This window comes from Saccoglossus kowalevskii, chromosome 9, assembly GCF_978046115.1.
Source record: "Saccoglossus kowalevskii chromosome 9, keSacKowa6.1, whole genome shotgun sequence".
Lineage (NCBI taxonomy): Eukaryota > Metazoa > Hemichordata > Enteropneusta > Harrimaniidae > Saccoglossus > Saccoglossus kowalevskii.
In genome coordinates, this window is record NC_140649.1 from 4,185,200 (window position 1) to 4,394,629 (window position 209,430).

General features: G+C 37.0%; 2 protein-coding genes and 1 long non-coding RNA gene across 5 annotated transcripts; 2 read left to right on the top strand and 1 right to left on the bottom strand.

The window, feature by feature from the left end:
- Positions 1-42,415: 42,415 nt before the first annotated feature.
- On the bottom strand, positions 42,416-46,123 carry LOC144361200 (uncharacterized). Its single transcript, XR_013422356.1, has 2 exons — positions 45,701-46,123; positions 42,416-43,086 (listed from the first exon to the last, which is right to left on the bottom strand). It is a non-coding gene; the product is annotated as an uncharacterized LOC144361200 (long non-coding RNA).
- A 351-nt stretch (positions 46,124-46,474) lies between these two features.
- LOC100313710 (protein tyrosine phosphatase) lies at positions 46,475-131,417 on the top strand. Of its 3 annotated transcripts, XM_085503018.1 has the most exons (32): positions 46,475-46,810; positions 71,058-71,221; positions 80,188-80,469; positions 93,436-93,618; positions 95,055-95,165; positions 95,544-95,813; positions 96,013-96,297; positions 96,392-96,688; positions 96,776-97,078; positions 98,230-98,577; positions 99,880-100,076; positions 101,917-101,940; positions 102,798-102,915; positions 103,098-103,289; positions 103,729-103,821; positions 104,789-105,079; positions 105,353-105,655; positions 105,927-106,030; positions 107,624-107,801; positions 108,057-108,156; positions 108,456-108,974; positions 112,341-112,435; positions 112,843-112,940; positions 113,076-113,501; positions 113,658-113,812; positions 114,797-115,082; positions 115,245-115,415; positions 116,073-116,207; positions 116,564-116,689; positions 116,818-116,972; positions 117,179-117,314; positions 128,289-131,417. In XM_085503018.1, exons 2-32 carry the CDS (start codon positions 71,146-71,148, stop codon positions 128,355-128,357), a joined length of 6,126 nt encoding a protein of 2,041 aa, XP_085359144.1. In that variant the 5' UTR covers positions 46,475-46,810; positions 71,058-71,145; the 3' UTR covers positions 128,358-131,417.
- A 15,867-nt stretch (positions 131,418-147,284) lies between these two features.
- Positions 147,285-148,543, top strand: LOC144355742 (uncharacterized). The gene has a single exon (XM_078010806.2). The coding sequence runs from the start codon at positions 147,285-147,287 to the stop codon at positions 148,305-148,307; it is 1,023 nt and encodes a 340-aa protein (XP_077866932.2). The 3' UTR covers positions 148,308-148,543.
- The last annotated feature ends 60,887 nt before the right edge of the window (positions 148,544-209,430 follow it).

A 209,430-nucleotide genomic window follows, 5' to 3' on the forward strand; every position in this document is an offset into this window, starting at 1 on the left:
ACTCATCTCGAGACTCCATCCCCAGTCTACTCAACTCGAGACTCCATCCCGAGTCTACTTATATTGAGACTCCATCCCCAGTATACTCAACTCGAGACTCCATCCCCAGTCTACTCAACTCAAGACTCCATCCCGAGTCTACTTATATCGAGACTCCATCCCCAGTATACTCATCTCGAGACTCCATTCCCAGTCTACTCATCTCGAGACTTTGTCCCCAGTCTATTAATCTCGAAACTCCATCCCGAATATACTCATCTCGAGACTCCATCCCCAGTCTACTCATCTTGAGACTACATCCTCAGTCTACTCATCTCGAGACTCCATCCCCAGTCTACTCATCTCCAGACTAGATCCCCAGTCTACTCATTTCCAGACTACCTCTTCAGTCTACTCATCTCGAGACTCCATCTCAAGTCAACTCATCTTGAGACTCGATACCGAGTCTACTCATCTCCAGAATACATCTACAGGCTACTCATCTCCAAAATACATCTTCAGTCTACTCATCTCGAGACTCCATCCCAAGTCTACTCATCTCGAGACTCCATCCTGAGTCTACTCAGCTATAAACCACATCCCCAGTCTACTCAGCTATAGACCACATCCCCAGTCTACTCAGCTATAGACCACATCCCCAGTCTACTAAGCTATAGACCACATCCCCAATCTACTCATCTCGAGACTCCATCCCAGTCTACTCATCTCGAGACTCCATCCCCAGTCTACTCATCTCCTGAACACATCTTCAGTCTACTCATCTCCAGAATTCATCTTCAGTCTACTCATCTCGAGACTCCACCCCAAGTCTACTCATCTCGAGACTCCATACCGAGTCTACTCAGCTATAAACCGCATCCCCAGTCTACTCAGCTTTAGACCACATCCCCAGTCCACTCAGCTATAGACCACATCCCCAGTCTACTCCATCTCCAGTCTACTCATTTCGAGACTCCACGCCCAGTCTACTCATCTCCAGAATTCATCTTCAGTCTACTCATCTCGAGACTCTATCCCAAATCTACTCATCTCGAGACTCCATACCGAGTCTACTCAGCTATAAATCACATCCCCAGTCTACTCAGCTATAGACCACATCCCCAGTCTACTCAGCCCACATCTTCAGTCTACTCAGCTATAGACCACATCCCCAATCTACTCAGCAATAGACCACATCCCCATTCTACTCATCTCCAGACTACATCCCCAGTCTACTAATCTCGAGACACCATCCTCAGTCTACTCATCTCGAGACTCCATTCCAAGTCTACTCATCTCGAGATTCCATCCCAGTCTACTCATCTCCAGACTACATCCCCAGTCTACTCATCTTCAGACTACATCCCCAGTATACTCATCTTGAGACTACATACTCAGTCTTCTCATCTCCAGACTCCATCCCCAGTCTACTCATCTCGAGACTCCATCTCCAGTCTACTCAACTCGAGACTCCATCCCGAGTCTACTTATATGGAGACTCCATCCCCAGTATACTCATCTCAAGACATCATCCCCAGTCTATTCATCTGGAGATTCCATCCCGAGTCTACTTATATCGAGACTCCATTCCTAGTCTACTCATCATGAGACTATATCCTCAGTCTACTCATCTCGAGACTCCATCCCCAGTCTGCTCATCTCCAGACTACATCCCCAGTCTACGCATCTCGAGACTACCTCTCCATTCTACTCATCTCGACACTCCATTCCCAGTCTACTCATCTCGAGACTTTGTCCCCAGTCTACTCATCTCGAAACTCCATCCCCAGTATACTCATCTCGAGACTCCATCCCCAGTCTACTCAACTCGAGACTCCATCCCGAGTCTACTTATATCGAGACTCCATCCCCAGTATACTCATCTCGAGACTCCATCCCCAGTCTACTCAACTCAAGACTCCATCCCGAGTCTACTTATATTGAGACTCCATCCCCAGTATACTCATCTCGAGACTACATCCCCAGTCTACTCATCTCCAGACTACCTCTTCATTCTACTCATCTCGAGACTCCATTCCCAGTCTACTCATCTCGAGACTACATCCCCAGTATACTCATCTTGAGACTACATACTCAGTCTACTCATCTCGAGATTCCATCCCCAGTCTACTCATTTCGAGACTCCATCCCCAGTCTACTCAACTCGAGACTCCATCCCGAGTCTACTTATATCGAGACTCCATCCCCAGTATACTCATCTCGAGACTCCATCCCCAGTCTACTCAACTCGAGACTCCATCCCGAGTCTACTTATATCGAGACTCCATCCCCAGTTTACTCATCTCGAGACTTCATCCCCAGTCTACTCATCTCGAGACTCCATCCCGAGTCTACTTATATCGAGACTCCATCCCCAGTCTACTCATCTTGAGACTACATTCTCAGTCTACTCATCTCGAGACTCCATCCTCAGTCTACTCATCTCCAGACTAGATCCCCAGTCTACTCATCTCCAGACTACCTCTTCAGTCTACTCATCTCGAAACTCCATCCCAAGTCTACTCATCTTGAGACTCCATACCGAGTCTACTCATCTCCAGAATACATCTTCAGTCTACTCATCTCCAGAATACATCTTCAGTCTACTCATCTCGAGACTCCATCCCAAGTCTACTCATCTCGAGACTCCATCCTGAGTCTACTCATCTATAAACCACATCCCCAGTCTACTCAGCTATAGACCACATCCCCAGTCTACTCAGCTATAGACCACATCCCCAGTCTACTAAGCTATAGACCACATCCCCAATCTACTCATCTCGAGACTCCATCCCATTCTACTCATCTCCAGAATACATCTTCACTCTACCCATCTCCAGAATTCATCTTCAGTCTACTCATCTCGAGACTCCAGCCCAAGTCTACTCATCTCGAGACTCCATACCGAGTCTACTCAGCTATAAACCACATCCCCAGTCTACTCAGCTATAGACCACATCCACAGTCTACTCAGCTAGAGACCACATCCCCAGTCTACTCAGCTATAGACCACATCCCCAATCTACTCAGCTATAGACCACATCCCCAGTCTACTCATTTCGAGACTCCATCCCCAGTCTACTCATTTCGAGACTCCATGCCCAGTCTACTCATCTCCAGAATTCATCTTCAGTCTACTCATCTCGAGACTCTATCCCAAATCTACTCATCTCGAGACTCCATACCGAGTATACTCAGCTATAAATCACATCCCCAGTCTACTCAGCTATAGACCACATCCCCAGTCTACTCAGCCCACATCTTCAGTCTACTCAGCTATAGACCACATCCCCAATCTACTCAGCTTTAGACCACATCCACATTCTACTCATCTCCAGACTACATCCCCAGTCTACTAATCTCGAGACACCATCCCCAGTCTACTCATCTCGAGACTACATCCCCAGTATACTCATCTTGAGACTACATACTCAGTCTACTCATCTCGAGATTCCATCCCCAGTCTACTCATCTCGAGACTCCATCCCCAGTCTACTCAACTCGAGACTCCATCCCGAGTATACTTATATCGAGACTCCATCCCCAGTATACTCATCTCGAGACTCCATCCCCAGTCTACTCAACTCGAGACTCCATCCCGAGTCTACTTATATCGAGACTCCATCCCCAGTTTACTCATCTGGAGACTTCATCCCCAGTCTACTCATCTCGAGACTCCATCCCGAGTCTACTTATATCGAGACTCCATCCCCAGTCTACTCATCTTGAGACTACATTCTCAGTCTACTCATCTCGAGACTCCATCCTCAGTCTACTCATCTCCAGACTAGATCCCCAGTCTACTCATCTCCAGACTACCTCTTCAGTCTACTCATCTCGAAACTCCATCCCAAGTCTACTCATCTTGAGACTCCATACCGAGTCTACTCATCTCCAGAATACATCTTCAGTCTACTCATCTCCAGAATACATCTTCAGTCTACTCATCTCGAGACTCCATCCCAAGTCTACTCATCTCGAGACTCCATCCTGAGTCTACTCATCTATAAACCACATCCCCAGTCTACTCAGCTATAGACCACATCCCCAGTCTACTCAGCTATAGACCACATCCCCAGTCTACTAAGCTATAGACCACATCCCCAATCTACTCATCTCGAGACTCCATCCCATTCTACTCATCTCGAGACTCCATCCCCAGTCTACTCATCTCCAGAATACATCTTCACTCTACCCATCTCCAGAATTCATCTTCAGTCTACTCATCTCGAGACTCCAGCCCAAGTCTACTCATCTCGAGACTCCATACCGAGTCTACTCAGCTATAAACCACATCCCCAGTCTACTCAGCTATAGACCACATCCCCAGTCTACTCAGCTAGAGACCACATCCCCAGTCTACTCAGCTATAGACCACATCCCCAATCTACTCAGCTATAGACCACATCCCCAGTCTACTCATTTCGAGACTCCATCCCCAGTCTACTCATTTCGAGACTCCATGCCCAGTCTACTCATCTCCAGAATTCATCTTCAGTCTACTCATCTCGAGACTCTATCCCAAATCTACTCATCTAGAAACTCCATACCGAGTATACTCAGCTATAAATCACATCCCCAGTCTACTCAGCTATAGACCACATCCCCAGTCTACTCAGCCCACATCTTCAGTCTACTCAGCTATAGACCACATCCCCAATCTACTCAGCTTTAGACCACATCCCCATTCTACTCATCTCCAGACTACATCCCCAGTCTACTAATCTCGAGACACCATCCCCAGTCTACTCATCTCGAGACTCCATTCCAAGTCTACTCATCTCGAGACTCCATCCCCAGCCTACTCAGCAAAGACCACATCCCCAGTCTACTCAGCTATAGACCAGATCTTCAGTCTACTCTGCTATAGACCACATCCCCAATCTACTCAGCTATAGACCACATCCCCATTCTACTCAGCTCGAGACACCATCCCCAGTCTACTCATCTCGAGACTCCATTCCAAGTCTACTCATCTCGAGACTCCATCCCCAGTCTACTCATCTCCAGACTACATCCCCAGTCTACTCATCTTCAGACTACATCCCCAGTCTATTCAGCTATAGACTCCATCCCAAGTCTACCCATCTCGAGACTTCATACCGAGTCTACTCAGCTATATAGAACATCTCCAGTCTACTCACCTATAGACCACATCACCAGTCTACTCATCTCGAGACTAGATTCCAAGTCTACTTATCTCGAGACTCCATCCCCAGTTTACTCATCTCGAGACACCATTCCCAGTCTACTCATCACGAAACTTTGTCCCCAGTCTACTCATCTCGAAACTCCATCCCCAGTATACTCATCTCGAGACTCCATCCCCAGTCTACTCAGCTCGACACTACATTCTCAGTTTACTCATCTCGGGACTACATCCCCAGTATACTCATCTTGAGACTACATACTCAGTCTACTCATCTCGAGACTCCATCCCAGTCTACTCATCTCCAGACTACATCCCCAGTCTACTCATCTTCAGACTACATCCCAGTATACTCATCTTGAGACTACATACTCAGTCTTCTAATCTCCAGACTCCATCCCCAGTCTACTCATCTCGAGACTCCATCTCCAGTCTACTCAACTCGAGACTCCATCCCGAGACTACTTATATGGAGACTCCATCCCCAGTATACTCATCTCAAGTCTCCATCCCCAGTCTCCTCAACTCGAGACTCCATCCCGAGTCTACTTATATCGAGACTCCATCCCCAGTCTACTCATCTTGAGACTATATCCTCAGTCTACTCATCTCGAGACTCCATCCCCAGTCTACTCATCTCCAGACTACATCCCCAGTCTACTCATCTCCAGACTACCTCTTCATTCTACTCATCTCGAGACTCCATTCCCAATCTACTCATCTCAAGACTTTGTCCCCAGTCTACTCATCTCGAAACTCCATCTCCAGTTTACTCATCTCGGGACTACATCCCCAGTATACTCATCTCGAGACTCCATCCCCAGTCTGCTAATCTCGAGACTCCATCCCCAGTCTACTCAACTCGAGACTCCATCCCGAGTCTACTTATATCGAGACTCCATCCCCAGTATACTCTTCTCGAGACTTCATCCCCAGTCTACCCATCTCGAGACTCCATCCCGAGTCTACTTATATCGAGACTCCATCCCCAGTCTACTCATCTTGAGACTACATCCTCAGTCTGCTCATCTCGAGACTCCATCCCCAGTCTACTCATCTCCAGACTAGATCCCAAGTCTACTCATCTCCAGACTACCTCTTCAGTCTACTCATCTCAAGACTCCATACCGAGTCTACTCAGCTATAAATCACATCCCCCAGTCCACTCAGCTATAGACCACATCCCCAGTCTACTCATCTTCAGACTACATCCCCAGTCTACTCAGCTATAGACTCCATCCCAAGTCTACCCATCTCGAGACTTCATACCGAGTCTACTTAGCTATATACAACATCTCCAGTCTACTCACAAATAGACCACATCACCAGTCTACTCATCTCGAGACTAGATCACCAGTCTACTCATCTCGAGACTAGATTCCAAGTCTACTTATCTCGAGACTCCATCCCCAGTCCACTCATCTCGAGTCTCCATTCCCAGTCTACTCATCTCGAAACTTTGTCCCCAGTCTACTCATCTCGAGACTCCATCCCCAGTCTACTCATCTCGAGACTACATCCTCAGTTTACTTATCTCGGGACTACATCCCCAGTATACTCAGCAATAGACCACATCCCCAGTCTACTCAGCTATAGACCACATCTTCAGTCTACTCTGCTATAGACCACATCCCCAATCTACTCAGCTATAGACCACATCCCCATTCTACTCAGCTCGAGACACCATCCCCAGTCTACTCATCTCGAGACTCCATTCCAAGTCTACTCATCTCGAGACTCCATCCCCAGTCTACTCATCTCCAGACTACATCCCCAGTCTACTCATCTTCAGACTACATCCCCAGTCTACTCAGCTATAGACTCCATCCCAAGTCTACCCATCTCGAGACTTCATACCGAGTCTACTCAGCCATATAGAACATATTCAGTCTACTCACCTATAGACCACATCACCAGTCTACTCATCTCGAGACTAGATTCCAAGTCTACTTATCTCGAGACTCCATCCCCAGTCTACTCATCTCGAGACTCCATTCCCAGTCTACTCATCTCGAAACTTTGTCCCCAGTCTACTCTTCTCGAAACTCCATCCCCAGTATACTCATCTCGAGACTCCATCCCCAGTCTACTCAGCTCGACACTACATTCTCAGTTTACTCATCTCGGGACTACATCCCCAGTATACTCATCTTGAGACTACATACTCAGTCTACTCATCTCGAGACTCCATCCCCAGTCTACTCATCTCGAGACTCCATCCCCAGTCTACTCAACTCGAGACTCCATCCTGAGTCTACTTATATCGAGACTCCATCCCCAGTATACTCATCTCGAGACTCCATCCCCAGTATACTCAACTCGAGACTCCATCCCGAGTCTACTTATATCGAGACTCCATCCCCAGTCTACTCACCTTGAGACTATATCCTCAGTCTACTCATCTCGAGACTCCATCCCCAGTCTACTCATCTCCAGACTACATCCCCAGTCTACTCATCCCCAGACTACCTCTTCATTCTACTCATCTCGAGACTCCATTCCCAATCTACTCATCTCTAGACTTTGTCCCCAGTCTACTCATCTCGAAACTCCATCCCCAGTATACTCATCTGGAGACTCCACCCCAGTCTACTCATCTCGAGACTACATCCTCAGTTTACTCATCTCGGGACTACATCCCCAGTATACTCATCTCGAGACTCCATCCCCAGTCTGCTCATCTCGAGACTCCATCCCCAGTCTACTCAACTCGAGACTCCATCCCGAGTCTACTTATATCGAGACTCCATCCCCAGTATACTCTTCTCGAGACTTCATGCCCAGTCTACCCATCTCGAGACTCCATCCCGAGTCTACTTATATCGAGACTCCATCCCCAGTCTACTCATCTTGAGACTACATCCTCAGTCTGCTCATCTTGAGACTCCATCCCCAGTCTACTCATCTCCAGCCTAGATCCCCAGTCTACTCATCTCCAGACTACCTCTTCAGTCTACTCATCTCAAGACTCCATACCGAGTCTACTCAGCTATAAATCACATCCCCCAGTCTACTCAGCTATAGACCACATCCCCAGTCTACTCATCTTCAGACTACATCCCCAGTCTACTCAGCTATAGACTCCATCCCAAGTCTACCCATCTCGAGACTTCATACCGAGTCTACTTAGCTATATACAACATCTCCAGTCTACTCACATATAGACCACATCACCAGTCTACTCATCTCGAGACTAGATCACCAGTCTACTCATCTCGAGACTAGATTCCAAGTCTACTTATCTCGAGACTCCATCCCCAGTCTACTCATCTCGAGACTCCATTCCCAGTCTACTCATCTCGAAACTTTGTCCCCAGTCTACTCATCTCGAGACTCCATCCCCAGTCTACTCATCTTGAGACTATATCCTCAGTCTACTCATCTCGAGACTCCATCCCCAGTCTACTCATCTCCAGACTACATCCCCTGTCTACTCATCTCCAGACTACCTCTTCATTCTACTCATCTCGAGACTCCATTCCCAATCTACTCATCTCAAGACTTTGTCCCCAGTCTACTCATCTCGAAACTCCATCCCCAGTATACTCATCTCGAGACTCCACCCCCAGTCTACTCATCTCGAGACTACATCCTCAGTTTACTCATCTCGGGACTACATCCCCAGTATACTCATCTCGAGACTCCATCCCCAGTCTGCTCATCTCGAGACTCCATCCCCAGTCAACTCAACTCGAGACTCCATCCCGAGTCTACTTATATCGAGACTCCATCCCCAATCTACTCATCTCAAGACTTTGTCCCCAGTCTACTCATCTCGAAACTCCATCCCCAGTATACTCATCTCGAGACTCCACCCCCAGTCTACTCATCTCGAGACTACATCCTCAGTTTACTCATCTCGGGACTACATCCCCAGTACACTCATCTCGAGACTCCATCCCCAGTCTACTCATCACGAGACTCCATCCCCAGTCTACTCAACTCGAGACTCCATCCCGAGTCTACTTATATCGAGACTCCATCCCCAGTCTACTCATCTTGAGACTACATCCTCAGTCTACTCATCTCGAGACTCCATCCCAAGTCTACTCAGCTATAAATCACATCCCCCAGTCTACTCAGCTATAGACCACATCCCCAGTCTACTCATCTTCAGACTACATCCCCCGTCTACTCAGCTATAGACTCACATCCCAAGTCTACCCATCTCGAGACTTCATACCGAGTCTACTTAGCTATATACAACATCTCCAGTCTACGCACATATAGACCACATCACCAGTCTACTCATCTCGAGACTAGATTCCAAGTCTACTTATCTCGAGACTCCATCCCCAGTCTTCTCATCTCGAGACTCCATTTCCAGTCTACTCATCTCGAGACTTTGTCCCCAGTCTACTCATCTCGAAACTCCATCCCCAGTATACTCATCTCGAGACTCCATCCCCAGTCTACTCATCTCGAGACTACATCCTCAGTTTACTTATCTCGGGACTACATCCCCAGTATACTCATCTTGAGACTACATACTCAGTCTACTCATCTCGAAACTCCATCCCTAGTCTACTCATCTCGAGACTCCATCCCCAGTCTACTCAACGCGAGACTCCATCCCAAGTCTACTCATCTTGAGACTCCATACCGAGTCTACTCATCTCCAGAATACATCTTCAGTCTACACATCTCCAGAAAACATCTTCAGTCTACTCATCTCGAGACTCCATCCCAAGTCTACTCATCTCGAGACTCCATACCGAGTCTACTCAGCTATAAACCACATCCCCAGTCTACTCAGCTATAGACCACATCCCCAGTCTACTCAGCTATAGACCACATCCCCAGTCTACTAAGCTATAGACCACATCCCCAATCTACTCATCTCGAGACTCCATCCCAGACTACTCATCTCGAGACTCCATCCCCAGTCTACTCATCTCCAGAATACATCTTCCGTCTACTCATCTCCAGAATTCATCTTCAGTCTACTCATCTCGAGACTCCAGCCCAAGTCTACTCATCTCGAGACTCCATACCGAGTCTACTCAGCTATAAACCACATCCCCAGTCTACTCAGCTATAGACCACATCCCCAGTCTACTCAGCTATAGACCACATCCACAGTCTACTCAGCTATAGACCACATCACCAATTTACTCAGCTATAGACCACATCCCCAGTCTACTCATCTCGAGACTCCATCCCCAGTCTACTCATTTCGAGACTCCATGCCCAGTCTACTCATCTCCAGAAGTCATCTTCAGTCTACTCATCTCGAGACTCCATCCCAAATCTACTCATCTCGAGACTCCATACCGAGTCTACTCAGCTATAAATCACATCCCCAGTCTACTCAGCAATAGACCACATCCCCAGTCTACTCAGCTATAGACCACATCTGCAGTCTACTCAGCTATAGACCACATCCCCAATCTACTCATCTATAGACCACATCCCCATTCAACTCATCTCGAGACACCATCCCCAGTCTACTCATCTCGAGACTTCATCCCAAGTCTACTCATCTTGAGACTCCATACCGAGTCTACTCATCTCCAGAATACATCTTCAGTCTACACATCTCCAGAATACATCTTCAGTCTACTCATCTCGAGACTCCATCCCAAGTCTACTCATCTCGAGACTCCATACCGAGTCTACTCAGCTATAAACCACATCCCCAGTCTACTTAGCTATAGACCACATCCCCAGTCTACTCAGCTATAGACCACATCCCCAGTCTACTAAGCTATAGACCACATCCCCAATCTACTCATCTCGAGACTCCATCCCAGACTACTCATCTCGAGACTCCATCCCTAGTCTACTCATCTCCAGAATACATCTTCAGTCTACTCATCTCCAGAATTCATCTTCAGTCTACTCATCTCGAGACTCCAGCCCAAGTCTACTCATCTCGAGACTACATCCTCAGTTTACTCATCACGGGACTACATCCCCAGTCTACTCATCTCGAGACTCCATCCCGAGTCTACTTATATCGAGACTCCATCCCCAGTCTACTCATCTTGAGACTATATCCTCAGTCTACTCATCTCGAGACTCCATCCCCAGTCTACTCATCTCCAGACTACATCCCCAGTCTACTTATCTCGAGACTCCATCCCCAGTCTACTGATCTCGAGACTACATCCTCAGTTTACTCATCTCGGGACTACATCCCCAGTATACTCATCTCGAGACTCCATCCCCAGTCTACTCATCTCGAGACTCCATCCCCAGTCTACTCAACTCGAGACTCCATCCCGAGTCTACTTATATCGAGACTCCATCCCCAGTATACTCATCTTGAGACTATATCCTCAGTCTACTCATCTCGAGACTCCATCCCCAGTCTACTCATCTCGAGACTACATCCTCAGTTTACTCATCTCGGGACTACATCCCCAGTATACACATCTCGAGACTCCATCCCCAGTCTACTCATCTCGAGACTCCATCCCCAGTCTACTCAACTCGAGACTCCATCCCGAGTCTACTTATATCGAGACTCCATCCCCAGTATACTCATCTCGAGACTTCATACTGAGTCTACTCAGCTATAAACCACATCCCCAGTCTACTCAGCTATAGACCACATCCCCAGTCTACTCAGCTATAGACCACATCCCCAGTCCACTAAGCTATAGACCACATCCCCAATCTACTCATCTCGAGACTCCATCCCAGTCTACTCATCTCGTGACTCCATCCCCAGTCTACTCATCTCCAGAATACATCTTCAGTCAACTCATCTCCAGAATTCATCTTCAGTCTACTCATCTCGAGACTCCAGCCCAAGTCTACTCATCTCGAGACTCCATACCGAGTCTACTCAGCTATAAACCACATCCCCAATCTACTCAGCTATAGACCACATCCTCAGTCTACTCAGCTATAGACCACATCCCCAATCTACACAGCTATAGACCACATCCCCATTCTACTCATCTCCAGACTACATCCCCAGTCTACTCATCTCGAGACACCATCCCCAGTCTACTCATCTCGAGACTCCATTCCACGTCTACTCATCTCGAGACTCCATCCCCAGTCTACTCATCTTCAGACTACATCTCCAGTCTACTCAGCTATAGACTCCATCCCAAGTCTACCCATCTCGAGACTTCATACCTAGTCTACTCAGCTATATACAACATCTCCAGTCTACTCACCTATAGACCACATCACCAGTCTACTCATCTCGAGACTAGATTCCAAGTCTGCTTATCTCGAAACTCCATCCCCAGTCTACTCATCTCGAGACTCCATTCCCAGTCTACTCATCTCGAAACTTTGTCCCCAGTCTACTCATCTCGAAAATCCATCCCCAGTATACTCATCTCGAGACTCCATCCCCAGTCTACTGACCTCGAGACTACATCCTCAGTTTACTCATCTCGGGACTACATCCCCAGTATACTCATCTTGAGACTACATACTTAGTCTACTCATCTCGAGACTCCATCCCCAGTATACTCATCTCGAGACTTCATCCCAAGTCTACTCATCTCGAGACTCCATCCCGAGTCTACTTATATCGAGACTCCATCCCCAGTATACTCATCTTGAGACTATATCCTCAGTCTACTCATCTCGAGACTCCATCCCCAGTCTACTCATCTCCGGACTACATCCCCAGTCTACTCATCTCCAGACTACCTCTTCATTCTACTCATCTCGAGACTCCATTCCCAGTCTACTCATCTCGAGACTTTGTCCCCAGTCTACTCATTTCGAAACTCCATCCCCAGTATACTCATCTCGAGACTCCATCCCCAGTCTACTCATCTCGAGACTACATCCTCAGTTTATTCATCTCGGGATTACATCCCCAGTATACTCATCCCGAGACTCCATCCCCAGTCTACTCATCTCGAGACTCCGTCCCCAGTCTACTCAACTCGAGACTCCATCCAGAGTCTAATTTTATCGAGACTTCATCCCCAGTATACTCATCTTGAGACTACATCCTCAGTCTACTCATCTCGAGACTCCATCCCCAGTCTACTCATCTCCAGACTAGATCCCCAGTCTACTCATCTCCAGACTACCTCTTCAGTCTACTCATCTCGAGACTCCATACCGAGTCTACTCAGCTATAAATCACATCCCTCAGTCTACTCAGCTATAGACCACATCCCCAGTCTACTCATCTTCAGATTACATCCCCAGTCTTCTCAGCTATAGACTCCATCCCAAGTCTATCCATCTCGTGACTTCATACCGAGTCTACTCAGCTATATTCAACATCTCCAGTCTACACACATATAGACCACATCACCAGTCTACTCAACTCGAGACGAGATTCCAAGTCTACTTATCTCGAGAGTCCATCCCCAGTCTTCTCAACTCGAGACTACATCCCCAGTCTACTCATCTCGAGACACCATCCCCAGTCTGCTCATCTCGAGACTCCATTCCAAGTCTACTCATCTCGAGACTCCATCCCCAGTCTACTCATCTTCAGACTACATCTCCAGTCTACTCAGCTATAGACTCCATCCCAAGTCTACCCATCTCGAGACTTCATACCTAGTCTACTCAGCTATATACAACATCTCCAGTCTACTCACCTATAGACCACATCACCAGTCTACTCATCTCGAGACTAGATTCCAAGTCTGCTTATCTCGAAACTCCATCCCCAGTCTACTCATCTCGAGACTCCATTCCCAGTCTACTCATCTCGAAACTTTGTCCCCAGTCAACTCATCTCGAAAATCCATCCCCAGTATACTCATCTCGAGACTCCATCCCCAGTCTACTGACCTCGAGACTACATCCTCAGTTTACTCATCTCGGGACTACATCCCCAGTATACTCATCTTGAGACTACATACTTAGTCTACTCATCTCGAGACTCCATCCCCAGTATACTCATCTCGAGACTTCATCCCAAGTCTACTCATCTCGAGACTCCATCCCGAGTCTACTTATATCGAGACTCCATCCCCAGTATACTCATCTTGAGACTATATCCTCAGTCTACTCATCTCGAGACTCCATCCCCAGTCTACTCATCTCCGGACTACATCCCCAGTCTACTCATCTCCAGACTACCTCTTCATTCTACTCATCTCGAGACTCCATTCCCAGTCTACTCATCTCGAGACTTTGTCCCCAGTCTACTCATTTCGAAACTCCATCCCCAGTATACTCATCTCGAGACTCCATCCCCAGTCTACTCATCTCGAGACTACATCCTCAGTCTACTCATCTCCAGACTACCTCTTCATTCTACTCATCTCGAGACTCCATTCCCAGTCTACTCATCTCGAGACTTTGTCCCCAGTCTACTTATTTCGAAACTCCATCCCCAGTATACTCATCTCGAGACTCCATCCCCAGTCTACTCATCTCGAGACTACATCCTCAGTTTATTCATCTCGGGACTACATCCCCAGTATACTCATCTCGAGACTCCATCCCCAGTCTACTCATCTCGAGACTCCATCCCCAGTCTACTCAACTCGAGACTCCATCCAGAGTCTACTTATATCGAGACTTCATCCCCAGTATACTCATCTTGAGACTACATCCTCAGTCTACTCATCTCGAGACTCCATCCCCAGTCTACTCATCTCCAGACTAGATCCCCAGTCTACTCATCTCCAAACTACCTCTTCAGTCTACTCATCTCGAGACTCCATACCGAGTCTACTCAGCTATAAATCACATCCCTCAGTCTACTCATTTATAGACCACATCCCCAGTCTACTCATCTTCAGATTACATCCCCAGTCTTCTCAGCTATAGACTCCATCCCAAGTCTACCCATCTCGTGACTTCATACCGAGTCTACTCAGCTATATTCAACATCTCCAGTCTACACACATATAGACCACATCACCAGTCTACTCATCTCGAGACGAGATTCCAAGTCTACTTATCTCGAGAGTCCATCCCCAGTCTTCTCAACTCGAGACTCCATTCCCAGTCTACTCATCTCGAGACTTTGTCCCCAGTCTACTCATCTCGAAACTCCATCCCCAGTCTACTCATCTCGAGACTCCATCCCCAGTCTACTCATCTCGAGACTACATCCTCAGTTTACTCATCTCGGGACTACATCCCCAGTATACTCATCTTGAGACTACATACTCAGCCTACTCATCTCGAAACTCCATCCCCAGTCTACTCATCTCGAGACGCCATGCCCAGTCTACTCAACTCGAGACTCCATCCCAAGTCTACTCATCTTGAGACTCCATACCGAGTCTACTTATCTCCAGAATACATCTTCAGTCTACACATCTCCAGAATACATCTTCAGTCTACTCATCTCGAGACTCCATACTGAGTCTACTCAGCTATAAACCACATCCCCAGTCTACTCAGCTATAGACCACATCCCCAGTCTACTCAGCTATAGACCACATCTCCAGTCCACTAAGCTATAGACCACATCCCCAATCTACTCATCTCGAGACTCCATCCCAGTCTACTCATCTCGTGACTCCATCCCCAGTCTACTCATCTCCAGAATACATCTTCAGTCTACTCATCTCCAGAATTCATCTTCAGTCTACTCATCTCGAGACTCCAGCCCAATTCTACTCATCTCGAGACTCCATACCGAGTCTACTCAGCTATAAACCACATCCCCAATCTACTCAGCTATAGACCACATCCTCAGTCTACTCAGCTATAGACCACATCCCCAATCTACACAGCGATAGACCACATCCCCATTCTACTCATCTCCAGACTACATCCCCAGTCTACTCATCTCGAGACACCATCCCCAGTCTACTCATCTCGAGACTCCATTCCAAGTCTACTCATCTCGAGACTCCATCCCCAGTCTACTCATCTTCAGACTACATCTCCAGTCTACTCAGCTATAGACTCCATCCCAAGTCTACCCATCTCGAGACTTCATACCTAGTCTACTCAGCTATATACAACATCTCCAGTCTACTCACCTATAGACCACATCACCAGTCTACTCATCTCGAGACTAGATTCCAAGTCTGCTTATCTCGAAACTCCATCCCCAGTCTACTCATCTCGAGACTCCATTCCCAGTCTACTCATCTCGAAACTTTGTCCCCAGTCTACTCATCTCGAAAATCCATCCCCAGTATACTCATCTCGAGACTCCATCCCCAGTCTACTGACCTCGAGACTACATCCTCAGTTTACTCATCTCGGGACTACATCCCCAGTATACTCATCTTGAGACTACATACTTAGTCTACTCATCTCGAGACTCCATCCCCAGTATACTCATCTCGAGACTTCATCCCAAGTCTACTCATCTCGAGACTCCATCCCGAGTCTACTTATATCGAGACTCCATCCCCAGTATACTCATCTTGAGACTATATCCTCAGTCTACTCATCTCGAGACTCCATCCCCAGTCTACTCATCTCCGGACTACATCCCCAGTCTACTCATCTCCAGACTACCTCTTCATTCTACTCATCTCGAGACTCCATTCCCAGTCTACTCATCTCGAGACTTTGTCCCCAGTCTACTCATTTCGAAACTCCATCCCCAGTATACTCATCTCGAGACTCCATCCCCAGTCTACTCATCTCGAGACTACATCCTCAGTTTATTCATCTCGGGATTACATCCCCAGTATACTCATCTCGAGACTCCATCCCCAGTCTACTCATCTCGAGACTCCGTCCCCAGTCTACTCAACTCGAGACTCCATCCAGAGTCTAATTATATCGAGACTTCATCCCCAGTATACTCATCTTGAGACTCCATCCCCAGTCTACTCATCTCCAGACTAGATCCCCAGTCTACTCATCTCCAGACTACCTCTTCAGTCTACTCATCTCGAGACTCCATACCGAGTCTACTCAGCTATAAATCACATCCCTCAGTCTACTCAGCTATAGACCACATCCCCAGTCTACTCATCTTCAGATTACATCCCCAGTCTTCTCAGCTATAGACTCCATCCCAAGTCTATCCATCTCGTGACTTCATACCGAGTCTACTCAGCTATATTCAACATCTCCAGTCTACACACATATAGACCACATCACCAGTCTACTCAACTCGAGACGAGATTCCAAGTCTACTTATCTCGAGAGTCCATCCCCAGTCTTCTCAACTCGAGACTACATCCCCAGTCTACTCATCTCGAGACACCATCCCCAGTCTGCTCATCTCGAGACTCCATTCCAAGTCTACTCATCTCGAGACTCCATCCCCAGTCTACTCATCTTCAGACTACATCTCCAGTCTACTCAGCTATAGACTCCATCCCAAGTCTACCCATCTCGAGACTTCATACCTAGTCTACTCAGCTATATACAACATCTCCAGTCTACTCACCTATAGACCACATCACCAGTCTACTCATCTCGAGACTAGATTCCAAGTCTGCTTATCTCGAAACTCCATCCCCAGTCTACTCATCTCGAGACTCCATTCCCAGTCTACTCATCTCGAAACTTTGTCCCCAGTCTACTCATCTCGAAAATCCATCCCCAGTATACTCATCTCGAGACTCCATCCCCAGTCTACTGACCTCGAGACTACATCCTCAGTTTACTCATCTCGGGACTACATCCCCAGTATACTCATCTTGAGACTACATACTTAGTCTACTCATCTCGAGACTCCATCCCCAGTATACTCATCTCGAGACTTCATCCCAAGTCTACTCATCTCGAGACTCCGTCCCGAGTCTACTTATATCGAGACTCCATCCCCAGTATACTCATCTTGAGACTATATCCTCAGTCTACTCATCTCGAGACTCCATCCCCAGTCTACTCATCTCCAGACTACATCCCCAGTCTACTCATCTCCAGACTACCTCTTCATTCTACTCATCTCGAGACTCCATTCCCAGTCTACTCATCTCGAGACTTTGTCCCCAGTCTACTCATTTCGAAACTCCATCCCCAGTCTACTCATCTGGAGACTACATCCTCAGTCTACTCATCTCGAGACTCCATCCCCAGTCTACTCATCTCCAGACTAGATCCCCAGTCTACTCATCTCCAGACTACCTCTTCAGTCTACTCATCTCGAGACTCCAAACCGAGTCTACTCAGCTATAAATCACATCCCTCAGTCTACTCAGCTATAGACCACATCCACAGTCTACTCATCTTCAGATTACATCCCCAGTCTTCTCAGCTATAGACTCCATCCCAAGTCTATCCATCTCGTGACTTCATACCGAGTCTACTCAGCTATATTCAACATCTCCAGTCTACACACATATAGACCACATCACCAGTCTACTCATCTCGAGACGAGATTCCAAGTCTACTTATCTCGAGAGTCCATCCCCAGTCTTCTCAACTCGAGACTCCATTCCCAGTCTACTCATCTCGAGACTTTGTCCCCAGTCTACTCATCTCGAAACTCCATCCCCAGTATACTCATCTCGAGACTCCATCCCCAGTCTACTCATCTCGAGACTACATCCTCAGTTTACTCATCTCGGGACTACATCCCCAGTATACTCATCTTGAGACTACATACTCAGCCTACTCATCTCGAAACTCCATCCCCAGTCTACTCATCTCGAGACGCCATCCCCAGTCTACTCAACTCGAGACTCCATCCCAAGTCTACTCATCTTGAGACTCCATACCGAGTCTACTCATCTCCAGAATACATCTTCAGTATACACATCTCCAGAATACATCTTCAGTCTACTCATCTCGAGACTCCATCCCAAGTCTACTCATCTCGAGACTCCATACTGAGTCTACTCAGCTATAAACCACATCCCCAGTCTACTCAGCTATAGACCACATCCCCAGTCTACTCAGCTATAGACCACATCCCCAGTCCACTAAGCTATAGACCACATCCCCAATCTACTCATCTCGAGACTCCATCCCAGTCTACTCATCTCGTGACTCCATCCCCAGTCTACTCATCTCCAGAATACATCTTCAGTCTACTCATCTCCAGAATTCATCTTCAGTCTACTCATCTCGAGACTCCAGCCCAAGTCTACTCATCTCGAGACTCCATACCGAGTCTACTCAGCTATGAATCACATCCCCAATCTACTCAGCTATAGACCACATCCTCAGTCTACTCAGCTATAGACCACATCCCCAATCTACACAGCTATAGACCACATCCCCATTCTACTCATCTCCAGACTACATCCCCAGTCTACTCATCTCGAGACACCATCCCCAGTCTACTCATCTCGAGACTCCATTCCAAGTCTACTCATCTCGAGACTCCATCCACAGTCTACTCATCTTCAGACTACATCTCCAGTCTACTCAGCTATAGACTCCATCCCAAGTCTACCCATCTCGAGACTTCATACCTAGTCTACTCAGCTATATACAACATCTCCAGTCTACTCACCTATAGACCACATCACCAGTCTACTCATCTCGAGACTAGATTCCAAGTCTGCTTATCTCGAAACTCCATCCCCAGTCTACTCATCTCGAGACTCCATTCCCAGTCTACTCATCTCGAAACTTTGTCCCCAGTCTACTCATCTCGAAAATCCATCCCCAGTATACTCATCTCGAGACTCCATCCCCAGTCTACTGACCTCGAGACTACATCCTCTGTTTACTCATCTCGGGACTACATCCCCAGTATACTCATCTTGAGACTACATACTTAGTCTACTCATTTCGAGACTCCATCCCCAATATACTCATCTCGAGACTTTATCCCAAGTCTACTCATCTCGAGACTCCATCCCCAGTCTACTCATCTTGAGACTACATCCTCAGTCTACTCATTTCGAGACTCCATCCCCAGTCTACTCATCTCCAGACTACATCCCCAGTCTCCTCATCTTGAGACTACTTCCTCAGTCTACTCATCTCGAGACTCTATCCCCAGTCTACTCATCTCCAGACTACATCCCCAGTCTACTCATCTCCAGACTACCTCTTCAGTCTACTCATCTCGAGACTCCATCCCAAATCTACTCATCTTGAGACTCCATCCCCAGTCTACTCAACTCGAGACTCCATCCCGAGTCAACTCATCTCCAGACTACATCCCCAGTCTACTCATCTCCAGACTACCTCTTCAGTCTACTCATCTCGAGACTCCATCCCAAGTCTACTCATCTTGAGACTCCATACTGAGTCTACTCAGCTATAAACCACATCCCCAGTCTACTCAGCTAAAGACCACTTCCCCAGTCAACTCAGCTATAGACCACATTCCCAGTCTACTCAGCTATAGACCACATCCCCAGTCTACTCTTCTCGAGACTCCATCCCCAGTCTGTTCATTTCGAGACTCCATGCCCAGTCTACTCATCTCCAGAATTCATCTTCAGTCTACACATCTCGAGACTCCATCCCAAATCTACTCATCTCGAGACTCCATACCGAGTCTACTCAGCTATTTATCACATCCCCAGTCTACTCAGCTATAGACCACATACCCAGTCTACTCAGCTATAGACCACATCTTCAGTCTACTCAGCTATAGACCACATCCCCAATCTACTCAGCTATAGACCACATCCCCATTCTAGACATCTCCAGACTACATCCCTAGTCTACTCATCTCGAGACTCCATCATCAGTCTACACATCTCGAGATTCCATTCCAATTCTACTCATCTGGAGACTCCATCCCCAGTCTACTCATCTCCAGACTACATCCCCAGTCTATTCATCTTCAGACTACATCCCCAGTCTACTCAGCTATAGACTCCATGCCAAGTCAACTCATCTCGAGACTTCATACCGAGTCTACTCAGCTATATACAACATCTCCAGTCTACTCATCTATAGACCACATCACCAGTCTACTCATCTCGAAACTAGATTCCAAGTCTACTTATCTCTAGACTGCATCCCCAGTCTACTCATCTCGAGACTCCATTTCCAGTCTACTCATCTCGAGACTTTGTCTCCAGTCTACTCATCTCGAAACTCCATCCCTAGTATACTCATCTCGAGACTCCATCCCCAGTCTACTCATCTCGAGACTACATCCTCAGTTTACTCATCTCGAGACTCCATCCCGAGTCTACTTATATCGAGACTCCATCCCCAGTCTACTCATCTTGAGACTACATCCTCCGTCTACTCATCTCGAGACTCCATCCCCAGTCTACTCATCTCCAGACTAGATCCCCAGTCTACTCATCTCCAGACTACCTCTTCAGTCTACTCATCTCGAGACTCCATACCGAGTCTACTCAGCTATAAATCGCATCCCTCAGTCTACTCAGCTATAGACCACATCCCCAGTCTACTCATCTTCAGACTACATCCCCAGTCTACTCAGCTATAGACTCCATCCCAAGTCTACCCATCTCGAGACTTCATACCGAGTCTACTCAGCTATATACAACATCTCCAGTCTACTCACCTATAGACCACATTACCTGTCTACTCATCTCGAGACTAGATTCCAAGTCTACTTATCTCGAGACTGCATCCCCAGTCTACTCATCTCGAGACTCCATTTCCAGTCTACTCATCTCGAGACTTTGTCTCCAGTCTACTCATCTCAAAACTCCATCCCTAGTATACTCATCTCAAGACTCCATCCCCAGTCTACTCATCTCGAGACTACATCCTCAGTTTACTCATCTCGAGACTCCATCCCCAGTCTACTCATCTCGAGACTCCATCCCCAGTCTACTCAAATCGTGACTCCATCCCCAGTCTACTCATCTTGAGACTACATCCTCAGTCCACTCATTTCGAGACTCCATCCCCAGTCTACTCATCTCCAGACTACATCCCCAGTCTAATCATCTTCAGACTACCTCTTCCGTCCACTCATCTCGAGACTCCATCCCATGTCTACTCATCTCGAGACTCCATCCCGAGTCTACTTATATCGAGACTCCATCCCCAGTCTACTCATCTTGAGACTACATCATCAGTCTACTCATCTCGAGACTCCATCCCCAGTCTACTCATCTCCAGACTAGATCCCCAGTCTACTCATCTCCAGACTACCTCTTCAGTCTACTCATCTCGAGACTCCATACCGAGTCTACTCAGCTATAAATCGCATCCCTCAGTCTACTCAGCTATAGACCACATCCCCAGTCTACTCATCTTCAGACTACATCCCCAGTCTACTCAGCTATAGACTCCATCCCAAGTCTACCCATCTCGAGACTTCATACCGAGTCTACTCAGCTATATACAACATCTCCAGTCTACTCACCTATAGACCACATTACCTGTCTACTCATCTCGAGACTAGATTCCAAGTCTACTTATCTCGAGACTGCATCCCCAGTCTACTCATCTCGAGATTCCATTTCCAGTCTACTCATCTCGAGACTTTGTCTCCAGTCTACTCATCTCAAAACTCCATCCCTAGTATACTCATCTCAAGACTCCATCCCCAGTCTACTCATCTCGAGACTACATCCTCAGTTTACTCATCTCGAGACTCCATCCCCAGTCTACTCATCTCGAGACTCCATCCCCAGTCTACTCAAATCGTGACTCCATCCCCAGTCTACTCATCTTGAGACTACATCCTCAGTCCACTCATTTCGAGACTCCATCCCCAGTCTACTCATCTCCAGACTACATCCCCAGTCTAATCATCTTCAGACTACCTCTTCAGTCCACTCATCTCGAGACTCCATCCCATGTCTACTCATCTTGAGACTCCATACCGAGTCTACTCATCTCGAGACTCCATCTTCAGTCAACTCATCTCGAGACTCCATCCCAGTCTACTCATCTCGAGACTCCATCCCCAGTCTACTCATCTCCAGAATACATCTTCAGTCTACTCATCTCCAGAATTCATCTTCAGTCTACTCATCTCGAGACTCCAGCACAAGTCTACTAATCTCGAGACTCCATACCGAGTCTACTCAGCTATAAACCACATCCCCAGTCTACTCAGCTAAAGACCACTTCCCCAGTCTACTCAGCTATAGACCACATTCCCAGTCTTCTCAGCTATAGACCACATCCCCAATCTACTCAGCTATAGACCACATCCCCAGTCTACTCATCTCGAGACTCCATCCCCAGTCTATTCATTGCGAGACTCCATGCCCAGTCTACTCATCTCCAGAATTCATCTTCAGTCTACTCATCTCGAGACTCCATCCCGAATCTACTCATCTCGAGACTCCATACCGAGTCTAACAGCTATAAATCACATCCCCAGTCTATTTAGCTATAGACCACATCCCCAGTCTGCGCAGCTATAGACCACATCCCCAATCTACTCAGCTATGGACCACATCCCCATTCTACTCATCTCCAGACTACATCCCCAGTCTACTCATCTCGAGACTCCATCATCAGTCTACACATCTCGAGATTCCATTCCAAGTCTACTCATCTCGAGACTCCATCCCTAGTCTACTCATCTCCAGACTACATCCCCAGTCTACTCATCTTCAGACTACATCCCCAGTCTACTCAGCTATAGACTCTATCCCAAGTCAACTCATCTCGAGAATTCATACTGAGTCTACTCAGCTATATAAAACATCTCCAGTCTACTCACCTATAGACCACATCACCAGTCTACTCATCTCGAGACTAGATTCCAAGTCTACTTATCGCCAGACTCCATCCCCAGTCTACTCATCTCGAGACTCCATTCCCAGTTTACTCATCTTGAGACTTTGTCCCCAGTCTACTCATCTCGAAACTCCATCCCCAGTATACTCATCTCGAGACTCCATCCCCAGTATACTCATCTCGAGACTACATCCCCAGTCTACTCATCTCGAGACTACATCTCCAGTCTTCTCATCTCCAGAATACATCTTCAGTCTACTCATCTCCAGAATTCATCTTCAGTCTACTCATCTCGAGACTCCATCTTCAGTCTACTCATCTCGAGACTCCATCCCCAGTCTACTTATATCGAGACTCCATCCCCAGTCTACTCATCTCCAGAATTCATCTTCAGTCTACTCATCTCGAGACTCCATCCCAAGTCTACTCATCTCGAGACTCCATACCGAGTCCACTCAGCTATAAACCACATCCCCAGTCTACTCAGCTATAGACCACATCCCCAGTCTACTCTGCTACAGACCACATTCCCAGTCTACTCAGCTATAGACCACTTCCCCAATCTACACATCTCGAGACTCCATCCCCAGTCTATTCATCTCGAGACTCCATCCCCAGTCTACTCATCTGCAGACTACATCCCCAGTCTACTCATCTCCAGACTACATCTACAGTCTACTCATCTCCAGACTCCATCCCAAGTCTACTCATCTCGAGACACCATACCGAGTCTACTCAGCTATAGACCACATCCTCAGCCTACTCATCTATAAATCACATCCCCAGTTTACTCAGCTATAGACCACATCTCCAGTTTTCTCATCTCGATACTCCATTCCAAGTCTACTTATCTCGAGACTCCATCCCCAGTCTACTCATCTTCAGACTACATCCCCAGTCTACTCAGCTATAAACTTCATCCAAAGTCTACTCATATCGAGGCTTCATACCGAATCTACTCAGCTATATACGACACCCCAGGATACTCATCTATAGACCACATCCCCAGCTTACTCAGCTATAGATCACATACCCAGTCTACTTCTCCCAAGACTCAATTCCAAGTCCAGTCATCTCGAGACTCCATGTCCAGTCTACTCATCTCGAGACTCCATTCCCAGTCTACTCATCTCGAGACTTGGTCCTCAGTCTACTCATCTCGAGCCTCCATCCCCAGTCTACTCATCTCGAGACTCCATCCCCAGTCTACTCATCTCGAGACTCCATCCCCAGTCTACTCATCTCGAGACTACATCCCCAGTCTACTCATCTCGAGACTACATCCTCAGTCTACTCATCTCGAGACTCCACCCCCAGTCTACTCATCTCGAGACTCCATCTTCAGTCAACTCATCTCGAGACTCCATCCCCAGTCTACTTATATCGAGACTCCATCCCCAGTCTACTCATCTTGAGACGACATGAACAGTCTACTCATCTCGAGACTCCATCCCCAGTCTACTCATCTCCAGACTACATCCCCAGTCTACTCATCTCCAGACTACATTATCAGTCTACTCATATCGAGACTCCATCCCAAGTCTGCTCATCTCGAGACTCCATACCGAGTCTACTCAGCTACAAACCACATCCTCAGTCTACTCAGCTATAGACCACATCCCCAGTCTACTCAGCTATAGACCACATCTTCAGTCTACTCAGCTATAGACCACATCCCCAATCTACTCAGCTATAGACCACATCCCCATTCTACTCATCTCCAGACTACATCCCCAGTCTACTCATCTCGAAACTCCATCCCCAATCTACTCATCTCGAGACTCCATTCCAAGTCTACTCATCTCGAGACTCCATCCCCAGTCTACTCATCTCCAGACTACATCCCCAGTCTACTCATCTTCAGACTACATCCCCAGTCTACTCAGCTATAGACTCCATCCAAAGTCTACTCATATCGAGGCTTCATACCGAATCAACTCAGCTATATACGACACCCCAGTATACTCATCCATAGACCACATCCCCTGCTTACTCAGCTATAGACCACATACCCAGTCTACTTCTCCCGAGACTCAATTCCAAGTCCACTCATCTCGAGACTCCATCTCCAGTCTACTCATCTCGAGACTTGGTCCTCAGTCTACTCATCTCGAGACTCTATCCCCAGTCTACTCATCTCGAGACTCCATCCCCAGTCTACTCATCTCGAGACTCCATCGCCAGTCTACTCATCTCGAGACTACATCCCCAGTCTACTCATCTCGAGACTCCATCCCCAGTCTACTCATCTCGAGACTCCATCCCCAGTCTACTCATCTGCAGACTACATCCCCAGTCTATTCATCTCCAGACTACATCTACAGTCTACTCATCTCGAAACTCCATCCCCAGTATACTCATCTCGAGACTCCATCCCCAGTATACTCATCTCGAGACTACATCCCCAGTCTACTCATCTCGAGACTACATCTCCAGTCTTCTCATCTCCAGAATACATCTTCAGTCTACTCATCTCCAGAATTCATCTTCAGTCTACTCATCTCGAGACTCCATCTTCAGTCTACTCATCTCGAGACTCCATCCCCAGTCTACTTATATCGAGACTCCATCCCCAGTCTACTCATCTCCAGAATTCATCTTCAGTCTACTCATCTCGAGACTCCATCCCAAGTCTACTCATCTCGAGACTCCATACCGAGTCCACTCAGCTATAAACCACATCCCCAGTCTACTCAGCTATAGACCACATCCCCAGTCTACTCTGCTACAGACCACATTCCCAGTCTACTCAGCTATAGACCACTTCCCCAATCTACACATCTCGAGACTCTATCCCCAGTCTATTCATCTCGAGACTCCATCCCCAGTCTACTCATCTGCAGACTACATCCCCAGTCTACTCATCTCCAGACTACATCTACAGTCTACTCATCTCCAGACTCCATCCCAAGTCTACTCATCTCGAGACACCATACCGAGTCTACTCAGCTATAGACCACATCCTCAGCCTACTCATCTATAAATCACATCCCCAGTTTACTCAGCTATAGACCACATCTCCAGTTTTCTCATCTCGAGACTCCATTCCAAGTCTACTTATCTCGAGACTCCATCCCCAGTCTACTCATCTTCAGACTACATCCCCAGTCTACTCAGCTATAAACTTCATCCAAAGTCTACTCATATCGAGGCTTCATACCGAATCTACTCAGCTATATACGACACCCCAGGATACTCATCTATAGACCACATCCCCAGCTTACTCAGCTATAGATCACATACCCAGTCTACTTCTCCCAAGACTCAATTCCAAGTCCAGTCATCTCGAGACTCCATGTCCAGTCTACTCATCTCGAGACTCCATTCCCAGTCTACTCATCTCGAGACTTGGTCCTCAGTCTACTCATCTCGAGCCTCCATCCCCAGTCTACTCATCTCGAGACTCCATCCCCAGTCTACTCATCTCGAGACTCCATCCCCAGTCTACTCATCTCGAGACTACATCCCCAGTCTACTCATCTCGAGACTACATCCTCAGTCTACTCATCTCGAGACTCCACCCCCAGTCTACTCATCTCGAGACTCCATCTTCAGTCAACTCATCTCGAGACTCCATCCCCAGTCTACTTATATCGAGACTCCATCCCCAGTCTACTCATCTTGAGACGACATGAACAGTCTACTCATCTCGAGACTCCATCCCCAGTCTACTCATCTCCAGACTACATCCCCAGTCTACTCATCTCCAGACTACATTATCAGTCTACTCATATCGAGACTCCATCCCAAGTCTGCTCATCTCGAGACTCCATACCGAGTCTACTCAGCTACAAACCACATCCTCAGTCTACTCAGCTATAGACCACATCCCCAGTCTACTCAGCTATAGACCACATCTTCAGTCTACTCAGCTATAGACCACATCCCCAATCTACTCAGCTATAGACCACATCCCCATTCTACTCATCTCCAGACTACATCCCCAGTCTACTCATCTCGAAACTCCATCCCCAATCTACTCATCTCGAGACTCCATTCCAAGTCTACTCATCTCGAGACTCCATCCCCAGTCTACTCATCTCCAGACTACATCCCCAGTCTACTCATCTTCAGACTACATCCCCAGTCTACTCAGCTATAGACTCCATCCAAAGTCTACTCATATCGAGGCTTCATACCGAATCAACTCAGCTATATACGACACCCCAGTATACTCATCCATAGACCACATCCCCTGCTTACTCAGCTATAGACCACATACCCAGTCTACTTCTCCCGAGACTCAATTCCAAGTCCACTCATCTCGAGACTCCATCTCCAGTCTACTCATCTCGAGACTTGGTCCTCAGTCTACTCATCTCGAGACTCTATCCCCAGTCTACTCATCTCGAGACTCCATCCCCAGTCTACTCATCTCGAGACTCCATCGCCAGTCTACTCATCTCGAGACTACATCCCCAGTCTACTCATCTCGAGACTCCATCCCCAGTCTACTCATCTCGAGACTCCATCCCCAGTCTACTCATCTGCAGACTACATCCCCAGTCTATTCATCTCCAGACTACATCTACAGTCTACTCATCTCGAGACTCCATCCCAAGTCTACTCATCTCGAGACACCATACCGAGTCTACTCAGCTATAGACCACATCCTCAGCCTACTCATCTATAAATCACATCCCCAGTTTACTCAGCTATAGACCACACCTCCAGTTTACTCATCTCGAGACTCCATTCCAAGTCTACTTATCTCGAGACTCCATCCCCAGTTTACTCATCTTCAGACTACATCCCCAGTCTACTCAGCTATAAACTTCATCCAAAGTCTACTCATATCGAGGCTTCATACCGAATCTACTCAGCTATATACGACACCCCAGGATACTCATCTATAGACCACATCCCCAGCTTACTCAGCTATAGACCACATACCCAGACTACTTCTCCCAAGACTCAATTCCAAGTCCAGTCATCTCGAGACTCCATCTCCAGTCTACTCATCTCGAGACTCCATTCCCAGTCTACTCATCTCGAGACTTGGTCCTCAGTCTACTCATCTCGAGCCTCCATCCCCAGTCTACTCATCTCGAGACTCCATCCCCAGTCTACTCATCTCGAGACTCCATCCCCAGTCTACTCATCTCGAGACTACATCCCCAGTCTACTCATCTCGAGACTACATCCTCAGTCTACTCATCTCGAGACTCCACCCTCAGTCTACTCATCTCGAGACTCCATCTTCAGTCAACTCATCTCGAGACTCCATCCCCAGTCTACTTATATCGAGACTCCATCCCCAGTCTACTCATCTTGAGACGACATCCACAGTCTACTCATCTCGAGACTCCATCCTCATTCTACTCATCTCCAGACTACATCCCCAGTCTACTCATCTCCAGACTACATTATCAGTCTACTCATATCGAGACTCCATCCCAAGTCTGCTCATCTCGAGACTCCATACCGAGTCTACTCAGCTACAAACCACATCCTCAGTCTACTCAGCTATAGACCACATCCCCAGTCTACTCAGCTATAGACCACATCTTCAGTCTACTCAGCTATAGACCACATCCCCAATCTACTCAGCTATAGACCACATCCCCATTCTACTCATCTCCAGACTACATCCCCAGTCTACTCATCTCGAAACTCCATCCCCAATCTACTCATCTCGAGACTCCATTCCAAGTCTACTCATCTCGAGACTCCATCCCCAGTCTACTCATCTCCAGACTACATCCCCAGTCTACTCATCTTCAGACTACATCCCCAGTCTACTCAGCTATAAACTTCATCCAAAGTCTACTCATATCGAGGCTTCATACCGAATCTACTCAGCTATATACGACACCCCAGGATACTCATCTATAGACCACATCCCCAGCTTACTCAGCTATAGACCACATACCCAGACTACTTCTCCCAAGACTCAATTCCAAGTCCAGTCATCTCGAGACTCCATCTCCAGTCTACTCATCTCGAGACTCCATTCCCAGTCTACTCATCTCGAGACTTGGTCCTCAGTCTACTCATCTCGAGCCTCCATCCCCAGTCTACACATCTCGAGACTCCATCCCCAGTCTACTCATCTCGAGACTCCATCCCCAGTCTACTCATCTCGAGACTACATCCCCAGTCTACTCATCTCGAGACTACATCCTCAGTCTACTCATCTCGAGACTCCACTCTCAGTCTACTCATCTCGAGACTCCATCTTCAGTCAACTCATCTCGAGACTCCATCCCCAGTCTACTTATATCGAGACTCCATCCCCAGTCTACTCATCTTGAGACGACATCCACAGTCTACTCATCTCGAGACTCCATCCTCATTCTACTCATCTCCAGACTACATCCCCAGTCTACTCATCTCCAGACTACATTATCAGTCTACTCATATCGAGACTCCATCCCAAGTCTGCTCATCTCGAGACTCCATACCGAGTCTACTCAGCTACAAACCACATCCTCAGTCTACTCAGCTATAGACCACATCCCCAGTCTACTCAGCTATAGACCACATCTTCAGTCTACTCAGCTATAGACCACATCCCCAATCTACTCAGCTATAGACCACATCCCCATTCTACTCATCTCCAGACTACATCCCCAGTCTACTCATCTCGAAACTCCATCCCCAATCTACTCATCTCGAGACTCCATTCCAAGTCTACTCATCTCGAGACTCCATCCCCAGTCTACTCATCTCCAGACTACATCCCCAGTCTACTCATCTTCAGACTACATCCCCAGTCTACTCAGCTATAGACTCCATCCAAAGTCTACTCATATCGAGGCTTCATACCGAATCTACTCAGCTATATACGACACCCCAGTATACTCATCTATAGACCACATCCCCAGCTTACTCAGCTATAGACCACATACCCAGTCTACTTCTCCCGAGACTCAATTCCAAGTCCACTCATCTCGAGACTCCATCTCCAGTCTACTCATCTCGAGACTTGGTCCTCAGTCTACTCATCTCGAGACTCCATCCCCAGTCTACTCATCTCGAGACTCCATCCCCAGTCTACTCATCTCGCGACTCCATCGCCAGTCTACTCATCTCGAGACTACATCCCCAGTCTACTCATCTCGAGACTACATCCTCAGTCTACTCATCTCGAGACTCCACCCCCAGTCTACTCATCTCGAGACTCCATCCGCAGTCTACTCATCTCGAGACTCCATCCCCAGTCTACTCATCTCAATACTCCATCCCCAGTCTACTCATCTCGAGACTACATCCTCAGTCTACTCATCTCGAGACTCCACCCCCAGACTACTCATCTCGAGACTCCATCCCCAGTCTACTCATCTCCAGACTACATCCCCAGTCTACTCATCTCCAGACTACATCTTCAGTCTACTCATATCGAGACTCCATCCCAAGTCTGCTCATCTCAAGACTCTATACCGAGTCTACTCAGCTACAAACCACATCCTCAGTCTACTCAGCTATAGACCATATCTTCAGTCTACTCAGCTATAGACCACATCCCCAATCTACTCAGCTATAGACCACATCCCCATTCTACTCATCTCCAGACTACATCCCCAGTCTACTCATCTTCAGACTACATCCCCAGTCTACTCAGCTATAGACTCCATCCCAAGTCTACTCATCTCGAGACTTCATACTGAGATTACGCAGCCATATACGACATCTCCAGTCTACTCACCTATAGACCACATCACCAGTCTACTCATCTCGAGACTCCATTCCAAGTCTACTTATCTCGAGACTCCATTCCCAGTCTACTCATCTCGAGACTCCATTCCCAGTCTACTCATCTCGGGACTACATCCCCAGTATACTCATTTCGAGACTACATCCTCAGTCTACTCATCTCGAGACTCCATACTGAGTCTACTCAGCTATAAACCACATCCCCAGTCTACTCAGCTATAGACCACATCCCCAGTCTACTCAGCTATAGACCACATCTCCAGTCCACTAAGCTATAGACCACATCCCCAATCTACTCATCTCGAGACTCCATCCCAGTCTACTCATCTCGTGACTCCATCCCCAGTCTACTCATCTCCAGAATACATCTTCAGTCTACTCATCTCCAGAATTCATCTTCAGTCTACTCATCTCGAGACTCCAGCCCAATTCTACTCATCTCGAGACTCCATACCGAGTCTACTCAGCTATAAACCACATCCCCAATCTACTCAGCTATAGACCACATCCTCAGTCTACTCAGCTATAGACCACATCCCCAATCTACACAGCGATAGACCACATCCCCATTCTACTCATCTCCAGACTACATCCCCAGTCTACTCATCTCGAGACTCCATCCCCAGTCTACTCAACTCGAGACTCCATCCCGAGTCTACTTATATCGAGACTCCATCCCCAGTCTACTCATCTCCAGACTACGTCCCCAGTCTTCTCAGCAATAAACCACATCCCCAGTCTACTCATCTCGAGACTTCATCCCCGGTCTACTCATCCCAAGTCTACTCAGCTATTGACTACATGCCCAGCAAGTTGTTATTATGGTACAGGACATGTTAATTTGAGTTCCATTACATTGTATTGTTATTGACTATAATATCGGTAAATTACTAAAATACATTCAGTAGGTATGTACTTCACTTTATGATTGGTAATAATATGTCCAATTCTCTGTATAAGTTGTTTACATTACCCCATCTAAGGCGTGAACTACTCTGGTAATCATTGACGAGACCGATTAACTTTCTGCTACGTGATGAAAGGGGCCAGGTGGACTATCATTGCAAAAGAAAAGTAGTCTATATGAAGATTTTTATCCAAACCCTTATGTTAAACTGCTATAGTATGTTTTTTTACTGAATATTTGTATGTATTATTATTTAGTCTAGATTTGACTATGTTCTACTCAAAATGAATAATGTCAATATTATATAATATATAATTTGTATAGACATAGTTTCCAACTACAACACAAGTATGTTTACACGTGTAATTTCATGACATGGTCGTTACATATTTCCACACCCTCGCAATCTTTGATTAGATGCATATATCCCCCTCAGTATAGTTATGATTATATGCATACGACGGACAGTCATCTGTGATTAAAAGCGGGACGAATAAAAAAACGTGAATTCATCAGATCATGCATGGAGCCAAAGTAATAGTTAGTTATGTGTGATTACATACATAGTGCCTATTTCTCTACGTGATAATTTTTTCCAATATGGCGACATGGTTTAAAAACTTGGTATAAACATCAAAGATTTTACACTGCAATAAGTATGAAAGTTTGGCATAGTTATATATGTAGTGAAATAGAACAGTGTATATAATGCGTATCCCTGAAGGTAGTGATTATGCGACAATGAATATGCCTATCTTGTTGTATGAGTGTCAAAAATGTCTAATTTTCCAAGCAGCCATATTAGTACTAAACAACATTATAAGAGAACTATAAGAAATCACCTAACGATTCTTACGTCATAATTGTAACAGCCAATGTGCAGCTGTATATTGTGGTCATGGTTACGCATCTCTTCATTCTAACTTCAATATTTTTGGATGTGGGGTAATGTATAATTTATGGATACGGACTGGACTGTTTAAATTTTATTATCAAGGAACATTTATTGGAAAGCTGACTATTTTCTTTAGTCTTTGTGGCAATGCGAAGACCGGGCATTTATTACCCGATCCTGTCATTGAATAATATATGCCCTGACCCGTATCAGGTAGTTCGACTTAATATAAACTATGTTTTTTCAGTTAACCTAATTAAATTCCGATTGTTGATATGACTGTCTGTGAAATGTACACTTTGTAACCGCCAAACAATGCACGTGCGTTTTAATGTCAATACGATTATCCAATAATTGGTGATAAAATGTAATTGGTCGATATCTTTATTGACATCGGTGTAAATCATTAGACATGTATTGGTCCAACTCACCGTGCTCGAATACTTCACCAACCCGTACATTCTCGCACGTCAGAAAAATAGGCTCATTTAGGACACATTCATACGGACGCCAGGGATCGACAGTCGGTGTTACCGTCAGCTTATGTGTAACCGTACTACGGAATCAGGAAAAGCGTAACGCTCCACACAAGCCAGCCTTGAGGTGAGTGTTGGTTTACCGCTTATCGTAATGCAGGGATCTCTGTCAAAGAAAACAGATAAACCGCCCCTTTTTTTCGAACCTTTTGTTCATGCCGGACGCCAACACATACCCCAGACTACTAGTGGTGCTAGTAGAAATATTGATATGCGCACACACACAGCACTATATGGCTCTAAGCTGAAATTCTAATAGGGTACTGAATCTAATCTTTGTCAGATCCGTGTGTTCCATTGAATTTTAGAGAGATCAGTGATTTTTTTATCTAGTATCAGTAAAAATGACTCGGGTGTCCTTAAAATACCTTGACCCATGGGGCATTATTGTGGATGAGTGGTTCCAGGAGAGCAAGAGAATGTATTGATCATACATATCCTTACTTCTACCATTATAATTAGAAAAAACGTTCCCGGCATTTGTCGATTTGAAAACAAGCTTTTTTCTGCTATTCTATAAATAATTACACAGTGGTTACTATGGTCCGGTTTACGACTATCAAGTCACTGTATAGCAATCTGATTTTTGGTATAAATGTAAATGCTAAGCTGTCACCATGGATCCCTGTAAACCGTGGACAGGGACGTTAGACAGGACAATGTGCTATCTTCAACGATTAACAAAAATCAAAACATAGATCAGATTTTGTATTTACATTTGGTGAAGCACCTTTAAGTATAAAAGTACAACATATTTTGGTGTGATTCTTAGAGAATTGAATGACGCAGCTTGTAGAGGGCTGGGGCAGTTATATCAAAAATACCTAAATATATTCTTCGCATAACGCAAATGTGGTGCCTATACTGGGTTACTGCTCAGTAATCTGGGGTTATCAAAATCAAAACCGTGCAATTATATATTATCTAGGTTTTCACAAAACTACCTTATTCAAAATGGCATACCAAACGAAACAATATTTGAATTCCAATTTGTCAAGAACAAAAAGGTCATACTTGCCTCAGTTTAGATTTGGTATTCTCCATTTAAAAATTGCAACTGGCAGATTCTGTAACTTAGCCATTGAGGAAAGAGCATGTTATTTTATGTTTACCTACAATGTAAATATGTGCATTTATTTATCTTATTGCACTTATGTAGTCACGATGTCATGTAAGCCCTTGGGGTTGGATGTGGAAAATAGAACACGCGTGACACTTTAATAAATAAACAAACAAGGCAAACAATTACCACCCTATCCCCAGTTACTAAAAGTAACCGTGTCCTATCTTACCACCCAACCTGTGTAACAGTTTTTTATCTTTCTTTCGGGATAAAGTTTACATGTTGACTGGACCTCGAAAACGGCAATATTTTTTTATATGTCAGAGATAATATACGTTGAGATGAATCGACACAACTCGTTTCTAAAACAATGTACTTGGCATTTAAAAATAGAGAGATAGAGGCGTGCGCAATATACCTTGGGTATATCAGTTACATATTATGTCTGGCTCAGATTGACCATGGAGCTAAAAAAAAGAGGAGAATTTACCCCCCCCCCCCCATGTTTAACGCATGGTAGTTAGACCACAGACACTCTATAGACTATAGTATATAGAGGGACTGTGGTTGGACCTATGTTTTTCTCTCTTTTTTGTCTTTTAAAAGTTGTCATTCTGTATTTTCTTGAACGAGTGACATTGTGTCTTCAGAAACTCACCGACTGGTAGCCTATTATAGCGAAATGTGCGCGTGACGCGTGCAACGTACATTGAGTGTGAGCCGTGATGTGCACCACAGTATTACAGTACCATCCTCTTGTCAAATTGGTTTATTTTTTTTCGTTGTATAACAAACAAAGTATTAACTCTGCGATACCAGGGGTTAATGAGTTTTCGACCTGAACTCTTCAACATAGTTTTGTCACATTCTTGCTCTCCGCAAATTATCAATCACCAAAAAGATGATTCTGTTACTGTGGTGCGCCCTCAATAGACATGTGTTCACATTTGTTAATTAATACTGTAAAATACTTTATTTTCATTTGGATTCTATTTCCGCTATCATTTTTGCGGATGAATCAGTGAAAATAAAATTCAGTGTACATACCATTTTTCCTATATTTTTCATTTAACTCGTCAAAAATCAGTGAAAATAAACCAGTAATAATTTATAATGGACAAGTTAACAGTTTTGTATTAGTTCCGTCCACGGTTTTACCGTTGTTACCTTCACTTGAAATATTATCACTGTTATTGTGACTATGCACCAAGTACATATGGGTGTAGGACAGGTTATGATTCTGTTATCATTAAAATTATAACAGCATTTAATTGTTTTCTGCGTAATAATTTATAAGCATATTTTGATATAATAACAAAATGTACGCGAATACGAATCACAGCGTAAGTCGACCAACACAAGTGGTGCATTTTGCAATGGTGGCGTGAAGCCATAGTGAAATTAGGACACCGCCATTAAAAATAAAAGATTAACGACTTTTTGACAACTCCTCCTTCACCTGCTACTGCAATTACTTGTGTTTCATAGCCAATTTACTTAAGTAATACCTACACTTTGAACCATGATTCAAATATAATATAATGACCCCTGACCTCTGCTCATTGATGATTTACGGCGGTCATCAATTGTCTGTGGTTCGAAAAATTGACCTGTTTGTATGTATCCGCCATTAGTTCAATATAATGACGCCTTCAAACGACCCCTCCCACTAGTTCAGGTGACCCATATATGTAGGTCGTTATCACGTGACTACGACTGAATAAATGGTGAACAAATTATTGCTCATCGATTCAGATGGGCGGATGAGTGTGACGAAGAAATTTTTTTCGCGGTGTTTTTTTGTACATTATATTATTATTTTTCTTGAATATGTCAGCATTTTTTTCCTGCAACACGAGCATTTTGTTTTTTCTCTCTGAGTCTAGCTTGCAGATCTTCCAGGAACGTTTTGCGTATATTCTAAACCGAGTGTACGACGGTAGTGTGGCCTCCATGGAGGATGGCGTGATTGGGTCGATCTAGGAAAATCTATCGCCATTTGCATTCAATGCAAGTATATAGTATATATATATATATATATAGTACATATAGGGACTGTGATATTCGTATTGTCTATAGAGGGTCTGTTGTAGTATATACGGATATATGGGAACTGATGTAGTATACAGAGGAACTAATGTAGTATATAGAGGGTATGTTTTAGTATATAGAGGAATTGCGATGAACTAACACAAATAGTTAATATACATATATTATGAATTATGAAATATTTCTGAATTTATTTTTATATAAGGGTCTTCATTATTACGTACAATAAATATGAAATTTCGCTTCAAATCTTCAGGGCATGGGACACATATGCTGCCAATTGATTTAGAGTTTTATTATCGTGTGTTTTGAAAACTTGGTGAGAGACGAAAGGGTCATAAGAAACCTGGAAAAGGTACAAATCTCGAAATTTTCGAAAAAAAACACGGACATCGCATGCCTTTTACAAAAGGAGCTGTATATTTTAAAATATAAGAGGGGCATTGAGAATACCAGATTTAGTACAAAACATAACATACGTGTACCAAGAAATTGTTCGGGGTAGCTGTTTTGATTCATACATTGTCTTTCTGCAAGCTCAAGAATTTGGAATACAGCGTACTCAAACATTACCTGAACGTGCAAATTGCCGGGGAAAATTCGTACCATCATGTGCCACATCGAGAGTACGCTTTGTATGGTATGTGTGCCAACAGGTAACAGTTATGCGACTGCCATGCAGTGATGGCCAGAGAGGGGCACAGGGGCCGCCCTCCTCCTCTAGACCCCTGGGTTCTTTTATATACCCCACATTGCAATGCAGTAATGACGTCACTGTAAATGTTCGCCCTCTATTAAACTGAATATCCTGCAATGTTTTCTCCGGATTATGTGTTCTCCAGTGTGACGGTAGATATAATTATATGCATATATATAATTAAGGAACGCGACTTAACTGGTCAACACTGCAGCAATAAATAACAAAAGTGCCAATTCGAAATAAAATCACGTGACCATAAATTCATCTTATTTCTAACACTGGTTGTGTGACGTGAGGTGGGCGTATTTATTTGGTCACTTGGTGAGTTCTGTGAGGTTTTTTTCTTATTTTTTGTTATTAATCGGACATATGATCCATATGGATAGGGAGACCAGGTAGTAATTAGGTGAAAACAAGCCTTGTACCTCGATTGTCTTATTCAAATCTAAAACCGCCACCAATTTCTGGCCACAATGTTGGCTCACCGCCAGTCGCTGATGAGAAATCTGATCATGGCGTTCCTATTGCAGTCGATGTATGTGTGGGGGTGGTGGTGATGGGGGTTGTGGGGTGTTGGTGATGGGGGTAGTGGGGTGTTGGTGTTGGTGGTGGTGGGATGGGGTGGGGTTTACACATAGCTAGTTATCAGGTAGCTTTTGATAGAGTATGGACATCTTAGTTCTGATAGTATTAATACCATATTGTTATAATATATGTTTAATATTGTCACAGAAAAAAAAATCATTTAGCGACGAATATTCATCAATGCTATTGAATTGGAGTTAAACCAGACTCTGAAACAACTATGTATATAATGTATAAAAACAAACAATAGCCTTAGCACTTATCTGTAAGTGATAATAAACGATAGTTTATTCACTCAGTCAAAACAGTCGGTGAGTTACCTTCTATTGTATTGTCGGAAATGCTGGCTCCAACAGTCTCGGATAATCAAGACATCTGGTTATGTGTTTTATACTTTTTTGTTTGTAAATTGATAACAACTTGAACAAATCATTGCAACTGTGTTTTGCACTGTAGAGACAGTGACTATAACAGCTGTGGCGCATATGTAAGCCATGGTACGTGGCCCAGGTATCCCTACTCCATGCAATATGTATTGAAAAACCTAACGTTTAGCCGGGACTAAGGCTATCGGTCAGAGTTCGGCCAACTTTGTCGTTTCCGTTTGTATAAACATTAAGATAATTTAAACTAAATTCGTCGACGTTCCGATATGATATTCGTGGTTCTGTCTATAGTTACACGTAACTATCTTGTTATTAGTTAAAAGTAAGTGTAATATTTTTAAGAATTTAACAGTATTTTCTAATATTTCTTGACGTCTTTTTCACCGAGCAAAATGTTGTATTGGGAAACCTCCTTACAGGTAAACAATGGTGAAATGCCCGAAAACTCTATTTTGTACATACATTTTCTTCTAATTTTGTAAGATGACGACATATTTCGCTCGATCCTTGTAACATGAAATTTCATATTTGTATAAATAAAGAGAAAAGCCATTGATTAATACGTGATCCGTGTCCGTAAGAATTGACATGATGAAGGCGTTGCCATTGATATGTTACGTGTCCACATCCATGTCCGCAATGATCGAAAGGTCCTGTACAAGGAGGCAGCATGTATGGGCACGGAGCAACTGTAGTTACACATAAATAGTTGCAATTATCGTAAGTTATGCAAATACAGGTATACAATCCATAATTCAACTTTGTTGGGGGAGGGGCGATGAGTTACAAATATATCGAAAACATGTAGCGATTTCGCACGCCTATGAATATGGACGCCTGCATTTAAATGTCGCAATTGTTTGTTTATCAACTGGGCATAGTACAACATTGCGGAAGTGGGGCGGGTGGACAGTTCAGGTACACCGTGATTAGTACTTTGAGTGAATGATCGGCAATCTCCATATACAAGCTTGGTGTGAAGACTGATGTTAAACCCCGAGTTATCGTATCTACAAAAAAGTTCTGTAAATTATTACGTGGTTAAATTTCTGTTCACCAGAAAACGAAGTAGATATTGACTATGCGGTGATATTTCATTTTTCAAGTTGATGACCATGTGAGTTATTGCTTCTTTTAATTCTGTAATTATTCGTACATATGTATGCACTGTATGTGTGCGTATGGGGAGAAAACATGATCTAGGTTTTAGTCTCAAGTACCCCCCCCCCCCCACCCGAACTGAAATATGTATCATGTCATGGAATGGGGTGGAGTAAGTGTGGTGTGTAATGCAGTGTAGGGAGGCTCGTTGCGCGTCATTATAATTCACGGATAAAGATTCGTTTATTTCATGCAAAGCGTTAACGTACTAGCAGATATAGATATTATTGGAAGCAAGACATCAATTCGCCGTCAGTGAACTATTACAATGTACAGATGGGAAATGTGTACAGTGTGTACGTGGCATTCCACACGTTACAGGCTGACCTCGTCCACCAAGTGGGGGCTTGCGATAACGTGTGCTGGCCACTTCGTCCGTTGCCTAGCTACACAATACAGACTCTTGACAGCCATATGGTCACACGTACCTTATAAGGTGGAACTGGCTTATATGATGAGAGGGTACATTGACACATGGAATATTATGAGGTAATGAAGGTAAAAGAATAAAATTAGAATAAGAAGAGTTTGAAAAATTACTAACTTGGCGTTTTGAAAACTTATTCATCTATTAGGACTTTTGTGAATTACCTTTTTGTTGTTGTTGAAATAATTGCATCTAGCTATGCGACTGTTAGATGATTGTACATACGTTTTCACTATTCATATCTAATACCAACTTTTTTAATTTAATTTTAGTATTTACTTTACTTTTATGTTTCGCTAATTAAAAATGTTTACTAGAACAAAATTTCAAAATATTCATCATTGCAAATTACAATAATTGTACATCGATGGGGAAATCGGTACACCACTAGTGTGCTCTGGCGATTAGTACAGTGTGAGAATATAAGGTGACCAGACATCTTTTTAAGTTATTCGTATATTAATAAAATCAACACTGTAAAGGGCGCCATCATATTGGAATACACGACTTTCTCATCTCATTGAAAACGAGTTACGACTCTCTGAAAATACTGTGAACCGCTTAATTCTATTGCAAGAAATGTTCACGATTTTCGAAGATAAAATTTCTCGAAATTCAATGACTCTCCATGTCGTAGGACTCCAGAGAATTTTTCACTGTAACAACATTTCGCGATTAGTACAGACTCACGAAATGTGCGAAAAATCTTCCCCCGTGAATTAAAGCGGTTTACAATATGTACCACAATTATTGAACTTCGATATTCCGTATTACTGTAGCATTTGTCTTCAGTGAGCTTGGAGGTAATGAATAACAAACACACAATCAATATGCTTTGCACTGGACTGGAAAATATACTATGTCTAGACCTTCAATTCATTATCACAGGAAACCATTATCATGTTAAAAACAACTTTTAAAATTATATTAAAATTAAATATGCACGTTAAAATTTAAACTGCCACGTAACTAGTGTTCTAGTTAAGGCGTTGGCATTTAGAGTTATAGCAATGATGTCATGTAAATGCACGAAGTACTATATTTGCGATACGGTGACCAGGGACTCACCCGGATGCCTCCATGCACTCAGTGCGTGTGGAACTTACGTGACCAATGGGAGCACAGCATATCAATAAAAGATTAACAGTGTTACTATGTACCGGTGCCAATACCTACACATATACCAAATGTCATTTTAGAAAACATATATTTTTATCAAACAAAAAATATTATTGTTTATTTTTAACCAAATGCGCCTCGACAAATGCAGTGCGCTATTCACCAATGTAAATCTAGCGTTTTTTGAAAACAAAAAACGATATACTAAATTATTTGAAAAAGTAGAAATTCACGTCAAATAGACACAAATATCTTAATGATCCATAACTAGAGGAATGTTGTAATTAATTTAAATTTGAAGAGAATGACATTTTTCATCATGATTCATTTAATTTGTGAAAAAAAGACATACCAAAGACACACTTTATTTGCAATATTTCAGTAATAATTTCAGAATTAGAAACTTTCGGTGGGGTAAACATTTTACTTTCTTTTCCATTCTGTCTAGCCACACCAGCATTGATACGAGTAATGCTACCAACTTGAAGTAGGATTAGACATTAAATAAAATATATGCATGATGAGGTTATTGTTTTATATTGCCTCCGCCGCTTCAAATAACCCTCTTCTTATCGCGAAATAAAGTATACCTTATGTGCTGTATTCACGGTCAGACTAAAAACCGAAGATATGCATGTAATATCATTCACTAGATAGAATAGAATAGAATAGAATAGAATAGAATAGAATAGAATAGAATAGAATAGAATAGAATAGAATAGAATAGAATAGAATAGAATAGAATAGAATAGAATGTAACTTGGGTTTTACTTTATACCACAGACTACTTCGGGCTGGCACAAATGTATGGATATGGGTCTGTTGATGGGGGTAATTATTTTGTCCTCAGAAGCAGTACATCATCCGAATCACACGTTTTTATTTCGATGTAAACATAGACGGGCGCTGGGTGGCGTGGATGAGTGTCTTGTGACATATGTGTTTTCTCATAACTATGGCATAACGCACATAGATTGAAGCATTAAATGAACAGAAACAGTGGCCGGTATATGAGTTATACTCAAATACTGAAAATATCGTGTTACATTGGAATTGGTAATGAACGATTGAGAACCAAGACAGTGGCAATATCTCAAGTGTCTGAAGCCGGCTTTGTGGTGCCGATCTGGTGGTTTTCGCACGCAGGCATCTCACAGTCTGTCATCTCGTCCCTGTACTTAGAGGTGATCGGTGAAAGGCGTCGCCAGATGGACAATACCGTTGACTGACTTGGAGTCAGCTGTGTCCATCCATCTAGACCGCAACTTTGTTAAATTACCGCGGGAGACGGTATATAAAACAAACAAAAGTAAACGAAAGAGAATGCGTGAACATACGGGATCGTTAATGAAAACAACAATCTTTTCCAAACAAAGCGAAGACCAGAAAACCAAATATATTCCACATTTTAATCCCCAGATAAATGCATGCATATATATCCTAAGTTGAAATCACAGACGCTATTGACATGGCAGAGTTTCTGTTATCCTGACAACTCAGTTGAGTAGTGCGCTCTCTGTGTCACATCGAACACAGTGTTGCCTTGTATCACAAATAGTGAACTTGATGATAACCCTGATTCTGGTTGTCATAATTTCAATATAGTGAAGTTCACATGGTTATCAATTTGACTAGAACAAAAGGACATTTATTATCTCAAATAGATCGCCCCCTCCTTCAAAATGTGACGTGACACGCAGAATCGAAACAAACGTATATAATCTAACCATGCAGTATATCAAATATATACAATTTCCAAATGAATCAAAACAATATATATATAAGTATGTATAACATCTGTCAACACGTGTTCTGGTCGTGTAGTTTTCGAATCCATCCATCTCTTAACCAGACTGCGTATAAATCGGAATCAGTAAGCTGTTGGTGAATGCCATGTGACGCAACACCGGAGACGTTCCGTTGAATCATGGAGCTCCATGGTTGAATACATGTTAGAATTTGGAAGGAGCTCGACTAAAACGTTCCGCTGCCGGCCGTCATGTTGGTGAGTTAGAAACGGGTATGTCCTATGAAACATCCAAAGAATACTTCTATTTGTCTAGAATCTAAACAAGAAAGAACAGTTACATTGGGAAATAGTGGCAGCCGATGTGTCTATTTTATAAAGTTTTACCCCCCCCCAAATCTTCTGACCTTTGTTAGTAAACTAGTGTTGTTTTCGTGATAGTTTGTTGTATCAATGTATGAATAATGTTGGATTATTGGTTGCAGCAAGAATCAATGGGATGATTTATAAAGCCAAGAAGCATGCATTTAACTTTGATATTTTTTTGTAAACGATTGGTTTATGTACATCAATGATGGTAGATGATTGGTCACATTTTCACGAATTGACGTAAACGATTAGTTTTATGTACATCAATGATGGTAGATGATTGGTCACATTTTCACGAATTGACGTATTAAACGATTGGTTTTATGTACATCAATGATGGTAGATGATTGGTCACATTTTCACGAATTGACGTAAACGATTAGTTTTATGTACATCAATGATGGTAGATGATTGGTCACATTTTCACGAATTGACGTATTAAACGATTGGTTTTATGTACATCAATGATGGTAGATGATTGGTCACATTTTCACGAATTGACGTAAACGATTGGTTTTATGTACATTAATGATGGTAGATGATTGGTCACATTTTCACGAATTGACATATTAAATGATTTTTTATTCACGTGTCCATGATTCACGTCTTTTAATTGCAATATATTGCTGTCATGGAGTGTCATTTACGTATACATTCAGAAATGTGCATTTCATTTCTGCACATGTGTAGTGGTCGTTCTGATCACAATATAAAATGACGTGTTTATTTATCTTATACATTTGGCAAAACTGTGATAAAAATCACAATACAAGAAATGCAATCATCAAAAAGATGTTAAATGGAGTGGATTACCACTCAATTAATGGAAAATGAAAACAACATGGAGACATGTTGTAACATTTTTGTAATTTCCCAAATAAAATTTAGTTTTTCTTTTGTCTGTGCGTTTTTTTTTATCCTGATTTATCAATAAATCCAGATAGCTAATGAACGCCTCCCACTACTCTCGCGGGATATTGTACATGGAAATGCAAACATTCACGTCGCGTACGTGGATGACGTCATTATTTGCCAATTTACAACATTGTATCAATGTAGTATAATCCAGTCGGCGCCAATGGCGTAAGGAATCCCAGTGGTTCATACGATTAAACGAAGAATTAAGCGCAAGATTTCATCTGAGAACAAATTGTACAGTATCTATGCAAATTGCTTTTCGTGATGCATAGTAGAATTCACAAAACTCGACTGTTATTAAACTGACTGCTTCACCTTGCAAGCTTTGGAATGCACCCAATGCGACTAATATTAATAATGAATGTATTGCAAATAGTTTACTCTGGTTGGCAGCAATAAAATGTTAGTAATAAAGTACAATCATAGACCTTAGAATGAGATAAGGTCTATGGTACAATATATATATTAATACTAAAGTAAAATATCAGTTATTGTTATTTCTGATTTCAAATATTTTATACAAGTATTCACCAGCTTGTTTTAATTATAATGTCTTCTCTTGAACTAATAATATATTTAATAAATATCTGGACGTCATTTTTAAATTCTTCTCGAATATTGATATTATTAAATAACTTTTGTCTTTCTGTTTGGTACCTAAGAAATGTTCTTCATTTTCAATTTTGATCTGGGAACATTGCATACAGATGTCTTCTAAAGGTATTTTGGGTTGGGTATGTCTACCTTTCTCTATTCCTAATACATGACTGCTTATTCTGAAATGAGTCATTATGATTTAATGTTTCAGATATCATAAGAACAAATATGGTTCAAAAGTGTACGTCGAATCTTTAAACTTTATAAACATTTTTAGTTTTATTATTATTTTTGGTTATACTATACACGTCCGGAACTTCATATCAAATGTAAATTTTTGGGTAAAAGCCGCTGTAAAAACTGACAGATTTTGAAAATATGTCTATTTCGCAGCGAATTGTTGCGTCAGTTGCGTCAGCAATGAAAGTTGTTATTCACTGGTTCTTCCACTTTTAGCGCTGTAAATTACACTCCTACAAGAACAAACATGTACAAAGTACGCCACCATTGTACTGGACAAGTCGCTGTGACAATATAGAGGGGAGGGACAAGAGGTGGTAGCTGGTACAGGTTACAGGAAATAAAAAATGTATTTTATGTTTCTACAGGAAATAAAAAGGAAAGTTCCATTTACAGTTTTTTACACTTTACAGATAAAGTAAATTCCAAATTCAAATTTATAATATACTTGATAATTTGTGTTTAAGAATCAAAATTGGAAATTGTGTACGAATTACGACATCTAATGTTGAAAATGATCTATACGCTTACAAAAAATAAGATCTTTGTACAAATTACGGACGAATAAAATAGCTGTTTACATTTAACAACTTGTCCATGGGTCCATGAATTAACTTTTTCTATTTATTTAAAAAAACATTATTACAAAAATAAAACAATTGATCTGAATTTGCAGCCGGGACAGTGCTAGTACGTTTATAAGTGGTTGTATCAATACATAATAATATACGATTGTATATATCCCTGTTGGTTAAATTACATAAATTGTACTATAAAAAAACATAAACATAAAAAAACGTATACTTTACCTACTGAGCGTGAAACCATCGAAAGATATCATTCGTCGGTGCAACCATTTCACCACGTCACGTGTCGAGAAATGCAAATGAAAGAAAACAAGCCGCCCAAGATGAAAAGCGTTAATGAGTTTCAAGTTCATCGCGGTCGTCATACTATAAATGTGTTTTATAAAATTGTCTAGATTTTCTGATATCCGGGTGCATTTCAAACAGCACGTGCCACACATCAAAAGCAGGCTGCAATTGCGTATTTCGATTTTAGACGTCGTTCTAACGAGCAGGTGTGAAGAGCTGAGTCCTTGATGTTTTCTGCAATATTTACGCTAGGCCGGCATAAGGCGATTTCCGTCCCCATTGTGCTCAGCACAGTTTTATATGGTATATCTCTGAGTTTAAACCACGTTTTATTTCCTCTATCTTGTTTCTCGTGGAGATTTGGTCTGTCAAAGAGACAAATTCTTGTAATTTGATCACAAGATTTTAGTTTGGCAAGAACTGTCAATTATAGTACAATTATTATGTTAATCTACCCTGCCAATCATGGCGGAGCTGTAGTTCTTATGTATTACTCCGCGATGTATATAAAGATATATGTATATATATTTCATAATTGTTTGAAAAACAGTGAGTTTTATGAAAATAACATTTTTCATGATTCTTATAGCCTTATCAATTATAAAATATGTATCTAGTGGTGAATGACGTACGTCCTGGTTTGCGATACTGTGTTTTTGTGCGCGGAGTAATATGCTACGGTGATGAATCGTATTTTTAATGAGCAATGGAAAACACGAACTAAGAGATTTGAATGTGTGTATGTTTCATGGCGGTGTGCCGCAAATCTGGACTTCAATACGTGAAATCATCGACTTTTGATGCCGATCGTGGATTCTAGACAGTCCGGGAACTATCAAGAAGGGGACATGTAAATGCCAGCTTGTTAATTTCATGACTTTAAAGTGAAAAACCCCGACGAACGCTGTGTGTAGTTCAAACCGACTCGTACATCGGGCACCGTGTGTAAAACAGTCCATGGTGAAAACAAGACCGAGCATAGCTTGGCACCGTGCCCTGTAGCATTCATATCTCGAAGGATCGCTCAAAATTGATCAGCGTGAAGTAAGTATAACGACCTTATCACATTTAACTACTGTAATTTCTCTAAAAATCGTGGTTTTTCGACTGGGTCGTCAAAAACAACGATTGGTGTTGACATTGCGTTCAGTAAAGGGACAGTTGAATACGACAATGGGTCTCGTGAATGTCCTCGCTTCAATGTGTTTCTTCTAATATTACAACCCCATCCTTTTCTTTGCATTTGGAAAATAACCACCCAATCGTTGATGTGAATAAGTGCTGTGCTTCCGTCGCAGAAGATCATCATAATACGACATTGTTACGCCGATATATGCGGCGTCCCTGTTTCGTGTGTTTTGCGTGTGGTATGGCGCCAATGTTTACATTGCCAATGGACAGAAAGGTGAATGTGTGAAATGCCCTTGAATACCGTATTTTGCGAACAGTGAAAAGAATAGGGAACTGAGGGTTATGCCGGGTTCTCATTTCAAACCATATGTTTCTTGAATATTTAATTGTTTAATAGTTGAACAATTTAAAATCGCGACAGGTATACTTGTTGCAACACAGATAGTTTCGCCCTCTGTTTTGATTTGCTTGTGCGCGGGAGGGCTTGAGTAGCCGACATACAGGTGTCCGTGGTGGGTTTCCCGATAATGTTACTAATAAAATCCGGCTTCCCCATGTACGCACGGAAGTCTTGCAGTTGAGCTTACGACTTCCTTAATATCGTGTGTACTTATTATCTGAACCCATGTCGTTCAAAGTCCCGTCACTTCCCGGTCGATTGGTTGTGTTTAGTTGCACTGTCCTCTTTTCGTCTCTGTCATAGTAGTATTAGTACGGTCGGCTCCACAGTCAGCCAAACATTTCGTGTCTGTGTTGTTTATTGGCGTCGTTTGTCTCCAATTACTATCCGATTTAAGTTCATAACTATCACTGGCAAGGGCTTCAATTAAGGTAATTATCACGAACAACACTATGGTGCCATGGTCAAGAAGGAATGGCCAATTTCTGCAAATTCACACATTCATGCTTGGGACATTTCTTGACAATGAGACGTTTCTTGGCGAGTCGTTGAAAAAAAGATTGGCTCCGTGAATTATTGCCGCGCATGTCAGTCATGCAGAAACCACAGGCATACTACGAGTGTCGAAGGTCGTCGTTTAACAACAGTCAAGAAGATGCTAACATTCTTACAAGTAAAACTTGGAAGGATTTTGTTATGAATCCTCTTCATCATCTGCATGTCAAGATACTGTTCATGTGAATATCACGTGATTGTAGTGTTTATTTCTTCTCTACATTTAAAAAGTGCTGCATTGAAATATAACATGTCATTTATGATAACAACACTAGTTTGATGGTGAAGCTATTCTAAATGATCCCCTCCCCTCCCTCTCCATATATTGATAAGATTTTATTACCAACTTTCTGCAGATGGACTTTCTTTGGGTCCGGCAGAGTTGAACTGGGTTGTTGATGTCTTGATCTGAAACATATTGCTACATTCAAACGGTAATTACATTGTAGCAAATATACACACAACATTTTGTGTGGTGGCTGTTTTGTGTTAGCCAATGATTATTCAAGAATTTGGGTTTCTATGCCAAAGTCTTTGAGATCAAAGTACAGTAACGAATAATCAACTGTAAAAACTCCTAGTTATGACAACTGTGATACAAATTAGATAAATTGTGGTCACTTCATGGTTTATCTTGCTATATGACCATGATTTATTTAATTTATTTAGCACAAACAATTTGAATTGGTTACCAGTTCTCTTTGGTTTATGTGTTATGCATTGTATATCTGTTTTCTATAATCCTGGTACCAGTAAGTGGTTTATAAATTATGCAAGCCAGTTATCTAATTTATTTTAAATGTGTTTGTTGCAAGATAACTTGTTATTAATAATGTCAATATCATCAGCACTGTACCATGGAACATCCAACTCCTCTATGATTTGTTGGGTTGTTATCCAGTCTCGTATTTCAACTTTTATTAGAAGGGCAGGACGTTGGCTTGAGTGCATGTGCTTTTGAAAGAGCAAGTATGATATTATGTTTTTATATTCACTGTTGATTGTTGGCTGACAATTATTGACAACCAGGTATTCATGGAGTGTTATTTAGGATACATTTTGTGACAAAATAAAATGCTAAAAAGTTCTGAGTATGAACTAAACAAATATGTTATCACATAGTTGTTCTTTTTTGAACTCTCATTTATAAAATATTCTTTTGTCTATTTTCATTAGTGTTGTTTATTTTAGCTGGAATTCATTTTCACTAAACAGACATTTTGGATGTTTTGTATGAAGTTTATTTTCACTGATTCATTCATTCAGTGAAAATAATGTACCTTACAGTAGCTGCCTGTTACCTTATTTGGAAGTAGATAATAATGGGTAATGTCATCATCATTTGGGATCAGACCGACACCCCTCCACCCTCTATTTCTTTCTGTCAGCACATTCATTAGACTACATACTGGTAATGTATGTACAGCTCTGAGAGCATTGGCAAAAAGGAAGCCCATTGTCCTCTATTGTTCAGTATGAATGTCTGGTATGTTTCTGGCTTTGTGGTTTATTTCCCGGCTGTGTTTTGCTTCATACTGTCCATAGTTTGTTCACCCCCTTCCTCCCACACACGGCATGTTACCAGTCAATGTGGTAATCAGTTAACAGTCAAGCTGTAAGTGCTTAAAAACTGTGAATCTTCACATTACCACTAACAGTACAAAGGTGTGTTGTAGTGCAAGTATGGAGGAGGGTACGCAGTCACCTGAACTGATGGCCTTGGCTTGATTGTTTACCCAGTACATGTACACTATGCTGCATACATTGGTGATAAATTTCAGTTTGCTCAATCCGTTTGGGTTCATTCACAGGTGGAGTGGAGTGAACACAAATTGTTGTGAACAAACTAGTAAAAGCATTTTTACTAGTTTTGACTCAATTATCAATTCAAAAATAACTGGATAAAAATAACTGAGGCAGTGGATCAGGGAAAACAAAAAAAACTACCTTGACACTGCCTATGATGTAGCTATGACTCATAATGTTAAATTTACATAAAGGTGTGAATTTCCTCTGTGGGTTCATATCCCCTCTAATCAGACCAACAGTGACATTTGGTTTCAGCTTGAAAGTTGGAAATAATATTACTGACAAAACATGTCTTTAAAAAAACTATAAATGTATTAATTATTCACTGGGTTTTAATTTCCCTATTTTCGCTGAAAAAAAAATCGCTAAATTAAATTCACATGAACATATAGAATAACGATACAACTCATTGTTTCCTTGCCAAGTTTGTGAACTTAAAACCGAGTGAAATTGCTTAAAACATCAAAATAGTAATTAAATGCCATTGAGAATAAATTTTCTTGCAGTATCTTTCTGGATTTTTTTTACATTTGTCATAGTTATTTTTATACATTTCGTTTCAATTGATGTGGGGGTGTATGGATGACTGTGAGTGTCAGACAATTTGAATCATCTAATTATTAGTAACAGGATCTATTGTTGTCTAAGAAATTGTATATTTATTTTTTTATCACAAGGATGTTTTATTTCTGTTGAGTCGGCTACCCAATTGTGTGTCAACGTTCACTGTGTAAGAATGATTTATCTCGGTATTATAGGTTAATATACTTATTACTACAAGTCATTGTGATATGCGTTAAGATATGGTATAGAGTGCTGATATGAAAGGCAGACAAATTCTGTTGATATGGTTTTTGACTCCCATGTGCGAAGCACAAAATGGGAGTCTTTGCAGTTAGTGTGTCTGTATGTGTGTGTGTATGTGTGTATGTGTGTATGTGTGTATGTGTGTGTGTGTGTATGTGTGTATGTGTGTATGTGTGTGTGTGTGTATGTGTGTCCGACTGTTCCACTGCTATCTCAAGAACCATACATCGGTTTTTGATGAAACTTGGTGCATAGATGCTCTGGGCCAATGCGCAGATTTGATTAGGTTTTGGTAAAAATCCATGCTCGTTAATTACCTAATTTGCATGATAATTAGCTAATTTTTAGCTGTTCTATGACTGTTCCACTGATATCTAAAGAACCACTCATTGGATTTTGATGAAACTTGAAACATAGATGCTCTGAACATATGCGCAGATTTGATTAATTTTTGGTAAAAATCCGTGCATATTAATTACCTAATTTGCATGATAATTAGCTATTTTTTAGTGGTTCCATGACTGTTCCACTGATATCTAAACAACCACTCATTGGATTTTGATGAAACTTGGTACATAGATGCTCTGAACTCATGCTAGGTTTTGATTAGTTTTTGGTAATAATCCGTGGATACTAATTACCTAATTTGCATAATGATTAGTCAATTTTCGGTTTTTCCACTGATATCTCAAGTACTAATCATCACATTTCAATGAAACTTGGTACATAGATGTCATACGACACTGCACAGACCTGATAGTTTTTATGGTAATATCAGTACATATTAATTACCTAATTTGCATAATTAATTAATTTTCAGCATTTGATATAAGTAGTTAGCATTACATTTCAATGAAACTTGGTACTTACATACTCAAGGACTATGCAGAGATTGATTGTTTTCGATAAATATTTGTGCATATTAATCACCTAATTTGCATAATTAGTTAATTTTCAGCTTTTCCACGGGTATCTCAAGTACTAATCATCGCATTTCAATGAAACTTGGTACATAGATCCTTTAGGACTATGCAGAGACCTGATTAGTTTTAGGGTAAATAATTGTGCATATTAATTACCTAATTTGCATAATTAATTTTCAGCTTTTCTACTGATATCTAAAGTACTAATCATCACATTTCAATGAATCTAGAATTATGCAGACCCAATTCGTTTCCGGTAAATATTTGTGCATATTAATCACCTAATTTGCATAATTAACCAACTTTCACACTGATATCTCAGGTACTATACATCACATATCAATGAATGTACATGGATGCTGTAGGACAATAGACAGACCTGAATAATTGTGGGTTAAAATCTGTACATATTAATTACCTAATTTGCACAATTAACCAATTTTAAGCTTCCACACTGATATCTAAAGTACCGTAAAAACTCCAAAATTTCGACCGGTTTTAAATAATTGGTGTTAGATATGTGACGTGTTTTTAGAGTCAAAATTAAGGTGCATTTTCGGACGGTCGAATTTTTCAGAATAGAAATCAGCAAATGAAAAAATGGGGATGATAGACAGTGTGCTTCATTAGTTTTTAAAAAATGCAATGTCCGTCAATTGACGTAAACTTCCTCATGTTTCACGGTAAAAGCAAAGGTCGTGGCCGAGTTGTAACTCAAAATCTAAACAAAGTCATCAATCAGTGAGTATTATGACAAGCAAAACAAAACATCAAGACGCGGAGAAGAGGTCAGCACAAAACTAATAGGTCAAAAGACAAAGCTGTCTCGCACTACCTAGAAAAACTTGCGAATGTTCGAAGTACAGGTACCCATTGGACAAAAGATGCATGGAAGTTTAGCAAACTATCTCCCCGACCCAGTGCAATGTATCCGGTTAGAATCAAAGCTCACGTGTCCGTTATTTGAGGGACCAAATTCTGCCGTAAATTCGCCCTTGGATTAAAAAATAAAATGGGATTTAAGAAAATAAAATGGGACTTTTAAGGTGTATTTTGGCGTCATTTTTCGGACATTTCAATCAATCCTGCCGGCTAAAATAGAGTCTAAGTTTTACCGTAGTCATTGACGTTTGTCTATTCAAGAGTACACGTGTATGATTTTTATCGTGACTAGCGTGAGCGGGTAAGCTTCCTTTCGAGAATGAGCTGTTATCACTGTGAACAATGTTAAATTATTCTTCAGATGACCAGTTTATTTTTTAAAAACAACTAATTTTTTTATTTAAAAAAAATCATGCCGTTTTCGCATCAAAATCCAAGCCAAAATATCGTACTACAACATCAATCTATTTAAATAAGCTATGGTAATTTGAACACGTTGGCATCATCCAGCTTTTTGATTGGTTAATTAGCGATTTGACCTATTTGACCTAAGAGAACATGGCGGATATCCTACAGCATCAAACGTTTATACGAGACCGGAATCATTCGCTTACGATGAAACTAAGTTGACTTTTATTTGTATTTCATAACCATTCAACAAATTTATTTTGTGTACATTATTATAATCACTACTGAGTACAGTAATAATCAACAATTCAGAAACGCAGCATGCCGAGATTTTTGTGTTCGTTTTTATTTGAAACTTCGTTTATTTAGAATATATTTTCGTTACCAATAAAATAAAAATCTCTCAGTCAATCAGAAACCCGGATTCATGCCTTCGAGGAAGGTCCCGTTTGAACGCTCACATCGTGTTTTTTTTTCGTTTGGGGGAAAACTAAAACTGATCGCAATTTTCGAATAAGAATGAGTCGGCAATTTTTAGTGGAGTCGAAAATTTGGAGGTAAATAAAACACCGAAACCCGGCAAATAAATAGGCGTTCGAATTTTTAGAGGGGTCGAAATTTTGGAGTTTTCACGGTAATAATTATTCCATTTCAATGAAACTTAGTACAAAGATGCTCTAGGACAATGTACAAACCTAATTAGTTTGGGGTAAAAATCTGTTCATATTAATTCCCTAATAAGCATAATAATTCATAATTTTTTGGTTTTTTGGTTCTAATCACATTTCAATTAAACTTGGAGACATAGATTTTCTGTTACATTGCGCAGACCTCATTAGTTTTACACTCAAATCTGGTCATATTAATTTTCTGATTTGCATAATTAGTTTTCAGCTAAGTAATTTCAAATTATATTTAATGTGTCTCCAATACTCTCAGCACATGGGAGTTCTTTCTAAGCTTTCTTTGATTTTTATTAATTTTAATTACTGAATGATCTAATGAAATTAAATTTTAATAAATGACTTGAAATGTAATTCCCACAAAAAAATTTAAAAACAAATTCTGATCACTTTGTGAAATGGCCATATTATTATTTACAGTGGAAATCAACGGCTTTTATCATAATTGGGATGTGAAATCAGATGCCTTGAATAATGATACTTAACATGTCATTATTCCTAGTTAAAAGTGCACCTAATAATAATTATATTATAAACAGTTTCCCAAATTGTTAAATATTTTACAGTATAATTACAGTATAATTATAAAATTTGATATAATATTCTATTGATCAATAAATAACATCGGTACTTTGTATAACTGTAGAAAATACACATCATTTGAATATAATTACATTGCATGCATTTAAACCTTTTATTAAAGTTTACTGATTTTATTAGTCACTTCTCAAATATAAAATACTGCAGAGAGTTTCCCTTGAACTTTATCAGTTGCAAATAATGTTAATATTTTATTGCAAAGAATGCGCTGTTATCAACACTATTGTTGCCAGTGCCTACAGCTGGCTCTTACTGTGTTTCTTATCGTGTAATAAGATATGCACTAAAACCTGGTTATATAGCTACGCTGAGCGTATTTTTGTACAATAAATAATAGGGAAACCTGAAAAAGGAGTGTTAACCTAAAGTAAAGCGGTTTTAAGTGAATGCCGTCATCAGATCTTGCTGTACTTGCATTGTCAACATCACCATTACGCTCTGATTTGAATCAGCACCCCCCCCCCAAATTGTCCTGAGATACCCTTCCATTACTGTATAGTTTTTGTTGATGAGATCAGAGATTCTTTCAACCCTAAATACTGCAACATTTTGGGATACGAAGATGTTGATGTATTTTTAATTCTTTGCTCTTTTATATTGAACAACCCTTCAATATAAATTTAGCATGTCTTACTAGATGTACATCACTCCAATGCTGCCTGTTAATTATTGACTATATTGGACAGTATGGATTGGCTGTCTGATGTCTAAATTAATTTATCTTAATTAGCGAAGTGATTAATAAATATCCCAAAAGCAAGATCCTATTTTGTTACCCACAGCTGCTACAGCATCAACGAAAATGCATAGTATGCTGGGAAATTTCAAAAAATGCATGACTGGTCGAATGAGTTTGAATAAAAGACATCATTCCACAGTCGTCGTTATTCACAGGATCTGTGCATCTCTTTCAACTGACAGCTGCCTGTATACTTTCTACAAACCTCCCCAAAAATACTTGACGAAGTTAAGCCATCAGGACAGAAGATCTTTCTTTTATCCCCCTCAAACTGTCCCATTTGTAAACAAGTGTGAGTTTCCTGGGAGATGACCCAAGCCTTGGAAATAAGGAAGGGTATGCCACTTGCCTTTCACGATACCTGTCTCTCATTTTCTTTAAGATAGCTCTCAAAGCCTAATAGTTTTGAAAAGACCTATTTCCAGCCCTAGCTTCTTTAATTTACTGTGTGCTTGCTTTTTTCTTGAGAGCTTTCTAATTAGGCTGGAGTTTTATTTGATGCTAAGAATGTTGTGATTTTTGTCCGACTATCGCATAATAATGAAGCTAAGAGCTATGCTTTGTATGTAGTGTACTAATGCTGTGTGCTGTGCCCCACTGTCAACACATTGTGACTTGGGCCAGTGTTTCTTTATCCGCACACAGTGGTAAATTGGCACTGTGTTGCCTTGGGTACATACTGAAAGTATTGGAAAACTGCTCTACAGGCAGTTGAAGAGTAGGGGCTGATTCAGGTAAAATATTGTCAAGCGTGTACTCGATGTGAAATAGACTGCGTAATGGCTAAATAACTGGAATTCCTACTTTTTTTATTTTCTTTTATAAGGCAATATTCATTGCAGCATTCCTATATATTTTAACGTGTATTAGTCAACATGAGTAGTTCCAAGTATTTTTCAAAATGAACATGTCTAGAAATATATTTGGGCACTACCTATTTCTGCCCAGGCTGTCAGATGATGTCATCAAGTAGCAATTTCATACAAATAAAATATGTTTAGAAGAAATGATGATCGAAAAAATATTCTGTTTTCTCATCAAATTAAAAGAAAATTTCTGTAGCCTGAGAAAAATAATGCTCATTGAATGTCAAAATAGTTTTTTTTTCTTCTAAAAATCATCAAAGCATAATGCAAGAGTAAAAAGTTGATGATAAGTTTGAGAGTTAAATATGGATTTGGATTATGATGCTGTTAAGTTATACATCTGATCTTAACTACTAACTTGAATACCTTAATAAAAAAGAATTATAATGCAAAAAAATAATTCAGTGCTTAGTATAGCAATCAAAGTAGAGACCATCGTGCGTAAAGCTCTTCTATTGTGTTCAAAGAAAATTGCTTTTTATATTAAAGCAGGGTAGAGGCATCTCCATGACGATCCCTGGCTGCCCAGCTCAGTGGCCTACGAGGTGTGAAAACTACATCATTATTGACCTGTAGTCGTAGCGGTTTTGTTGATTGTCAATTGTCTAGTGGTCGGCAAATTTTAACCGTCAAAGTTTGCTAACTATAGCCCAGTGAGGCATTACCGCTTTGTTGTGAGTCGCATTTGGCCTCTCTTGAGGCATATTTTATCAAAGTGATGCCTCCACCATGGTGTAAGCGGCGTACTGGAAGAGTTAAAAACCTTTTACGTTGAGTGCGCAAGTTGCAGACAGTTTGCGTGTAAAACCTAATTTATCAGGGAGTAATGAAAGATTTATTTCATGGTTAATGTTCTTGCACACTACTGTCTTTGTTACTCAAGGTTTTCATCATATATTTTTAAACGATGATGTAACATGTGAAAAGCGTGAAAAAGAAAAAAATATTCAGGATGGTATGTTTGCACGTGTTTAGTACGTCAGATGTTTGCACCGGGTCCCACCTTCATATACAAAAATTTCTTCGAGGTGGTGTTTAAAGTATTGTGTTTTGTGGGTGACTCATTGACCGTTGAATGGGATTTAGTGCAGTTTGGTATGCATGCCTAATAAAAGTATTTTGTCCAAGAAGTACCGCTGACTTGGTCTGTACTGGCATAGTACCTCTCTTGCTAGACTATTGTCTACTGTGAAGATAATTGTGTTTTATTGAGTAAACAGAACACTGAAGTGTCATTGTTCTATCATCAGCCTACTACATACAAGACAGTTCTTCGTAAATAGGGTGTTGAAAATGTTTGTTGTTCTCTATTGTTATGCTAATTAGCTATAATGCTCACTTCAGAAACCATTTACTTGGCTGATCTGTACACATTGAATTCATATATAATTTATTAAACATGATGTGAAAATCATCAATCCCAAGTGAAATATTTATACAGTATGAAAAAATTTTTGAAAACATTTTTCTGGCAAAAGTTTGGTGTTTTTTTTTATCACTGCTTTTATTTGAAAATGGACATTTGACTACATGTCTTATCTTAATTATTTTTTTTTATAGAAGTATGAAAGAAAAATTGTTTGTGAAACATAGTGACAAAGGTTGGCTTCTTTGTTCAAATAGTAAATCCCTGAAGAAAAGCAAAAAAAAAATTCATAAAAAGTATGCATTAAATTTGTAATATTTGTAGATGATATACACCCTTACTTTGTTTCCATACTTCAACCATAGAGTTTAAAACAGTTATATGTCTTCACCATTCAGTGTGTCAAGGGTAGACAAACAACAGCCTAACATTGATTACTGAGAAAACAATGCCTAATTAACATAACAATTGGAGTATGAAGTCAGTTGACATCTGCTGTGTTTATGCAGAGTCCTGTATGGCCAGATGGCTGACATATGATGATAGCTGGCAGTCTTGTTTTCTACTCATTAATCATACAACACACTCAATATTCCTGATTCTAAATAAAAATCAGAGATCATAATATACCTATATATTTTTATAGAATATACCGTATTTGCATATAAATTACTTATTTTGACAATAAAAACATCTCAGTAATTTTCATAAACGCATGGACTACTAATAGAGCAAATATTGTACTACTCGGCGCGTACTAGAAGTACACAGAATCTCAAAATCCCATATATTATATTCTGGATCATTAAAATAAAGATATTTTGACCATTATACATCCTTGTCATTTACAAAAACACATGTGCTTTGAGTCGAGTAAATATGATAGTTAATATTTGTATTAGCTGAGCACTAATATAAAATAAATTATTTGCATGAAGTATGTAATGGAATGCAGTGTATACGATATGATAATATATGATATGATGGTTGTTCGTCAGGGAGAGGAGGGCAGTAAAATTTTGCAATGTTGTAGCGACATTTCATATTCAGTATGGGACCCATGAGACGAATACACATGTAAAACACATCGTTTGTTTACGCAAAATTTAAACCACCGCCCTTTAAAGATTCAAATGAAATATTCACTATTACAGATTTCTCTGTTTTCCATTCTGACTCGTAAAATTTGTCCTTTGAAAATAAAATGTACTGTCTGTTTTGTATGTGCTTATTTTACTTTGGGATTTGTTTGTATCGGTCATGAACTCCATGAGAACTTTAGCATCGCTCTGTGATGTAACTAAAGCGGATATGTGCCTGTGAGAAAACAAGTTTTAATTAATTTTGATTGGTTTTGTTTTCCTGTACCATGAGAAATCGATATTTGATTCCCCACAATCCCTTGGGAAAATATGCAGGGCTTGTGGGAGCGTTGTTGTTGAATTGTCCGTATGACATTCCATACATGACAGACTCAAGAGTGTGTGTTAATACGTATACCTATCTGCTTACGCTTAGGTGTGGTTAGGATACCTGCTGCCAAAATAGACATGGCTGAAGTTACCGAAACAATAAACGTGGTTAACGGAAACCAGTGTTTACATGTTCTTCATGTCTAAAATGCATGCACCCCTACATTGTGAATTGTATTGTATGCGTCAACTTCAGTGAACCCCGTAGTCACTGGACATAACTGATTGTCTGCCAAGCTTATAAAATACTCTGCCCTTAAAAACAGAATTTATTGGAGTACTTATCATTTGGGCATTGATTGTTTGTATGAATGAACATCAACTCCAAGGTATGTGGTTTTATATCTTTTAGTTTATCTGGGTTTGATGTGCATATTTGTATGTTTATCTGGGTTTGATGTGCATATTTGTATGTTTATCTGGGTTTGACGTTCACATTGATATGTTTATGTGGGTTTGATGTTCACATTGATATGTTTATCTGGGTTTGACATTTACATTGAAATGTTTATCTGGGTTTGACATTCACATTGATATGTTTATCTGGGTTTGACGTTTACATTGATATGTTTATCTGGGTTTGACGTTCACATTGATATGTTTATCTGGGTTTGACGTTTACATTGATATGTTTATCTGGGTTTGACGTTCACATTGATATGTTTATCTGGGTTTGACGTTCACATTGATATGTTTATGTGGGTTTGATGTTCCTACTGATATATTTATCTGGGTTTGACATTCACATTGATATGTTTATCTGGGTTTGATGTTCACATTGATATGATGTTTATCTGGGTTTGACGTTCACATTGATATGTTTATCCGGGTTTGACATTCACATTGATATGTTTATCTGGGTTTGACGTTTACATTGATATGTTTATCTGGGTTTGACATTCACATTGATATGTTTATCTGGGTTTGACGTTTACATTGATATGTTTATCTGGGTTTGACGTTCACATTGATATGTTTATCTGGGTTTGACATTCACATTGATATGATGTTTATCTGGGTTTGACGTTTACATTGATATGTTTATCTGGGTTTGACATTCACATTGAAATGTTTATCTGGGTTTGACATTCACATTGATATGATGTTTATCTGGGTTTGACATTTACATTGATATGTTTATCTGGGTTTGACATTCACATTGATATGATGTTTATCTGGGTTTGACATTCACATTGATATGATGTTTATCTGGGTTTGACGTTCACATTGATATGTTTATCTGGGTTTGACATTTACATTGATATGCAGGGTTCTCCACGGTTTGAAAATTAAACAGGGCGCGCCAATGTGAAGTGGGCGTGGCACATTTGTAACGTGCATCATTGGCAAGGATGTTGAAAAATGGAAACCAAAAAATCTATTAATCTACATATTATTACATATGCATAATATATATTATTACAAAATGAATAAGAATTTCGAAGAGCTATTATTAAGTAAACGTCAGCACGTACAATCAGCTGATTTTAGCTGCACGATTCCTCGAGCGGCGACATCAGTTGTTTACAAGTAATGATCGTGTCCAGAAAAAGACGTAACAAGTTTGTTAATTTATTTTCCCAAATAGATACATACATGCTTTATTTAATTTTTAGCAAAAAATTATATTTATGATTTATATTTATTTGGACGAAGCAAAATAAAATATATGTCGCACAAACGTTCGTAATTGGTTCATTAAAAAACTTGCATGAATGGCACCAAAAACCAAGGTGATCAAACGAAATAAAATGTACACAATAGAAGATTTTCGATCTGCAGTTAACAGTTACTATCAAAAATAATAGAATTAGGTATAAAAAAAACAAAATACATACTTAAAAGAATAATTTTCATTCAAATCGAAAGTTTGTTGATGTCTGCTTCGTTGAAAACAGCTATGACCCGGAAACAGTTCATTTTACTGTGTGCACCCTGAATCTATGTAACGATGCTTTTGATTGGCCAAAGCCACGCATTGACGCGAAAAACAACCAATCAGAATATTTGTTCCAAAAGAACACAAGTAAATTTATTTCCTCCACTTATGAAGCATGGCCGTTTTATCGGGGTTTTTAAATCGTGATTTAAAGAAAATTCAACTTTAAATAGTGACATTTAAATGTAAACATTTACATGTTCAAGCAAGCATTCGTGTGGACTTCTTGGTGATCAGCAATGTCTGTGATGGTACGTCGGCTGCGCTGGTCGTTTACCGATCATGCAAGTGCATAGCTGCCCGGTTGCTGCCTTTGTTCCACTCGGCGGTGACGTTGTGCCGCTACCTAGTCACGGCGTGAACTTGGTTTTAACCATAGACCTTATGTTTAACGAATGGTTTTACCGATAACGATTTTATATATTTGACGTCACCCTGGTAGTAAAAATATGGGTACGGTAATGCACTTTTCTGGGCCACATGTTCATTTTTAATCGTGTTGAAAAAACTTGTAACTTTTTGTTTGGTGGTGCATGGAGGTGTTATCACCTCACGGTGACCTGCTACGATAACAAACCGGAATTTTCACAGTTGCACCTTAAAACAATGAACCAGTTACCTTGAGCACGATGAATCATCTTCGAAAGACAATGAGTGTTGGCCTGTTTTGTAAACAATTCTTTGTCTGGGACCATGCAGGGCGCACAGGAAATATAACAGGGCGCTGACAATTTAAACAGGGCGCCAATTTCAGATAACAGGGCGCGGCGCCCTGTAAAAACCCCTCGTGGAGAACCCTGATATGTTTATCTGGGTTTGACATTCACATTGAAATGTTTATCTGGGTTTGACATTCACATTGATATGATGTTTATCTGGGTTTGACATTCACATTGAAATGTTTATCTGGGTTTGACATTCACATTGATATGATGTTTATCTTGGTTTGACGTTCACATTGATATGTTTATCTGGGTTTGACATTTACATTGATATGTTTATCTGGGTTTGACATTCACATTGAAATGCTTATCTGGGTTTGACATTCACATTGATATGATGTTTATCTGGGTTTGACATTCACATTGAAATGTTTATCTGGGTTTGACATTCACATTGATATGATGTTTATCTGGGTTTGACGTTCACATTGAAATGTTTATCTGGGTTTGACATTCATCTTGATATGTTTATCTGGGTTTGACGTTTGATATCGATAATATATACTGTGTAAGGTTATCTCAGGTGAGAAAACCCTTGAACTATCCATATGTTGAACACCTGGGTGAACAAAAACATCATAAAAACAAATGTTAATCCCTGTTTGTATAAATGAGAGGGAATTAAGGCCTTAGTGGAGAGTTTGTTTTGCTATAAAGTTAAAGTTGTTCTTCACTTAACAACCTGTCTGTGATGGCAACAGGCTTTGAATTGTACTTATTTGCAAGATAAAATTGTTGTTAAGTTAAATTTTAAGGGTTTGTAAATCTGTCTTTAGAAAACTTGCATGTAGAGTGACCTTGAAGAAATCGGCTTCCAAGAAATTTGGCTGTCTCAAGACTTAGTAAACCTACTTATATAATGATAATCTAAGATTTAATCTGTTTGTCAAATGATATGCACAAAATGAATGAAATATTTTGTATTCTCAATTTTATGTCACCTGTAAAAGAAAGTAGGTTTAATTATTAGATTTCATGTTAGCTACATGTATCAGCAAAAATAAAACCCATATAATAAAACTATAATACATGTACAGTAATAATCTGTGTTTCAACTCAGCATCATTTCTTTGATTTCTCTCCCTACTTTGAATTAAAAGTTGAACCCCTCTATGAACTAAACAATTTTTCTATAGTATTCAGTTTAATCAAGTTTAATTGTGTATTGTCATCTCCTGACTTCAGTTGCACAGAGCCATTATCATTCCCTGCGTGTGCTAATTGAGTATGTCTGGAATTTTATGCATTTCTCAAGGTACTTTTGGCTACAAATTTCTACAGGGGAGTTAACATGTGACACCACTTGACAGAGCTTGAAGAATTACACTTGAAGTGTTCATGCAAAAAAAATGATGCAGTGTGAGTTTTCTGCATTTCAATGGTAAATCCTTAGCTGAGGTCAAGAGTGTGTTGTTATAATTAGTGCATCTTTTGTTACAATTGCACAGGTGTGAAGAGCAGCACTGCAGCCATTTGCTTAGGCAAAGATTGCAGTTATCAGGCAATCAAATGTGATAGCTTCTTTGATAACTTGTCAACACCTGCTTGTCTCAAAGCTAGATGGATGGAGCGTACTTAGCCCGAGTTTTACACATGTTATAGTCTCCTTTGAACATTTTCTACATTTATCGTGTCCTCAACTGTAGTAGGACACTGTCACTTGTGATTAGATTCTCACAGACGAGTCACACAACCATCAAAAATGTTTTTTGGGGGAATCTGATTCTGTCAAATTCACCTAAAAAAAACCCTATTTAAATGCTAGTTCAACTGTTCTAATAAAGTGCGTTCCTAGTTTCATGTTTTTTCCCCCATGTTTTCATTTCTAGTTTCTTCAAGATGACAATTACCTAGCCACTTTTTTTTTTATAATGTTTTCTTAATACTAGCTATAGTCAATGTAACAACAGTTGTGTGTAGTGTTATCAGATATGCCCAGTGGCAAGGGCTGTGTTACAACTCCAGGTATACATTCATTGCATATCTCTCTAGATTTGATCGTCAAGTGGTATTTCCTAATGCAGTTTGCTTGTTATCCACTTGTATACATTGTTTATCCCAGATTATTCTGTGGGTCATGTTTTCTGTCTATTGGACAAGTTACTTGATAATGAGCCCAGTTATCTGTACTGAACGCATAAACACCATTTTTTGTGGTTTGATTGCTTTGCTTTTTACTTTCCTTTTTATGGTTATCTGATCTGTTGTTTTGCACTGCATGTTTTTGACTCATTTGATGCCTAGGTTATGTGTGTATATACCAGAATGCTGTCAACTGTTAAAATGTTTAAATTAACATGACCTTAATTCTAATTTGTACATCAACAGTTACATTTTAACCTCCTCCAAACCACAGTATTCTGTCACCCTAGCTTCTTCCAAGCCACAGTATACTGTCACCCCAGCCTCTTCCAAGTCACAGTATTCTGTCACCCTAGCCTCTTTCAAGCCACACTATACTGTCACCCTAGATTCTTCCAAGCCACAGTATTCTGTCACTTAAGCCTCTTCCAAGCCATAGTATTCTGTCACCTAAGCCTCTTCCAAGCCACAGTATTCTGTTACCCCAGCCTCTTCCAAGTCACAGTATTCTGTCACCCCAGCCTCTTCCAAGCCACAGTATTCTGTCACCCTAGCTTCTTCCAAGCCACAATATTCTGTCACTCTAGCCTCTTCCAAGCCACAATATTCTGTCACTCTAGCCTCTTCCAAGCCACAGTATTCTGTCACCCTAGCCTCTTCTAAGCCACCGTATTCTGTCACCCTAGCCTCTTCCAAGCCACAGTATACTGTCACCCCAGCCTCTTCCAAGTCACAGTATTCTGTCACTCTAGCCTCTTCCAAGTCACAGTATTCTGTCACTCTAGCCTCTTCCAAGCCACAGTATTCTGTCATCCTAGCCTCTTTCAAGCCACAGTATACTGCCACCCTAGATTCTTCCAAGCCACAGTATTCTGTTACTCCAGCCTCTTCCAAGCCACAGTATTCTGTCACCCCCAGCCTCTTCCAAGTCACAGTATTCTGTCACCCTAGCCTCTTTCAAGCCACACTATACTGTCACCCTAGATTCTTCCAAGCCATAGTATTCTGTCACCTAAGCCTCTTCCAAGCCATAGTATTCTGTCACCTAAGCCTCTTCCAAGCCACAGTATTCTGTCACCCTAGCTTCTTCCAAGCCACAATATTCTGTCACTCTAGCCTCTTCCAAGCCACAGTATTCTGTCACTCTAGCCTCTTCCAAGCCATACACTTTCACATATTTCAAACCATGAATAATTCTGCTGAAATGATCATCATCCACAGAATTGTAAATTAACCCTTTCAGTCACCAGACTTTCTTCAAATTTTTCTGCACTTTTTAAAAATATTTTTCAATATTTCTGGAAATAAACCCTAATTTTGGAGTTAACAGACACAAAATTTAAGTCAATTTTCAGTTTTTATTCAAAATATTTGGCTATTTTTGTCGCAATCTTCTATAAATGAGACTATTAGTGATGAAAAGTGGGAACTGGTGGGAAAAAGGTTAAACATCAGGGAAACGTAATGTTTACAGTAGCACATATTTATTTCGCTTCATATACCTAGAATATGAGGTATAAGTTATTGTTATGATTATGGTGACAAGTTTTGCATCATTTATACATTTATGTTCTATGTTTATGTTCTAAAACGAATCCCTCTAGTCCATAATTCATTACTGTATTGTTGTCATAAGTCTTAGTAAATTTTAATTTTAATTACTTTATAATAAAAAACACCTCAAGCACTTTGTTTCCTGGGTAATATAAGTCTGTCGCTAAGCAACAGCTGATGACACCAGGTGACTTATAACCAAAAAAACAAGGACAAAAGAAAAAAAACAGTAAAACATTTTATTAAATAATTGATTTGGGAAAATCTTATCATAAAAGCAAAGAATATAATAATTGTAATAAACATCAGGAAAAGGTATAATTTTTGGGAATACCTGAAATGGAGGGAATGGATCACTTTTTTCTTAAAGAGATATTTCTTCCGCTATTTCTAAAATCAGGATTATTTTCAGCATTGTGGATCTCATAAATTATTCATTGAACAGCTTGCCTCTCTCAATAGTAGGTTCCTGTGTAAGTGGAATACAAGGTTTTGACTTCCGGGTCTAGTGATGAAATTAACAGAGATTTCAGTGATGAGTCATTGGTTAGTCCTGGTAACAAAACTCAGCTGTTCATTTGCACTGAAGTGATGCGATACTGCTCCTAATTTTGTACACTACTAGTATAATATGGAATATATTACCATATATGGAAACAACGCTTTTAGTGCTTGTAATCAATTACGTGTCATACATTGTATACATTAATATATCATTAATAATTAATTTATGGATTTAATGTCATATTTCTTTAAAAATGATATATGATGAATATTGATTTTGTTTCTGATCTGTAATACATTAATCATACTTGCTGCATTCTCTCATCACTGATCTGGCATGTCATCCATGCTATCCCTTAGATACGCTTGACAGGACATTTCTCTGCAGTATTTGTGGGCTAGATAAGCTGAGGTATGATGTGTATGTTTTATTAAGGCTTCCCAGATGATTGGCCTCACATGGGGGGGGGGGGGGGTTCAAATTATAATTCTGGATGAATCCATGCATAAAAGATGGCTAATTTCATCAATTTGTGTGGCTTTTGAGTTCTCCATCGCTTCACTGTTTATGTGAAATTCTTGTTTGGCAGTTTTTATTGTAGCTCATTTTGTCTTGTTTAATTCAGATTTTTTTCAAATTTTGCACAGAAAGTGTGACAATATTTGCATATAGATTAATATGTGATTATAAAAACTAAACTGTAACCTACAGTGACATATGTAAATTACACCTATAGTGACAAATCAACAACCCCCTTTATTAGTTCAGTTCACATTTTCACCTTAATGGTCAGAAAATTGTTTTACCAAAAAATAAACTGCTATGGTGAGGATATCAACCAAAGACTCAACCTCTGTGGTCAGAATACCTGCCTTAACAAAGATTGAATCGCTTAGCCATATACATGTATATGCAGATCAAACATAACTCTTGAGAAATTACTTGACGAACTCCCTTGCCGTTAGTAGCATATTGATAACAGGAGTATTAGTCGTTATCCTTAACATGAAACGAATAATTCATGTAGCTTTTTGTTCTTTGTACTAGTGTCACACGTTTACTGTAATACTGAATTATTTAAACCAGCAATATGTCAAACAAGTCATCCTCATTATATATTCATATGATTGGCCAGCTATCAGAATATTTTTTACACTAAATCCTAAATCTTATCTTGCTCCTTTTGTAGAGCAACATTTGGGGAATTTAGAAGGTGTACTTTGTATTTTGATACAAACATTTTCATTTATGCTGTAAAGGTTGTTCAGTGGGTGATTTCAGTATTCATATTTTATTGGTTGTCTGTTAAAAGCCTGGCTGTGATTTGTCAAATTCTGTTGGCAATGCATTTCATTGGCTTCATTCTACTTACACTCACTGATACATGAGTGAATTCCATTTATGAAACTGATAAAAGTCAAATGAATCATAATTTTGATTCCTTGTTTCTATGTACGTATATTTGTTTGTACACATATCCTTCATGATATGAATTAATGTAAACAAGCGCTTGAGAAAAGTTACGATAATAGAACCATGACTGTTATTGTCTTTCAATATCATATCATATAATGAAGTTCCAAGTTTATTTCCAAGAAAGAATATACGTCCAGAAAAAAACGTTGTAATTGGAAGTTGAGTCGTGGTCAAAAGATTAAATTTCACTTACTTTAATTATTCTTAGGATTATGTGGTTTCACACACACCGTGATAAAAATAAAATATATAATCATACAGATTTGGTTACAACCTACCGGCAATATGATTACTGCAAGTTTTCCTAAACATTCAAGCAATTAACTAAAGCTTAAATATTGACCTCTCAAATTTCCTTGAAAGTCTGCTACATGAACATCTTGAAGCATTGTAGGATTAAAAGTTCTAAGTAGCACAATCTCTACTGGCTGTTCACCATCGACAGTCAGATCTCTACTGGCTGTTTACCACCGACAGTCACGATCTCTACTGGCTGTTTACCACCGACAGTCACAATCTCTACTGGTTGTTCACCAGCGACAGTCAAGATTCCTACTGGCTATTCACCACCAGCAGTCACGATCTCTACTGGCTTTCACCAACAAACAGTTTGTTTACCACTAATAAAATAATCAAATTAGGACCCGATCACTTATCATATTTTGGTTGAAATTTTTTGATATCTAAATCATTTGGGCATTTGTTCCATGAGTATCATGTTACGCTGTGATGATAAGCTAAAAATTAGATATTTATTTCCATAAGTAATGATTGAATAGAATGAATCAATCTTTATCTGTGCTTGCATTTGGCATTCAACATTGCTTAGTGACTTTCTGGCCAGCAGATTCCATGCTGAAGTGTTTCTGTAATAGTGGCAATATCTCACACTCAGGTAGCGGGTTAAAGGTTAATTTTGATCCTCTCAGATCACCAGTGTATGTTTCTTTCTTTTCCACCTTTTCCCTGCACTGCCAATTAATCATAGGATTGACAGTGCAGGAAACCAGCCCTTTTACTCATTATTGATGCCACCCCATGTCACTTGTGAGTGATGGAAAAACCTAATTTTCTTATCATGATTGATTTGGGCCCTGGAGGTGCTGAAATTTTATCAGCCGGATAATCTAACTTTGTTTTTATCTGGGTGCTGCTCCATATATATGAAAGGAAATGTGTTTTATGTGGAATAACGGAGACAGTTGTTGCCATTGTATCATTTTGTTTTTGAAACTCAAGAATGATTTATTACATAGCTTTTGTGTATATATCAGCTCTAGGGAAAACACTGGCATTATCTTTGCACTGTGGATTGAGCCCATTTCCCAATCATTGAACCCCTTTACTGTGGATTGAGCCCATTTCCCAATCATTGAACTCCTTTACTGTGGATAGAGCACATTTCCCAATCATTGAACCCCTTTACTGTGGATTGAGCACATTTCCCAATCATTGAACCCCTTTACTGTGGATTGAGCCCATTTCCCAATCATTGAACTCCTTTACTGTGGATAGAGCACATTTCCCAATCATTGAACCCCTTTACTGTGGATAGAGAACATTTCCTAATCATTGAACCCCTTTACTGTGGATAGAGCACATTTCCCAATCATTGAACCCCTTTACTGTGGATAGAGCCCATTTCCCAATCATTGAACCCCTTTACTGTGGATAGAGCACATTTCCCAATCATTGAACCCCTTTACTGTAGATTGAGCCCATTTCCCAATCATTGAACTCCTTTACTGTGGATAGAGCCCATTTCCCAATCATTGAACCCCTTTACTGTGGATAGAGCACATTTTCCAATCATTGAACCCCTTTACTGTGGATAGAGCTCATTTCCCAATCATTGAACTCCTTTACTGTGGATAGAGCACATTTCTCAATCATTGAACTCCTTTACTGTGGATAGAGCACATTTCCCAATCATTGAACCCCTTTACTGTGGATAGAGCCCATTTCCCAATCATTGAACCCCTTTACTGTAGATTGAGCCCATTTCCCAATCATTGAACCCCTTTACTGTGGATAGAGCACATTTCCCAATCATTGAACCCCTTTACTGTGGATAGAGCCCATTTCCCAATCATTGGACCCCTTTACTGTGGATAGAGCCCATTTCCCAATCATTGAACCCCTTTACTGTGGATAGAGCACATTTCCCAATCATTGAACCCCTTTACTGTAGATTGAACCCATTTCCTAATCATTGAACCCCTTTACTGTGAATAGAGTCCATTTCTCAATTATTGAACCCTTTTACTGTGGATAGAGCCCATTTCCCAATCATTGGCCCCTTTGAATGCGGATAGAGACCATTTCCAAATCATTGGACCCCTTTACTGTGGATAGAGCCCATTTCTCAATTATTGAACCCTTTTACTGTGGATAGAGCTCATTTCCCAATCATTGGCCCCTTTGAATGCGGATAGAGCCCATTTCCAAATCATTGAACCCTTTTACTGTGGATAGAGCTCATTTCCCAATCATTGAACCCATTTACTGGGGATAGAGCACATTTCCCAATCATTGGACCCTTTCACTGTGGATAGAGCCCATTTCCAAATCGTTGAACCCATTTCCAAATCATTAGTCAGAATACTAAATACACCTGAATACGACTTTAATTGGGAACTTCAATGACTTAGCATGGTTGTTCCCTGGTACCCCCCTCCCCCCAAAGAGGATTCTTATACTCTCTTTGTTCTCCACACCCATCAGCTGAAAATGTTGGATCCCAGAAATCCATTTGATGTTTTTATTCTGCTAATAACTTGTCCATTGTTTTATCTTTACATTATTAATGAGTCACAATTGCTGTTATCCTTGAGTAAATGACAAGCTCAGCTAATTTTGTCTTAGTGCTCGTTAAGCCAAGCGTCTTTTATAGTGAAGAAAGGGCGGTAGTTGTTTCAAATTTTGTTTAAAGAAGCTCTTATATTTTTAGTTGTATGTAACCATCATCTCTTAACGAAAATGAACATAACTAATATTTCCCGTTTTTCATAGACCTTAGAAAACAGGAATATGCCTTTTTTTATTCTAAATTATTCATATTTGTGAGGTAATAAAACTATTTATAGATGATGTCCAGCATGATAATGAAACTGTACTACGATACAGTAAACGCTTCAATTACATGTATGCGAGTCGCAGACAATCGCAAAATGTTGAAGTAGTAAAAATTTCTCTAGGTTCTTGCAGCGTAAATTGAACAGTTTTTAACAGTTGTTGAGTGACACATTCAATTTTTTTGGGTTGAAACATTGTTTCTTGACATGTTGTATATGTCGCATGGATTCGACCAGATAAGGGTTGAATATGTCATTGCATGATGTAGAATATATTAAAACAAATTATTATATTAAAATTCATCAGCCATCTTTTAAATAGTTCCCACCAAGAGTGTTAAATAATTGCTTATTTGTCTTGATCTTGTCTCATCTTTAATCCTTTGAGAGTGTTTCATAATATTTATGAGGAATATTATGAAATTAATAAAATGTAGCTGTATTGAATTTGTGAATATTTCTTGTTTAGTAATATATTTTTTCATAAATTATTGTGTTTATATAAACCTTGACAACAAATAAAATATTGGTTATTATATATCTGTTATTGTTCAGTTTTTCTATTCCTTTATTGTAATCAATTTTAGTCTTAATTCCATGAATTTGTTTGTTGAGATCCCGATCTCAAATTGGATGTTGGTAGGTTTGACAGATGTGTAATGTATGTTTAGCAGCCATATTGAGGATTATCAGTGACCTAGTAGGCCCTTCCATCCTCTTTCCCCCTGTTGAAAATTATATCGCTGGCCTCTCACACTGTTTGTCAGCATTGTTATTATCAAAATTTTACCAGGAATAAAAGATTTAAGCAGTTGGGTTACGTGTTAATTTGAAACCAAGCTCATACTGAGTAAATTTTTTTTTACCACACACAAAAGGAAGTCAATTAGTAAAGTCCGGAATTGTTCACTAGTCAGTCAGTGAATGAGACTGAAATGGGGCCAGCATTGGGTGGTGTCAGGCAGTTGAAATTTGAGCCTTTGCATGCGATATTTGTCCAGGCCTATGCTGTTTGCTGCTCTGACAGTAGATTGATAAACACAGCAGCCTTGCATGTCAACAAGCATGAATAATTAAGTATTTATGTCATGCAAACGAGCTGGAAACACTCCTGGCTTGTCAAGGGTTTGTCTGCCACAGTTTGTGTATAGGAAACCTTACAAGCGCAGTGTGGTTGTGGGAGATGTGTAGCAGTATGGATTACTACGCTAAATAGCCGAAGATGGGGAATAGCTAACGATAGATGTGAACTCGCGTACTAGGATTCCTTACTAATTGTGTGTGTCATTTGTTTGTAGCGGCAGTCGATCTGGTCATAAAGGATATCTTAACACTATTGGACGACGGAAGAAAAGTTTTAATCCCATGTATCTGTAAATAAGGACCATGATGGGCTGGAACATGAACACATTTTATCAGTATTTTATCGTAGTTTTGGTGCTAGTAGTTTATATCGACGCACGTAAGTATTATATATTCTTTTTCTTTTCTTGAGAAATTAATATGGCATAATTTTAAATTTATTTATTATGCCAGATGTCCTTGGTGTGAGTATTTAGTTACCCTCAAAATGCAGGACAATCTTGTTGTCAAGGTCAAAATTTAAGATGATTGCATTTTTGTTTGTTGATAAATATTCAACTGTGATAACTGTTTAAATCATCAAGTCATTGTATGAGTAATTAGTTATTTATCATGTCTGCTTGATAGTAATGTACATTCTTTGCCTGTTTATGATGTTAGTCATTCATTTTAAAAATGTTTTATAATATTTATTTGCCAATCTGTTCTCTTATCTCACATATGTGTGTTGATTAGATCATTTAATATTCATATTAGTGAGTAGATGTTTAAAAATTCATTCTTTTCTGAACCAGTGTAGTAGTGCCTTTAAGTGAACAAGTGAAGTAGACAATTCTCTTTGTACTCATCAGCTTTTCTGCTTACAAGTAGAAATGGTAATTTTTTAAATTCTTTAGTTGAATGAAAACAAGGTGAAACAATCCTCTTGAACAGTTAAGTTTGAAGCTTAAAATTATTAACGTTTTTTTTCTGTGACAGTTATTTAAATATCAAAGAATAACATTTTTTTCTTATTCTGGGAAGGAAAGAAATAAACAATCTTGGGATGAATAAGCTTTCATTTTGCAATGATAGGAAATTGTTTAAAATTCATTAATTTAAAATAGAAAAAAAACAAACACACAAAATGAAAACAGTCCAGCTGCTTACATCTGCTAGAGGCTAACTTTCCCTTGAAAAAGAAAATCCCACAGCAAGGCCTCTATCAGTTTCCTTGACTTTGATGTGCAGAGGCTATGTGTATAGTTGAAGTGGCTGGCCTCCCATTACCGCCATTTGCATAATGAACTTGGTAAACTGATGAACAAAGGATCCATTTGAGAGCAGCAACAACAATAGCCGAGATTCAGCATCAGGTCATCCTGGTGTTTGTATAGTGACTTGTGACTGACCCACGGTATGACTTTGTACTGGCTCAATTTGTTGTCTTGTTTTGTCGTCTCTCAAACTAATGTCTAGTCTTTGTTGTTGTCGGCTTCAGTTTAGTTGTCTTTGAAGCTTGCTGTTGTATAAATATCCGTAGACAGAGACGTCAACAATTAGGGACAGTTTTTGGAAATGGTGACAAATTGTTGGGTTTCCAAATAGTTCTATTTCACTGTCTAAAGTCTGTCAGTTAAGCGCCTGCTTTTTGACAGTTTGTTTACTAACAAATCATTTAAAATATTTGGTATTTAAAGTGTCCAATGAATATTTGTTGTAATGGCAGTGTCTGGTTCCTATTAAATTGATATGTTGTTAGTAGGACTTGTGTGTAACAGCAGAGTATATCAGTCATTTCATTGAAAGAAAATGAATGTGATATTTCAGATTAGTAGTTTAAAGCTACGCTTTTTATACATGGTTTCTACAAAAATATTTTAAATGGCTGTCCAATTCTTCACAAAATGTTTGCATTGAAGGAACACCAATTAAATGATGATCAGTATAGTTTTGTTATTGCTCTTTGTGCAGTTTATTTTCTGTTTAACCTTGATCTATTTTTGGAAGTTCAATGTTGGAATAAAATATTCAACTCCGTAATCGGTGTAATGTAGTGTCATGTTTATCTAAAAAATATGGTCTGTTGTTAACTCATTTTTTTTCACATCTGAGTTACAAGCAATCTATTGGCAAAATATGATCAATTTCAAAGACTTTCATGACTCTATTGATGAACCTTGAATTTGTTAGATTCTACATGTACTCTGACAGTCAGCTCAGCTGGACTTGAATTACGAGTCAGCTAAAATATCATTCCCGCTATTAATGAAAAGCAAACGGCAATGAAAAATATAATTTGATTTAACAATTTTGGATATTACTGAGAGTAGGTATTTTCTCAGCTGTCGATAAGTGCCTAGACACTCTTACACGTAATGTAATATTCTGTTTCTTTTACCTGGCTTTAATTGTCTCAGAAAAGGGATGACGTTGTCACGTCATCTGATTCCCAAGGGAAACCCATACTAAGGTCACACCTTTATGCAATGTAATGGTGGAATTTTATGAGTTCTCTTACCTGAATATTCAATTATATATAACATTGAGAATATTGTATGAAATCTACATCACAAAATTAACTAAACTGACTTTGATTTGAGCTTTGAAATGTCGTAGTAAATTCATAGAAAATTGCAAAAAGGTTTTATCTATATGACATGCAGTAATTTGACAAGTTTGATTTGTGTGTTTCTCTTTCAGTTATAGAATAAGATTGTAGCTAAAGTGCTCTGTTTAATACCATATTCCAAAAATTAATTATTTAGAGTACGCCAATTGTGTATCCAAACACATATTTATATTAATTTTGCTAAATCTGTGCGTATCGGTATTGCGATTGCTGTACTTAGTTAGGAGTTGGGAAATTGACAGGAAATTAGCGACATGGCCTTGGGCCCCTTCATTTTATTCCCATTATGAAAAAGAAAACTGCAAAGTGAACCATTAATGTTTTTTTAACATTTCAAGGAATGATATCAGAATTTGTCAGTTGATTGCTAACTGTGATAAAGTTTTTGCTGGCCAAGTTATTATGTTTAGCTTATAATGCAGCAACTACCTGAACATTTGTACGGTTTCCATGACTTTACTGTTTCCAAGTTTTCATAAACAACACACATCAGTCTTGGCAATTCAGACTTTCCATGGAAAATTCAATGATTGCATTATAAATTACACAAAAGCCTGTGATTTGAAATTTTACTTGTGATTGAACCATGTCTGCAGCAGCTGCAAACGTCATAAAGAATAGGTGAGCATAGTACTGTATAGTGGATATCTTGAATTTCTTACAATTGACTTGCCCAGATAATGGTTTACACTAGCCTGTTACCCTATAACAAGGTGGTTACTGTCAAATCACCATTGATGCAACTACGGAATGTCTGTTTATAAGTTTTGTTCCAGAAAAAAAAAACGAAATAAGCCTGTTTCACAGTTAATGTGTGTAAGGCCGACCCAATTTGTTTGTTGAATAAACTAGATTAAAATTTGGTTTGTTTTCACACAGTCAAAACGTCATTATTTAGGCCGGTCTAAAGCGCCCTTTTTTCTTTGGAATGCAGATTTGTTACGTTAGAAGAGTGATAGACCTCAACGTTTTTCTGTATTTAAATAGTAAATCACGATGAAAACACATAGTTTGCATCATTGGAATAGTGTCTTAAATTGTCCTGGAGTTCTCCAAACTAATTTGAAGTATGGATGGTGGGAAGAATGGGTACAAACAATCGAATCGATTCGATTTTGGACATGGCTTGTTTTGATCTGTTGAACAGAGGACATTTGATTTTATGATTTTATTTTTTAGATAGTTCAATTGACTTCTCACAACCATCGTTTGCGATTGTGAATAAGTTAGGAGACAACAAGGGTAGTGGTGATTACGTAATCTGGCGCTTGTTCATACTTTAGTCAGGCCAGCCGAACTTGTGGATTGAAACTAGCAAACCCGGCACCCCTTCTTAGCGTGACTTATTTAGGTCGGTATAAATATTTAGGATCGTGTTCACACACAAAATTTAGACAAGCCTAAAATTTGGGTATGCCTAAGGACTGCCTTATTTTCTGATGTGAAACCACTTCTAGTTTTGTGAAATAATTTATTTCGGTTACAGCTGTGTTTGTTCGTCTTACTACGTTATGTACGCACTTCATCAAAATACTTAGAGCAGTAACACATAGCCGACTGTTGATTTGGGACATACTTGGAAAGCAGCCAATACTCTATCCAGCATCGCCATTGTTCTCTATTTGGCCCTGTCATTATCATACATGTATTCATTTTCCGTAGTTTCTTTAGAAGGGACAGTAGTAGAGTTTCGACTATTCGGCGTTACCCACAGCACTTCACTCTTTTTTTTTTTTTGTGGTCCTGTCCCCTCGAGACTATTTTGATAATTGTGTTGGCTTTTCTGTTGCCTGGTTACCAACATTTGAATTGATTTTTACCTGTGTTACGTGAAAACCTGGACGTAAAATAAAAAGAAAAGAAAAAAAGCATTTTGAATGCTTAAATGAGACTTACAATGCACATGCACAGATAACAAACTTGTAAATCAAATCAACCTTGGCATATTTTAAAATTTATATTAATTTAGCATGTTTTGTTGAATAACTGTTATCTTGTACACACGTATGACATTTACTTCGCTACCTGGGCCGTTAGTGTAATTTTCTTGTGACAGTTTTGTTAACCCATGTCACTCAGATTGGGTTAAAGGCAATAGCAAAAACAAATTATTTAACTTTCTCAAGTCGCGGTTATTTTTTAGATGTTTTTCAGACCATGAATTTTGTTTTGTGGTGTCCTTTTTTGTTGACAGTCAGTGACAAAGAAAACGTCAAGCAGATGAAGAATAAGAAGGGGGTCAAAGTTGACTTTCTGAAGATGATGGAATTTAGCATGCTTAGTTTGCAATCAGCTTGCACAACTCATCAGGGAATATCCAATTTCTGTGGTGCATGATTTACTCTGTGCCTGGAGAGAGTCTATCCTGATTGCCCTCCCAGCAGTATTTTACTTGTCACAAATCTCAAGCAAAGAGGGTGTTCGCATTTAGATTGTATACAAGGGACTTGGCTAGTTATGTTGAAGTACCTAAGGCAGTTCAAGAGAAATTTTGCTCTATTGAGCATGTAACTGCACATATGCAATGCATTATGGGAGAGAACCTCCTATGGTTACTCCTATATAATGTAAAAATATTATCACCCTGGAAACTGAATTATGTGAGTTTGTTTGAATTATATCAGTATGATTTTTCCATCCCAAGGCTCTGAGCACAAATTTGAGATATATAATCTCACCATGGAAACCAGTGTAAAGGTACCAATTTTGACAATTTTCCATGACATTTTGGATTTTGACGAACATATAATCCTTGTTTTGCTTAAATCTCCAGTGATTTTTCTGTACTTGAATAATTTAAGGATAGGCAGATTGTACTCTGGCTGAGGAAGATAAATGGTTTCAACTTTCCTTTTTATATTGTAACAAGACGACCTTTATTGATGACAGAAATCTAAAATTCTGATATGACATTGTAGTAGCTAGATCTTTTACTACATTACACTGCATAGCTAAACCTTGTTACACTTACTAAATGTCCTTGTCAAAATAACTTTTAATTCTTTTAACTATCTCAATGTATAATAGTTGTCACTGGTATGTACAAATGTACATGTGACCCATAGTTTACAGTGACCATATGTATATTTTTTAATTACTATTTCAAATTAATTAGTTTAATGACAAACATGAAAGAGAGTTTGGTATGTAATATCAGTGCTATCATGGGGTGAATAAACAGCATTATTTGTTAAGCATCATTTCATAGACCCCATACCTGACTTTGGTATGTATGGTTAGCAGGCTGTATCAATATTGAGATCATATTGTACCAGGCAGATGCAAATCTTTGTCATCTGTGTGCATGCTGTCATATCGCTTACATTTCATGATTTGATCTAACTCTTCAACATTGTCATCATCATCTTGATTCAGAGAAAACAAAATATGATTGGCAAGATTTTATTGATGTTTCTTTCGGCATGTCAATTCGCTGTTAATCATTGCAATCAACAAGCTAACATCTTTCATGCTGTGTGTATGTGTATACAGTATCAATTTTAATAATGAGAGTCCCAACAATTCCAAATATGTCATTTTGTATTTTCATCAAATTCATTGATGTGTGAAGGCAGAGGAAACAGAGTTAAGGGAACAATGTATTGATACTGAAAAGTGAATGTGTTCCAATCCTGTTTTCTTAGATTGCATTTGCTCTGCACAATGTACCTCAATTTCAAGTTCATTAGATGTGACATCTTTGCCAACTCAGGAAAATGGTATCTACTAAATCAAGTTGGGTCAGCTTGATGACTGCTTGGGAAAGTTGTTCAGAGAAAAAATAACAAATGTTATGTGGCTGAAGTGAACTATTGAAAAAGCAAACTAAAGTGATGTGGCACCTGATTTCATACTTATTTAATTTATTTTAATTTATAAATATGGATTGCTATATCTATGTATATGTATATTCTAATGCACCAATGATGTACCAGGGAATCGAGTTGCATAAGTTGTTTCAAGAAAAATGTCAAATTAGCTTAGATGACACAGTGCACCTTGGTATCTTAGTGTGCTTGTATTTTAAACCCTGACATAGATTTGTATTCCATATTAATTTGTATGGAGGCCCCCCCCTCTCTTGTATAACAATTATGAATCTGTACAATTTCATGACCTGCTGAGTTTCCTATTCCCTTAGTGATTGGCTTTGTGTGTGTGCTGTAGTTGCCAAACCAAATATTCACATTAATCAGTCCATTATACTTGAAAAAAACTGTGTGCTGATTCAATTGTCTTGGGACCAGCCAGTCTAAACTCTCCCAAGATAGAGCAGACCACTGGCATCGTCTTGATGGTTATAATAGAGCTGACTTGATAACTAATGAGAAGTTGATTGGGGAGCCATGTTAGAGATGAGAAATTGGAGCCATACTGCAGACATTCCATCATACAACCCCACTCATCCTATTAAAAGGTTATATCCAAAAAGCACGTAGCAGGTTTCTGATCACAGTTGTGTAATTGTTTCCAAATGAACTTACTTAATTTTACTCCGTGGTGGTGGTGGCAGTGGTGGCAGGAACAACCTCTTAAAATTTCCATATTTTAAAACATTATGCTGCATTCTTGAAATAATTGATAATAAAAATATTTCATACATATTCTTTTGATGCACATGAATAAAACAAAAAACCAAGATAATAAATGGTTATGCAAATTAGATGAATTTTTATGCAAGATGTCAATGGTAGTGAAATCTATAATCTGATCTTTCTAAAAATTGACTAAAATTTTAGTACTACTTTAAAAGTGCAACCGGATTTAAGATTTGTCTCAGTTTCCTGAGTAATTGCTATCTATCCCGGTGTCTCCAGTGACTTATCAGTTAGGCATCTCAACTGTTAGTTTGGTTGACTTGAACAGAGGTCATCTAATAATGTACGCTGTCTTCAGCATAAGATGGAGTAGTGTAGATTTAAGTATAAAAATGCATCAAAGAAGCATAGCCCCAGGCATGTCACTACATCCTAATTTTCTCATCCAACTCACTTAAGACAGTACTCATGTACATTCAGAACTAATCGTATAATGTGTGACACCCCAGGGACTGCACACCTTAATAAATATTGTATGACAAGATGTAATTCTAAGTATTCAGTAGTGGTATAGATAAGTTTAATAAGCTCTACACTCTGCTCAAAATTATTTCTCTTCAATTATTTGTCCATGTTAAAATTGTTGCCTGTTAAAACTCTGGTCCTCTCGGGCTTGGAAGTGTGTGTGAAATGGCAACAGCTGGGGATTGAATGTGAATTATAACTTTGAGGACAGAGAATAAGGAATTGTAAATGAGAGAAAAGTGTTGTTAGTCTTACACAGCTGAATTCTTAGACTTTATCAGTCATGGAATTACCCTTTAGGGATGTTATTTATTTTTACGACCTATAAAATAGGATTAAACTGACATTTCAAGCCAATTGGACGGTTTATTTGTGGAAAACAAGGTTGCAGAATGCTAAGCGTTTTTCTTGTGGGATATTCCAAGTCCTGTCTGAAAAAACATTCATATTTCTTGCTCAATTTAATCAGTGTGTGTTTTCAACACTAGTCTAGAGAGTATTTAAGACTCCCTAGCCTAGTCAGTGGATTTTAGACAGATTTTTTTCATGGCAGGCAGCCTGATTTTTATTGAAACACAGAAACTAATTTTAACTATGTGACACGAAAAAGAAATCTATCAGCTAAATATGTTAGCTATATATTACTGGGATTTATGCGTGTCGACTGCTTTAGCATTCAAACGATGGACACGTAACTGCATTATGGTTGTACGAGGTATACAAAGTACTGTTTTATTGGCTACAATGGATCAATATCAGCCATAACAAATGGACTGTCATATGCATATCAGTCAAAAGGTTGAAAGAGTGTGTTTGCTTGAGAATACTGATTCAGTACATTGAGATTCAACCGTTTAGATTTTGACTGAAGATTATACACGATAGGCTGCAATTTGTGATGTCTTAACTGTGCAAGTCATTGTAAGATAATGTTAGCGTTTATAAATGGGCAGCATGATGGTGATAGTGGGGGACAGTGTTTCTTGTGTTGTGATGTAATTGTGTTTTATGTAGTACAGCCAGATAGTACATGTTAAAGCCTAGAGGCGTTTGCTACACATGAATGGTTAAAGACAGTGCAAACCTGTGTGTGTATCAGTACTGAATATTTGGAGGGGTAGAGAGCACTGATGTAGATACACTCTGTTTAACACTATTGTTATCACTCCAATAGTCTATTCATATCAACTGATGCTGTCACTTCCTCTGGGAACTGAGCTGTCACTAGTAAAGCACTCTATAAGTAATTGCCCGGTGTTAAATTACAATTAAAAAGAACTTGCAGTTAGTAGAGAGTTATGACTGGTCCTCGTATAGTTTTACTTGTGTGTTCTATACAAATAAAGTGTGGTGAAACAGTTGCCATCTCTTAGTGAGTTGTCAGTGAAGTATAATTAGCGCCTTGCCTCCACACACATAAAATATATGGAAAGACATTCTGAGGGTTTATGGTTCAGAAGGTCATCACATGTACGCCATAAACAATTTTGAAAGACAATCGGTAACCCATAGTTACATGTACATCAAAAAGTGCAATCAGAAAATCTTCATCAGAATATGTTAACATGATTGATTTCCTTAACACATGCTTGTTATTTATTTATTCAGTGTTTTCATTCAATGTATATTTCAGAAGAAAAATTATGTTTTGCTTTTGTTTGATATTAACAGAGGCCCCAACATTTACAAGAGGTCTTGAGAATCAAGTTGGTGTTGCAGGAGGAGTTATTAGCTTTATTTGTGAAGCATCGGGAGAACCGCAGCCAGATATCACGTGGTGGAAAAATGGGAAGAAAGCGTCAAGTCAAAGATATGCAGAATTCAGTATCAGACATGGCTCTGTACTCAGGATAGAACCACTACGTACTCCAAGAGACGATGCCGAATTTGAATGCCAAGCCACCAATTCTGAGGGCATGGTGTCGTCAAAGGGAAGGCTGATCGTCCTTCAAGGTTAGTACAGACATTGTTTGATACTTATACAGACGGATGGACAGACAGACGGACAGACAGTCAGACAGACAAAAGAACGAACAAACGGTTGGAAGAACAGATTGACAGATTTTGGTTAGTATTACCATAGTTTTTTTCATTACCGTAAGCAAACCAAAAATGGTGGATACTACTGTTCTTCCTTGAGAGAACATGGAGTCTGGTAAGTAAATAACTCTCACTAATTACAGACAGCATTTAGAGAGTTCAGTGTTTGTTATTTTATCACGTTGTATCAGCTACCAAAATATCTATATATTGCAGTCTTTTTTGCGACAAAAGAGTGAAATTAACAATGATAGAATAACAGGTGTTGATGTCATACTAACCCTGTCGAAACAAAGCCTGTGAGTGTTTGGGTGGGGACATTACCACGCAATTTAAACTCACACAAATGGAAAGTTGTGTTTATTAGCCATTTAATAGTTTAGAAACGCTTTCAAGTGTCCACGTCTTGGGTTGATCAGTTACTTCTAGCCATAGTCTGTTACAAGTAGTCAACCACTCAGCTGACCACACTACAATATACATCAAATGAGCATTGTGCTCGGCTAATGGCTTTTACCAATTCAACTAGAAAGGGAAGGGTTACTTTTGCTACACCCTATTGAGTTTTGGATACACGCTACAAAAGCATAACACGCAAACTGAGACATTGGTAATACTTAGATGATGGAGATCTTGTGACTTTCCGTGGGTACTCTGACACGAGAGTGTGCGCTGTTTTATAATTACGACGTGGCTTGAATGACAAGTATTGGGTGAATCGTTGTATTATTTAATACTTAACGTCTTAGTGACTTCAATACTGTAGTAGCTTGATAAACAGATAAGTACAAAAATAAAAATACAATTCTCAGTTTTTACTCTAAATCTGTAAAATATGGTTTTTTTTTTATCTATCAGGAACTGAAAATTGCCTTTTTACCAACTTGGTCACCACCCTCCTGCCATTTATTATCACCTCCACCTTGCTTTTAAAATGGAACAATCCAAAAATATATGATGGACAGAATAATTAATTTTAAAGCGATTTAGTTCCTCAAGGTTGGAATTAATCGAAAAATATTTACGATTAATTGGAATAATGTGAACTGGATGGCATGGAAAGTTTGTGCTCAATCCCTTGAGTCTGAGCCTAAATTACCATGTATTTTGATTTGATGTAAAATGACTTTTGGGGGCGGGGTTATAAGTATTTGCTTCATGTTAAAGGTATGTCTGATACTTACTGAGTACTGTAAACTATTTAATTTTTGCTGCTATTCATTCTAGGAATGAAATTGCATGATTAATGCTGTGACCTTGTCTTTAGAACCTCTGAAAATTCTCCCAAAATCAAATCGCTTCAGAGTATATTTTCTATGTTAGTAGATTTTCTTTGTACTCAGATATACCTCTATAATATATTAAAGTAAATATGGTATTTTAAACTATACCTACATATACCTTTCATGGTCACCTTCAAGTCAGCACAGCACGTAGATACGACAATTCTGGTATGTCTTGGTTTAATTCAACACAGTTTTCTCACTGAAGTCAAAATATGTTATGTTTTCAAAGCCTGCTTTCAATTTATTTTGGAGCTCATTAAAAAATTCAACAGAAAAAATATGAAATAAATGCTTGTATTACTTTTATCTGTACGGTTAAGTCACAATAATTCGATCTTCTTTATTTTTGGAGGAGTAATATTATTTGCTTCATAAAAATGAGTCATCATTACCTAAGTTGTATTATTGGTAGTTTCAGAAAATCAATAAAATGCTAGTTTTGAATTGAGTAGATGGAATTATGTGAATTCTATTGATGCATTTGCAGTTTTTAAAGCCTTGTAGAATGAGTATTTTTATTAGCGCTCATCAAGAGATGTTTCGAGCAGTGAGAGACTTTGTAAATGTAAATTGTGTCTGATAACGGCATGTCAAAGCAATAGGAAAGCTATTAAAGCTGTGGCTCCTCCTAGTCGAAGGAGACTGCGACTGGCTCCGTAATCAACACATTGTCTCTGAAGGTGTTCTCGTTAGTTGGCACTAAAGAGGTCAGTGGCAACTAAAAGAGTACTAAGAACAAAGCAGCAATTAAACCAACTATGAGATTACTGTCTTTAAATGGGATTATCATTAGTGGAGGAAATGTCTGAACTGATGTATTTCTCATGCCAGCCAACTCAGCAATCAAGGGTAAACACTTGGAGACAACCAGTCTGTAGATCTGTGGTGTTTTGGCATAGTCATAACATGTATATTTCAGAAATCAAACACTGCTTATTACATATGTACATTACAATATATTTCTGGACAGGTACATTTTTGATTCTGATCAACCTCACAAGTAAAAAAGGCGACTATTCACGTTCACAGTGTCCAATGTGAATAAGTGGTCGTTGACACTCGAAAGCTCGTTATTATTCTGGACCAATTCAGGAAGTAATTTGAAGTACAAAGAACTGTCAGGTGTAACAGTCATAAATTTTTATCTTTTTCTCGTATTGTTAAGGCATGTGGATATGAGTTAAGGTAATATTGTGTAGGTGCAGTATAATGAAATGGTAAAGAGTAGGGCCCGTCTGAGATACTGTAAAATATGTATTTTAGCTAGCGTGTTATTTTAGCTAATTTAGCTAATCCGTAATTTTGCTAAGATGTAGTTAATTTAAAAGAAAGTATATTCTTACAATAAGATAATTTACACTTTAGCTAAATTAAGATTCTTTTAATTCAAATTTGTAAATATGGGATGTTTAAAAGTGTTTTACATTATGTTCACTCAGCTGGCAGATCACTACCCTGTTACTGTTCATCTATTGTCTATCCCTGTATTGAGTTTCTGTTCGGACAAAATAATTAGGCATAGGTTTCTGTGTATGGTAGTGATGATGGCCTTGGCAGAGTTGAAGGGGGGGGGGGGGGTAAAGTGTTTTTCGCATATGCATTTTTAGATAATTTTGCAATCTTAAATTAGTTATAAGCTGATAAAGCTACACATTTTGGAAAACATTTTTTTTTACAAGTGGAGAACTTGAAAACTATGATACACTACCACCCTGCTATTATTTATTTGTTTACATACCAGTTTAGTAATAACTTCAGATTATACTTGTAGTGTCAAGATTGTTGAATATTGGACCAGCTCTAATAAATCTCCTGTATCATAATAGATTCCTATCTTATCCTTTGGTGCCATCATTTATTCCTGGCAAAGTTTTGCCATTATTCACATATTTTTTTAATACATTTTTGGGTTATTGTGAACCAAATGGACGTAATTTTTTTATTGCCTACAAGTCATGATCAAAATATTGAGAAAATTAAGCAAAAAAATTAAAATTTGTGAATAATGATGAGAGTTAAGATGATTTTCAGTGATTCTGATGAAATATTAAGAAGCTAAAAACCAAACATTGTTTTGTCCAGACACAAAGTGGTTGTGTTTTGCACAATTATAATGTAAAAGTGTTATGTATATTACTGCTGTAGTGAGAAAAACAAGCTTATCATTCTTAACCCGGCCTACATAGCTGAGATTATTATTCTCAAGGAGGGCATTTCACTGCCATAACACCGTACATGACGCCTGTTGACGCCATTTTCCCCATTCATTTTGGCTATCCATGAAGACTTCCAGTAGACAATGTTTCAATACCAGTATATCTACATATTTGGAATATCATAACAGCCTCTGATATTATTGTCCATTCCTGTGTTTTTTATTCCCATAAGTAATGATATCCTGGTAATTTTTTTAATAATTTCACAATTTTGATAATTTTAGTGTGAATTCATGGATTTGCTACCAAATCAATGATTTTTATTATTTTTAAATGTTCTCATGAATTTAATTTAGCGAATTGATAGCAAAGCTAAAACACAGTGAATAATTAATATGTCTACAGTATTGTATTATTGCCTTGGATCTAGTGAATATCTTGGCTGCTACTGTGTTTGTTACAGCTTACAAAGAAATTGAGATAATACCGGTAGTATTGTTTGTCATCTGTGTATACTCCAGCTGGGTGCATGTGTATTGTATCATTGTTGAATGTGGTCACATTTATTAAGATCCTGAGTCTAGTTTACTCACATAGTTTAAATTACATCAAAATAACTGTTTAATGTCACATAAAAATGCAATAAGTGAGAAAATGGATTGAGACTGTACCCATACATTGAATCATTATTTATATTGGTAAGTGTTCTTCCATTTACAGCTTTTAGGTAGCTTTGTGAAAGATGTCATCCATGCAATTCAGAGGATTACCTTGAAAGAGAGGACGCGTCTAAGGGTCCTTGGGCATAAATAGCAGTAAACAAGCATTCTTGCGCTGTTTGTGGGGTTCACTTGCTTTTTACAGTTGTCGGGAGGCATAGTATTCAGCGCTATCACAATACTGGTCACAATGGACAGGTGTGCAAAAAAGGAGGAGCTGTCAGAAGTCATTGTCAGTTGGCTAATAAAGACTCTTACTGCAGCCCCGCCATAATGGGGGAGCTTTTGAAAAGGCAGAGTTTTCCATTTATATCTCTCTTCTACAATTTGTTTTCACAAAGGGCAAGGCGAACCCCGAAGGTTGACCTTTCCCCCCCCCCTCCGAAAGCCCTCCATTTTGAGATGATTTATGAAGTTGACGTCATCGTTTATGCTTTGTTGGGTTGTTTTATGCGGAGCACATGAGAATTGTTACGAGATTTGTTGGGACTGCGATGCTAGAGTCTGTGTCAAACCCTAATCTGTTTCAATCTATTTTCTTTACAATATTCCATCTCTATTGCTCCCACCGCCAGATGTAATTCTTTTTTTCATTGAGTAAGAGTTATCGTGCCATAAAAAAATGCAGGCTTTTGACCAAATGAGCTTATTGTTAAAACATTTACCGTACTACAGAAAGCTGTGAGATAAATTTTTATACTGTTCAAAAGGTTGCAAGATGACATACAACGAATAGTTATGGGCCCTTTTTTTTCAATGGATAATTTATACTAGGAGGTCAACTATGGAAGATGTTTTATCATTCTATGGCTCCCCTGATGAAATGCAATCTTTTAGTCATAGTTCTCCTGCTGATGCAGGTCATAGTTGAGTGAACTCAGTACCGGGAGGTACTCTCTCATGAAGCAACCATTTCTCAGCTATCAACCTCTCAGGAGAGATAACCCAGAGTTAATTTGTTTTTTTGATGGTCCCATTTGGTGTTGATTTGGTCACAGGCCAACACTTCCATAGATATATGCATGCTATAAGTAGATGGACAGATGCACTTGTTTGTTTCATTGTTGAAAAGTACTGCTATGCACTTTGCTGTTGCAGGAGTCGGTTTTTGTGGAGAGTAATGGGAGGTGTTTTTGGAGATTGAATAGTTGTCTAAAAAAACTTGCAGCTTCAGGTTTGGTGGTTCTCAGTTCATTCCAGTCTAGTTGCATATGCATCATGTCATTTGAAAACTCATGGCTACTGTTTTTCACAAATAGGACAGTACAGTAGGACAATATTGTATGGTACCACAATGTGAAACGGAAGTCACAACAAAGACTAATAATTCTCCAAACCTGTGTACTTTTCCACATCTTTTATTTGCTGAGATCCCCCGCTTTGAATAACAGGAAGTCAGCATGACAACTGATAATCAAACTACTTGAGCTATTTGATTTGCAAAAAGAGGGCAAAATGTTTTCATGTTTTGTTAGATTGCTGGTGAGAAAAAGGTTTCCAAGTTACAAATCAAACTGAACTGATCTTACTTTATGAACTGATCTTACTTTACTCTTAGTTTGCCCAAATTACAACAAATCAAGCTGAACTGTACATGGTTTGGGATTATTTGATGTCATCTAATTTCAATCAAAAAGCTGGTTGATCTACATAATGGATTGAAAATATGTTGATGGTGATGAAGGGGAACTGTTGACCTTTCGTGTCTTTATAGACATGAAACATTTGAATGGATGAATTGACAGTGTTGTAACAGGAATCAAGCAATCCATAGCAAAGATTTGGCCTTATATTGTTTTACCTATAAATGTAAATCAGTTGACAAAGGTTTGCAACCTCTACTTGGGGAGGGGGAGGGGGTTTACATCCACTGAATATGCAAATAGGCTCAGATAACTAGAGCCTTATTGCTTCCTAACAACAATTCCTATGCAATAATGAAATGCAGTGATCCTTGAATGGTTTATGATAGAAACAAATAACATATATTGCATATGTTCTAAAATGTAAGAATGCTCATAAAATATTCTGAAAAATATGCGTTACGGCTTCCTGCATGACTGGAATGAGTTCTTGAAATCCCAGTTGGATGTAAAGTTGTGCCTTGCACACCCAGAAATCAGCTAAATGAGGCACAAACTTCAAAATCATCACCTGAACAATGATTCATCAATGTTATCACTAAAACTTGTCTGTTTCAACCATTGTTCTATTCTAATAAAGCTAAAAGGGTTTGGTGAAAATGAGTTTTGTTTCACTATAGTAGTCCCCAACTAGCTATAAAAGTATGCTTAGAAGTGAGTTGTATCAGATGTGACCACCAATAACTCAATGTCCACTAATAAAGTATACATATTGTCGTAAATCACAAAAAGTAAAGCCTATTAACCTGATTAATGTTTTTTTAGTTTGATATTGTGTATTCTGATTCTCTGTGAATGGTGAAATCAGTTCTGTACATCTGAGCCCATCAGTAGCTATGTTCATGCTTAGTTCTAGTCTCGCACGAGTTGTACCTACTGAAATCGTAAAAAAAAAACTGTTAATCATGGATTTCTAAAAATATCTGTGCTCTCTAGTCTCAGTTATTATGTGAACTGTCAGCATATTGGTGTACTCTTGCTCATTGTTTAAATCTGTTTGTTGAGATTTAAATAAGTCCACAATGACAAATAACTTTAATACCACTCGAGTGCAGACATGAATTTCAGTGCTCATTCATGCATTATGGGACAGGGGCCAAATTGACATGGTAAAATTGAGCATTAGATGCTGATCTCCTGTTACAATAGGGGTGTGTTTGGAATTTTTCAGGCTATGCAGTTAGTTACCATATACACCTCCACCGGAGGTTATCTTCTAGTACTCTTGATGTATCTTTAGAATGAGGTTTAGAAAACATATTCAATGGATGGATTTGACTGCATTGTTACCATGCTGCCTTACTACTGCTACTGTTTCTATTTATACCTGCCATTTGGTTCATCAGTTTATGTATGTTTTTCCCATGGGGTGGTTCAGTTGAGGTGGTGCTAGTAACCACACCCTGTTATCAGGGAAGATGAAACCTGCAGCTTCTATTTTACCTTTTATGTTACATAGTAGTACAATATAACTCAATTACCTGTCTGCCGTATAGCGTGACATCACATTGGACGGGTGGATGTATGCACTGAAATGATTCACTGAACTATGCATAATGATAATAAGTGGGTTGTGTATGCCAAAGAGATAACAGAAAAGCCCCCTCAGTGTGTTGGAGGTATTGTGCTTTCCCCTAGTACCAGTGACTAAATCCCAACTACCTTGAGGTGCTCAAGAGTCCTCAGCATGTTTAGGGTATTGTGCTTTCCTTTAGTACCAGTGAAATAACTCTACATTCCAACATCATTAAGGGGCCCAGCCGCCCAAGAGAATTATGTCATGAAGCTGTCAGTGCTGTACAGTGATCAGTGTGGGAAATAGGCTTTAGACTTTCCCCCATCTCTCCATCTTGGAGTCTTTCTATATATGTACAATGAGACCACGAACAGTAATTACTTAAACTGTAAACTGGAAAGGTTTTCTCAAAAGCTAGAATTTCATTGAGAAATCTGTATAGAGTGAATTATGCATGTACATGTAATTTTGATCGGCACATTTTCATGGAAACAGATGGATTTACATGTTATCTAAAGCATCAGTGCTAGTGATCAACATATCATGTCTTGTCAGTATGGAATCAAAACAGAATCATCTGAAAATAGGGATTTCATCTTTTGAAAAAATCGATAGACTTCTTGCATAAATAAACTGAATCATGCTCGTATTATTTTGAATTCTGCAGTTATAAAATAAGTCAAATGGCATTTATTTCATTTTATTTGTAATTTGAATGTCAAAGGCTGACTGACTTGTATTTCTTACAGCTTACTCAAAGTTTCTATGACTCATATGCCCTTTGATATACTGTCTTGTTACTCGGCAACTGTCACTATAGCTACAGGAGAATTGCCCTTTACCTCCACACCGCAGTTCTCACGATCACCCAATGGCCGGCTTAACACATAGGGGTGGAATGACCGCAGCGGTGTTACATTTTATCTGTGGCTGTTTGAAGTTGGTGTGAAAAAAAGAAAGTAACAACACAGACCACAAGACTTGAATGGATAGAATGTAATAAATAATGGCAAAAGGTGTGAGAAAAATAGGACTCATTGGGGTAGAATGGAAATGGTGTGACTCAAGAATAAAATCACAGTGATTTGAATTTGTTGATTATCATTAACAACTATAGAATAATACTGAAAATTATATGGCTTTCTGTGTTTCTTATTTTATTTCTTATTTCTGTGAAGAGGACCTTTATTAATTACTAAATTAGACTTTCCATTGACAGTACATAATCCTGTCCTATGGGGTAATTTGTGTAGCAGTCTTCAATAGCTTTACTTTTGGAAAGTTGGGCCTTTGTGCATGTGTTATATACATTTCGAATGGAAATGTGACATGTTTGATATTGGAATGCTACAAGTTTGGCGTGGGAATGCTGAATCTTTGTATAGGAATGTTTCGCCTTTGATAAGGAAATGCCATGCTTTTGATAGGGGAATATTATGCCTTTGATATATTTATGGATGTTGAGCTTTGCAATATGGGATGTTTAGCTTTGTGATATCATATAGGATTAATAACCTCATGAATGCATAACCTATGGGTATATCCCATACACATATTAAAATGTCAACCCAATTGGAAAGATTTATTGTTGATGATTGTTCACTCCACATGCTTTGTTATATACACTTCTGTAATATATAATTTGGAACTGGGTTCAATGATCTGCCGTGCTTTCTCCATGAACATTTGAGTAAAATCTGCATTGTCGTTGCACTTCACCGATAGGTGTACAATGTCAGGAGTTTTTCTGTTCTTGAAACTATAAAATGTAGTGTGCAAGTAGTATTAGTTGATATTTAATACGATGGTACTATTGATTCAGCTTAGGTTTTCAGAATGATGGCTATCTCTGAAGCTTTCGTCATTTTGCCTGGGAAACATATTACATTGTAAACATCCCTTGTATACATGTACAACTATATATGCTTGTTCTCTGAAAGGAACCAGTGTTTACCTCTTGATAACTTATACTTAAGTTTGAAAAGCAACCAGGAAAGATTACCCGTCCTCCGATCCGATCCAATGCCAAACAAAGAAAGACAATAGGCCACCCACACAACTGTTAGTTTTAGCTAATACTACGGTCCACGGAAACGAATATACTTTCACCTTGTTTATGTCTTTACTGACGTGCTGATGGATTTTGTTTTTGATCATTTAAAAATAACAACTTGTTTGTTTGCAGAACTTCTAGGAAATGTCCATCATTGCCTGTTGATCACATAGTCCAAGTAGTACTTTCAAAATTATCAGTATTATGCCATCAGAAATGTATGCGTTTTGAATCTGGAATGCATTTGTTTGTAACATTTGTTACTTTTTTTTTTTGGATGAGAATCTTGAGAAATTAATCAGGACAATAAGTGCTTAAGGCCTGAAGCCTTGTTAGAGTTACTGGAGTATGGCATGCATTTATGAATACCTGCTCAAATTTCAAACTGTATTACTATTGCTGGTCCCAAAAGTCTGCCAAGAATTTGATCAAACTGGTAATTAGCTTGCTTGTGGATATATGATAGTTTAAAAAGCCCAAGGTATATGTGAATAAATTGAGTACAATAGTCCCTTTGTTGCATGTTGCAATCAGCATGTCTCTTCATTGGAGCAAGATCTTGGTTTGACTCAGCCAGTCACCAAGTGAGATTGACTTCTGACCCAAGTTTAACTTCACATCTGTTTGAGCGTTAATTGCATGAAAAAAATGGTAATACGAAACAATGTACTGCAATTATAATAGTATTTGAAATCGTCAGACATCAGTGCCTGGTGCTGTCTCCTTTTTCTGCCAGCGTACATTGCGTACACATGTCCATCATACCATAGAGCTCTCCTGTGTTTCTACCAAGATCTTGTAGAAAACAGATTACATCAATGAATGCCATGAAATATTACACCAGAATCTGACTTTGTCTGGTCATATCATTGACTTCATAGATACTGCTACCATTTACTGGTGCAAGATAATGATCATGCAGCGGCAACTTCTGATATGACTATTCTTTGTTTACTCTGTAAATAGGAGTTACTTTTTTTTATATAACTAATTGCAACTCAAGTAGATGACTGTTTATTCATTGTCACAATAGAGAAATTAATCTGTATAGAATTACACTAGAAAATAAAAGCCTTATTGTTTGACCCTGAATAACCGGTTTTATCAATTCTATCAAGTTATTAATAAAACAAAAACATATTTCAGAAAGGTTAGAATATATCAATTGTGTGTTGTCAACAGCAAATATGTTGAGTTAAAGGACAACATGGAAAGGTAAATATGCGCAACAAAAATCATCTCCTGACCACTGTCCTCATTGCTACCATCTAGCTGCTACCACAGTGGCTACCTCCTGGTTGATGCCACCATTGCTACCACCTGGCAACATCCACCATTGCTACCACCTGGCAACATCCACCATTGCTACCACCTGCCCACTTCCACCATTGCTACCACCTGCCCACTTCCACCATTGCTACCACCTGCCCACTTCTACCATTGCTACCACCTGGCAACATCCACCATTGCTACCACCTGGCAACATCCACCATTGCTACCACCTGGCCACTTTCACAATTGCTTCCACCTGGCCACTTTCACAATTGCTTCCACCTGGTCACTTTCACAATTGCTTCCACCTGGTCACTTTCACCATTGCTGCCACCTGGCCACTTTCACCATTGCTACCACCTGGCCACTTTCACCATTGCTTCCACCTGGCCACTTTCACAATTGCTTCCACCTGGTCACTTCCACAATTGCTTCCACCTGGTCACTTTCATCATTGCTACCTGGTAACCCTTGCCACCTGGCCACTTCCACCATTGCTACCACCTGGTCACTTTCACAATTGCTTCCACCTGGTCACTTTCACCATTGCTGCCACCTGGCCACTTTCACCATTGCTACCACCTGGCCACTTTCACAATTGCTTCCACCTGGCCACTTTCACAATTGCTTCCACCTGGTCACTTTCACAATTGCTTCCACCTGGTCACTTTCACCATTGCTGCCACCTGGCCACTTTCACCATTGCTACCACCTGGCCACTTTCACAATTGCTTCCACCTGGCCACTTTCACAATTGCTTCCACCTGGTCACTTTCACAATTGCTTCCACCTGGTCACTTCCACAATTGCTTCCACCTGGTCACTTTCATCATTGCTACCTGGTAACCCTTGCCACCTGGCCACTTCCACCATTGCTACCACCTGGTCACTTTCACAATTGCTTCCACCTGTCCACTTTCACAATTGCTTCCACCTGGCCACTTTCACAATTGCTTCCACCTGGTCACTTTCACAATTGCTTCCACCTGGTCACTTTCATCATTGCTACCTGGTAACCCTTGCCACCTGGCCACTTCCACCATTGCTACCACCTGGTCACTTTCACAATTGCTTCCACCTGGTCACTTTCACCATTGCTGCCACCTGGCCACTTTCACCATTGCTACCACCTGGCCACTTTCACAATTGCTTCCACCTGGCCACTTTCACAATTGCTTCCACCTGGTCACTTTCACAATTGCTTCCACCTGGTCACTTTCACCATTGCTGCCACCTGGCCACTTTCATCATTGCTACCTGGTAACCTTTGCCACCTGGCCACTTTCACAATTGCTTCCACCTGGCCACTTTCACAATTGCTACCACCTGGCCACTTTCACAATTGCTTCCACCTGGTCACTTTCACAATTGCTTCCACCTGGTCACTTTCACCATTGCTGCCACCTGGCCACTTTCATCATTGCTACCTGGTAACCCTTGCCATCTGGCCACTTTCACAATTGCTTCCACCTGGTCACTTTCACAATTGCTTCCACCTGGTCACTTTCACCATTGCTGCCACCTGGCCACCTTCATCATTGCTACCTGGTAACCATTGCCACCTGGCCACTTCCACCATTGCTACCACCTGGCCACTTTCATCATTGCTACCTGGTAACCTTTGCCACCTGGTCACTTCCACCCTTGCTACCACCTGGCCACTTCCACCCTTGCTACCACCTGGCCACTTCCACCATTGCTACCACCTGGCCACTTCCACCATTGCTACCACCTGGCAACTATGGTCACTTCTTGGCAAGTACCACCATGGCCACCTCCTGATAACAAAATCACCCGTCTATCCCGGATTACAAGATCACCCGTCTACCCCTGATAACGAGATCACCCGTCTATCCCTGATAACGAGATCACCCGTCTACCCCTGATAACGAGATCACCCGTCTACCCCTGATAACAAGATCACATGTCTACCCCTGATAACAAGATCACATGTCTACCCCTGATAACGAGATCATCCGTCTACTCCTGATAACGAGATCACCTCTTAACCTCTGATAAAACAAGTTTATTGTTACTTGGTACAGAGATTTGGAGAATAACAAAATAAAAACACTGACAAGTTAAAGCTTAGTGAAAACAGTTGACAGTGACTGACAGACTGACCAAACCAAACAAAGATTTTTACCAGACTCACCATTCTTGTGGACATTGTGAGATGTCATTTTGAATCAATTTATCTGCGTAGTAAAACACCATTTTTCATTCATTTATAGACAGGAACTTGCCTGCTGGTTTCCCAGTAATTGTCAACAGCCCTTCTTTGAAAGTTGTGGAGAAAGGTCGTCTGGCTTTGATGGAATGTACAGTAAATGGCAACCCGGAACCCGATGTGACGTGGCTGAAAGAATATGTACCCGTTGACTTAAGTAGTGACAGAATATCACAGCTAGAGAGTGGTAAGTTGTTCACCTAGACATCACATTTGCAGCCAACAGTTTAGAAGTCTGAATTGCTACTGGCCTTTGGATCATATCATCTGAGTGATTAGAGCCATGTAATACTAGTATGTATTATGGTTCTGTACAGATATGTCTGATGGCATAGCTCTACTCACATAACTTTGACATCATTATGATGAGGTTTCTGAAATACTTCTAGGCTGATACGCATAAATATTATTCCTAGTGGTACATAAATAAAAATGCTTGATCTAATTAAAATTAACATAATGGCATTGCACAGATTAATTAAAAATGGCAGTTAGTGTAATATATATTTGTATGGTATTAAAATACTAGCAGATGCTGTGTAGTTTGAGCTAGATTTTTACAGGTTTAATGTGATAAAGTTTGCATTGTTGTAGAAATTTAAAATATACTTGAAGTTAATAAACTGTTAAGAAATTTAATGTTGTTGTATCAGTATAATGTGTGTGTTATTGTGATGTGATGTTCTTAGTTCTAGTTATTAGAACGCCTGTTGTGTGCGGGCTCGTCTAATAACTAACAACTTCTTATTTCTTGTTCTTTGATAGTTTAAATATTTAGTAGATGTAGTTTTCATTTAACACAGCTTGCTTTCTGTTACATCAGACATGTATTCCATTCATTTCCATAATAAAGAAAGCCTGAAATGTAACAGGTGCTAAATAATGCTGGTCATGGCTGGTTTGGTCAGCTCCCGTCTAAAGCCCACTATCCTACTAATTCCTCTACATCTTCATTTTTACTACAATGCCTGCTTCTCTCTAGCTATTCGACAGTACCCAAGAGGTAATTTGGTGTTGTGTTGCATGTGATGCAGTTGCCTATGACAACTCACCATGGTAACACCCCAACAAGTTTCATCACTTTCTTTTCTCTCTTTGATCTCTCAATTTTGTTTTTTTGTTTTTAACAATTCAACTTTGCAGAATCAGTTTTCTTGATGCTTTGTAAACTCAGAAAAAGAAAATTTATCGTTACTTTTATGTTTGCATGTAATGTTCATATCAACTCGATGAGGAGTTTTCTGTTTTCTTAGTTCCCATGGTACCCATCATTGTGGCAAAATTTGGCAAGCTTTGAGCCAAGTAGGCAGGGAAAGAAAAAATTTCAGTTTATAGCATTTCTTGTGATGAGTACATATATAGAACAGTACCAAATAATAAATAAATTAAAAATTTCCAGGTAGACTTTACATATAATATGCAAATAATGGCTGAATCTTGCTAAATTTTGACTGGGTGCGGCTTACCACTTAGATACTTTCGTGTAATGCATGTTGTGTCTTTAAGCACAAATGCATGTGATCTCCAATGCCACTGTATGTCTGCCTTCGATCCTGAGTTAACAGCAAGGATCAACCATTTAAGTGTGTATTAATTGTTTGTTTACTTCCCACCTACTTACAGGTACCCTAAGACTTGAGAATGCAGAAGAAGAAGACCAGGGAAAGTACCAGTGTGTTGCAACGAACAGAGCTGGCACCAGATACTCACAGCCAGCAAATCTATTTGTTAGAGGTTAGTTAAGGAGTGAAAACTACAGCAGATTGCTGGGTAATAGTTATGAACCAGACTGCTAAAATGTCTGTGAGTTAGGGAATACAAACTGCAGCTGGCATGTTTGTTTGAGGGGAGTTTGGGGATAATGAACTGCAGCTGGCATGTTTATTCGAGATGAGTTAACAGATACAAACTGCAGTTGATGTGTTTGTTGAGGTGAGTTAGGGGATACTTACTGTAGCTGACATGTTTATTAGAGGAGTTACTAATTGAAATTTATTTGGCATGTGTGAGTAAAATAATTTTTACGAACTTATACATAAGTTGAGGGAAGCCAACAACAACTCAGATTCTTGTACAAGAAATGCTAACCAATGATTCATTGATTGTTTACAGTTCGGCGTGTAGCACCACAATTCACTATTCCACCCCAGAACCATGAAGTAATGCCTGGTGGCACTGTGACATTGACCTGTGTGGCTGCAGGCTCACCAATGCCTTATGTCAAATGGATGAAAGAAGGCATAGATCTAAACGACGAAGACGAGCTACCTCTTGGTAGGAATGTTTTGGAGCTAAGTAATGTGAGAGAAACGGCAAATTATACGTGTGTAGCAACCAGTGAATTGGGATCCATAGAAGCCGTTAGTAAAGTCACTGTGAAAGGTAAAACATTTTGTTGATTCAGAAACACACCCATTATGCATACACTTTTGTTATTTTGATTGTGTTGTTTACAATTGGTGCAAAAAACAAAACAAAAAACATTAACATCATACTACAGTATGTCACTATTGTTAGTTTCAAATGTAGTATTGTTTCAAATCACATACAGGTAATACGTGCATGTTTTTTGTGTTTTTAGCATTACCAAAACCACCACCAACCCCACAAGTATCAGACATTACTGCTACCTCTGTGACTATGCATTGGACTGCTGGTCAGGTGGATCCAATCTTATCATATACTGTAACTTACAAATTAAAATTTTCATCGGGAAGTTACACTGAAGTGCCTGATATCAGAAGTACCAGCTACAGAGTTGAAAATCTGCTGCCATATTCCGAGTACGAGTTTAGAGTGTCAGCTGTCAACAATATAGGTCAGGGTGAACCTAGTGATCCAGCAACCGCTACTACCGGTGAATTAGGTAAGTTACAACGAAAAGGTTTTGATTAAGGCAGTTGAGGTCATGTAATGAAAGCTGCCATTTATAATATTATTTTTGTTTATGTTTGTTTTAGCTCCAGGAAGCACCCCGCGTTCAGTGCGAGCCAGACCACTCAGCTCCAGCACTATACTCATTCAGTGGTTAGCTCCAGAAACACCCAATGGACAGATTCGTAGCTACCGTGTCTATTACACAACAAATCCTAGTCAAGTTGTCACGGATTGGGACATTCATAATGTTGATAATGGACTACTTACTACCATTAGTGATTTAGTTACCTTATCAACGTACTCAATTCGTGTCTCTGCACTAACTGCTGTCGGGGAAGGTCCACTGTCATCTGTGATTAAAGTCAAGACTCAGCAAGGAGGTAGTCCTATACTTCTGTTTCTCTCATATAATCCATATCTTCTGAGAGATCATCATTTTTTTACAACCTTATTTATGTTTCTTTCAGTACCCAGCCAGCCTCAGGACTTTGTTGGTGAACCATTATCAGACACATCCATAAGAGTGTCATGGGGTGCCCCTCAACATGCTGAGCAAAGCATCACAGCCTACGAACTTTACTATAACAGTTCTGACACCGGCCCAGATGGTGAACCAATTGAATCTCAACAATTGTCGCTGTCACCTGCGATTACTTATGTGCTAGACAATTTACGGGCAAATACCATGTATAATATAAGACTAGCAGCCCGCACTGAGAGAGGACTTGGTGTCAGTACTCCTGTTGTGTCTGTGAGAACCAGGCAAGCCGGTAAGTAGTTGTCTGGATTACATTTTCATGATGCTGGTTACGCATGCATTGTGGGTGACCTTTAAAAAAAATGCAGGCAGTATGGAAACAGGACATCAGCGTTTAGCAGAGTAACCCCATATCCTAGCATGAGTTTATTCATCCTGCCTGAGATATTAAGTTTACTTTTGATTTGTTTCCATGCATGGAAAGTTTATAATTCAGTTTATATTTTGCAAGATCTGGGTCTGTGCAATGCATGTTGGGGGCGTTGATTTTTTTTATGACATGGGGCAAACAGGTTGTAGAGACGTTTTAAGGTGTGATAAGTAAAGGTAAGTGGTGTACCAATGCATCATGGCTGGTGGCTCAGTGTTTGTTTGTTTGTTGTTAGTAGATATAGTGAGAATGTTTTGTATGTAATCGACCTGGGACTGCTGACTGATGTTTTCACCAATTCTTGATACATGTGGCACAGAATCTTTGACTGTCGGGTAATCCCTGAGAAAAGAAAATGCATAAGCATGAAATATGCGCAGAGGTTGTCACATCACGGAGTTACTTGTTTTTTTTTTCTTTTTCTCAGTTCTCAGAACTTTTTCTTTTATGATTTTATACTTCATTTCCAGCTTGACCTGTTTACTGTCAAGTGACTGATATGCATGCTTGTCATGTTTTTTTGTAACTGAGCACCTCTTCAAATAAAAATGTGTATTTTCACCTGCATGCTGAATTTCAAAATCCAGAACTATTGATGTAACCTCTATGCCCTGTTTGCCCCATCGGAGTGCTCTGCTTTTTCTCACATGCTGTCAAGTTTGTTGCACCACTGGCATGGTCACAATGGTTTGTCACTCGCATTGCTTTGTCATAATTGATGGGGGTTATTTGTTGTAATTTTTCACTCGCATGGCTTACATGGGATGTGACTTTATTTTCATAACCTTTGTTTTCCCCGCTGTAAAGAATCATTTAGAATTTGTCAAATCATTTTTCCTACCTTTTTTCCCCACCATACCATGTTTCTGAAGTTGCAATGATAAAGAGCATGTCAGCTATCAAACATTAAACTCCTGTCTACATGTGTATTTTTCCTCCTCTACCAAATTTTGCGATATGATTTCTGTAAGTTTTTTTTTTCTTTTTATTGTATTTTTGTTGTGACCCACTAGCCCCAGGAGCACCCCCACAAGAGGTAAGTGGAGATCCCCAGGATTCTACAAGCATCCAACTGCAATGGTTACCCCCACCAGTCACTCAACAGAATGGCGTCATCACTGGCTATATGATCTCCTATATGATGCTTCTCGACCAGTACGCTAGCGAGGGATCCGATAGTGATCAAATGTCACGCGAGGATATCGATCAAATCAGATCGGTCGAGGTCAGCTCAAGTGCTCGCTCATATGTTATTAATAATTTGGAGAAATGGACACGCTACAGAATATGGATGGTGGCAAGTACGATCGTCGGTGATGGACCCGCTTCTGACCCCATTATAGTACGCACTGATGAAGATGGTATGTAAAGATGACTTTACAGGGTTTTATAGATTTCATGTTATCCTCAGTAGAATAAGATAATGTTGTGTTGTGTTGTGCTTTGCTTGTGTCCATTGCTTGCCTCCCATGGATCTCCTGGTGTTATTATTATATCATTGCTTTATGCCAATGCCTGTATATGCAACAAGCCTTCATCATGTGCCTAATTAAGCCTTCATCTGTAAGTACAATACTAACCACTAGTTTTCATCTATTTCTCTACTGCCAACCATTTTCATCACTACCAGGGTTGAAAATGCTGGTACAATTTGCATACATAACTTTTGTAGCTTTTAACAAAACAAGATTCACTCAGTTGGACATTCTTCTACATAACTCTTGTAGCTTTTAACAAAACAAGATTCGCTCAGTTGGACATTCTTCTACATAACTCTTCAGCAGTGCTTGGAGCTTCTATACACAGGGGGTATAATAAAAGACACTGTTTCATTCTTAGTGATTCCAAGAATTAGTTTGGCTTTAGAATTCATATATATGTCAGCTTGCTTTCTAACACATTGTCTAGTGAACTAACAAAATGCTAGTAGATCATTTAGTGGAAAAAATAGTGGAAAAACGGCATCCGGGTTCATACAGACCTGGAATGTACTGGGAACTTCTGGAATTTTAAGGTTGTCATGGAAAATGAACAAGCATAAAATCATGACTCTTGTAAAGTTGTTTATTGAATCACTGAAGGAATTAAAATGCAAACAAATGGGCTGATTCGAATGATTAGCGAAAAAAGCGAGATATCTCATTATGTGCTGTTATCTCTCTCATGTAGACAAAAACAAGTTGTGATGAAAACCTTGGAAAACTGATGATTTCATTTCAGGCGTATATGAACCCTGGCTGGGTTTAGTAGTACTGTAGGTTGGGCTGGGTAAAGGATGTCAGTTGGTAAAGTGAGGGGAAAAGGTTTTGAGGAGGTTAGAATGGGAGGGGGTGTTGATTGGGATTGGTTAGGGGGTATGATGGATTAAAGGGTGTGTTGAGGAGGTGGGATTGGGGTGAGCTGATCAGGGAGTTGGGGTGGGGGTCTATCAAGATGGGGGTCGATGTTTCAGGAAAGGGGGGGGGGGTATTGAGATGGGTGATAGGGTTTGGAGGGTTTCTAGGAAATAAGAAACGTGTCAGTAGAAAAAAGGTGTAGTGTAGAGAGGGGGGGTCAGTTATTATATGAGATAGAAATAGTTGGGGATGAAAAAATGCAGAATGTACTTGCTGTATAAGTACAACCATTAATTCATTAAATGTTGCGTTGATTCATCCTTACAGTTCCTGGTGGCTCCGCCAAGAAAATCAAAGTGGAAGCAGTCAACTCTACTGCAATACGTGTAGAATGGAAACCACCGTCTCCCAGAGATCGTAATGGTGAGATCCGTGGCTACCAGATACATTATCAAGAGTTATCTGATACTGGGGAATACATTGGAATCCCAATGATAGCTGACGTCATGTACGGGGATAGCGAGGTATGTCTCGGGATAATAAATATTTATCTGTAATGTTTTGTGGTACAGTTAATAATTCAGTAATAAATGTGTGGGAATGCTTATTTTGTTAAAGAGGAATGCTTCTTTCTTATCCATGGAATTAAAAAGTAATCTTTATTTTGACCCATTGACACAATTCACAATCCAGTAAAGCAATAGTTGTGGTGGTGGTGGTGCAGTTTTGTATTTACTGGTGAATTTATGGATGTGCAAATTGATATAATGGATACTACCCTTTATTCCAGTAATAGTCTGTGTGTTGTACAGATACACATTTGTTGCTATATCTGCAATGTAGCACAGTTTTTGATTCAGAGAAATGATTTGATCTCAAAATTCACCATGAATGAGGTTTACTTGAATACAAAATGTATGAAATTGTATATTACTCTACTTTTACTTCTGTCTTTAAATTGGTGGAAAACTCTTGTTAGAAAGCATCCATTGTTCAAATCAGATTCCTGATGAATTCTTGTGAATGAGCAGTGGATGTTGAGTTGGGTTCAAGAAAGACATTCCATAGAGAAGCTTCCTCTACTATCATGTTCATTCTAATTCAAGCTTTTATTCTTCAAACTCAGTCATTATTTCAGAATAATCGAAGACTAAACTCTGACATACTAACCTTTTCAGCATTCAGTAAACGTTTCCATTTGATCTACTTAACGTTATTTTAACAATCCATGGTTCTTTGCGGATGTAGATGGTTGTATTTTCTGAATCTCATTTTATACCGGATTCATCTTCAAATTAAACCACAGCATAAAACATTACCAGTTTTCACTCATTTCATCTCTCCTTCTCATAGACCAATCTGAATCAGAAAACAATATTATCATCTCATATTTCTTGCAGAATTTGAATAACTTTAAGTTATCTGATTTTATACTTATTTTATATCTTTATTTTTCATGTGACATTGCTTTCCGTGTTCTGTGTAGATTGCTTCTTCATGACTGCTCGTCTATTGGACTTATTTATTTAGCAAGGGAACGATGAGTTAAAAAAGTGCTTGAAAGGCTGACTCTTGATCAGCATTTTATACAAACCTGTCTAAAACAGACAACTTCAGTTTTAAATGGCCAATCGTAGATCATTTCATGCCATTTTCACTTCCTTTTTTTTCATGTTTCTTTACAGAGCAGCTTTGTTAACCATTCAATAATCTCAATCCATTTAGTGTCATTTTATTTAGTTTGGGCCTGAACCTTTAAATTGTCTAAAATTTAAATTGAATGTCAGTTTATAATCTTTAAAGTGATTTACTTATCATCTGCATAGCTTAGCCCCCGCCCCCACATACACGCACACAACACACGCATAAAGAAAAAATATGACTGAATATACTGTCACATTCTTTTTCAATGATTAAAAGAAAAGGCTTTACAGTACAGTAACAGTATAATGCATGTAGTACAGCTGTAGCCTTATTATCCCTGTATCATCATAAGCAGCTTTTTTAGTTCAATAGAAAATGTTGAATGCCACAATGCCAAACTCACCTTTTTTTGTTTCATTAAACTGAATCCGTGACAGTCGTGTGCATGTTGCATTTCATGTCAAGTGTTTCACACAGTAATGTAGTGACCAATAATCATTCATATTTCATATCAATTCACCAAATCTAAATTACTATATATGAAATATTTAAAATAAGACGTCAATCATGATGACCATAGACAGGTTCTTGTAGTATATAAGCACTGCTCGACTGTCTACACAGTTCACTAGAAAGAATGTATATCTCGACTTTAGTGTGTATTATTTATTTTTTTCTCATCAAATGTTTATCTCTTTTGTTGTCACCTGAATCTTAAAGGAGATCGACTACACTGCCCGACAGGTACCCTTCTTTCTCTTTCCTCATCTCTTGTCTTTTTTTAGTCCTGTAATTCATCTTTTTGTTAGGTTAGGTTAGATATAATACCTAGCCACCCATCTCTTTCCTTTCTAGTATTCCAATGATTGTTTCTTCTTTAAGATGGTTATACAATGTAATGCATGCACAAATGTGGCATGGCGTATTTAAGTACAGATTAATGTACCCCTTAACCTACTGAGAAATTTTGAAAGCTGTGTATTCTTGGCCACTCATTGTAAAATAGTGACATTATGACAAATCATGACTTATTTAGTAGGTTAAGGGGTCTTACAAAGCATGGGTGTAGTAGTCGTATGGATATTACCCACAATGCATCAATCACAGCTCAATATTATCTTGATAATGAGGGGGAAAAAAACACCTTTGATGTTTCTATTTGTAAAACCTTCAAATCTACCATCTGAGGTGCACCCATATGTGAGCATGATCTTTCACCCTCTACATTTGTTGCATTATTTTCACTTGTTGGATTATACCATTTGTAGGGTTAATGTGGGGGTGAAAGGGTCATTGTGGTGTTTCTCTTTAATCAATTTTTTGTAGTGTATTAATGAATATTAATGTGATGAGCATGTTGTATAAGATTGTTGTATAACATGGTGGGGTGTATTCATATATAAATATATTTTTATCAATTTTATTCATATAAACTAGCATATTTTAAAGTGAATATTAATATCATCTTTCACACAATCTCAAATTGTAAACAGCAGGATGAGGAAGAATTTTGACATTTAACAGTATTGAGATTGTATTTGAGATTGTTGTGGACTGAGGATAAAATTGAGAAAGCTTACATGAGTCGTTTCTTTTTGTAGGAAGCCGTTATTGGAAATCTCAAACAAGATACAGAGTACCAAATTGAAATAAGTGCATATACCAAGATGGGAGATGGTGAACGAAGCAGACCAAAGCTTGTCAAGACCATGGGAGCTGGTAAGACCAATATTGTAGGATAAAAAATGTCCTTTCGTGAAACGCATAATACTAATTGTCGTCTTAATTCAAGTATATTCACAGCGGTACAACTAACTGAGCTAAATTATCACAAAATAAATATAAAGACAGTTTTCCTCTGCATCTATAAAACCGAATATTTTTTCTTCTTGGATTTTCAGTTCCCAGCAAACCGCAAGATTTCTCCATCAATGCTGTGGATGCCGGGTATTACGCACAGTGGCAACGGCCACAACAAACGCACGGACAAGTGAGAGGATACAAGTTAGTATGGGGTCCTAAAAATGGCGAGATGGAGATGCAGATGTACGAGATTTCCGCTTCTAATATGTACTTCCAGTTCAACCAGCTAGGTAGGTCACTCAACTTGCATTTGTTTGTTGTTGCTACATACTGAAAAAAATGTTTGATTCTAAAAATGACTAAAAAGCACCATTTACCAGAATAAACTCCTGACTTATTCATGAAAGCTACTTTCAAGGACACGCTCGTGACTGGGATGCACAGACACTCGAATTCTACTGATGTAATTTGAGATATGTTTGTCAGACACTAGGTCAATCCATTAGATTAGATTGACCGCTTTGACTTAGATTTGACCTTGTAAAGAGTAACACTTGCTTGTTTTGGGATACACTATTTATGACATGTAAGGTCAGTTGTAAAAACATGATAACAAAAAAAAAACAGTTTGTGTTTAAAAGGCTTTGCAGTAGGAAAACATTCACAACATCCAGCAATAACCAAAATGATACAATGATGGCACTCATTTCTTTTATTGTACATTTATAGCGCCTGGAGTTCACTACATTTTCAAAGTGTCTGCTGCTAATAGTGTTGGATATGGAGAGGAAGCTTTATTAGATCTTACTACACCAGAAGATGGTGAGTTTAAAATTTGTATTTATACTTTACTTCCCCCACACTTCATTCTTCATTATCATTCATCTTCTCTCCTGGATATTTGCATACACTTCACATAAAGTTAAATTAACAATGACATACTTATCTTTTCTGTAATTCCTCTTGAAATATAACTGAAAGTGTACAAAAAATGAATTACTGTGGGCCACTATGTTAAATTCACAATAAGTTGTAGAACTAATATTAGCATACACATTTCTAGCCGGGGACCTTTGTACAACTGAAAGTATTTAACAATTGATGGGAACAACATATTTGCACATAGAAGTCTTTGCATTGCAAATACGCCAAATACATATCCTGGTCTTGAAAAGCTGACAGGAAAAGTCCAGCTCTTCTCCTATGTTTGGCTATCAAGACTTGATTTGAGTCAGCTGTCCCTAATTTGATGAATCTCAGTCAACAAGACCTGGAAACTAAGCTATCCTCTGTGTTCATCTAACAACTAAGCATTCACTTGCAGACAAGTTTTTTTCAGTCCAGTCGTCTTCTTTTCTTCATGGAGAATTTAAAATTTTAATCTTGTAAAATATTAGCCACAGTACAGTTTAAATTCTCCACTTCTACAACAAGACAATAGATATCAGAAGAGAATGCTTTTTTATCTACTCTAGATTCAAATATTTGCATATATTTGCATAATACCCCAACGAGTGCAGGCCTCAAAGCATCGTGTGATACATGGCTTAAAACATGCATACTCTTTTTCCTAAATTTTCTCTTGCATCCTGGATGGTGTTACCATGCCAACCCTCCCACACTTTGCAGAACAAGGTATGTTGCTATGTGACTGGCAGCTTGCTTCATCTTACCATCATCCATCTCATTCCTTGTCATCCTAACTCAGCTCTAATCACACATCACTAACGTATATGTGTTACACATTACTACTGACATTTCCTAACTTTTATTTATTTGTACTTGACAGCCCCTCAAGGCGCACCACTCAACGTCACAGCACGCCCTGTTACCTCAACAAGCATGAGACTTGAATGGCAACCACCAGCGTTCTACATGCGTGGTGGTGTTATCAAGAAATACGTGGTCACCTACTACAAAGATCCCAATGGACTCAAATCAGTCAATGAAACTGTTGACACCATGATGATTATCAGGCAATTAGAGCCAGATACAGAGTATGTGTTTCGTGTTAGAGCTTATACTGCTGTGGCTGGTGGACCTGAAAGTCGAGAAGTTGTGCAACGCACACTCCAACCCCGTAAGTATTCTTAGCTACATAGTGAATGGAATTTTCAAACAAACATGGACATTGACTACTGGAAATATGTCATTATATTTATTGATCTGTACCACTTAAATATCCACCTCTAACCTACTTATGCAAAGCTCACTACAAGCTTTTCCCCAAGGTGGTTATATGAGAAGATACCCACGTTGTTGCTGGCTTGAAAGCCTGAATCCAATATATACTAGTAGAAATTTTATACATAGTCCATGCCAATAGACTGAAAATGAATTTTCTGTATGACAGCACCAACTGGGGCACCAGTTATCAGAGAAGCTAGCACTCTAGGCCCACACAGCATAGACATCAACTGGCAACCTCCAGAGCAAAATCAAGGCCACATCTCTGGTTATTCTATCTACTACACTGATGACACGACACTGCCTGTCAAGGATTGGACAAGAAAGATATCAACTGGCTCCATCACAGAAACTACGCTGACAGGACTTGAAGAGACTACAAAGTATTTTCTACGGATATCTGCAAGAACCAGCGGTGGCGAGTCAGAGCTATCTGATGTAATTCACGTCACAACGGGTCATACAATGCGTGAGTTGCATCAATTGTTTCAGCAATCTAAAATATGTTACTAGTTATATCTCTATATGTTCAAACTTTATATTTACATCACACGTAGGATGGCTGTATTGCGATCATTCAAATCAATCATTTGCTACTATTTCCAATATGGATCTCAGTCATGTATAGACAGATTTTGTTCAAACATTATGAACCTTCATAATGGCCGACTTGTGACCACAACTCAATCATTTATCAACTATATACTTGTAATGACTTTGATGTAATGCTTTCCTTCTAGCTCATGCTCCATATAATGTTGTAGCATCTCCAGTGACTAAAAACTCAGTGACTCTGACATGGGAAGAACCGCCGGAACCCACTGGAAAGGTTATTAAATACAAGGTAATGGGCGACACTTTGACCTACATTGTATTCTCCGATTTGTTCCAACTTGTTTAAATAGCTATGTTTACACATTTGTCATTTAACGTCTGAAGTCACTTGACATGTCAAAGTCCTCAACAGTGTCCTTTCGTTGTGAAATTGATTCATTGACAAGAACATTATTCTGAACATGTGTTGAGAAAGCACAAGTCTGACGAAGAAACTATAGCATTAATCATCTGTCATACTTCATGAAGCCAGTGGCCACAGACTGAAATACCAAAGCCAGTGGCCACAGACTGAAATACCAAAGCCAGTGGCCACAGACTGAAATACCAAAGCCAGTGGCCACAGACTGAAATACCAAAGCCAGTGGCCACAGACTGAAATACCAAAGCCAGTGGCCACAGACTGTAATACCAAAGCCAGTGGCCACAGACTGAAATACCAAAGCCAGTGGCCACTGACTGAAATACCAAAGCCAGTGACCACAGACTGAAATACCAAAGCCAGTGACCACAGACTGAAATACAAAAGCCAGTGGCCACTGACTGAAATACCAAAGCCAGTGGCCACAGACTGAAATACCAAAGCCAGTGGCCACAGACTGTAATACCAAAGCCAGTGGCCACAGACTGAAATACCAAAGCCAGTGGCCACAGACTGAAATACCGAAGCCAGTGACCACAGACTGAAATACCAAAGCCAGTGGCCACAGACTGAAATACCAAAGCCAGTGACCACAGACTGAAATACCAAAGCCAGTGGCCACAGACTGAAATACCAAAGCCAGTGGCCACAGACTGAAATACCAAAGCCAGTGACCACAGACTGAAATACCAAAGCCAAAGGCCACAGACTGAAATACAAAAGCCAGTGACCACAGACTGAAATACCAAAGCCAGTGGCCACTGACTGAAATACCAAAGCCAGTGGCCACAGACTGAAATACCAAAGCCAGTGGCCACAGACTGAAATACCAAAGCCAGTGGCCACAGACTGAAATACAAAAGCCAGTGACCACAGACTGAAATACCAAAGCCAGTGGCCACTGACTGAAATACCAAAGACAGTGGCCACAGACTGAAATACCAAAGCCAGTGGCCACAGACTGAAATACCAAAGCCAGTGGCCACTGACTGAAATACCAAACCCAGTGGCCACTGACTGAAATACCAAACCCAGTGGCCACAGACTGAAATACCAAAGCCAGTGGCCACTGACTGAAATACCAAAGCCAGTGGCCACTGACTGAAATACCAAAGCCAGTGGCCACAGACTGAAATACCAAAGCCAGTGGCCACAGACTGAAATACCAAAGCCAGTGGCCACTGACTGAAATACCAAACCCAGTGGCCACTGACTGAAATACCAAACCCAGTGGCCACTGACTGAAATACCAAAGCCAGTGGCCACTGACTGAAATACCAAAGCCAGTGACCACAGACTGAAATACCAAAGCCAGTGGCCACAGACTGAAATACCAAAGCCAGTGGCCACAGACTGAAATACCAAAGCCAGTGGCCACAGACTGAAATACCAAAGCCAGTGTCTTTTTAATTTTCCGATTATAGCATTAATTTAACATTGACTTAAATATTTTATCTTCAGGTCACTTATAAGCCTAATCCTAGTCGATCCCACTTCAGCATTGAAGCCGATCAGCTCAGTATAATACTAGAAGGACTCCATCCAAATACCTTGTACGAGTTTGAAGTCAGTGCTATAACACATCCTGGTGACGTGGAAAGTCCCCCTAGCACAGCCAAAATTCACACCAAGATGGACGGTGAGTGGCAATTTCCAAGAACTCTCATGTTTTGCCATTGGGTATTTAATTTGTGCCTGACATTTAGAGGCAAGAAATGCATAAGGTAGAATTTATTTATCAATTAATTTTATTTGTTTGATTATTACCTAAAGCTGTTTGAGTCTTCCATATAGTTTCTCTAAACAAGAATTGCACATACCTGATATGCAAATTATATGCAAATGTACATGTAGATGATGTGCTAATGTCTTCAATATGTGTCTGCTTTCACAGCTCCTCCGCCTGTTAAAAAACCATCTCTCGCTCAGAAGCTCTCTGATTCTTCTGTTAGTCTAAATATTATGCCAACATCTAATAGAAATGGAGACGTATCGTAAGTATTATCTTTCATATCATCGTAGTTTCGTGTGATAGTGTAGTGTTAATGCCCATAATCTGATTGCTTCTTGCAAGCAGTTTGAATGTCATTGACCTAAAAACAGAAAATTGTAAACTAGTGTCTGTTCAATGATTTTAACATGGTTTCACATAAACATGTAGAGCAACTATGATTTCAGATAGTAAAAGAAATTATGTATTTCAATAAACTGAGCTCCTATATTATAATTCTGTTCATCAATTGATAATCACTGCATACGATTAATGTTGTTCGTTTCATGTTTCGTGTTTCAGTTTTTATCTTGTGGTTGTGGTACCTGTAGATTTAGACAGTGCTGGAAATGCTGTAACTACAATGACTCCTAAGCAATATCTCAATGCGCTCTATGACAATAGCATTAACAGACGTAAACGAAATGTCATCATGACACTTTTACATAAGAAACGGGATATAGATTCAACGCCTCTACAAGCATACATTGCAATGAAAATTTTTGCCTCTGAAATGAAACCCAATGAAGAAAACACTTTTGTCATCGGTGATGGACGAACCATCAATGGGTTTAATAACAAAGAACTGATTGAAGGACAGAATTATGTTTTTTTCGCATCGGCGTGTGTCATGGAGGAGATGAATGAAATGTTCACAAGTAGTGAATTTTCCGATCCTGTTAGACCACAATCAGATAACGTTGCAGAGTTGTTACCTAGTGCTGCTCCACAAGAGGGTGGTTTCTTGTGGATTATTGCACTAGTAGCAGCTGTGGTTGTCATAGCAATCATTGTTATCATCATCTTTGTTGTAATCAGAAGGTAAGCTTCACTGAATGTAATATGTAACTGTTGTTGGGTAGACAATCTTTCACTGGACACATCAAAGAAATGTCTTGTTATGATGACTTGGTGGCGATGTTGTCATTTAATCTCAGCTGATTTCTGCACATCAGAAAACGTTTTTTTAAAAGTCTCCCAACAAGATATTTTTTTAATGTTTCCTGTCTTTTATCCAATCTGCCATAGTATTTATACTTAGTGTGAGTTTAAATAGTATGGCACTACCCAGACCTAGCACAATTACGTTTATTTATTTATTTATTTATTTGTTTGTTTGTTTGTTTGTTTGTTTGTTTGTTTGTTTTTCATTCATCTGATTGATTCATTCATTTTTGTCAGATGTTTTGTTTTCACAAAAATATTTTTTTATTTTTTATTTTTTTTGCTTTGACTGCTAACTGCATGTGAATAATACCAGCACACTTTAACATAAAATTGAAATCTACAATGTTGGTTGTTTCATAACTTCTGTTAGACCAAGAGAAAAAAAATGTGTGGTTCGTATAACCTGACTGCCCAACCCAAAACTTTTTCTTGCTACATTTGAGATTTTACAGAACTGGGTAACAAAACTGGGTAATGTAAACACTTAAATTATGATTCTTGATATTTGTGTCAACAAAAACAGTTTTTTTATTCAAGAAAAACAAATTAAGTACAGTTAACCAACAAAAATATATATATACAGTACTCGACCGCGTTAGCGCCCAGGAGCCTCAACTCAGAAAATCACGATTTTGTAGGGGTGGGCGCTTACCCGAGCACCCCCCTCGAAAAAGAGTGCAAATGAAAATTTGTATTCATCAAGTGGCAGATTACGTTGTTGAGGGAAAATCAAACTACGAAATTAGTTGAGTCGTCATTGATTTTCATAATGAAGAAACAGAAATGATCACAAAAAATATGCACATTTTATTACAATATTAATTACGTACCACCAAATTTACAAAATTAATAACATTTGAGTCTGTTGGAACACAGTCGAAGTCAAATTGTCATATTATCTCCACTGACGAAGGTGTTGGATCGTACGCAAACTCTTGATGAAAATCACTTTCCGCCATGATTTGACCTGCAGCAGCGTCCTTTGACCTAATGTGTCAAGTTGGTTATTAACCAATCAGAATGCTGTGTTGTACTGACGCAATTCTTCGGAAATTCACGAAGACTTTCCGGTAACGCAATGCGGAAGTGAATTATCGATGCCGAAGTACGATCTGTTGGAATTGATTTCATCAAATAGACGACACGGTTTTTCCAAAAAAACTAGTAACTAGCTATTTTTGAGAGGTAAACTAAATATGGCATGAAATATATACCGCATTTTACTTGTATTAACAGGTCATTGTCGAAGCGTAGTTTACGCACGGTTACCGTGTTCTACGCATTCACAATATATATTCACAGCGGCCGATATCCACGCTGTATCATATTATAAAAACGATTACCAAGATTCGTTACGCAAGACCAAGTTTTAAATTAGTTGCATTTTGAAGGGGTGGGCGCTTTGCCGAATGTGACCCCAAATATAAAAATTGTGCAAAAGTGGGGGGTGGGCGCTTGCCCAGGCATGGGCGCTAACGCGGTCGAATACGGTAGAAAAGCACGTTATAGCAACCACCACATCTTTTATGTAAAAAAAATGGTCCTTTCCCATGAATGGCACAGCGCCACCTAGTGTTAGCATATTATGCTGCTTTTGTTTGACAAACCTAAACAATTGTTACTATATGTACTTGTACTTTGGTAGCAAGGATTGATACATTACAGTAATATAGTTTGCAATTATGAAATGTGAGCTTCAGCAGAATTCAAACTGCAATTATAATTTGGTTGGGCAAAATAAGTTCAGCAATTGAAATAAACTGAGCTTTAAGTTTCTATGTCTTTTGGAAATTGTTTCTCACGTTCCTGCACCCAGAAACATACATTTCTCTATCCAAAATTGCCTTTTTAATCGAGGTGATATACTGCTGAAGATAGACTGAACTGTGAATAAAATATGAGCACCATGAATACTGTAAAATATTAATTCTTAGTACCTTAAAGCTCCAGTCAATCAATGTCAAACCCCCACCCTCCTCACCTCAGGGTTTAGTGGGGGATTTGGAAATTATTGTTGTAAAATTTGCAAAATGCCCCACCTCCTGGGGCAAGATGAATAGGCAAATCCCCACCCAAAACATCCCCCCCCCCCCTACATTTCTTCCACCAATCGCCACTGTCGACCATGCTTGCTATCAGCAGAGTACTGGCGATGCTAGCGATGACGGGACACGAAACACGGCTTTTACCCCACCTCCAAGGGCACAGTTTGCCGGTAAACCCTGTCTAATGCCCCACATTTGTCCCATATCGCCCGAGGTGGGAGGGGTCGAGGTTGACATTGACTGGAGCTTAATCATTGTGCGTTGTTGTGTCTGTTATTGCAAACTTATATTGTCTTTATCCATTGCTTTGGATTAAGTTTTCCAACTGCTAACCACACTGTTATCACCACCACAAATAACAGTAGAGACCCAGGCAGGTCTACCAGGTATTTTAAACTACAGCTTAGATCTTACGTTTGCTTCCTCTTGACAAAACCAGTAGAAACATAGATATTGTTTATTGTGCACAACCCTATTTCCATGTCAGTTCAACTTCCTCTTCAGAATTGTTTTTACACAATCCAAGTTTTAATAGCTATACATGGCAGGTTTCATTTGTGATGGTTTTGTTAACCCATGTAGATTTCCCTAAAATGCTGCGTCAGATACTTCAGTAAAACTGATCTTACTTTATTAGTACGATAACAACATTCTACTTTGCACTGAAACAAATGTACAGAACTCAAATATTTAATTTAAAGCCCCTGTCTTCAACGCTTGGTTTGGGCAGAACATTGCTATGTTTCTACTACATACAGGCATTAATGCAAACTAACAAATTAAAAAAAAAATCAGTTGACAACAATAATACTTTTATTAGCATAAATGACCTCTGATTTGCAGTGAATATTAGCCAGTCAGTTCCAATGCACATTTTTGTTTGTACACCTAATACTGTATTTTCTTTATTAGTAACGCATGTACTAAATGCAGTAACTGAATTTTTCTAAAACTGACACTGATGTCATGTTTATTTCTATAATTGCTATCATTTTGAATGTTTTAAAGCCTCGATGATATGAATTATTCTTTTCTGAAATATACACTGATTTGCATATTGCATTCCTTTCCATCCCTGATTCACCACAAATAGAGAAATTACAGTATTTGGAACTTTTCAATTGCATGGGTTTTACATCAAACTTTCTTGTCAAAGCTCTGTTAATTTGGTAAGTCAATGATTTTTTAATTGTAGGAAACGTCGCCACCCTACGCCAAAAACAAAAGTAGAAGTACCGCTTCATCCATCTGATCCTGTTGAGATGAGAAGAAGAAATTTCCAGACTCCAGGTAGGAATACCATTCATTGTGTTTGGTGAAATTCCCATAAATATTGTTTGAAAACAGCTTTCATTTCACATTGATTTCACAGCACTGTCTAAATCATAAAATTGTGTAAATGTTACAGTGAAAACACTATTTTTACAATGAATGACCTTTTGACTGATGTGTAGAATTCTTTACACAAAGCACCTTCCTACTTTCTTTTTTTTAAATTGTTCCATGTTTTTATAACGTCATTATATATATCATGAATAATTAATTACAGTGAATAATTTTATGTCAGACTAAGATTTAAAATAGAAGAAAGAATTCTCATTTTAAAAGAATCAAATTGCCTATTTTTTAACCATCCTCATTCTTTGAAGCTATCCGTTTCTACCTCACACTCAATTCTGAATGTATGTTGATTATAGCAATGATGTCCCATCCTCCAATTCCTGTCAGTGATCTATCAGAACACATTGAAAGATTGAAAGCAAACGATAATCTCAAATTTTCCCAAGAGTATGAGGTAAGTACACTTTCTTAAAGAATAGATTTCATCTTCTGCTCTTACTTTTCAACCAAACTCAACTTTATGATAAAGTTGGTTCTATGAACATAATGTCCAATGTCACTGACACATTTCTTTCAATTTACTTTGCAGTCTATCGAGCCAGGTCAACAGTTCACCTGGGACCACTCTAATCTGGACTATAACAAAACAAAGAACCGTTATGCAAATGTTATTGCCTATGATCACTCTCGTGTGGTTTTACAACCCGTTGATGGACAGTCGGGCAGTGATTACACCAACGCTAATTATTGTGATGGTTATCGCAAACAGAACGCATACATAGCGACCCAGGGGCCGTTGCCGGAAACTATATCTGACTTCTGGCGCATGATGTGGGAACAGAGAAGCTCAACAATTGTCATGATGACCAAATTGGAGGAAAGAAACCGTGTTAAATGCGATCAGTACTGGCCATCACGTGGGACTGAGACGTATGGATACATTCAAGTGACATTGAATGATACAACTGAGTTGGCAACATACACAGTTAGAAACTTTGTCATAGCAAATCTGAGGGTAAGTTTTATTCTTTGAACCATGTGTTAAACTTGTCTTGCTAAATTTGAATAAGGCCAGTCAACATAGATGTAGTATTGATTTGTAGTGGGGAAAATAAAGCTAATAAAGCTATTATGTTTTAGAATTTATAACTCATGTTATAATTGTTTTCAGAACCGTGCTGGGGAGAAGCGTGAAGTGCGTCAGTTCCAGTTTACCGCTTGGCCTGACCACGGCGTTCCAGAACATCCAACCCCTGTTCTTGCATTCCTGAGACGTGTGAAAGCATGCAATCCTCCTGATGCTGGACCTATTATAACACACTGCAGGTATACTTATTTTCATATCTACTGTATTTATTAGCTCCGCTGTCGACTTTGTCGAGTGGAGCTTATCATATGAGTGATTGTCCGTCGTCGTCCGGTGTCGTCGTCGTCTGTATCAATGTTTTACTTTTTCGACTTCTTCTTGAAAACTACAAGCCTGAATGCTTTGATACTTCGTGTATATGTACCTTGGGTAGACCTCTCTCAGATTTGTTCATTTCATGATGATATCTTCAATTCTCTGATTTTGGTGAATATTTTTGACATTTTTGGTAAAAAGTGATATTTTCAACTTCTTGTTAAAAACCGCAAGTCCAATTGCTTTGATATTATATATATTTGTAACTACATGTGGACCTCTCTCAGGTTTGTTCATTTCGTGATGATATCTTTAATTTTCTAATTTTGGTGAATATTTTTGTAATTTTTGGTTAAAAAGTGATATTTTCGACTTCTTGTTAAAAACCAAAAGTTCAATTGCTTTGATATTACATATATAGATACTACATGTAGACCTTTCTCAGATTTGTTCATTTCGTGATGATATCTTAAATTCTCTAATTTTGGTGAATATTTTTGTCATTTTTGGTAGAAAGTGATATTTTCGACTTCTTGTTAAAAACTGTAAGTCCGATTGCTTTGATACTATACATGTTGTTCATTTTCTAATGATGTCTTCAGTTCTTTAATTGAAATGTGCATTGCTAACAGCGGAGCTATCTCAGCCAATAGGCTGCTTGTTTTATTAGCAGTGCATGCACCTATGTAAATTACAGAGGTGTTTCTATTACCAAAATAAATAATATTTGTACAACCAATGCAATTTTTGATTGACACATACCACCAGTGCAAATACATTATTTCTACCTCAAAAGTTAAACATGTCTAAATTATTGATGAATTTTCTCGATGTATGGAAATTGAGTGCCAGGAACCAAAATGAAAATGCTTCACTGTTTTTTTTTAAATGATTGTATATACTTGCAGTGCGGGCGTTGGTCGAACTGGAGCCTTCATCGTGATTGACTCTATGCTGGAGCGTATCAAGCATGAAAAGACTGTTGACATTTATGGTCATGTGACTTGTCTGAGAGCTCAAAGGAACTACATGGTGCAAACGGAGGATCAGTATATCTTTATCCATGATGCATTGCTAGAAGCGGTGCAGAGTGGTAATACCGAGGTGCCAGCACGAAATCTCTATGCACATATACAGAAACTCACTCAGCCTGAACCAGGTGAAACGGTTACAGGAATGGAACTAGAGTTTAAAGTAAGTCTTGCTCTAATAACCTTGATTGTAATACAAGCAATGTAATCTTGGTTTTTTCAAATGATATTATAAATCAGAAAACGAAAAGAATACATTTGTTGAATTTAGTTGAACTTAAATGATCATGGCTTTCTAATACTTATTCCACCTTTTGTACCACAGCGTCTTGCCAATACTAAAGCGCAGCCTTCAAGATTTGTGAGTGCAAACCTTGCAGCCAACAAGTTCAAGAACCGATTGGTCAATATTATGCCATATGAATCAACAAGAGTTTGCTTGCAGCCAATCAGAGGTGTGGACGGCTCTGATTATATTAATGCAAGTTTCATTGATGTAAGTAAACTCCATGTACAGTGTGAAGCAGAAACCAGTGGACGATATAAGCGTTTTATAGATATAATATTTTTAAAATTCAAAATGGCTGTTGGATTCTAAATTGACTAATCCAGCAATGGTGTTGTGTATTATAGTGAGTTAAATTAATGTTAATGGATTAATTAATTCAATGTTGTCCAATCAACTAAGACTTTAATAAGAGATCAGTCATAGACACTATGTCACATCCATCCATGCATAATTGCAGACATGTGAGCACACTGAGGTGTGAAGATCTCATTCTGATCTGAGGGTTGGTATTTTGATCTAAAGTACAAGTTTGTGTTGTGCACTGTATGAGGTTGTCACGAAAATACAGCTATGTTTCGATTTGTGTATATTCTCTATTATTATACTTTTTCTGTTTGTGTGTTAGTGAGAGGTAACCGCTGTAGATACCAATAAAAACATATTCTATGCAAGTCATTTCACACATTGTTTACATGATAATCTGTGCACTGTGACGTATTTCTATTTTCGTCAAATGCAATAGCAATGCTGCACTTATTGTGGGAAGTATTTAAATGTGATGTAAATATTGCAAATACAAATACAGTGCTTGTTTTGGGTGCCATGTGTACTATGGGTATACATATTGTACGTTTGTCATTGTAGGGTTACCGCTCACGGTCTGCATACATTGCTACCCAAGGTCCATTGGCAGAAACTACTGAAGATTTCTGGAGAATGTTGTGGGAACATAACTCCACTATTATTGTAATGTTAACAAAACTGAGGGAGATGGGCAGGGTAAGTCAAAATAAGTTTAATTTAATAATTCACTCTACAATAAATGCATCTTTTGGTTTATGTGATTTTTAGATGCACTTCAAAAAGCGCAAATATGGTAGTTTAATTTATTAAATTCTTGTATCAATTACTTTATTGATGTGCATAGTATGTTGTTGTTGTGAAATCTAGATCTCTATATTAAATTGAACCTAGATATACTGTTAATGCATTAATTATTAAATCTACATGAATTTGTGAAAAAAACTCACTGATTTTATTGGACAAATACGTGAAATTGAAACAGTGAATATGTCAAAATTGTGAAAATGAATGGTTTTACAGTAGTCTACAATATGATGGTTTGTCTCTTGTAGGAGAAGTGTCATCAATATTGGCCAGCAGAGAGATCAGCAAGGTACCAGTACTTTGTTGTGGATCCAATGTCAGAGTATAATATGCCACAATATATTCTAAGAGAGTTTAAAGTTACAGATGCAAGGGTGAGTCCTACTGGTTGTCATTAAAATAGTATATTAAAACAAAAGTTTTCATATACAATTCAACATAGAGGGCATGCTTTCTCTAAAGAACTGACTGATGTTAATTGCATGTACCATGTATTTTTTAGGATGGTCAGTCACGAACAATTCGACAATTCCAGTTCACGGATTGGCCGGAGCAAGGAGTTCCCAAATCTGGTGAAGGCTTTATTGATTTTATTGGCCAAGTACACAAAACAAAAGAGCAGTTTGGTCAGGATGGTCCCATATCGGTTCATTGTAGGTAAGTCACATGGATGTATGGTAGAGAGATTTTTCACATCAAATGACAATATACTCATTGTCATCTTTCTTCAACCCCCCCCCCTCCTTCCTGATACAGAAAAGAGCAAACTCACACACTCCCTGATATTCAACTTCTTTATGTATTTGCAAATAAAGATCATGTTTGTGCGAGTTGTGTTTTAACACTTTTCCAATTTGTTACAGTGCCGGAGTTGGTAGGACAGGTGTTTTCATCACTCTTAGTATTGTACTTGAGCGTATGCGATATGAAGGTGTCGTAGATATGTACCAAACCGTTAAGACGTTAAGGACACAGAGGCCAGCAATGGTCCAAACTGAGGTATGTTTCTAATTTCATTTATATTACCTGTAATGGTTCCATAATGATATTTAGACTTGTTTGGATGGAAAACTGCTTTGTTGAGAAGTAATCAAGAACATGGATTGTATAATAATTGGTTTGTAGTTTACCTGTGCATAAAGACAGCTAGTCCTAGGTGGTAATATACAAAGACATCTAGTCCTAGGTGGTAATATACAAAGACAGCTAGTCCTAGGTGGTAATATACAAAGACAGCTAGTCCTGGGTGGTAATATACAAAGACAGCTAGTCCTAGGTGGTAATATACAAAGACAGCTAGTCCTAGGTGGTAATATACAAAGACAGCTAGTCCTAGGTGGTAATATACATAGACAGCTAGTCCTAGGTGGTAATATACAAAGACAGCTAGTCCTGGGTGGTAATATACAAAGACAGCTAGTCCTAGGTGGTAATATACAAAGACAGCTAGTCCTAGGTGGTAATATACAAAGACAGCTAGTCCTAGGTGGTAATATACAAAGACAGCTAGTCCTAGGTGGTAATATACAAAAACAGCTTGTCCTAGGTGGTAATATACAAAGACAGCTAGTCCTAGGTGGTAATATACATAGACAGCTAGTCCTAGGTGGTAATATACAAAGACAGCTAGTCCTAGGTGGTAATATACAAAGACAGTTAGTTCTTGGTGGTAATATACAAAGACAGCTAGTCCTAGGTGGTAATATACAAAGACAGCTAGTCCTAGGTGGTAATATACAAAGACAGCTAGTCCTAGGTGGTAATATACAAAGACAGCTAGTCCTAGGTGGTAATATACAAAGACAGCTAGTCCTAGGTGGTAATATACAAAGACAGCTAGTCCTAGGTGGTAATATACAAAGACAGCTAGTCCTAGGTGGTAATATACAAAGACAGTTAGTTCTTGGTGGTAATATACAAAGACAGCTAGTCCTAGGTGGTAATGTACAAAGACAGCTAGTCCTAGGTGGTAATATACAAAGACAGCTAGTCCTAGGTGGTAATATACAAAAACAGCTTGTCCTAGGTGGTAATATACAAAGACAGCTAGTCCTAGGTGGTAATATACAAAAACAGCTAGTCCTGGGTGGTAATATACAAAGACAGCTAGTCCTAGGTGGTAATATACAAAGACAGCTAGTCCTAGGTGGTAATATACAATAACAGCTAGTCCTAGGTGGTAATATACAAAGACAGCTAGTCCTAGGTGGTAATATACAAAGACAGCTAGTCCTAGGTGGTAATATACAAAGACATCTAGTCCTAGGTGGTAATATACAAAGACAGCTAGTCCTAGGTGGTAATATATACATAGACAGCTAGTCCTAGGTGGTAATATACATAGACAGCTAGTCCTAGGTGGTAATACAAAGACAGCTAGTCCCAGGTGGTAATATACAAAGACAGCTAGTCCTAGGTGGTAATATACAAAGACAGCTAGTCCTAGGTGGTAATATACAAAGACAGCTAGTCCTAGGTGGTAATATACAAAGACAGCTAGTCCTAGGTGGTAATGTACAAAGACAGCTAGTCCTAGGTGGTAATATACAAAGACAGCTAGTCTTAGGTGGTAATATACAAAGACAGCTAGTCCTTGGTGGTAATATACAAAGACAGCTAGTCCTAGGTGGTAATGTACAAAGACATCTAGTCCTAGGTGGTAATATACAAAGACAGCTAGTCTTAGGTGGTAATATACAAAGACAGCTAGTCCTTGGTGGTAATATACAAAGACAGCTAGTCCTTGGTGGTAATATACAAAGACAGCTAGTCCTAGGTGGCAATATACAAAGACAGCTAGTCCTAGGTGGTAATATACAAAGACAGCTAGTCCTAGGTGGTAATATACAAAGACAGCTAGTCCTAGGTGGTATTATACATAGACAGCTAGTCCTAGGTGGTAATATACAAAGACAGCTAGTCCTAGGTGGTAATATACAAAGACAGCTAGTCCTAGGTGGTAATATACAAAGACAGCTAGTCCTAGGTGGTAATATACATAGACAGCTAGTCCTAGGTGGTAATATACAAAGACAGCTAGTCCTAGGTGGTAATATACAAAGACAGCTAGTCCTAGGTGGTAATATACAAAGACAGCTAGTCCTAGGTGGTAATATACAAAGACAGCTAGTCCTAGGTGGTAATATACAAAGACAGCTAGTCCTAGGTGGTAATATACAAAGACAGCTAGTCCTAGGTGGTAATATACAAAGACAGCTAGTCCTAGGTGGTAATATACAAAGACAGCTAGTCCTAGGTGGTAATATACATAGACAGCTAGTCCTAGGTGGTAATATACAAAGACAGCTAGTCCTAGGTGGTAATATACATAGACAGCTAGTCCTAGGTGGTAATATACAAAGACAGCTAGTCCTAGGTGGTAATATACAAAGACATCTAGTCCTAGGTGGTAATATACAAAGACAGCTAGTCCTAGGTGGTAATATACAAAGACAGCTAGTCCTAGGTGGTAATATACAAAGACAGCTAGTCCTAGGTGGTAATATACAAAAACAGCTAGTCCTAGGTGGTAATATACAATAACAGCTAGTCCTAGGTGGTAATATACAAAGACAGCTAGTCCTAGGTGGTAATATACATAGACAGCTAGTCCTAGGTGGTAATATACAAAGACAGCTAGTCCTAGGTGGTAATATACAAAGACAGCTAGTCCTAGGTGGTAATATGCAAAGACAGTTAGTCCTAGGTGGTAATATACAAAGACAGCTAGTCCTAGGTGGTAATATACAAAGACAGCTAGTCCTAGGTGGTATTATACATAGACAGCTAGTCCTAGGTGGTAATATACAAAGACAGCTAGTCCTAGGTGGTAATATACAAAGACAGCTAGTCCTAGGTGGTAATATACAAAGACAGCTAGTCCTAGGTGGTAATATACAAAGACAGCTAGTCCTAGGTGGTAATATACAAAGACAGCTAGTTCTTGGTGGTAATATACAAAGACAGCTAGTCCTAGGTGGTAATATACAAAGACAGCTAGTCCTAGGTGGTAATATACAAAGACAGCTAGTCCTAGGTGGTAATATACAAAGACAGCTAGTCCTAGGTGGTAATATACAAAGACAGCTAGTCCTAGGTGGTAATATACAAAGACAGCTAGTCCTAGGTGGTAATATACAAAGACAGCTAGTCCTAGGTGGTAATATACAAAGACAGCTAGTCCTAGGTGGTAATATACAAAGACAGCTAGTCCTAGGTGGTAATATACAAAGACAGCTAGTCCTAGGTGGTAATATACAAAGACAGCTAGTCCTAGGTGGTAATATACAAAGACAGCTAGTCCTAGGTGGTAATATACAAAGACAGCTAGTCCTAGGTGGTAATATACAAAGACAGTTAGTTCTTGGTGGTAATATACAAAGACAGCTAGTCCTAGGTGGTAATGTACAAAGACAGCTAGTCCTAGGTGGTAATGTACAAAGACAGCTAGTCCTAGGTGGTAATATACAAAAACAGCTTGTCCTAGGTGGTAATATACAAAGACAGCTAGTCCTAGGTGGTAATATACAAAAACAGCTAGTCCTGGGTGGTAATATACAAAGACAGCTAGTCCTAGGTGGTAATATACAAAGACAGCTAGTCCTAGGTGGTAATATACAATAACAGCTAGTCCTAGGTGGTAATATACAATAACAGCTAGTCCTAGGTGGTAATATACAAAGACAGCTAGTCCTAGGTGGTAATATACAAAGACATCTAGTCCTAGGTGGTAATATACAAAGACAGCTAGTCCTAGGTGGTAATATATACATAGACAGCTAGTCCTAGGTGGTAATATACATAGACAGCTAGTCCTAGGTGGTAATACAAAGACAGCTAGTCCCAGGTGGTAATATACAAAGACAGCTAGTCCTAGGCGGTAATATACAAAGACAGCTAGTCCTAGGTGGTAATGTACAAAGACAGCTAGTCCTAGGTGGTAATATACAAAGACAGCTTGTCTTAGTTGGTAATATACAAAGACAGCTAGTCCTTGGTGGTAATATACAAAGACAGCTAGTCCTAGGTGGTAATGTACAAAGACATCTAGTCCTAGGTGGTAATATACAAAGACAGCTAGTCTTAGGTGGTAATATACAAAGACAGCTAGTCCTTGGTGGTAATATACAAAGACAGCTAGTCCTTGGTGGTAATATACAAAGACAGCTAGTCCTAGGTGGTAATATACAAAGACAGCTAGTCCTAGGTGGCAATATACAAAGACAGCTAGTCCTAGGTGGTAATATACAAAGACAGCTAGTCCTAGGTGGTATTATACATAGACAGCTAGTCCTAGGTGGTAATATACAAAGACAGCTAGTCCTAGGTGGTAATATACAAAGACAGCTAGTCCTAGGTGGTAATATACAAAGACAGCTAGTCCTAGGTGGTAATATACAAAGACAGCTAGTCCTAGGTGGTAATATACAAAGACAGCTAGTCCTAGGTGGTAATATACAAAGACAGCTAGTCCTAGGTGGTAATATACAAAGACAGCTAGTCCTAGGTGGTAATATACAAAGACAGCTAGTCCTAGGTGGTAATATACAAAGACAGCTAGTCCTAGGTGGTAATATACAAAGACAGCTAGTTCTAGGTGGTAATATACAAAGACAGCTAGTCCTAGGTGGTAATATACATAGACAGCTAGTCCTAGGTGGTAATATACAAAGACAGCTAGTCCTAGGTGGTAATATACAAAGACAGCTAGTCCTAGGTGGTAATATACAAAGACAGCTAGTCCTAGGTGGTAATATACAAAGACAGCTAGTCCTAGGTGGTAATATACAAAGACAGCTAGTCCTAGGTGGTAATATACAAAGACAGCTAGTCCTAGGTGGTAATATACAAAGACAGCTAGTCCTAGGTGGTAATATACAAAGACAGCTAGTCCTAGGTGGTAATATACATAGACAGCTAGTCCTAGGTGGTAATATACAAAGACAGCTAGTCCTAGGTGGTAATATACATAGACAGCTAGTCCTAGGTGGTAATATACAAAGACAGCTAGTCCTAGGTGGTAATATACAAAGACATCTAGTCCTAGGTGGTAATATACAAAGACAGCTAGTCCTAGGTGGTAATATACAAAGACAGCTAGTCCTAGGTGGTAATATACAAAGACAGCTAGTCCTAGGTGGTAATATACATAGACAGCTAGTCCTAGGTGGTAATATACAAAAACAGCTAGTCCTAGGTGGTAATATACAAAGACAGCTAGTCTTAGGTGGTAATATACAAAGACAGTTAGTCCTTGGTGGTAATATACAAAGACAGCTAGTCCTAGGTGGTAATATACAAAGACAGCTAGTCCTAGGTGGTAATATACAAAGACAGCTAGTCCTAGGTGGTAATATACAAAGACAGCTAGTCCTAGGTGGTAATATACAAAGACAGCTAGTCCTAGGTGGTAATATACAAAAACAGCTTGTCCTAGGTGGTAATATACAAAGACAGTTAGTCTTTGGTGGTAATATACAAAGACAGCTAGTCCTAGGTGGTAATATACAAAGACAGCTAGTCCTAGGTGGTAATATACAAAGACAGCTAGTCCTAGGTGGTAATATACAAAGACAGCTAGTCCTAGGTGGTAATATACAAAGACAGCTAGTCCTAGGTGGTAATATACAAAGACATCTAGTCCTAGGTGGTAATATACAAAGACATCTAGTCCTAGTTGGTAATGTACAAAGACAGCTAGTCCTAGGTGGTAATATACAAAGACAGCTAGTCCTAGGTGGTAATATACAAAGACAGCTAGTCCTAGGTGGTATTATACATAGACAGCTAGTCCTAGGTGGTAATATACAAAGACAGCTAGTCCTAGGTGGTAATATACAAAGACAGCTAGTCCTAGGTGGTAATATACAAAGACAGCTTGTCCTAGGTGGTAATATACAAAGACAGCTAGTCCTAGGTGGTAATGTACAAAGACAGCTAGTCCTAGGTGGTAATATACAAAAACAGCTAGTCCTGGGTGGTAATATACAAAGACAGCTAGTCCTAGGTGGTAATATACAAAGACAGCTAGTCCTAGGTGGTAATATACAATAACAGCTAGTCCTAGGTGGTAATATACAATAACAGCTAGTCCTAGGTGGTAATATACAAAGACAGCTAGTCCTAGGTGGTAATATACAAAGACATCTAGTCCTAGGTGGTAATATACAAAGACAGCTAGTCCTAGGTGGTAATATATACATAGACAGCTAGTCCTAGGTGGTAATATACATAGACAGCTAGTCCTAGGTGGTAATACAAAGACAGCTAGTCCCAGGTGGTAATATACAAAGACAGCTAGTCCTAGGCGGTAATATACAAAGACAGCTAGTCCTAGGTGGTAATGTACAAAGACAGCTAGTCCTAGGTGGTAATATACAAAGACAGCTAGTCTTAGGTGGTAATATACAAAGACAGCTAGTCCTTGGTGGTAATATACAAAGACAGCTAGTCCTAGGTGGTAATGTACAAAGACATCTAGTCCTAGGTGGTAATATACAAAGACAGCTAGTCTTAGGTGGTAATATACAAAGACAGCTAGTCCTTGGTGGTAATATACAAAGACAGCTAGTCCTTGGTGCTGGGCTCTCTCTGGAATTTGCTAGGTAATAGTAAATTTACTAATCAAGAAAAAAAAGTATTAGTAAACTTTGTCTGGAAACTGCGGAGCATTTTCCCGCGACCGAGCACAATGGGGAAGAGAGAAGGAGAGGGAGGTGTCCCCTCTGTCGTCCGCCGAAAACAAGAACAGCATGCTGAAAATGGTGCTTGCTGGTGCAACCTGAGCTCTAATTTTGTGTGTAATTTCATGACATCAAATTAGGCAGTCTGCTCCACAAAATGTACCATTTATGATGGTACAACAAAACATCACAACAAAATATAAAATGTAGACACCAGAACCTTTATTTGAATAACTCAGTATTAATTAAACATATTCATGATAAGCTCACATTGTTAACAGTGGGGAAAACGAGTCATCATTCAAAAGTTCACTAAGTTCACTGCCAAGAACATAAGTCTGTGAATAAATTTTCACAGGAAATTTCTCAGAAAAAAACTCTATGCCAATCAATATTATTATGAAGTAATCTCCCGTGCTCATCGTGCAAACCCGCATGTTGACGTTTATGACGACACAAAATGACTATTTATTTTCATCGAAATTTCTGAATTAAAGTGAAAAAGTAACTAAAGTAACTTTCGGTCTTGTAACTCGATCTCAATGCTAAGAATGCCCGGTAAGAATGTTACACAAATTATAATATTTTTCGATCGATTCGCTAACATTGTCTCACCTTCCATTAGTTGTGGAATCATAGCCCTATGTTGCCGACCGCATTATTTACGTGACAGAGACTGGCCGGCCAATGTTCGACATACAACAACAAAAATAAAAACAAGACGTCCGAATGAAATTGGTAGGGCAAAATTAGATTGTATGTCGCACCAAAGAGCTACGGAACCGCAGCTAACCTTCCATTATTTCTGAAATCGTGCTGCAGTACGATCAACTTTCAGTTTTTTGGTGCTGTCAGGGTTAGGACACCCATTTGTTTCTGGTTCTGAACACGATTTAGCGGTTTCTCCATCTCGTCGTGAAAAATAGTCGTCGAGCAGTTGTCTGCTCCTTTTTGACGTAGTCTCCATTTTCAATAAATAAATAAATCACGTGTTTGATAAGGGCGACATGAAACCGTTCCATACTCAGAGTAATGTCGCGGGGTATCTTGAAACACATGTCGACTAAACTACGCATGTGCGATGACACCAAAATAACTTTAGAGTGGAAAAATACATTCAGTGGCAGTTCCGTGTTGATCGCGATCACCATGTAACAATTGTTGCAATCTTAGAAGTAACGGGACGTTGTTTAACTTTAAAATGGCAATCACTCAAACCGTAACACGCGTGATGATCACAGTCGAGTCTTGACAATTAAATGAGCGCGATTTGCGAGGGTATTTTGTACAAAATGTGTTCGTAAATCCTACTAATAGATATTTATTTTGTTCGTAAATTTTGTCAAAATTTCGTAATTTACGACATTTGCGAGCGACAGCGAGAGCACAGCCTTGGTGGTAATATACAAAGACAGCTAGTCCTAGGTGGTAATATACAAAGACAGCTAGTCCTAGGTGGCAATATACAAAGACAGCTAGTCCTAGGTGGTAATATACAAAGACAGCTAGTCCTAGGTGGTATTATACATAGACAGCTAGTCCTAGGTGGTAATATACAAAGACAGCTAGTCCTAGGTGGTAATATACAAAGACAGCTAGTCCTAGGTGGTAATATACAAAGACAGCTAGTCCTAGGTGGTAATATACAAAGACAGCTAGTCCTAGGTGGTAATATACAAAGACAGCTAGTCCTAGGTGGTAATATACAAAGACAGCTAGTCCTAGGTGGTAATATACAAAGACAGCTAGTCCTAGGTGGTAATATACAAAGACAGCTAGTCCTAGGTGGTAATATACAAAGACAGCTAGTCCTAGGTGGTAATATACAAAGACAGCTAGTTCTAGGTGGTAATATACAAAGACAGCTAGTCCTAGGTGGTAATATACATAGACAGCTAGTCCTAGGTGGTAATATACAAAGACAGCTAGTCCTAGGTGGTAATATACAAAGACAGCTAGTCCTAGGTGGTAATATACAAAGACAGCTAGTCCTAGGTGGTAATATACAAAGACAGCTAGTCCTAGGTGGTAATATACAAAGACAGCTAGTCCTAGGTGGTAATATACAAAGACAGCTAGTCCTAGGTGGTAATATACAAAGACAGCTAGTCCTAGGTGGTAATATACAAAGACAGCTAGTCCTAGGTGGTAATATACATAGACAGCTAGTCCTAGGTGGTAATATACAAAGACAGCTAGTCCTAGGTGGTAATATACATAGACAGCTAGTCCTAGGTGGTAATATACAAAGACAGCTAGTCCTAGGTGGTAATATACAAAGACATCTAGTCCTAGGTGGTAATATACAAAGACAGCTAGTCCTAGGTGGTAATATACAAAGACAGCTAGTCCTAGGTGGTAATATACAAAGACAGCTAGTCCTAGGTGGTAATATACATAGACAGCTAGTCCTAGGTGGTAATATACAAAAACAGCTAGTCCTAGGTGGTAATATACAAAGACAGCTAGTCTTAGGTGGTAATATACAAAGACAGTTAGTCCTTGGTGGTAATATACAAAGACAGCTAGTCCTAGGTGGTAATATACAAAGACAGCTAGTCCTAGGTGGTAATATACAAAGACAGCTAGTCCTAGGTGGTAATATACAAAGACAGCTAGTCCTAGGTGGTAATATACAAAGACAGCTAGTCCTAGGTGGTAATATACAAAGACAGCTAGTCCTTGGTGGTAATATACAAAGACAGCTTGTCCTAGGTGGTAATATACAAAGACAGTTAGTCCTTGGTGGTAATATACAAAGACAGCTAGTCCTAGGTGGTAATATACAAAGACAGCTAGTCCTAGGTGGTAATATACAAAGACAGCTAGTCCTAGGTGGTAATATACAAAGACAGCTAGTCCTAGGTGGTAATATACAAAGACAGCTAGTCCTAGGTGGTAATATACAAAAACAGCTAGTCCTAGGTGGTAATATACAATGACAGCTAGTCCTAGGTGGTAATATACAAAGACAGCTAGTCCTAGGTGGTAATATACAAAGACATCTAGTCCTAGGTGGTAATATACAAAGACATCTAGTCCTAGTTGGTAATGTACAAAGACAGCTAGTCCTAGGTGGTAATATACAAAGACAGCTAGTCCTAGGTGGTAATATACAAAGACAGCTAGTCCTAGGTGGTATTATACATAGACAGCTAGTCCTAGGTGGTAATATGCAAAGACAGCTAGTCCTAGGTGGTAATATACAAAGACAGCTAGTCCTAGGTGGTAATATACAAAGACAGCTTGTCCTAGGTGGTAATATACAAAGACAGCTAGTCCTAGGTGGTAATATACAAAGACAGCTAGTCCTAGGTGGTAATATACAAAGACAGCTAGTCCTAGGTGGTAATATACAAAGACAGCTAGTCCTAGGTGGTAATATACAAAGACAGCTAGTCCTAGGTGGTAATATACAAAGACAGCTAGTTCTAGGTGGTAATATACAAAGACAGCTAGTCCTAGGTGGTAATATACAAAGACAGCTAGTCCTAGGTGGTAATGTACAAAGACAGCTAGTCCTAGGTGGTAATATACAAAGACAGCTAGTCCTAGGTGGTAATATACAAAGACAGCTAGTCCTAGGTGGTAATATACAAAGACAGCTAGTCCTAGGTGGTAATATACAAAGACAGCTAGTCCTAGGTGGTAATGTACAAAGACAGCTAGTCCTAGGTGGTAATGTACAAAGACAGCTAGTCCTAGGTGGTAATATACAAAGACAGCTAGTCCTAGGTGGTAATATACAAAGACAGTTAGTCCTAGGTGGTAATATACAAAGACAGCTAGTCCTAGGTGGTAATATACAAAGACAGCTAGTCCTAGGTGGTAATATACAAAGACAGCTAGTCCTAGGTGGTAATATACAAAGACAGCTAGTCCTAGGTGGTAATATACAAAGACAGCTAGTCCTAGGTGGTAATGTACAAAGACAGCTAGTCCTAGGTGGTAATGTACAAAGACAGCTAGTCCTAGGTGGTAATGTACAAAGACAGCTAGTCCTAGGTGGTAATATACAAAGACAGCTAGTCCTAGGTGGTAATATTCAAAGACAGCTAGTCCTAGGTGGTAATATACAAAGACAGCTAGTCCTAATATATAACTAAATGTATTGTACTCCTGTTTGATAAAAACATGTTAACATACAAAACAAAAGAAAGAGACTGCGCTCCGTGGTTGTGTGTTTTATATGTATGAAGAAACTAAGAATGTATTTTATTAAGAGACATTGATCTATTCAGCAAATTATGATAGGTATGATTTAATAAATAATTTTTTTTTTATTTTTCAGGACCAGTACCAGTTCAACTATCGAGCGGCGTTGGAGTACCTGGGTTCATTTGACCACTACGCAAACTGAGATCTCACAATAGCTTTGAACACTGTACAAAATAGGATTATATGACGAACGGAAAGAACTTTTTAACCTTTGTTTTACTGTGAAAATTAGGAGCACTAATGCAAAGACGTTAGGATGTAGATTTAGAAAGCAGAACTTATTTTAACAAGGATAAACTCTGATGCTTACCAGACTTGTTTTATTTCCCATTCTGATGGGTTGATCACCAGGATGCTATTATGTGGATAAAGAAACAGGATAATATTGTGTTGTAATAAACACTTTATAAACAATTAAACCTGCTAAGAAAATCAACCCGCTTCCACTGTGCCTGGAATTGAAGAAACTGAAGACAACAAAATCTCTATGGTATAGAATAAATTAGAACTGAAAAAGCCTGATTCTTTTTGTATCCATACGAAAAATCTTCAGGTACTTTTTTATTTCTCACAGAAGAAAGAGATAGCAATTCCTGTAAATTTGATTGCTATGTGTGTGTGTGTGTGTTATATTACGCTGTGTTCAATGTCACTATAGACCTTAGTTAACGTAGTCTCTTGATAACAAAAACTAATGAGATGTGTATTTAAGTTTCATAATTTCATTTTCCCCACAAGAGACTTAAACTTTACACCCCTGCATTCAGAGTATTTTGAATCACCTCGTTATTTTGAGATTCGTTTCTCATCATTTATGGGTGAAATACAGTAAATATATCTGTTTTATTATTGCAGTACATATTGGAGGGTATTTTATTGTTTGTGCTTGTATTATATTTGGCACAATTCGCTTGGAAAATAATGCAAACTTTTTTTTTGTTATACTATTTTTGTAATATATTTACTGTTCATTATTAAGTACCGTAACAACAAATTGGTGTTTTGTTTTTTTTAAAGTCCTTAAAAAAGAAAATTGAAATATTTTTGTATAACAAATTTATGAAAGTTGAAAAAAAGCCAATCAACGCATTTTTTATTATAATTGAGTTGATGTTTTAATGAAAATTAGTTGGAAGTATTTTATTATTATTATTCATATAGGTTCCATTTTGGGATTCTTTTATATTGGTTTAACCTGTCCAGTTTGTGGTGGGGATCATTTTTGTTTTTCCTCTGTACTTATACCTCATACAAATACTAGGTCTTGGTAACAAACTTTCTCACTCTGATACAAAGTGTGTTTTCACTGCCATTGGTTGGTTAAAGGCAATGATGTCTATAGTACTTCAAGTACCTTTCTACAAAAAGTCTTTCTCAGTTCACATCCCCTCAGTGTATATTTCTATTGAAAGGAATACTCTAAATCATTTTTTTTTTTTTTATTTTTTCTATTGATATTTTTTTTTCAGTTTTTGTTGATGGTAAACTGGTAAATTTCCACATTGTTCATTGCGTGCAAGTACGATGTAATCCTGCAAAACCAAAATTTAATAGCTATGCATTTTAATTATTTTTTATTATTTATTATCTTATAAGTATAATTGATTGACAATAACCCGGGTTTGTTTGGAGTCACATAATATGGTGGTGGGTTTTATCACGGTTGTCTCATCCTGAAACTTCAAATGTAATGTAATGTAGTTGGCAATTTTGGACCTCTGACCTCAAATAATCGACATCATGTGTTGTATGCAAATTATGTTGATGCAAAGTATGAATGGTGTCATGACAACAAATCATGGTGAACATCGACATCGTACTAAAAATTGCACACAATTGTAGTCAGTTAGTGATTGTACAGCAAAACGTAGCAGTGTTACGGCTTTTATTAAAATCACTGTATATTGGAACATGCACTATTCAACGACCAGTGCCGCCTTATAGGATACCCCAGGACATTCATTGCCATTTACTTACATTTGAGGATCTGTGGTGTTTTAACCATTTTATGACGTAAAGCTTGTTTGATTCCATTTTGGATGTTAATATAATGATATTTGCTTGTACTAACAAAACATTGACCTACAAATGTTGACATTTGTGAAAAGTTCTTATAGCTAACCTCACATTAACACGATTAGGTAGATCCATGCAGCTGATTAACGTCCTTCTGTCCAGTGAACAGTTTAGATGTTTACTGAGACAAATATGGTAAAACATTGATGTCCATTACAGTTTTATGTCAGCTGTATGTCTGTTAAAATAACCATGTGACTCCAAACTACCCAACTATTACATTGCTTTATGCCTATGTAGCAAAACATTTTATTTTATTTTTAATCAGTATTGACAAGTAAATTTATATACTTTCATTTTGGAGAAGTATCAATAATGATGTTTCCATGGGAACAGTAAGTATAGCAAGTGGCAAGTTGTATATTTCAGTTTGCTGAAAGGTTGGTTGTTGCCACTCTATGTTTGATTAAAATTAAATAATGCCGCTTTCTAACACTTTATGCTTATAATAACAGAACCGTGGATCGGATCTTCATTTATAGTGTTGATATTTTCATTCTACACTTGGGGCAAACAATCATCAAGTTTAGTCTAGTTTGACATTCAGTCTTGGTGTTCTATATATTTTATTGACGTTAATAGTAATTTGGTTATTGGGGCCGTTAATTGTACCCACCTGTGTTATATTTTGAAAGTTTTAAATGTATAAAATTTGTGTAGGAAACTCATACTTGGCTCAGAAATGCCAATTGTTTTTTTTTTACAATTTTATTTTCAGTGGAAATGTTCTCGATATACTACTTAAAACAATGTAATATAATACTTTGTAGTTAAGAAAGTTGATAGGACCTGATGTAACACTTTTCCTTGGATAATTTAATCAATCATTTACTTTTCATCACTTGTGTAGCTTCCTAGTTTTGTCTTTAGAAAGTACCCTACCTGATCCTGGTCAGTACGTGGTTATATTACTTCTCTGGGTCATAGTGTCCTTATTCATAATTCACATATGCTGTACAAATTTTGAGGGTTCTAGAGGGGTGAAGAGGCTGTGTCATAGATTCTATCATGTGTGATATTATTCATTTTAGTCAAAGTTTACAAGTTCCTACCATCACCATATTTTATCATGTTGGCATTGTTATTCTCTTTAAAACACGAAACCAATAAAGAATGATTAATGTCATTTTCAGCTGTTTATTGTTTTTTGTTTTTTTTTCATTGTTAAATACTAAACAATTTAAGGTAGCGAGACTATTATTTGTGTTGAAAATTACGATTTTCACATTTATTTATTAATTGATGAAATGCACTATAAACTTTCATATGATAAAGTCAACATAACATAGAATGTCATGTAAGTTGGTTAAAATGTAGATTTTCTGAAGGGAAGCAAGGCAGCCTCATTAGTGTTTTCCAAAATCAACAACACAGGTTTAATCTGTGTGCCTATAAGTTTCAAAGATAAACTCAAGACAAAGCAATGTTAGGATGTGTTATCAGTAGCTTTCTGACACACATTGAGTGTTTCCAATCATTTCAGTGGTTTGTCTCCACCCCTGTTTGTTTCAAAGATTAGTCATTTGAATATGAATGTATCAACACAAGGTCACACAGCCACTGAAAAAAAATCATTGATTTTGGTATTCTCATATGCCGATTTTATCGAATTATAGCTATCCCATTCCTTTATTTTTTTGGTTTCCAATAGCCTTACACATTTGGATGCCCCTACACATGTTAAAACATACCTTGAAGGGAAAACAAATCGTTTGTGCCGATAAACAAGCTTGAAAATCTTTGCTGTGACTTCATGGACGTTTTTCTAGAAGTTTATGTTTTTCAAAATACAAAGGTCTTTAACAAAAAATAACATATACTTATTGTGGTCGGATTAACACCAAATCTTCACAGCTTTAAGGTGACAATGAGAGGAACTTGAATGTGTCCAGACAAACTATTTCGTGGATTATTTACCAATGTGTTGTGGTTTGAATTAGGGGCAATGCGACTAAAACGGAAATTAAAATTCAGCACACTACTTTTTAAAACACATTGCTTGAATAAAACTGACAAGACACATTCAATTTACCAGATTATTGAACAACTAGGAAAAGTGAGAAAAAAACATGGAAATTGTCTACAGTACACGTATCTTTCGATGACGTATTTTATTTTTCTAGCCAGCCCAGGACGCCGTACAAACATTGTACTACGGTAATAGAAGGTAAGAGCTCTTGCCCTTTTCCACAAATTTTAATAAATTCTTAACAATTGCTTTACCTATAAAACTCTGCACACCATGCTTAGCCCTGAGTACAGTCCTGTAGGTTGGCCTCCTTCCGCTGATCATTCGGCCCCCACCGAATGATCAGCGGAAGGAGGCCAACCTACAGGACTGTACTCAGGGCTACACCATACTATGATCATTCAGTGTTTTCATGGATGTACATCCATGGTGTTTTGAACTAAACGACTCATCGCTTAGCAAAACCGATTTCCAGGATTTATTGGCACATAATGTCATGAATCAGGGAATCTAATGGCCACAAATAAATCGCCAAATATTGCATCGTACATAAATGATGACAGCGATTTACTAGGCCTATGGCCTGCATCTTGAATTTTCAAGGTGAATGTCCCGGCGAAGCACTCCGCTATGTAGAGGGAGGAATATCCGAACGAAACAACACCGTGCAGGCAGACGATGATGGCCTGTGAACTCGTATGATTTGTGCAATGTGCACATGCACGGTGCGATTAGTAACAATTACCTAACCTACCGGTCCTTCACGGCCACAGTTGTCACGATGCATCTCAATAAAATAGCATCTAAAAACAAAATAAGGCCTATATGTGTAAATACTTGTACATTAGTCTGGTCTATGCAGCCAGCAATAATGAAATTGCAAGAATGGCATTGGCAAAATGATGACCTCGCATGTAGCCATGTCTAGGGCATGGATATGATTTATAGTCGTGGCCCAATAATGTAATGTTATAGTGTCTATGAAGTATGTGATCATGATTAATCATTTGTGACCACGCCATTGATTATATAGGCTACCACACACTGTATAATATTGAGCAGAAAGCCATGCAAAAAACTGCATTTCATTCACCACAGTGGTATGGCTGGCTGTACTCATTCTTACTTTTTCATGACCATTGTTTGGCCCACTACAATTTTCTTGTGATTTAGGCGGATTTTTGTCACATGCAAGAAACAGCAAGAGCTGCAATGTGTACATCAAAAATGCTCTTATCATGCTTGTGATGTTGCTATTGTAGATAAATGGCCACAGCAGGAATGTACATAACTGTCATTTATTGGGCAGTAACTGATAGGGGCCAATTCCTTGTGCTGATGTCTACATACACATGTACATCAGTGAAAGTTTTGCTGTCACCAGCTGCCATTTTTGAAATGGTGCCATCGATCAACAGTTCATGCCACTCACCTCAACCTTAAACAATGACATGTGTTGTCATTTGTTAATAAGGCCAAATTTTATTTTTATGGAAATGAGTTACCTTTTTCTAAAATGAACAAAAGTTGATAATAATATCATCATGTAAAAAAAACAATTGTTTAAAATGATTGTATTTGATATAGACTGAACATGTTGGGGACAAAATAAATCTAAAATTATAAAATCCCTGCCTAACTACCCAATATTTTTTACTCTAATACTGGAAACACCAAATTTGTTTTTCATTCGCCTCATAATGGTTTGAGATCTTTTCAACATGATCCACATAAATAATGAGGGATAAACTGGTATTCTGTACAAACAGGTCTATGCATTTACATTCTATGTTTCTGGTTTGATATTGACTCATTTACAGCCCTGTCATTGGTGATACCAGGATTTTACTCCTTATAGCATGTGTGTGGGCTGTCTTATGCAAACCAACAATGCTGTCTTTGCACATGGTCAATTCACTTGGGTTATACGTCAGATGGCACATTGCCATTGCCATGCGTTAAATTCATTACTTTTAAGAGTTCTATCAGTCTGATGGGATTGATATCATCAATGATATTCCTATGAAGTACAATTACATTTGATATAGTCTCTTTGCACCTACTTTATTTTCGATTCATTCTGAATAGACAGTTGCATGAACATACAATACCCTAAAAGGGGGTATATTTGTACGACACCCTGTAACTTTGCATGATATGGGTCTATAATACTGTCTTGTACAATGTTTGTAAACAGTTAACTATTGGTTTTGTACAGTTTATTGTTGCTGCATATATACAGACAACAAGATATAGTATTTTCGGCAATATGACTACTACCAAATTGGTTGTTGGTGGTGATACCTATCATTTTGGTCTTTCGTCAACACTTGTGCACTTTTGCACCATGAGTCGTTTCATGCACATCATACCATATTTAATCATGACACTCTGTTGACAACACTAATTTACCTCATTATAATGTAAATGTGCATAACCTGTGTTTTCATTGAGAGGATGCTTGAATGCACGGCAGCATCCTCTCGCCAGTTATTTACAATGTGCCTCAAGATTTAATTATGGAAAGTCCAATCATTTCCAAAGCATTATCTATTTCAACAATGTTCTTTCTATTGAACATTCCTCTACTCAACACTTTACTCAAATCATTCATTACCTTTATATAATCCTTACCACTTACTTGTTTTTTATTTTCTTGCAGACGAGATAATTCAACCATCACCTGTACCTCCTACTGGTTAAACTTGACAATTATTTTTACTTTATTCTTACTCGAATGTTTTTTTTAAACTTGTTGTTTATTGTTGGTTTAAATAAAAAATAAAAACTTTGTTATTTCCTTGTCCATTACAGACGATTATTTTTACATGGTTGTCTTCCAACTAGTCATGCTGAGTGATGTCTAATAGCAGCTGGCCAAATTACAATCGAGTGGTGGGTGGTCACAGTCAAGTACAAATAAGCCAGTCACTGCCAAAGAACAAATATAATCATTCTTTCTGATCAAGTACTTTAACCTCCCCCTCTTGATTCAAATGACATAACCAAAAGACTTAAGACATCACCTACTTCCTATAACACACAACACCATATTCACATAATTGTTCATACATGTATACATTGTCACAGCAAAATCAATTCCATAAATTTACCAATGGCTCAAGCAAATCATTTGCCCATATTAACTATAGCCTCTTTTGTAAGCCATCTAATACTTGTGGCTTGTGTTTCAATTACATAACGTTAGTCCAAAAATGTCAGCTTCTATAATTTGAACACTCCGGAAAAACAGAATCCCATTATCAAGGTCACGTTTATATTGCGCTGGTCCCGCTAACTCTGGATCTTTTTGTAGTCATTTAGTCACAATTAGAAGATGAAAACAAGTATGCAAATGATAGTCTCGCTACTAATCAAGTACCATATGTTGTTGACTCTTAACAATTACAGGTCATAGTGGTTTGTTTTGTCTGCCAGTGTAGTGTATCAACATGTAACTGCAAATTCTACCGGTATTTAAAATTCACACAAGTCTTGCAATATGAGCATTTGTTAAATTATTCTTAAAATTTAATACACTTTGGCAAATTTCAGATTGTTAGTACATAAGCCAATGCTGAGAAAGTATCAGATTGCGGAGAATATCAAAAGTCTGATATTGAGTTCTTTCAATTTTTTACTACATGTGACAATTGTAAATCATATTTTGAGCTTGCCCAAAGTCAATAGTGGCAAAATATTAAAGGGGAAGTGTTTTTGACTCCCATGTACGAAGCACACAAATGGAGTCTTTGCAGTTACCCTGTCTGTATATGTGTGTGTGTGTGTGTGTGTGTGTGTCTGTCCGTCCGTTCCACGGATATCTCAAGAACCGTATGTTGGTTTTTAATGAAACTTGGTGTGTTGATGCTCTGGGCTAATGCACCGATTTGATGAGGTTTTGGTTGAAAACCATGCATATTAATTACCTGATTTGCATGATAATTAGCTAATATTTAGCTGTTCCTTGACTGTTCCACTGATATCTGAAGAGCCATTCATTAAATTTTGATGAAACTTGGTACATAGATGCTCTGGACTAATATACAGATGTGATTAGTTTTGGGTAAAAATCCATGCATATAATTAACCTAATTTGCACAATGATTAGTCAATTTTCGGCTTTTCCACTGATATCTCAGGTACTAATCATCACATTTCAATGAAACTTATATAGATACATAGGACAATGAACAGACAGATATGTGAAATATTAATTACCTAATTTGCATAATTAATCAATTTTCAGCTTTTGATATTTCAAGTACTATTACTTCATTACTTTTTAATGAAACTTGGTACATAGATGCTCGAGAACAATCCAAAGACCTGATTAATTTTAAGTAAAAATGTGTGCATATTAATTAACTAATTTGCATAATTAGTTAATTTTTGGCTTTTACACTGATGTCGCAAGTACTACTTATCCCATTTCAATGAATTTTGGTACATACATGTTCTAGGACAATGCACAGACCTGATTAGTTTTGGGTTAAAATCAGTACAAGTTAATTACCTAATTTGCTTAATTAACCAATTTTCGGCTTTTACACTGATATCACATGTACTAATTATTCCATTTCAATGAAACTTGGTACATTGATGCTCCAGAACAATGCACAGACCCACTCAGTTTGAATTAAAATCAGATCATATTAATTACCTAATTTGCATAATAAATCATAATTTTTGGTTATAATCATATTTCAATAAAACTCTGTACATAGATGGCCTGTGACAGTACTTATCTTAATTCAATGAATCTTGGTACATATGTACTCTAACTCAATGTGATGATTAAAATAGTTTCAAATTCATATACATCTATAATAATTACCTAATTTGCATAATAATTTACTTTTCAGCTTTCCACTAATTTAGTTAGGATTAATCATCATATTATAATATAACTTTGTACATGTGCGCCCTGAAACAATATACAGACCTGAATCTATGCATAATAATTGCTTTGTTTTTTATAATAATTAATTTGGTTCATTGAGGTAATCCACAAACATGTTGATAAACATGCATATTGATTATCTATTATTAGCCCATTTCTGATATCTAAAAAAATCAGATTTAAATTGAATTCATTGCAGAGATGCTCTGGAATAAATTAGACTAAAAACCATGGATGAAAAATCAAATGTATTTTCTGTATGTATTAAAATTTTAATAATTAATGTGAATCACATTTTTCTTATGTTATGCATCTCAAATAGCAGACTAATTAGTTGCCAAGCTTTTCGTTTTAAAGCAAATCTTAAATTTTGAATTAATTTTAACGTGTCTCCAATAATCTCAGCACACATGAGCTCTTTTTAAGCTTTCTTTGATTATTGTTAGAGCTAAACCGTTCAGCAATAGGGATGTGCAGTCATGATTTCTAGCAATTTAATATTCATGAGGTACCTCAAGTTTATGATAAATAAATTAATAGTGTTGAATTGTGAATATAAGAGTCACATTCAACATAAATTAACAGCATGGATAAGTGTGATGTTGTAACTTTTTTCCACATTCTAATTAGGTGATTACATATGCAGATAACCTTTACCACCCTATGTAGTGACCTCCCTACCCTTTGTAGTCTATTTTTTGCAGTTAGCGCATCTGTATGTATGTCTGTCTGTCTGTATCTATGTGTGTGTTTCTTTCCACTGATATCTCAAGAACAATATGTTGGTTGTTGATGAAATTTGATGCACAGATGCTTTGTGCAGATTTGATTAGTTTTTGGGTGAAATCTGTGTATATTAATTACCTAATTTGCATGATAATTAGCTATTTTTTAGCTGTATCATTACTGTTCCACTGATATCTAAAGAAACATGTATCTGATTTTGATGAATGATGAACATGCCTATTGATTATCTAATAATTAGCCAATATCTGGTATCTCAAAGAATCAGATTTAAATTTCAATAAATTAAATGTCATAGCGGCACTCTTGAATAAATTAAACTGAAAACCACAGATGTAAAATCAAATGTATTATGAACTTCAATAATGTATAACACATTATTAGTTGCCGAGCTTTTTATTTGGAAGGCTAATATGTCTCCAATACTCAGCTTTCTTTGATTCCATCTTATGCTGTGATCTGCCTCATAAGTAATGATATCCTCACCCTATGCTATCACCTGCTCACCTTAGATATACAGGGCAAGCCATGTGTAGTTTAACTATGTTTGAAATTATGGCTACAAACCAAATGTGGTTAGTGTAAATGTTTAAAAACATTTATGCTATTTTTAGTTAAATTAGTGACTGGCATGGTGCAATAAGTCATATGACATGGCACAGTTTTTATCGGTGATAATGCTAGTACATTTATCAAAAAAGTATTCAGATTTTCCAAAAAATTTGCAGCTGAAACCTTTTTTTTCAAAAACACTAAAGTAGTTTAATTCTGAGTAATATTAAATATGCAAATATAAACATATGCACAGATCGATTATGAAATGAAAGAACAGTTAAAATGAAAATATTCAATTATTGATTTAAAATGAAAAGTTACAAATAGTCTTAATCCCATGACCATCATGACGAACCCATTCTACAATCGTTCGTCTTAATCCCATGACCATCATGACGAACCCATTCTACAATTCTTCGTCTTAATCCCATGACCATCATGACGAACCCATTCTACAATCCTTCGTCTTAATCCCATGACCATCATGACGAACCCATTCTACAATCGTTCGTCTTTATCCCATGACCATCATGACGAACCCATTCTACAATCGTTCTCCCATGACCATCATGACGAACCCATTCTACAATCGTTCGTCTTAATCCCATGACCATCATGACGAACCCATTCTACAATCCTTCGTCTTAATCCCATGACCATCATGACGAACCCATTCTACAATCCTTCGTCTTAATCCCATGACCATCATGACGAACCCATTCTACAATCGTTCGTCTTAATCCCATGACCATCATGACGAACCCATTCTACAATCCTTCGTCTTAATCCCATGACCACCATGACGAACCCATTCTACAATCCTTCGTCTTAATCCCATGACCATCATGACAAACCCATTCTACAATCCTTCGTCTTAATCCCATGACCATCATGACGAACCCATTCTACAATCCTTCGTCTTAATCCCATGACCATCATGACGAACCCATTCTACAATCGTTCGTCTTAATCCCATGACCATCATGACGAACCCATTCTACAATCGTTCATCTTAATCCCATGACCATCATGACGAACCCATTCTACAATCGTTCGTCTTAATCCCATGACCATCATGACGAACCCATTCTACAATCGTTCGTCTTAATCCCATGACCATCATGACGAACCCATTCTACAATCGTTCGTCTTAATCCCATGACCATCATGACGAACCCATTCTACAATCCTTCGTCTTAATCCCATGACCATCATGACGAACCCATTCTACAATCGGTCGTCTTAATCCCATGACCATCATGACGAACCCATTCTACAATCGTTCGTCTGTGTTTGCTTAATTGTTTCTTTATTCCAAAGGCGGATGCAATCAAATGTCAAAACAGTAAGTGATAATAATGACTTGTTCCCAACCACTACACTGCAATGCACTGTCATTATAGTTCAGCACGTATTTATTGGTAATAGTACACAACACACATTTCCAACATCATGGCCTGCAACAAGCCAAGAAATACTCTAATTAGCTAGATTTTGTGACAGCTTCAACAAAGAATTCACATTGCTGTGGCCTATTACAATATATATATATAATTAATTAAACCCTGTTTTTGTTTTGTTTTTTCTTTTAATCCGCCATTGCCCCAAATTACACGACCATACGAGTTCAACCTGCAATGCACACTCTGTGTACACGACCATACGAGTTCAACCTGCAATGCACACTCTGTGTACACGACCATACGAGTTCAACCTGCAATGCACACTCTGTGTACACGACCATACGAGTTCAACCTGCAATGCACACTCTGTGTACACGACCATACGAGTTCAACCTGCAATGCACACTCTGTGTACACGACCATACGAGTTCAACCTGCAATGCACACTCTGTGTACACGACCATACGAGTTCAACCTGCAATGCACACTCTGTGTACACGACCATACGAGTTCAACCTGCAATGCACACTCTGTGTACACGACCATACGAGTTCAACCTGCAATGCACACTCTGTGTACACGACCATACGAGTTCAACCTGCAATGCACACTCTGTGTACACGACCATACGAGTTCAACCTGCAATGCACACTCTGTGTACACGACCATACGAGTTCAACCTGCAATGCACACTCTGTGTACACGACCATACGAGTTCAACCTGCAATGCACACTCTGTGTACACGACCATACGAGTTCAACCTGCAATGCACACTCTGTGTACACGACCATACGAGTTCAACCTGCAATGCACACTCTGTGTACACGACCATACGAGTTCAACCTGCAATGCACACTCTGTGTACACGACCATACGAGTTCAACCTGCAATGCACACTCTGTGTACACGACCATACGAGTTCAACCTGCAATGCACACTCTGTGTACACGACCATACGAGTTCAACCTGCAATGCACACTCTGTGTACACGACCATACGAGTTCAACCTGCAATGCACACTTGCTGTGTACACGACCATACGAGTTCAACCTGCAATGCACACTCTGTGTACACGACCATACGAGTTCAACCTGCAATGCACACTCTGTGTACACGACCATACGAGTTCAACCTGCAATGCACACTCTGTGTACACGACCATACGAGTTCAACCTGCAATGCACACTCTGTGTACACGACCATACGAGTTCAACCTGCAATGCACACTCTGTGTACACGACCATACGAGTTCAACCTGCAATGCACACTCTGTGTACACGACCATACGAGTTCAACCTGCAATGCACACTCTGTGTACACGACCATACGAGTTCAACCTGCAATGCACACTCTGTGTACACGACCATACGAGTTCAACCTGCAATGCACACTCTGTGTACACGACCATACGAGTTCAACCTGCAATGCACACTCTGTGTACACGACCATACGAGTTCAACCTGCAATGCACACTCTGTGTACACGACCATACGAGTTCAACCTGCAATGCACACTCTGTGTACACGACCATACGAGTTCAACCTGCAATGCACACTCTGTGTACACGACCATACGAGTTCAACCTGCAATGCACACTCTGTGTACACGACCATACGAGTTCAACCTGCAATGCACACTCTGTGTACACGACCATACGAGTTCAACCTGCAATGCACACTCTGTGTACACGACCATACGAGTTCAACCTGCAATGCACACTCTGTGTACACGACCATACGAGTTCAACCTGCAATGCACACTCTGTGTACACGACCATACGAGTTCAACCTGCAATGCACACTCTGTGTACACGACCATACGAGTTCAACCTGCAATGCACACTCTGTGTACACGACCATACGAGTTCAACCTGCAATGCACACTCTGTGTACACGACCATACGAGTTCAACCTGCAATGCACACTCTGTGTACACGACCATACGAGTTCAACCTGCAATGCACACTCTGTGTACACGACCATACGAGTTCAACCTGCAATGCACACTCTGTGTACACGACCATACGAGTTCAACCTGCAATGCACACTCTGTGTACACGACCATACGAGTTCAACCTGCAATGCACACTCTGTGTACACGACCATACGAGTTCAACCTGCAATGCACACTCTGTGTACACGACCATACGAGTTCAACCTGCAATGCACACTCTGTGTACACGACCATACGAGTTCAACCTGCAATGCACACTCTGTGTACACGACCATACGAGTTCAACCTGCAATGCACACTCTGTGTACACGCTACATGCCAATAACTGCGATTGGTGATTGTCACTAAGTAGTTATTTAATCATGTAATGATTTTTGGGTTAATTTAATTGTAACTCAATCACGTGACGTGTTATACATTATATCGGTGATAGTGGTTGAACACATATCAGTGATACTGTAACGAAAAAATAACATTGCTGAACCCGCTGAGGTACTTCCGGGTTTTCTCAAATACAGTATGGCTATTTTTCAAAAAAAAGTCATGTGATATTCTAGACTATTTATCCGTGATGTTGGTAAAGCACGTCACTGATGCTACTGCCAAATCTTAGAATGTTTTCTCAGAGTATACGTTTATCAATTATTAGCCAAATAGGTTATTTCGTTCTCAAATTACAAAGTTTTTAGTTTTGCTGTCGACTTAGTTGTCAAAGCGGAACTGTTCATATTACTGCTTGTCCGTCGGCGTCAACTTCACATATGATATATGGTTTTCATAGTCAAAATAAATGGACATATTTTATTTCAAGACCTTTGATTTAAATATTTCGTCTGTGTATGTGCATATATAACTATTTTAGTTAGTACATTGCGTAATGGGGCAAGCTGGTCTATCGGATTAAAGAATGGTGATGCTCAGTTAGACGTTTTGTTATTGAAATATGCATATTAATATTCATACCTGTCATAGTGTCATACATGTGCCTAAGCATAGAAAATACCGATAATTACCCAAATGCTAAATAAGGCTACAATACAACCTCATTCCTTTGATTTGGGTATTTTCAGGTATGCCATATTTTTTTCAAATGAAAATATATAAAAACATTAGAAATCGTGGATAGTCCAGCCCTAATTTGCATATTTGTCTAAAAGGATGACGTAATCTTATTAACCAACCTGCTCAAAACATTACGTAGTACATCAAAAGAAAAGTATTTGAGATACATCATATAAGTTATGATTTTTTATTATATCCGTTTATTACTAAAAAAAAGTTTATTCAAAATATACTAAAAATTAACGTGTTACATATTGCAAAATATTGTATGCACGAATCTGCAATAGCTTTAAAATGTGTTCTTGAAATATAAAAGGGGGACAAAGTGCTCAGTGTGCATTGTTTTGGTCAATCCATTGTGATTAGTTATATAAATATATCCTGAATCTGCCCAATTTATACTTGATGTTTATATTTTATTATTTGTCCTCTTTGTTATCGCAAATATGTCTGGTTTGTGAATAGTGAATAATGTATTTATATTTACTTGCTTTGCAACATATTCAAAACACTGGACACATCGTGTATGTTGTTTACACCGAAATTTTTTCTTCTCCATTGTCACTTTACGAATGTTTTTATCACTTTTCCAGCTTCTTCGGGTCTTAGAACATATTTCTCAATAGCACTGGATGATATGCTGTAGACGTTGTCTTTTTGTTGATGACACTTACTGTATTTCTTTTCACCTTCATTCAAACTTGGTAGGAACATCTCTCAGGGTTTACGTGATTTTATTCAAAATGGCGGACTGGCGGCCATGTTGGTGTTATTTTCTTGTCTCCTCAAACCAATATGTTTTGGCCGATTTTGTTGAAAGTGGGTACAAAGACGATACAATGGTATACGTTGGCAGGTTGATTTTTTTCTTTTGACCTTCACTAGTATATACAATCTATTACAACAATTAAATCTGCTTCATAAAATAATTACAAAATTTAAAAAGGCTCAATAGTTCAAGTTGTTTTGATGAATTAAATAATTGTTTCATTTTTAATGTATTTGGCCTAAAAGGTTTTAATAATTGTTTTCTTATTTTATGGAATGCTACGCACTCAAACAGATAGTGAAATTCATGCCTGGGCATAATGTAATATTCTATCATAAGTAGCAACATTGTGATAGCGATCGACCAGTCATAATAGGTAACCTATGATTACGACATCGAAATTTACAATATTGAGTTTTGTGAAATAGACAATGAATTGTTAAAATTCAGAATTCCAATTTAGTAAATATCCAATACTAGTAACCTTAATTTCATACCATGATCTATTCACTTAGCCTAAGGTTCTACATACCAGACTTGGCAGGTATATCATTCTATTTTCTACAAGCATGGAAAGTCGAACCTTCCCACGCTCACCATATATTATACAATTTGCGGTGCTTTTGTTTAATTTGAATAGTCGATTACAATATTTCAGGTAAAACGTTTCTTTTTGAGTAAGGGCAAAATTACCACAACCATACAATAAAATCAGAGATAATAATTGATCGAACAATTCGAGCTGTATGTCAATTGGCAAGCATAATTTTCTTGCCTTCATAAGTAAACTGTACATGGCACGCCGTACCTGATTAGTCTCTTTGATTTTAGCCTTATTAAATTTATTATTATAATTAAATGTTGTGCCAAGATAAACATAATTCTTTCTACTTTACGCCCTTTTTACCAATTATTAACTAATAACCAATACTTAGTCCAGTATTGTCGAATCAGTCAGATTACACACAAAAATATTAGAATGGCTCACCCTGAAAAAAGATGGTGACTATGTAGCAAAATATCGATAAAATACATGAAGATAGATTTGTGGGCCTTGGGTGCATAACCTTGTTCAGTGAAGAGACTGTTCTAATTTATAACATGGACTTTCTTCAGGCAAGTGAGTAGAACTGTTAAAATAAATTTCAAAATATTATATGTCAATTTGTGTATTTTTACTTCACACAAATGAAATCTTCTGAAAAAGTAGTGCATAGTGGATTGCTTGTACCGGTAGTAGTGTTTATTTATCAAAATGCTTTTTCGGGCGACAGTTTTATCTCTACTGTTTATAGTAAAACATTTTATCTGATAAAGATATATCCACAAATTAGAAAGTTCTCCTTTTGAAAAAGCACCGAGAATTGACCGACCCCCCTTAGGAATAATAAATGATCATTCCCTAAATCTCTTTTTTTGTAGCTGGTGAATGAATGGTGTTTGCATGTATTGTATTTGTCAATTTAAATATCGCTTTGCTTTGAAATACTATGTTCTTAATTGTTGACATTTCTTGTTAAACAGGAATTACTTAATTACTCGATTAGTATTACGCTTATTACTGTCGTGAATATTAACATCACTAACCTACCTAACTAGCAGGATTAATAAACAAGTCACATGTACTATTAACTAAATAATTCATTTTATATCAATTTATCTGAACTATGTCTACAGATTTTAATAGCTGAGTGATTTTATCAATTTTAGGTGGTTTAAAACACTTGGTTGTACTGATTTGATAGGTTAGGACTCCATTTAACACACGAGTGGGTATTAATAATTTTTATTACTGCTGCGCATGACAGGAGTAGTTCACTGTATATAATTGATGTCATGGTAGACAGACAGGAATATGCTTATCTGACAACAATTTGTCAAAATTATTGATGTAAAAATTAGTAGCCTTGACAAACATATCAGGGAAAGCAATTACGCAATCCGCCAGAATCGAGTCAGTGCATGACAAGTTAACATTTTCTTGACCATTTCAAATTTAGTATTATTAATATCACCATTCTGCGTGTCAATTCCCCCAACATAAGCCACAATGTCATCTAAATTTTAAAAATCGTCTAGTAGACCGGTTTGAGCATTGAAATCACGACCAGGATAATTTTTATACTAATCAAATCATCTGCTATGTTTTCAAGTATTTCACTATCTTGGTACTTCGACCCAACATGTGGGATACACACAGAACCAATCATAAACTCAGAACCTAAAATATACTTTGACGTGCAAAATATTATCAGAAATTAAATTCTCAACCACATATAAATGACCTTTATACACATCTCGAAATAAAACACAAATACCATGGACGCCGCCATATGGATGACTTTGGATTTTCTTTTTTTTAAATTTAGCGTGGTAACCACGGTAATCTGTAATCTGAGACAAAATGCATCTCCAATCACAGACCCTTAGTACGTTTTATTGAAATGATTGTAGAATCGTATTCTTGTGTTCTTGAAATTATGTCGTTTTGTTTTCTCGGTATTTATGAATTCGTAAAAAGAGGAAAAGATGTTTTGATTATTTGATTGAATTATATATTTTTATTGACAGATGTTGCCGTTAAATACATGTTATTCTCACAAAAGCTGTTACACTGAAGTGGGGCACGAATATGGTACATATAGGCATGCATGAACTCGGTATTTCGTGACGAGATTTCCGGGATGTGATTAACGTGTTCTGAATTATAAACTATAATTCTATTGAAGTGAACATGTCTGGTTTTAGATGGACAATACACTGTCTGCGCATGCGTCTACTAATAATATATAGTGTTTGTTTTAGATTGAATTATTTTTATTTCGTGATGAGATTTCACGAGAAAATATATGTGACTGTTGTGTTCTGAATTATCAGCAACTTTTCTATTAATGTGAACATGTCTATTTCTAGATGGAAAATACACTGTCTACGCATACCACTGCTAGCCACAATAGCAACAATCTGTTTTTTAATTATCCAAACAAATTATAACTGGGAAAGGAAAGTTACGTCGAAAAGGTACAAAAATGGAGAACGGTGAGTTATCAGTATATATATTCATTGACGGGGGTCAGTACACTATAAACGTGTGAACAGTCAAACTAGTGTATTAACATTTTCTTTATAGACAGGTGTCTTTTTATGGAGGATGAATTATTTGTTTTATTGATCGCAAACTCTCACATTTGGCATATTATTTGTCCGGAAAAAGAGATTGAATATGGTTGCAACAAAAGAATGTTGTTCGAGTTCATCAAAATTAATAAGTTTGACTTGAGGAAATTACTGTTTCCGGGATTTACCCGTAATATTCCACCCGAACGGAACTTAAACGTCATTAAATTGGTGTAAGCTAATACAGTCTTGTAAATAAGAATTGAACATAAATTTAGATTAAGCGTATAAGTATCATGTAAGTGTAGTGCAGTGCAGTGTAATGTAGTGTAGTGTAGTGTAGTGTAGTGTAGTGTAGTGTAGTGTAGTGTAGTGTAGTGTAGTGTAGTGGCGTGTATTGTAGTGGCGTGGCGTGGTGTTTCGTGGTGTGGTGTGAAGCGTAGACATAGTATATGACTTCTCTCATCTTTGCTTCATCTATAGATACGTATCTCTGTCTACGTTCATTAAAGACAGAATGAAAAGGGACACAGGAGATGTACTTTCAAAGTACCCATGGATTCCTAAAAAGAACTGCCTTCCGAATTTCTATCTCAGATCAGGAAAGAAGAGTTCATCGTGGGCTCCTGATTCCTTGTACCGTGACAGAAACAGCACAACCGTATTCGTACACAACCAAAAGTCTGGCGGAACAACGACAAAAACTTGCTGGACACGAATTCTTGTAGCAAATGGTTACCCAGTGCCGGTTCTCGCTTCAAATCTGAACGCTGGCGACTTTTACGAAGATCTTCTTAAATATGGTTCTAACCAAAATCTGGCGCACTCATATATGGGGGACTCAGCGTTTGGTATATGTGAGTTTACTCACTTGTCATGTTCGTATTTTACCGTATTACGAGACCCATATGACCGTATCATTTCCTCATATAATATGTGTAAAGACGCCAAACAGCCACAATGCATAGTTAGAAATGCCAACCGTATGTCACTGAAAGACTGGGCAATGCACCAGGGCAGCTTTTTTTTCAGACAACTTTTAACAAATCCCAGGTTTTTTACTCAAACGTATTCAAGTTTGGTTGGTGACCTCAGAGGAGTCAAAGACCCTCCAAATGACAAGATTCCACCTTGGTGGCGAACTGAACTTATATTGAGATATTGGCTGTCTGACGAAGAAAAAAAAATATTGCTAGAATACATACTAGACCATTTACAATACTGGTTTGCCGTGATTGGATTAACAGATGAGTATGACTATAATTTTCTAATGTTTCAACATGTCTATCAATTACCATTCCACACAAAGTGCTCTGGTTTGAAGCAGAATACGCGAAAGTATGTCATTGCGAGCGAGAACGCCACGGTAACAAATGTTGTTGACACTCTTCGCGAGGAATTAAGAGCTGACCCGGATGTCAGCCGTGTTCTTTATTACGACAATGAAATATACAAGAAAGCTGTGGATATTTATCGACGTCAGAAAATACAGTACTTTAAGAGAATAAAATTAACAAAAAATTCAGATTCCTTGTTATGAAAAAAACATCATATAACACGCCTAGATGGTTACCGGATTATTACCGTTATAAGCACACTTATGGTGAGTTTATCCAAGAAATTCTTAAAGAGTAAACTGTAATCGTGGGCAATCAGCAATAACAATTCCTAAAACCCATGTGTTCTCGGCCAATCAGAATGCTTCATTGCTGGACTTTATCTACCCGAATTTATGTATAAATAAACATAATTAAAAGTATTAATATTCAGGAATAACGTTTTTCTTTCTTCTCAACATTTTACCAGAAATAAACACTGAGAGTAGTAGTAGTATTGGTGAATTTGCTTCTATAATCACCAGACACGTTTGTAGTAACTATTATTGTAATGATTAAACATTAATGTAATAACATTTCAACCATTAATGTAATGACAAGTCAACAGATAACAAATAATGTATAAAATGAAATCACCCGGTAAAGTAACAACTTTTACTGATAATAACAAATTTAGGTATTGTAAAGTTTGTATTCTATATCACCGGTGCAACCCAGGAATAATGTTTTCCACCTCAAGTAATGACTGTTGCATCCCGGGATACTTCTATCTATCCTCAGTGTTGTCTGAAGTGACCACTCATTTCTACCCGTGATGTTTACTGTTGCATCCCGGGATACTCCTGTGTACACTAAGTGATGAGAGCTGCAATCTCGGTTTATTCACGTTCACCCCTTACTTTGGCACTTGACCCACGTGATACTCAAGTCGCCCCCTAGTGTTGGCGAGTCGATGCCAGTGCTCGGCAGATCTGCCTCTTGTGTTGACTAAACCTTGCCTCAGTGCTAGTTCAGTAAATTTGCATTTTATAAATATATATATATATATATGGATGAAAGCAAACGTTCAATACTAGTTAGATCACGTGATGTAATACTGGTATATTGATACGATGGTGACAACACAACTGTGGCGTTTAGCATAGATAATCACATAAGTTAGAATGTATGTAAGCAAGCACCACTGTTATTGTTTGTAAGGGTTAAACGCACGAGATTGTATAGTAAAGAATAAAGTTACAGAAATACAAATATATTGTATAGTATATGCACTGTCATTTGAAACTTGGATCATCGTCACAAGAAACAACATGGTGTGTTATCACATCTTTCTTCAAGCAAAATAGTTTGAATCCATAACAGTGCTTCTCTTGCAAAGCGCCCTCTAGATAAACCAGGAACAAGGTGTTGTCTAATAATACAGGTTGCGTAAAGTCAAAAAAAAAAAAAAAAAAAAAAACTGGAATACAAGCCAGACAAATTGAGAATAATATGATCAATATTTGAAAACAAATTCTTGTTGCCCAAGCTTTGGAGGTTAGAATAATGATGGGCTTGTATCTTGATAAATTTGTTCAAGTTTTTTTGAATAATTCAGTAGAATTATTAATAATTGACAAATCCGAATTAGTGAGTAAAATATCTTGTACAAACCTGTACCAGGAATCCAATTTTGAGTGTTTAAAAGCTGCATCCAAAGTTACATTATTAGTTTACTTACATAATATTAGTAATATTTAATAAATAAAGAAATAATGTCTACCATAAGTGAATTCCAGTCAAGTTCTCCCATGTAAGCAATATTTTTACCCCTTTCTGTGAACTCCCATAACTCATTTACATAATTTGATTTGTAATCTTTCAGTGTTGATGTTTTTACTGAATAATTTTGTGAGTGGTTGGTTATTGGTGATGAATGCTTCAATGATTAATCAACCAAGCACCATAAATTAAAATTTGTTTGACCAATGCCTTGCCATATGATTGGGAAATATTGCCAATATATTTAAATGAATTAACACATTCCAGTTCAATTCACTTTAAATAAAATTGAATTGTATCTTCAACATTCTTACCCGTTCCGTTGAAACAAGTAACTTTAGATTTATTAATATTGAGTTTTAGTTTCCAATCATCACAGCATTTTTGTATTGCATTGATTTCTTTTGCAGCCGTCCATGACTTGTTGAAAGAAACTGTAAATCGCCGTGTATAAGCGTTCGACTCGAGCTGGATCGAATCAAGTTCGGCTCCAATAAACCCTCGGGATTGAACTCTGATAGTGTTGGCTCCGACCGTGTATACGCATCGGGCCCATCTTTCGGGCTGAAATCAAGCCCTAAATCGTCTTCTTCAAGTGATCTCTCATTTCATTTCATTTCATTTTGTAATTTCGCGTTCGTTATTTCTGGCTTGACGAGAAGGTACTCGCCCTAATATCTATTTGTCAGAGTAAAGAAATACTGCGATAGATTGATAGCTCAACAGGAAACAGAAAGTGGCGTACGAAATGATGCGACAAAATCTCCAGAAAGAACGACTGAACAGATCCAATGGAAATTGAAGAAACTTTTTAAAGACCCGGAAAAATTCGTAGAAACTGTTTCGTTCGTCTTTACTCGAACTGAATTGGCAGATCTCGGCTTTCGTTCGGCCCTGACCATGTAGACGCATTTAAAATAATCTCCTGTTAATCGTTGGGAGGAGCAGTAGTACAAACGTAGCAGGAAACAACCATGCTTTACACTTCGATTAGACTTGGAGACTTTAAAGTTGAAGTTTGTTTAGTTTAATATTGTAATTTGTATTGCTGTAGAAAATGGAATTTTCATTATTATTTTTTCTACGTTTTGAAATGATTTAGCCCCCTACGCTTATTGAAATTGTTGGAATGACACACATTTATCACACTTTTTTTTCGGAACTGAACTTTTTTAGACTTAATAATCTGTTTATATTTATCATTGATCTGAATTTATCTAATAGATTTGAATATCTAATTAAATGTTTACGAATCGCTCTGACATCATTCTCAAATTAGTTTGTTAATTTTTGGATTTATCAGCTCTTTAACGATGTTTTAGTTGTCCCAGAAAAAAATATTTATTTAAATGCAGCAATCACTACATCTGTGTCATTAAAACGATTGTTTTTGGCATTTCATTTTTTTTTTAAATTGAGATAGATAAAACTGTCGGGCTTTGATGAAAGTTTTTCATTGAAGTGAAATTGAAATAGGACAAGGACCTGATAGGTGACCCAATGCCAAAACTTTAAAGAGCGGTAGTCGTCGCTCCGCGCATGTGCGACATTTGTGTTGATAAACATTGATTTTCCTACAATCCAATGAGCTCTACTAATGGAAATCACAAGTATGAGGTTTGACCTGGGCGCAACTAATTACCGTCGGTGACTCCTTCGATACCTTCCAATAACCTAAAAAATACCTTATTAAAGCTTGGTAACGTCTTAGTTTGTACTCGTCGATCTGCGAAACAGCCAAAGTCGCCATCTTTGTTTATATGAGACGCATATATCACGCGCATGCGTGGCGCGACGACTACCGCGCTTATAGATAGATGCAAATGGACATCATGCCGGAGTGATATAGTAGGACTAGAAGTATACCTAGTCTATCGCTACAAATAAACTTTTAACACTGGGAGAGTGTATATATTGTTATTGTATTTATCGGGATGTTGCCTTCTACGTCTGTTAAATTTGTAAATAGCGCCACCAAGTGTCAACCATTGACGAATACTTTGATTAAGTTTGAGAAGTCATACCTCTTACAATGCTTCAAAACACCTATGCCTTGCAATGTAGAAGGGACAGTTATGTAAAGTGCCTAATATTTAGATTGCAAATTTGCTTTATTTCTAAAATAGGGTACAATGATTTAGTATTGAGGACCACAATTATTAATTATATAAATATGAATTATTTCTCCGTGGCACGAGGATGACCTACAATGTACACTTTTATAGAACAGTTGTGTGGAAAGACGGAAAATGAGTTGTAATGTTAACCATCATTTCAAAAACCAATAAAACCATTACATACTACATTGCAGCAATGCTGTGTTTTTCACACAATGAAACTGACGTTTAATAAGCGAAGTGAACTCTGGGAACACCGCCGTATTGTTGAACTCCGTTCATGCAGTAGTGCAGTAGTTTTACTTTAAATTATAGCTGGATGGCACCCTAACCATTCTGTGTGGGATGTATACACTCGTTTGAATTCTCGGATAATACTTGCACAAAGGTGAGTTCTTTCCGATGGAATTTCTAAAGGTGGAGAGCAGAAGGTAAGTTTATTACACAAAAGTTTTATAATGAAATTAATTGCATCGCTTCACTTCTAGAACATAAAATAAACGTGCTTCAAGATCGTATTTGATGGTATTTAGTTTGATTTGTATGACAATCGGGCTAGTATTAATGTTTTCTACGCCGTATTATTAATTATTAGGAAGCTTTATTTCTCTTACGAGGGTAGTCGGTATGTAATTGTCCGTAAATTTAAAGGGCGGTAGTCGTCACGCCGCGTCCTGGTCGATATGGGACACATAGCGACGTATACAACGCGTGTAAAATACCTTGTTTGTTTACGTGAAATTCGAACACGCGCTGCGCGACGACGACGGCGCTTTAATATTTCATTCAAATTTCATTGAAATGTGTGAATCGTATAACTATCAAGTAGTACGCCCTCTACATCGAGCAAAATATTTGCGCAATAATAACTAATTGCTGGTTCCCGCCTCAAGTGCCATGGTACACCACAATCTCCTTCCCATAGGTAGTTGCGCTTAACGCAATAGTACCTCTGCCAAAGGTAGCCTTCAATTTTGTGACCAATCACCTCACTACGCACGCCCATTTTTCCGCAGCTGTTCCGTTTGAAACCGAGCTACAAAAAGTGGAAAAAATCGTATGTGACATCCGTACTATATATTCGTAAATACGAACCATTTTATCACGAACTATGTTTTGCAAGGTAATATTGTTATTGTAGTGAAATGGCGCATGTGAAACACTAAAACCTGGACGAAAAAACATTCTGTTAACGTATAATGTTGGGAAAGAAACATTAAAGACTAGTCTCACTGAAAGAGGTTTCCTAACATTTCCATTCATCTTGTATTCTGGTGAAAATTCAATACTATTTTTGGCAGAGGGCTGATGGTGGAAAATGGGTACCTGCTTCTTACTTGCCATTCGCAAGGGACGCCGGGAACCAGCGAATGCCTATGTATACACTAATACATAGCATCATTGTAAACTGTCAACCAATGAGAAGTCAGCTTTTAATGTGACCTGTTCTACGCAATCTAGACATATGCTTGACCCTGATGTGTAGAATTCTTTGCACAAAGCACCTTCCTACTTTCTTTTTTTTAAATTGTTCCATGTTTTTATAACGTCATTATATATATCATGAATAATTAATTGCAGTGAATAATTTCATGTCAGACTAAGATTTAAAATAGAGAGAAAGAATTCTCATTTTAAAAGAATCAAATTGGCACAGCTGGGCCATTCTATTGCCTATCCTAAGTACCAAGGTAACTGGAAGGTGACAGGTATGAGTAGCCACAATAAGTCATGCAGGTTCGTGGGCACTTGAGAGTGACATTTTGTTGTTTACTTTTTATTATCCAAACAGTCTTGGCTATAGTCTGTTAACATTTTGTAGAATTGTGAATAGTAGAACATACTCAAAAGACGATTTTAAAATATAGATAACATGTGCAAGGCTGTACATAAATAATAAAACAGAAACATGGGAAATGACGGGATCTTCATATTATGCACTATATTTAACTTTTTACAAAACGATAATACATTTAAATTTGGAACTGTTACAGCCATTTTAATTATGAGCATTAGCAAACTTCTTACTGAGTGAATTGTTATGCAAATTACAATTATCTCAGCTTCTTTTTAGTGCACATCCCAGAACTTAAAAAAAAATAGCTCTTAGACGCTTTAACCTTTTGTTTTGAAGATTTCACAAATGATTGACAATGTGTTTATCTTCAAAACACCGTCGGGGCATTGTTTCTGGTAGACAGTTTTCAAGACGGCACTTTCTTCATAGTAAACAGATGTACCCGTAAAAAAAAATTGACATGAAACAGAAGCATGGTTTAGAAGCTAATTTTTTTATATCACTTTTGACCAAAAAAGCACATTTTTGTGCATATTTCAAACTACAGTGTCCATAAAAAATACTTACACAATTTTAAAATTCATACAATAAGCTTTCTGAAAATATATAGTTTTGTGGACAAGGGAGGTCATCTTGGTTTCCTGATTAACTAATTAAAATACCTGTCAGGTAAACTGCATCTCTACCTTAAATTTATTGCAAAGACAAGACATAATTGGTTGAAATGGTCGATAAAATTAGGGCAACTGGTGGCCATTTAATAAACAAACAAAAAAACAAGTCGCAACATTTGTTTGAAAATATCATCAATGTTTTTTAGGCATTCCTAAGCCGATTTCATTCAAACTTGGTAGCAACATCTCTCAGGGTGGGTTACTAATGCACGTCAGTTTGTTACGAGATTTTATTCAAAATGGCCGACTGGCGGCCATGTTGGTGTTATTTTCGTGTCTCCTCAAACCAATAAGTTTTGGCCGATTTTGTTGAAAGTGGGTACAAAGACGATACAATGGTATACATTGGCAGGTTGATTTGTATATTTTGACCTTCACTGGTATATACAATCTATTACAGCAATTAAATCTGCTTTATAAAATAATTACAAAATTTAGAAAGATTCAATAGCTCAAATTGTTTTGATGAATTGAATAATTGCTCCATTGTATGTGTTTGGTCTAAACAATAATACTGTTTTAATAATAGTTTTCTTATTGTATGGAATGCTACACACTCAAACAGATAGTGAAATTCATCACCAATATAGTTGCCTGAGCATAATGTAATATTCTTTCATGAGTTGCAACGTTTTGATAACGACTAGTCATAATAGATAACCTAAGATTACGCATCAAAATTTACATTATTGAATACAGTGAGTATTTTAAAATTCAGAATTCCAATTTTGTAAATATCCAATCCTAGTAACCTTAATTTCATACTTTGTTTAAGCCATGATCTATTCACTTAGACTAAGGTTCTACATACCAGACTTGGCAGGTATATCCTTGGTTCATTAGATTGATAAATACCTTTGTCATGTAATGATTTCATTAAATTATACATTCTATGAGATAGTTCATATAATTTATTATGAATAATACTACTCCAAAATTGTAGCATTATATTTTCTACAAGCATGGAAAGTCGAACCTTCCCACGCTCACCATATATTATACAATTTGCGGTGCTTTTGTTTAATTTGAATAGTCGTTTACAATATTTCAGGTAAAACGTTTCTTTTTGAGTAAGGGCAAAATTACCACAACCATACAATAAAATCGGAGATAATAATTGATCGAACAATTCGAGCTGTATGTCAATTGGCAAGCATAATTTTCTTGCCTTCATAAGTAAACTGTACATGGCACGCCGTTTCTGATTAGTCTCCTTGATTATAGCCTTAATGAATTTATTATTATAATTAAATGTTGTGCCAAGATAAACACAATTCTTTCTACTTTACGCCCTTTTTACCAATTATTAACTAATAACCAATACTTAGTCCAGTATTGTCGAATCAGTCAGATTACACACAAAAAATATTAGAATGGCTCACCCTGAAAAAAGATGGTGACCATGTAGCAAAATATCGATAAAATACATGAAGATAGATTTGTTGGCCTTGGGTGCATAACCTTGTTCAGTGAAGAGACTGTTCTAATTTATAACATGGACTTTCTTCAGACAAATGAGTAGAACTGTTAATATAAATTTTAAAATATTATATGTCAATTTGTGTATTTTTACTTCACAGAAATGAAATCGGCCGAAAAGGTTTATTTATCAAAATGCTTTTTCGGGCGACAGGTTTATCTCTACTGTTTATAGTAAAACATTTTATCTGATAAAGATATATCCACAAATTAGAAAGTTCTCCTTTTGAAAAAGCACCGAGAATTGCCCGATCCCCCTTAGGAATAATAAATGATCATTCCCTAAATCTCTTTTTTGTAGCTGGTGAGTGATTGGTTTTTGCATGTATTGTATTTGTCAATTTAAATATCGCTTTGCTTTGAAATACTATGTTCTTAATTGTTGACATTTCTTGTTAAGTCAGGAATTACTTAATTACTCGATTAGTATTACGCGTATTACTGTCGTGAATATTAAAATCACTAACCTACCTAACTAGCAGGATTAATAAACAAGTCACATGTACTATTAACTAAAGAATTCATTTTATATCAATTTATCTGAACTATGTCTACAGATTTTAATAGCTGAGTGATTTTATCAATTTTAGGTGGTTTAAAACACTTGGTTGTACTGATTTGATAGGTTAGGACTCCATTTAACACACGAGTGGGTATTAATAACTTTTTATTACTGCTGCGCATGACAGGAGTAGTTCACTGTATATAATTGATGTCATGGTAGACAGACAGGAATATGCTTATCTGACAACAATTTGTCAAAATTATCGATGTAAAAATTAGTAGCCTTGACAAACATATCAGGGAAAGCAATTACGTAATCCGCCAGAATCGAGTCAGTGCATGACAAGTTAACATTTTCTTGACCATTTCAAATTTAGTATTATTAATATCACCATTCTGCGTGTCAATTCCCCCAACATAAGCCACAATGTCATCTAAATTTTAAAAATCGTCTAGTAGACCTGTATGAGCATTGAAATCACGACCAGGATAATTTGTATACTAATCAAATCATCTGCTATGTTTTCAAGTATTTCACTATCTTGGTACTTCGACCCAACATGTGGGATACATACATAACCAATCATAAACTCAGAACCTAAAATATACTTTGAAGTGCAAAATATTATCAGAAATTAAATTCTCAACCACATATAAATGACCTTTATACACATCTCGAAATAAAACACAAATACCATGGACTCCGCCATATGGATGACTTTGGATTTTCTTTTTTTTAAATTTAGCGTGGTAACCACGGTAATCTGTAATCTGAGACAAAATGCATCTCCAATCACAGACCCTTGGTACGTTTTATTGAATTAATTGTAGAATCACAATCATATTGTGTTCTTGAAATTATGTCGTTTTGTTTTCTCGATATTTATGAAAAGTTTTGATTATTTGATTGAATTATATATTTTTATTGACAGATGTTGCCGTTAAATATATGTTATTCTCACAAAAGCTGTTACACTGAAGTGGGGCACGAATATGGTACTTATAGGCATGCATGAACTCGGTATTTCGTGATGAGATTTCCGGGATGTGATTATCGTGTTCTGAATTATAAACTATAATTCTATTGAAGTGAACATGTCTGGTTTTAGACGGACAATACACTGTCTGCGCATGCGTCTACTAATAATATATAGTGTTTGTTTTAGATTGAATTATTTTTATTTCGTGATGAGATTTCACGAGTAAATATATGTGACTGTTGTGTTCTGAATTATCAGCTACTTTTCTATTAATGTGAACATGTCTATTTCTAGATGGAAAATACACTGTCTACGCATACCACTGCTAGCCACAATAGCAACAATCTGTTTTTTAATTATCAGAACGAATTATATATTCATTGACGGGGGTCAGTACACTATAAACGTGTGAACAGTGAAACTAGTGTATTAACATTTTCTTTATAGACAGGTGTCTTTTTATGGAGGATGAATTATTTGTTTTATTGATCGCAAACTCTCACATTTGGTATATTTGTCCGGAAAATGAGATTGAAAATGGTTGCAACAAAAGGATGTTGTTCGAGTTCATCAAAATCAATAAGTTTGACTTGAGGAAATTACTGTTTCCGGGATTTACCCGTAATATTCCACCCGAACGGAACTTAAATGTCATTAAATTGGTGTAAGCTAATACAGTCTTGTAAATAAGAATTGAACATAAATTTAGATTAAGCGTATAAGTATCATGTAAGTGCAGTGCAGTGCAGTTTGATGTAGTGTAGTGCAGTGTAATGTAGTGTAGTGTAGTGTAGTGTAGTGTAGTGTAGTGTAGTGTAGTGTAGTGTAGTGTAGTGTAGTGTAGTGTAGTGGCGTGTATTGTAGTGGCGTGGCGTGGTGTTTCGTGGTGTGGTGTGAAGCGTAGACATAGTATATGACTCCTCTCATCTTTGCTTCATCTATAGATACGTATCTCTGTCTACGTTCATTAAAGACAGAATGAAAAGGGACACAGGAGATGTACTTTCAAAGTACCCATGGATTCCTAAAAAGAACTGCCTTCCAAATTTCTATCTCAGATCAGGAAAGAAGAGTTCATCGCGGGCTCCTGATTCCTTGTACCGTGACAGAAACAGCACAACCGTATTCGTACACAACCAAAAGTCTGGCGGAACAACGACAAAAACTTGCTGGACACGAATTCTTGTAGCAAATGGTTACCCAGTGCCGGTTCTCGCTTCAAATCTGAACGCTGGTGACTTTTACGAAGATCTTCTTAAATATGGTTCTAACCAAAATCTGGCGCACTCATATATGGGGGACTCAGCGTTTGGTATATGTGAGTTTACTCACTTGTCATGTTCGTATTTTACCGTATTACGAGACCCATATGACCGTATCATTTCCTCATATAATATGTGTAAAGACGCCAAACAACCACAATGCATAGTTAGAAATGCCAACCGTATGTCACTGAAAGACTGGGCAATGCACCAGGGCAGCTTTTTTTCAGACAACTTTTAACAAATCCCAGTTTTTTTACTCAAACGTATTCAAGTTTGGTTGGTGACCTCAGAGGAATCAAAGACCCTCCAAATGCCAAGATTCCACCTTGGTGGCGAACTGAACTTATATTGAGATATTGGCTGTCTGACGAACAGAAAAAAATATTGCTAGAATACATACTAGACCATTTACAATACTGGTTTGCCGTGATTGGATTAACAGATGAGTATGACTATAATTTTCTAATGTTTCAACATGTCTATCAATTATCATTCCACACAAAGTGCTCTGGTTTGAAGCAGAATACGCGAAAGTATGTCATTGCGAGCGAGAACGCCACGGTAACAAATGTTGTTGACACTCTTCGCGAGGAATTAAGAGCTGACCCGGATGTCAGCCGTGTTCTTTATTACGACAATGAAATATACAAGAAAGCTGTGGATATTTATCGACGTCAGAAAATACAGTACTTTAAGAGAATAAAATTAACAAAAAATTCAGATTCCTTGTTATGAAAAAAAACATCATATAACACGCCTAGATGGTTACCGGATTATTACCGTTATAAGCACACTTATGGTGAGTTTATCCAAGAAATTCTTAAAGAGTAAACTGTAATCGTGGGCAATCAGCAATAACAATTCCTAAAACCCATGTGTTTTCGGCCAATCAGAATGCTTCGTTGCTGGACTTAATCTACCCGAATTTATGTATAAATAAACATAATTAAAAGTATTAATATTCAGGAATAACGTTTTTCTTTCTTCTCAACATTTTACCAGAAATAAACACTGACAGTAGTAGTAGTATTGGTGAATTCTATAATCACCAGACACGTTTGTAGCAACTATTATTGTAAAGATTAAACATTAATGTAATAACATTTCAACCATTAATGTAATGACAAGTCAACAGATAACAAATAATGTACATGTATAAAATAAAATCACCCGGTAAAGTAACAACTTTTACTGATAATAACAAATTTAGGTATTGTAAAGTTTGTATTTTATATCACCGGTGCAACCCAGGAATAATGTTTTCCACCTCAAGTAATGACTGTTGCATCCCGGGATACTTCTATCTATCCTCAGTGTTGTCTGAAGTGACCACTCATTTCTACCCGTGATGTTTACTGTTGCATCCCGGGATACTCCTGTGTACACTAAGTGATGAGAGCTGCAATCTCGGTTTATTCACGTTCACCCCTTACTTTGGCACTTGACCCACGTGATACTCAAGTCGCCCCCTAGTGTTGGCGAGTCGATGCCAGTGCTCGGCAGATCTGCCTCTTGTGTTGACTAAACCTTGCCTCAGTGCTAGTTCAGTAAATTTGCATTTTATAAATATATATATATATATATGGATGAAAGCAAACGTTCAATACTAGTTAGATCACGTGATGTAATACTGGTATGTTGATACGATGGTGACAACACAACTGTGGCGTTTAGCATAGGTAATCACATAAGTTAGAATGTATGTAAGCAAGCACCACTGTTATTGTTTGTAAGGGTTAAACGCACGAGATTGTATAGTAAAGAATAAAGTTACAGAAATACAAATATATTGTATAGTATATGCACTGTCATTTGGAACTTGGATCATGGTGTGTTATCACATCTTTCTTCAAGCAAAATAGTTTGAATCCATAACAGTGCTTCTCTTGCAAAGCGCCCTCTAGATAAACCAGGAACAAGGTGTTGTCTAATAATACAGGTTGCGTAAAGTCAAAAAAAAAAAACTGGAATACAAGCCAAACAAATTGAGAATAATATGATCAATATTTGAAAACAAATCTTCGTTGCCCAAGCTTTGGAGGTTAGAATAATGATGGGCTTGAATAAGTTTTCCCTTGACTTGGTTGCAAAATAGATTGTCCCTCTCTTTATTTTCAATATTATCCAAAAAAAAATCATAATAAATTAAAAAACTTATACGTACTTTAACTTGTTGATTTATCTTGATAAATTTGTTCAAGTTTTTTTGAATAATTCAGTAGAATTATTAATAATTGACAAATCCGAATTAGTGAGTAAAATATCTTGTACAAACCTGTACCAGGAATCCAATTTTGAGTGTTTAAAAGCTGCATCCAAAGTTACATTATTAGTTTACTTACATAATATTAGTAATATTTAATAAATAAAGAAATAATGTCTACCATAAGTGAATTCCAGTCAAGTTCTCCCATGTAAGCAATATTTTTACCCCTTTCTGTGAACTCCCATAACTCATTTACATAATTTGATTTGTAATTTTTCAGTGTTGATGTTTTTACTGAATAATTTTGTGAGTGGTTGGTTATTGGTGATGAATGCTTTAATGATTAATCAACCAAGCACCATAAATTAAAATTTGTTTGACCAATGCCTTGCCATATGATTGGGAAATATTGCCAATATATTTAAATGAATTAACACATTCCAGTTCAATTCACTTTAAATAAAATTGAATTGTATCTTCAACATTCTTACCCGTTCCGTTGAAACAAGTAACTTTAGATTTATTAATATTGAGTTTTAGTTTCCAATCATCACAGCATTTTTGTATTGCATTGATTTCTTTTGCAGCCGTCCATGACTTGTTGAAAGAAACTATAAATCGCCGTGTATAAGCGTTCGACTCGAGCTGGCTCGAATCAAGTTCGGCTCCAATAAACCCTCGGGATTGAACTCTGATAGTGTTGGCTCCGACCGTGTATACGCATCGGGCCCATCTTTCGGGCTGAAATCAAGCCCTAAATCGTCTTCTTCAAGTGATCTCTCATTTCATTTCATTTCATTTTGTAATTTCGCGTTCGTTATTTCTGGCTTGACGAGAAGGTACTCGCCCTAATATCTATTTGTCTGAGTAAAGAAATACTGCGATAGATTGATAGCTCAACAGGAAACAGAAAGTGGCGTACGAAATGATGCGACAAAATCTCCAGAAAGAACGACTGAACAGATCCAATGGAAATTGAAGAAACTTTTTAAAGACCCGGAAAAATTCGTAGAAACTGTTTCGTTCGTCCTTACTCGAACTGAATTGGCAGATCTCGGCTTTCGTTCGGCCCTGACCATGTAGACGCATTTAAGGTAGAGATGCAGGTTGGGAGACTATATTTCTAATTGCCTCTAATTACTGTAATTACATGAGTAAAATATACTTTTTACCAATCAAGTTATATATCATTTGAAAGAGTTTTATTTAAACTTTTGAGTTTTATGGTTTACAATAATGTACTATGATACCATATTAAGTGGTGTTGATTTTGGGTTAAAATCATGCATTTTAGGTGAAAGTGCACTTAAAACTATTTAACTTTTGAATGCATACCCTGATTTTAATTTAAGAACACTTATTTAAAACTTCTGTTTACTAGGAACATAATGGCTTATTTATTAGTGCTTCCATTGAACAGTTTTTACACAGTGCTCTTTGAAACATTCACATTTTATAAATCGTCCACAGTTAACAGAGCCGCTAATTGGCAGCTCTATTGTTTCTGTTCCAGTAAAGACAGTGAAACCATACGAAGCCATTTACTTAGGATAGACCTGAATAATGACCCCTGAAAATTTCATCGAAAACAAATGAACCGTCTAGAAGTTAAATAGTTTTAAAGTTGAAATTTGGAGTAAAAAATGAAACTGAGATAATCGCCATTTTGTAAAAAAAAGTTTTAAAACGAATCATTTGCTTCATATGTGTAACAGAAACTCCTAGAAATACACCATACACCGTAATTTGCCGATGTTAAATCGTCAGGTAAAAAAATAAAATAAAAACATTTACAATTCGAGGGAAACGGACAAAAAATCGTCCGCGAAGTCTCAACCTAGCGTGAAAACTGTCATGGCGTCGTGTTATCAATTCCACTGAGGGAGGGACACAATGGATTACGTAAAGCCGATGAGATGTTCATACAGTTATATAAACATAGCGATCGTCATTGAGTGGGTTGAGTTTAAATTAACCTTCCCTCAAACCTTTAAAAAATACTTTGTATGACGCATTTTTCGGTAATTTCCAGGGTATTTTTTTTATTTTTAATTAACCGAGCATTTTATGTTTGTGTATTTTGGCACTGAAAAGTTAGTTATCGATGACAGCAACAGCAGTGTTGTTTGTCAATTGCATCACAATTCTATCAGCACGATAATCATTACATCGAAACGAAAAATGTTTACTTCAGTTTTAAAATGCCGTTGGAGTAAAAATTTGTGGAAACATTTTTTAGTTTCGCCCACAATGCAAAAAAGCTTGAAATCTACACCAAGAAAACAAGAAAAATTGTGGCCTTGCTTTGCGCGAAAATTAAATCGCTCTATCGACGCTACGTCCTACATGAAAATAAATGAAAAACCAATTTATCTAAGGGTGAAAAGTTTACTTATCAGTTACAAGTGTATGTTTGTTTCATTCCGCTTGCATGCTGGAAGCGTCTACGTCTTGTCTGTTTTTTGTAGTTTGCTAGTTGATCGCGCTTGAGGTAAGTAAACAGAGAGCCAGGACAGGAAGTCGCACACCGGCTGCTCCGTAACTGGGGCCAGCAATCATTTTCATATAACATCAACAGTGACTTGTCAATCAAAGAGCAACGCAAACAAACTTTCGGGACTTTTAATCACATACGCGTGTCTGGGTTTCCTATATTTTAAAATTGATTTTTGAGTATGTTCCAACAATGACAATGCTCCGAAATTTTAACACTATCTAGCCAAGACTGTCTGGGTGAGAAAAAGCAAAAAAAAAAAAAATTCACGAAAGATGCCCACGAACCTGCATCTCTACCTTAAAATAATCTCCTGTTAATCGTTGGGAGGAGCAGTAGTACAAACGTAGCAGGAAACAACCATGCTTTACACTTCGATTAGACTTGGAGACTTTAAAGTTGAAGTTTGTTTAGTTTAATATTGTAATTTGTATTGCTGTAGAAAATGGAATTTTCATTATTATTTTTTCTACGTTTTGAAATGATTTAGCCCCCTACGCTTATTGAAATTGTTGGAATGACACACATTTATCACACTTTTATTTCGGAACTGAACTTTTTTAGACTTAATAATCTGTTTATATTTATCATTGATCTGAATTTATCTAATAGATTTGAATATCTAATTAAATGTTTACGAATCGCTCTGACATCATTCTCAAATTAGTTTGTTAATTTTTGGATTTATCAGCTCTTTAACGATGTTTTAGTTGCCCCAGAAAAAAATATTTATTTAAATGCACCAATCACTACATCTGTGTCATTAAAACGATTGTTTTTGGCATTTCATTTTTTTTAAAAATTGAGATAGATAAAACTGTCGGGCTTTGATGAAAGTTTTTCATTGAAGTGAAATTGAAATAGGACAAGGACCTGATAGGTATACCTAGTCTATCGCTACAAATAAACTTTTAACACTGGGAGAGTGTATATATTATTATTGTATTTATCGGGATGTTGCCTTCTACGTCTGTCAAATTTGTAAATAGCGCCACCAAGTGTCAACCATTGACGAATACTTTGATTAAGTTTGAGAAGTCATACCTCTTACAATGCTTCAAAACACCTATGCCTTGCAATGTAGAAGGGACAGTTATGTAAAGTGCCTAATATTTAGATTGCAAATTTGCTTTATTTCTAAAATAGGGTACAATGATTTAGTATTGAGGACCACAATTATTAATTATATAAATATGAATTATTTCTCCGTGGCACGAGGATGACCTACAATGTACACTTTTATAGAACAGTTGTGTGGAAAGACGGAAAATGAGTTGTAATGTTAACCATCATTTCAAAAACCAATAAAACCATTATATACTACATTGCAGCAATGCTGTGTTTTTCACACAATGAAACTGACGTTTAATAAGCGAAGTGAACTCTGGGAACACCGCCGTATTGTTGAACTCCGTTCATGCAGTAGTGCAGTAGTTTTACTTTAAATTATAGCTGGATGGCACCCTAACCATTCTGTGTGGGATGTATACACTCGTTTGAATTCTCGGATAATACTTGCACAAAGGTGAGTTCTTTCCGATGGAATTTCTAACGGTGGAAAGCAGAAGGTAAGTTTATTACACAAAAGTTTTATAATGAAATTAATTGCATCGCTTCACTTCTAGAACATAAAATAAACGTGCTTCAAGATCGTATTTGATGGTATTTAGTTTGATTTGTATGGCAATCGGGCTAGTATTAATGTTTTCTACGCCGTATCATTAATTATCAGGAAGCTTGATTTCTCTTACGAGGGTAGTCGGTATGTAATTGTCCGTAAATTTAAAGGGCGGTAGTCGTCACGCCGCGTCCTGGTCGATATGGGACACATAACGACATATACAACGCGTGTAAAATACCTTGTTTATTTACGTGAAATTCGAACACGCGCTGCGCGACGACGACGGCGCTTTAATATTTCATTCAAATTTCATTGAAATGTGTGAATCGTATAACTATCGAGTAGTACGCCCTCTACATCGAGAAAAATATTTGCGCAATAATAACTAATTGCTGGTTCCCGCCTCAAGTGCCATGGTACACCACAATCTCCTTCCCATTGGTAGTTGCGCTTAACGCAATAGTACCTCTGCCAAATTGAATTTTGTGACCAATCACCTATGCTTGGCCCTGATGTGTAGAATTCTTTGCACAAAGCACCTTCCTACTTTCTTTTTTTTTAAATTGTTCCATGTTTTTATAACGTCATTATATATATCATGAATAATTATTTGCAGTGAATAATTTCATGTCAGACTAAGATTTAAAATAGAGAGAAAGAATTCTCATTTTAAAAGAATCAAATTGGCACAGCTAGGCCATTCTATTGCCTATCCTAAGTACCAAGGTAACTGGAAGGTGACAGCTATGAGTAGCCATAATAAGTCATGCAGGTTCGTGGGCACTTGAGAGTGAAATTTTGTTGTTTACTTTTTATTATTCAAACAGTCTTGGCTATAGTCTGTTAACATTTTGTAGAATTGTGAATAGTAGAACATACTCAAAAGACGATTTTAAAATATAGATAACATGTGCAAGGCTGTACATGAATAATAAAACAAAAACATGGGAAATGACGGAATCTTCATATTATGCACTATATTTAACTTTTACAAAACGATAATACATTTAAATTTGGAACTGTTACAGCCATTTTAATTATGAGCATTAGCAAACTTCTTACTGAGTGAATTATGCAAATTACAATTATCTCAGCTTCTTTTTAGTGCACATCCCAGAACTTAAAAAAAATAGCTCTTAGACGCTTTAACCTTTTGTTTTGAAGATTTCACAAATGATTGACAATGTGTTTATCTTCAAAACACCGTCGGGGCATTGTTTCTGGTAGACAGTTTTCAAGACGACACTTTCTTCATAGTAAACAGATGTACCCGTAAAAACAATTTGACATGAAACAGAAGCATGGTTTAGAAGCTAATTTTTTTATATCACTTTTGACCAAAAAAGCACATTTTTGTGCATATTTCAAACTACAGTGTCCATAAAAAAATACTTACACAATTTTAAAATTCATACAATAAGCTTTCTGAAAATATATAGTTTTGTGGACAAGGGAGGTCATCTTGGTTTCCTGATTAACTAATTAAAATACCTGTCATGTAAACTGCATCTCTACCTTAAATTTATTGCAAAGACAAGACATAATTGGTTGAAATGGTCGATAAAATTAGGGCAACCGGTGGCCATTTAATAAACAAACAAAAAAACAAGTCGCAACATTTGTTTGAAAATATCATCAATGTTTTTAAGGCATTCCTAAGCCGATTTCATTCAAACTTGGTAGGAGCATCTCTCAGGGTGGGTTACTAATGCACGTCAGTTTGTTACGAGATTTTATTCAAAATGGCCGACTGGCGGCCATGTTGGTGTTATTTTCTTGTCTCCTCAAACCAATAAGTTTTGGCCGATTTTGTTGAAAGTTACATTGGCAGGTTGATTTGTATATTTTGACCTTCACTGGTATATACAATCTATTACAGCAATTAAATCTGCTTTATAAAATAATTACAAAATTTAGAAAGATTCAATAGCTCAAATTGTTTTGATGAATTGAATAATTGCTCCATTGTATGTGTTTGGTCTAAACAATAATACTGTTTTAATAATAGTTTTCTTATTGTATGGAATGCTACACACTCAAACAGATAGTGAAATTCATCACCAATATAGTTGCCTGAGCATAATGTAATATTCTTTCATGAGTTGCAACGTTTTGATAACGACTAGTCATAATAGATAACCTAAGATTACGACATCGAAATTTACATTATTGAATACAGTGAGTATTTTAAAATTCAGAATTCCAATTTTGTAAATATCCAATACTAGTAACCTTAATTTTATACTTTGTTTAAGCCATGATCTATCCACTCAGCCTAAGGTTCTACATACCAGACTTATCAGGTATATCCTTGGTTCATTAGATTGATAAATACCATTGTCATGTAATGATTTCATTAAATTATACATTCTATGAGATAGTTCATATAATTTATTATAAATAATACTACTCCAAAATTGTAGCATTATATTTTCTACAATCATGGAAAGTCGAACCTTCCCACGCTCACCATATATTATACAATTTGCGGTGCTTTTGTTTAATTTGAATAGTCGTTTACAATATTTCAGGTAAAACGTTTCTTTTTGAGTAAGGGCAAAATTACCACAACCATACAATAAAATCAGAGATAATAATTGATCGAACAATTCGAGCTGTATGTCAATTGGCAAGCATAATTTTCTTGCCTTCATAAGTAAACTGTACATGGCACGCCGTTTCTGATTAGTCTCCTTGATTATAGCCTTAATGAATTTATTATTATAATTAAATGTTGTGCCAAGATAAACACAATTCTTTCTACTTTACGCCCTTTTTACCAATTATTAACTATTAACTAATAACCAATACTTAGTCCAGTATTGTCGAATCAGTCAGATTACACACAAAAATTATTAGAATGGCTCACCCTGAAAAAAGATGGTGACCATGTAGCAAAATATCGATAAAATACATGAAGATAGATTTGTGGGCCTTGGGTGCATAACCTTGTTCAGTGAAGAGACTGTCCTAATTTATAACATGGACTTTCTTCAGACAAATGAGTAGAACTGTTAATATAAATTTTAAAATATTATATGTCAATTTGTATATTTTTACTTCACAGAAATGAAATCGGCCGAAAAGGTTTATTTATCAAAATGCTTTTTCGGGCGACAGTTTTATCTCTACTGTTTATAGTAAAACATTTCATCTGATAAAGATATATCCACAAATTAGAAAGTTCTCCTTTTGAAAAAGCACCGAGAATTGCTCGATCCCCCTTAGAAATAATAAATGATCATTCCCTAAATCTCTTTTTTGTAGCTGGTGAGTGATTGGTTTTTGCATGTATTTTATTTGTCAATTTAAATATCGCTTTGCTTTGAAATACTATGTTCTTAATTGTTGATATTTCTTGTTAAGTCAGGAATTACTTAATTACTCGTTTAGTATTACGCTTATTACTGTCGTGAATATTAACATCACTAACCTACCTAACTAGCAGGATTAATAAACAAGTCACATGTACTATTAACTAAAGAATTCATTTTATATCAATTTATCTGAACTATGTCTACAGATTTTAATAGCTGAGTGATTTTATCAATTTTAGGTGGTTTGTACTTGGTTGTACTGATTTGATAGGTTAGGACTCCATTTAACACACGAGTGGGTATTAATAATTTTTATTACTGCTGCGCATGACAGGAGTAGTTCACTGTATATAATTGATGTCATGGTAGACAGACAGGAATATTCTTATCTGACAAGAATTTGTCAAAATTATCGATGTAAAAATTAGTAGCCTTGACAAACATATCAGGGAAAGCAATTACGTAATCCGCCAGAATCGAGTCAGTGCATGACAAGTTAACATTTTCTTGACCATTTCAAATTTAGTATTATTAATATCACCATTCTGCGTGTCAATTCCCCCAACATTAGCCACAATGTCATCTAAATTTCAAAAATCGTCTAGTAGACCTGTACGAGCATTGAAATCACGACCAGGATAATTTTTATACTAATCAAATCATCTGCTATGTTTTCAAGTATTTCACTATCTTGGTACTTCGACCCAACATGTGGGATACACACAGAACCAATCATAAACTCAGAACCTAAAATATACTTTGACGTGCAAAATATTATCAGAAATTAAATTCTCAACCACATATAAATGACCTTTATACACATCTCGAAATAAAACACAAATACCATGGACGCCGCCATATGGATGACTTTGGATTTTCTTTTTTTTTAAATTTAGCGTGGTAACCACGGTAATCTGTAATCTGAGACAAAATGCATCTTCAATCACAGACCCTTGGTACGTTTTATTGAATTAATTGTAGAATCACAATCATATTGTGTTCTTGAAATTATGTCGTTTTGTTTTCTCGGTATTTATGAAAAGTTTTGATTATTTGATTGAATTATTTATTTTTATTGACAGATGTTGCCGTTAAATATATGTTATTCTCACAAAAGCTGTTACACTGAAGTGGGGCACGAATATGGTACATATAGGCATGCATGAACTCGGTATTTCGTGATGAGATTTCCGGGATGTGATTAACGTGTTCTGAATTATAAACTATAATTCTATTGAAGTGAACATGTCTGGTTTTAGACGGACAATACACTGTCTGCGCATGCGTCTACTAATAATATATAGTGTTTGTTTTAGATTGAATTATTTTTATTTCGTGATGAGATTTCACGAGTAAATATATGTGACTGTTGTGTTCTGAATTATCAGCTACTTTTCTATTAATGTGAACATGTCTATTTCTAGATGGAAAATGCACTGTCTACGCATACCACTGCTAGCCACAATAGCAACAATCTGTTTTTTAATTATCCAAACGAATTATATATTCATTGACGGGGGTCAGTACACTATAAACGTGTGAACAGTGAAACTAGTGTATTAAAATTTTCTTTATAGACAGGTGTCTTTTTATGGAGGATGAATTATTTGTTTTATTGATCGCAAACTCTCACATTTGGTATAGTATTATTTGTCCGGAAAATGAGATTGAAAATGGTTGCAACAAAAGGATGTTGTTCGAGTTCATCAAAATCAATAAGTTTGACTTGAGGAAATTACTGTTTCCGGGATTTACCCGTAATATTCCACCCGAACGGAACTTAAATGTCATTAAATTGGTGTAAGCTAATACAGTCTTGTAAATAAGAATTGAACATAAATTTAGATTAAGCGTATAAGTATCATGTAAGTGCAGTGCAGTGCAGTTTAATGTAGTGTAGTGCAGTGTAATGTAGTGTAGTGTAGTGTAGTGTAGTGTAGTGTAGTGTAGTGTAGTGTAGTGTAGTGTAGTGTAGTGTAGTGTAGTGTAGTGTAGTGTAGTGGCGTGTAGTGGCGTGTAGTGTATTGTAGTGGCGTGGCCTGGTGTTTCGTGGTGTGGTGTGAAGCGTAGACATAGTATATGACTCCTCTCATCTTTGCTTCATCTATAGATACGTATCTCTGTCTACGTTCATTAAAGACAGAATGAAAAGGGACACAGGAGATGTACTTTCAAAGTACCAATGGATTCCTAAAAAGAACTGCCTTCCGAATTTCTATCTCAGATCAGGAAAGAAGAGTTCATCGTGGGCTCCTGATTCCTTGTACCGTGACAGAAACAGCACAACCGTATTCGTACACAACCAAAAGTCTGGCGGAACAACGACAAAAACTTGCTGGACACGAATTCTTGTAGCAAATGGTTACCCAGTGCCGGTTCTCGCTTCAAATCTGAACGCTGGCGACTTTTACGAAGATCTTCTTAAATATGGTTCTAACCAAAATCTGGCGCACTCATATATGGGGGACTCGGCGTTTGGTATTTGTGAGTTTACTCACTTGTCATGTTCGTATTTTACCGTATTACGAGACCCATATGACCGTATCATTTCCTCATATAATATGTGTAAAGACGCCAAACAGCCACAATGCATAGTTAGAAATGCCAACCGTATGTCACTGAAAGACTGGGCAATGCACCAGGGCAGCTTTTTTTTCAGACAACTTTTAACAAATCCCAGTTTTTTTACTCAAACGTATTCAAGTTTGGTTGGCGACCTCAGAGGAATCAAAGACCCTCCAAATGACAAGATTCCACCTTGGTGGCGAACTGAACTTATATTGAGATATTGGCTGTCTGACGAACAGAAAAAAATATTGCTAGAATACATACTAGACCATTTACAATACTGGTTTGCCGTGATTGGATTAACAGATGAGTATGACTATAATTTTCTAATGTTTCAACATGTCTATCAATTATCATTCCACACAAAGTGCTCTGGTTTGAAGCAGAATACGCGAAAGTATGTCATTGCGAGCGAGAACGCCACGGTAACAAATGTTGTTGACACTCTTCGCGATGAATTAAGAGCTGACCCGGATGTCAGCCGTGTTCTTTATTACGACAATGAAATATACAAGAAAGCTGTGGATATTTATCGACGTCAGAAAATACAGTACTTTAAGAGAATAAAATTAACAAAAAATTCAGATTCCTTGTTATGAAAAAACATCATATAACACGCCTAGATGGTTACCGGATTATTACCGTTATAAGCTCACTTATGGTGAGAGTAAACTGTAATCGTGGGCAATCAGCAATAACAATTCCTAAAACCCATGTGTTCTCGGCCAATCAGAATGCTTCGTTGCTGGACTTTATCTACCCGAATTTATGTATAAATAAACATAATTAAAAGTATTAATATTCAGGAATAACGTTTTTCTTTCTTCTCAACATTTTACCAGAAATAAACACTGAGAGTAGTAGTAGTATTGGTGAATTTGCTTCTATAATCACCAGACACGTTTGTAACAACTATTATTTTAATGATTAAACATTAATGTAATAACATTTCAACCATTAATGTAATGACAAGTCAACAGATAACAAATAATGTATAAAATGAAATCCCCCGGTAAAGTAACAACTTTTACTGATAATAACAAATTTAGGTATTGTAAAGTTTGTATTCTATATCACCGGTGCAACCCAGGAATAATGTTTTCCACCTCTTGTAATGACTGTTGCATCCCGGGATACTTCTATCTATCCCCAGTGTTTTCTGAAGTGACCACTCATTTCTACCTGTGATGTTTGCTGTTGCATCCCTGGATACTCCTGTCTACACTAAGTAATGAGAGCTGCAATCTCGGTTTATTCACGCCCAGCCCTAACTTTGACTACTAGACCCACGTGATACTCAAGTCGCCCCTTAGTGTTGGCGAGTCGGGGCCAATGCTTGGCCTATATGCCTCTTGTGTTGACTAAACCTTCCGTATGTGCTAGTAAATTTGTATTTTATAAATATATATATATGGATGAAAGCAAACATTCACGGAATGCCTGACAATAAGGAATAGTTAGATCACGTGATGTACTTTAAATACTGGTATATTGATACGATGGTGACAATACAACTGTGGCGTTTAGCATAGATAATCTAATGAGTTAGAATGTATGTATGTAAGCAAGCACCACTGTTATTGTTTGTATGGGTTAAACGCATGAGAATGTACAGTAAAGAATAAAGTTACAGAAATACAAATATATTGCATAGTATATGCTCTGTCATTTGAAACTTGGATCATCGTCATAAGAAACAACATGGTGTGTTATCACATCTTTCTTCAAGCAAAGGAGTTTGAATCCATAACAGTGCTTCTCTTGCAAAGCGCCCTCTAGATAAATCAGGAACACGGTGTTGTCTAATAATACAGGTTGCGTGAAGTCCAAAAACTGGAATACAAGCCAAACAAACCAAAACCATTCTAAAATGTTTAAAAACAAAATTGAGAATAAACCAAATTCTCGTTGCTTATGCATTGAAGGTTGGAATCATATTGGGCTTGAATACATTTTCCATGGTCTTGAATGTAAAATAGATTGTCCCTCTTTCTATTTTCAATTATATCCAAAAAAATGTTCATAATAAATAAAAAACTTGTACGTACTTTAACTTATTGATTTGATTTATCTTGATAAATTTGTTCAAGTTTTTTAAAATAATAATTGACAAATGTGAGTGAGTGAGTAAAATATTTTGTACAAACCTGTACCAGGGATCCAATTTTGAGTGTTTAAAAGCTGCATCCAAAGTTCCATAATATTAGTAATATTTAATAACATAAGAAATAATGTCTACCATAAGTGAATTCTAGTCAAGTTCTCCCATGTAAGCAATATTTTGACGCCTTTCTGTGAACTCCCATAACTCATTTACATAATTTGATTTGTAATTTTTCAGTGTTGATGTTTTTACTGAATAATTTTGTGAGTGGTTGATTATTGGTGATGAATGGTTTAATGATTAATCAACCAAGCACCATAAATTAAAATTTGTTTGACCAATGCCTTGCCATATGATTGGGAAATATTGCCAATATATTTAAATGAATTAACACATTCCAGTTCAATCCACTTTAAATAAAATTGAATTGTATCTTCAACATTCTTACCCGTTCCGTTGAAACCAATAACTTTAGATTTATTAATATTGACTTTTAGTTTCCAATCATCACAGCATTTTTGTATTGCATTGATTTCTGCTGCAGCCCTTCCTGACTTATTGAAAGAAACCATAAATCATCTGCATGAAAAATACATTAAAATTTAATCCGGATTAACAGGGTCACCTTTTCATGAATATAATTCACAAAGATGTTAATCAAACATTGGTTTAGATTACTACGTTTAAACGACAACATTTATCGGAGCCCTCGCAAAAATGGCCGTATATAAGCGTTCGACTCGAGCTGGCTCGAATCAAGTTCGGCTCCAATAACCCTCGGAATTGAACTCTGATAGTGTTGGGCCCCGACATGGCTCCGACCGTGTATGCGCATCGGGCCCAACTTTCTGGCCGAAATCACGCCCTCATTCGTCTTCTTCAAGTAACCTCTCATTTCAATTATGACGGAGACAAAATCATTTGTAATTCCGCGTTATTTCTGGCTTGACGAGAAGGTACTCGCCCTAATATCTATTTGTCAGAGTAAAGAAATACTGCGATAGATTGATAGCTCAACAGGAAACAGAAAGTGGCGTACGAAATGATGCGACAAAATCTCCAGAAAGAACGACTGAACAGATCCAATGGAAATTGAAGAAACTTTTTAAAGACACCGAAGCTAAAAATCATAGAAACGGTTTCGTTCGGCCCTACTCGGACTGAATTGGCTGATCTCGGCTTTCGTTCGGCCCTGACCATGTAAATGCAAAGAAGATAATCTAATGTTAATCGGTGGGGGGGGGGGGGGGGCAGTAGTGTAAACGTAGCAGGAAACAATCCTTCTTTACACTCCGATTAGACTTGGAGACTTTAAGTTGAAGTTTGTTTAGTTTAATATTGTAATTTGTATTGCTGTAGAAAATGGGAATTTTCATTATTTTTTTTATTCTACGTTTTAAAATGATTAAGCCTTCCTACGCTTATTGAAATTGTTGGAATGACACACATTTATCACACTTTTATTTCTGAACTGAACGTTTTTAGACTTAATAATCTGTTTAGATTTATCATTGATCTGAATTTATCTAATAGATTGAATATCTAATTAATTGTTTACGAATCATCATTAAAATATTCGTATTTGGCATTTCATTTTTTTAAAGATTGAGATAGATAGATCTGTCGGGGCCTTGTTGAAAGTTCATTGAATTAAGATTGAAATAGGACAAGGACCTGATAGGTGACTCAATGCCAAAACCTTAAAGAGCGGTAGTCGTCGCGCCGCACTTGTGCTACATTTGTGTTGATAAACATTGATTTTCCTACAATCCAATGCGCTCTTCTAATGGAAATCACAACTATGAGGTTTGACCTGGCCATAACTTGCACTAATTAAAGCTTAGTAACATTTCAGTTTGTACTCGTCGATCTGCGCAACAGCCAAAGTCACCATCTTTGTTTATACTGGTATGAGACTCAAATATCACGCGCATGCGTGGCGCGACGACTACCGCGCTTTAAAATACTAAACCTTTTTGAATAAAGAAGAGCTAATAATAATTGACAAAACTACTTGCCCATATTGATGACTGGTGAGTATTTCCAGTGAATCTACAGCAACACGGTCATTAACAATTAAACAATTGCTATTCAGACATAGTTTAACTATTACATTCCCATAATTGGTATGTACCAAGTCAGGGTCATGCACTGTGGCTACGTCACTCAGTACTTTACAAAAACTTAATTATGATTACACAGGTCATTCATTGAATCTCGTAGCAAGGCGAAGTACTTTTCTAGACATCTCTGTCCTACCTTTGGACATCACATTCCAATGTAATACCTGGCAAGGTTAGTACTGTTATCATTTTCCTCTCGTTATTCTATCGTATTGACGACACCTCTTTCTGAGCCTCTCTGAGAATGTTGCCTCATCTAAGAACGTTTGATGTAGCTAAGATGTCTTTCAACCATTATACTTTGTAAACCCCTTTAATCAGTTTTGTTCAAGTTTTTGTTTCCCATGAAAATTCATTAAAAGACATTTACCTTTTACATATTTTGTTCAGACAGCGTCGTAAGCAAATAATAATCATAATAAATATTTTTAAGGTCAATGACTGTAATTTGTATAATTATGCCATTTGAACGAAAGAATGGAAATCAGAAAACGTGATTAGTTTATTTGTAATCGACAGTGGGATTTCCCCAGATTTCAATGCAATATGTCAAGTTAGGGCTAATATGTTTTTTGAAAGATTTCCACGTTTAATTTGGGATAATAGTGACATCAAATCAAGATAGGTTGCTGCACAAGTGTCCTTTATTAACTAAACATCCAAATTCAAATATGTACATCACGTGATCAATAATGGCTGTTGATTACCATGACATGACATGACATCTAAAATAACAGACTCACAATGAGTGAATTCAAGCTCATTAATTTACGGACATGACATTGACTGGTTGACATCTAAAGCAACACCATCATCTTGGTATATGTTGCAATACTAAATAGGGTTTTTCTCACTCTCGTTACGTATCGATTTCTCCTTGATACGGCAATAATTGAAAACTTACGCTTAATAATGTTAAAAGTGGCAATAGCAGAGTAAAGTTCCTCTGCATTGTCCGCTCTCATGGTTTTGTATTCGCTGTGGGAGATAGTTTTTCAGAACATTAGAACGCAAGGATTTGTCAATGTAAACAACATCGTATTGAAACCATGCACAAATTCAGTTGTAATAGTAATCGAAAGAGTCATCGGTAGTTGTCACTTGGTGGCGCTATTTAAAATTTAAAACGATGCGGGTTTACTGAATCATCTTTATTTAATTTGAAGCGGGTTGAGAACTAAGTCGTTATATAACTGCACTATCTGCTTTACAACAAAGCATGATTCAAGATGGAGGCATGACAAGGAGTCACGTGACAATGTTGACATTTTGTGGCGATAGTTACAAATTTGACAGATGCTGAAGGTAATACCCCCTCCAATATATGATACTGTTATTTGCAATGTTTTGAACGTAATCAATTATATCATCCATTACTAATAGTTGTGGCCTTTTTGTAGCCACATAATTCATGGTGGGTAACTAATTTCACGAGTACTTTCACGATGTGATGTCCATTCATATTTATGTCCTATCCCCTCAAGCCGAGAAAACTGTCTTGCAAGGGGGCAAGCATCGCAATGACGCTGGTTATAACCCATCTTTAGAATGTAAATAATCACTACACAACATTAACCCATTTTATTATCTTGTATACCTGTTAAGACGAATAGATATCTATTATCATTGTCTTTTGGTCTTGATTGGTCTAAAGCCATATTCTGTCGCGTCGTAGACAATTGTAAAAAAAAAGAAAATCAACGACATTCCCACGTTTCCAACTGAGAGATAATGCAATTTAATTGACTGTGTAATGAACTGAATGAAACTCAAAAGCTCTGGTGAACATACGTTTTGCATGCATTTGTTTACACTTAGTCGTAAACGAACGGTTCCAAATCCATAATTTGAAAATTGTGTATTATCTTACGAAAGTTTGCATTTAATTTCTTGTCAGTAATATCGAAATATTCACCTGGAAGACATATGCTATAAACGCTTAATCTGTGGTAAATAGTTCTTTCACATACTCGCTTGTTATATAGATTGTCATGTCTGGTGGTTCCCCTAGTTTGTCTTAAAAAAAATACATTTACTCGATTTCCGTTTTTGCAATCCCCATCAAAATATAGCAACGTTATAGATTCCAGATAGATTCTATAAAGAGATCTAAACCATCTACATCGGTTTTTTTTTAATTCTGTTTTAGAGGGTGCCTTAGCAACTACACGGATTAGATGCGAAATGCACAACACAGTCGAATTGCATTACTCATTATATAATATAAAAATGCATTGAGAATAGTAGAACGCTAAATTAGTGTGAATACAAATGACGCTGCGAATAGTAGATTGTTGGGTTGTGTGATAAAATCACGCATTGCGAAACAACGTTAATATTGACATTGACTCCACGTGGGCCAAATTCTCCGCTAGTCATGATTTATAACTGCGCCCTCTGTTGGCGGATTCTGGTATTTGGATTATGTTCACAGTACACAGCATGTTATCACTAAAATCTATCACATCACTTTACAGAAATCATTTGGATTAGAATGGAATTTACTGCACACCTACCATATAATGAAAACCACTCCTGATTATACTTGGTACAAATCCGCACATATATGAAAAATTTGCATAATAATTACTCGTAATGAGTTTTAAAATTTTCAATTTTTAATTACTCGTACAAATAAAAGGAGCAAAGGTAATCTCACTTATTATTCGGTCGATCTTTCCCCACCACTAACAAAACAGATATTGTACAAAATAAAAGTTATTCAAAATAAGAAATATACAAATATTAGGTGACCAGATATTTGTGTAGCTTAGACGAAAAAGTCTGGAATGAGTCAATGACTTTAGAGTCTTTAATATATTTTGATAATGTTGACCAATGTTAACCAGAATATTAGGAATTTATTAACTAGTGGTACGTGGTATTGGTACATGCAGAATAATGGTCAAGTGTGAAAATATCAATACAACCAATTAATTACATGATATATAGAAGATAATATTTGGTAATCGTAGTTGTAAGTAACTACTAGTATTAAAAACAGCTTAGGACTACGATTACCAAATATTATCTTTTATAGATCACATTTATCAGTACGAGTAGCGTTTATTAATTTATTAACTACTTATAAACAAGGGTGTTTTTAACAATCACTTCACACTTGGTAAAATTGAGATGACGTTCACGAAGACATAACAGATGTTTGATCTCTACGTCTTTCACGTGTCATCAAACCTAATAATCTTTAAGCGCTCTTCGTATAACATCCTTCCTCTCTCAACTTTAAACATTTGTTGCAGTCTGTGGCAAAATATTATTTAGTTGGCAGTATTTTAACCAACTGTCACTCATGTATTTATGAAAGCCAGCGTTCATTACACAAATGTTTCAACTCATTTTAGAAAAGATTGTTGTGCTGTAATAGATAAAGTGGTGTGAATAAACAAATATACAAATAAAACTACTTGAACTACTTGAATTGAAATTAATTATTTTTTATTTCAATACAAATCTATGTACAACCTTCTTTATCCTTTTTCTAATTTTGATTTCGTCTGTCTTTTTTGTTAAATTTTTAAATTCTTCTTTTTCAAATTCAATTCACCCGTTTCAAACTTTAATTTTAAATTTTCTATCTTTAATTCACTCTTTGTAGTTTCATTGTTTGCAACACTCCATCCATGGATGTTACAATACTAATGTGTGTAAGTTCTCTTTTTGTTTCTTTAATGATGAAGTAACATAATCCAGTAGCCTCGTCGTCATGGTTACCTAGAATACAACAAATAAAGGACATCATGACACACTGATATTATAATTGGGCTGACATATCCGACAAACCTACCGTATCGACTTGAATGTATACAATGCATTCTAAACTAAATACAATGCATGCACATTTGGTATTAATAATCGATATTCATTATTATTTTTACATTCGGGCGTCCATAATTCGATTTTTTTTGTAAACCGCAGACTGGTATATTCCCAAATGTTTTATTTCTTTATTTTCAGTTTCAGTTTCCAAATCATTTAAGTAACAACTCTGATGAGGGAATACAATTAGGTGTCTTCTGTTAGACATTGGAGCAAAGGATTAGTGTAGCTATGATACACAAATAATGTTTTGAATGCCTTGATAGTCCCTAAGACATATAATTAGTACACGTGGTGGGGGAAACTGTGCAAGTCTTTGGCATTTGTCATCTGATATGCTAAATTATAGCACAACAAACTAGTTAGCACGGAATAGCGTTCAATCATAATTCCACCTTGAGTGTATAATACCGACATCAACAGATTAACATTCATGAAATAACTAAGCATATGTGACCATTACTAGTTGTCTGGGAACCTAGTACCAATATAGAATGTATTTAAATGGTACGAAAGGGTACATAGTGCGTCCGTATTGTGCGGGAAAGTTGGCTCTGCAAACGTAGACAATTTGTCGGGTGGATGTGAAAATCAGGCCGCGCAGACGATAAAATCGGGAATTACGGATGTTGGAAGAGAGGCTTATGGGAAGAAATGTAGTAGAGTTTTACAAGTCATTGATATACAATGAAATTACTATCTAATGTTGTAACTCCATATAGTGATAGTGATATTACAATCTAATGTTGTAACCCCATATAGTGCTAGTGAAATTACTATCTAATGTTGTAATCCCATACAGTGCTAGTGAACTTACTATCTAATGTTGTAACCCATATAGTGATAGTAAAATTACTATCTAATGTTGTAATCCCATGCAGTGCTAGTGAACTTACAATCTAATGTTGTAACCCCATATAGTGATAGTAAAATTACTATCTAATGTTGTAATCCAATATAGTGATAGTGAAATTACTATCTAATGTTGTAACCCATATAGTGATAGTGAAATTACTCTCTAATGTTGTAACCACATATAGTGATAGTCACATTACTATCTAATGTTGTAACCAATATAGTGATAGTGAAATTATTATCTAATGTTGTAAACCCATATGATGACAGTGAAATTACTATCTAATGTTGTAATCCAATATAGTGACAGTGAAATTACTATCTAATGTTGTAACCCCATATAGTGATAGTGAAATTGCTATCTAATGTTGCAACCCCATATAGATATAGTGAAATTACTATCTAATGTTGCGATCCAATATAGTGATTGTGAAATTACTATCCAATGTTGCAATCCAAAATAGTGATTGTGAAATTACTCACTAATGTTGTAACCCCATATAGTGATTGTGAAATTATTATCTAATGTTGTAACCCCATATAGTGATAGTGAAATTACTATCTAATGTTGTAACCCTATATAGTGATAGTGAAATTACTATCTAATGTTGTACCCCCATATAGTGATAGTGAAATTACTATCTAATGTTGTAACCCATATAGTGATGGTGAAATTATTATCTAATGTTGTAACCCCATATAGTGATAGTAAAATTACTATCAAATGTTGTAACCCCATATAGTAATAGTAAAATTACTATCTAATGCTGTAAACCCATATAGTGCAGTAAAATTACAATCTAATGTTGTAATTCCATACAGTGCTAGTGAAATTACTATCTAATGTTGTAATCCCATATAGTGATAGTGAAATTACTATCTAATGTTGTAATCCCATATTGTGCTAGTGAAATTACTATCTAATGTTGTAACCCATATAGTGATGGTGAAATTATTATCTAATGTTGTAAGCCCATATAGTGATAGTGGCATTACTATCTAATGTTGTAACCCATATAGTGATGGTGAAATTATTATCTAATATTGTAACCCCATATAGTGATAGTGAAATTACTATCTAATGTTGTAACCCCATATAGTGATAGTGAAATTGCTATCTAATGTTGCAACCCCATATAGATATAGTGAAATTACTATCTAATGTTGCGTTCCAATATAGTGATTGTGAAATTACTATCCAATGTTGCAATCCAAAATAGTGATTGTGAAATTACTCACTAATGTTGTAACCCCATATAGTGATTGTGAAATCATTCTCTAATGTTGTAACCCCATATAGTGATAGTAAAATTACTATCTAATGTTGTAAGCCCATATAGTGATAGTGAAATTACTATCTAATGTTGTAACCCCATATAGTGATAGTGAAATTACTATCTAATCTTGTAACGCCATATAGTGATAGTAAAATTACTATCTAAAGTTGTAACCCCATATAGTGATAGTGAAATTACTATATAATGTTGTAACCCCATATAGTGATAGTGAAATTACTATCTAATGTTGTAACCCAATATAGAGATAGTGAAATTATTATCTAATGTTGTAACCCCATATAGTGATAGTGAAATTACTATCTAATGTTGTAACCCCAAATAGTGATAGTGAACTTACTATCTAATGTTGTAACCCCATATAGTGATAGTAAAATTACTATCTAATGTTGTAACCCCATATAGTGATAGTAAAATTACTATCTAATGCTGTAAACCCATATAGTGCAGTAAAATTACAATCTAATGTTGTAACCCCATATAGTGATAGTGAAATTACTATCTAATGTTGTAACGCCACATAGTGACAGTGAAAATACTATCTAATATTGTAACCCATATAGTGATAGTGAAATTACTATCTAATGTTGTAATCCCATATAGTGATAGTGAAATTACTATCTAATGTTGTAACTCCATATAGTGATAGTGATATTACTATCTAATGTTGTAACCTCATATAGTGCTAGTGAAATTACTATCTAATGTTGTAATCCCATACAGTGCTAGTGAAATTACTATCTAATGTTGTAATCCCACATAGTGATAGTGAAATCACTATCTAATGTTGTAATCCCACATAGTGCTAGTGAAATTACTATCTAATGTTGTAACCCATATAGTGATGGTGAAATTATTATCTAATATTGTAACCCCATATAGTGATAGTGAAATTACTATCTAATGTTGTAACCCCATATAGTGATAGTGAAATTACTATCTAATGTTGTAACCCCATATAGTAATAGTGAAATTACTATCTAATGTTGTAATCCCATATAGTGCTAGTGAAATTACTATCTAATGTTGTAACCCATATAGTGATAGTGAAATTACTCTCTAATGTTGTAACCCCATATAGTGATAGTGACATTACTATCTAATGTTGTAACCAATATAGTGATAGTGAAATTATTATCTAATGTTGCAACCCCATATAGATATAGTGAAATTACTATCTAATGTTGCGTTCCAATATAGTGATTGTGAAATTACTATCCAATGTTGCAATCCAAAATAGTGATTGTGAAATTACTCACTAATGTTGTAACCCCATATAGTGATTGTGAAATCATTCTCTAATGTTGTAACCCCATATAGTGATAGTAAAATTACTATCTAATGTTGTAAGCCCATATAGTGATAGTGAAATTACTATCTAATGTTGTAACCCCATATAGTGATAGTGAAATTACTATCTAATCTTGTAACGCCATATAGTGATAGTAAAATTACTATCTAAAGTTGTAACCCCATATAGTGATAGTGAAATTACTATATAATGTTGTAACCCATATAGTGATGGTGAAATTATTATCTAATTTTGTAACCCCATATAGTGATAGTGAAATTACTATCTAATATTGTAACCCCATATAGTGATAGTGAAATTACTATCTAACGTTGTAATCCCATATAGTGCTAGTGAAATTACTATCTAATGTTGTAACCCATATAGTTCTAGTGACATTACTATCTAATGTTGTAACCCATATAGTGATAGTGAAATTACTATCTAATGTTGTAACCCAATATAGAGATAGTGAAATTATTATCTAATGTTGTAACCCAATATAGTGATAGTGAAATTACTATCTAATGTTGTATCCTCAAATAGTGATAGTGAACTTACTATCTAATGTTGTAACCCCATATAGTGATAGTAAAATTACTATCTAATGTTGTAACCCCATATAGTGATAGTAAAATTACTATCTAATGCTGTAAACCCATATAGTGCAGTAAAATTACAATCTAATGTTGTAACCCCATATAGTGATAGTGAAATTACTATCTAATGTTGTAACGCCACATAGTGACAGTGAAAATACTATCTAATATTGTAACCCATATAGTGATAGTGAAATTACTATCTAATGTTGTAATCCCATATAGTGATAGTGAAATTACTATCTAATGTTGTAACTCCATATAGTGATAGTGATATTACTATCTAATGTTGTAACCTCATATAGTGCTAGTGAAATTACTATCTAATGTTGTAATCCCATACAGTGCTGGTGAAATTACTATCTAATGTTGCAATCCCACATAGTGATAGTGAAATCACTATCTAATGTTGTAATCCCACATAGTGCTAGTGAAATTACTATCTAATGTTGTAACCCATATAGTGATGGTGAAATTATTATCTAATATTGTAACCCCATATAGTGATAGTGAAATTACTATCTAATGTTGTAACCCCATATAGTGATAGTGAAATTACTATCTAATGTTGTAACCTCATATAGTAATAGTGAAATTAATATCTAATGTTGTAATCCCATATAGTGCTAGTGAAATTACTATCTAATGTTGTAACCCATATAGTGATAGTGAAATTACTCTCTAATGTTGTAACCCCATATAGTGATAGTGACATTACTATCTAATGTTGTAACCAATATAGTGATAGTGAAATTATTATCTAATGTTGTAAACCCATATGATGATAGTGAAATTACTATCTAATGTTGTAACCCCATATGGTGATAGTGAAATTACTATCTAATGTTGTAATCCAATATAGTGACAGTGAAATTACTATCTAATGTTGTAATCCCATATAGTGCTAGTGAAATTACTATCTAATGTTGTAACCCATATAGTGATAGTGATATTACTCTCTAATGTTGTAACCCCATATAGTGATAGTGAAATTACTATCTAATGTTGTAACCCATATAGTGATGGTGAAATTATTATCTAATATTGTAACCCCATATAGTGATAGTGAAATTACTATCTAATGTTGTAACCCCATATAGTGATAGTGAAATTACTATCTAATGTTGTAACCCCATATAGTGATAGTGAAATTACTGTCTAATGTTGTAACCCCATATAGTAATAGTGAAAATACTATCTAATGTTGTAATCCCATATAGTGCTAGTGAAATTACTATCTAATGTTGTAACCCATATAGTGATAGTGAAATTACTCTCTAATGTTGTAACCCCATATAGTGATAGTGACATTACTATCTAATGTTGTAACCAATATAGTGATAGTGAAATTATTATCTAATGTTGTAAAGCCATATGATGATAGTGAAATTACTATCTAATGTTGTAACCCCATATGGTGATAGTGAAATTACTATCTAATGTTGTAATCCCATATAGTGATAGTGAAATTACTATCTAATTTAGTAACCCCATATGGTGATAGTGAAATTACTATCTAATGTTGCGATCCAATATTGTGATTGTGAAATTACTATCTAATGTTGCAATCCAAAATATTGATTGTGAAATTACTCACTAATGTTGTAACCCCATATAGTGATTGTGAAACCATTCTCTAATGTTGTAACCCCATATAGTGATAGTAAAATTACTATCTAATGTTGTAACCCCATATAGTGATAGTGAAATTACTATCTAATGTTGTAACCCCATATAGTGATAGTGAAATTACTATCTAATGTTGTAACGCCGTATAGTGATAGTGAAATTACTATCTAATGTTGTAACCCCATATAGTGATAGTGAAATTACTATCTAATGTTGTAACCCAATATAGTGATAGTGAAATTACTATCTAATGTTGTAATCCCATATAGTGATAGTGAAATTACTATCTAATGTTGTAACCTCATATAGTGATAGTGAAACTACTATCTCATGTTGTAATCCCATATAGTGATAGTGAAATTACTATCTAATGTTGTAATACCATATAGTGATAGTGAAATTACTATCTAATGTTTTAACCCCATATGGTGATAGTGAAATTACTATCTAATGTTGTAATCCCATATCGTGATAGTGAAATTATTATCTAATGTTGTAACCCCATATAGTGATAGTGAAATTACTATCTAATGTTGTAACCCCATATAGTGATAGTGAAATTACTATCTAATGTTGTAACCCCATATGGTGATAGTTAAATTACTATCTAATGTTGTAATCCCATATAGTGATAGTGAAATTACTATCTAATGTTGTAATCCCATATAGTGATAGTGAAATTACTATCTAATGTTGTAATCCCCTATAGTGATAGTGACATTACTATCTAATGTTGAAACCCCATATAGTGATAGTAAAATTACTATCTAATTCTGTAAACCCATATAGTGCAGTAAAATAACAATCTAATGTTGTAACCCCATATAGTAATAGTGAAATTACTATCTAATGTTGTAACCAATATAGTGATAGTGAAATTATTATCTAATGTTGTAACCCCATATGATGATAGTGAAATTACTATCTAATGTTGTAACACCATATGGTGATAGTGAAATTACTATCTAATGTTGCAATCCAAATTAGTGATTGTGAAATTACTCACTAATGTTGTAACCCCATATAGTGATAGTGAAATCATTCTCTATTGTTGTAACCCCATATAGTGACACTAAAATTACTATCTACTGTTGTAACCCATATAGTGATGGTGAAATTATTATCTAATGTTGTAAGCCCATATAGTGATAGTGGCATTACTATCTAATGTTGTAACCAATATAGTGATGGTGAAATTATTATCTAATATTGTAACCCCATATAGTAATAGTGAAATTACTATCTAATGTTGTAACCAATATAGTGATAGTGAAATTATTATCTAATGTTGTAACCCCATATGATGATAGTGAAATTACTATCTAATGTTGTAACACCATATGGTGATAGTGAAATTACTATCTAATGTTGCAATCCAAATTAGTGATTGTTAAATTACTCACTAATGTTGTAACCCCATATAGTGATAGTGAAATCATTCTCTATTGTTGTAACCCCATATAGTGACACTAAAATTACTATCTAATGTTGTAACCCATATAGTGATGGTGAAATTATTATCTAATGTTGTAAGCCCATATAGTGATAGTGGCATTACTATCTAATGTTGTAACCCATATAGTGATGGTGAAATTATTATCTAATATTGTAACCCCATATAGTGATAGTGAAATTACTATCTAATGTTGTAACCCCATATAGTGATAGTGAAATTACTATCTAATGTTGTAACCCCATATAGTAATAGTGAAATTACTATCTAATGTTGTAATCCCATATAGTGCTAGTGAAATTACTATCTAATGTTGTAACCCATATAGTGATAGTGAAATTACTCTTTAATGTTGTAACCCCATATAGTGATAGTGACATTACTATCTAATGTTGTAACCAATATAGTGATAGTGAAATTATTATCTAATGTTGTAAACCCATATGATGATAGTGAAATTACTATCTAATGTTGTAAACCCATATTGTGATAGTGAAATTACTATCTAATGTTGTAATCCAATATAGTGACAGTGAAATAACTATCTAATGTTGTAACCCCATATAGTGATAGTGAAATTGCTATCTAATGTTGCAACCCCATATAGTGATGGTGAAATTATTATCTAATGTTGTAAGCCCATATAGTGATAGTGGCATTACTATCTAATGTTGTAACCAATATAGTGATGGTGAAATTATTATCTAATATTGTAACCCCATATAGTAATAGTGAAATTACTATCTAATGTTGTAACCAATATAGTGATAGTGAAATTATTATCTAATGTTGTAACCCCATATGATGATAGTGAAATTACTATCTAATGTTGTAACACCATATGGTGATAGTGAAATTACTATCTAATGTTGCAATCCAAATTAGTGATTGTTAAATTACTCACTAATGTTGTAACCCCATATAGTGATAGTGAAATCATTCTCTATTGTTGTAACCCCATATAGTGACACTAAAATTACTATCTAATGTTGTAACCCATATAGTGATGGTGAAATTATTATCTAATGTTGTAAGCCCATATAGTGATAGTGGCATTACTATCTAATGTTGTAACCCATATAGTGATGGTGAAATTATTATCTAATATTGTAACCCCATATAGTGATAGTGAAATTACTATCTAATGTTGTAACCCCATATAGTGATAGTGAAATTACTATCTAATGTTGTAACCCCATATAGTAATAGTGAAATTACTATCTAATGTTGTAATCCCATATAGTGCTAGTGAAATTACTATCTAATGTTGTAACCCATATAGTGATAGTGAAATTACTCTTTAATGTTGTAACCCCATATAGTGATAGTGACATTACTATCTAATGTTGTAACCAATATAGTGATAGTGAAATTATTATCTAATGTTGTAAACCCATATGATGATAGTGAAATTACTATCTAATGTTGTAAACCCATATTGTGATAGTGAAATTACTATCTAATGTTGTAATCCAATATAGTGACAGTGAAATAACTATCTAATGTTGTAACCCCATATAGTGATAGTGAAATTGCTATCTAATGTTGCAACCCCATATAGATATAGTGAAATTACTATCTAATGTTGCGTTCCAATATAGTGCTTGTGAAATTACTATCCAATGTTGCAATCCAAAATAGTGATTGTGAAATTACTCACTAATGTTGTAACCCCATATAGTGATTGTGAAATCATTCTCTAATGTTGTAACCCCATATAGTGATAGTAAAATTACTATCTAATGCTGTAAGCCCATATAGTGATAGTGAAATTACTATCTAATGTTGTAACCCCATATAGTGATAGTGAAATTACTATCTAAATTTGTAACCCCATATAGTGATAGTGAAATTACTATCTAATGTTGTAACGCCATATAGTGATAGTGAAATTACTATCTAATGTTGTAACCCTACATAGTGATAGTGAAATTACTATCTAATGTTTAACCCCGTATAGTGATAGTGAAATTACTATCTAATTTTGTAACCCCATATAGTGATAGTGAAATTACTATCTAGTGTTGTAACCCCATATAGTGATAGTGAGATTGCTATCTAATGTTGTAACCCCATATAGATATAGTAAAATTACTATCTAATGTTGCAATCCAGTATAGTGATTGTGAAATTACTATCTAATGTTGCAATCCAATATAGTGATTGTGAAATTACTTACTAATGTTGTTACCCCATATAGTGATAGTGAAATAACTCTGTAATGTTGTAAACCCATATAGTGATAGTAACATTACTATCTAATGTTGTAAACCCATATAGTAATAGTGAAATTACTATCTAATATTGTAACCTCATATAGTGATAGTGAAATTACTATCTAATGTTGTAATCCCATATAGTGATAGTGAAATTACTATCTAAAGTTGTAATCCCATATAGTGATAGTGAAATTACTATCTAATGTTGTAATCCCATATAGTGATAGTGAAATTACTATCTAATGTTGTAATCCCATATAGTGACAGTGAAATTACTATCTAATGTTGTAATCCTATATAGTGATAGTGACATTACTATCTAATGTTGTAACCCATATATTGATAGTGAAATTATTATCTAATGTTGTAACCCCATATAGTGATAGTGAAATTACTATCTAGTGTTGTAACCCCATATAGTGATAGTGAGATTGCTATCTAATGTTGTAACCCCATATAGATATAGTAAAATTACTATCTAATGTTGCAATCCAGTATAGTGATTGTGAAATTACTATCTAATGTTGTAATCCAATATAGTGATTGTGAAATTACTATCTAATGTTGTAACCCCATATAGTGATTATGAAATTACTGTCTAATGTTGTAACGCCGTATAGTGATAGAGAAATTACTATCTAATGTTGTAACCTAATGTTGTAACCCCATATAGTGATAGTGAAATTTCTATCTAATGTTGTAACTCCATATAGTGATAGTGAAATTTCTATCTAATGTTGTAATCCCATATAGTGATAGTGAAATTACTATCTAATGTTGTAATCTCATATAGTGATAGTGAAATTACTATCTAATGTTGTAACCACATATAGTGCTAGTAAAATTACTATCTAATGTTGTAATCCCATATAGTGATAGTGAAATTACTATCTAATGTTGTAACCCCATATAGTTATAGTGAAATTACTATCTAATTTTGTAACCCCATATAGTGATAGTGAAATTACTGTCTAATGTTGTAACCCATATAGTGATGGTGAAATTATTATCTAATTTTGTAACCCCATATAGTGATAGTGAAATTACTATCTAATGTTTTAACCCCATATGGTGATAGTGAAATTACTATCTAATGTTGTAATACCATATAGTGATAGTGAAATTACTATCTAATGTTTTAACCCCATATGGTGATAGTGAAATTACTATCTAATGTTGTAATCCCATATCGTGATAGTGAAATTATTATCTAATGTTGTAACCCCATATAGTGATAGTGAAATTACTATCTAATGTTGTAACCCCATATAGTGATAGTGAAATTACTATCTAATGTTGTAACCCCATATGGTGATAGTTAAATTACTATCTAATGTTGTAATCCCATATAGTGATAGTGAAATTACTATCTAATGTTGTAATCCCATATAGTGATAGTGAAATTACTATCTAATGTTGTAATCCCCTATAGTGATAGTGACATTACTATCTAATGTTGAAACCCCATATAGTGATAGTAAAATTACTATCTAATTCTGTAAACCCATATAGTGCAGTAAAATAACAATCTAATGTTGTAACCCCATATAGTAATAGTGAAATTACTATCTAATGTTGTAACCAATATAGTGATAGTGAAATTATTATCTAATGTTGTAACCCCATATGATGATAGTGAAATTACTATCTAATGTTGTAACACCATATGGTGATAGTGAAATTACTATCTAATGTTGCAATCCAAATTAGTGATTGTGAAATTACTCACTAATGTTGTAACCCCATATAGTGATAGTGAAATCATTCTCTATTGTTGTAACCCCATATAGTGACACTAAAATTACTATCTACTGTTGTAACCCATATAGTGATGGTGAAATTATTATCTAATGTTGTAAGCCCATATAGTGATAGTGGCATTACTATCTAATGTTGTAACCAATATAGTGATGGTGAAATTATTATCTAATATTGTAACCCCATATAGTAATAGTGAAATTACTATCTAATGTTGTAACCAATATAGTGATAGTGAAATTATTATCTAATGTTGTAACCCCATATGATGATAGTGAAATTACTATCTAATGTTGTAACACCATATGGTGATAGTGAAATTACTATCTAATGTTGCAATCCAAATTAGTGATTGTTAAATTACTCACTAATGTTGTAACCCCATATAGTGATAGTGAAATCATTCTCTATTGTTGTAACCCCATATAGTGACACTAAAATTACTATCTAATGTTGTAACCCATATAGTGATGGTGAAATTATTATCTAATGTTGTAAGCCCATATAGTGATAGTGGCATTACTATCTAATGTTGTAACCCATATAGTGATGGTGAAATTATTATCTAATATTGTAACCCCATATAGTGATAGTGAAATTACTATCTAATGTTGTAACCCCATATAGTGATAGTGAAATTACTATCTAATGTTGTAACCCCATATAGTAATAGTGAAATTACTATCTAATGTTGTAATCCCATATAGTGCTAGTGAAATTACTATCTAATGTTGTAACCCATATAGTGATAGTGAAATTACTCTTTAATGTTGTAACCCCATATAGTGATAGTGACATTACTATCTAATGTTGTAACCAATATAGTGATAGTGAAATTATTATCTAATGTTGTAAACCCATATGATGATAGTGAAATTACTATCTAATGTTGTAAACCCATATTGTGATAGTGAAATTACTATCTAATGTTGTAATCCAATATAGTGACAGTGAAATAACTATCTAATGTTGTAACCCCATATAGTGATAGTGAAATTGCTATCTAATGTTGCAACCCCATATAGTGATGGTGAAATTATTATCTAATGTTGTAAGCCCATATAGTGATAGTGGCATTACTATCTAATGTTGTAACCAATATAGTGATGGTGAAATTATTATCTAATATTGTAACCCCATATAGTAATAGTGAAATTACTATCTAATGTTGTAACCAATATAGTGATAGTGAAATTATTATCTAATGTTGTAACCCCATATGATGATAGTGAAATTACTATCTAATGTTGTAACACCATATGGTGATAGTGAAATTACTATCTAATGTTGCAATCCAAATTAGTGATTGTTAAATTACTCACTAATGTTGTAACCCCATATAGTGATAGTGAAATCATTCTCTATTGTTGTAACCCCATATAGTGACACTAAAATTACTATCTAATGTTGTAACCCATATAGTGATGGTGAAATTATTATCTAATGTTGTAAGCCCATATAGTGATAGTGGCATTACTATCTAATGTTGTAACCCATATAGTGATGGTGAAATTATTATCTAATATTGTAACCCCATATAGTGATAGTGAAATTACTATCTAATGTTGTAACCCCATATAGTGATAGTGAAATTACTATCTAATGTTGTAACCCCATATAGTAATAGTGAAATTACTATCTAATGTTGTAATCCCATATAGTGCTAGTGAAATTACTATCTAATGTTGTAACCCATATAGTGATAGTGAAATTACTCTTTAATGTTGTAACCCCATATAGTGATAGTGACATTACTATCTAATGTTGTAACCAATATAGTGATAGTGAAATTATTATCTAATGTTGTAAACCCATATGATGATAGTGAAATTACTATCTAATGTTGTAAACCCATATTGTGATAGTGAAATTACTATCTAATGTTGTAATCCAATATAGTGACAGTGAAATAACTATCTAATGTTGTAACCCCATATAGTGATAGTGAAATTGCTATCTAATGTTGCAACCCCATATAGATATAGTGAAATTACTATCTAATGTTGCGTTCCAATATAGTGCTTGTGAAATTACTATCCAATGTTGCAATCCAAAATAGTGATTGTGAAATTACTCACTAATGTTGTAACCCCATATAGTGATTGTGAAATCATTCTCTAATGTTGTAACCCCATATAGTGATAGTAAAATTACTATCTAATGCTGTAAGCCCATATAGTGATAGTGAAATTACTATCTAATGTTGTAACCCCATATAGTGATAGTGAAATTACTATCTAAATTTGTAACCCCATATAGTGATAGTGAAATTACTATCTAATGTTGTAACGCCATATAGTGATAGTGAAATTACTATCTAATGTTGTAACCCTACATAGTGATAGTGAAATTACTATCTAATGTTTAACCCCGTATAGTGATAGTGAAATTACTATCTAATTTTGTAACCCCATATAGTGATAGTGAAATTACTATCTAGTGTTGTAACCCCATATAGTGATAGTGAGATTGCTATCTAATGTTGTAACCCCATATAGATATAGTAAAATTACTATCTAATGTTGCAATCCAGTATAGTGATTGTGAAATTACTATCTAATGTTGCAATCCAATATAGTGATTGTGAAATTACTTACTAATGTTGTTACCCCATATAGTGATAGTGAAATAACTCTGTAATGTTGTAAACCCATATAGTGATAGTAACATTACTATCTAATGTTGTAAACCCATATAGTAATAGTGAAATTACTATCTAATATTGTAACCTCATATAGTGATAGTGAAATTACTATCTAATGTTGTAATCCCATATAGTGATAGTGAAATTACTATCTAAAGTTGTAATCCCATATAGTGATAGTGAAATTACTATCTAATGTTGTAATCCCATATAGTGATAGTGAAATTACTATCTAATGTTGTAATCCCATATAGTGACAGTGAAATTACTATCTAATGTTGTAATCCTATATAGTGATAGTGACATTACTATCTAATGTTGTAACCCATATATTGATAGTGAAATTATTATCTAATGTTGTAACCCCATATAGTGATAGTGAAATTACTATCTAGTGTTGTAACCCCATATAGTGATAGTGAGATTGCTATCTAATGTTGTAACCCCATATAGATATAGTAAAATTACTATCTAATGTTGCAATCCAGTATAGTGATTGTGAAATTACTATCTAATGTTGTAATCCAATATAGTGATTGTGAAATTACTATCTAATGTTGTAACCCCATATAGTGATTATGAAATTACTGTCTAATGTTGTAACGCCGTATAGTGATAGAGAAATTACTATCTAATGTTGTAACCTAATGTTGTAACCCCATATAGTGATAGTGAAATTTCTATCTAATGTTGTAACTCCATATAGTGATAGTGAAATTTCTATCTAATGTTGTAATCCCATATAGTGATAGTGAAATTACTATCTAATGTTGTAATCTCATATAGTGATAGTGAAATTACTATCTAATGTTGTAACCACATATAGTGCTAGTAAAATTACTATCTAATGTTGTAATCCCATATAGTGATAGTGAAATTACTATCTAATGTTGTAACCCCATATAGTTATAGTGAAATTACTATCTAATTTTGTAACCCCATATAGTGATAGTGAAATTACTGTCTAATGTTGTAACCCATATAGTGATGGTGAAATTATTATCTAATTTTGTAACCCCATATAGTGATAGTGAAATTACTATCTAATATTGTAACCCCATATAGTGATAGTGAAATTACTATCTAACGTTGTAATCCCATATAGTGCTAGTGAAATTACTATCTAATGTTGTAACCCATATAGTTCTAGTGACATTACTATCTAATGTTGTAACCCATATAGTGATAGTGAAATTATTATCTAATGTTGTAACCCCATATAGTGATAGTGACATTACTATCTAATGTTGTAACCAATATAGTGATTGTGAAAGTATTATCTAATGTTGTAACCCCATATGATGATAGTGAAATTACTATCTAATGTTGTAACCCCATATGGTGATAGTGAAATTACTATCTAATGTTGCAATCCAAATTAGTGATTGTGAAATTACTCACTAATGTTGTAACCCCATATAGTGATAGTGAAATCATTCTCTATTGTTGTAACCGTATATAGTGACACTAAAATTACTATCTAATGTTGTAAGCCCATATAGTGTAGTGAAATTACTATCTAATGTTGTAACCCCATGTAGTGATAGTGAAATTACTATCTAATGTTGTAACCCCATATAGTGATAGTGAAATTACTATCTATTCTTGTAATCCCATATAGTGATAGTGAAATTACTATCTAATGTTGTAACCCCATATGGTGATAGTGAAATTACTATCTAATGTTGTAACTCCATATAGTGATAGTGAAATTACTATCTAATGTTGTAATCCCATATAGTGATAGTGACATTACTATCTAATGTTGTAACCCATATAATGATAGTGAAATTACTATCTAATGTTGTAACCCCATATAGTGGTAGTGAAATTACTATCTAATGTCGTAACCCCGTATAGTGATAGTGAAATTATTATCTAATGCTGTAACCCCATATGGTGATAGTGAAATTTTTTTCTAATGTTGTAACTCCCTATGGTAATAGTGAAATTACTATTAATGTTGTACCCCATATAGTGATAGTGAAATTACTATCTAATGTTGTAATCCCATATAGTGATAGTGGAATTACTATCTAACGTTGTAATCCAATATAGTGACTGTGAAATTACTATCTAATGTTGTAACACCATATAGTGATAGTGAAATTGCTATCTAATGTTGTAATCCAATATAGTGACAGTGAAATTACTATCTAATGTTGTAACCCCATATAGTGACAGTGAAATTACTATCTAATGTTGTAACCCCATATAGATATAGTGAAATTACTATCTAATGTTGCAATCCAGTATAGTGATTGTGAAATTACTATCTAATGTTGCAATCCAATATAGTGATTGTGAAATTACTCACTAATGTTGTAACCCCGTATAGTGATAGTGAAATTACTATCTAATGTTGTAACCCCATATAGTAATAGTGAAATTACTATCTAATGTTGTAACCCCATATAGAGAAAGTGAAATTACTATCTAATGTTATAACCCCATTTAGTGATAGTGAAATTACTATCTAATTTTGTAACCCCATATAGTGATAGTGAAATTACTATCTAATGTTTTAACCCCATATAGTGATAGTGAAATTACTATCTAATGTTGTAACCTCACATAGTGATAGTGAAATTACTATCTAATGTTGTAACCCCGTATAGTGATAGTGAAATTACTATCTAATGTTGTAACCCCATATAGTGATAGTGAAATTACTATCTAGTGTTGTAACCCCATATAGTGATAGTGAGATTGCTATCTAATGTTGTAACCCCATATAGATATAGTAAAATTACTATCTAATGTTGCAATCCAGTATAGTGATTGTGAAATTACTATCTAATGTTGCAATCCAATATAGTGATTGTGAAATTACTTACTAATGTTGTAACCCCATATAGTGATAGTGAAATAGCTCTCTAATGTTGTAACCCCATATAGTGATAGTGAAATTACTATCTAATGTTGTAACCCCATATAGTAATAGTGAAATTACTATCTAATGTTGTAACCCCATATAGTGATAGTGAAATTACTATGTAATGTTATAACCCCATATAGTGATAGTGAAATTACTATCTAATGTTGTAAGCCCACATAGTGATAGTGAAATTACTATCTAATGTTGTAACCAATATAGTGATAGTGAAATTATTATTTAATGTTGTAATCCCATATAGTGATAGTGAATTTACTATCTAATGTTGTAATCTCATATAGTGATAGTGAAATTACTATCTAATGTTGTAACCACATATAGTGCTAGTAAAATTACTATCTAATGTTGTAATCCCATATAGTGATAGTGAAATTACTATCTAATGTTGTAACCCCATACAGTTATAGTGAAATTAGTATCTAATTTTGTAACCCCATATAGTGATAGTGAAATTACTCTCTAATGTTGTAACCCATATAGTGATGGTGAAATTATTATCTAATTTTGTAACCCCATATAGTGATAGTGAAATTACTATCTAATGTTGTAACCCCATATAGTGATAGTGAAATTACTATCTAATGTTGTAACCCCATATAGTAATAGTGAAATTACTATCTAACGTTGTAATCCCATATAGTGCTAGTGAAATTACTATCTAATGTTGTAACCCATATAGTTCTAGTGACATTACTATCTAATGTTATAACCCATATAGTGATAGTGAAATTATTATCTAATGTTGTAACCCCATATAGTGATAGTGACATTACTATCTAATGTTGTAACCCTACATAGTGATAGTGAAATGACTATCTAATGTTTAACCCCGTATAGTGATAGTGAAATTACTATCTAATTTTGTAACCCCATATAGTGATAGTGAAATTACTATCTAGTGTTGTAACCCCATATAGTGATAGTGAGATTGCTATCTAATGTTGTAACCCCATATAGATATAGTAAAATTACTATCTAATGTTGCAATCCAGTATAGTGATTGTGAAATTACTATCTAATGTTGCAATCCAATATAGTGATTGTGAAATTACTTACTAATGTTGTTACCCCATATAGTGATAGTGAAATAACTCTGTAATGTTGTAAACCCATATAGTGATAGTAACATTACTATCTAATGTTGTAAACCCATATAGTAATAGTGAAATTACTATCTAATATTGTAACCTCATATAGTGATAGTGAAATTACTATCTAATGTTGTAATCCCATATAGTGATAGTGAAATTACTATCTAAAGTTGTAATCCCATATAGTGATAGTGAAATTACTATCTAATGTTGTAATCCCATATAGTGATAGTGAAATTACTATCTAATGTTGTAATCCCATATAGTGACAGTGAAATTACTATCTAATGTTGTAATCCTATATAGTGATAGTGACATTACTATCTAATGTTGTAACCCATATATTGATAGTGAAATTATTATCTAATGTTGTAACCCCATATAGTGATAGTGAAATTACTATCTAGTGTTGTAACCCCATATAGTGATAGTGAGATTGCTATCTAATGTTGTAACCCCATATAGATATAGTAAAATTACTATCTAATGTTGCAATCCAGTATAGTGATTGTGAAATTACTATCTAATGTTGTAATCCAATATAGTGATTGTGAAATTACTATCTAATGTTGTAACCCCATATAGTGATTATGAAATTACTGTCTAATGTTGTAACGCCGTATAGTGATAGAGAAATTACTATCTAATGTTGTAACCTAATGTTGTAACCCCATATAGTGATAGTGAAATTTCTATCTAATGTTGTAACTCCATATAGTGATAGTGAAATTTCTATCTAATGTTGTAATCCCATATAGTGATAGTGAAATTACTATCTAATGTTGTAATCTCATATAGTGATAGTGAAATTACTATCTAATGTTGTAACCACATATAGTGCTAGTAAAATTACTATCTAATGTTGTAATCCCATATAGTGATAGTGAAATTACTATCTAATGTTGTAACCCCATATAGTTATAGTGAAATTACTATCTAATTTTGTAACCCCATATAGTGATAGTGAAATTACTGTCTAATGTTGTAACCCATATAGTGATGGTGAAATTATTATCTAATTTTGTAACCCCATATAGTGATAGTGAAATTACTATCTAATATTGTAACCCCATATAGTGATAGTGAAATTACTATCTAACGTTGTAATCCCATATAGTGCTAGTGAAATTACTATCTAATGTTGTAACCCATATAGTTCTAGTGACATTACTATCTAATGTTGTAACCCATATAGTGATAGTGAAATTATTATCTAATGTTGTAACCCCATATAGTGATAGTGACATTACTATCTAATGTTGTAACCAATATAGTGATTGTGAAAGTATTATCTAATGTTGTAACCCCATATGATGATAGTGAAATTACTATCTAATGTTGTAACCCCATATGGTGATAGTGAAATTACTATCTAATGTTGCAATCCAAATTAGTGATTGTGAAATTACTCACTAATGTTGTAACCCCATATAGTGATAGTGAAATCATTCTCTATTGTTGTAACCGTATATAGTGACACTAAAATTACTATCTAATGTTGTAAGCCCATATAGTGTAGTGAAATTACTATCTAATGTTGTAACCCCATGTAGTGATAGTGAAATTACTATCTAATGTTGTAACCCCATATAGTGATAGTGAAATTACTATCTATTCTTGTAATCCCATATAGTGATAGTGAAATTACTATCTAATGTTGTAACCCCATATGGTGATAGTGAAATTACTATCTAATGTTGTAACTCCATATAGTGATAGTGAAATTACTATCTAATGTTGTAATCCCATATAGTGATAGTGACATTACTATCTAATGTTGTAACCCATATAATGATAGTGAAATTACTATCTAATGTTGTAACCCCATATAGTGGTAGTGAAATTACTATCTAATGTCGTAACCCCGTATAGTGATAGTGAAATTATTATCTAATGCTGTAACCCCATATGGTGATAGTGAAATTATTTTCTAATGTTGTAACTCCCTATGGTAATAGTGAAATTACTATTAATGTTGTACCCCATATAGTGATAGTGAAATTACTATCTAATGTTGTAATCCCATATAGTGATAGTGGAATTACTATCTAACGTTGTAATCCAATATAGTGACTGTGAAATTACTATCTAATGTTGTAACCCCATATAGTGATAGTGAAATTGCTATCTAATGTTGTAATCCAATATAGTGACAGTGAAATTACTATCTAATGTTGTAACCCCATATAGTGACAGTGAAATTACTATCTAATGTTGTAACCCCATATAGATATAGTGAAATTACTATCTAATGTTGCAATCCAGTATAGTGATTGTGAAATTACTATCTAATGTTGCAATCCAATATAGTGATTGTGAAATTACTCACTAATGTTGTAACCCCGTATAGTGATAGTGAAATTACTATCTAATGTTGTAACCCCATATAGTAATAGTGAAATTACTATCTAATGTTGTAACCCCATATAGAGAAAGTGAAATTACTATCTAATGTTATAACCCCATTTAGTGATAGTGAAATTACTATCTAATTTTGTAACCCCATATAGTGATAGTGAAATTACTATCTAATGTTTTAACCCCATATAGTGATAGTGAAATTACTATCTAATGTTGTAACCTCACATAGTGATAGTGAAATTACTATCTAATGTTGTAACCCCGTATAGTGATAGTGAAATTACTATATAATGTTGTAACCCCATATAGTGATAGTGAAATTACTATCTAGTGTTGTAACCCCATATAGTGATAGTGAGATTGCTATCTAATGTTGTAACCCCATATAGATATAGTAAAATTACTATCTAATGTTGCAATCCAGTATAGTGATTGTGAAATTACTATCTAATGTTGCAATCCAATATAGTGATTGTGAAATTACTTACTAATGTTGTAACCCCATATAGTGATAGTGAAATAGCTCTCTAATGTTGTAACCCCATATAGTGATAGTGAAATTACTATCTAATGTTGTAACCCCATATAGTAATAGTGAAATTACTATCTAATGTTGTAACCCCATATAGTGATAGTGAAATTACTATGTAATGTTATAACCCCATATAGTGATAGTGAAATTACTATCTAATGTTGTAAGCCCACATAGTGATAGTGAAATTACTATCTAATGTTGTAACCAATATAGTGATAGTGAAATTATTATTTAATGTTGTAATCCCATATAGTGATAGTGAATTTACTATCTAATGTTGTAATCTCATATAGTGATAGTGAAATTACTATCTAATGTTGTAACCACATATAGTGCTAGTAAAATTACTATCTAATGTTGTAATCCCATATAGTGATAGTGAAATTACTATCTAATGTTGTAACCCCATACAGTTATAGTGAAATTAGTATCTAATTTTGTAACCCCATATAGTGATAGTGAAATTACTCTCTAATGTTGTAACCCATATAGTGATGGTGAAATTATTATCTAATTTTGTAACCCCATATAGTGATAGTGAAATTACTATCTAATGTTGTAACCCCATATAGTGATAGTGAAATTACTATCTAATGTTGTAACCCCATATAGTAATAGTGAAATTACTATCTAACGTTGTAATCCCATATAGTGCTAGTGAAATTACTATCTAATGTTGTAACCCATATAGTTCTAGTGACATTACTATCTAATGTTATAACCCATATAGTGATAGTGAAATTATTATCTAATGTTGTAACCCCATATAGTGATAGTGACATTACTATCTAATGTTGTAACCAATATAGTGATTGTGAAATTATTATCTAATGTTGTAACCCCATATGATGATAGTGAAATTACTATCTAATGTTGTAACCCCATATGGTGATAGTGAAATTACTATCTAATGTTGCAATCCAAATTAGTGATTGTGAAATTACTCACTAATGTTGTAACCCCATATAGTGATAGTGAAATCATTCTCTATTGTTGTAACCGTATATAGTGACACTAAAATTACTATCTAATGTTGTAAGCCCATATAGTGATAGTGAAATTACTATCTAATGTTGTAACCCCATGTAGTGATAGTGAAATTACTATCTAATGTTGTAACCCCATATAGTGATAGTGAAATTACTATCTATTCTTGTAATCCCATATAGTGATAGTGAAATTACTATCTAATGTTGTAACCCCATATGGTGATAGTGAAATTACTATCTAATGTTGTAACTCCATATAGTGATAGTGAAATTACTATCTAATGTTGTAATCCCATATAGTGATAGTGACATTACTATCTAATGTTGTAACCCTTATAATGATAGTGAAATTACTATCTAATGTTGTAACCCCATATAGTGGTAGTGAAATTACTATCTAATGTCGTAACCCCGTATAGTGATAGTGAAATTATTATCTAATGCTGTAACCCCATATGGCGATAGTGAAATTATTTTCTAATGTTGTAACTCCATATGGTAATAGTGAAATTACTATTAATGTTGTAACCCCATATAGTGATAGTGAAATTACTATCTAATGTTGTAATCCCATATAGTGATAGTGGAATTACTATCTAACGTTGTAATCCAATATAGTGACTGTGAAATTACTATCTAATGATGTAACCCCATATAGTGATAGTGAAATTGCTATCTAATGTTGTAATCCAATATAGTGACAGTGAAATTACTATCTAATGTTGTAACCCCATATAGTGACAGTGAAATTACTATCTAATGTTGTAACCCCATATAGATATAGTGAAATTACTATCTAATGTTGCAATCCAGTATAGTGATTGTGAAATTACTATCTAATGTTGCAATCCAATATAGTGATTGTGAAATTACTCACTAATGTTGTAACCCCGTATAGTGATAGTGAAATTACTATCTAATGTTGTAACCCCATATAGTAATAGTGAAATTACTATCTAATGTTGTAACCCCATATAGTGAAAGTGAAATTACTATCTAATGTTATAACCCCATATAGTGATGGTGAAATTACTATCTAATTTTGTAACCCCATATAGTGATAGTGAAATTACTATCTAATGTTTTAACCCCATATAGTGATAGTGAAATTACTATCTAATGTTGTAACCTCACATAGTGATAGTGAAATTACTATCTAATGTTGTGACCCCGTATAGTGATAGTGAAATTACTATCTAATGTTGTAACCCCATATAGTGATAGTGAAATTACTATCTAGTGTTGTAACCCCATATAGTGATAGTGAGATTGCTATCTAATGTTGTAACCCCATATAGATATAGTAAAATTACTATCTAATGTTGCAATCCAGTATAGTGATTGTGAAATTACTATCTAATGTTGCAATCCAATATAGTGATTGTGAAATTAATTACTAATGTTGTAACCCCATATAGTGATAGTGAAATAGCTCTCTAATGTTGTAACCCCATATAGTGATAGTGAAATTACTATCTAATGTTGTAACCCCACATAGTGATAGTGAAATTACTATCTAATGTTGTAACCCCATATAGTGATAGTGAAATTACTATCTAGTGTTGTAACCCCATATTGTGATAGTGAAATTACTATCTAATGTTGTAACCCCATATTGTGATAGTGAAATTACTATCTAATGTTGTAACCCCGTATAGTGATAGTGAAATTACTATCTAATGTTGTAATCCCATATAGTGATAGTGAAATTACTATCTAATGTTGTAACCCCATATAGTGATAGTGAAATTACTATCTAATGTTGTAATCCCATATCGTGATAGTGAAATTATTATCTAATGTTGTAACCCCATATAGTGATAGTGAAATTACTATCTAATGTTGTAACCCCATATAGTGATAGTGAAATTACTATCTAATGTTGTAACCCCATATGGTGATAGTAAAATTACTATCTAATGTTGTAATCCCATATAGTGATAGTAAAATTACTATCTAATGTTGTAATCCCATATAGTGATAGTGGAATTACTATCTAACGTTGTAATCCAATATAGTGACTGTGAAATTACTATCTAATGTTGTAACCCCATATAATGATAGTGAAATTGCTATCTAATGTTGTAATCCAATATAGTGACAGTGAAATTACTATCTAATGTTGTAACCCCATATAGTGACAGTGAAATTACTATCTAATGTTGTAACCCCATATAGATATAGTGAAATTACTATCTAATGTTGCAATCCAGTATAGTGATTGTGAAATTACTATCTAATGTTGCAATCCAATATAGTGATTGTGAAATTACTCACTAATGTTGTAACCCCGTATAGTGATAGTGAAATTACTATCTAATGTTGTAACCCCATATAGTAATAGTGAAATTACTATCTAATGTTGTAACCCCATATAGTGAAAGTGAAATTACTATCTAATGTTATAACCCCATATAGTGATGGTGAAATTACTATCTAATTTTGTAACCCCATATAGTGATAGTGAAATTACTATCTAATGTTTTAACCCCATATAGTGATAGTGAAATTACTATCTAATGTTGTAACCTCACATAGTGATAGTGAAATTACTATCTAATGTTGTGACCCCGTATAGTGATAGTGAAATTACTATCTAATGTTGTAACCCCATATAGTGATAGTGAAATTACTATCTAGTGTTGTAACCCCATATAGTGATAGTGAGATTGCTATATAATGTTGTAACCCCATATAGATATAGTAAAATTACTATCTAATGCTGCAATCCAGTATAGTGATTGTGAAATTACTATCTAATGTTGCAATCCAATATAGTGATTGTGAAATTACTTACTAATGTTGTAACCCCATATAGTGATAGTGAAATAGCTCTCTAATGTTGTAACCCCATATAGTGATAGTGAAATTACTATCTAATGTTGTAACCCCACATAGTGATAGTGAAATTACTATCTAATGTTGTAACCCCATATAGTGATAGTGAAATTACTATCTAGTGTTGTAACCCCATATTGTGATAGTGAAATTACTATCTAATGTTGTAACCCCATATTGTGATAGTGAAATTACTATCTAATGTTGTAACCCCGTATAGTGATAGTGAAATTACTATCTAATGTTGTAATCCCATATAGTGATAGTGAAATTACTATCTAATGTTGTAACCCCATATAGTGATAGTGAAATTACTATCTAATGTTGTAACCCCATATAGTGATAGTGAAATTACTATCTAATGTTGTAACCCCATATGGTGATAGTAAAATTACTATCTAATGTTGTAATCCCATATTGTGATAGTAAAATTACTATCTAATGTTGTAATCCCATATAGTGATAGTGAAATTACTATCTAATGTTGTAATCCCCTATAGTGATAGTGACATTACTATCTAATGTTGTAACCCCATATAGTGATAGTGAAATTACTAACTAATGTTTTAACCCCATATAGTTCTAGTGAAATTACTATCTAATGTTGTAATCCCATATAGTGCTAGTAAAATTACTATCTAATGTTGTAATCCCATATAGTGCTAGTAAAATTACTATCTAATGTTGTAATTCCATATAGTGATAGTGAAATTACTATCTAATGTTGTAACCCCATATAGTGATAGTGAAATTACTATCTAATGTTGTAATCCCATATAGTTCTAGTGAAATTACTATCTAATGTTGTAACCCCATGTAGTGCTAGTAAAATTACTATCTAATGTTGTAATCCCATATAGTGATAGTGAAATTACTATCTAATGTTGTAACCCCCATATAGTGATAGTGAAATTATTATCTAATGTTGTAACCCCATATGGTGATAGTGAAATTACTATCTAATGTTGTAACCCCATATAGTGATAGTGACATCATGACAAAGCTTAGTTGTTCAAATCATTGTTTGTGTGAGAAAAAAAATGAATAAAAAAAAAAGGCAGTGTTTCTGATGTATTTGTGTGTTTGAATTGTTCCTTATGAAAATGATTTTTTGCAGAAACCTCCCCAGAAGATATCCGGAACTGTTCCGCACAGATATCTTGTAATAGTTTGCAGCTTCATGTGGTCAGCTATAGCGGTTACGTATGCTGATTTATGTTTGAGAACATGCAGTAATTTAAATATCATGTGCGACAAGTAGCTGGACTCATCCCACTGTGTGACAAAGTCGTGACAACTATCCAAAGTATATTTTAAAGGGCGATAGTCGTCGCGCCACGCATGCGCGAGATATATGGGTCTCATATAGACAAAGATGGCGAATTTGACTGTAGCGCAGCTCAACGAGTACAAACTGAGACGTTAATTAGGTATTTTTAGGTGATTGGAAGGTAATTAGTGCATTGGATTGTGGGAAAATCAATGTTTATCAACACAAATGTCACACGTGGGCGGCGCGACGACCACCGTCTTGATCTGAATATTTCAGTGACGTCAAATAAAGCGTTTAAAGTAAATAAAACCTATTTGCCTGTGAACATATTCAAATTGTCGTAACGTTGGAATACAGTTAGGGAATCTGTATTTGATACGAAAATAGTAGTAACGACAGCTACCTAAAAAATGGTATTTCTCTAGTAAATTTATGAGTTGAAATTGTAATACCTTTATTTCAATACCAGCTCCTAATTGTAAAGATCTCCACTAAAGTAGAAAGAGTAAAGCCTAAATAGGGCAACCATGCCGTATTCCTCTTTGTAACGAGATAGGTTGTGATTTATTATACTGGAGCGGCAGTCACAGAGCGGCAGTCACAGAGCGGCAGTCACAAGTCAAAACAAGTGTTTTAATATAACTAATGGTTAAGCAAAAAAATCCCTTCAGTTGATTTTAAAATGGTGGAAGTGGGATTAACATAATTCCCCATTAGCACGTCACGTCAGCAGTGAGATCAGAACATTATTTTTTTGCGAGTTTTTGTAGTAGTAGGCCAAGGTTCATGAAGCGCAACATATCAAAAACTTTAAAGCGCGGTAGTCGTCGCGCCGAGTCGTGTTCGATATATGACTCATAGCGACGTATACAACGCGTGTAAAATACATTGTTTATTTACATGAAATTCGAACACGCGCTGCACGACGACCACCGCGCTTTAAGTTGAACAAGGGAATTAAAGGCAGAGTTTGCATTTGAAACAGATCTTGTGATACCACCTTTTTTGTCTTTTGAATTTGTCCACTATGCAATTAAAGTCATTTGCGATAATTAGATAATGAATCTCTTGTTTAAAAATCCGGCGTGTGGTGAGTTTGCGTAGATTCTGAAACGTATTTGAATATTAATATTAGGATATATATTTGCAACGAAAGTAAACAAGTCGTTAAATACTTTACTAAAATTAAATACAATTTACCGAAATACATCACCGCGATGATCGGTAATTGTGAGATGGGTTCTAGCATGGTAGTTAGTACCGTTAGTACCTTCCATGGTTCTAGTAATTCACTGCGTCGTAGCGTACCTATATCGGATGTGTTTGTACTCAAAACTTCAATCGCTGGTGCGATGTTAGACGCAGCCTGTGCTTTTTATCCGTTTTTTTTTTTGCCGGACTTTTTCCTCTTTATTCCTTTTACTCGGTCTTTTGACGGCTTCATCAACAGCCGTGTTTTTATTTTTGACATAATCTTCGAACTTTTGATCGACGAACATTTCTAGGTCATAAATCGAAGTAGAATTTCCGTATGATGCGTCTCTGGTTTTTCGGCTAAGGAATCTTGCAATGTGGACTACTATCAACTCTGGGTTGCTCCGATGAATTATAAGCAGGCGTCATAGCGTGGTGTGGATACGGTGTCGTTTTGCTGTGATGTTTACGTCACTGTGCTCATGTTGATATGCCAGTCTAACTGCAGCCTGTAATAGCTGATTCAAGTTCTCATTGTACTTCAATACCGGTACCCTGATATTCTGTTGAGTAGACACTTCTGACACATCAATCCCTTCTCAGTGACTTGATTGACTCGGTTCCTGTCCTCATTGGTCCTAACATTGCCTGCAACAACTGTTTACTGAGGTCGGAAGTGAACTCTCTGAGAGTTGTTGACGGAGGCATCACCGTTTCGCTCTCTCAGTATCCAGAATGCTAAAACTCTGTTTCGTAGATCTTTTAGAATAAGATTTGTGCTGTTTTGAAACTTTATTTGACAATCCCATACACGACGATTTCTTCCGAGTGGAACAGAATGTGCATATTAGTTGATTGTAGCACCGCATTACAATCACTAGGCAAATATCATACAATTACTATCTACAATTTAAACAAAATGGTACCACGCTAAGCTGATTAATGTTTCTGGTGAGTAGACACGCGGCTACGATGAATGTGTAATTTCCCACAAATAATTTCTTCATTAATCATCATCATGTTTATGTACATAAATAATATTTATAAATAATCCCACAGTATTTTCTCTTAGGTTCATGTTAGCAGACGCGACTGACTATCGCCAGAGTTTTGTATCAATCCGAGCTGGGTGTTTATTTTCTTCGAAAAAAATCATTGCTACATGGTATAGAGAGCAAATTCGTTTTTTTTTTCAGATGCGGGTGGTATTGATACCAGAGACCATGTTTTTTAGGTTAATATTTTGCTATAGAAGATTACTTGAAAACACGCCCTGTGGCTGAGCCCTTGATGTATGTGAAACGCTTGCTATCCGATATTCAAATTCACTTATTTATATGTGAATATTATTATAGTTTATATATCTGAGCACAGCATAAACATTTTAATAAAGGAAATTAGTTTTAACGTCAGCGTTGCTGTCTACCTTGACTATCAATTATTTATTTCATTTCGCAACGAAGCTCATTTGCATACAATGGGATGTCACCAGGGAAACATCGCCGGGCGACGTAGATGCATGATGGCAGTGGGACTGTGGCACGGTCACATGCTCAATTTGTTTTGCCTTTTGAAGGGTTATAGTCATTGCGGCGCGCATGCGCGAGATATGTGTCTCATATAAACAAAAATGGCGATTTTGACACACCAACGAGTACATACTGAGAGGTTACCAAGCACCAATTATGTTTTTTTTGGGGGTGTTTAGAAGGTGTCGAAGGAGTCGTCGGTAGTAATTAGTACAAGTGGCGCCCAGAAAAACGCATTGGAGTATCAACACAAATGCGCACATGCGCGGCGCGACGACTACCGCCCTTTAAATAATCTATATATGATGAACGACAAAAATTACGCTGTATTACTAGAACAGTATATTAATTTCGCGAAATACATCAACGGGAGAATCATCTATGGCAAAAAACATATGAGTTCAATTAGATTAGCGGTTTAATTCATTACGAATTGTCTGCATTACGAACACTCGGTGACGGCGGTACCTCCATGCACGTACTAACACCTGCATCCATCTAATAAACTCGTAACGATTCCACGGCATAAACGTAACAACAGATGTGTGGCAGTAATAATTATCGGTATCAATAATCGACACAATGTATAACATACGCATTCAATGACCAGTCGCTTGACCCTGGAATACGACTACTCGTTTTCGAAGTGCAAACCTTAAATTAGATTTTCGTGCGGTATTTGTTTGGGCTGCTTTCGTCGACATCGTCTAATATTGAAACACAATTCAGGGAGACAGAAATTCAGGAAATGGTTCCTATGAAAACGATTCAGCTAGCTAAGATTTAATAAAATGATTATTATTCCCAATAAAAACACATCTATGTACTGCTGTTTGTGTCAAATTTAAAGATGTTATTGTGTCTGCTAGCGAGGGAATCATACCAATAAACCCGCCAAGAAACCGGTGTAGACGAACATGCCGAGAAAGACGACGAAACATTTTCAATGTACAAACATACACGATACATTTTAAATATTTTTCAAGTACATGTATTTATATTTTTGTTGTGTACCTCACATTTCAAACTTGTTTACAGCAGCGGCAAACCTGATTGTGTAAACTAGTAAAAAAGTGTAAATTAGTCCGGCACCAAACCGCGTACTGATATGGAATTGATGAAATACATGTCACCAAAGTGTGACGCCACAGCTAGGTGATAACGTATCTAAGTGTATGATAAGGATAATATTACACTGCTTTACGTCACTGTATGGTATATGTGATGACAACTGAATTATAGTACACAAACACATTATTATTATTAATTAATGAAAGGTCATGGGATCAACGTATGAGATTGTACAATATCAGCATGTCCAATGCACATACGGAAGTGAAAATATTTGATGAAAATTGACAGAGTATAGTGTAAACACAAGGCTGGTACATGTGGAAATAAAGTATTCCCCTGGAAGAGGTTTACTCCAATAGTTGAAGTATACGTGTGTGCGCCGCTGTTTTGAACCCCATTTTTACGGTGGAACCGACATTTTCAAATTGGCCTCAAATTTAACAATTTTCAGCCATTACGTTTTAGGGAAAAAACTCCATCAACATCTTTTTGGGTCCAGTTTTGAACTGCCTGCGGAACACTCTCACCAAAAAATCAAAGTGAGTATTCCTCTGGGTGTATTGCCCTGTGAAAGCATTGAACCCGTAGTTATAACGACAGAATGTACATTTTTGTTTTTACAATTATCTTGATATGCATATTTGGCCATACTTGATTGATATAATATCGGGCTGACATGATATCTACGGTCTACGCGTCTGGCAAGTGGACTTGAACTTGGTGTCCAATAGACGTTACATTTAGTCCATTGTTCAGGTAACTTGCTAGCTGATTAATGTTTATGAAATGATTCTTCTGTGACTCGTTTGAATATCCCGGAGGATTGGTAAATTAAGCAGCCAGCTGACACATTTTGGGTATGTTGTTGTATAAACATTAGGGTATTACCAGTTAATTCGTTATTTGTTACAACCTCATTCCCGTGTACCTTGTTCACTTTTGTACCCCACTCGAT

Excerpts from the sequence above, each read along its gene's own strand:
- LOC100313710 (XM_085503018.1), top strand. The coding sequence starts at position 71,146 with ATGATGGGCTGGAACATGAACACATTTTATCAGTATTTTATCGTAGTT. Across the intron at positions 108,975-112,340 it reads ATCTTTGTTGTAATCAGAAG|GAAACGTCGCCACCCTACGC; the intron begins GTAAGCTTCACT and ends TTTTAATTGTAG. Across the intron at positions 113,502-113,657 it reads TTGTCATAGCAAATCTGAGG|AACCGTGCTGGGGAGAAGCG; the intron begins GTAAGTTTTATT and ends AATTGTTTTCAG.
- LOC144355742 (XM_078010806.2), top strand. The coding sequence starts at position 147,285 with ATGAAAAGGGACACAGGAGATGTACTTTCAAAGTACCCATGGATTCCT.